Raw genomic sequence first — 288,358 nt, 5'->3', positions numbered from 1 at the left:
TAAGCAAAATGTTGAGTAAGTAGTGCAAGTTTTTGGGTTTGTTGTTTCCCCTGGTCCAGACAACCGAATTTACTGTGAATTGCCCTGTGTATCTGAATCACAGTTTCACTCCAGTGAAAGCTGCTCCTAGCAGAATTCCTGGTTGGTGCAGGTTAGAAATATCACCTGATGTCATTAATCACTAATCATTAACCAGAGAGCTGGCACAGCCTCTATCACTGCTAGGCAGATTTGTAACTCCTCTGCTGAGAGCAGCAGCAAACCAGAACCTCCCAGTCTAAACAGCAGGGATGAAAAACACACCAGCAATACCCTCCACCACAGGGAGGTGTAAGAAAGGTACTGAGAGGCGTCTGTTGATTCCCACTGTTTCTTTTGGCATTTTTTTTATTGTGAGTGCAGTGTCTGAGAGAATGTTTTCCCCCTTCCAAAGCCTGTGATGGGGTATGTCAGTGATTGTGCCCAAATGGAATCAGTGTGCAAGTGCTGCTCTGAGCTGTTGTAACCACATCGTGCTCCCCTAATGTTCTTTCCATCAGCCTGCTCTACTGTGGCTGCCTGGCTTTCAATTGGGATTATTAGTTTTGAAAGCCTTGGAGGTGTTGGGCCTGGCTGGGTTTTAGACAGGAGTAACACAATACCTGCTCTTTCAAGAATCTGCTCTCACTTCTGAAATTGGCAGGTGAAGGTATTTTTAACTGTGGGGGGCACTACAGTCCCCCTGAAAACTGATTTCACTTATTCCCTTCTAACTTTTTAAAACCCACCTCCACATCTTTTCTTTAATTTCCAAAGGTGTTCTCAGATTGACTACTGTTGGCTCTATATTATTACTCCCCTCTCCAAAAGTTTTTATTATTTTCCTCACTGGATCTTTTACCCTGTTTTTCATGTTTCTGTCTTGAGAACCTGGCATTATATTTTCCTTTTACTGTTTATAAATTTATACAATTTTTGCTCTGTTGTATCATGAAGACAGAGCAAATGTGGCATGCTGAAAATAATGTTGGGATTAGGTAATTAGGGATTTTCCAATATTAACTTCTCTGATGGGCTCCAATATAAATGTATGTATTATTTCAAGCATGAATTATTGAACATATCCATACATAGGTCTTGAGAACTGACTCTCTTTACTTTGTGCTGCCACAGTCAGAAATTCCTCCCTGAGCAGCCCACATGACTGCATCATTTTAAATGTTTATTGGTCTTTAGTGTGAGGCCAATGCTGAAACAATGACAAATGTCCTCCAAGCTGTTTGTGCATGCCTGGTGCACACAACAGAGCTGGCACTGCTGCCTTCATTTTTAAAGTGGTCTAGCTCCTGAGCTCCAAATGGATGTTTTTGGTTGGTTCTGGGTGCAAGCTGGAGTAGGATTTGGAGCAAAGGGTTTCCCACAAAGCAATGAACTGAGGAAGGCAGTGTCAGTCAAGGAAGCCCCAGCATCTGGGAAAATACACTCTGGTTAGCTAGTTTTACTTGAAACAAGGAATATGTAGCTTTTGGGATATTTTTCCCTGTGGCAGAAGGTCCAATTGCAATTTTTGTGTTGAGAAAAATTTTCAAATTCAGCACAGAATTAATGAATCATAGAAATATTGCCTGGAAGGGACTTCTGGCCACCATCTACTCCAGCCTCCTGTCCTAAACAGGAGTAAAACCAGCCTTAAACTGAGTCAGTGGTGGCTTTGTCCAAACAAGTCTTGTAAACCTCAGAGGAAAGGGATGTGTGTGAGTAGCCACAAGTGGGGACAGTGGGTATCACCCACAAAATTAAAAAAAAAAAAAAAAAAAAAAAAAAAAAGGGAAAAAAAACCCAAACAAAAAACACCCAACAACTTACAGGACTATCCCAACACTATCAGGAAATCAGCCCTTTGCTGCAACATTGTTCTCTCCACCCCCTTAGCCTCTGGGAAATGCTTTTTCTGCTGGAAACCACAGGTTTTTTCTTCTGGTGTGCCACCATTTTGCTGCCAAGAGAAGAATGCAGCAGCAGCACAAAGTGGTAACTACTGTTTTATTAAAGAGAGGTCTTCATAAATTCCAGCTGCTGGCCATGTGTTCCATCTTTTTATGTCCAAAGTCACACTCATTTTAAGAAATTCTGAGTGCTCATGTGCTCTTGCAAGCCCCAGGCTTTATATCTGCATTGCACATCAACCCCCAATATGTGACTTTAACCCAAAATATCTGCTCAGATCTGTTGAACATGCCCCTTCATAATTGCTCTATCTTCTTTTTCTCTCGAGATGAATCTGACTTCAGAAACTGATCAGGTGATCATTAGACTGTTTCACTCCAGCATCACCCAGCATGGACAATCTGTGCAGATAAAGGGAGGAGCTAGAGATTTCAGCCTGTACTCATAGCAATTTGAAAGGGAAAGGATTTTGCCCTGACATCTGTGGCAGTGCAAGGCTGGAATTCAGAGGGAATGGTGGAGGGAAAGTAGGGCTTTGTTAAGGAAAGCCATCAAGCTTTTCACAGGGCTTTTGGAGTGCAGGTTAAAGCCCAGCAGGCAGGACATTACACCTAATATCTAGCCAGTACTGCTTGTGAAGGCTAACAACTGTTATCCCTCAGGAGTCACATGGGAATTTTTTTTTTCCTGGTTAACTTCAGTGGAATTTGGAAGAGATATTTTGTAAGGGGATTTGATCCATTTATTAGTTTAGCATTTCTAAATCCACCTAAAGTCACAAAATCCCATATTTGGATATTGCATCCCCAATGAGAACAGGGAGAGACCTTTGGAAGTTGTGTTGTTTTGACTTCTGCATTGATATTATGCTGTAGACAACTGTGATATCTTAAAGGCAGCCTGGAGGAAGTGGCAATGAACAGCTCAGGAGCTGGACCAAAGCATCAGTCCCAATCAGAGAAGCTGTTCATTTAATTTCTCCACCCTCTGCTTGAGAATCAGAGCCTATTTCAGCCTTATCCTTACAAGCACTCAATGAAGTCATGTGTGTCAGAGCACATCAAAGGAAGAAGGGAGACACTGAGATAGGGAGTCATCTGCATGGCTGGAGCAAACACAGCCACAAACAACTCCAATGCCAAAATAAACTGCTGCTTTTAGTACCCCAAAGGATATAGAGGGAATATGAGTGTGTATAAGGAAGGGAAAACACACAGTGCAACATTTGTGTAATCCATTAAATTGGTGCCTGCCAGATTTCTAATAGAGTATCAAACAGCCCTTGTGATCAGAACTTCTTTAAACCAGACACTCAGTACTAACAGGGCTTCTGAAAGAAGAAAGATAAAAGTAGATTTCTCCTGGAAGTAGACAAAAAACCCCAAAAACCAGAGGAGGAAAGCTGCATTCATAAAAGACAACCAGAGAGAGAATTTGTTGTTTGTCTCATAAAAATAATTCAAAAGTATGGGCAGCACTCTTCTTGCAAAATACTGGCCTTGAGAAAGGGTTGTTTAGTAAAATGCAGCAAATTTCTTCAAAAAGCTATTTAAAGATCTGTTTCTGTACTACTGATACCTTGTTTATACACCAAAGACCAAGGCATTATGGTTAAATTGACCACTACAAAAGATGCATTGAAATACTTCATACTGCATTATTTTCAACAGGATTTATTTAGGATAAAGTGGAGTGTTGGTTCTTACAAGGAAAATATATTTCAAGAAGAAAAAAGAGGGAGAGACACCCCTCTGATTAATACTAGTAGAACTGAACCTGGGCCAAGGTTCTGTCATTCTGTGATAGTAGCAGGGTTGGAGAGGACTGAAATACAGTATTTTCTGAGGAGGAAAACAAAACATTTGTACAAATATCTGGTTTTAGTTTTCAGCCTTAGAGAGGGGTTTCAAGCCAGGGCACTGCATTTCCATTGCAGCACAACCCTGTTGGCTGCTGGACCCCCAAGGGATAATGACAGTGTTGTAGGACCCAGGATATTTCTCATTTCTTGTGGAAAGGTGTATCCACCAGCCCTTTTCTGACTCCTGGCTGTGATGGGACCAGGTCACAAGCACACAGAGTAGGAGAGCAGCATAAAATCCTCAAGGGAGCGGGTTAGGGCACGTCCCAAGGCTCAGCAGTCCTGCTCAAAGTAGCCCAAAGCTCTCAGCAAGCACAGCTCTTCACACCTCTGGAGTATAAATTAGTGTTTGAAGGAGCAAGATCCCACACACTGACCAGTCTGGTGAGGTCAGCTTTGGATCAGGGACAAAGCCCAGGCATTTAAAGAGCTCCTGCTGCTCCCTCCTGAGTTACTGCTCTGCTCTGGAAAGGGAGGCGCTTCTCTGGCTCCTCAGAGTGGCGAGGTCAGGAGTGCAAGGGAAGAAATAATATCTGAATGCAGTGTAGACTCCTGGCAGAGACCAGAGCTGAAATCATTTCATGCGGATGCACTGCGAGGACTTTGCTCCTTCTCATTTTTTGCCAGAGAGATTTGTAAAATTCCTGGCTATTTGTGTGCCAGCACCATGTGCATCTGTGACAGAAATCACATTTTGTTGTGTCTTTTTTTTATTTACATGGACTTAAAAATGAAACCTTCTTCATTGCTTTTACTAGAACAAAACATTTAAGTTGGTCAGTATTTTTTAAAAAACTGAGACAACTCCATATTTGTTTTCATGTTAAAAAAACCCAACTTGCAGACAGATTTTTTTTTACAAATATATTTTTTCCTTTTCACCAATTATGTGCTATTTCACTAATTAGCTCTTTTTCTTAGGAGAAGTGCAAAGGAAACCTCAGTAACTTCTACACCTTTGCTGACTTTTAAGCATGGTTTTTCTCTGTCCTTGAATTTAACTTATAAGCTGAAGCAAATCTTTTTCTTTAAAAAGAGGAGAGTGTTAGACACTTTCTAAAATTTTAAGTGTCAATTTCCTAGAGAAATCTAGGTCTGAAAAACATGTAACTTAACAAACAAACAAACGAAATAACAAAACTAATTTGGTGGGATTCCCTTTTCAAATATGGCTGGACAACAAAATATTACTGTCCTTCTTGGTTCATAAACCAGATCAGATTTAAGACTTGTTATTTATTTGTTTTTATTTCTCTCAGAGACATGAAAGATTTACACCACTTGTTTTTGAGACTGACATTTCTTTTGTATTAATTTTTCAACCTGGAAGCATTGTAAGCATGAGCACCACTGGCATTTTTTGTCACACTGAGCTCCCTTTGTACATTTGTGCAAACTGGTTTAGCCTTGAGATAGGACATGAGATAGGAGTGCTAATTCCTTCTTTTTTCCTGATGTGCCCTGAAGAAGAGCCTGATCCATGAACAATTCCTTAGGTCTCTAGAAGGGAAATCCCTCTAAAACAGATCATACCAGAAAACACACTTAGAACTGCTGTTAACCCCCAGCAAATTCCCTGAGACTTGGCTGACATCCTCACATTCCAAAAATCTTTAAGAAATTTGTTCTCTCTTCCCCTGCAGAGTAATAACTTGTTTAGGAGACCCCTCATATGAACCAGATTAATAGAAACAATAGACAGATCTTTTTATTTATTGGAAATACCGAAAAACACAGGAAAAGAGGTGCCAGTATAAAAGAGAGTTTAGAAAATATGAAAAAAGAATTGAAAGAAATGTGCATCCTGTTAACCCTTCCTTGTTCTAGAATAAAATTATTTCCCTTTGTAGGAATTCTGCTGAGAAAGAAAAGGTGGATACAGCACAACTGGGCACTGCATAGGGATGTGAAGGCTCAGGACATAGGATTTTTTTAGCTGAGCTTAGCACAGGTAATTTCTAAACAGTGATCAATAAATAATATTAATAAAAACATATCTTGCATGTGTCTGTTGCTACCAAGACAGCTTCAGAAATTTTTGGGTTGTCACAGTGCAACATGTTTGCCTCTTTCAGGTGTGCAGTGAGCATGTTCTGATTAGTAAAGCAAACCCATTGAGCCCATAGATCTTTTTGTAAGAAATGACATCTCTGTACAGGGGTTGTTTTTCATCAAAGCTGCACTTTTGTACTGCCATCCATCATGGTAGAACTGACTTCAGAATTTCAGGAGACTTTGAAGTGAGGGTTCCTATCTTGCCTCAAAATGCAAATCACACTCCAACTAGCGTGACTTGGTTTAAGGTTTGGAGAAGAACAGCTGGACATCCAAAAGATGCAACAAAATGTGGCTTGACAAGAAAGGGGGAACATGTGTAAAAACACACACATGTAATTTATACTGGAAGAGGAAATATTCCTGTAGTGCACATAAGATGTCTGATTGCATATTTCAAACTTACTGCATCATCTTAATTTCCAAGATTGTAGCTTGGAGAAACTAGGAGAGAGATATCATCACCTTTTTTTATTTATTACTGCTTTAATTGGGAATCACTTCTCTGTTCCTTTTTTTAAGTGATTTAGTGCTCAAACAGCAGAGACTAAGAGCAGTCTTGAAGAGAAAAGCACTGACAATCAGTTGTTGTTGGCATCATTCTTCCTGCTGTACAGGAGTTTAACTAATGAATCCAGTTCTGCTGCTCTTGGAATAACAAATTCAACATGAGAAAATTGCTGGGGGAGCTCAGGAGCCAGAGTTACAACGTGCAAGGCAAAAGACTAAGAGGAATCTAAATGAAGATGGTAATCATTAAATGATCCCTTCTTTGAGGGTTTATGTTGGAAAGCCTTAACTGGCTCAGATATTTGAGCCAAGCCCCTTCAGCATAAAACTCTCTGGTGACTGTGAGAAGCTGCTGTTTTACCCTGGAGTCCCTTGAGAGAAGGTAGAATATAAAGAAAAGTAGGGGTTTTTTTCAAATATTCCTGAAGTAAGTTTCATAACAGACCTGAAGAGGTAGCAAAGTTATTGTTCCCCCTTGGCAGATTTGGAACCTGAACCACTGAGCAGTGAGATCATTTCTGTGAGATCAGGCTGCAAGCAACAGCCCTTGCCATCTTACTGGAGCCCCAGCAAACAGCTTCATCCCCACAATTGTTCTTCAAGGCCAGATGATATCATCCCCCTCTTTACAGATGGAGAACTGATGCCCAAAAGACTTAGCAGCTTGCTGGAGATTGTACAAAAGTTCTTTGACAGGTTTGGGAACTGAAACCAGATCTGCCAAGCCTCAGCCTGATACCTTAAACACATGCCCATCCTGGTTCCTGTCCCTTTGTCTCTTACTGGAGCCAATTTAGCCTGATTTGACTTTAAAATGTTGACATTCAGAACACAGTCTGCTCCTTGCAATCATTTTTAAGTGTGGGGCAGTAATGTGGCTGGTTGGACAGCAGCAGCAAGGCTGTGACACTCCAGGGCACAGGTGTGCATGAAGAAACAGAATTTTGGAAGAGCGTGTCCTGCACCATGAGATCCATCAGGTGTATGCTGCATACAGGTCCTCTGATTAGACAGGCCTGATTGCTGCTGGAAAAGTGAAAAGGACATGTGATGTCAAAGAAAATCTCTGTAACACACCTTGTAGATCTCATCCTGCAAGCAAACAAACAAGAAAATCCATCAAACAAACAGAAAGTCACTCAGAAAGGGGTTTTTGGGTTTGGTTTGTATCTATCACAAGGAAACCAACAAGCTGGAGGAAACAATCTCTTTCTCTCCCTCTGTTCTCCCCTCAGGATCTCAAAGGTTTTCTGGGAACTTGCCTTCATAGCCCAACAAATGTAGAAAACCATAAAGATGTCTTAATTGGAAAAATAAATTACTCACAGCCAGTCTGGGCTATCTCAATCCAAACAACAAAGCAGCTCAGTTTATTTAGGGAAGGCAGATTAGTGGAGAAAATAGTTATCAAACCACAGGGTGAGTAACCAGGGACATCCCTGCTCAGAGATTTACTCCCCTGACACAATGGCCTGCACTGTTCTGCTCTTCATGCTCACACCCAGTGAGAGAGGCTGTGCAAAGTGAGGAGAAGGCACTCAGATTCCTCTGCAGTCCTGGTGCCAGCCTAGCCACCCTTTGTGCTTGGCCTGCATTGGCCACTGCAGCACCCAGGCTGCTGAGGGGCTGGGATGCTCTGGGCACACTGCACCTTCTTCCCTGCTCACATTCCTGGTGCTGCAGTGATGGAAAACATCTGCTGAGGCTGCTTCCCCACGACCAGAAAAGACCCACTGAACCATGGCTGAGCTGGATGAATAAACCCTGTTTGTGCAATTGTTTTATAAACTTTCAAAAGCAGAGAAGGGATTTTTTTTTTTTTTTTTTTTTTTTTTTTTGTCGTCTTGCTTAAAAACTGGCAAACCCAAAAGAAAACAAAACAAAAGGAATGAGAAGCGGGTACAAGTGGATGTAATCAGAAATCCCTCCAACTTTTTGATGTGCACCTCCTCATGCTCTCTGAGATCAGTGCATAGCTATCATTCTGGGAAAAAATAAAGAATACAGTCCCTGGGGGGATGATTTTGGAGCTCTCTTTATTCTTTTATGGTTTGACATCTGGAATTTGGTGGTCAGCATTTCTTACCAATAAGTGAAATGCAACTAATTTTATTATATGCTGCAGAATTATCATTCTTATTTACTGAATAGTCTCAGTAAAATACTAGGAGTAACAAAATGAAACCTGGGGAAAATTATGTAATTTAAGTAGAGCCTATATTGCAATCTGTGGTAAATTCACATCAAGCCTTATCTAACTTGCAGATTCACCATGCAAAAATATCCCCAAACTCTACAAAGATGTGCTGTCATTTTACTGCACTTCACAAAATACGTGAGGAAAAGCACAGGGTAAAAATGTGTTTGTGAAACTGCTCCACATAATCCACATGAGCAACTAACACAAGTATCCATAAAAATGAAGGTCAGAAGAGATTTGTTTCCCAGAGTAATTTGTCTGGCATGAACTGACCCAGGACAACAGATGACTATTCAGTGTGCTGCCTCATGTAAAATTCAACAATTTCCCAAAACATAGGAGGAAAAAAAATAAATAAAAACAATATGAGGAAGCAATTGATATTATCATTCCCCCATTGTTCTCTACCCTGCAAACCAAAATAACTCCAAGGACAGTATGAAATCCCCTGATAAAATATCAAGAAGACACAAGCCTCCAAGAAACATTTTGCTACAAAAAGATAAAAACCAGAAAACGTCCAGAGCACCACAAAGTTTATTTTCCCAGAAACGATTCTGGCACTTTGGAGATTGTCTTTGGTGGCAAGCTTCATACACTGGGCTTTTCAAAAACAGTCAGGCTAGAAGGAATTCTACTGAGCCCAGCTGGGTTCTGAACTTACATTGGGGAGGGATTTGCCCACAAATATTTCTTCTTTGCCTGTGCCTTGCCGTCCCTGGGAAGGAAAGAGGAGTGCAGGAGGGAGGTGTGGAGTGAGGCTGGGGCTCAGGCCATGGGGGCACAGGTACCACCACGAGCTGCGAGCTCAGCACAGCCTCTCTAGCACGCTCACAGCTGGCAAAAACAGCATCTGGCTGCAGCACCTCCTTTGGGCCCCAGTTTGCCCCGGGAAAAATGAACTTTTTGGTCTCTAAAGGGAAAGTTAAACAGGTTCCAGGGCAGCTGGGGAGAGCCAAACCTGAGCCTTAAACAGGCACGTGTGATGCCCTGGGTGCACGGATGCGCTGCAGCCAAACCCACAGAGCCTGCATCCTGCCAGGGCAAGCAGGACTCCTGACAAGATTTATCATTTCTCTTGCTATGATCTAGTCCTGCAGGCATTTCATTTTAATACAAAGCAAGCACTTGTGATGATTAAGGGAAACGTGGAGTTGGATGGCTTTGTTGTTCGGTGGCCAGTCATAACACAGAATGTGCTGCTTGCTGCAGAAATTCTGTGTCCCAGCCTATGTGTGGTTACTGTCTGCTCCAGCATCTGGGCTGATGCAGGGAGCTCTGACACAGACCGACAGAGCTGCTCTCTGCCTCCACCAGCTCCCTCCTGGCTGCTGCATGTTTCTCCCACAGGAAGGGTTTATGTGCCTGGAGGAAACACGAGAGTTTATCAGGAAAGTTCCCATGGGACACTCTTGTCTGTTCGGGGCACAAACCCTTCAGATGCTGCAGTGGGATTTCACACTCTGCTCTCTCCATCTGAGCATAAAACCCCTTGCTTCTGCTGTCACTCCCTTAATTCCTGCCCTTTCCAGGCTGGCATCCATACGTGAACAGCTCTGTGCTGTTTGTTTACCCCTCTCCCTACAGCTGCAGGACCTACAGTACAGACATCTGATTTAAATCAGTGTCCAGAAAGGAGGCTGGGAAGCTGGCAGAGCCATGCACACACCAGCGAGCCCCTAGGCAGGGGACAGGCAATGCCAGTGGGTTTCAGCCTGTGCAGCCTGATCAAAACCAGGGGATGTGAGCAGATGCTGCCCTGCACACTGTCCCTGCACACCCTCTGCTCCATGGGCGTGCCCAAACCCACCCAGCATTAATGCTGCCCTGAGCAGGGACATGGCAGGGACTTTGTCAGAGAGCAAGGCACTTGGCAGCCTTGTTTCACAACCCCATAATGGCACAGAAGTGGCTCCTCTGGCTGTTTCCATTCGTGATGCAGCTGGCAAGGAAAGCCCAGCACAGCACTTGAACAGGGAAGGGGATGATGAAAGGAAACATTTCCCCTTAGCAGTGTAATTAATACCTCATTGCATTCAGGGCTATCACTGCCACTAAGATAGATGCAAATAAACAAACAAACTAACACACAAACCAATAAATAAATAAAATAGTTCATATAAGTTCATATAAGTTCATATAAGTAGAGAGAGGAGAAAAAGTAAGATTTGAGAGGTACTTAAAAAGTGACTTTTAACACTTCTGAGACTTCAAGCTGAAAAAACAATGGGAGGGATTCCTACAGCTCACATTTGACAAATGGATTTTTTTTTAAACTGAATTAATGCTCTTCTTTCCTATTCACTGTGTCCACAGCCTCCAGGAAAAATACAAAAAGGACAGAACTCCAAATTCTGCTATGATAACCCCAACATGATTCTTCTGCTTTCCCTTTTATATTTTTTTAAGTGCTTTTTCATTATTATTGTTCTGATCTTCCTGCTCTTGGTTTGGATCCCACTCTGCAGTTCTCCCTCTTATTTCCCTTCCTGGCATTTTCAATGAAAGCACTCTCATTTTTCCTCTGCCACTTTAAAACTGGGAGAGCTGGATTGGGTTAGCCTGAAATGCAGGTGCTCCTGTAAAGACAGAATTAATTCCCCCTAATTAATTATGGTCCTACCTCCTGTTATCATCTCCTAGCAGCTATTCCTGAAAAACTCCTGCAATACCTGGTAGGGGTGCAAGGCAAAAAGACAACTCCCTCCTTGGCTGCTCTGTGGCTGGGTGAAGGTGTTGGGTGCTACCCACGTGTAATAAATGTGAAGTAGTTTGGATAGATCCAATATACACCGTCTGATTTTCCTCTCTGTGGCTGGTGAAGTGATTTAAGCCTCATGTAACACCTTGTTTCATTGAAACAGGAGCTAGCACTTTGAGATGGTGACAGATGATAACCTTTTACTTGTAAATGTACACTTAAAAAAAAACCCCAAACTGTGTGGTTTTATAGCATTTCCCCCATGGGAAGAGTTTTTCTTATTGAAAAAAAAAAAAAAAAAAAAAAAAAAAAAGATATTTGGAAAACGTTAGGTAAGTACTCATTTTTACTTTAGAAATACCTGGCCAGTGCAGGTGTTGATGATGCCCAGGAGTTAAGAAGCACGTGTTAATATCACTGAACTTGCAAGATCCTGCAAGTAGGAGAGGAGCTCAGATTTAGGCATGGCAGCACCAAGGAATCCCCCTTTTTCTTCCTAAGTGTGTCCAAAAAACCCCCAGGGCTTCAGTTCTTCTCTGGCACTGTTAGGGATAGATTTACTCTTTCTTCTCCTTCTTGGAAGCCAAGCTCACACAGACAGGCTGAATAGATTTCCAGGTTCACTAATGACCTCACAGGAATTGAATAATGGAATCATATCTGCCTCTTTACCAAAGAGAGGCAGCCCAAGCTTACACAGATCTAATTATTGTATTTCTCGAAGATAAATTGCAGCCTTGAAGGCGTCTTGCAATCAGTTATCAGGCAGAGCTCCATGGGCACCAACTTTCATTTTTCTCCAGTACAGTGATGTGCTGCCAATATTTAACAAGGGGCTCCCACTAAAATTTCCCTATTAATCTGTTCTATACCCCTGTGTCCCTGAGGCACACATTCTTGCAGGGAAAGAAAATAGTAATGAAGAAAATCTATTCATTTATTTTTACATTGCTGTTTAAACATTTTCTGAGAGTCACAGCCAAGGAGGAAAATAAAACCACTTGGCAAACAAACCTCTATTATATGTACTTTTGCAGGAAATGTTTATACTTCACTTCATTCCTGTTTAAAAAAAAAAAAAAAAAAAGGAAAACAGGAAAAAAAAAGCTGGAGCACGTATAAAGTGGTGTTTGTGATATCAGAGTTGGTAGCAGTGAAGATATGGAGGTACATTCCTGTGAAAAATTGGAGAACTCAGGAGAAGCACCCTTTAAAATAGTTTGAAAAGCAGCAAAACTGTTATTCTCAAGTATGGCAAGAAGAGCAATTGGCTGGAGGGGGAGAGATTCTTCCAGTGATCACCACCTGAGTGCACTGAGCAATTCCATCCATTCCAGTGGAATGGAGGAGCACACAACTGAGAAACAACAAAAGAAACTGGACCAGTCTGTATTTTTAAATGGAAATAATTCTGCACTTGATTTCGTACAGGGGCTGGTCACTAGATAATATAGTTACAAGAGGATGAAAAGAAATAACCTGATTTAACAAGCACCCAAGGGGTGCCACAGCTCCAGCAGTGTTAGAAAACCATCCCAATATTCCTTTCAGTTTGGCTGCAAAACCTTAACAAGGCTCTCAAGGAACACCAGGGATTAGCTCCAATGATGTTCACTTTTCTCCTGTTTTTGAACCAAATCTCACTGTGTTTTCAAACTGGCTAATCTTTTCCTTGTATTTGCCTTAACAAGTGACCAGAGATATGTTTTTATGTTTTAATAGATTGATTCCAAATGTGAAACAATTGCTACTTTATTTTTATTGCTGGTGTAGCTGGTAGAAGTGTTAATGTCCTTACACAGATTATACAGGAAAAAGAAATTTTAATTCTTTTGTAATTAAAAAAAATTTTTTTTCTTACTCTGAAGTGAAAAAATACTTATTTCACTTGAAAGTTCAGAGCTTGCATGAACTTTCTCGTTATTGTTCACGTCTTACTTGACTTTTTCAAAGAACTGATGTGAAAAATATTGGGATGACGTGACTACTCATCCCAATAATGAGCCCAGCTTCCCCACCCCAATAATTAACAAGTAGCCACCCGTTATTAAGCAGACCAACTACTTCTATAAAAGGTCCTGCTGAGTTGTGTCTGTCCTGAAACAGATTTCACTTGAAAATTGAAGTAATGAGGTTCCCCATAAGTGATAAGCAGCCCAATCAAGCCCACTGCTCCGGGTTGATAAATCTGGAGCAGGGTTTAATTGCGAGCAGAGTTTTCCTGACAGAGCCAATAATGGGGCCTTTTCCTCTCGCCTGTTGGCTGCTTGTGGTTCCCATGGTTCCAGTAAATCTCTGTAGACCTGCCTGCAAGGAAAACAGTTTGAAGTTTAGACATCACTTGAAAGGGAGCTTGAGGGAGCTGCAAAAACAATGCCCCGATGATGAAGGCTGTTGAACGCTGGGGGCAGACAGCTGAAAACAAAACACCAGAGCCAGTAATTAGCAAGGCCAGATCACTTCCAATTAGGCATCTCAACACCGATTTTATGTGGTCTCAGAGGGCCATTCCCTCTGAAAGAAGAAGATCACCTCTAAAAATGTGTCCTCCCCCTTACCTATAGGAAAACTTGAGCGAGTGGAAGGATGTAGGAAGAGCAGGCTGTGATGAGGTGGGACCACATGCAGCTTCTGCAGTGGGCAGTGCACCTCTCCTAGTGCTGTGGGAGCGCTCACAAACCCTCTGAACACGTGTTTTGCTCTAAAACCACGCAGATGTGGCCCCTGGGCACGTGTTTAGTGGTGAGCACAGTGCTGGGTTATAGCTTGCACTTGACAGTCTCAGAGGGTTTTTCCAACCTTAACCATTCTGTGATTCTGTGTTCTACTGATCCCATCTGGGGATACTAAGAGCAAGATTTAGTATGTGAGGGAAAAAGTCATGCTGAAACAAATGGGATTAGCCAGTATTTCTTCTTAGCAAAATCAGAACTCTGGCTGAGTTGGCACTTCAGTACGACTGCTCAAACTCAGCAGTGAATTGGCTTTACAATTTTTGGACTGAAGAGACTGGCAACTGAAGCACTTTCTGGATCAGAGAAATGTCAGAACGCTAGAAATCCAACTCAGTCAACCACTCAATGCTGAGGTCTTTGTCTTCTCTGTTCAGTAGGAAATAATGCTGGATGTTGCAGGAATAAAGGTGTCTGACTGAATCTATCACAGCCAAACCATTAAGTTGTCCCATGCTCTTCAAAGGGAAGAAAACTCAAAAAGACAAGTTCTTCTAAAAGAGCTGAGACCTAACAAACCCTTAAAATGCACTTTACCATGAGATACAGCAGAGGTTTTGCTCTTTTCTGTATTTTAACCATGGTTTTAGAGTACCAGAGTCTGGAAAACTAAGCACAATGAAAGCAGTAGAAATACAGCTAAAGATGTCTGAAAACTTTTGTAAGTTTTACTGTGTATTAGGTTGAAGACTTAAGATTAATGTGTACTTCTTACAAAAAAAAGAGCCCAAAACAAACCATGGCACATTCCATCTTAGCAGACAGTGTATTAGACTTTAGCTGATTTATTGTTGTGCTGTGTGGATTTGAGGGAAATCACTGTGCTGTGGCATTTCACAGATTACACAGGGTGCAAAGCCAAAATATTTGTTATGAAAGCAACTTTTTGCTAAATTTGCAAATCTTTATGGGCCCTTTGCTGGCAAGAGGCAAAGTGAGTCCTGCTGGAGACATTCCTGCCATGCACCAGGGGGCTGGGGCACAAAGGTGCACACCCCAAAGGATGAGCTGTGCACCACAGACCTGCAGCACTCACAGCTGACACATTCCAAACTCATCCAGGGAACTTATGTTTCACTGGGTGGGATTCCAGTGAGCTCAAATGAGCCATGAAAAAAAAAAAAAAAAAATAGAGCAAACGTTATGGAAAGGCTTCCAGTTTCACTAGGAATGTAAATTGTTTACATCTTCCCTTTCAGATCTCCTGACTAACCTATTTGTTTAATGACCAAGCCCCAAATTTCAGCCTCTGTTTGTAGTCTCAGAATATTTGAGGCTCTTCCTGAAATTATTAGGACTCTTGTCAGCAATTTGAGTATGGATAACAGTGAGGATGCTGGAAAGAACTTCTTCATGTCATGAGTGTGCTTGCTCTCCACTTTGTGAGTTTTACAAAGCATTTTAGTTTCCACAAGCCATTTCTAGGTTTTTGTTGAATGTGAGAAAAAATTTATTTTGTGTGTCCATTTCAGGCTTTCAAAATGTGCCTCAAGTGCTCACCAAGGTGTGGTATGTGCTTGTGCAGCCTTCCTACCTTTCATTTTCATTTTGGGAGGAATTCAAATTCCTAGACACTTCCTCCCCAAAATATCTTAGAGGTTTTCGTATGGAATAAACATGAGGTATAGAAGACAGAGTTTCTCATTAATTGTTCTTGACAGCTGGCTAAATTTAGGGGAGGCATGTGTTTAATCCATCCACTCAGACACCTTTCACCTCCAATGAGCCAAGCAGAAATTTTTCTAGCAACACAGAACCTTATTAAGATTTCTCCAGACCTTTTGCTGATGACATAATTAAAAAAAAAAATTGGAGTTTACTGAGTGTCCTCTCAGCAGTGGAAAAGTCCTGCTCTCTGTGATTTCTGTGGTGGCTGTGAATCTGCAGGAATATCTTTGTGCTTCCTGAAGACTAAATCTGCCTCTGGTTTCAGGCTCCAGCCTGAAGCTCTGGCTTTTGTGAAGGATGAACGTGTAAAGAAGTGGAACAGAGCATGAACAGCCCTGCTTTTGGAAAGATGTAAAAAAAAGTGGTGTTGGGCATGTGAAGAGAACATCCACAATAAAACTCTCCCAACTTCGTATTCAAATCCTCCCCTATGCATAGCAAGCATTAACCAATCCACCTTGTGTGATGTTTAATATAAAAATTAACTGCAAAAAAGGACCCAAACTCATTGCTGATTTTCATTTTAGATCACAAGCCAGAGCAGGGAGCAGCAGGATCATATTGCAGGACTCCAGAATGACACCTCAGGCTGTGCCTTCCCCAGAAAAAGGGGAAGCTCCCAGCTCCCAGCCAAGCATGATGGCAAAAGGCATAAAAGATAATTTAGCCGTGTTCATTGGTTTCATGTAGTGTTCCAAGCTGTGAAAATCTCATGGCCACTCACTACATCAGAAAGAAATTTATGAAGTCAAATGAATTTCAGCACCCTGTGCCAAGAAATCAAAATATTAAAAAGTCTGCACTAAGGAAATATTTTTTTTTCGTTTTCCCCAAACAAAAGTATTTTTAGCTTAGCTGTAGGTATTGCAAAAATAACTGAAAAGGACATGAAATTAATCTGGTATGTAATTTTGCAATTTCTTCTACTTTGGACTGCACAATTTAAAAAATTCCTCTGTCACTCGCCCTATTACATTTGTGTGATATCAGAGCCACCTTAAATCACATCTAACACCTGAACTCCCCATAAAGTCTAACACTTATATATGTGCAAAGGATTTCCTCATCTTTACTTAATTCTGGCCAGCTAGCCATGTTTTCTTCCAGGATGAAAACATTTAATCTGTCACAGAGTCATCCAGTTGCATTATTAATGCTTTCTTAAATGGCAGTTCTGTCTTTTTCTTGCTGCTTTGCAAACCACAGATATTTGTAATATGTTTCAGAAGCTTTATTTTTCAGTCAGCTTCTGCTACAGTATTTAACTTTGCCATTAACTTTGTGCCATTATCAGCAGTATGTAAAGTCTCACTGCCATCCTGGCATAATAGAGAATAAAGAATGGACAATCTGATTAACCCAGGCTAAATCCAGCTGGCACAAGTGGGCATCAGACTCAGAAGGGAATGTCCCCAGGATGGGATACATCACTTGAGATGGGGGATCTGAGGCTCAGAGGGCAGGGAAAGCTTATCCCAACATTTTCCTGACCCCTGAGCAGATGAAGGAAGACCTTGAGATGTTCACAGCACTGCTTGAGCTCACCTTATAAAGCAAACTCCTCAGGAGCTGAGCCTGGAAATCGACACCCCCTCCACAGGAGCTTTCCCAGAGCACAGAAAAGAGGTAATAAATTAAAGATGCAGCATTGTTTTAAAAGAGACAGGGAGTTTTAGCTGACAAAGCACACAGCATTTTGACCATATGCTTTGCCTACAGTCACTTGGCACGCCACTTGAGTGGGGCAGCACAGCATTTAATTTATTAAAAAAAAAAAAAAAGCAGGGAGAGAGGACCATAACCACAGTTTCTCCGTGCCTGGATGATGGAAATTATTTATATATTCTTTTGTGCAACCTGACATCCTCAGCCTGCAAAGAGAACACTTAACTGACTTGATGTGTTGAAACACTGTAGTGTTAGCAGAGCATTACATAAATATGGAGTAAGCAGCTCTCCTAAACTTCATGTGTCTTGAAAGAGAGTATTAGACTGAGGATTGCCAATTCCCAGCTGAACTGCAAACTATTTCTCACTTCAGCTGATGAAGTTCAGTTCCATTCCTTACTGCTTCAACCAGCAGGGAAGAAATGTAATTTCAGACAATAGGGACAAATTCACAGTTGAGGAAAATAAGTCTGCAGCATCATGGATGCTCTGCTCTGCCTGCCTGAGCATCCACTAGGATTTGAAATCCCAAATACAGTGGAACAAATAAAAAGCCCTTCTTGCTTTCTGCCTTCTGAACTGTGGAAGGTCTGGCTTCCACATGTTCCTGTGTCACAGTCAACTGGGACAAACTGTAGGTTATTTTGTGGGGCTTTTTTGTTTGTTTGCTTGTTTTGGGGTTTTTTTTGTTTGGTTGGTTGGTTTTTTTGTTTTGTTTTTATTTTTTTTCTTTTTGTGGGACAAAAACCACATTCCAGAAAAAGCTATTTGTCAGCCACAAAAAGGTCCAAAAGATGAAAAAAAATCCTCCATGAGGTGCCTCAGAGGTGAGCAAGAACAGCTTTTTTTTATTGTTCTTGGCAAATTGTCTCTTCCAACCAGCTCTGTTTCAAGCCTGAGAGCTGCAGACCTTTCCTGAGCTGTGAGTGTGCTCCCTGCAGCTCTCTGGTCCACAGAACTGAGAGGGAAAGGCTCTGAGCATGTTGGGGGCAGCCCCACAGGGGAACCCCATTCCCACTGTGCAGGTGCAATCCCATTTTTCCCCTGCCCCTCTGCTCATTCCTTTGCTGCTCTCTATCCCTTCTCCACCCCAAGCCCATCTTCATTGCTAAAACCACTTCTCTGATCCTCAGCAAGCTCTCTCATTACCAGATCAATCTTCCTCATCCAAAATAGTTTTCCCAAGCTCATTTTGTGTATACACACAATGCTTGCTGATCTCTGCAAAAAGCTGATTTAAAGAGCACAGAAAAAAAAAAAGCCATTTTTCCATGAGAAAATGTAGTCCATGCTCTAAAACCTAAGAAGTTTCTTGCCTGACCTTAACCAATGCCCCTTCCATCACTCACACAGGTCTAGATTGGTTTAACAATCCCCAGCACTCACCAAGAATTTCTTAGTCAAGAGTATTGGATTTTGCCACAGCTGATCATAAAGGAGGCCTTTGGTGTTTAGTACCACAGCCTTGGGACTTTTCTGGGTCAATTCTGAAGAAATCTATCATCCCATACCTTTTTAGACAGCAATTTTCTCTGCAGGGTTTCTCTGTTTGCACCTCTGGACAATGACTTGTGCCACTGTAACTTATTCAAGCCTTAGAACTCAAATAAAATAAAAATAGAAACATTCCAAGAAAGTAATGCTGTACATGCTGTCTCCTTGTTAGAAAGAAAAAAAAAAAAAAGTATTACAAGTAGTATTAATTCTTCAAATGAGATTTTGGAAGTCTTAAGAGCATATAAGAAGTGGAATGTTCTGAACTGCAAGAATAATTTCAGGTTTATCTCTCCATTCTTTCTAAAGAAAATTAAGTTGCTATTTAATTTGAAAGCCTGGGATGCTGCCAAGCATTGGTGCCCATTCATTTTGCTGAACTTCCTTTTATGCAGTGTATTCTTTCAGTGGTGACTGTGTCAACAGATTTCTGTTGTCCTTATTTTATCCTGCAGAACAGGAAATATTTTTTTTTTCTCTTTTGTATTATATTCTGAAGGTTTCAGCATTGTAAGCACAGCTTCAATATTCAGTGTGCTGAACCAGTGACAAAGGAGACATGTTAACACTTTAAATACTGCAGGTAGGGTACAGGAAGATAAAGGTTCTATCAGAGTTTGCAGAGCCTGGTGGACTAAGAGTAATGACTGCAACTACAAAAGATAAATTGGGTTCTGTCATAAATGGCCTTGAAATCTGGGGCTGTGCACAACTGGTCAGAAGTAATTTCAGGGGCTTGGTGGTTTAAATGCATTAGCAGGATATTCAATGCTGGTTATTTTCTTTATAATATTTACTGTTCAGTACAGCTAATGCAAAACACTGCTAGAGTCACAGTGGGGGGATTTGGCAGCCAGAGGAACTTGGAGAGTCTGGCAATTACAGCTTAGGAATGTGCCATGCACACAAAAAGGAAAAAATGCTGTCCTGTGTACACATGTAGGAGCATGAACCCACCAAGAGTGACTATTCCATCACCCCTGTCTGCTCTGGGTCAGTGTGCTGGTTTTCTAGAGACAGCAGCACTTCCTGGATAAGTTGGGTAGTCTGATAACATTCCCAGCCCATAACCAATACAAAACTGAATCTAGTCCCTAAATTTCCCAGATGAATTTATTTTCCAGCCACCCATCTCTTCCATTCACACAGGCTTCATTTTCCATGCCAGCTGAAGACCTTCCATGTGCAGAATTTGCTTGAGTGTCAGTACAGGTAATATTAGTACTTCTGATATTTAGCATCTTCATAAGTGCATGAAAGAAGGTGGTGAAAAATGAGAAAAAACTCACATATTTTACCTATCATTTGATGGGTGTAAAACCTGAATATCTGTCACAGTTTCTTGAGCTTCTTTCAGGAACAGATACTTCACAAGGCTAATAACAGCATGAATAAAATTCAAAAAGTCATTTTCCCAGCAGGAAGTGGAAGAACACCATCCAGGGAAGATACTGTCTGCTGAATGGTGGCAATGACAGAGATGGTGACAGCCCTGGATATTGGTACCAGCCCAGAAGAGCATGTGGCACTCACAGAGCATTTGAAAGGAAAACAAAAGAGAAATAAATCCAGACAGCAGTGCTGTGCAGACATGGCCATTCAAGGGATTACCTGTTTGTTACTAACTTCACCAGCTCAGTGAAAATCACAGATTGGTTTTGGGAGCAGGCTCTGCTGCTCTGTCCCACATTTCATCACATCAGTGATGAGGATTTGCTCACTGGCAATTCTGTGGTAACACCAAAAAAGACATGAGCAATTCAGGGTGATTAAGGACAGTGGTTTGGTGAGACCTGGAAAGATCTCTGAGCTTTAAACTCTGACCCTTTTTTTATTTAGTATATCTATTCCATCCAGTTGGATGCAAGCACACTTTGGAACTGCACAGCCATCTTTTTGGGAATTTTATATGAAATTCATATGAAAATATGAGAGAAGTGGAGAAGCCAAAAAGAGGAAAAAACACCTAAAAGGCATTTTAAAATTTACCAGCATCACACTTTTAAAAGAAAATATCTGAGTCAATAAAATGCATAGATAACCCATGGAAGGTAGTTTCCCTCTGGAAGGGGACTTCATTGGCAAGATCATCAGTCTGTGAAAATGCACTAAGAAAGAAATTAAGATACAAAATCTCAACTGGATTGTATTAGATGAGAAGATAATTCACCATTTGCCAGCTGGTAGCTGCATGTATGATTTGAAGGTTGGTTCCTATTTGGGAAGTCAGGGCTGCAGAGAATCCAAATATTTATTTAATGCAGAGAACTTCCCTTTACCTGAGCTACAAGACATGAGAGTGCTCAAAGCCAGTGCCCTTCCACAAAAAAAATAAAAGCTCTATGAAGTGACACTGAGAACAGATTCTTTTGGATATCATGTACCATTCATGTTTCCTGAGCTTTACACTTGGAAATGCTCACACACAAAAATCACTCACCCATGAGTGATTGCATGGTCCTGCATGCAGCCCCATTCTGTGTCACTGACAAGGGAAAGAACCTTAACATGTGGAACACTCCATCTAAACAGCCTGAAAATTTCCTTTTCCCTTTCTCATGCACAGCTTTGTCCCCAGTGCATAAGTGCTGATGATTCAGTGGATTCTTCATGGCAACTTTGCCACACTCAGAGCTGTAAGCAGTGGTAAAAAACACAAGATCAATTTTAATTCTTACTGTAAATGCACACTTCACACATTCGTTGATTGAAGGATCATAAAATCTTACAAGGAAAAAAAAAAAACCAAAACCTTGTGTTTTTTACTGTTTTTTTAATTATTATTATTGTGTTCAGAAAGCCATATTTTCAGCTGTATCTTGAATATTTTGGCCAAGTTTTGTGCCCATCAAGTGGAACATATCTTTAACTGCAGGAGGGAAGGTCTGTTGTATAACCAGATAAATAATTTGTGTCTTCTCCTCAGGGAAAAGGATGGATGAGCCTATTCTTGCTGATCATGAAGTAAGCACAACACCCTGATCTGTCTGTGAACAGCTGATTTGGCTGAGAAGGACAGAGGATCAAGTCATGTTTTAGATCACACTCTCAGGCACTTTGAAAAGGTAACAGGAGGGTTTATTCACTCAGAGAAATCTGTGGTTACTCAAGTGACTGAAAGCATTTAAAGGCAGGAATGCCACACAAAAGAGAAACATTAATGAGGCCGATCATAGCACTGCCGATCTATTTTTACAAAGCCCAAACACATTTATACTCGGCTGTCCCTTTGAAGCACTTGAAGGCACCGTTTCTTTCTTCCTTATCAGTGCAATTGATGTCTTCATTCAGCCCCAGCCAGCTGCTGTGCGAATTTTTAATCATTCCATTTCTTTCGGGGAAAGGCTTAGTCTTTTGAACTCTAGGAATAATTATTATTGCAAAGCAGTTTTCCCTTTCCAAAGGGACTTCTCTGGGGTCACCACAGCTTGCAGGCTCTCTGGGCAGGAGAACAATGGGGCTTTGTTGGTGCTGGAGCCCGTCCCTTCCAAGGGGCTGGCGCTCCTTCCCTCTGCGCCTGGTGAAGTGAATTGTGCCAAATCCAAAGGCTGCAAATTAGCACTTCTCTGCTGGCAAGTGCCTGGAAGTTACTGCTGAACCCTGGGGGGCTAAGAACCTTTTCTGTACCTTATGCTCAGGTGTAGCCTTCAGAGTGTAAGGTGGCTCGGGAACCTGAATGACACACTTATGGTTATTTTCTCTCCTCGTTAAACAAAATTTTAAAAAAGAATAGTTTGCAACTTTCAGCTAATCACCAAACAGAATAGATAATATTGCACTCTGTGAGAGAAGAGCAGCTATATTTCTATTTGGGAAAAGGCTCATTTCCAGTGACAGGACCAAGGATTATTGTGGAAAAAAAGGGGAGCACTGCTGCCTGTAGTAATTTGGCCAGTAAATGATCCTTCTGACAATCAGGAATGCAAATGAAATTAGCAAATACAAATAATTCTATAAGCCTGACAATTAGCACAAAAAGTAGATTTTTAACTTTGCATCTTCATTGCAGGTTCAAAAGCTTGGCATGTAATCTTGAGCTATGCAGAATCTCTCTTTGTCCAACCTCTTAAGAAAAATAATAATTAATTAAAACATAGAGTTTACAATACTCTTCTTGACTTGGTAAAGAAGCAAATTTTGTTTTAAAAGTTAGCTGTGCCCTTTGTTGCTGCACATTGGAGACCAAATGCAGATTGGAGCAGCCTTGAGGCTCCCCCCTAATTTCCCCCCTAGCTCTGATGCACAGAATTGCCTCACCCAGTGACTGCAGCAGGGCATTTCAGAGCAGGGCTGACAGGATGTGTGGCATCCTCTGGTCTGCCAATGCCCAGGTCAAAACCTTCTCATGAGGGTCTGTGTGAGGAGTTTCCAGCACCTGCTAAGTCCCAGTCAGCAGCACTGGAAAGGAGCCTTCTGGTTTTCTTGCTGGTAGAGAAGAAAAGAAGACCTTGTGAAACACATAACCCGTGTTTGCATCCCGAGCTGTGTCTGGGGGATGTGAGAAATGCACGTGGCTGCAGGATGGGGGGAAAGGAATGGCTGAGAGGCAGCATCAGAGAGAAAGCTGCAAGGAGCAACCCAAGGTCACAGAAACCACAGGGCTCCTTGTGCTGCACAGCTGCACAGAGAGCACACAAGCAGGCTCCTAAGAGCTAATTAAATTCAGAAGTGCAGCTTGAGGAGCGCAGGCCAGAGGCAGAGACAGTGCTCTCATTCATTAGTGCCCAGCACAACGTGACTTCAGGGCTTCACAGGCCAGGGCTCTGCCATTTCCAGGCACTGAGGTCTCTGCTTTCCCCTTGGTGTGTTTACCTGACAATCACAGCTGGTGAAAGGAAGCCCAGCTAGGTGCCCTAGGGAATATGAGGCTGGATTTTTGGAGTCTCCACTCTTTTCTGCATAAAGGGCAGTCACCATTCTCAGGATTCCTCTTCCATCTTGTAGCACTTTTTGTTGTTGTTGTTTGTTTTTTCTGACCCAGGCTTGTCCTCAATAGCATCTTGGAGAATGTTATAAACCCCCAGTTACACATCTCTCTCCTCTGCTTAGGAATGATAATAACTGCTGTTAAATTTTGCTACCCCGCTGCACACATACCAGCCCTGATGAGCTGCAGACATAAAACTAACTCTCACAGTCCCAGACACACACAAGCAGAAGAGCAAAATGGGGTTTAAAGTGTGCAAGGCTTGCCTCAGACTGTGGGTTTGTGGAAGGTGAAGCCCAGGCAAAGCTGAGCAGCAGGAGATGCTCTGAGGTGCCTCAGCTGTGGGGGCAGAATGGATTCTTGCTTGGGTGCCTGATCAGGGCTTTTGTGGCCAGACTGCTAATTCACTAGATATTCTCAATTAAAGCTACATATAAATTGCCAAAACACAATTTGATTCAGATAAGTATTTTCCAATGTCTGGTTTACCAAGACAAAAGTAAAAAAGTAAAAAAGTAAATCCAGTTCAAAATCTCTTGCAATTTTAAGAGTATTCAAGACCAAAGTTTAAAGTTAGAATTAATATCTTTTTTCAATCTTTTCTGACAAGAATAAAGGGGAAAAAATTAGGCTTCAAGTACCTTGGTCAAGTGGAAGGTGTGCCTGCACATGGCAGGAGAATTGGAAAGAGATGATCTTTATGGTTCCTTCTTAAACCATTCCATGATTCTACGACAAAAATGTCTGGACTATGAGTGAGACCTACTATAAAGAAATATCCACATCTTTTTCCATGTAAAAGCAGCAGCCTATGGAGGAATATGGATTTCTCTGCACACAGGTGGAAAAGATTACATTAAAAATTACAGTTATTTTGAGTCAAACAAGGTGCAGGTTTGAGAGTCACAAACCTAGCATGACAATAGTTTATCTCTTAGGCAAGTCTTTCTGGCTCTCAGCTGGTTTCCAGGTATCTTCACAGTGGGAGGCTGCAATGGGAGCATCCAATTTTTCTTACCCATTCACCAATAACTGATGCTCCAAATAAGCTGTAGGTGCATGGCACAGCATTGTATTTGGTTGGTTTGGGGATGGTTTGGCTTGACTCCTAATGCAGGAGGCACTTGCCTCTCAGCTTGGTCCTCAGTCTCCACCTTTGGAGGAAACAGCTTGTGCAATCCAGATCTTTGAGGTCCTAATTTAAAGTAGGTAGGTGAAAAGTGGAGAGGAAATGCCAAATGTAAATGAAATCCAACACCCCACAAACTATCTAGAGAAGCACTGATGTATATGTGACATGTTCTGAGGAAAAAAATATTAAAGAAGAGCAAAGAGGGTCACCCACTAAGGTTCATTTTTATAACCATTGTATAAGATTTCTGTTTGAGACTGAAAGCACATTAAACAGTCATGGTCTGTCAGTGACCTTATATTTAAGAGCAGAGAGGTAATATGGGATTATTGGTAACACATTATTTTACAGAGCATCAATAACCATGTGTAAGAAATTACCATAGAATTACAATGTTATTACATGGTTATTTGTGGCTTTGCCAAATGCAATGCTACTTGATCATCCTTGGATTAATGGGGTGTTGATCGGGTTTGGCCATTTACCTCCATCCTGGGTCATAAACCTGATGTTAGCTGAACTGAGTTCCCAGTCTAGCAGTCACAGCATTTAACATTTCTTTCCCTCTGCAAAAAAAAAAAAATTTGCTATTGGGAGGTCAAATCACCAGAGACTCTGGTTCTTAAATGCAGAGGCTTTCAAAAAGACTTCATCAAGACCTTTTCAATAAATGCATGCTATTTTATATTCCCCACAGGCTGTTAACAGATTCTCAAAGATTGGAGATGCACATTTTCCCAAACTATTTGGATTTTTCAATCAAGAAAACACTGCTTGCCACCACCTTTCTCTGCATTGTAAATGGCTCACAGACTCAGGGAATAGAATTTGAGAGGTCTGAAACAACCCTGAAGATCACTGAGACAAACTAACCCAGCTAGCAGTGCCAAACCCACCACTAAAGGATGTCCCCAGCATGATGAACACTTCCAGGGATGGCCACTCCACCATTTCTCTGTTCCATTGCCTGACCACTCAAGAATTTTTTCCTGCTATCCAATCTAAACCTCCCCAGCACCACTTGCAGATGTTCCTTCTGGTCCTGTCTCGTTTCCTGGGAGAAGAGACCAAGCCCCTCCCTGCAGGTGGATGCAGAGTGAGAGCATCCCCCAGAGAATTCTCCTCTCCAGGCTCAACAGCCCCAGATCCCTCAGCTGCTCTCCACCAGACTTGTGCTCCAGACCCTCCACTTGCTGCTGGATGCTGTAAGAAACATGTTTAAAAGAAACAGCAAGCTGTGGATGGGAGGTTTTGGCAGAGAGGCTGGCTATAACCTCTGCACTTTAAACACTGACAGCAACAGGTTTTTCCCTCACTGCATTTCTGTTTTCCTGGTGTTTCCTAAGGTTAAGGCACATTGAACCCAGCCCTGACACCAGCTATTTTCTTTTCTTTCTATGCAGAGATCAGCTGCAGAGCCCTTTGCTGACCAGGCTGGAGAGAAGCCTAATAGTACCCTACAACAATCTAGAAACTTCACCACAGTGTGGGCTTTCAGTTCCTTAGGAGTGAGAGTTCCAAGGAAATTTAAATATTTTAGGGTAGAAGCAGAGCTGAAATTCCTTTGTGCTTAGACTGGCTTTGTTGGTATGCCTCACAGCAGCAATAAAAAATAAAACAATCTCTAAAAAATGACTGCAATTCTGAGAGCTTGACCGTGCCTCTCACCTCTTTGAGTAACAAGAGAACAAATCATGGTCACGGTGCCTCATGCTCAGTTTGTAGAGCTGTAAATTGAATATATTGCACAGTCATGGTCATCCACAGCCCTTGTCTGCTGGTCAGCAAGGGTCACCCCATGCCCCGCATGACCCTTCCTACAGTCTGACATGTGAGAAAGTTGTTTTTTCTAAATCAGAGACGTGCTGTGAAAGACTAGGAAGGACTAAGAAGGAACAAGCAGCAAGGGCTCAGCAACACAGGCACATCCTCATGGCTTTATCCCTCTCTGCCCCTGATTCCCCTGAACAAACTCTCTCCTAGGTATCTCAGCCTTCCCCAGATCCCAAATGCAATAACACTGCTTCCTGTCTCCATCAGTGATGGAGGGAATTTGCTAATATCTCAGCTGAAAAGTGCTATTCAGGCTCAGATTATTATATTTGGAGTTGGGGATAATGGGGATATTCAGCTGTATGGGCTGTCTGTAACTCAGCTGCCTTTTTATTATTAGCACAGAGCTCTGAGCTAACTGAACACCTTCCATCAAAGTGACTGTCACTTTTCATATTGATGCAGCTGTAATTCATAATCACATCAATTACATAGATTTCTTTCCCATGAGGGGTAGAGGAGTGCCCACAGCCTGTGTCCCTGCTAGCTGCTGTCTCCTCAGCCAGGAGCTCTGGCAGGACTGGCAGTGCAGGCTCTCATCAGCAGCTTTTAATCAAACCCCCCAGCCCTGCTGGAAGGGGGCTGTCTGTCAGTGCTCCTTGCTCTGCTGCCTAATTCAGGAAACAGCTCTTCTTTGGGAGTGTTAACATTGGCATCCACCACCTCATTCCAGCTTATACTTTAGCAAATAATTTCTCTTTCCTTTCACCAAATTCATCCTCAGTGGAAATTAGAAATATATATTGCCATACTCTTGAAAATTCCTGAATAAATCAAGGGCTGGGTGATTTGAATTTATAACAGTGCTATCCATCAATCCTTGAGCTCCACAACACTTTTATATAAATGCTCTGCCTTTCTTCCATCTGAAAGAAACTTTGGGGATTAAGTACTACTGGGTGTAAAAGCACCTCACCTTTCTCCCCAGAAATATTCACGACATGGCAATCTCACCTACATAAATTTGGCATTCCAAATATTCCAAATGGAATATTTCTACCCATTATTTGCATTGTACAGATTTGGAGACTGTAACACAACAGAACATAGGCAGTTTCCACAGCCTCTCACTTCTCCCAGAATTCCCTGTTTAATGATTTTGGTTTTGAAATTGCAAACCTCAGAATTCTAATGCACTGATTACTGGAGTCACCTGAGTAGAAGGCATGGGGATTTGATTATGGCCTGAGATGATTTAAACCCCAAAGGCAGAAAGTGTTTGATTTTGTATCCCAAATAAAAAAATAAAAAATTAAATTTTAAAAAACAAAGGAATAGTTTTGTTGTAGAATTCTAGCTTGGTAATTAACTGTCAAACACAGGAATTAAAAAAATAAATATGCAAGATAAGAAAAAAAGACTAACAAATCATTTTTTGGGATGACGTTAAATAAAAATTTTTAAAATTTAAGCTGTAAGTTGTTAGAGCTTAACAAAACTCCTTAGAAATAAATGTGTCCATAAACAGCAAAAAACCCTGTTATTGTCCCAGACCTCCTATGAGGGAAGGACCAACTCCATGTGTTCTTTGCCATGGTGAAAACTCTACAATGGCCTCAAAATGGGTCAGCAAACCCTAATTTTTATTCAATGATAGACATGTATTGAGTGCAAAATTCACCAATATTAATGTCAGTAAAACTAGAGCCAGAAATACATGCAGAATAAGGGCTCCAGCCTGGATGAAGTCTGTTGTAGTCTCTGCTTATGTTATTTTCTTTTCTGGGGGAAAATCTTCATCTGGAAAAGGAATTAAAAACTGCATGTCTTGTAATGTAAAAATGGAATAAACATCAGAAGACACGAGGAAATTAAGCAAGAGAAATGCACAGAACACTGAGTACAATTTTTCATGGAATTCCCTGTAACTTCATATAACAATAATCATACTTCATAGTTTTGTACAGTGATAAATAAATATTTTCCCCAGAAAAAGTAAATATTATTATTTCTTGAGCTCTATGCAAAAGAAAGAGGGAAATATCTCAAATGAAAGCCAGACATATTTTATGTTGATTGCAGCAATAAAATCTCAACCTCTGCAACCATCAGAATCAATGTTACTGTAGGGGTCTGACCCAGAATTCACTGGAGTCTAGGGAGAGATTTGTCCTGACTTCAATGGGCTTTGGATTAGGTTCTGCAGGAACAGCCAAACCCTGCAAAAAATTTGTCCTGCCAAGTTCAAAACCAGATCTTTGAACACAAATAAAACTGAACCTCAATATCATCTCTTCTTGCAATAAATTCTTCTGAGTTCATTGGGTAGAAGGAGCTGAGATTTCACAATACCTAAAAGCTCCATTTCCCACATTCCAGCAGAAATAAAGAAACCTGATGGGGCTTTACTGGTTCCATCTTTCCTGCTCTCCAGGGAATACTGGAGACAAGGCTCCTCTCTCCTTGGTGGAACTTGCTCTCTGTTCCCACGTGAAAGAGGGCAGGAACCTCCACCACAATTGCAGTTCTCAGGGTGGGAGAGGGATGAAAAATGCATCCTTCTCTTACTTGGTTTCCTCAGAGATTATGGATAGAAATCCCATGCCCAGATGGAAAGGATGCTTTCTTTCTTTTTTTTTTTTTTTTTTTCCACCCTCTCCACAACTCCTTGGCTCCCATCTCTGACTTGGAACTCAGTTTTATTTATTTGGGGGAAGGTGTAGGCTGGACAGTTGCAGCCCTATTTCATATTTCATTACTTTAATTTCTCTATTTTTTTTCCCTGCTCATCATTTCCCTACTGCATCCCCTCGTCACTGCAAAGCCAATAAATCCCAAGATTAATCCCATGGCTCTGTAGCACATTCAATGTACTTAAGAGTCCTCCAGGAGAGGGCTGGCCAGCCATCACACCTCCCTGACTGTTTCATTCCTGTCTGGCACTTGCAGCTCCAGTTCTGCACTGACACAGCCACGGAGATGGGCTCTGGCAGCTCTTCAAATGCTTAAGTTTTTTATTTAAATTTTATGCCCCTGATTAATAATGTGGGCCAAGAGATTCTGTGGGGATGGCTGGTCTCTCTGTTGCTGCTGGTGCAAGGTTTAGGGTTGGGCTGTAAAAAGAGTGATCTTCAGCTTTTAGTAACTTTTTCATTTGTTGAAGGGTGGTATTTATCATTGCACCAAGTAGCTGTTTCTAAACAGCTCTTCCTGTGGGATTCTGCCACCAGGAATACTTCACATTGATAACACCATGAGAACTCTGACACCGTGATGCACAAACAGCTTTATTTAACAAAGCAGTGACTTCTGCTCCTGCTGCCTGTGTCTCAGTTAAGTCTGAGCATCACCTGTCCCCTTATCACGTATGAAAACCTCTGCAGAGCAGCAAACTGCAAGGGAACCTGCAACAAATCTTTCAGGAGAACCCAATACTGACTTTTCTTCACCTTTGACAATGTTTTGATATTCTCTAAAAATTTAAATATGTGATGAAATTGTGGAAAAGCAACACTTGGTTTCTTCCCCCTCCTCTTCATTAATCACCTGTAACTAAAACTCATAGCTCACATTCATTCAGAATAAATTATTTTGGGGGTAAAAAAATGAAATGTGAACAGGAGAAGATCTAGATAAGGCATACATGTCATTTGGTAACAGAAATATGTAAGCAGTATGACAAGTCAGTTTTTGTGAGAAAACCCACTGTCATGACTGTTATTTTAGTTGACTTCAGAAACATGCATTAAAAAATCTCACACAGGCTCTCTTAAATGTAAGTATCACTGCATAAACCAATATAATACCTGGATTTAGCAGTCATAATCCCCACATTTTTTTTAATATATGCATATAAACACATACACACATAGAGTTTTGCTGGTATAAACCCAGGCCATATTTAAGCTTCCCTTCTGTGTGTCAGGACAGATGGATTTGAGTCACAGCAACACTAAATATGATGTTTCTGTCTGGTAAACATGAACAAATATCTCTGCATGCAACATTCATGAGCAGATTTCAATACCCTCAGCAGAGCAGCTCAACAATTTCAACCAGCTCTGATGTAACACAAATTTAAAATATATGGTCACTTGCTAAAGAGCTACAGAACAGATGACTCTCCCCAGCTAAATATATTCACTGTCAACTTCCTCCAGTTTATTGCCAGCTAGTTTCTCCTATCCATCAAAGAGGTTTTCATTAAAACTGATTAGCTGCTGAAAACAGAGTGAAAGGGGACACCAGTGATTTTTATTCTAAAATTAGCTGCTTCTTTATTTCCACTAATGTGTCTGTGATTTCACTCACAACTCTTTACTTCCATTTCAAAAGCAGAACCCAACCACTATGTATAAGCCAAAAAAGGTGGAAATAGTGGGAGAAGAATTCTGATTATGGGCATAGCTCCTCTCTTTCCCAGTACATCTGCAGTAAATTTCTGTTGCTTCCAAATTGTAATTAAGAACTTTTTCTCCTGAGACCTACACATCTGGATTACTAAGCATTAAAAAGCACTGGAGACTTTTTTTTTTTTTTCCTGGATAACTCTTGCTCAGAAGACACAACCATCAGTTTGAAGGCATTTTTCAGACAGCCCCAGCAGAGCACTGAGGTACCCAGGGCTGCTCCCTGCTAACTCTGCCAGGGTTCACTGCCTGGCAGAGCCCCTTGCTCTTCCCTCATTCACTTGCAGTCTGTTCCTGAAACAGAAACAAGATAGTTCCTACAGGAAAAGCCATTTATTTGGTTAAATTATTGGGTGAGTAAGAGGGAGGGAAGCATTGCACTTTTCAGAAACTCAAGGTTTTTTGTGCAACCAGCCAAAGAGGATCCTGCTGTGCTGCCCTGGCTGCACCAGGCTGGTGTGTCCTGGCTGCAGCTGCTGCTCAGCACTGGCTCTGACACATGGAAGCAGCTCCATGTAGTCATTTGCTCAGAATTAGACAGGGGAAACTCAAAAAGACACAGCAGACAGAGATGATGCCCAAATGTTTGGAGAAAGAGAGCTTCTTATGGGGATTGAACTCCCTGTAACTTGGTTTGCTGTGAAGATTGCTGATTCACTGACTTTTATTATTTTAATATGTCTCTGTAAAACTAACAATTCATTAGGAGCCAAACCCACAGCTGGAATAAATTGTCTGATTTATCAGCCTACCTTCACAACACCCTTTTTGCTCTGGCCTTTAGTGTTAAATCCCCTTCAGCCTCACCAGTAAAAGCCTCTCCCAGGTTTAAGTGCTGGAGGTACAGAGAGGAAAAGCTTTTTCCTGTTGTTGCTGATACTGTCAGAGGCTTAGCGTGGGTTTTTCAGGCTAAAGCTTTAATTGCAGTGTCTAATCTGAGTTGTCTTTAAGTCTTGGATGCTGTTCATTAGACAGATATTTTCTGATTCTTTTTTTCCAAAACTTAAGCATCACAAAAACAAGATTGTGTAAGGCTGGAGCCTCAAAAACCCATTCAAGGCAGCTCAGGGGGACAAGGGTGTTCCTAGAGGGATCTTAAAAACCTGAAAACAGTGTTTCTAGGAGCACTTGGAACTTCTCTCCACAATTGTGACAAACAGGAGGATGTGACTGAAGAAGATGATTGAGAAACAAATGGTTCAGGAAATGAGTTGCTTTTACCCCAAACAGCCTGACCAATTAACAAAGTATAAAATACCTGTTTTCTGTAGGTGCTTTTCCAAGGCAGGAGGGTGCAGCTCCAGCTCAGAGACCCACTGCAACTGCAGGGTGGGAAACCTTCTCTACAGCACATAACCTCTGCAAAACAATCTGGTTAAAACAGTTTTGTCACTATTTCATCCCTTTTTATGCTTCAAATGCTTATAAAAATGGGATTAAAACATGCACATGAAAACATGCTGCCTGACACAAAAGGGGAAAATTGCATTTTTCTCTATTAGGGCATATTCAGAATTTCCTCCATTTATTTAAATCATTATTTACTCAACAAAATGCAATAAAATATCTGTTTATTTTTAATTCTATTTTAAACAACAAGCAAAAAATTAACTCTATAAACTTATTTCTCTATCTGGAATGTGAAAATACATATATTCAAGAATTATTTGGCAGCCTGTCAAATCACTAGCAGAAAATTCCTTATTTTTCTAATTTGCTTCAAAAAACTGGTATCAAGTTCTGGTATCAAGTTCTTTCCACAGTTGCTTTGTGCAGTGGAACACATCACTAATTCCAGATGACTCTCACAGGTATTTAGGATTGAGTGTACCTTTAATCCATGGGTATAAACTGAGGCATTTGACATATCAAATCATCCAACACAAAGGCTTTATTTCTTAACCTTTTTTCCTACATAAAGCCCTTTATGTTTCTTTTTTTGGTGCCCTTTCCCTGACATTTTTCCTCCCACAGTTTCATAGTTTTTGAAGATGGTGTGTCTCTCTGCATCTGAGAGAAAATCACAATTCCTGTGGATTTACTGTGGTATAAATGGTGGGAATATCAGGCTTAGAACATCACCATCTCTTCTCAAGCTGCTGCCCTTCATCCTCCCTAATACTTTGGAAATTACACTCTCTTCTGTGGTTAAGTCTTATCCATGTTCCCATTTGAGGCAGAAACAAACAAAACCCATTTATCTCTGGTGAAGCCTCACAAATTACAGCCTTCCAGCCCAAAATGATAACTTAATCTTCCAGGAAACAGCACAGACAGACAGTGTTTGAGCTTTGGGGGAATAGGAGCTCACTGTGGCATGTGAAGCCAGAGCTTCATCCCTTCACATGTCCTGGACCAAAAGATCCACCAAGGGATGCCAGGACTGAGTAATTTTGCTTCTGGTTTTCACATTGATTGGCACAGAAGGGTCTCAATGCATCTGGCCTCAGATTTTCAGTCTTGGAGACCTCTCTGGCATAAAGGTGGGGTTATTTTCCCACTTGCAGTGCAATCAGGATGCTGGATTACAGCAGAGGTGAAGCAGGTGCTGGTAGCAGCTGGGAGAGGCTGCAGTGGGGATGTGTTTGTCCATGGCTCAGCAGTTCCTGTGCTGTCCCAGCTTTCTGCTCCTGTTCCCCTGGCTGCTTAAACAGAATGCACCCCAGAGCTGAGGGAGGGAAGTTCAGTCAGGCTTCCTGGTGCACAATGGCAGGAAGGCACTGCTATGGTTTCTCTGGGGCCTGCAGGAGCTGATATAATTCTGCCAAAGAAATGCAGCGAGCACGGGGGCAAACCCAGGGACAGTGAGCTCTGTGCTAAAGGACAGGCAATGCACACCAGCAGCTGTGCCATGAAAATGTCTCATCTGCTGGCAGAAAATGCTGATTAATCCTCAGCATCTTCATGCATGAAAGCCATTTACCTTTAGCAAATGACCATTAGTCTTAGGTATTGATGGTTTTTTATTTCCATCATGAGTCATCCTACTGAACGACTCTGCCTGCTTCTGAGAGAGCACACAGCAAGGCTGAGAGAGCTGGGGCTGCTAATCCTGGGAAGAGAAGGCTCCAGGGAAACTTAGAGTCCCTTCTGGTACCTGAAAGGGTGACAGGAGTGTTGGAAATGGACTTTTTACAGAGGCTTGGAGCACCAGGACAACGGGGAATGGCTTTAAACTGGCAGACAGCAGGTTTAGATTGGATATTAGGAAAAACTTCATCACAGTGAGGGTGGTGAGGCACTGGCACAGTTGTCCAGGGAAGATGCCCCATCCCTGGGAATATTCAAGGGCAGGTTGGGTGGGGCTTTGAGCAGCCTGGGATAGTGGAAGGAGTTTGGAACTAAACAATCCCTAATGTCCCTCCCAACCCAAATCATCCCTTGATTCCTGCTGTCTGTTTGAGAGAGCATCACTTCACATGACAAATACAAGTGATTTTGGGGAGGGTCAAAAAACATCACTGAAACACCCAGAACAAGGCAAATTATTCCAAATCCTTTCAAGTCTCAGCCCTCTGCTCTTTCTGACACTGTGACAAATACTATGTGGTCCTGTAATTAAAATTAGTACAGAGACAAAGCAAACAAAGCCTGGAGCAGATTAGAAACATCTAATCACGACAGAAAAATTGCACCACAGAAGTATGCTAAACAAAACACTTCTTATGAATACCTTAAAAAACAATGACAAACGCAAGATTGCAAAGATCAACAATAAAAATCAAACATAAAAAAAAAAAACCCTCAAAACAAATGTCTCCTAAATTAATGGCAATATTTATAGAACAGATCTAAGCACAGACCTAATATTTAGCTTTATTTAAAATTTGGCTCCCAAGAGAATTAAAAAACCAGCTGGTCTTGTTGATCTAACAGCGCCATGCCGTCCCAAGCCGCCGGTGCAAGGACTGTGTGAGGTTCAATGTCAGCAAGCCAGAGACACAGAAAGATCCAGTTTGCTATTTCATTTTATGCTTCAATGTTGTGCTGCAATGAGAGTGGAATTAGATGAAATTCGAGAGCAAATATACAGTTTGAACCCTAATTCATTTAGTCAGTTCAAGAAAAGGGAGAAATAAATATCAGTACAGCAGGCTGAACTGCACAGCTCAGCATCCACAGGGAGCATCAGCTGGCTGGGAAACTTGGTCCTTTGGAGCTCACTTTGGTTTTCAGGAGGGTTCTGCAAAAGTAAATTGAAAGCAACACAGCAATCCTGATTCAGTTCTTCATCAGTCACCTATAGAGATGAAGCAGTTTATTGTTTGATTTTTGACAAAAACTGGGCTGTCTAGGTGTTTGTTTGGGGATTCTGATGGCTAATGTGTGGCAATGGAAATATCACTTGGGATCCTTTCTCTTCTAAATAAACATAATTTCAAAGCATCAACAAAAAACAAAGTCAGGAAGGCATTTTGACCTGCTGCTGCTGGCCAAAATGATGATTATCTCCAGCGTGGCTGTGTGCTCTGTGAAACAGGCTGCTCTGTCACAGCTTCCCACTCCCTTTGCTGCACATTTACTCAGTGCTCCTGAGGAAATAGCTGGGGCTTGCTCAGCAGGAAGAGACCTGTGAGAGCAATCTGGTCTAGCTGTAGATGTCCCTGCTCATTTCAGTGAGGTTGGACTAGATGATCTCCAATGGTTCCTTCCCACCCAGTGAGAACAAATGAGGACAAATGACTTGGGACAGCTTCACAAACCTCCAATACACACTTACATTTCTAAATTCACACACATACATCTATTGATATGATGCTGCTGACAAACTAAACCCCATTTGTTGCTGCCAAACTGATTCCATACAGCATGTACAGAGTTCCACAAAGCACTCACACATCCAGGGCTGGTGGGATGTGTAGAAGGGCAGGAGAGCTCCCCCACCCAGCCCAGCACACACCTGAAAAACACCCAAGGGACTCTTTGATTTGCACATTACCCAGGCAACAAATATTGAATTAGGGTGACAAATGGCATGAGAGGGTCTGAGCTGTCCCCCCTCCTTCTCATGTTAAGGAAAACACAGGAGGGCAGCCTCTGCAACACCCCAAATGCCTCCTGCTTTTCCAGACTGGCCCTTTTCCATCTCATGGGGGAACAAATGTCAGAATAATCCTGGAAATCTCTTAACCATGCTCTAAAATCTGGCTGCACATGGGGGAAGGGACCCCAAATCTGACACATGCATCAGTATGGGTGTTCCCAAATTGACAGAAACCTGGATCAGTGCTACCCCAGCCAGGAGTGCCTGCCCAGGTACGTGCCCCACCCCTTGCTACTGCCTGCCATCAAAATCTATTTAACATGCCCCTTTCCCCCTTTCTATTTATTCATACTGAGAGCCCATAATCTTTTACTAAGAAGAGTTTTTGTAAGGAATAACAGAAAAGTGCTTCCTAAGCCCATTTTATAGGGAAACTTACTTTTTTTGTTTCCAATGGTTGCATATCTTTATCCCCTCTGGAATGATTTCTCAGTGATATATGGTGCAAGATGCTCTTTACCATCAGTTTCTTGGCATACAATTGCACTCAGTTCAGTTCCTGACACATCCGGTTGAACAATAAAGTTTTTTGGGAAAATTTGAGCCCTGACACACAGGAGCTGGACATAAATTTCCATCAGTATTCTTAACAGCATCTTTTGCATTCAGGAGACCATTTAATATCAATAGACTCTATCTTTTTTTTTTTTTTTTAACTCTTCTGCCTTTTCCTTTTTTTGGACCAGGTCAGCGAGAGGAGCAGAAACCATGGAAAATCTCTGGGTTAAGTTCCCTTAATACCCTTGCAAACTAAAAATTTTAATTTTTCTTTTTGTTATCTGAATAGGGAAATGGCCTCTAAAATAGCTTAGAAACCTAGGGCTTAAGCCTTCATTCTTCAGCCTAAAAGTCATGGATTTAGTCCTATTTTAGGAACAGTTGCTGATTCTTATAACCTTGGGAAAGACTTGAAATTTTACTCAGGGTAATTTTTTTAGGTCAGATAATAATTTCAGGGAATCTCAATCTAGAACCTGCCATATTTGCTGCAATATGACAGAGAAATTAATTAGGGTGAGCCCTAATTCAGCCCAAGCACTTGGCCTTACAGCACAGGGCAAGGCTCTGAGCCAGACCCAGCTCCCACCTGCTGTGATGGGAGATGTTCCCACGTGGCATTTTGCCCTTCTCTGGACAGCTGGCACCAAGCCTGCCCCCTGCACACTGAATATTTTTAATATCAAAGGTCTGCTCCTCCTCAGGAGATGTTGAGCCACACAAAATCCCACATTTGCTACACACACTTCTAATGCATCATTTAAAAAGGACAAGCTAGCATGTTACCCATGAGCTGTAATTAAATCAGTAATTCCTTGTGGAGTTCTCATTAACCAGTAACAGTAGGAACAGTTGTAGCCTGAGGTAGTCCTTCCTGCCTGCTCTTTTATTTTGTTTTTCTGCACATCTGCTTCCTATTGTGCCTTTTAGTACTAACACCTTGAGCATGGATGGCTCCCCTAGGCTTTCTGGCTGGCCACCTTGTGATTGTTTTTCTCCTTTAAAAAATAATGGTGAAAAAAAATAAAACATCCCCTGACCTAAATGATTCAGTTCTCCACAGAGCACTACTGTCTTCACTGGATCTCCTTGATGGGTCATATTTACATAGTTAATCCTTAATGATGAGAGTTCAGTGTTTCCTCCTGAGTAATGCTGCACGTCATACGAGAAATACAACCCGAGATTTTTTATTCTTTTTATGTACAAACTATAAATTTTCTTGTCTAAGGTCTTCCTTGTGTGTAAAGGCAGCAATATAAGCTGATTTCCAGAGATCCAGGCTCAATTCTCTGCCCCAACAGAGATTTTACTGGAAGGCTGAATGGCAGAATTTGCCTTTTTCATATGTTTAGGTCTGTATTCCCTGGGAAGGGCTCACCTGAATTTTGGCACTGATGACTCAGCAATGAGAAAATGGAGAATTTGGTACTTCCCAGGACACACAGTGGCCAGAAAGGAGCTGATGAGCAAGGACACGTTTGAGCAGCTTCCTCCAACACTGGACTGGACTGGACTGCAGGGAGGTGTTCAATGTATTAAATCAATTCTATCAGATATTCCCAACCTGTTTGACCATGCACACTCTTCAGCAGTGCATAAGAAGATATTTCTGAATGAAGGTGGGTATGTTTCAAGGCAAAGCCCTCAGCCATTGCCCAGCATGTTGAAGATGATGATGTCCAAGCTTGTCTCAGATGTCCAGATGTTTTTTCCTAATACCAAGAAATTGGCTGCTGGGCTTTTTTCACCTTACTATGGAGCAGTTTTATGTCATAAGACAGGTTTGTACCCAGAAAAGAGGGTAAGACTTAATACAGCCTCAAAGCACACTCACTAGAGAGAGTCAGGAACAGTAGTTGTTACCCTAAGAAGTGTTCACATTTTAACTGAGAATTTAATGGAAAAATGCATTGACCTGGTTTAAGTGCTTCTGCACCCCTGTGCTGGGAAAACAGAAGACAATTTTGTATGTCCTTTCCCTTTTGCAGGCATTTGTGGCTTGCTTGTTAATAAAAAAAATAAATTGTCTCAGGTCACTCTTCACATTTTAAACTTTGGCAGAGTTTGCACTAGAGACAAAGAACTTTCAGAATCTGCATATAGCATTTCATATCAACAACCAAAGCCAAAAATGCTTTGGACTGTTCAGAAACAATTTATATTTTGCAGATATGGTCTTCACACACTTACTACTTAATTGCATTATAAAAGGATCCCTCTTCTGTCAGGGCTGGTTGAAAAGCAGGCAGTACCCAGATGTTCTGCTCTCTGCCAGACTGTGATGCTTTTGTGAGTGAAGCAGAGAAGCACTTCACTTCCAGACAGGCACAAATTGCATCTGTCTTGTCTTTGTTTTTATGAGGTCTGCTATATCAAACAGGATATGTCAGAGGCCCCAATTCAAGTACACAACTCACTTTATGCAAATGTTTATGAGCATGGCTGAGTAGGAATGGCTTTGCCATATTAGGAGCTAGGAAAAGGGAATAGTTAGAAAAGTATATGTCCAAAAAAAATGAAGATTTAGCTACAGATGTCTCAGCAAAACTCTTGAAAGGAAAACAAAAGTCCAGATAGGAGCAACGTTGTTTATCAATAAAGTTCATGAACTCATTTATCCCTTAAAGGGAGGCAAAAAAAAAACAAGGGTCAAAATATACTTATAAGAGGAAGAAAAGGGAAAATCTTTTACTTTAAGCTCACAGTCATCAGGTTATGTGAAGTTTAATAAATTATGCTCGTACAAAAATATTTTTTAATTAAAGGATGGGTTTTTTTCTGACAAAGTATATCCTATAGTAGCTTGTTTCTTTTTCTGTCATAAATTCCTGGTAAATTTAAGCAGGCAAGATCTCATAGACAGTGTGGCTGCCCAACACCAAGGCTTTCCAAGTGATGCCAAACCTGCACAGCTTTCAGGGCTGCATTTTCCCTTTGTTTGCCCTTCCTGCACCACTGTCCTCTTCCATCTCCATGAGGCCAGAGCTTTGTGCATTCCACACCAGCAGTGCTGTGAGGAGCTGGATAAAACCACAGACCCATGAAAACAGCTCTCAGCTGTTTTATAACTTTGTTTTCTTGGTCAAGAAAGAACTTTTTCTTGGCTAAACAGAGAAGGAGGACAGGCTGTAAAACAGAATTCAAAATACACCTCACTTTCTAAAAGAATATCTTCTGCTGGTCCCTCCCTCTGTCAAAGTAACAAACAAAGTGCCAAGATTATGAAACCTCAGTTCAGAACACCTTGAGTCTGGCTGGTTTCCATTTGCAAATCACAATAATGGAAACCTTGCAAAAAGAAAGGGCCAACAAGCTGAAAATTGGAGCTGGAACGTGCCAGGCAGTGAGCTCTGCTCCCAGTGGTTTATCAGCACTAACCCAGTAGTCCTTCCTTTTCTTTCCACCCCATTCCCAGCTGCTTACTGCTTCCTCACATCTGTTTAGATTTGAAAACTAAACCCACCATCATAATAAATGGTCACCCACCATCTCTTCCAGTTTAGCCCTCAACACTTTCTACCTAGCAGGCCATTCCTCAAATTCTCCATACTTTTGCAAGTTCTCCAAAGCTCTTTATCTGACCAACTATTCCAGATTCTTGCAAAATATCTTCTAGGAGATATTTGGCCTCTTAGATGCTGCCAACTCTTGTTTCTCTGAAGCTATTTTATTTAGTTTGATTTCCAGTGCACTTTTTGAAAGCTTTTAGTTACAGAAACTTCAGAGCTTTTCCCATTATGTTTGGTATTCTAGCCCCCAGGCCTGCAAGTAAAACAATACATGAAGACATATTCAGATGTTTCCAGTTTTAAATTCTTGTACAATTTCCTTCTGTTTAGAGCAAAAAATTATTTTACATAGTTTTCTTCATTAATTTCTTGTATCAACAGTCTGGCTACTCTGTTTCCCAGCAGCCCAATTTGCTTTATCACTTAAACTTGGTGAGTTACTCATATAATTCTCTGGGAAATAAAGTAAAAGAAACCTACTCTGTAAATATGGCCCATAATGTGTACCTTGTTCTTCAGGAATCTCACAAACATTAATTATTCTGCATGGACCATACCACACTGGAGAAATAAAAACATTGTTCCAAGATTTTATTCCCAAGGCCTTCTGATTTTTTTTTGGCATCCACAAATCATGTGACAGCTCTGAAGTCCTTCAAAGCCCCTCAAGAAGACATGTCAAAAGAACTGTAAAAAGTGAGGCTTCAGAAAATATCTCAGTTGATGTCTTTTCATTTCACTCCTTATTCTTCAACTGGCCATGACATCCTTAAAGAACAAAAACTGAAGATCAGCCCTTTTTCCTTTCTCAGACTCTTTTCTAAAAGCAGTGTTGTAGTGTAAGCAATTTGGGGATGTTGCACATGCTTTCCTTAAGCTTTCTGCCAGAAAATAAATGCAGGAGTTATAAATAGCACATGTGTATATTGAAAGGAGTTTACCCTATAGGCTTAATGTTATGTGCAATTTGAGTTGTTTTGTGTACAGTAGAAGGCAAGTTCCACACAGAGTGTGGTTGATATTCTCATTCTGATTATGGATGAGGAAACAGCACTAAAGAAATATCCAAAGGGCCCTGGCTGATAGAACATCAGGGAAGAAAGGCTGTGACTCTCAGGTCCCGTTTTCATGGAAGGATGGCAGAGATGAGAAATTCTGCTTTCCTTTTCCCCAGCTGCAGGACCAGGCACTTTAGTTCCACTGGATGTGGATGGAAGCTGCACACTTGCAATGTTCCAGCAGGGATGAGGCAGCAGTGAGTGCTCAGCAGCACACAGGGGTGGCTGCTGAGCTCAGCCCAGCTTTCCCCTCACAGGCACCCCCACAATTTGGCAAGCCCTGCTTCCAGGGGCTAATGAAAGCTCAGCCAGCCAAAAGTGCTTGCACGAGTGTCACGGTCACACTCCTGCCCTCATGCCCCTCCTGTGATCAGCATCAGAGCTGCTCATTAGAGGGGCTTCTCCTAATGCTCCAGGAGCCCAGTTCTGCCAGTCTGGGCAGCAGCTACTTCAGCTGAGTGCTGCAATTAGGGCACAAATGAGGAGGCACCGATTAATTTTCTGAGAAAGCAACATTAGCCAAGCACATCATGGATGCTGAAGGAAAGTGACACCCACTGTTTATGTATTTCTGCCAGGGTATCACTTCACAACTGCCATGGCAGGTCTTGAAAATCAGTCCTTAATTACGTTCCTGATGCTCCAAACAACCTGAGGCAGAGTAAATGTGTTGTACTTCTCTCCAAACATTCTCTGAGAGTATTATTCCAACACCTATCCCAAGAGGACTTTGCAGGGGCCAAGGCACACCAAGAAGGGTCTTGGCTATGCTAGATGTGCACACTGGTAAGAGAAAATGCCTCTGCATCTAGTTTAGTAGCAGAAGAATGGAGGTTCAGTAGTAAGAAAGGTTTCTTGTATCCTCCTGCCTGCCCCAGGTAATTTCACCTAACAGGTGAAATGTGAAATAAATGCCTAAATTATAAAGGGGATTTATTCATTCTTATTTTCAGAGGTATTATGTCTGGCCTTGGGTCCTAGTCACAGATACCATGAATTTCACTTACATTTCTTTGCTAGTGTCTGCCACTGCTGCCTCTGTGCAGAGCTTGTTGGGCAATTTCATTTCAAAACAAGAAAGGTATTTCTGTGAATTACAAAAATCAAACCTTCATCTTTGTGACAGGCTTCTAAAGAGCTGGCACCAAGCTGTGTGAGGAGGCTTGAAAGAAGCTCACTTCTTGCCACTCAAAAATGTGGAAGGGTAGATGGGTCACTGGCTCTCCAGTCCAGTCCACTTCTTACATCAAAGCATTTTGCAAGTAAAAACTGTATTTGATACCAAAATTTAAAAGCTGAAGGCAAATGTGTTTTACTTTAATCAGTGGGAGATCAGGTCCCAGTTACACCCTATTTAGAGGAAACTTGATACACAAGCCAAAAGTGGAAGAAATTCTTATAGATGTGCTAGTATTAAAAAAAAAAAAAAAAAAAGAGAGAGAGAGAAAATATAATGATAAATGTTTATCTAGACAGCTTCAGGAAGGAAAAAAGGACCATCCATCCATCCATCCATCCATCCATCCATCCATCCATCCATCCATCCATCCATCCTTGCCTTTAGAACTGCTAATTATTACACCATTGGAGATGGATAACTCTGACAACTGGATAATGAGGGACAATATAAGGATATGAGCAATGAAAAGACAAAGCAGCTCAAGGTTTTCTATTCCTTGCAGTGAATTTTGTGATTCTGTGGATCTCAGGGGAAAAAAAAGAAGATTTACTGTGATCTTCACCTGAACCCCATACTTTTGAATAGCCAGATTTTTTAAAAGCTTTCCAGTAAATTTCTGATGTCTCAAAATAACCTTGGAATGGGTACTTTATGCACCATGGAATGGGAGAGCAGCTTAAAAATACTTTTTGGTAGAATCTGTGAAGTTACTCTGAAGAGTAGACATCCACAAGGAGTTTGCACAAACTGGCTAAAACAACTGCCAGTAAAACTGAAAGCAAATGAGATCACTCTGCCTTCTGTATATGGCACTTATTTTACAGAACCCTTAATCTGGATGTTCCGTGGAGAGCTCGAAATACATTTTATGGGCTCCTGCTCTCCATCCTTCCCTTGTGAAGTCCTGCTCCACAAAAGCACATGAACAGAGGTCAGAAAGCAGAGCTGACGTGCACAAGCCTGCTTTCCAAGAAGCACTTGGTAATTAGGAGCTCCCTGCACAGACCATTAGAACAACCATGGAGATGGCAAAGGATGGTTGTGGAAAGGCCCAAACCATGTGGATGAGAACCAGGTCAGGATGTAACACATTCCTAGCACTGAAAGCAATGGCTTGTTGGATCTGAAACCTGCAATAAACCCAGCAGACTCCAATCTGGAGCAATACATTTATCTTAAATAAATACCTCGTGTGGGAGGGGGCAGTGCATGTGTTTTGGTTATTTTTCCAAGGCAGCTGTTGTTACACGGAGACTCTGAGTGCCCTGAGAAGTATCCTGGTGCAAAAATATTTTGTAGGTGAAGAGGTCAAAAGTGGGGTGCCCTTTAACAGAGGAAGGCTCAGTTTATCAGGTGACCCTGCCATTTGTCATAGTGACATCCTTGCCCCACTACATCTGTTTTAAACCCTGTATATGACACAGCTACATGCAGATTCTTCCCCCAGTATTTTGTACTGTATGTGCAAGTTAATTAACTTAAAGACAGACTCACAAAGAGGACTCTGCCTCTTTTCTGTTTCATTCTCCAGAATCACTTACATCAAGCACACAACAGGCACTGGCAGTGCTTGTGTATATATCCAGTTGGAACATCATGAAATTAAATAAATTGATTGTTATTTCACAATATTCCTGGATTGCCTGAGGCCATGCATGTTTCTCCTGGTTTGTATTAAAGCATCTGTGTCCACAAGCACAACTGGAACTGAGATTCTCCTTTTGGCTCTTTGTCTCAGGCCTCCAAGACTGAGAAGCATTTTGTTTTCTCCATAAAACATCTCAGATGATCACAGAATCACAGAATGCCCAGGGTTGAAAGAGATATTAAAGATCACCTAGTTCCAGACCCCTGCCATGGGCAGGGACACCTTCTGCTGGACCAGGCTGCTCAGAGCTCCATCCAGTTTGGCCTTAAACACTTCCAGGGATGTGTAATTGTGGATTGAGAATGCCTGCTTACCCCAGGACATTCCAAGACAGGGACTTTGAAAGGAAAATGAGTGCTCCTCTTTCAGCTCTTGGTCATTTTGCTGACTTGCTGAATGTGCTTTTCTTTTTCAAAGCAATTGGACAATAATGATAAGAAATTACCAGATGCCACCGAGTCACGTAAAACCCACTAACCCAAAGAAATATTGGAGGACATTATTTTCATTTCATTTGATTACAGGGTGAACTTCAAAATGTGATCTGCACAGAGAAAAGCCGCCACTACCCAGACGATCATGGAATGTTTGCTTCAGAAATCTGAACCCAGCAGAGATCTCTGAGAGGACATTTTGGCCTTTAAATAAATGCAATCTGAGGATTGATGATAACTAGGCACAGCACTGACATAAGCTGCCAGACACTGCTAGACAATAGGAAAGTAGAGGAAATCATAAGTTGGGTCTTTCTCCTTGGGGGATGCACTTTGTCTGACCTGGAAACCACACACTCAGCCCTGTCCAAAAAGGAAAATATTAGTCACTGGGAGGTGGGCTCTCCAGCCTACCTTGCAGGAGCCTGATGACAGCTTGTCAGGGATGGGTCCTTGTCTAGAGGGACTTGGCTTCAAAACAAAATACAACAGTGGGATCTGGAATTTGAGCTCCCTCATACTTTCTGTCTAAGAGCAGGACCACATACTCAGGCAGGACGCAGAACTGGCATCAGTGGAAGCAACATCCCCACCTTTAACCATCAGTTTGTGACTGTGAATTTGATCATCTTAGTAATCCATATCTCATCACATTCTCATTGAATCTGAGAAATCAGGAAATAATAACTGGCCATGAAATTACTGTGAACTCCTAAGTGCTATGCATTTGTAGTGTCTGCTTTGTCTCCTCCGAGTTTCCTGCTAATGGAGAAGAAAATCCATCAATACATTTGCTGGATTAGTACAGTCCCAAGATTTTTTTTTTTTCACTTTGGTTGTGTTTGAGTAATATGGTTTGGGGCTAATAAAATAGTTATTCTGTGCATTTCTGCTTATCTCTTTATGCTGGGTACACACCACCAGCCTCAAACACTTGCAGTATGACTACTGCAGCTTCATTGTATGAGGGAAGCATCCAGCCTCAAACTATTTTAAAGGGGTTTTTGTTGGTTTTTTCACTACACAGGGCTTCTCTGCTCCTCACCTACATTTTCCAGCTATTCCCTCTGCTCATACACATTCTCATCCCACAGCAGAGTAGTCCCTGCATGGCCAGGGTGCTGGGGTCAGGGGAATGTGCAAGAGGATCCAGTGCACTGCAGTGGCAGCAGTGGAAGCTCCAGCAGGAAGGATCCCTGCCAGGCAGTGCTGTCTCCTGGGACACCCCCTGCTCTGAGTCCCTCACCCAGGACCCAGTGCCAAGGTGCATCCAGAGGCACAGGGTGTTAATGAAGTTAATCTCCAGCCCATGTCTCAGTGCAAGTGGCTCCTCATCCAAAATTCTCTCATGGAGCAGGGTTAACACAACTCCTGAGTCTTGCACACCTTCAAATGGCAACTTGGGTTTCTCCTCTGAGATGCTCATGGATTTCACAGCAGTCTGCAGCCACCACTGCTCCTTTGCTGGAGCTTTCCTGTTTCTCACTGCTGGCTTTCACACTTTCTCCTGTGCTTTGGCCCACGAGCCCTTTTAAAGGGACTGGATAACGTTTCCCTCATGACAAATTGGCAGCCCTGGATCATTATTATTCTTTAGGTTAAACAAACAGTTTGGGTAGGGAACAGGTCTAGGTTAACTGAGGTAACAAGAGGAAGGAACAGAGCTGCTGCTGAGCCCAAACACTTGGTGGGTGGCATTTGCCTGATTCCCTATTGCTGCTCAGAATTGCACGGAATTGGCAACCCAGGGGTTTTGCAACCAGGAGTCAGGACCAAAATTCTGTGCAGTTTTGGCACTCAGGCCACAAGTTAGAGTTTGGGTTGATTTTCTTTTTTATTATTATTATTATTATTTAATGTTTTTTTCCTCCTTAGATAGGAGATCTAGCAATTTAATGTTACTTTTTGTTTTTCTTTCTTAGGCAGATCTCACAAACATTTGGCTTTGCAAGTCAAGGCTTGGCTGGAAACACCCAGTGCAGCAGACCTGTGATGCCACCAAATGTCTCAATCTGCTCTGAAGGGGACCTTCCACTGGCAGCTTGGACAGACCTCCATGGAAAGAGGAGGCATTGCCTTGTTTTCAGGGCTGCTCTGATCCCACCATCTGCTCATTTGGGGGAACCTCACAGGGTTTATCCCAGTTATTGCTTTGCACAGGGACAAGCTAATAGAAGGTACAGCTTTCACATTAAGCAAATCTTGGTGTGTGGTAGAGACCTGCTGCAGTGTCTGGGCCAGAAGGCAGAATTTCACCTTGGTCAGGCTTTTCCAGGAGACAGGTAAGCCCCTGGGTGACTGCAAGGAGGAATGGTTGAATTTCATTTCACACTTTTAAAGTAAACCAACCTAGATCCCCACAGGGTCCCTCAGACTGTGTACTTTTAAACTCCTGGAAAATTTGGGGTGGTAGTTTAATTGACTTGTTACCTTACTCTCCTGGCAGCTCTTTTGGTACCTTTGCTCTCTATAGCATTGCAAAAAGGAAAACAGGAAAGAAAAAGGAAAATAAAAAAAAAGGAAAATAAAAGAAAAATTCAATCCCATAAAGATAACACAATAAAAGTTGCATCAGCAGTTTTCTAAAAGGATTTTGTTGTTATCAAACCTGGCAGACATTAAGCAGACAGTCTCAGAATAGTTGATATGGCAAGGGGGTAAGCATTTAGTCTCCCAGTAGGCCAGCCACCTGTGCAAACAGCCCTTCCAACTTCTATTTCTGCTGCTGGCTCCTGAACAGTCAATTATTTAGGGCTTTCCAGAGATTTCAGTGGTAGAGAAAAAAACTATCCAGGCCTGTGTTTGAAAGGTAGCTTTATCAGCACGGCCCAGGGCTGCAGTCACAGCCTGCCTGTGTTCCCCTGGAGGTGACTGCAGGTTCCAGCCACAGCACTCTCTGTTGCTGAGCTTTTGGGGACCAGTGACAGCACCATTTATCATGTCCCCATGTTCCTGCACAGTGCTCTCCACCTGCATTATCCCTGCACTCACTGCAGGAGAGAAGGATGGGTTCAGTGAGACACAGAGGGTTTCATCCCTCCCCTTCCTCCCAAGAAGAGATACAAATGCCTGAATAACTTCTGGGTGGTTTCAGTAATGACTAAATACCACAGAAAATAAACTACTTGGAAAGACCTCTTCCTGTAGTTGAAGCTTTCCTGAGCCATCCTTCAACAATGCACAGTTAAAGAGTGACAAAAGATGAACAGGTTTATCTCACTCATCTGGATCAGACATTGGTGCACATGATACATATTTTTAGGTAAGGCTAATACTAACAAAAATAATAAGGAAAAAAAACAAACTAAAAGGAGCTATATTTCCTCCCATATTTCCTCCTATTTTGGGGAGAAGTAGAACCACTAACTGCTAAATTATGCACTGGCTAAGCTGGTTGATGATTTCCTAAGTGTCTGTTGTAAGGTTTCTTGTGCACATGCAAAGGAGGATATTTGATTTCAGAAACCTTTGATGATCTACATCATGCCTTGTTCTGCACTCCCATGGGAATTTTGGAAGAAACTGTGCTACTTTTATTTAATGAAATGAACCCTTTTACACAAACATAAAATAATTCATGTGGGAAAACACATTCCTAAAGTGATGTATAAAATGTTTGGCTCTGATCTGCTCATTAACACCCAGGAACGAGGTTTAAGAGTCAGTGCTGACAGCTCAGTTTTCAGTAGTGGTCAGGAGATGAAACATCAAATCATGAAAAACATTTTCCCTGTGTGTTCTTCTCCTTCAAGGATTGTTTACAAGTCATGTATTTGTAATTCTACCTTCACTTTTTTATTTGGTGTCTCTCAGAATGACTGGCTCCAAATTCTTCAAGCTGTTTAAACACTGGTGCCCAGGACCCACCACTGATTGTTTCCTTCCTGTTTTATTTGCCCAGCAAGGTACATGCACAGCCCCTTTATGTCCTACTAAGTTAATATTTTCTTGCCAAGTTTTTGACTCCCATCCCAAAGTTGCCTTAATGAGTATTTTGGAATCAAAATTGATGCCAGTTTTGACCAGCCAGCATCCTATTACCCTTCTACTATATTCCTTAGCAGATTATTCACAGCTCACTTAACAAAACAGATTTTTCATTTTGTCTTTGTGTTAGAATATTCCTTATTTCTTCCTGCTATCCCCAGTAACATTTCTGTCAAATGGGGAACATGTGCCATGTTCTTCTGGCAGTATGGCATTTACAACTTTGGTCTCAACACTTCTTCTGTTCTCACCAGTGAAAGAGATTGCACTGCACTCTGCAAGCAAAGTTTAAACAATAATCAAAGTTTAAACACCTTTTAGCCACCTGAAATTTGCTTGGTTTTTCTCATTGAAGTGTTTTTCCCTTGACACAGTGAATCCCTCCCAGCCTAGGGATGTTTCTGCACCCTGCATGCATTTCCCAGGATCCAGGGGTCCTGCTGGGACCTCACTCCTGGAGATCTTACAGATTCCTCCTGCTCTGTGCTCCTCAAACAGTGCACACAGAAAATGAGTTGTGTGCTGCTTTCCAGGCTGTTCCCTCTCCACAGGGGTCCCAAGAGGTCTGTGCTTCCCACCCTGCTGCTCTTTGGGGCCATCAGTGATGGACACAGCCAGGACTGCAGGCCAGGAGCTGAGACACCACCAGGGACTTAAACCCTGACCTTCTGCTTAAACTCAGCACAGTTGTTTTCAATAAGCAAGGAAAGCATCAGCTGAAATAGCTGTTTTCTCCTAAGAGAGTAAACTGAGATAAAACCTTTCCAGCAAAACTAACCATTATCCACAAAAGTAAAGGGAGGCCAAAGTGCAAAGGCTTTGTTTGCTTCATGTGTCTTTTTTTGTGGGGGGAGTGGTTGGAACACCAGGCAAATGCTAAAATATTCACAAAGCCCAGTGTTAATGGACATTTGGCATCCATCCTGCATCAGCTGGACTTGCAATCACTGAAGAGATTCACATGGGCCAATCTGCCTTGCTTTAACTGGTCAACATCAATCTTAATTCAGGGTGCTGGTTTCTACACAGTGTCACTCATCCCTGAAGTACACAGGGCAAATATGCTAGGAAAAATCACAGTAAGATGAAGATTGGAAATGCTATTTTTAAAAAAAACCACCACAGCAATGAGATTCAGTCTCATTTAGATTCTTCATCTCAGCACTGCTATTGCCCCTCATAAAATGACAGATATTTTAATTGCTTTATTGCTAACATTTCTTTGGTGCTTTGGGTTTGTCTGGTGTGTAAACAAATACTCCCCTATTCACTCCCTGATGTTCTTGTAAGGACCCTTTTATGCATTGATGTAAAATTGACACAGCCTGGCCCATTTTTAAATTGTACAGTGAAAATACCTTGGGTTAATTTCAGAGGCTACCAAATGGAAAGCACATCTTTACAACAGATTTTATCTTATACCTTCTTTTTACCCCCTCTTTAAATTTTATTTTAATTTCTAGGCTTCGTGTCCCTTTATTGATTTTAGAAGACGTGATGTGTCTGCACCTTCCTCGTACTCAAAACTCACCTTCATGAAGATCCAAAATAATGTTTGGCATTGTGCAATTTGTTTTCCTTTCTACCACCCAAACAATCACAAAAAAAAAATTAAAGCTTTGCATCTGTCTTGTCAATGGCAAAACTGTGAAATTCACATCAGTGATTCGTACAGTTTTACAATTACTGGAAAATAAAATGGTCAAAAGCATAGGAAAGAAGGTTCATATGTGGAAGGATTAATTTCTATATGTACCAGAGTGTTTGATTACACAAAATTGCAGGTATGCTGCTCTATAAAATGCTGGCAGATGATACAAGCTTTGTGTTTATTGTAGTAAATGGGACCCTTCATCTCAGGTGTGCAGGACTTCCAGCCCTTTTTCCAAAAAATGGAATGGAGGACCTTAAAAGACCTTTCAGGATATTTGCTCTCAAGCTTTTCATGGCTTATGTGAATGCTGACTGGGAACTGATGCTCCCAATTCAATCAAAAGTTCTCCTCAGAGGACTCCAAGTGCATGTGCAGGAGCCTTCGTGCCTCCAATAATTATACAGAGACCAGGCATTTCAATTAGACTCTGAGAATTAGACTGCATGGAAATCCTTAGCTCCCAGATAAATATCACAAAATAAACAGATTTCTACACCACCCCCCACTCCCCCCTGCCTCAGCTGCAAAATTTTTTAATTCCTCTCCTTCCATTTGTGAGGCAGGACTCACCCTCCCTGCTTTACACACATTCCTCTGCCACTTCCAGAGAAAAAAGACATTAGAAGCACTGTTCTGCCATGAGATCCTGTGAAAGATATTTTAATTGGATTTAATTGTCACAGTGTATTTATTCTCTGTGTCCCCAATCTGAAATGGGGGGTTTAGCCCCTCCCCCAGGTATCTAGAGTTAATAAAACAAGCAATCCTTTTCTGCATCCTTATCTGCCATCTGGGCACTGCTAGGGTCAGTAATTCCCTGTACCAGTGGAAGCACAGATGGATTTGGGGAATTAGGGCTTCACACAGATTGTGATGCAGATTCCCTCAAAATGGGAGCTTTTGTTTCTGAACAAATTAAGTACCTCCTCCCCTGCTTGGTTACAAAGGCTTTTTCCCGATATCCAATCACATATCCCTGTAATCCTTTTGTTATTGCAGCCCCAGTGACCACCTCACAGGGAGAAATTAAAGCAAACCTCTGTCTGGAAATGGGGAGCAGCCCCACCAGCTCACCAGGCTGGCAGCCTTGTGTGCAGTGTCTGACCTGACATACGACTCCCAGCAGGACACAGATACAGCACTTGCACTATTTTTGCCTTTCTCCTGTTATTTCCACGTCATTTGCCTCCTTCCCCAAATCTCTGGAAAGGGCTTGAACCTGGGAAGGGCTTTTGGAGCAAGATAACCACGACAGAAAATGAATCCCTTGCCAACCCTTCTGCTGGCAGCTGTTTGCCATCAGTCCTGCTTGGACACCAAACTGCTTCCAGTCCTCATGTCCCTTTTCCATGGAGCCTCCAGTGAATGTCACTGGGCACGTTGTGTTTCTAAGGAGCTGATTTCAGCCAGTGTGTGATGTTTGCATGGTTTCCAGAAAACACATGGAACAGAAAATTAGCCATATTTTTCCTGATGATTTAGAGCTGCTATTAAATTCTACTTCCATTTCTAATGAATGCTGAAAAAAATCAGCTTTTTTTCCCCTTTTTTAATTGTTATTTATGGCATCCATGGAACAGAAAGTAAGCCCACTAGACCAGAAACAACCTCATAGTCTTCATTCAAGTTAAAAGTTTCATAGCCAAAATGTATTAAAGTCATTAGAAAGCTCAGTAAACTGTTTTTACAGTAAGCTAAAAAAGGTTACAGTCCCCAAAGTTTGCCTTGTTTAAACTACATCCATCACCAGTTTGGAGACAAACATGCATTTAGACACTTTGTCTGGCTGCAGAAGTATTTTCCAGCATCTATTATTTTCTGTCAGCTGACAGCACTGAATCTTCCAAGTATTGAATTTAATGCTGAAAGTAGAAGCACTATTCCTGCTTTCCCTTTGCTGTCCCAGAGCAGCCTCCAGGCTCCAGCCATGCTAATCCTGGGCTGGAATTCCAGTTGGTGTCCTGGGCAGTGCTGGGGCCCAGGGAAGGGAAGGTGGCCACCTCAGATGACTCCCTACACCCTTGCTTTTCTAAATAAATAAAGGCTCTCCTGCCCCAGCTGGTGCCTCCATTGGTATAAAAGTAAATTTAATTTTCACCAGCCCACAATGAGGAAGTGAGCAGAGAGCTCATCTGTGATGTTCTGGATTTGAACTCTGCAGACCTTCAGATCTGGGTGATCATCACTGCAACTGATAAAATTAAAGGCTGAAAATTATTTAACCCTGCTGTTTGATCTATTCCTAGAAACCTTGTTCAGTATTCTGGGAAGCAGGCTTTATTCTCTTTTATATCATGTTTTTCCATTACTTGCTGAGTAAGGAAAGGATTACAGTAATATCAAATTCCTCTCATTCCTTCTATTGCAGAAGGCTGAGAAAGAAAACTCACCATAGGTTTTTAAGAAAAAAATCCTGTAAAGCAGAACACCAAGCTTCAGCCATAGGAGTTGGCTTTTTTTTTTTTTTTTTTTTTTTTTGTTTTGCTGCTATATTTGAAACATTTTTGTATAATTGAAAGCCCTTGATGGAGATTGCAAGGCTGAAATTTGAATTATCCTGATAGTCACCCACTTTAAGAGGTGGGGAAGCAGACCTATACAGGCATTCCCAAAGAGGGATGTTTAAGGTGGTGGTAAACTGGAATTTAAAGGATGGTTCCTCTCTCTACATGTTTGTGAGATAGCTGTAATTCAATCCTGTTCATGTCCTACACAGTTCTTCCAATCTTTACAAAGAGTTTGAACCCAAAAAAGAGGCTAGGGGGTTTTTACTATAAAATAAAACAGGCATTGAACTGTACCTCTGCTCTTCAGCTGCATGGGAGCTGCTGACTGCTGCACCCATGGAAAATGTTTAAAGCCCATTGCATGAACACCTCATGTTTTCCAAAGCAGACATGCAGTACTTGCATTTGCTCTCTAGCAACATGAGTGTTTCAGCACCATCTCTGCTCCAGTGCAGCCCCAGTGCACTGTAAAACCATTCTTAAATGTGGGAGGTGGGCACATGAGCATATTCCCATGGAATCTGTTTCAAACACTGAAATAGGATGCCCTCTACACTTATTGTGTGTTGGGAGTTTTGGTTTTAAGGGATTAGGGTCCAGCAAACATATTAATCAACTCAGCCATTTGATTGGGCTCCTCACATCAAGTGTTATTATCATTCTCTATGAATAATAAGAGAAAATCACTTTGAAACTGAGCAGTGTATCTAATATAGACCTCAGGAAGTGAAGTTTGCTTCCCCAGGATTAACATGCAATGAATTTCCCTTTTCTCTTTGGAAATTCTTTAATTATTTGTCTTTCCACCCCCCTCCCTCCCTATATTAACACTTGGTAACTGGATCTGAAAACTCCTAATATCCCCTCCTTTTTCACAAAGATGTCCATGAAATCACAGGAGTTATTTCTGCCTGCTCAGTGCCCTAAAATGATTTCTGTTTGATTCCTGTGAAGCAATGTTTGATTCCTGCAAGCTTTAGTGTGTAAATATGCACCCTTTCAGCCAGAGCAGAGGGAAAGCAGTGCAAGTAGAAATTATATTTGAGGGTTCTGTGATTTTCTCTACTAGCTAAGGGGCAAAGAGAAACAAGAACTGCAATATTTTTATGCCCATGAATTATTCAAATGCTCCAACATCTTGTTTCAGACCAGGTTCACTACATGCTGATGCAGGCTAATAATAACAATGAACTGGAAAAGGAAGGCTTTTTAATCATATCCCTTGTTTCAGCTTAAAAAACTGCTTGATTTAATATGAAAAACCTTCATAGGCTCATGCTTTCAGGACCAGCACCTAATTTTTTATATACATGGGTATAACTTAACAGATTTTAACCAGGAATTGTAGCATACAAATGCAGAGTCTGTCACAATTCAGTTATCACAATTCAGTTACCTCCTCCATGCCCACAAATGCTCTTTGTCTGTTACAAACACTGAATTTTTGCCATAAGTGTACAGGCAGGATGGTGTTTGGAAGGTGAACTGACCAATTTTCCATTTTTTCCCCCCAGCTGACATGGGTGACATTTCAAGATGACAGAGATGACCCTTTCAGTGAACTGCAGGAAGTTTTTCCAGGTTGGGTTTCGGGTGCTGTGTGAAATGCTGGTCTGGAGCCATTCTCTCCATCTGACAGGGCTCAAGCCCATGCAGAAAGGTCAAGTGACTTGCCCTAAGTGACAGAGTGACTGAGTGGCTGCTGCACCTCTGCTCCCAGCCCTGGACCTCCCGTGCTGCTGAGCCACACCACACAGACTCAGCAGCCTGTGCCTCAAGTCATGTCCTGCTGAAACCCTGGCTGGAGGGGGAAGCCACTGTCCAAAGGTGTAGAAAAGCTGACTTTTGCCCTCACCAGAAGCCTGTAAAGGCCTGTTTTCCCCCTGCTTCCCCCCTGTCCCACCTGGTTCAACAGCCAGCCTCTGCACCAGCCCCTTTCCACAGAGGGCAGACTGCAGAGCACACCTCTGCTGAGGGGCTCATTTCTTCTCACTCATAACCTCCTGACTCGTTTCATAGACTGAGTATCTGGGATGGAGCCCAAAACTTTGTAGCTGGATTCTGTTTTCTGTCCCTCAGGGCAGTTCAGTCCTGCAAGCCTGAGACCCCTCTGTAGTGCTGCCTGCTTGATCCAAGCAAGGACACTGAAATGAAAGAAAAAACCCAGCCTGTCAGACCCAGCTTATGTTCCTGGCAAAATATTGTTGCTTTGTTTTACAAAATGCTCTTAAAAAGAGCTGCACATATAAAATGAAGCAGTCAGCCATCCAGCCCCAGGCTTGAAGTTGTTATTCAGACAGGTTGGCCACGGGGCTGCCATTGACTTTAATGGGAGTTTTGATACAAGATCTATTTGCAGGCATTGGTAATCTGTACATTCACTGCCACTAAAGAAAGTTTTAGAGAAGTAAAATGTCTTGGGGTGGGTTCAAACTAATGGAAAAACTCTGTGATGTCATGACAGCACGGCTCAGATCTTATTTTACCCCTGAGTGTCTGAGTGGATAGGTGATGCCATGATTCCAGACCTCTGGTATGAGGTTTTACATTCTGTCCTATTTCCACATGTCTGAAGAGCCTTGAAGTTTCCCCTGCAGTATATCACAGGTCTTTGTAAATATGAGGATACAAGAGAAAAAAAAAATCCTTCTTCTTTCTGAAGGTAAAATGCTGTACTACTTTTTAAATTAAAGCTTTATTTGAGTGGATTTTAACTATTAATACTGCCACATACAGATAGAAGCTGTTATTTTTCTAACCCCTCTGAATATTTACCTCCACCAGAGGTAATTTTTTTTTATTGGTTTGTGCCATAAATCTCAGTGTCATGGGTCTTTTGTGCATACTAAAAAGTTAAAGAGGTTCACCAGCTCAGCAAAACCACACATAACTGCAAAGCTACAAGAACAGATTGTTTCTGAGATTTTAGGAAAAAAAAATTTAAAACACCAGAATTGTGGTTTGATAGGATAAATCAGCAAGGAAACAACTGCATCAGCAGTGGATATTTATAAGTGATTAGGTGTGCCTGTTAGAATGATCCTTTGGAAGCCAAACATATTGCAGTACATCTCTTTTCCTCTCAAAGGATTTATATCTTCATTTTGGATTTGACACTTTCCTCACTGAGGACAGAGCACCACTCTTCTTCCTAGTGCCCTCATTGCCTCTGAGATACTACAAAAGCAGTAAGTTTTTCTGTCAGTGCTCTTAAAAGAGAGGGGAATCATTGAGTGAATTGAATTTAGAAACCATTTCAAGCAGTCTGTCACCCTCAGATGATTATGAAGAGGTTGCTATACAAGGAAGGCAGGCAGCTATACCATGTCAGTCTAGATTGCATAAGAGACAACAGAGGTAGCTGGAATTTGATAGTGTGTGAAAAAAGAGCTGGTAGATTTATTCAAAGTGCCTACACAAAAGTAGGGAGAATAATTTTAACAGATGGTTCTTCAGGAAGGCTCAGAAAAGAGAAGGTAACAAATACCAGAGTGGGAGATAAGTAGACTAAATGAAAGATAATATGGATTTTGTTGCTTTATAGAAAAAGCAATGACAAAATATTCTGTGTCATGCAGGTGTCAAGTGGGATTAGCTGGGAAGAGTGGAGTTTGTTCTAAACACTTGAGAGAAAATAAAAAAAAAAAAAAAAAACAAACCAAAAATTGTTTATAAGTCTGTGCCTAAACAACTGACTTCTCCAAGATTCTGCTCACTGATAATCTGGACAGGAGACCTGGCCAAGATGCACTGTGCTGAGGCTCCTTTTTGGCCAGCATTCTGCACTTAGCTCCATGGAAACTGTGGAACGGACAGGTAGGAGGAAAAGACCCCAAGTGCACATGCAGATCCCATCCCAGCAGAGATCTGGGATGAGTCCAGGAGCTGCACTTGGACCAGGAGCTGGGAGCAGTGCCAAATCCCCCAGCACTCACCCGCTCCCAGCAGCGCGCAGGAGGGCTGTGAAACCATCAGCGTGCTGCAGCTGGGAAAGGGCAGAGCTCTCTGCTGGGCTGGAGCAGGGAGGGGTTTCCAGCAGAGATAAGGAAGCATTAGTGCCCTGAAAGCCCTTGTCTGGCACAGTGCACTCAGTGTCCTCCTCTGTGGAGAAACAGACCTGTCAGGAAGATGTGGAGCAGGAGCTGCCTGGGGAAAGGAGGCACTGACACAGAAGAAATCAGTGAAAGACAGAGCTGAGTGGTTTAATTTCCCTATATTTTGACACTTGGGGACATAAATGCCAGCTAATTCACATCCACGTGCTCAGAGCTCCCCAGCACAGCCTGCTCTGCCCATCTGGAGGGTGGCAGCACCACCTCCAGTGGCAGCTGCTCTCCCCCCATGCCACAGCTGCTGCAAAGGTGGAGGAGAACTTTAACTTTTCCCCAGGTGGGAGCATGGCTGTTTGTCCAAAATAGCTGTGTTGTTCAGGCCCATATTGCTTGCTCTCCCCATAAATTCAGCTACTTGAGCATGGTTTTGGTTTTAATTTTTTTTCTGGCACATGGCATTTGGTCCCACAACACACCCAGTGGCTCAGGCCAAGAATGACACTTAATTTTCGAGCAGCCTTATTGATGGTATTATAGCTAATATAAATTATACTGAAATATTTAAAATAGCAGCAAGTTCATTTCATTGTCCAAAAATAGTATATGTAGGACTCTGCATTTTCTTTTAGTCATTTTCATTCAACAGATAAACACTTTGCAGGCAATTGTTTCTAATGCAAAGCCAAGGCAGGTATTAGATAGCAGGGGTTATTAAATATTTGAGTTTGGCAATACTGAAACACTGAGAAATGCTATGTTTTCACTCAAAAAAAAAAAAAAAAGGCAAACTAGCCAAAACTACCCCTCTCTAATGAGCCTGACAAGAGGTAGAAACTTTTTAGGAGGAGGCACATCTGGGGCAAGATCACTGGTTTGGGCACCCAGCCCAGACTCACTCGGGGGCCCCCAAATTTGCCCATCTGTGCATGTGCTCTGTGAAGCATTTGCCCTGCACAGCTCAGAAACAACCATCCAAATTCCACTGAAATCCTCAGAACACAGCCCAAAAACAGACTTGAGTGACACAGATCCATGTGCAAACCCTTTGTGGAGGAGTGAACTGGGTCATTTCTCAAGCACTGACACCTGTGTGCACAGCTGATAGATTCTCACACCTGGCAAAACAGATGATTGGATTTGCACCTGGAAAATCCATTTTAGAAAGGATTTTTGCATGTATAAACTGCATGATGTTACAGCCTCTATAGGAGTTTATGCTTGGAAAGGACCATGTGCAAGCCTGGTAATTTGAGGTAAAAGTTGCCTCTCAATGCAGACAACAAAGGAGGAAAAAAGGGGGATAAGAAGCTGAATTCTTATGCTGTGCTCCTCAACTGTTATTAAAAAAAAAAAATCTGGAAACATGTTTTCCCTCCTTAATTCCATCACTACTTGAAAACCACTTAAGGCTTCAGCCTAGCACAGGAATGTATTAACCTCTCTGTCTTTTCCAGGTTTTGCCAAACTTTTTAAAGTCTTTGCACCCTACAGTTTTGTATCTCAGGTTTCTCAGTCTGAGTGGAGCAGACAAAATTACAAGCACTCTGGTCCCTTGCATCCTTCCTCTGACTGAGCAGCCCCAATTCTTCCCCCCAGATCAATGAGCAAAAGTCAGATGGAGCCTGAGGCTGCCTTCCCTGCTGCTGCTGGCAGCAGAGAGCTGTGATGGGATACACAGGCACATCCCCAAAGTGGCTCAGCTGCTGGGATGGAAAATTAATCTCACAAACACCAGTCCCAAAGATTCTGACTTAATAACCATCATCCAAGTGCTGTGCCCATGGGCCATGGGTGAGGAGCCATGGCTGCTCCAAACTTGGGTCAGAGCACACAGAACATCCTCCTCTTGCTTTGGAGCCATTCTTTGCCTCACCTCCACCATAGAATTGATTTTATATTTTCATCTGTCAACAACAGAGTGCAGATAACACTGGATGCCTCCAGGACTTGCACTGAATAACTTTGATCTTGAGAAATAATTGGTGAGTGAGACTGTGCCACACTGGAGAGCCATCCCCATGCAGGAGCTTGCTCAGCAGGCTAGGAAATGCCTGGGTGCAGGCATCAGTTTGGAAATGCCAGTGGAATTTTGCTCCAGCAGGACAAAATAGGACTGACCCGTGAGGTGTGAGAATTGGCAGCCCAGCTGCACGGAAAATGTGGAGCTGGTGGAGGCTGGGGATGAAACACAAGTTCCTGCACTGTGCCAATCAATCATTTAACACCTTTGTCAGTCAGCTTGGGCTGCCCACATAGCTTTGGTGGGACACTCGAGCACAGGGGCTAAATATACATTTACAGGAAAATGTGATGCCACCTTCAGCAGTGTCTCACTGGGCTCTGAATAGGTCCCTCATTTCTCAGCTCTTCCATCCAGCTGCTTCCCAAAATAACTGTGATCATGACAAAGGGAGAGACAGCAGAGAAGCTGGAAGAAATGAAAGAGCACAGAAGAAGAAAAAGGAACATCCTTTGTCATCTGCTGGTTGCAACCAGAGGAAAATGGACAGAGCTGCTTTGCCTGCCTGTGAGCCTCATGCCCAGAATTCTTAGAGGCAGCAAGAGGCACAGTGAAAGACTGCAAGAAAGAGATAGGAAGGAGTTTTATTGCTCTTATTTCACTACATGAAATGATTGTACAGGTCTGTGGTTTGAGGGAAAGCAGGAAAACAAAAGAACCACCATGTCCAGGCCTGACACAAAAGCAAAATATGTATTACTCTGAAAAGTGACTGCAAGCAAGCATTACACTCAAAACTGTTCCTCTCTGCCATTCACTCTTGTGCCAAAACTGCTGATTTCTGGAGCAGCACTTCCTGTCAGTCCTGAGGTGCATCCAGACTTTTCAAAGTAAAGCTGAGTTTATTTTCTCTAGTGAGTACAGCAGACTAAATTAAGTCTCCAGTGGATTTGCAGAAGAATAGCTTACTCAACATCTGTAAGTGGCTTTATTGGTATTCAGAAGAATTAGAATCATCTCCTCTGCTTTTCAGCAAAATCCACAAGGCTATAGGGGAATAAATGTCACACCTCACTCCCCCAAAAGACAGCAGATGATTTTGAACAAAACCCAGGAGCAAATCTGCTGACCAAAACTTCAGTAAAGCTCGGGATGTTTGCCTTTGTGCCTAGATTTGTGTCTGCAAACAGCAGGTACATTCATTGAGGGGCACTCCCCATGCCCTGCCCCATGGGCACTGAGCCTTCCCCACAGGGTCTGCTCCACATCTGCACCGACTCACTGGGGCAGGGAAAATCATCACAGCCCTGCCCAAAGAGCCCACCAAGCTTGCAGCCCCACAGCACTCAGCTCAGAGGGGTTTTATGACTCCACAGTTCCAGAATTTGCTTTCTCTAAAGAGGGGAACATTGGCTTTGCCAATGACACCAGGCTGGGAACATTTTTCTCCCTCCCCTTTTTTACCCTTCCCCCAGCAGCTCACTGGGTTTTGGCATCAGAGAATCAAACTGCATCATCAGCTTATTACACCTGACCCCTTGATTTGTAAAAGTCCACAAACACAAAGGGCTGCTGAGGTTTTCCCAGCTTAGCATCTGTGCCCATCAGCTCCTGTGTTTCTTTGTAATAAAGTTATTAAAACTGTGTGTTTTGCTTCTGTGGATTTATTACTTGGATGCTTTTCAAAGTCTTAATCTTGGGGGGTTTTGAGACCTTAAAATGTTAGAGAGCTTGGGTTAATCTTTTTATATTCTCATCATTTTGATGCACTAAAAACAAAGGATAAATAACTAGAGCTTTGATAACTTAAATACAGGCAAATTCTTCTTTGAAGCCAATTAAACTGAAGAGTTTTGTAAAGAACAGGACGTGAAGTGGAAAAAAACAGTTATCACATATAAAATAATGTAGGATTCCATTCCTTTTACCACAATAATAGCCTTGAAGGGCTTGCTTTCACAAATAATTCAACCCCAGTGGAAGTGATATAAGTCAGCTGAAATCAGAGGAGCAGCCCTGAACTTTGATTCACTGTTCTGTTCAAATAGTTTAAACTTTCAGCAGCGTGTGATTTAATAAAGACAAAATGGAACTGCCTACCCTCGCTGCTACCACGTAATTTAATACACCCTCTTCTCAGCTGCAGATAAACAGAAAGCACCCTGACAGGGCTACATCAGCTCTGGAAATATTCACCAGGGAAGCAGACTGGTGTTGGGAGTCCTTCTGAAGTGCAGTGGTGCTGCTGCTGCCATGAGCTCCTCCTGCCAGCTGCAGGGCCAGGAGGAGCAGTGGGGTCAGCCCTGGGGACTGCCAGGACACAGGGCTGTGTGACAGCCAGCAGTGTGCCACGGGAAGAGACTCTGGCTGAAGTATGCAGAAAAATATGGGAGAATAAACAACACAATACAAGAACTGGAGCAGCTGAGATACTAATATTTAGATATTTCCGAATTATTGATATGCATTTTCCCTCCATGTTTATCCAAAGCTCAGCAGACAGCTAAGGAGCAGATTAACATCTTTATTCCCAGGTTTTACACCCAAGGCTGCCTTACATGGCAATTGGGATGCCTCTGAGTCCTCCTGCTCAGTCAGTCCCGGGCTGGTGCAGAAAAGCCTGGAATAAACACAATTTTTCCTCCCTTCAGTGCTGTATGGTGCTCAGAGGTGCACAGCAGTTATTTCTGTGCCTTTTCCAGCACTGCCATTCCAGAGAGCAGCTGATGCAGGCAAAGGGCTGGTTAGAAGTTTATATTTGATATTCTAGGTATAAAACTGCTTTCTTGCATACCCACTGTTAGAAATCAGAGCTTAGGTGTTAATAATGAAAGAGCCAACACCTCAGGGCAAAGCAGACATTACCAGGAATAAGACATGAACTTTCTAGGAATTTTCAATTTGAAAATGCCAGCAGTAACAGAGGGACTATTAAATACACCACACTTTCTCCCTAGCTGCTGCCTTTGCTCAGAGAAATTCTAGAGGTATTAATTTGGAGAAAGGAAATTTAGCTTTAGGTTTGGAATATTAAATTTGCATGTTAGTTATAAGAATGTACATACACAGGCATTTTGGTCAGCAACTCCAATAATCATGCACTTTATATTGCTTTCAAAAGCATACCTTCCACATCAAAAATATTAAAGGCAAGAAATAAATTATTCTTTTTATTCTGGACTCTGTCAGTGAAACGAATTGATTGGATTTGATGGGCTTATGGCTGGTACAGGAAACATCAGAATCAGCCCTTAACTTATTTTTCAGAATATACCTTTATTGAATAGTTGGCAAAACTACAAATCTATAGTCATTTATTAAACAAGTGTCAGAAATCATATGAGGCAATTCCTAGGAAATGGCACAGGAGAGACGAGAGTTCTTCAAAGGACAACTAAAAATAACCAGTGGGCATTCCCAACTGTGATAATAAAATTGTACAGAAGATTCTTCAAAGAACAGTGTTATTAAAGCTTTCTCCTAAATGACCAGAGGCAAGACCTGGCTATTGAGACTGTAGTTGTTATTGCTGAGATAATTAGCTCCTAGAAAGCTTCTTGGAGTGCATGTAACTTCCTTTCTTCTAAGGAGAAATAACATTATTTCCTCTCAGAAATTAACTTCATTTGCCTTCTTTACATTAGGGCCAAAGTAAATATATAAGAAACCTCAGGGCCAAAAAATATTTTATATTACAAAAGAATACAAAGGCAAAAAAGGACCTCTATACTTCAATGTTTTGGGGTTTTTTTACATCTAAGACTATACAGTTCATCACATTCTCTTCATAGAGGAAGAGGTTCTAGCTAAGCACAGGGGGTAGAAGTTGCAGAACCATATTTTCTTCTATTTCTTCTAGAAGAGAGATTCAAAGACATTCTTCAGCCCTGAAGTTAAAAGAAAACCTCCTTTTCATTAAAGGGCTGAGTCAGTAAGAAAGAAAAGAAGTTCTACAAAGATATTAGGACAGTGCTTGGGATAAAGAAAGTCCTCCTCAGCCTCAATCCCTGTTTTAAGTTCAGTTTATCCCTTTTACCCACTAAATGTGGAAGACATGTAGGGACATATTTGCACACCCACTCAGGCACAATAATTTAGGGAAAAGAGGTATGAAATACTTGCAAGGTGAAATCAGAACAGGAGCTTCAAAAACCAAAGTACATCTGGATTGCAGGGGTTGAAAGGACTGTTAAGCACTCAAGTCTGCTTTTGGAAGGCTGGAATTTCAGGTTTGGCTGCTGGGTCATGGTTTTATCTGGATGCACACATCCTCTCTCTGCATGGAAACGTTACTTCAGCACCTGGGTGTGAAGCTGGCACTCAAGCCTTAAGAGAGACATTCTATTTATTTATTTATTTATTTCTCTGAACAGGATTTGTACAGAGTCCAATTCCCTGACCTTTATGCACCACCAACTTCTACAATGAAAAATCCTTCCATGAATATCTGACTTAATCAGAACTCTAGTATACTTTTAATTCATGGAAGCCTGTTTCTTGTGTCTAAAGTAGCTGGGAGTATGGGATGAGAGTTTCCCTAACTTGAGGTCCAGGTGTGTGCAGAGGGCAGCAAAGAATCTGCAAATGATGGCATCCTCCAGCCTGCCAAGGGAGCCTTGACATGGACACCCATCCCTCCATCCTGTGAGGATGAGGAGTGTGGGGAAGGCACTAGGGCAAGCAGGGCTGCATCCTCTCAGGGTCTGGTGGCCAAGCCTGAAAAGCAGGGACATGAAACAAGGGGTAAAGTGCACGAACAAACCCCTCTGGAGGAACAAAGAAAGCTCTGCCTGGAATCTGGCCCCTGTAAGAAATCTTTAATCCATAATGCTGGCCCCAGCCCTGCTCCAGAGCTGGGTTTATTGACCTCAAATCCTAGGCACATGCCAGAGCGTTTAAGAGAGGCATGTGCTTCATGTCACACTTATCTTTGAGAACAGGAAAAGGAGGACAATTGGTTTTCCTCCATGTTTCAGCTGCAGCCAAAACCTGAAAGGAATAATAGGCTAGCACTCAGCTCTGAGCCTTTAGGCAGTTTTTATGCTAGATAAAATTCAAACCAGAGACTGTCCTACCATAAAAACAAATGCAGAAAGATAAAAACTTTGTAGCAGAAAGTGGAAAATGAGGGTAATGTACTGGATTTTCCTGTAGCTGTTTGAGTACTGGTAGGAAAGTCATGAGCAGAAAGAAATTGAGCTGTGATATTTGGATCTGCATCGACTGCACTGGAAGTTTTGATTTGGGCCCTGAAATTCTGGGTTGTTCATAAAGGATATTTTGAGACTGAGAAAATCTCACAGTGCAAGAATGTGAGATCAGGTCAGGGAGGGAACATTTCCTCACATGGCACAAAAGGTTGAATCTGGAGGCATTAACCAATTCAAACACAGAGCTGCAGTAACATCAAAGCCAAACTCTTCAAAACCCGTTGCCACCCTGAAGCTTTCTGTTCACTACTTTTAATATGAACAAACTGAGCTGAAATCCAGAGCTGCAGCGTTTGGTTTATCAATTTACCCTGCTTTACTCTTCCTCATGTGCCAGGAATCTCAGAGCATCACCAGGAGTTCAGATGTCAGCAGTTGGCAGCCTGTGATTTCTGGCTGCTCAGAGGTCATTTTCCCCTTGGATTCCCCCTGTGAAAGGTTTCAAGCTCACCATTAAGCAATATCACATTTCATGCCTGCCTGCTGCTACTTCAGGTCCAGGAACTGAATTCCTTCTGAGCAGTGGAACAGTAAAAGCCAGAGAGGCTGTTCTCTTTTTCATGTTGGATGTTTCTAGGTACGGCTGCAGTGCCATAAACTGTTTGTACCTGTGATCACATCACACATTGTAAAATAGCCAACACACACTTCTACCCACAAGTGCATCAGAAAAAGGAAAACAAACAAAAGAAAAAAAAATGGAACAACACAGTTAATCTTTTATCAAATTAGGAGAATAATTTAAAAATATTTACTGATTTTCGATTTAATTTTGCCACAATGTTTTGTGATGATTTTATTTTTGCTAGAAAACATAGCTGGATATTCCCAATGAAGTATTTTTCATCCCTGCATTATCACTTCATTACATTTATGTACTTGGAGCTTAGCTTGAATGGGCAGGATTGAAGAGCAGTCATGGTGCTCTCTGCTCCACATTTCAACTTAGCTATAAAGCTGGGACATTCTGCACTTGAAGGGAGTGAATCTGGCTTATGAGAAAAAAGGAAAGTTGGACCAAAAAATTAGTTATTTTGCTGCACACTGAATAATTTGCAAAAGAAGAGCAGTTCATGCCAAGAGAAATCCCTCAGAAAGCTGCAAGGTCTTGCTTGTGCTGCTTTAATATCAACCAATGACAAGGCAAGAACATGCACAAAAATTGTTAAACTATTTTTTACAAAGGAAAAGGAAAATTGTGGTTTTAGCAGAAGATGTACTGCTTTTCCTAAAGTGCTGCTACTGGGAAATCCAGCCTTTTGAGAAGATCCCACTGCATGCCAGTGCCACAAAACCAATATAAAATAAAAATATATACATTACACAGTTTTGTGTGTCTAAATATCAGGAATGACCCTCAGCTCCCAATATAAAGTTCTTTTCACTCTGAAAATGTGTTAACAAGCATGCATTGAGTGCACCAGAGGTCTGTGATGTCACCCAGACAGAAATGTAATGGACACTTTTCATCTGTTCTGGAGACATGTTGTAAAAGAGCAACATTATAATTATGAATTTTTTTTTTTTTTTTTTTCTAAAGGTGGGATAATGCAGTCACTTTCCTGACACTTAACCCACGAGCTCATCATGCAGATGAACTTAATAGCATGATCATCTGAGTTATTGCTGCTGATGAGCATATTCTGCAATCAACAGCCATGAATCAGTTTCATTAACAGTCAGTATACAGTCAGTATACAGTGGGCTTCACCTCCAATAAATCAAGCTGCATGAAAGCATAAACACCAAGGGAATGTTTACAGATGGAAACTGTGACCTAAGGCTTTAAACAGGCTCAGACCACCAGGGTTTTGTCCTCTCAGGGCTCCTGTGCCCCATGCCTGATTGCCTGCATGGCACTTGGGACTCCTCAGTGCAAATCCCAGGAAAATTCCCCCTTGTGCCAGGAATCTTCAGCAAGGATTCAGCGTGGCAAAGGTGTCCTCATGGCAGAGAGTGAAATTCTGGGCTCCAAAGGGCCAAGTGCTGCTCAGTGGGTGCCAGAGAAAAGCACTGTGGATGGTTACACAAACACCCACAATTCATTCCTCAGCTGATGCTTTTATCTAAAAGAACAACAACAAGCAGTGGAGCATTTTTCCTACAGCTACTTGTTGGGCATTAGGGATGAAAGGAGGAGGAAAATTAGGGAAAGGCCTGTAGCAATCAATGACACTGAGCTGCTGCAGTCAGAATGGACATTATTGCAGTGGGGAAAGAGCTTCCATCCAAACTGGTTGGCAATTTAAGGAACACCAAATGCACAAAAGAGCAACAAAATGTGATGATTTGCACTATTATTTGTTCTATCAACTGCCCTGGCAGTTAATAATCACAATCAATCCCCCTGAAGGAGGTGACAAGCTCAGCATATGAGACCACAAGCATTGCATTAATGGGAAGAGAGGGGCAAGGAGAGGTGAGGCAAAGCTGGTGAGTCCATTTACAGCTTTACTTCAAATTTTAAGGAGGTGTATGTTTGCATTTCTCACTGGACAGAGGCTTGTACAGCAAGTTTCAAGACACGCTTCCATCCAGGCAAAAGATAAAATATTGAATAAAATAAAATATAAAATAAAATAAAATAAAATACCACCCAAAATAAAATATATATTTAAAATACTGTAAAAAAGAAAAATAATGGAAATTCCACAAATAACAGGCTGTCAATGAAAGTACTCTATGTTCATTCATTCATTATGTAATGAGTGATTCTATATAATCTTATGTTCTCTCAGTGGGCCCCCTAACATAATCCCTATTACATGGGCTTTCTAATATTAACCTATATTATCATATACTCCAATAATAATGTATGGGCTTTCTAATACTAATAATCACCTATATTATTAATTAATTGTAGAATCATTCCATGATTCTATTACATGTTTTCTCAGCCTGTAAATGCAAAATTTCACATCAAGTGTCTTAGGGTGGAAGCTGATCCAGGCTTGGGGCAGGGGCAGTGGCACCTGCCCATGCACACCTGGGACAAAAAGTGTGCCAAATCACCAGCTAATCTTTTTCCTCCTGGTCCATTTAGAGAAACACAGATAGGTGATTACAGGGCCAGTGAAAGCTGTTTACATGGCTTTGGTTTTTAATGGAAATGCTATATTCTGTCATTTCAACCAAAAAAGCTCAAACATTTACTTCGGAAAGAAATCATAAAGAGGCAGAGCTGCCACTGAAATGCAATGAAGATAAACATTATTTTATGGCAATTAATTGATAAGGCAGGTTAAAAAAAGATTGAAAACAAAATAAATGTTAAAAATAGTCTCGCAAGCCTAAGGTAATTTTTACTTGTTTTTCTGCCATGAATTACCTCTTTATCCTTCACACAGAAAGAAAAAGTGATTTCTTTTTGGTCTCTGGCACAAGACACATGCTATAAACACTACTTTCTTACAGTCTCTTTAGCTCATTAAGGTATCAAAAGTCTCCCTCAGCTTCCTCCTGTGTAGGATGCTGGGCACTGCTGGGCATGGGATGCTTGGCAGAGGCTCCAAGGGCTTTTCTTGCCAAACCTCCAATGCCAAATCTGCCTTTGAAGTCTGTGCCTGCTTGCCCAGGGACCACTCTGTCCCGTGGTAATCCCATTCCCAACCAAAAAGCTGAGCCATGAAAAGGTTCCTTGACCCATCTCATTCTTGGAGGCAGAGATTGTGCAGCCATGTGTCAAGGAAAAATAGTCCCCAGCAAGTCCTGGATTCATCTGATACCTGTGCTGGGGCACGGATGGGTTGCTGCTCCTCCTGTTTTCCTGTGGAAAACAGCTCTAAATCAGCTGCTGACAGGAATTCCTCTGTTCCCTCTGACCTGAGAGAGGAGCCAGGTTCACAGCTACACCCTAGAAAAACCCAGCAAGGCTTTCATCCCAGGGAGGCACCTTCCTGCAGCCACGACAGAGCACTGAAATGATGGTCTTGGAATCAGCCTCAGTGGACAAGCATGGATTACAGCTTGGAATTTTTTTTTAATATTAAAAAAAAAAAAAATCTTTTCATTAGGCTGTTAAGAACTAAGTTTCAAATATTCCTGGCCAAGAAGTGAGTAGTGGTGCTGCATGCTTTGCCAAAATCTGGGGGAGAGCAGCTGGTCTCTGCAGGTACATCCAGGAAGGAAAGGGTTTTGGAAAGGTCTGTGCTTGAGACCCTTTGGTGATCCATACCAGGAACTAAAACACCATAATGCTGCCTGAACAAAACTCACATGCCAGCTCATTTCAAGGAAATTCATGTCAGGTGTGTTCTGATTCAGCCACTAAGAATGGTTGCTCTGTTGGTTTGTGCTGGAGATCTGGGCCACTGCTCATGTCAGATCCAAGGAATTGCAGTCTGGGAAGAGTGGGCTGCACTTATCCAAGGAAAAAGAGAGAAATGTGCTGTCCTGTGGGACCACCTGAAAGCCCTTAAATAGCATAATTGGGCTTTACTAAAAACTGTTAAACTGAATTTATGAACTGATTATTCCTTCTCTATTCTGGTTTGCCTCCCGCAGAAATTTTACCTGTTCTCCTCTAATGATCTCTACTTATTTCTTCTTTTGATCCCCTTTCAGTTAATTATAAAGCCATTTCATATCTCTCTCTCTTTTTTTTTTTTTTTTTTTTAACACTTTAGGTTCCATTCTTTCTACAGCACACAAGCCTGGTTTGATGAATACGAATATCCATTTATTTTTATGCTTCTGGATAATCTCATGTTGAAGCTTACTGAAGATCCATCCTGCTGCTGTGCAAGATTATTGCACTTATATTTATGATTTTTACTTTCACAATATTTGAAGGCTCTAGCAAAAAATCACATTTGTAACAAATAGGAGTCATTCAGAATTACTGAACAATGGAAGGTAAAGACTCCACTCTTTTAAATTGGGAGATTTCCCTTGAATACACAAAAGGTTTTGTGCCTTGCACAAAGTTTGCCATGATTTTTTTCCCCAGGTGAGTATGGACCCTTTGGGTATTTGCTTTTTGAATATTCTCTGCATCTGAGGCCTCTAAAGAATTTCTTTTTCAAAGACTAAAACCCAAGGCTCCTGCTGATCACTGTGTTTCAGAACAGAGCAAGCATTAGCAAACTTCTCTATAAAGTTTTATGTCAGTGAAACCTGAAGAAATTGATTTAAATCATATTCATAGGAAAGACGTATTGCAAATGGAATTTCACCAAATTAAAGACCAAACATTAATAAAAGTCACATGGAACTACAGGAATTGAGAACTTTTTGCTCTCCCATTCTTAGATGGGATAGTAGGAAAATAATAATAGAAAAATAAAAGTTCAAATAAGAAGGCCAAATGTTTTGTTTGCTCCCAAATTAGTGAATAGATTGATACACAAATTTGTATTAAATAATGAATATATATATACATATCTATATATAGTGTCCTCAAAAGCTATGGGAAGCTGTACTATAATAATTATGCTTCTCATGTAGCAGTTAACCTTTTTCTGTTTCACAGACAGTTAAACATGCAGTTCCTCCTCAGTCATCACATTAACATGACTGCTCCTCCAGAGCTTTTTCTCTGGCTCCATACACTTCATGCTCTAGATACTGCAGCTCCCAGTACTTGCAAATGATTTACACAGATTACACAATGCTTCATTTATGTATAAAAATTATACAAATGCACTGGAGTATGAATTGGCAAAACAGAGGCAGCTTTATGCAGCACATTTTCCAGTTTCCATGGTGTTTTCCTTATTCTGTCAAGTTAATTCATGTACTGTGAGGCACTTGACTTTAAAACAGACCCTGATTGTTGGTTCAAGAGCATTATAATGAATGTTATTTGCTCCCCTTCATTATTATGCATTTATAAATGCCAATAGTTATATTCCACCAAAGGAAAAGAGTTTCCTACCATAGGAGTTCTTCCCCTCAAATCTGTGTGTTTTCCTTCATGAGGACAAACCTCATAAAACTTAACCATAAGATGGCACCAAGACATACCATGGGATTTCTTACACTGATCCTGATGCTACTGCTGATGCACATTTTTGTTTTCCAGTCATTTCTTTTTTACCAATCCTTCCCTACTCTCCCACTTCACCTCCTACCAGACTGGGTTTTATATTGCTGCCAGATGGTATTTCAGCTTAAATCACTGAACTAGCCAAAGATTTGACCATCCAGGTCATGCTGAAAAGCACTGGAGGCTGTGGTTTGCTGGGATAAATAATCACTGAGAGCTGCATCCCAGTATGCAAAGCAACAACCAGCAAAGGTCTTGGCAGTTGCCAGCCCTGAAAAGAAAAAAAAAACAAGACTGGAAGCATATCCAAACTATTGTTAACAGAATCTGAATATTTTCCAGCTTTTCCTGATTATTATAAAACTGAATATTTCTCTGTGTGAATATTATAGAACTGACACATCCCTGGGTATTTCTGTCCCCCCTTTCTCCTCTGGTACAGCCAGGAGTGGCAGGATGCTCCACACCCTGAGCAGCATCAGGACCAGAATATTCCTCTTTCTCAAAAGTTTGGCTTTTCCTGGCTGCTGAAGGCCAGTGCAGCTCAGGGCTGGTGGTTTTGCCCCAGTTTTTGTTAGCTGGCCTCTCCACTGGTCATTAATCCTTAATTATGTTCAGTGGTTCCACCTGTGAAAAGCACCCTGGGTACATTTTAAAGCATTATAAGAGTATTTTGATGAAAATATTAGCAATGACCTTTTTTTTTTTTTTTTCCTCCCTCTCTAATGGGTGCTGTATGCTATTTGCACTTTTAGAGCAAAGGCTATTTCAACTTTTTTCCATTATATAATTCTCCCCCCCACCCCACCAATGGTTTATAACTGTGCAATAAAAACTCACTCAGTTTGAATCTTGGCAAACAAGGTTTTAAGTTGGAAAAAACGTCCCTACAGCCAAGTTGGAATTTAAAGAGTGTAAAATATGAAGGGGACTGAATTTTCTTAAATACATTTTTGTGCTTGCACAAATGAAAAGCAGATTAATTTTTTTTATATTTATTGAACTTTGATTGCCGTACACAAAGTAAGTTCACTGTTGAGGGTGTTTTTCTTGGTCCAAAAATACAGGCATGTTAGGTACATTATTTTTTGTCAGACTATGAAAAGGAGAAAAGTGGTACCTAGGAAAGAAAAATAATCATATGAATAATTAACTTAAGCTTGAAATAAAGCTCATAATATGAGGTTTTCCCAAGGTTGTGTACTTAAGTAATGAGGCAAAGCATTCATTTAAATGAAATGCAAACTATGTACCAGTCTCAAAAACTCTGGGGCCCATTTTAAAGCACCATGGATGGTGTATCATATTTTTAACTGATTTTTATTCATCACCAGGATGACTTCAAGGAATCTACTGGAAGAAAATGCTCTGATGCATCTCTTGGTTGGATTAGAAAGACTTTAGAGATTGGTGGCACAGACTGAAAACATCCAACAGCTCTGCATGAGTGCAACAGAATAGCCAGAACAGCACTGTAACTACAAGGGAACCTGGAATGCTACATGCTGTTCACAAAACCTTATTTTGCTGTGACTAAAAAAAACCCTTATTGATGCCATGAAAGGCAGATTAGTTATTTTCAGTTATTTTATCCTTTTATCTCAGTGAGGGGAGGTGCTGTTACCAGAAAAGCATCTCAAAGTGCCCAGAACTTTGTCATCCATCTGTGTGAAACAGGTGAGTGATGTTTTCAAAGCCAGGTAGATAAAAAACATCTCAGTTTGAAAACGCATGGAAAGTGTCTCATTTGATTCCTTACAGTGTTCTACGGACTTTTCTTGTTTAAGGGAGCTATGAGCTCTGGAATAATACCTGAAAAGATTTTAGCTGCAATCATTGCAAAATCTACCAGACCAGGGGCTTAATTAGAGATGAAAAAATTATAAAGCATTTAGCTTTATTAATAAGCTTCTTATTCTTATATGAAAGTAAAAGTGCCTGAGAAGGCAGATGAGGCGAAACAGAAAATGCAGTTTGATAATGTATTTAATCCCCAAAATAATGCCCATGTAGAATTGAAAACTAGTGCTTAATGTTTAGAATAGAGGTCCAAGAGTCACATTTTGCTGCTAATGTTTCCACACAGTTGTTCTCTGGCTTTGGCAAGTCATTTACTTAGTTTCACCTGATTTCTAGCATTACATCAATGTAAGATGTGCAATATATCTAAGTTATGCAGCATATTTTATACACTTTATAATAATAGAATAAATATACACACAATGCAGATGTTGTAAAGAACTCTGAAGACCTTCAGTGGAGGTGCATAAGTGACATATTTAACAACCACAATTTCAATAGCTCATCATGCATTTTGTGCCATGGATAACAGAGATTTAAAGGAGTACAGTAACATTTCTCAAGTGCTGTAATCTCATATAGAGGTCTCATAGGTTTGGTGTAGTGTTGCACCAAGAATAAGCTGGTGGAATATAGTCTGCACTCTCTTCAGAGATTAGTATTCATGAGAAACTAAGAAATGTATTCCATTCTGTGCTGTTTCCCACAACAGCCTGACACAAAATATATTAGGAGAACTTTGGCAAGCGTCTAATATAATAAAATATTCAGTTTACAAAGCAGAAAGTGTACCCCATAAATCTACTATAATAGGCACTTGTGGCAAAAAATACATTTCTGAACACATAGAAAACACAGATTACAGCATGATCATGATGTAATTGGTTGAGAGCCACCAGGGCTGTTTTCTGCTGCAAGCCATTTCAAAGCTTTTGGACTATTTTGAGTGCAGGGCAGAATGAAGTGAGAGGAAGCCTCGGCAGATTTGGCTTTGCTGGAAGTCACATGAGCAGATGAAATGAGATCAACTTGTAAAGTGGAGGCAAGCTGTGGCTGGAAAGATTTCCTCATGGCTGCTGTGTTGCTAGGCTCAGAGGAGGGCTGAAGCCATGTGGGGCATTAGTGGGCAGTCAGTGAGCACATCATCCCCATTTCCCACCGTGCTGCACTCTCACATCCAGTCAATGAGGGGACCTGGGGCTGCTCCACTCACCAGCACAGCCAAGGCAGCCCTGAAATGTCCAAAACACAGCGAGTCCTGCACACCTGGCTGTTTCTGTGAGCAAACAAGGGGTTTTTTTTTTTCCAGGAAGAAGTATTAGAAACCACTCACAAATGTGCTGCATCGATCCAAGCCGTTCCTAATCATTTGACTTTGGGTTTTGGGCACACAGTTTCCATTTGCACTCACACACAGGCAGACAGATCCTCCCTGTCTCCCTCCCTCTCTCATGCTTCCCTATAAAAGCAGTTGCTATTTCCTGACTGGCCTCCTTCCAAATTTGTGAACTAATTTAATTTGGCACCTTTTAATTCCTTCCACTATGCCCACCACAAAACTTGCCTGGGAAAAAAAAATAAAAAAATAAAAAATTAGTGAGAAAAAACCTCCTGAGATCACAGAAATGAAGTGGACAGAGATGAACTGACTGACCAGGGAGCCAAGTGTGTCAATGCTGGTGTATGAAACATATGGGACTGCCAAAACTGTGCATCCTCTGTGCCATGTGCTTCTGTGGGGCCAAAGGTGTGAGCCTGGCATGATAAACTCTGCAGGTTTCCCAGTCTGAGCAGCCCAGTGTGGCACATTTCTCTCCTACTACCAAGAAAAAATAACTCAGCTTCCAGCTCTTGGCTGTATAAAATACAAAATATAAAATATAAAATTAGGTCAGCCCAACTGCATCCTCTCCACTAGTGAAGGACCAGGACCCCTCATGCAGCAGATGTACAGTTTATTGGCACATCCACGGGTCTTTTATTCACCTCCAGGGCTGCTGATGCCAGCTCCTCCCCTGGGCAGCTTGTCCCAATGCTTGGCAATCCTTCCAGTGAAGAGATCTTCCCTAATATCCAATCTCAGCCTTCCTGGTGCAGTTTGAGGCTGTTTCCTCCTGTCCTGTCACTTGTTACTGGAAGGACAAGACTGACCCTCCCCTCTCAGAGAAGTCTGGGACCCAACTGAGTGGAATGGATTTGGTTTCCCAGAGCTCCTACAGCTCTGCCCTGGGTCTTCTGCACAGTTAATGGCTTTGGGGTCAGGAGTGGAGTTACTTAGCATGCCACATGACAAACTGGGGATTTGCAGCTGAGGTGGCAAAAAAAAAAACTGATCCACCCATGAAATTATCCATGAGCCCCCACCAGGATGAGGCCAGGAAGGTGTGATGGCTGTGGAGGGGCAACAAGAGCCCTGATGTCCTGCAAGGAGATTATCTGGTATAAACACTCACTTGAGATTCCTCTCTGCATGCCATCACTGCTGCTCCTGTCAGCAGCACCCCTGAACCACTGCAGTGATGTTACACAGGACTTGCACATTTTCACAGCTCTGAAATCCCCCTCTCACACAAGGACAACTCCCAAAGGATTTAAGATTGCTGTCACAGTAAACCAGTAAGAAACCCAAACAAAACTCCCCAGATTGTCACTGCCTTTTAACCAGAATTTCCCACTGGTTACCTATCAGCATTGGGGATGGAAAAACATAGAAGTTTTTTTTCTTTTTCTTCCCTGTATGGTCCCACTTGGCCTGCTGAGCATACAGCCATCCCACCTCCCATCTGCATCAGCCCAATGGAACAGTTTATCCTTCCTAAAATGAGGTTCTCTTTCTGTTTCTGTGAATTATTTTTATGAATTCAGACTGACAGGGTGGACAGGCAAAATGTCCCAAAACAGACAATGCAGCCTTTCTGAGAACACATTTTCCTGCTCAGAATATTGAAAGAGTTGGTGACAGTGGGAGCATAGGAAAATTTTTTTCCACTCACTCAGGAGAAAAAGAATGCAGCCTTCAGTCAAAAAAAACCAGAACTGACACCACTATAACCAAAAGCAAAAGCTTTGCTAATTGTTGACTATATTTTTTTTCAAAATCTTGATTAAGCTTGGATCATCATCCATTGAATCCCAAACCTGTGAAAGTTATCTAAGAAGGGAATTTCATACCCACTTGCAGGAAAACAAAAACAAGTGGAAATCTCTGGACTGAGATTGTCTTTAGGGAAGTCATCTGAAGCTTACAGAATTTTCTAATTTGCTTTCACCTGGAATGCCTATCTGAAAAACAGAGAAATAGAAGCTCAGTAGAATCTCTAAATAATGTGTTGGTTAGAGAAACTTTTTGGATAACTTTGCTAATTAACCTCACTAACACTTTTGTCAGAAGAGTTCTCTCTTTCTTACCCACACTGACCTCCCTCTGCTTTAGCAATGCATGATTCTTAAACTTGGAAAAGAAACCCCAATTCTAAAGTTTCTCTTCAATAAAGCAAAACCCATCTGTCTTAGGCATCTTTTCCAGTCACCAGCTCACAGTTGTCTGAGTCCACTGCAACCAGCTCCTTCCATTATCCCACTGGTCCTAGTTTAAATGTCATCATTAGGAAAACTTTGATTTTTATCCTTAGAAAGCAAATTTCAGAAACAAAATCATTACAAAAAAATATACTGTTAAAGTAATATGTTAGTTCAAATTATATCTTGTTCAACAGAGGCACCTTCTGATATTTTTTTTAAAGGTTATTAATAATTATAACTGAATGCTCATCTGTACATAAATACACAAACCAGACAACCTTCTCCTTTTCCTTGTCTCCAAAGGAAAGCTTCTATACACAGTATCTGCATATTGCTATATGACTAACAAACCCTTTCTGCCAATGTTCACATGCAAATAAATTTAAACTAGATTTCACACATGTATGTCTCTCTTTGACATGAAAACTGAAATTTATTCCCCTCCACTTCATGTTGAAACAGGCCCTTTTTTTTTTATTGTGTCTAGAAACAATTCTGCTTGAAACACTCAAAGCAAAAGGCTGTTTTCAATAGATTGACAGAAGCTTTGGGGGAATTCTCTGCCTTTACTGAAGCCTGGTAGGGATAGCAAAAAAATTAGGAGCAGCTGCAAAAACTCCCAGTGCAAAAAGAGGCAATACATCCTAAAATATGAAGTCAAATACCCCCTCAGCTTCTGGAAGCTGGGAAGAGGCAGCAATTTAGCCACTCCTCCTCCAGACCAGCTCTGAGAAAGGTGTGAGAGCATCACAGTCACACAAACCCAAGGGAGATGGGAGACAGGAGGTTATAAAAGGGAAGCACCATCATTTTCTCTCTAGTCTGAGTACAGTCTCAAGGTGTTTGGTTACAGCAAAAAAACCTGCCAAATCATCAGAGGGAACAGACTATGATGAGAGCCATAAATCTATTTAGATTAACTGAAATTTTCACCATTTGGCTTCAAGTAGAAGAGCTAAATATTTTTTCTTGCAACTAATCTGTTTTGACTCTATGAAAAACATTTTCATTGCAATGAAGTTATTAAAGTCTTAGCACTTACTGTTTTGTAGTTAATACAGGAACTTTTTTCTCCCTGTCTGCTAGTTTCTCTGCAATAAATTTCTTTGCACAGGTCGGCTCTTCACTCTACTTCTCTTATTACTTCATTTAAGAGAATGATTTATTTTAAACCCCAAACCAAACACAGGATTGAAGAGTAGAGGTTAAGAAATGAAATAAAAAGAAAACAGACCTTCACCTTTCATTACGCTTGTCTTAAGTATCCGCTTTATTAAACTTACCCAGTGTTTAAGTCTGGTTTATTAAAATCCATCAATGTTTAGCTTATGCTATTTTTGAAGAATTCTACACTGCCTAGTGTTTAATAGGCTGTCCAAAACCAAATTTTTGATGCTGTTGTCTGAAAAGCAAACAAATTTAGAATGCTCCAAGGCATCCATTTGCATAATGCAGTTAGCAGTTACAAAAGCCTGACCAATATGATATCAAGTTAATTTTATAAACCAAAATCTGAAGTGTGTTTATTACATCTTGTAGGGCTGCTCATTAAGGATATGATCTGGTTCCCTATTGGAAATCTCAGTGCAGATTGACACATCAGTTAACCAGGCTCTTTACCAATGTGAAAATCTCTTTACACTCTCAAGAACATGCAAAGAATCACCCGTCAGTAGGAACCTGATTTTCTGTTCCACCCCTAAAATCTCAGTTGATGCATCAAGAATCACTTAAAATCAGCTGCACTTTCCTATCTATAATACATTAAAAATACAATTATATATATTGCACTTGGTGTAATCAGTAGGAGCTCTGTTGAGGATTTAGGTGAGAGGATGGTGAATTTAGAAGCAGGATTCAGTTGTAGATATTGCATTTTAAATGTTACCTCTGAGCCATTGCTCCCACCATGACCACAGGGAATTCTGTCAAAATACGGGATGAGATTTTGGTTACCAAGTGCTGTTAGCTCTGAAGAAGTGTAATTGTGTCATCTGCACTGCATCATCATTTTTAGAAACAGGGAATTTGGTATGAATCATGTGCCTCTCTTTTCTGGTATTGTTTCTCCCTATTTCTTTGTACGACACAGTTTGGAAAGCCGCAGCAAGACACATCTTCATCCAGCCAGGAAAGCCCCATTTTCTCCAGTCCTTTTGAAATGAGCAGGCTGCCCAAACCAGGATGGGAGCAGCTCTGTAAGACAGAAGCAGTGTCAGTCACAGCTGAGAATCCAGACAGCTCCTCCTGCCTTGGACACAAGTCCTCTTGGCCACAGCAGAGGGCCACCAAGCCCAGGGTGTCACCAAGGACAGCATTCCCTGCAGGGAATCAAGCACAGCTCACTGAAAGGCCAGTTTCCCCTACCCTGTAAAAATATATCTGCAAAAGCAAACAAAAAGCCCCAAACTTTGCTCCGTGTCAGAATGAAAATGGACATTTTTAAATTCCCAGTAGATAAGGCTGTGTTTGGGCAAACCCAAACTGCTGGACCTCACAAGTTGCCACACAGCAGAGCTGTTGTTGCCCTTTAGTCAGCTCTAATTATGAGCTAATTGAATGAGTTTTTGCCTCAGACATTTCTGTGAACTGCAGAACTCAGAACTACAGTCACAGCCAAACATCTTCATTTACAAAGCTGCCCCTGCCTCTGAACTCAGACATATTGCACACCCCTTTGGAATGCCCTGGGAAGCAGGTAAATAACTCAAAATTTGTGGCTCTCCAGCTTCTCCCAAATGTAATGTCTAGCACCTTATAGAAATAACAGTGAAGGGAAATAAATGAGAGAGAGAAGACATAAAAGCAAAGCTCTAGGAAGCTCCCATGTAAGGTCACCAGAAGAGTTGAGGGGGTTGTTTTCCTTCTCCCTAACAGAGGAGCCGAAATTTAATTTCTCTTCTCAGTTTCTACTTTTCTCTGCTCTTTCCCTCTCAATCTCCATCCTCCTCCTTTCTTCTCCTCCAGTCTGAAATTCCATTCCCAGCCATATGTTTCTCATTGTGATCCACCTTCCATTTTTGGTCATAGAGCAGAATGTGGTTTGAAGATCCAAGAAAGTCAGAGCGTGTTGACACAAGGACGTTGGATTCTAGGTTTTGTCAACACTGAGCTGAAGAGCTTTGGGCCTTGAATCAATTTTAGCCTCCTTGACCAAGGAAACCCTGCAGAGAGTTAGACAAAGATCAACGAGAACAGATTTCCAAGTGAACAGAGCCATATAAGTATATCTTGCATTACAGGGGAGTGGTTTTTATTTTCCTTATGATCTGCCCCTGCTCCAATATTAAATTCAAACACTACTCCATTTTGCTTGGCATGCAGCTCTTTGCAATGAGACCCTAAAGTTTTCTTGTAGGTGAAATACAGAAATGAGAGCCCAAAGACAAACTTGAATTTCAAACATCAGACGGGTTTCTTCTAGAAATGGAGATAAATAAAAAACCCAAAACTACTCCAAGGTCTCACTGTGATCTATTCCAAAAGCAAGTGATGGAGAGTCCCACTCTTTTCCCAGATGACCTGGGGGATTTCCTGCTACATTACTGTGCTCCCAGACGTCTGGGCATGTGAGCCAGGTCCACCAGCTAAAAGGCCATCCCCGACCCTGGGCTCCAACCAAAAACATGTGGATAAGGCTGGGTAATGGGAGAGAGTGTAAGGAAGGAGAATTAAACTGATGTTGACATTATTTGAAATGTGCTTTAATTCATGCTCTGCCAGATAGCCGAAGATTAATCTCAAACTGTTTATTTGAATGTATCGTATTTCTGACTTGCAGCTAGCTATCAGCTGGTGTAATATAAGCTTGAATTTTGGCACCAATGAGTCGTCATTGTGTTTACATTTTCACTCACACTTTCTTTGGTTTTATCATAAGCAATTTCATGATTTAATGGTACTTACTTTCCTGAACAAGAACTGGGGTAGTTAATTTTTGGTGATGGGACAGAGATTTTTTTAAAACTACCTATTTTCCTTGTGTAGTTGCTTGGAACAACAAGGTCTTGAAAGGTCCCTTAGTTACACAGTCATTTCTGAGGGAAAATGAAAATGAAACAGAGGATAATCTTTTTTTAAATTCTGGATCAAGGATCAGGCTGATTCAAATAAATCAGAAAAGTTTTAGTCATTTTTTTAGCTGACCCTCCAAACTCCACATTGGAAACATCACAATTTCATGGAGCTCAAACAGAACTATATTATAATCCAGAAATAATCAGGAAAATACTGTCAATATAAAATCATAGCAACTAGGAAAAACAACTAGGTACTTGCTGAACAGAGTTACTCTAGCACAACTTAGTCTGGCTTAATTTATTTGATCCAAATATTTCTAACCACTTAAAAATGTTGTTTCTTTAAATCAATGTGAGCTTGGACATGCAGACACTTGCAGACCCTGATGGCCATGGGCAGGAAAGGCTGAGTGGATGTGCAGGCAAGAGCTGCATTCCCATTTTCCCTAGGACAGGACTGGGCTCTTGCTCCGTCCTGCCAAAGGACGAGCCCAGCCCGTGCTGACTTTGCAGCTGGTGCTCTGGTTTGAGGATCTGTGGCAGGTTTCCAGGATGACAGAGTGGGGTGCTCAGATGGCTCCAGAGAGCGGCAGTGACACGTCTGAGAGGAATTTTTATAAAGCACATGGATCTAAAGCTCAGGGATTCATGTTTTACACCAGCAGCAGTCAGAAGAGGCAGCCTTTACAACTGAGTCATGCCAAAGAGTCCCAAGCCATGCTCCAAGGATTACAGCTTGCAAAACACTGCAAGACCTCACAAGTGTGGAGACATACAAGCAGGAGGCAAAACACATCATGACTTCTAGCCAGATTTCTTGGCTTGAGAAAATTTCCAGTGAGAGAAAGTTCCTCTGATTCTGGAGCACGCTAGAGAAATTCAAACAGGAGACATACATCTTGAAGATGCACAAAATCTTGAAAGCAAAGACAAGATTTTTGTACCTCTATCTGCAGATTTTGTCCTCTTGGGACAGAATTTGCATATAGCCTCTCTGGGAGAAGTGAATTCTGGAGGGGTAGCAAAAAGAGAGAATGAGAAATTATAAAGAAGGCAATAAAAAGAAAAGAATAGGAGACGACTCTGAGACCTCACACAGCCTCTGCTAAACAATGGGGAGAAAATCTTCCAGGAATTCTGTAAGACCTGAGAAGAAATAGAGGGACTGCTGGAACAAATGGCTGCTGGCTGCAGTTCCACTGAATGACCTTGACTGTGCACATTGGAGCTAGTTGTTACATCAGGCACTGAAATAGAGAACAGACCATAAAAAACTCTGAACATTTCCTCCCATAAGATTCCTTTGTTATGGGGCTCTTTTGTAGCATTTAGTAATAATTTCCTCTCTGACAAATGTTCTTGTGCAAATTATAATGCCATTATGTTCTGATGCTAGCTTTTCCCTCGTTTCTGAGTTAATTCATCTTTATGGAAGTTCTTCAGCTGCCAGCCAGTACTGGAAAGTTATTAATTCCAAGTGACTTTAATAATGCATGGGAGCTGAGGAGAAGCTTAGCAAACCCCCAAAATATTTCTGTACCAACTTTTAACTGAATATTATGTTTGCCCTCTAATTTCTCTTGCTTTGCTGGAAAACCTTCACCTGGACCTGTGCCATGGTTCATGGTTTTCCCAGCTCTGACAAGGTGGGCTGCCAGTAGGAAGCACAGGAAAGATGGGGAGCAAACCATCTCTCTGTTCCCCATTTACCTGGTAGGTATCACAGAGTTTCTGTAAAACCTCTCCTCTGTTCCTCTCTGCACAAAATGTGAATTTTGTTACACACAGAGCAGAGCCAGGCAAGTCAGACAGAGCAAGTGAGAAGCAGAGCTGCTCAGACTATTCCTTCCTGTGTGGCTGGCCACAGCCACAAGGTGTTTCAGACAGCATGGACTCATAGCTCAATGCCTTAATTAATCCTCTTCTGATAGTCCACATTTTCTTCCTCTTATACTCAGGTATGTCCAGAAGCCCTAAAATAACCCAAGCTGCACTTTAGTGGTGCCAAAGCCTTCATAAATTATAATTCTCTCTGCTTCACTAGCAAATAACTTGTGCTCAGTCTGATTAAAAAACTTGGCAAAAGATGTAAAATGACTGATGCACCAGAAAGACTGACCTTGGGAATTCATCTAATGCTCACACAAGCAGGTGGTAAAAGATGTTTATAAAGAAATTTGTAGGAAGGAGGTAACACATTTTTGCTTTAGTGACATTCAGTACCTGGCAGCCACTCAGCTGACCAAGAAGAAAGATACTCTCTTCTTCTGAACAACCTCAGAGGAACCCCACAAGTGGGAGCTTACTCATCCTAAAGAATTTTTTTTCTTGGGAAGGGAATATTTCTCCCTTTTGTAAGTTTCCAAAAGGATTCTTCTGACTGGCTGTGAAAATCAGCATGATCTCTCTTTTCCTCTGTTTAGCTTTGTTCAAGTTTAACACAAACAGCTTAAATTCTGTGTGGTTACTGGAACAAAATATACTGCCAAGGCCTGAAACTATTAAATCTTTTCTTTTATCTGTTCCTCATGGATATCACATGCCCAGACAAATTAGATTGTTCATAACAATATGAGCTTAATAATATTTTTCCCCATTAGAAGGGAAATCCTTGTGATAACATATGCAGAGATGAACCTCTCCACAGTGGTTTTATAGTATTTTTTCTCAATGGGGATAATGAAACAGACTCATAAAGCTGAATACTTTCAGTGCTGCAAGGCATAGGCATTTGCAGTGATGCTGTGTTTAGAAGCTTGCTCACAATCTTCACATCATAAAATGATGTATCTTCTTTTCCAGAAGCTAATTACACCATGGGACAGTTTTGATGAATTTCAGGTAAAAATACAGTGCCTAAATGAGCAGTTTTGATCAGGAGACCAGGAAGGGAGAGGCGGGGGGGAGCTGAAATGAGAACACTTGAAATAAAATAGATGCAAGCCACTGAAAAACTTTATGAGAAGTTCATATGGAATACCAAAAGCTCAAAGTTTGCCTCTCAGCTGAATTATGGTTCAGCCTGACTGACTAAAGACACATTCTGCTTACAATTGCTCCTTGACTGCTTTTTGTGAATGATCTTGAAAACCTAAAGGAAAAATCATTGCCTTTAACATTTTCTCTATTAAAGAAGCCATTATTCAGATTATTTTTAATACCCATCACTCCAGCCAACTGACTTGTTTTTGCTGTTATTTGTGCAGGCATGAAAGCCATCACAGCCTCACAAAAAGCTGCAGCCCTTGCTCATCAGCCACACCACAGCTGAGTGACAGCCTGACACGCTGATCTCTTCTTTCCTCACTCCAAACTGTGATAAGGAAGGACCATCTTGCTGTCCCTGCTGTTTCTCCTTTTGTGCCAGCAAAAGAAGCCTGCCATCCAACCTGCTCTCTGCTGGCAATCCAGGGCTGGGCAGACACCTTCCTAGCAGGAGATTTGCCATTTTTAGCCATGAATAGCCAAGGTGTGAATCTGAGTGCCCTGAACCCACAGCCAAACAGAAACTCTGTGTATGGAATTTTCTGTGTTACACAGGGAATCCAGGCAAACCTCAAATGTCTGTGCAAACCTTGTGTCACCCAAGGTTTGTCTGTCACAGCAGTGCCAGCTCTTGTGCCTGGGTTCCTCTGAAGTTTAGCAAACCACTGAAGTGCCAGAAAATCCTTCCAGCCATCTCTCCATGAGGTTAGGGAAAAAAAAATAAATTGGGGTTTGGCCACCCAGAGCAGGGAGCAAATCTGCTGATGAAGAAGAGACTAAACTACCTCCTCCTATCCCAAATCACACCAACATCTGGAGCCCTGCCACTGACCCCTGTGCTAAACAGGACATATTTTGAAAACCTGAGCTCTGCCTTTCAGTGGGGAAGTTGCTGACTTGGATCATTTTAGGCTGAGCTTTAGGGTATCTGCAGCAGAGAGAATATCTGCTTCCCTTGTTTAATTTTGCAGCATTTGGGATTTTTGTATTAAAGCTTTAACTTTATAGAGCTTAACATCTATCATTTGATATTTATAAGGTGTTTCATTAACATTTCTTAAAGACCACCTACATTGGCTTGCATAAATTAGTATGAAATTCATTAACCTTTCCTAAAATGGTGAAAAAAATCAAAGAGTTAAATTGCATGAAATTGCATTTAAGTTACTACCTATCCACAGAATTACACTTCCCTAAAGAAAAGTGTGTTTACTAGAGAAAAATCTAATTCCTTTTGAGAAAAACTAGTGGGAACAACTGAAGAGATTGATGCAAATATTTTAATAGCAGCAGTATTGTTGCATCTCTACCAGTCTAAAGGCATAGGAATCACTAGTAAGAAGAGGAGGTGATCCATCACCAGAGGCAGGACAGTGAACTCCAGGTGTCACTCAACCTGATTTGTTCTCCTGGAATTTATTTATGACTGCTGCCCTCAAAAGCACACTGAAGTGCTGGCCAAAGTGACTTAAATTTAAATTTGGATTAACCCTGACTGAAGTTTATCCTGAAGAGGATGAATCTGTGTTTATATCCAAGGCTCGAGTAAACTGTTTTCTCTCTCATCCTATTACTGAGCCATGAAAAAAAAAAAAATTAAAAAAATAAAAAGTTTACTCCTCTACTAAGGAAGGAAAAAGATTTGCAATGATTTACAATCAGACAGTCCTGTTAACTTGTAGTGAAATGTAGGTGCTTACTACTGACATAAAATTTAAAACCTGAAAGTGAGATAAAAAACCCTGTGGGCATACCCAACAGCTCAAGCAGTTTGTACATTAAATCAAGACTGCATGCTACAAAACAGTGCCCAAAAAAAAGTTTTCCAGTCAGTTTGACATCCCTAAACCTGAACACTTACAGTATCAAATCAGATGTGTGTAAAAATAAAAACCCCAATTTTCAGTCAGTCATATATCTAAAATAATTTGTTAATTTCACTGTCTCTACATATATATACAGACTCAAAACCCTGCCCCATTTAACAAAATTATACAGGCACAAAGTCACTAATACTTCTATATTCCTGCCTTTAATTCTGGCAAAGGTGACAAAAGAAACAAAGGAAGATAAAAGAGTATTCTCCTTTCCAAGAGCCAAATGAAAGAAATGCCTCTGAATGCCAGGATTAATTTAACCCTAATTGTTTGAAATGCTCTTCCCAAGATCACGTTGTCCCCAAAGAAACAAATGGAATTGGGATGCTGCCCTGAACCACATTGTTTTCCAGCTCACAAAACCAGAAGTTATTGAAGGCAATTGAATGTGTAACTGGTCACCAGGAAGACAATGGAAACCTAAAACCAGGCTAGGAATGGGGAATCCAGCTGGGGAATTCACCAACCACCCATTCCCATGCAAGAAGGGAGGCTTCAGAAAGGTTTCTGCTAAAATAGAGGCTAGATTTGGCCTCAGGGCAAAGAATTCTCTTAGAAACACATTCCTACATTTCTTGTTGAATCTGTGAAGAGTGTGTTGAACAAGAGAAGTGTCCAGGAATTTGCCACACCTCTAGGAATAGCAGGTGCTAACAGGTATTGAGATCAAGGTATCCTTTCAGGCTACACCTTGAGTGCTGAGAAATGGTAGAATATTAAGTTTTAAAATTTTTTTATAGTTTTGCTTTTGTTTGGGGTTTTTTTCAAGCTGAAGAGAGAGAATAAAAAAAAAAATTGTGAGAGAGTGTACATAGGAGTGTATCACAAGATACTTTGTTCTTTTCTGTCCCTTGTCTTAACAAGTTCAAGTCAATCCCCAATTTTCTTGTTTTATAATAGCCTCCTATATCAGGGGAGGGAAAACAACAGAGGATAACAAAAAACATCTCATTTTTGTATACACAGGTGGGTTTATGTTTCAGCTGTAATATACATTTATGTAGTTTCTGTGGAGCAACATCTTAACAGAACTTTTCTAAGTCTTTTCTGTCAAATAGCTACAGCTGTAGCAACTTTAGGCTTTATTGTTCATGACTATGCAAAATAGGACTGATCATCCCATTAATCTTCCTTTCTAAACTTCTGAGTTACAAAAGAATTGGTTTAACTCTGTGTACCTTCCTCTTTCCTACTGAATGTGTTGTAAAATGCTTAAAAATGAATTACTGTGTAAATTCTTAAGCTGAAGTTTTTATGTAAATAGTCCACACACAATTTATAGCATTCTTGTTTGTGTAACATTCTAGCTCATTGGCATTTGTCCTATGAATATACTGTTTTGGAAATTAGGCACTGGGGTTATAAAACATTGTTTTCCCAATACACCATTTTAAGAAAAAAGAAACAATAAAAATCAGCCTTGAAAGACTTGTCTGGTAAAATATTTTACATTGAAAGATCAGGGTGAATATGAACTTTCATGAGGTAAGGAAAGAGTAGCTCATTATTAGAGTAATGACCTCTGCAATTGTTCACATGCTTTGGGACAGGAGTGGATATCACTTATAACCCAGAGACCTTGGAAGTGCTGACCAGCTCACACTGACAGCAAGAATAGCCATGGCCTGAATAAACAGATTCCAGGGCACAAAAAATGGGTGGTATTGAAGGAACCATCCTCAGGGTGCTCTCTGTGAAAAGCAGAAAGCTTCTTCATTCATATAATGACAATTTTTTTTTTTTTTTTGTTTAATCCCTCAGTCATTCTGTCTTTGTATTCCCTCAAGTGAATCCCAGGCCCCAGAAAGATGAAAAGTGCCAGCAGACAGCCACACCTTCCCTCAGGAGGAGAAGGTTGAAAGGGAAAGAAAGGAGAAGCCCCTGTACTAACTCAAACCTGGACAAAAAATGATAAACATGAAATGATTCCAAATGCACAGAATAACAGGGACTCATTTTTGTTCTGTAAGGATGAGATTTGGCCACAGACTCCAACTGGACTGACCAAGAGGTAGTGTTTTATCTTCCCAGTATATTAAAAACACATGTATCTGACTTAAAAGCACACAGATCAACTCCAAAAAAACAAGCTAAACAATGGATGAAAAAGAAGTTAATGAGGGAGAACAGTAAAATAAAGGCTAAACTAAACTTTACAGGAATTATAAAGGTCATTGCTATATGAAAATAATTTGTCAGTTTCAAAGTCATATCAATCTCACAATTATTAATACAAAGTTCAAGAGTATCAATGACGTGGTATCTATAATTTCCATTTGTTGGTCATTTAAAATCTTGCATTTGACTTCTGCTTTAAGTGCTCAGTATGTTCTTGATTCTGCAACAACAGCAGCAGAATAAACAGAGAGACTTTCTCCCCCTTTGCTGGTTCCCTCCCATCTCTGCACTGCCCTGGGGATGGAAGATGTCAGTTTGGATAAGGTGTCTTCCCCCAGAGGATACAAATTCCATCCCAGCACTGGAGAGCCCTATAAAGCAAGCAGCCCTTGGAGCATGTCCTGCTGCAGATGTCACCATGCAGTGCCATGAAACTGAACTCAGGCAGGCTCAGTGTGCCCCGAGTCAGGAACCCTCTGGCTCCAGGGACACTGGGCAGGGCTGGGAGCAGCATCCAGCCAGGAGTGCAGCAGACATCCAGCCAGCATTACAAAACCATCCAGGCTGCCTTCCACCACCTTCCCCCTCCAAATCCAATGTCTGAGCTTCCCAAACACTGGCCCTGCATTTTCCACGTCCCACACTGTGGGCTCTTCACACAAGTGCTCACCTGAAGCTCCTGGCACAGCTGCCAACAGGATGTTTTGAGAGTGAAAGAGAATTCCATGGCCATGTAATGAGGGAATTCCTACAGACAGGCAGAGTGTGCTTTAGATCATTGCCCCAGAACAGCAATTTGTGTTTCCTCCCAGGTTTAATGCTACAGTGCAGAAAGAAAACCTTGATCACACCAACAGACTGCATGCAAACAAATAAGACTTGGAAATCAAGTAGACTCTTCTGAGCAGAATAACAGCCTGCTTCTGATCCCAACAGTGAGGGAAAAATATTTCCTCTTGTGCCCTAAAACAGAATTTCCTTGGGATTAGGTCTGCAGTTTAGTAAGAACCTTCAGTTTTAATCCCAGCCCAGCCTAGCCTGCTGCATCATTTGCATTCAAAATGCTCTTAAACATTTTCTCAAACTTCTCCAGTTTCTACTGATCAATGATTTATTGCATCACTACTGGCTGGGATTTCACATCCCTCTGATATTTTGAGTGGTGAAATATTAACCCTGCCTTCTGAGCAAACCAGAGCCATCAAAGTGTCCCCAGTACTGAATTACTCTGGGAAGCCAATTTAGAGTATCACCACCAGACCCCCTTTGCAGTCTACCATATCCATAAATTCTCATTCCTCCCTGGATCTCCTGGATTTTCTCCCATACTGTGACCATCACCTCCCACCACCTCCAGTGTGTCCTTGTGCCTGTGGACTGGAGCAACTGGAAAGAAATCATCTCATGCTTTGAGATAATCCTCACCTTGAGCTAAGCCTGACCTGCTGCAGCCTTTCTAACATCTGCCTTCACTTTCCTGGGCAATGCACATCCTTCAGCTCATGATCTTTGTAAATATCAAGAAACACAGGATGGTCTGGGTTGGAAGGGACCTTAAAGAACATCTCATTCCATCCCCCTGCCATGGGCAGGATCACCTTCCACCAGACCAGGCTGCTCCCAGCCCCATCCAGCCTGGCTTGGACACTTCCAGGGCCATTGGAGCAGCCACAGCTCCTCTGGGCATGCTTTCAAATGAGAATTTTGAAGGATGGCTTTAAAAACCTTTCCAGTTTAGAAGCCTGGGGATGAGGCACAGGAGGAAGGCAGGCAGACAGCAGCATGCCAGGCACAGCACAGCTTTCTGCTCCCCTGCTCTGGCAGCAGGCATGTTACAGACAGCTGCTCAAAGGCTCCTGCCTGAAAACACAGCCACAAACTGGGATTGTCTCTCTTTCAAAGTCCTTACTGAGCCCAGACTTCATGGCCTTATGCTCTTGGTGAGTTTTCTGATGATGTGATGGGGCAATGTGGTGCCTCCTCTGTTCAGCTCTCAGAGCTTAACGTCTGAATAAGCAAATTGAAGAAGTCTTCATTCTTCCCAGACATCAGACAAAATGATATCACCTCCAGCCCATGTATAAACAGATTTCTTAAGTATTTTCAGAAATTAATCAGCATCAGTAAACACTTTATTTCCTTCCTCCAGGAAAGCCCTCTATCTCAGACTATGCTGTTTGCAATAGGAAAGGCAGCCAGACATTTTCTTGAGTTCAGTTTTTGCACTGTTTTGTCTGCCCAAAGGGTGGTTTGCTCTCTCCCAGCTCTGGCAGCCACCACAGCCCTCAGCAGCACAGACACAGTCAGAGCTCCTGCTGCAGCATCACTGCTCCTCCAAGGTGAGGGCTTGGGGCAAGTGTCTGATGTGCTGCAAACTCCTGCCCCATCCCAGTGCCCATCAGCACCTCTGCTGGAATCCACACAGACACACCAGACCTGGCAGCTAAGAGTTTTTAAAAACAAGCTTGGCTTCAGTCAGGCACCATCAAACACTACATTTATGCTCCCCTTCAAATATCCCCTTCGTCCAAGTTACAGAGGTAAAAATCCTTTTATTTTAACCTGTTATTGGAAAAAAGAAAAAAAAAAAAAAAAGAAAAAAAAAAAAAAAAAAAAAAAAAAAGGGAGTGGGTTTAAATTCGATATTAAGGAGAAATTGTTCATTGTGAGGTGCTGGAGCAGTTTTTCCAGAGAAGCTGGGGATGCCCCATCCCTGGAAGTGTTCAATGCCAAGGTTGGACAGGGCTTGGGCATCACTTGGGCATATCTCAGCAGGACTCAGCACCCTTCATTCATTAAGGTGCAAAGCTGTTTCCATCCTGTTACAATTCCTGGCTTTGGGCTGGCTCCTACAGGGGTGAAGAAAGCCAATTTTTTAATTTAGAGAAAAAGGCAGCTGTGCCCACTTTCCCTTTCCTCAATTAACTGAGGAGCTCCCATCCAGCTTATGAAACACCCAGACAAATGGACCCTTCTCCTTTCCTGATGCTGGGAAAGGCCTTTTTGGAAACAGCCAGCACTTCAAGTCTGGTTCCTCACAGTCAGCAGCAATGGTACAAGTGGTGACAAACAGGCAGGAGTCAGCTGAACATGTACATCACCAGGCATCTCCATTCATGCATCCCAATGTTCTTCCCACAGCCCCAAAACTCAGCAGCAGAAGCTCCTCTGACAGCAGTGCTTTCACACTGAGCCACTGGGAGCCAGAACAGAACAAGGCCCTTCCACTGTACATGAAATTAATTATCCACCAGAGGATGGAGTGCAGGTGTCATGCCTGGAGGGTGGATCCAGGCAATTCAATCCCTTCATCCAGTGATTATTTTTATTTTTACTTTTGTAGTATTCAGAATTCATAGGGAGAACTATGCTGAAACAGAAGTTCCTGACTGGACATAGGAGAAAAATCAGTGTGTATTCCTATGACTGGAGTGACTGGTCATGCTTGTGAGCATCATTTGAGTATATTGGGAATTTAAGCCTGGAGTCTTTGCTAAATACAAACCAATGCAACTTCCAGTCTCTGAAAATCAACTGAAATTTTGAAAACTCTACTCAAGGTGGGTTAAAAACCCAGTGATTTTTTTTTTCTTTTTTTAATAAAAGAAGTGTTTGCTTTTACAGAGCTGGGCTCTTGGCAATGGTATTTCTCTGCAGGTTTGGCATGTGTTTGGTCTGAAGTAATTTGGGGCATCATGCAGCTCACAGCTGAGTCCCTGCCATTGTTTGCACCTTTGCTGTGCTGTACAGGTGCTCCAGGGCAAATGGAGAAGGAATTCATGGAAATCAGTATTGCCTTGAGGGGCCTGCCCAGGCTGTGGCACTTGTTCCTAATATAAACCCCACTGCCTTTGGAATTGCAGGGAATGGGACCAAACTCTGGGAACTTTGGCTGGAGCTGATTCCTCATGAAGGTTCCTTCCCCTCTTGTCCAAATCAGGAGAGTGGGAGAAACATCTGAAATATAATCATAGAAATTTCCATACTGATTCAGAGTAGGGATCCACTTTATCCCTTCTCTCAGAGGAGAGATCTCAAAAGGAGAATGAGAGTGGGAAAAAGGTCCCCATGGGAAGCACTGTGAATCAGGATATATCAGTGGGGGTTTGTCTCACAAAGCCTGAAGATCTCTTTATCTCTTCATTCCCACAGTACTGTTTAATCCTGCACATTACAGAAGGGAATTTAAATAGATTTCTCAGTTCCTGTTAGATCCTTTGTATCTGGTAGTGACATTCACACATTTCTTACAACCTGCCAATGCACATAACTGTGTGTTTGTGTGTGCATATTTTCTAAGTTTTTAAAGTGCTGTCATTGTGTTCTGTAGGTTCTGTTAAACAAGCCAAGAGAAACAGAAATAGCAGCAACCAGCTATTTAAGGACAGAATAGGAAAAAAAAAAAAAAAAAGCATCAATATATAAACTTGGAAAACAAGGGGAAAGGATTTATAGTTTTGTGCTGCCATTTACAGAGCCATAGACCTTGGAGAGAATATAAATATTAATAAATATTAAATATTAATATTATTCTTTCAGCAGTAAAGTCTCTCTGCCTTTACCATTCCTCAGGTGACTGATCAGCCATCCCTTCTCCCTGCACTGTTTTAAAACTTGGGCACAGTGGACACAGCCAGAGCTACAGAAAACTACCTGCATTTACTTTTCACCTCTCAGATTCTGAATTTAGGTGGGAATAGGAATTTAGGTGGGCTCTTTCTCAATACCCCCAAGGAGCACAACACCCAGGTCTCTGTTTATGAGCAGATATCCTGGCTGGAGAGAATTCCTGCCTGCTATTCCTGAGCAGTGGCTGAAGCCTGGCACCTCAGCATATTACCAATTAAAAAGGATTTCAAGGGCTACTTTCTCTAAGGCTTTTGGGGGATTGTTACTGAGAAATCCTTTGCCAGGTTAAATATTTGTGTTTGGCTTTGTGAGGCCAGAGACCCAGTTTGCTAATGTTTTATACTGATCCAGCTCCCATAACCAAACAGAGATTAGATTGGGACACTCTCACAGAAATATCACAAAAATTTTCTGGTGTTCTGTTTTCTCCTGGTATCTTTGAGGATCACTATTCCCATACAAAGGAAAGCTACCAAAAAAAAAAGAAAAAACCCAAACCACTTGAATTTGCTGTGCTTGAATAATTCCTATAGAATGAGCATCCATCAGAGAGCTCTGATGGGACTGGCAGCAGTCACTGCTCTCCACCCACTGGGAAGTGAATGCCAGATGAAAACTTCTCTTTATCCAAAACTCAGATGTTCAGTTAAATCATTACACATGTACTTTATATTACCTATTACACACAACACAAAATATTCGCCTGATTTTAATTAGACCTATGTTATTTGGCCATCAGGGGGAAGCCAGAATGAGATCAGAGGACAAAAAAAGAACAGGTAGCATTTAAGCAGCATCAGAGTGTGGCTGTGCTGTGGCTGAAGTGTCTGTCACAGAGGCAGTGTCAAAGTTCACCCTGAATATCTTCCAGCAATTTTTACATTAAATTTACTTGCTGTAAAGAAGCAACAATTTATTTAAAAAACCCAAAAAAACAAAAAACAAAACAAAACAAAACAAAATAACCAAAAAAAAACAAAAACAAAAACAAAACCAAAAACAAAACAAAATTAAAAAACCCCAAACTACCAAACTGCTTTTAAAATGGAGCTGGACATGCTCAAGAAAGACATATTGATAACCCAACATTATGACAGCCCATCCCACAGTTTGAGGAGGTCCCATAGCCTGGTTTTGCCAAAATCAATGGGCTTGCTAAAGTCACAGCAGCAAAAAGTTTGCCACATACTTTTTCTGATTGCCAGCTGCTCAAACCACGCAGCAGCAATTTCATTTCTGGAATCAGACACTGATTATTTTTGTGTTGTGAATTAGTTATCTATCCAGTATCTTCCATGAGGGAAGCACCTTTCTTTTTGTTTGTTCTTTCCCAGTGCCTTGTCTTCCAAATCAGCAGGACACAGCCAGGATGAATTTACTTAACAATAATTAATTTTCAGTGGGATCCCAGCCCATTCTGAAGCTGACAAGCACAGAGACTTTCATCCAACGATTGTGCCAAATTTATCTCATCCAACAATTGCAAAATTCTGATTTTCAATTACCAGAAAAATATGTTCCCAGATCTTTCATTGCACTTCAGTGATTCCTCCTAGACTGGATGTAGAATGTGCTTTCCTTCTCTCCTAATGGTTACAGCCACTGTTCTTCTGTTTAGAAGTGGTGACCTGCAATTGAGTGCCAAACAATACAGGGTTATTTTTTTAGGCTGGAGATTCACAGATATCTGTGTTACATTGATGTGTAGGAAGCCTTGATGGAAGATGGGCTGGCTGGGAAGGAGGTGCATGGGCATGAGGAGCACTTGGGCTGTTGACAGCTTTTGTCCCTTCTCTCCTTTCTCACTCTTTTTCCACTTGCTTCAGAGCTCCTTCTGCAGAAGATCAAAGCACCAGCAGCTGAACTGATGCTAATTTAGGAAAAAACCAAACAAAACTGAAAGCTTTACTTTGTTTGTTCGTTTCTTCCCCTCAGAAGAGTGCCCAGCTGAAAATGCACTGTACACTCTTAGCAGAAATTCCATCTGCCTCCCTGGCAATCCCACTTAGACACTTGTGAGATGGCACCAAGCACCTCAGCACAATATCCTGGCAGCCCAAAGCAGGGGCTTTGCACAGGGTTAAAGCAGCCTCAGAGCCACAAGGGGCTGGTGTCCAGCCCCACCTGCAGCCCTCCATCCCCAGAGCCCCTCTGCCAGGAGCAGCCACACCAAACCTGGATCCCTGCTCTTGCTTTCCTTCATTCCCTCTCAGGCAGGAATCTCTGAATTCCCCTCCAGGGCACAACACCTGGCTCTGCATCCACATCTATTCCAGTGATTTGTCAAAGGTTTAGGGTTTACTTTTGTTTGTAGGAATGGGTAAATGCTGGAAACTTGGGAAATTCTTTCCAGTCTTATCTGAAACATCATAAACTTCCTTAAAAGGTAAGTTTGGGACTACTCTTTCATGATGGATTCCTGGGACTTTGAAGATCTTATTCTGCTTGGAAAGGTCCAACAGCTTCAGGCCTTACTGAAACACAGCTTTTCTCACTGTATTTTCAAGTATTTCCAATAAGTTCAAGTAACTTCCTGTCATGCCAGAGCCTTAAATCACTGCAAATGGTCAAGAAGCAAACCCAAGCTTGTTCAGAGTGCATATACATACAGGAAAATGTGCTGTTATTTGGTTTTATAACATGTCTGCCTATTTAGCAAAAGCAGATTCTCAAAATAAAATAATATTTTTTTAATATATTCTGGTTTTAAAACATTTATCACTTCTTATTTCCTTCAAATTAATCACTTTCTTCTGATGACATTGGGAACAAACTGAATTAGCAAAACAGCACAAATTTTACCTGTAGCATAACTAAAGGTTTTTGAATTACATTTATAGCTCCACTACTGTAACTCTATTTTTATTTCACTCCTAGTTTTTAAATCAGATTCTGCTCCTGGTTATCTCTGAGCATGTCTGAGAGAGCACAGCCTGAGACAGAACTCAGAGGGACAGATTTAAACCCAGCAAAGCCCACACTGAGGAAATTTGGCTGCCAGCTGAGAGATTTTGGAGCTGCCTGGCTTGTGTGACACACTGATTCCATCAGATTTCAGTTCTTTTGCCTCCTCAGATTCTGCTGATTTTCTCTCTGATTAAAATGCAATCAGTGTAACTGAGGTATCAGAAAAAACAAGGGAAAAAAAAAAAAAAAAAAAAAAAAGCACTGTATTTTCCAGGCTGTTTTCACAGGATGTCACACAACTGTACACACACAAAGAAAGGTTCCAATACATCTTGTATCTGCTCTGAGCTCAGTTATCTGAGCATCCATCAGAAATAACTCCCATTAAGCCAATGGAGTCCTGCTAATTTAAAACTAATGAGAAAGGAGACTCAGCTGAGCTCTCCCTCTGCCTTGTTTTCTGCCTTCTGTTGGGACATACTTTTCCTTATGAGGCCACAAGCCCGAGCTGGATTGCATGCCCAGCAGTGCTGGGTTCTGTCTCTGTCACTGAGTGACACAGCACTGGGTGCTGGCAGCCAGGGACACCTGGGCATGGGTGTCCTCACCCAGGGACACCTGGGCATGGGTGTCCTCACCCAGGGACACCTGAGCATGGATATCCTCACCCAGGGACACCTGGGCATGGATGTCCTCACCCAGGGACACCTGGGCATGGATATCCTCACCCAGGGGACACCTGGGCATGGATGTCCTCACCCAGGGACACCTGGGCATGGATGTCCTCACCCAGGGACACCTGGGCATGGATATCCTCAGCCAGGGACACCTGGGCATGGAAATCCTCACCCAGGGACACCTGGGCATGGAAATCCTCACCCAGGGACACCTGGGCATGGATATCCTCACCCAGGGACACCTGGGCATGGATGTCCTCACCCAGGGACACCTGGGCATGGATGTCATCACCCAGGGACACCTGGGTGTGGATATTCTGACCCAGGGGACACCTGGGCATGGATGTCCTCACCCAGGGACACCTGGGCATGGATATTCTGACCCAGGGGACACCTGGGCATGGGTGTCCTCAGCCAGGAAGCATCCAGAAACTGATACCACCTCACCCCATCCAGAGAACTCAGCCCAAGAAGAAAACCTGCACACCCATGTTCCAGACCACTGAGGTCTGGGGAGGGAGTAGATTGCTCCCTGCACTCAGTGCCAATATCAGTGTGTCCCTCTGAAAAGGATTTTTTTCACTTCTCTTTGCATTTCAAGACTATAGAAAGGCAAGGCACTTTGGGATGGTTTTAGCTTGATTGGCTCCCTCCCTCCTGAAAAATGCAGCCAAGTGTTCTGTGGCCCAACATGATGCCAACAGGTACAACATGGGTTAAAAATAAAAAAAAAAAAAAAGAAAAGGACATAGGAGAGGAGAAAGTCACAAAAAACCAAAGGAAAATGGGAAAGAAAAGGGACCATCTGAACAAACTCACTGCAGTTTGCTGTTCCTCGAGAGACAAAACAGCTTCAGCAAATGCTCTTTTGGATGGTTCAGTGCTGTTTTTCTCACCAGCATTTTGTGGAATGGCTCTAGCAGAGTTTTACTGGTCAGACTGTCAATATATACAATGCTAATGCAATAATAAACACCCAGAGTCATGACTCCAGAGCCAGGCTGTTGATAGAGGAAAGCTTTGGAAACACAATGGTTTACTGAGGGTAGTCCCCCTTCCCTCCCAATCCCAGCAAGCTTATTTATTTTTTCAGGGTCTTCTTATCATGGAATATTAAAAACAACCCTTCCCCTCCAAATAAAAGAACCACCCAGCAACACAAAGAGGAGTGTTCTTGTAAAGACAATGTGCAGATAGCAAGAATAATATTGCTATTTATTTCTGCTTTAAGGTCGAGTGTTTGCTCCCACTTAATCCATAATAAGTCTGTCTTTATTTCAATGAACTCATCCACCATATAAATGCCAGCAGACTCTTCCAAAAGTATTTATGGAAATAAGCCACTTTGACAATGCTCTGCTACACTTCCTGTTATTATGAAAGCAAACTAAAGTAATTAGGTCTTGATAACTCTGGAATCACTGGATGCTGAGTTAGGTTTTTTGATTTTATAGGAAAAAGTTTATCCAGGAGCAATGAGTAAGACATGGAAGGGCCCTGCTTTATGCACCACCCTTGGAAGTGCTCAAGGCCACGTTCTCTGAAGTTTTTCCTAGATTTACAGCTTCTGGCTGTAATTGATCATCCATATATAGAGCACATAAAGTGCTAAAAGAAGTGTGGCATTAATACAGGGGAAAAGTCATCCCAGGCCAGGAAAGACTGAACAACAAAATGTAAATCAGTTACCCCAGTTCTATGCAAACTGTGGAACTAAGAAAAAGTCCTAAATGCTACCCAAGTATCACTGCTGATATCCATGATTTGAAGGATAATTCTTTAATTTGATGAGAAACCAGAAGGTTATTCCCAAAAGGGGCCCATACCCTGAGCTCTTCTAGACTAAACTTGCTCTGGCAAAGGCTGCTGCCTCCTCCTGAAGCATTGCTAAGATGAGACTCAAGTGGGGAAGCTTTGGTAGTTTTTAAGTGTCAGGAACCAGTGATTCCCTTTGCTCTGGGAATGGAGTTTTCATCAAGAATGTATCACTTTTTAAGTAGGGAGAGGAGAGGAGGAGAGGAAAAACCACAGCTGGTGTCCTCAGAGAAAAAAAACAGAGTGGCAAGTCTGCAGTGGGGAGCTCCTTAAAAGGGTCTTTCATGTGGTTCTGCATCAGCCAAACTCATTTACTGAGCTATTTCAGCATTTTTGGTTAGTGGGTGACCAGGTCATTATGGTGTAAAACACAGCTTTATGTATATGTTTCTCTTTGTTCTTTATTCTTGACCCCAAATCCCCACAGGCTCTGGGGACAGCTAATTTAGATATATTGATGAAGGTTGGTGCAGTATTTTCTGCAGAAGTTGAAGAGGGGAAAGTTTCAATGCCATAAGCTGCATCCTACTGCTTAACCCAATATCACTGCTTGTGTGCTTCCACTTCAGCCTATGAACTTCTCTTACCCCAGGGAGGATGTCTCAGCACCTATGAACACTGTCATGGGAATGCATCTCTGTTTTCTGTGCCCAGGAGCCTGGCTTTGTGATGGGGGTGCCCACTGCAAAGACCCCCAGCCACTGCAGCACACCCCAGAGAGGCAGACCTTGGTAGCTGGTTAGTGGAACAATCAGAATTTCCATTAAGGGAAAAGGCATCTGGATTAAAAAAACCAAAATCCAAGTTCTCCTCTGCCTGTTCTGCACGTGCATGTTGCCTGCATGCACACAAACCTGGAGCACAGCATTTGGCTGAGCTCTTTTCATTGCAGCTGCTTATGCAGGAATAGCAGCAAATGAAAAGCAGCACTCAGAGACACCCATTAGCCTGCTCTGCAAGGCTGAGAGCCCCAGAGAGACATTTGCTAAGCCTGCTGTGTCTTTCAGCACAGGCCTGGGGGAAACATTAAAACCAGGATCAGCATCTGCCATAAACACATTCTCCTTAAAGCATCCCAGGCAAGCAGTGTGTTTGCTGTCACTGCCAGTGCTGGAAGTCCTTCCACAGACATTGTTTTTGGGACAGCAGACAGCTCCTAACTCCAGGAACATCATGTGGTACTTGCACTGGATGAGATCCCATGCCCATCAGGTAGTTTCAGTGCCTGACCATGCAGCAGCCTCACCTTGGCTTCATTTCTCTCCTTGTTCTGCTCTGGTTCCCAGCACCCTGCTGTGCTGTGGCTGAAGCCAGGTCTGACTCTCTCCTGGGAAGCCAGCTGGGAATGGGGCTGCAGTCCTGTAAATCAGCTCCAAGTGGGCTGCAAACACAAAAGTCCTGCATGGGCTTCAAAGCCTCACATGGACTCAGGCTGTCAGGGATAACCTAAAACACCTGACTGCCCCTTGGAAGTTAAAAGTTTTAAACATTTGGGCTTGGAAAAGACCAGATTTTGTAAGAGTGACAGAACATCCTCAAAACATAGCATGGCCTTACCAGATTCTCAGCAGCAGATCTCACAACTTGGCTTGTGCTTATTGTGTTATTATTCCCTTTACTGTGACTCCTGTTAATTGTATGACTATTACCTCTGCTGTTATTCCCTTTAATTCTGTGGTGAGCAGAGGGTTTGGAGTGCTGTGTGACATGGCCAGCTGAAGAGCTGCAAGGTGATCCCTGAGCCCCAGGAGCACCCAGCCACACTCTGAAGGGCCATTTCCTCCCTGCAAACGCCAGAAATCAGGAATAAAGAGGAAGGAATTTGTCCTACCACAGCTGCTCCCAGGGCAGCAATCCTCAGTGATGTATGGAGTGGAAAATATGTCAGAGCAGTTCAGCAGGAATGAAAAGAAAAAAAAATCGTGATGAAGAGAAGGGCGGCTGAGTGACAAAGGAGTCATGAAACAAACATCCAACCACAAATAATTTGTTGGTTTTATTTGTTCACATTACCCTGCTGACATGGCATGTTTTCCCCTGCTGACTGTGCTCACTGTATCAGCACTGAGGCAAATCTGGATGATGCTTGCTCCAGAACAAAAATGATCCTCATCCACAGGTAACTCCTCATGTGTCCCTCTCGCCTGTGTGAGATCAGCAGGAAAAGGCATCCCAGGATGAAGCAAAGAAGATGAAGCAGAAGAGATCTGTGTGGTGGTTGACTATTTCAGCAGCAAATTTAGATTAAAGGAAAGCAAAAGGAAAGGCTCAGGCTGGGAGCTGCACCCTGGTGCCTTCTCAAAGGCTGACAAGGATTTCTAGTCTCCATGTGGGATTTGTCAGGATGGAAGGTCATCTGCAAGTCACTGTGACCCTCCCAATCACTTCTTAGTGCTCAATAAGGAGAGGAAAGAGCCCACTAGAACCAAGAGAAAGTAAAGCAGGGCAGTTAAGACCATAAAGGGCCACTTAGAAGGAACCTTAAAAGTTTAGTTCCACAGAACACTTAAGAGTTTAGGAAAATGCAAAGGAGCCCTTGAAAACATTAGGTTGCCTGCTGCTTTTTGTTTAGGAATCTCCATCCAGCCGTCACAGGAAAGATACACAGGCTCTTGGACATTTCCCTAACAGTTTTCATTTTAGGTAATGTAAATAACATTTTTTACATTAACATCTTATTTATGTAGGATCTTCTGTCTCAGCAGATGTCCTACAGCTGTAGGTGTGTAAAACACAAAGCAGGGCTGGGGGAGGTTTAATCTCTTCCTTGTACTCAGACAGCTGAGGAGGCAATCCAGTGGTGCCAGGGAAGTGTTATCAGCTGGTATCACACAGGCTGGATATCAGGCCACAGCTGACCCACACAGAGTTTGTCCCATCCCTTGATGTCCCACATATTATATTTTTTTAGTCAAAGATGTAGAAGTGTAATTATTTTTAGAGAAGTGATTTCTATTTTTAGGTAGAGGAGGCAGAATGGGATCACAGAATCACAGCAGAATTTGGGCTGGAAGGGACCCTAAGCCCATCTCATTCCAACGCCTGCCATGGGCAGGGACACCTTCCCCTATCCCAGTCTGCCCAGAGCCCCGTCCAGCCTGGTCTGGAACACTTCCAGGGATGGGCATCCATCTGCTCTGGGCACCCTGTGCCAGGGCCTCCCCACCCTCACAGGGGAGGATCTTTTCTACTAATGCACATTTCCCTTACTGCAGCTACTCACAGATGTCTGTGGACCTGTGCTGCTGTTCTTCACTAACCCCAGGGAACCAGCTCTTCAGCTGCTATAAACCAGCCAAGTGCCCCTGTTTTCTGCAAAAAGAGGCCAGTTTTGCACCAGGACTAAAAACCCTTCAGAGCAAAAACACCGTGAGGTAGTTAGACCCAGGAATCTGCACTGTTTAATCCTATTAAAACCATTTATCAAAGGCAGATTTTGGCTTCACAACCTGTTGCTTGTTGCTCAGGAAGCCCACAGTTCTGCCCATTGCCTTTGTTTTGCAGGCACTATAAAGTCTGCAGATCTGTTTTCCACAAATGAATGTCTCCTGCCAAAGGGCAGGGAAGTGCTGATCAGACAAATTGGAAAAGGTTCTCTCAGTTGTCATACAACAGCTTTTCTCTTGTCACTGACATTTTCCAGACAAACTCTCAGTGCTCTACAAGATTCATTTATAAGTGTAAAAAAAAAAACAAACCAACCAAACCAACATTTCAAAAGCAGCTACAGAGAAACCCTATTAAAAATCCAGGACATGGTGTACTGCACGAGCAGAACAGTTAGATATGTACATGCCTGGCTATTTCATGGATGGAAAAAGAAAAATTGACCCAATTACAGACCTGTCATACTCCACTTCTCTCTTCAGGGTATTGAATGTCACTTAAACCAAAGCAAACAGCCAAGCTCATTTCCCGTGACAAACATCCAGGGACATCTTAAAGTCAAAACAGAAGCAACCAAAATGAGAAGGCAGAGGAAACTTTGACAAAGCTTCAGAACCTCGTCAGATGCAATTATTCAGTGAGTGCACTCAAATCAATGAAAAAGAAGAGCATTGGAAAGTTCAGGGGGATGCAATTTGCAGCACCAGCTTCATAAAAAGCTGCCCTCAGTTTTAATGCTGAGGACAGGTGAATAAAACCAACACTGAGAAAACCAAATGGGGTACAGAACAACAAACAGCAACAGAATTTCTGGTAACAGCAGGAAAAGGGTCAAAGTGAACAGAATTTAACATAATATCCCTCATAATAAAATCCCACCTCATTGTAATTAAAATCTTCAGTCAAAAGTCAGTTCTGAATTGAATTAGCAACAATATTTCTTATCTCTTTCACACAACTCGAGCTGCAAACTGCTTTGGGGAAAGAAATGGATCAAATCCCTAGATATAACAGGATTAGAAAAGCTCCAAGTGACACCCATACTTAGTGCATGATTTGCCCCAGCTGGAACAGAATTTCCTAATCAAACTAAGGCTCCAAGTTCCAAGCTTCACTGGCACTTACCAGGAATGACCTCCCTCAGGAGCAGTAGAGAGCAATTGTCATCCTCAGGGACCTATTTGTTCCATCAGGATCTCTTTTCTACTTGGTGTGCCTTGAGTGATTGGATGGTGCTGTAAATCCAGCCAGGGCACTGGAGACTCTGTGGGTAATTTTAATAGAAGTGTGTTTGACATGGATAAAATAATCTGGTTATTTGGATTTTCTGTGGCATTTCTGGGAAGCCAGCGTTTAATGCAATTCCACAAAACAATTGTTGAAATGTTGGGGTGCTCCAGTAGCTTAGATACACTGATTTTTGGCTTTCAAAGGGCTTTCAAAGGATTGCATTCTGACATGCTGTTACCTTTGAGTGCTTTCAGCCTTGATTAAAGCTGAAAAAAGCCCACTTAGCTCCCAGTCCATGTTGCCTATGTATATACTTTAATTCAAAACCAGAGCAGGAGTCAGATGGAAGCACACAGGGGTGATGTTGTGGATGTCCCAACCCTGGAAACCAGGTTGGATGGAGCCAGGAGCAACCTGGTCTGCTGGAAAGTGTCCCTGCCCATGGCAGGGGTCTGGGACTGGGTGATTTTTAAGGCCCCACCTAAACTAAAGCTTTTGCCTGTCCTTTTTTCTGGTGACAGTAAACGGGCTCAGACTGAAATAGCAATCAATTTCCCCTCACAAAAGCGTTCTGTCCCTTGTAAAAGAGCGTTTAGGCAGAAATTCACAGGCAGTCAGGAATGTTGTCCTGGCAATACCCAAAGCCAGGGCTGCCTTGGGACACCAGCGTGGTGCAAGCATCCCGGGGCTGAGGGTGGGTTTTCTTTATCAGAACCCACTGCTCCTTCTCAAAATAGCAGCTGCCTCTGGCAGGAGCTCAGGGTAACATGTCATGCTGATTACAGCCCCTCCTGCAAAGCAGGGAGGTGCCACCATCACAGCAAAGGCATTCCCTGCCACATATCTCTACAGAGCCCAGCCTGCTCTGATGATTGTGATAAATTATACAGGTTTTAAAAAAAATAATAATTTTCCTTTTTAATATGCTCAACATCAGTTGTTTTAGGAGAGACAAACCATTCCAGCTCTGACTTAGCTTTCTATGAAGTGCAAGGAATTCTTGTAAAACGATGCTGTCACTTAGTTTTTCTTTGCCAAGGTTTAACAAATTGTTTTAATAAAAACTTGCAGTATTGAACGAGAGTTGTATTTTAAAGGAAATTACAACGCTTATTTGTAAGGATTCTAGATTATTGCACCAAAATGTGCTTTTTGAATGATTCATCAATATCCATTTCTCATCCCCTATGTTCTTCTACATTAATGTTTGTTTTCTATATTAATGTTTATTTCTTATTCCCTAATTTGCTGTTCTAGCTAATTGCACAAGATATGCAAGGAGAAACACTAATTACTAAATCAGACTCTGACTTTTAAAAGGCTCAGGGGAAATAAACCAACAAATGGGAAGACAGGGACTTGTCTATTTTCCCTGCTCCTTGTCTGAGGGGCTGCACAGAGAGTCACAGGGATTGGAGGGAACACACAAAATCACACAGAACAGCAGCTCAGGATTTTATCACTGGGGGGAGGCAGGATGCTGATCTGTTTTCCAAACCTGGAGCCCTGACAGGGAATTTGCAGTGTATTAATTGCCACGTGGAATGGATGTCCATGGGTGTGTGTCACAGAATCATTTAACTTTAAAAGACTTCCAAGGTCATCAGTCCAACCATTAACCCAGCACTGCCAAGCCCACCACTAAACCATCCCCCCAAGTGACACATCCTTTTTTGGAACGTTTCCAGGGATGATGATTCCACCACTTCCCTCGAAAGCCTGTTCCAATGTCTGCTCCACTCTGTTCTCCTGAATGATGACACAACATGTGAGTTATCTGAGATACCACACGTCATCCCTGGGGCTCACTCTAGAAAGACTGAAATGTTTTTAACCCCTTTGCTGTTGAGTTATCCCAAATAATTTTCTGAGTCTTCTTCCCCACCAGTAAATGACAACTTAGAAGAATAAATATTGGTCATCCAAGTAGGAAATTTTTTTTTTTTTGGCACATGCTCATAAATGAAATACATGTGGCCCTAAAATTGAAGAGCGAGTCTCTTGAGGATTTACTTTGTGAAGCCCAGAGATAAAGATGCTTTTAAACTCCAAGTGCAACTTAGAAAGATTCTCTTCACTGCTGATCATCTCAGTACAGGATGATGAAACATGAAAGCCACTGGAAAAAGGCTGTAAAAATTGCTAAAGATCCAACCATATTTTATTGCTGGAAAAAGCTCTTGTAAGATGGCTGAATAGAAGGTGAGGTTCATGTAGAACTCAGGAAAGGCCAGTTGAGAGCAAATATCTAAAGTTTAAAAAAAGACAGGTTGTGGTGTTAAACCCAACCTAAACACAAGCTGCCAGTCATCCTCATTAAGTGCTCTTCATAGAAAATCAAACTGAGCACACTGGGATGGACAAAGCACTAATTTCATAGAGCAGAGGAAAGGATGGTGGAATTAATAATAGGTGGTTACAGAAAAGGATAAAATGGTCAACAGTAAAATGCTAGGAGGATAAAGCAGAGAGATCAACATTTTCACTTTCTTTTCTCAGTCCTACTTCATAAAATAGCAACTTTTTCTCTTAATCATCTTTTTCTCCTAATTGTCCTTCCCAATTTCAAAGTATCCATAATTACAAAGTCTCTTGTAGAATTCAGTTAATAAAATACCATTTACACATCCTAGCTCTGAAGAATAATACTTATATCACTTGAATTTTGTGCTACAATAAAAACACAGAGTGCTCTCAAAGAGCTTCCACCACATCTACTTTACCTTATGAACACTGGCAGCTCGAGTCCTTTGGCCAGCTCCATCTCCTTTTGAAGACATCAGTGAGATCCCCCTTCCAGCCCCAAGCCCTCTCATTCCCTGACTGCAGTAATGTGGCTCCAGCTGGATTTTGCACTGCTAACTGATACTCCCTTGCACAGGTTGTGGTCTGCAGCACAGACTCACAGTCTGATCCTTGGTGGGGGATGTTTTCACCAAAATGTGGGACTTTGTTACTTTTCTATGTAACTCATTTTACTATTAATTTCCTGGTTTTAGAGTTACAAAAGTGTGATGAAAAAATACTGAGAAGTCTTGAATCAGATAAATGTAGATTTCACCTCTTTTATTCATTAATTCATCTACCACAAATCACAATATTCTTGTATTTTCCTTTTCATATTTCCATTCTCTAAACAAGAGCCTGCCAAGTAAATCTGCCATTTTCATCTAATTAGTAAGCTCATCAGCCATCTCCACCTGAGCTGGCAAAGACCGTTCAGCACTCCACCAGCACAAAGACAGGTCAGAGACAAATTGCTGACGTGAGATGTGTTTGGAGGCTCCTGTGCACCGCAGCGAGCGGCGCAGACTGTTTTTCTTTCCACATATTTATGACTTATAATACATCCCAGATCTTGAAACAGGACTGTGTAACCGTGATGATGAACCAGGGGAATTATGCAGCTCACTCCCTCACAATTGGTAACTTCAGATGATTGCTCTGCATGATTCACTTGGAACCCTTTGCTGATCCTCATCATGAAGGAATTATAAGAAAAGGGCAGGAATGGATCGTATGTTTAAGTGTCAAAAACATCTCCACGCCTTTCAGAAACAGGGAAACAGGGAAACCAGTAAAATATACATTTGTCTACCATAAAGTGTCAAAATTTAGAGGAACCCACTACCACTTGATAAATTGTAAACTGTGCTAAAATTATGGCATGTATTTTGTGTGAGCCCACACTGCATATTATTCCCCATGAGCAAAACTTTTTGATAATTTCAGAATGCTTAACTGGCATAACACAGCCCTCAATATGTTTGGTGTTATATTTAAAAGCTTTCATTTGTTCAAGTTTTCATGTGTTATTAAAATCACTGCTTGGATGTGGTACAGTTTGTATTAAAGGATAATATTCAAACTAAACATACAGCTTTTTAACAGATGTTTAATTACAGCATCTCCTCAAACTCTGAAATCACTTGTGGAACTCGTGTTATTTCAGATGAAACTACTTACATACCAATATGGGCTACTTTGGCCCATTATCTTTTCACTTTGTGGGGCATCATGAAGTTGGGAGCACTTTTAGCCAAAAAGAGGTGGTTCCTAATTGCCAGTTTTGAGACAGAATAAACTCTGAATCAAACAAGAACACACAACACCCACCCCTCCCTTTGAATTGTCATCCTTTTTCTAAGTTCTTTACACTTACCACTAATTCCAAGTGTAACCTCAGAACTCACCTCTTGCCTGCAGCCTTTAACTTTTTCACTCTCTGCACTCTCCAAAAACTTGTCCAAGTCTGATTTATCCCTTTGTAAGCGTAAAAGAATGCAGTTATTTATTGTTCAACTGCTGCTTTATGACAGAAAACTCTTGTTCTCACACTCCTCACTGCCTGTGTACTGGAAAGCTCCAGCTTGAAGCAGAGGTGGAAATCATGGTTAACAAATGCAAAACCAGTCGCTGCAAATAAACCCCTATGAACTAAAATACAGCTTTAAAAGTTTTATTAGAAATATGAAAGTAGATTTCCTGCTTTTTGACATTATCTTAGGCTCAACAGCCTCATGATACTCTTCTCCATCTTCCTGAGACACATACTTGCTTCTTAAAGCCTATTTTCTGACTAAAAGGTTTATATAGCTTAAAAACCTTATAACTTAAACCCCAAAAGTGAAGATCAAGGAATGGAAATTAGAGAGAAAAGACAAAAGGTTTCCAATAACACATACTAAAGATTTTAAATAAATATTTTAATTCTATTATTGGCATTTACAGGTAGAAAGCATACAGTATGTTACAATTTTATCAAAATGTGAAAAATATGGATGTTACATAAGTAACAAATGTAAAAAAAGTATTTTTCTTACCTTCCCTGAAAGTAAGAAAACTATTCAGCATAGGAAAATATTGATATAAAAACACAGCTTAGGTAAAAAAAAAAAAATAAAAAGAAGTTTTTACACAGTACAATAGGTTCATCAGATCTGCATGAAGATGTAAGGACTTTGTGAGATTCTATTTCACCTACAACCTTAGGGAATTGGGGGCTACATTAATGAATCTACAAGTAGTTTTCCCTCATATCCGCTCCAAAATGCTAGAGTGCAGTAATTTTCTATACAATAAATAATTCTTCAAAGTTTCCATCGTAGAAAATCATAGAATGCAGAAAATGCCACTCCACGGTCACAGAGGCTAGGCAGTGCTTTAATAATAATTATGATAATACTTATTATAGTGCTTTATAATGTCGAAGCACTTCAGACCAGTTAACTGATTAGCCCTCACAGCACCCCTGTGGGGAAGGGAACCAAGTGTTTTTCCTACCTTTCCATGGTACAGATGGGAAAATGGAATCAGAGGACAAGCACAGGCTGCAGCAGCAGCAGCAAAGCCAAGCTGAGAGGCCAAGGGAATGGACAGGTTTGTCCCTCGTTGCTGTGAGCCAGGGGGCTGGGCTGGGCTGACAAATTGTCATCAGGAACCACTGAGGGGGGGCAGGAAGGGACCAGGATTAAGTAAGCATCCCCAAAAACATTTCCTAGAGATTCAGAAGCTCTCACACAACTTTGTCAAAAAAACAAAAGAAAACAAAACAAAAACAAAAAAAAACCCAAAAAAACAAAAACAAACAAAAAAAAATTAACCAAACAAACAAAACAAAACAAACCCAAAACAAAAACAAAAACAAAGATGAAGAAACCTGAAATGAACAAATAAACAAACTGAAAAAGAAAAGAAACTCCTAAAGTGCTGACTGGCTTGAGCTGCTTCTAGCACCTCTTGTATGGAATAAGACTTACAGCAAGCACTGTTGCCAGCAATTATTCAAGCTGATTTCATCCATAAAGTCACATGTGAGCAACTGCAGGATATGGTAAGTACATTTTCTGAGACACCTCACTACTGGAATTCCTTCATTCACCATCTTACTTCCATGCACTTCTTCAGGAAAATGGAATCTCAGTACTCTTGCATCGTAAAACATGTTAGTAGCTGGAGACAATATGCACATCCTTCACAACTGAAACAAAAAATTAGTTCATTTTCAGAACAAAGCATTATTAATTTAAGAACCACGAACCAAACAATGGCAAATAGGAAAACCCTTTCCAAAGGCTGCATGCCGAATATCTGGTTTGCAAATACAATGCATGCAGGAGAAATAAATTCATCCAAGCATAATTAAATTAAAAACGTCTTAAGTCTCTTTCAGCAGCATAATGGTTATTATTTTTAAAGTCTCCTCCAACCAGACTGGCCTGGGGATCAGACGCTGACCTTGGCTTTTGTACAACCATACAATGGTTTGAGCAGTCCCTGTGGCAACACCAGGAGACAAAGCCTATACATACTGTTCTGCCTCGCCCTCCTTGGAAACAGGCTTTGCTGTACCACCTTTGCTGTCCTCACTCGCTGCTGCTGCTGCTGCCGTTTTCTCAGGAAGCGACGCCAAATCCTTGAAAACGTCCACGTAGTGGCCGAAGCCCGGGCCCCAGTTGAGGAGGCTGTCCCAGTTGAAGGCGGCGGGCGGCTGGCCCAGCCTGGCGGGCAGGGCGCCCTCGGCCTGCGGCCCCGCGGGCCCGCCCTCGCCGCGCCGGCCCGGGTGGCGCCGCGCCTTCAGCCTGCCGCCGTAGTTGTCCTCGTCGTCCGCGTCCGACTCGTTCACCTGCGACAGCTTGGGCACCCGGGAGGTGTAGGCGGCCGGCTTGTCGCGGTCGTACTCCATCTCGGAGCAGGTGAAGGACTCGTGCGAGTCGCTGTCGGAGGAGGACTCGGGCGCGGGGATGCCGTCGGCCGGGTTCCTGGTGCGCGACAGGGGCCGCCTGCAGTCCTCCTCCGACGAGGAGCGCCCGTGGTCCGCGCTGCAGATGCTGGGGTTCCTGGGCCGCGGCGTGTTCAGCCTCTCCACCTCTTCGATGGACAGCCCCACCGGGGGGGCCGTCTCCAGCGGGATCTGCCCGATGGGCTGCTTCAGGCGGCTGCCCGGCCGGGAGCCGTGGCCCGCCATGGTCTGCGGGCTCTTGCTCCTCCTGCCCAGCCGCGTGGCGTAGTTGAAGATGGCGGGCTGGCACACGTCGCCGTGCATCTCCAGCGGGCTGCCCTCCCGGATGGCCAGGTGCAGCTCCCGGGCCGGGCTGTGCCTGTAGAACGTCGAGGACTTGGAGAAGGGCGCGGGGCTGTGCCGGGACAGCGGGTTGGGCGTGGGGCAGGCCGAGTGGCTCAGGGAGGCTGTCCTCAGGCCCTGCCCGTAGGCGGGCTGGTAGGTCAGGCTGCTGGCCCCCAGCGGCATGGGGGACTGCCGGGCGAAGCCCAGCGGGCTGTGCCTCTGGATGGAGAACTTGGGAGCGTGGCTGCGGAACTGCTTGTAGTGCTGGATGATGTCGGCGTCGGAGGGCGCGATGCTGCTGGCGTTGTCGATGTCGTAGTGCTCGATCTCGGGCTCGGGCGAGGCCAGCGGGGCGCTGGGGATGGTCTCCGCGTTGTGCGGGATGTCCGTCTCGTCGTAGATCAGGTAAGGGTTTTCCCTCTCGATGATGTCGGGTTTCGGGTTCCCTTCGGGCTGCTTCCTCACCGTCATGTCGTCACCGTAGGGCGGGATGTTGTCGGGGTCATCGAACGCCACGTTCTCGCTGCCTTTTTTCTTCTTCTGCTTGGTTTTCTTCTCCTCCTTGGGCGCCTTGGCCTTCCTGGCGCGGCACTGGTTGCAGAGGATGAGGCCGAGCACCAGCAGCGCCAGCGCGGTGGCGCAGCCGCCCACGATGGCGGGCACGGCCCAGAGCGGCAGCGCCGGGCGGGCGGGCGGCGGCAGCGGCAGGCACACGTGGCCGTCCCCGCCCGCCGCGCAGCGGTGCCCGGGGCCGCAGAGCACGCCCAGGCAGGCCGCGTTGGTCTCGCAGGTGCGGCCGGCGAAGGGCTCGGGGCAGCTGCAGGTGAAGGCGGCCCGCGGGCCCGGCTCGCAGCTGCCGCCGTTGAGGCAGGGCGCGGAGGCGCAGGCCCCCGGCGGCACGCACTGGTAGGCGAACCAGCGGTTCACGCACAGCAGCTCGCCCCGGCACGGGCTGCTGGCGCACACGTCGGGGCCGCGGCAGCCCGTCCGCACCGAGCCGTCCGTGCGCCGCAGCGCGCCCAGGCTGTGCCTGCCCGAGAACGGAAGGCTCTCCCCGCCGTACTTGAGGTAGGAGATGCACCCGTTGAAGCCTGAGAAAGGGGGGGAAAAAGGGAAAAAAAGGTTGAGTATGCACCGTCAACAGTGCAGCCCACTGTTCACCAAACAAGAATTCACATGGTTACCATAGGGAATATTCTATTCTATTCTATTCTATTCTATTCTATTCTATTCTATTCTATTCTATTCTATTCTATTCTATTCTATTCTATTCTATTCTATTCTATTCTATTCCATTCCATTCATCTATTCTAATAGGACTTAATGTCTTTAAATTGAATTTGAATAAATATGCCCTCTAATGACTTCATTCAATATGCTGAAATGCATTTGTCTCCTGGTTTTCCCGTATTTCTAAAACTTCTTATCATTTCCCACGGAGAATCCTGTGACAGCTGGCTTGGCTAGCACCAAACATTATTTGAGTTGCCTGCTGTGCTTCAGCTGTCTCCTGTCCCCTAAATTCATGGCAAGGCTTTTGTATCTCTGAATCCTGACTGGCCTTTTCCCAAACTTCTCATTCCTTGGTTGCAGTGCTACCCTAAACCAAGTTTTAGTGCTGTGAGAGCCCAGGGAGATGGAATTATCCCCAGGCTCTGTGCAGTGTTGAGTGAGGTCACAGGAAAATCCAGTCTTTTGCCAGCCTAATAATCTTTGTTTTTCCCCAACTAAATCTTTTCTGGAAGGGTTTTGAGGTAGTGCAACCTTACGGTGATCTCTGCTCGGAGCTGTGGCAAAATGGTACACAGAGATGGATACCAGTCTGTCATGAAACAGCAAATACACCTGAGTTGTATGAGATCTTATTAAGGGTTTATAACCCTGAGGCTTGAAGATTTAGGTTCAGTTGGGAGCCCAAGCAAAAGTGACAATCACCTTGCTGCATGTGTGGTGGTTCCTTGTAGTACTGATGTGATGTGATAAACAGCAATTTGTCACATCTACCTGGATCTGGAAATTTTATTGGACACAGCACCTTCACAGCCCTGTCACCTCTTGTGTTGTCTGCCTTTAACAGCACTGCAGATATTTTTGACTCTGAGTTCATGCAGAGTTTTATACCAGCGCCTTGTAAATACTTAGTATGTCATACCCAGTGTAATCCAATATTAAAATGAAATAAAATCATATGAATAAGGGATTTTGGACTGTGTGTGCTTAACAGAAGCCAGACATTCCTAATTTGTCTGCCACTGCACTGGGCAGTGGTAAGAGGTTAGTGTCCTCAATTTTCCTTGATCCAGCTTTCCTACAAGCCTCTGCTTTTTCCATGCACATGCTGCTCATAAAACATACATGTAAAAAGGACAAAGGTCAGCACAGCATCCACACGATTTTGTACCACATTTCATACATATTCACAATACACAAGTGTAAAGTGTGAATTTGCTCCACTCAAAAATACTTTATCTGGTCACAGTTCATGAAGCCAGGAAGATTTTTCAATATAGAAATACATGAAAAACACATCTGTATTGTCTGGAGTATCTCGTGTTTTGCAGCTAAAAATCACTTCCATCTTTACCTAGCACTTGGGAAATGGTATCAAAAATGTGTTATCTACTTCTTTTGCCAGGGTTTGAGACAGTTGCTTTAACTCTTAAGGGAGACTGATTTGCTCCTTAACAGCTAGACATCAGTCAGAGGGTGGTTCCTTATTGTCCTTGCTCAGAAATAAATCCTATTCTTCATTTGACAGCAGGATAAAGCAGGAGTACCTTGGAGCTGCAGAAACCACTTCAATCATATTAATAACCAGGTAAATCCTGCAGTACTTACCAAATCCCTACAAATTTTTTGTTAAGCATTTTTGCCCATATGAAAGATTTGCCTTCATTTTCCAGATTATGACTCAGGTCAAGAATACACCCTTTCTTCTCCATTGGGATAACAAAAACATAGCAATTGATGTACAGACAAGCAACTTCTCTGTCTCAAAAAAGCCCTGCAGATGGAGTGCCTGCTTTTGGAAACAAGAAGCTTGCACTGTGTATAAAGGAGCAAAGTCTGTAATCCTTACTCATTCAGTTTGCATTTTTTTCTGGTGAAGGATGGATGTACACTAATTACAGATAAAGGCTTACAGTACTTGGGGAAAAAAAAAGGAAAAATACCTGCAACTGTGCTCTTGGAAGGCTGGCTGGATGGAATTCCTCCCAGAGAAATGGTGAGGACGTTCAGCCCCCCGAAGTCCTGTGTGGCATGGAGAATGTCCCGGCTGTGAGCCCCGTCCAGTGACAGGACGGTGGCAGAGCCGTTCTTCTCCAGGAGGACCGAGTGCCACTGGCCATCTGCAGCATACACCTCAGGGATGTTCCTTTCCACCTTCCCAGCAACTCCAGCATCAGATATGTAGTGCACCTTCCCGCCTTTAATCTGGTCAGGAGAACACATGGATGTCATTTTAAAATGGTGTCACGCAACTCTATGCACACCAGTGTGATGCCTGCTCAGTACAGCTACAGCTTTGGTGTAATAGAAAGCTGGGGTGGGTATTTTTTCCCCCAAATAACTGCTTTGCACTAAAAAGGCATTAATTATTTAGTATGAAAAATTTGGCCAGAACTAAATACATCACACTGTAGAAACCTCAGCAGAAAATTTGCATCTTAGAGCTGCCACCCATTCAATCCCTAGCTAATCCTACTGAGGAGCCAGCTATAGGTCATGCACATGACAACACATTTTAACCAGAGAAAGAATAATTATTCCTCCTTCTTCAAGGCAAGTGTGAAAAATGCTTTGCAGAGTGAACAGATGTTGTCCTTGCCCAAGAAAATTGCAGTTTTTATTACGACACAGTAGGAATGTGCAAGGCATGGCAGGGCTTGAGCAGGAGCCCCATTTCATATCTGCTTTTTCTGCTAATTGGTATTTTGCAGAAAACTTTTGCTGTATTTCAGAAAACCTTCTTAAGGGTTGCAAAGTGCATGATTTTGTGAGAATTTTCAAATAGTACTTTCTTGAACAAACTGCTTTAAAACTTGTGAACAGCTAGGAAAAAAAAAGGAAGAATATTTTGGCTTTTTCTCTTAAGAATGATGCCCCAAAATTCTACTGAATCATGAGATGTGGGTTTTCAAACTTCTTATTATGATCCCAAAATGAGATCAGTGCAAATTTTGCACTTAAGATGTAGGAGCTTAAAAAGAACCCCCAACATCCAATCCTGCCAGTTTCTCAAATGTTGCATAAATTTGGGTATGTTGGCTGACCTCCTAAGGGTGTACAGAACTGTGTGAACTATGCAGGATGGCTCTGAAACTTGCTGCAAGTCTCCCTGGGTGCTCTGCATGTTTGGTCCCACATATTAAATGGAAAAACTGCTCTCCATCCTGCCTTCCCCTCTGTGGCTCAGTCAGCCCAAGATCTGTACCCTGAGCGTGCAGGACGTGCACAGGCAGAGTCCAGGAAAGGTCACAGCCCCAGGTTTGCTGAAAGCCCTCAAAGCCTTGCATCCTTTGTTCCAGGAAAAATAAGGTTCACCTGGGAAGAACTGTGAGGTGACACACCGGCTACAAGAATGCTGCTCTCGTTTCCAGAACTGTTAAATGTCCTGGATTTGCTTCTCCAGTGATGCAAGCTGAGGACTCTGCTCAGACACTCCAGCTTTAATAAGGCTGTAAGACCATGCTCATGCCTTGGCAGCTGCCTGAATGAATGCATCTAGCACGTATTCCATTTGGATGGAGGTTAAGATGTGCATCCACTTCATGTATGAAGGTATTCATTTAGACTATTTGAAAATGTATTGTTTGACAAAGCTCGCCTCAGAGACAGCATGCTTTTGTTACTGATAAAACACAAGTGGCATGTGTCTAAACTAGGAAAATCCCACAGTTACAAATGCAGCCCACAGACTATTAAAACATATTAAACACCATTTCCCACAATCACTTATAAAAAGGTTGACTGAACTGAATACGTGCATATGTTTATGTCTGTAGCCTGTAATTGGTTTGTTGTGTCTTATTCTGTCTTTTATGCCCCATAAAAATACTTCCTTTTATTTTACACTTTATGTAAACAGAAAGGAATACATCATGCCAGACAATACTCTTCAAGCTTAAGGGAAGACTGAGCACAGAAGCAAAAATTTTAATTTCACCTTAGAAAAGACCTGTAGAATTATTTACCTGTCAGCAACTGATATTTTCCATAGTAATTAATTATTCTTTTCTTTAACCCTAATCTTTAAAATTGCATGTGACTAATGCTAACAAACTCAGAAATAATATACTAGGGGCATTTGGAAAAGAAAATTTCCAGAGACAAGACTGGTCCATGACTGCTTCAACCAGAAGAAGATATGGAATGTTCTTCTTGGTGCCTTGAAGCAGAACATGTTTCTAAATTTGAAACAAAGGCTGAAGTTGACAGTATTGAGTAACAGGAATTTCTGGGTTTTATTTAAATGGCTGAGCAACTGACAAGTAAAATACAATGAAAAGAATGAACCACTAAAGCAAACATATTCCTAACTACAGGGCTGATTCAACTTCATTAATATTCCAAGTCTCATTTGCTGATCAAATTGGGTTTTATTTGTCTTAAAACTAGCCATTGAACAGGATGTCATTTAAAAGGGTTATGTTCTGATTAATTCCTACAATTTGATACATGCACAGAACCATGGAATGGTTTGTGTTGGAAGTGACCTTAAAGATCATCCAGTTCCAATTCTTCTGCCATGGGCAGGGACACCTTTCTCTAGTCCAGGTTGCTCAGAGACCCATCCAGCCTGGCATTGAACACTTCCAGGGATGGGGTGTCCACAGCTTCTCTTGGCAATCTGTGCCAGTGCCAACCACCCCTCACACAGGAGTATGTTAGTTAATGCAGGTAAAATGTAATGCACATCCTATACCCGTACAATTCAGAGATCCCAGAGCTCCACTTATTTATTTATTTTTATGCTAATTTAATCTGACTGCAGATGAGATTTCTAGATAAAGCAGGACAGGCAATTTCACCTTTAACGTGCTGTATTTATCCCATTCCTTCTAACTGAATTACTTGCAATGTGCATTTGTAGGAAAATAAGCTGTGACAAAGAACTCTAGGAATAAGAAATCCCCCCATCCTCTTTGTTGTAGTGGATTTTGGAGGAAGCATTTTCCATCTGAATTTGACAACTATTTAATGTAATCTGCAAAATTTTATATTTTTCCTGGATTAAGGATCCCTTTATATCATAAGGCCTCCTCTTGGGTCCTTTGGAGGGAGCTGGCATCCATCATTTAGTGAATCAACTGCTCACAATCTCAGTGGGTCTGATTTATTACCACTTCTCTAGTTTTACCCCAATCTCAGCCACACCAAAACCAATTAGCTGCAAGAGGAAAAATGTGAAGGCATGGAAGCAGCCACAGGACTCACAGCTTTTCCCTAGCATGGTTTAATAAAAACACATGGCATGTTTTCTCTGAATGCCAATACTTTGGATAACAGGCATATTAAAAGACCCAAAAATCAAGTTATAAAATTGTCCGTTTTGAAGACTGACAAGAACTGTAAAGACAGGTCCCTAAAGCCCAACTTCTGCACCAGGAGTGGATGGAGATGACGTGGAGACCTTTGCTGGGTTGGCTTCATTGGCATCTCAGGCCACCACTGAGGGGAATACTTATGGAGATACCTACTCTGGGAATGAGGAGCAGTGCAGAGGGCATATTGCACTAGCTGCAGTTAAATTACTAGAGTTTTTCTAACTAGCATCACCTGGGAACTGCTTGGCAGTACCAGCATGGCTGTCCTTCCTCAAACCTCTACATCTGGTCCTAGGCAAACCTCTGCTCTCTGCCCTTGCACAGCTGGGGCTGGGACTTGACACCCTCTGCTTGCTTGTATATCTTCACCAATATTAACAAAAACGAGGGTTTGCATAAACACAGCACCAGTGCTTTTAGCCAGGGAAGGCAAGTATTTTTTTTTTTTTTTTCAATAATGCTTTGAGAGCTCACCTAGCAAATTCTACCGGGGGGAGAAAAAGGTTTTTTCTCCAGAAGTCAAAATCATGAGATTTTATCTGCTAATACGAGCAAGGCAAAAACTTCCTATGAAATGATGTGGTAAAAGCATATGCCAGGGAAGTAGTGCAGACTTGCTTCTTAAATGCAGCTGGTGTGTCAGGAAAGCTTTGTAACTCTGACCAGGCAGGTGGAGGATATCCATGGGGCTGAAAAGCTTAGAAAGTGTGAATTTCTGTATGAATATCTCTAAGTCAGGAAGAAAAAACTGGAAAGCCTTGCAGCAGTCAGGGAAACTTGGAGCTTACACCAACCCAATAAAGGGGCTTGCCAACATCACTGCTGTACTCATTTAGAGTTATGAGTAAATGGACTGAGTCATCGCCAGGAACCAAACCATCGCTTTCTCTTGAGAAAGGTAACTTCTGCAGCAATAAGCTCTTTGAGGAAAGAAAAAACAACCAAAAACCCCAAAACAGTGTGGCATTTGAAGCATTAATTCAGCTATGTATGCCAAAAGAATTTGATACTGACATTGGTCTGTGAGTAACCTCATTCGAGTTATCCCTTACTTCCTAGTTTGATAAGCTTGAGCCATGTTGGTAGGAATTAATGAAAACTTTTTGGCAATCGCTTGCTAGCTTAAGGAGGGTCTGGGTTCAAGGCTCAAAAAATCAGAAGATAAAAGGCCAATAACAAAATGATTTGTTCTGTAAAGTGTAATGATGATAATAACCATGGCAATGAGCACCATTCTCGTCGCCTTAAAGCAGTCACTATTTGGAGTCTAGACAAAACTGATTAGATATAAAACCATCAAGATCTTCTGATACCTTGGCAAATAGGAAGGGAATTGTTGAGAAGATGAATGACACTGGAGCAGTGCCTAGTCTCAGTTAAAGACCTAATATCTTACGAAGGAAACAGAAAGAGTAATGGAAAAAAGCGATTTTGATCGCTGCACACAGGCAGTCCCATCAAACCCAAGCTGCATTAGCACCCTACCTGCAGGGTGGTGAAGTTGCTGCTTTCCTGCACGTGCAGCAGGACGCCGTTCTCGCTCCTGGTCATGAACTTCACCTCCAGGCGCTCGGTGCCCGCGCCCCGCGCCCCGAGCCGCAGCAGGTGGTCCCGCTTCTTGTTGGGGCTCACGTGGTAGTCCAGCCTGCCCTTGCCTTCCAGCGACAAGGCCGTGTCAGCAGTGACATCTGGGACAAGGACAGGGATAGCACTCAGCTCCTTACGGCCCCAGCATCATCGGCCTCATCGTGACCGCCTTCCCTCGCAGCAGGGACGGAGTTCAGAGCAGGTCAGGGGGGCAGAGGGACTGAATGGCAAAGCAGCCCCTCTATTCTTTGGCTTCCACCAGAATGTGTGCCTGAGAGTGGGAGTGTGCGAGTAATTTACTGCTGCTATCAGTCAATAGTAAATTAAAACTCGCCAGGGAACAAGTGAGGGAGGAGGGAAAAAAATTTGGCTCTCAGAACTGTAATTCCTTCCCAGGGATGTTACTGTTTCCATTACTGCAAGCAGGGTTTCATGATATATTGAACTCTAAGCTCTTCAGGGCAGAGATAATGACTTTCTATTTGTTATGGCATTAAAAAAAAAGTGAATAAAAAAGGCAGAGCATTGACTACCAAATGCTGTTAAAATTATGGCTAAATTCTTTTGTAAACCGGCGCAATAAAAGCATATAAATCAGCTAAACAATAATGGGACATGTAAAAAAACAAAGCCCAGTCATTAGACTACAACTACACAGAAATAAATCACTTTGCTCTCCTGGACAATCCCATATTGATTTACAGGGCTACTCCTATGAGAGTTAATCACCCCCGAGCGTAAATGCCTTGTTTTCATTTACATTTACAATATTTTCTTGCATATAATCCACAGTCAATTTGATGAAAAGGCTTTAGTTTGGAAAAAGCTGTAAGCACATGAACTCAATGTTTACATGAAGGGGTTTTCACTTACCCTCTTACCTCCCCCATAGCAGACAAATCCCTCCTATGGGATACCGTTATTTTAGTTACGGATTATATGTTATTGGGAAGCTGGACATTAAATGAGTGCAAGTTACCTGAAATGTGATATACAGATCAGAAAACACTATGTATTCAAGTTGTTGCCATTTTTAGCTCTTGAAAGGACAACAGTCCATTGTGGACTTTTAAACACTTAAGAGGCAACACGTTGCTTGTTTTCATTATTTTGTAAAATTCATTATCCCGTGGCCCAGAAAAGAAACACTTTAACAGCCTTTGGTTGAGCCCCCGTTAGGTGTATGTTAAAGAGAGTGAAAGCTCCTCCTCACATTTTTCACAGTGCTTTCCCGTCAGTCCATCCTTGCAGATACACTGCTGCCATGACCACTGATCGACACAAGTGCCACCATGCTGGCAGGGGCTGGTCGTGCAAGCACCTTCCAGTCTGGGACACCTGAAAGAAATCAGAAAGATAGATGCTGAAAAAAGTGCACACAAAGAAGCGGAGCAAATATGCTGGGAAGTGTCCTCTGTTTAAATGGTACTCCCTTTCTTGCCCTCAGAGATGCAAAAATGGCTCTCCTCCCCATCCCTGGAAGTGTCCCAGGCCAGGCTGGATGGGGCTCTGAGAAACCTGGTCTAGTAGAAGGTGTCCCTGCTCATGGCAGGGGGGTTGGAACTGGATGATCTTTAAGGTCCCTTCCAACCCAAACTGTTCTGCAATTCTAAGCATCTCTGCAGGCAGCTCAAGTTTCTAAGCAGATCCCAATTTTCTGCATCAATTTATAGCAGTCTCACAAAAGAGGAAGGAATTCAGAGACAGCCTAACTCCTACTATCTGTTATGCAAGAGAGAAGAAACCTTTTTAGGCATTTTTTATGCTGCAGACTGCCAGAGCCTTTGTATTACAATGACCAGCACAAACATGGGGGTTTAGAGAGGAAGTGTGAACAAGGAAATCTGGATGGAAGACTGACATTATTGCTGCAACTGTGACTTCAAATACTGACATGGAAAAAACAATAGAATTGGATAGTTCATCATTTCTGAACGACCACTCAGAGGATATGAGGGAAATTCAGTGATACTTGAGAGGCAAAGTGAGAGAACAGACGTGCCGGATTAAGAGGAAATAAAAGGGAGTAGAGGGTTAGCAAACAGTATGAGTACAGTCAAAACCTGGTGGAATTTATAAAGAAACAAGAACAGGGGCTACTCAATTTCAGCTTGCAAAGCAACTTGAATAATCACTGACAATAGAAATGTAATGATGCTGCTTTGTTTTTTTAAGACTCTCTAAGTTTTAGTGAACATTTAATCTAAACTCACTTTCTTCCTACATTTTTCACATTTTACTGTAGGTTCTACAGTTGTTTTTTTCTAACATGAAATATCTCTTGGTGTCTGAATGGAATAGCATTCATGACAGGTTCCTTTTATTGCAAACGGGGTCCCTTTATCCCACATATAGCAGACGTACTGATCTAAGATTCCTTGGGCTGCCAAGGCCTGGCTGGGCTCCAGGGGACGTCCATTGACTGCAAACTCCATGATGCAGCCCACAAAATCATGGCTTTCCACCTGTCCTCTCCTCTGAAGGATGGGCTCTATGGACCTGATGCCACCAACAGTAACTCGATTTGGTTGTACATCCAGAGTCCTGCAAAAGAGAAAAAATAACTAATCAGTACCAGACATCAGGATAGTGATGACAGCACAGGAACTGCAACCATCAGCTACAGCCTGCAGCTAAAATTCCTCTTCCCAAATTGGTATTTTACATTTAGAAGGGGAGACAGAAAGATCAATAGCACTTGAACTAACAGTTATAGTGGGCATCACTCTAAATTCACACTCAATTTGCATGTCAGAATTTCTATTCACTTGACTAAGCAGTGTTCTTGAGATCACAACAAATAAGGACTATAATTGAGATTATAGTAGATGACACTTAAATAGCAGGAAGATGGACCCATTGTTTTGCAAAGATGTAACACCTCTGCTGGCAGGGAAACCCTGCAGCAAACATGACTGCGATTATGGTAAGAAATTATCCAAAGTGATTTCGATTAAAGTTACTGTTACCTCCAAAGATACAACCCAAAGGCTACTGAGTTAGTTACAGTAAACACCAGAAATAACGTTTGCTTTCTTTACTGGACACTGTTTATGAACTCGAAACTGTAACAGACAACACCTGAAAACAATGTCAAAGTCATTACTCTTAATATATTTTTAAGACTGCAGTAATCAGATGATTTTATTTTTTACGTCTTTATGAGCAATGAGAGGTGATGGTTAAATAAATACATTAGGCAATAGATCTTATCCTCATTTGCACCACAGTGCAGACACTCATGGCCATGCATTTCCTGACTCCACCAGACCCTGGGGTGTAGAGAACTGGAGATTTCTGAGCAAACTCCTTGTTATGATCCAGTTCCATGCAGAAACTCCAACTTTCTGGCTTTACAGGGAGATTTCTTCTTACCTTTACTTTTAATTTTACTCCAAAGAAGAAAAACCAAACCCCACCCAAGCCCCAAACTAACCCCACAAAATGAAGAAGTATTTACCAGTCAGTCGAAACAGCAACGTTGCTAACAGTGCAGTAGCCTGGCTCCTGGTCCTCAGAGCAGGAATCCACTGTCAGGGATGCTGCCTGCAAAAGGCACACCCACAAATATGCTGAATATTACAAGGTTTAGTCTCCAGCTACATGAACTACTTATGCTTAAGTGTATTCTATCAAGGACTTGGCTAGAAAGGAGCACTTGTGTATCAGGATGTCACTCGGGATTGGATACAAACAGAGAGGGAGCTAATAGTCTGCTTCACACAGAGAAGCAGTTAAACACCAATTTTTCACATTTGGGCAGGGTTTCTCTCTACTTGTTTGCTTTACTCCTTGAAACTAAAGTTATTTTGGCTCATACCATATCCTACTATTGATATGGTTCAGATAATTTGAGCAAAAAGCCTCTGATCACAAAGGGCGTTCCTTCAGGGGCTTTAGCATGACATTAAACATACTGAACTTGATAAAAAGCATGTTACAAAAGCTGGGAGTACAAACATTGAGATTAAAATAAAAAAAAAAATTAAAAATTGTGACCCTGGGAGTAGAAACACTGAGCTTACTAGTTAAAAATAATAACCAGCTACTCAATAAAACTCAAAAAGTAACCAAATGGACATTGACTAAGAGGTCATGAGGGATCTGGACACCTAGAGTGGGACTGAGCTGATGTTTAGAGAAATACCAGGCATTAGCAGTACTTACAGCAGTCTTACTATTATTATTATTATTATTATTATTAGTAGTAGTAGTAGTAGTAGTAGTAGTATTAGTATTAGTATTAGTATTATTATTACTGTTTTTATCCCCAAGCCATCAAGTCCCAGACAATGAGGTTGCCTCAGCCTGGTCTCATAGAAGGGCACCAGATGGTCTTTAAGGTTCTTTCCAACCCAAACTATTCTGTGATTCTGAGACTACCCATCCAATTTATTGACACTAATGCTACTCATGGCACTTCTGTTTGCAATCTATAAAAGTCTAACCAAAGCTGTCACTAAAATCATGAAATAACTCCTGCTGATTTAAAAAGGAGTTTTTATTTTATTCCTTATTTAGCAAAGAATTGTCCCCACAGTGATTTATTAATAACAGATGCGCTGAAAAAAAAGAAACCCCAACCAACCCTGAAGGTTAGTTATTCCTTAAAACAAATTTTCAGAAAAATAAACATAATCTCCACATTGTACATCTCCTCATGTTTCAGCTAGATGTGTGGTACAGTTTTACAGCAAATTTAAATCAAACGCCACCTTTAAAAATGCCTGGGTTTATATTTTGATTTAGCCTGCTCTATGGGAGCTGAGCAAGCAGCACTGGCTATCAGTACATCATTACTCTGCAGAGGTTTTTTCTACTGCCTGCAAATAAGTTTGGTAACAACAGCCTGTTGAAATCCCCACAGATTGTCCATGCTAGCTGCAAACACGCTGCAAGCTGACACACGGTATTGACCAAATAAATTCAGAGCTCTTAGCCCTAAATCATGCCCTACAGTACGATTAAATTGTTCAATCTGCTATTTTTAATGGAAGCTTATCTTGAATTTCTTTCCATACAAATGAGCAGAGTGCTTCTCCCAAGAAATGTCAGTCTGCAGTTCCAAAGCAGATTATAGCCCTGTGTAAATGAAACAATTCAGAGAAAGAATAATAAGCTGGCTGCTCTGTATGCCACCACATGCATACATATTTTCCTTCAGAACATCAACAACAAAAACTGAAATGAGTTTTTTGTTCTTAGCTCAATCAGCATAATCTCCCTAACTTACATCGCTATGTGCTCTGCAAGCCAAGCTCCAACCCCAGCTGAAGGGCTGGATATTTGAGAATATATTTTACTTGGACCAGAGTTCATACAATTTATTTTCTAATGTTAGTCAAATGTTCCTGCTTGTTACTTAAGCATTACTCTACAGTTACCTTGCCACATTATGAGCCTTTCTATCCTGTCACTTTGCAATAGCTCAGGACTGACAACTTAATGATTTTACCAGTTTCCGATAAAATCCCGCTGTGCTGTAGGAAATGACAGATTTGGAATCCTGAAGGGGGCCTATTTTTTACAGTTTTGGACACCTGGGAGACATTTTTTCTCTAGCAGAAATATCCAAGACAAAGGCGATTCTCTTCACATACTGTTTGTAAACAGCTGACATTACTGAATAGGTTTAAACATTAAAAACAAATAAACAAACAAACAAATCACACAAAGGTATAGGTAGTTTTAAAGCTTGCTCTTAGCCTGAAGCATTCATAGCTGAAATTTCTATAAATAGCTCTTTTTATGTTCTCTCTTCTTCTATAGTCCTCTGGCACTCTGACAAGTAAAACATTTTCTTTCTGTTTTTTTTTCTTCAACGTACTTCATTTATTTGTTGCAACTTTTACTCTGTGCCCCTACACTTAGCGATTTACATCTTATTTATAGAAGTAACATTCTTCTCTAGTTACTGAAATGGGAACCTGGTGCATGTCAAGATTAAAGTGCATCTTTGGGCTTTACCATTAGGAAGCTGTGATGTAAATTATTAAATTTGCAAGATGCAAATTGATATCTGATATCAAAGCACGTTAAACCAAAGTCATTGCTCACAACATCACAATTATCCTTCATGTTATTTGGCTATATAAGTCCTAAAAATACACACAAATTGGATTTGCAAATCCAGCTGAAGACTGGATTTCACAGAACCATAGAATCCTTAATGTTGGAGAAGATCTGCAGGAGTCCTACCACTGAGCCAGCACTGTCAAGGCCACTGCCAAACCATGTCCCCAGGTGCTACATCTACACATCTTTTTAATGCCTCCAGGGATGGTGACCCAATCACTCCCTGGGCAGCCTGTTCCAGGCACTGACAACCCTTTTGGGGAAGAACTCTTTGCTAATATTCAATCTGAACCTCCCCTGCTGCAATTTGAGGCCATTTCCTCTTGTCCTGTTGCTTGTACCTTGGGAGAAGAGACCAACACCCAGAATAAATGGAGATATCAGGTCTTGCACTATGAACTGAAATGGAGTTTCAGGCTCAAGACACGCAGGGACTAGAGGGGAGGCACACTGGGTAGCAGAGTTTATTGCTTTTATTCCCTTCATCACTTCTAGCTTGAAATACACAAAACAAAATGGGGAAGCCCACCATATATTATTATTCTCTGACTTTACTTCCAAACATGGGAAGAACATGGAATTCCACGTATGCTGGCCATCTCTGCCTGAGAAGGGAACTGTTGGGTAATAGTTCCTGATTATGGATGGCAAATAGATTTGGTTTCATTTCTAACTCAAACACTGTGGAGTCAAAAACCTTGGCTTGGATTCCAAGAGCATTTGGTTTATGTTCTGCTTTGGAAATATTATTAAAAAATGAGAGAAGAGGAATAGAAAACGTTTATTGGAGAAAAAAATGAAGGCAGGAGAGGGGTCAGAGTGCCAGGCATATGGCAATCAGTTGTCCCAGTTTTTGGCAGAGTTCCTCACATCAGATGCATTCTGGGGGACAAAGCAGTAACTTCCCTCCTTCCCCTCAAAAATTCTCTTGATGTAGCAGCTTTTAACTCTTTACATGCATGCTACAGAGGAAAACCAGGCTCCTAGTCCAATGAGATTGGTGAAATCTCTGGATTAGCTCAAGGAGGTCATGGTTTGTCCACTTCTATTTTCCAAACGTTGAGAAAAATTATTATGAGGCTTTTTGCAATTACTGTGGTTAATTAGCATTCCCTGATAATCATCCCTGTAATCTACACCAGCTAATTAGCCCCGTGCGTAGTCATCTATGTCATTAATTATTCCTGGCTCTCATTTTTCTCACTGAGAGTATGGGGGCACTTTGCACATGTTTTTTTCATTACACTTTATCATCATCATACTGAACAAACCACCACGGGGCTTTGAGTCAGCTGGAATAAGGGAGAAACGAAGGAGGTTTTTCCCAAAGTTGGAGTTTCTGCTAGCAAATGAAATGTCACTCATTTCACCTTCTCTGAGCTCGCCTGGAAGCCAAAGAGATTCGGCTGAGCTTGCCTTAAAATCCTCGTTTTTGCACTTCTTACCATTCCAGCGCGGCGGGCGATGACGGTGTGGAACTGCCCATCAGACACCTTCTTGGCTGTGGTGAGCTTGTAGGTGCCACTGCCCAGGTTGTAGGAGAACCTCAGCCTGCCCTCCACGATTTCCAGGGCCAGGAATTCCGCCCGCTCCCCGGTCTGGTTGTCGTAGTTGTACAGCAGCAGGGCGTGGCTCTTTATGGTGGCAAACTTGATGTAGATGTAATTGTTGTTGGGATCCATGCTGGGGAACTCCATGTAGGACAGCTCTTCAAACCCATAACTGTTGAGCTCGCAGTGATTCCCAAAAACACCTGAAAAATGAGGAGCCAAGTCTGGAATTGGGGAGTTTTTCCTCACTGTGCATTCTCCCGGGAGCAAAGTAGGGATGTGCTCCTGACAAGGCTGTGGAGCCCCTAATGCACAATTAAAATCACACAGCCAGGTGCATTGTGTTTAAACTCAAAAATCGAGTTACAAAGGACTGATGCATCTATTGAAAAGCATTTTGAGCTCTGTGGCTTCTTTGGAAAACACCAAACCAAGCCAGTTTGACAGCTCTATCAAGACATGTTTGTTAGTTATCATCAGGCATCTATTATCCAGCTATGGAAATAAATGTGCAAGTTGAGTTTATTTTTCACTCTGTGGCTGTTATCTGAACTGTTTCTCACTGGGTGGTTCATTTTTTATACTTATGAAATAAGCATATATGTGATTAAAATATTATGTCTTCTCAAGTTTTTGCTGATATTAATATTTTGGTGCATTCTACATACTTCTTTTCAGACCTCTGTCACATCATTTCCCTTGATTTTTCTTTTACTGGAGCAACAATGGGGGAAAAAACCCTGATTTAATTTATGAATATTAGTTACATTTGCAATGGGAAATTCATATACCCTGAGGAAATGTACCATAAAAGAAATAAAAGAGAATAGAGAAATTATCCCACATGTCAATAGAAAAACTTATTCAACATTAGTTACAAATGCATATTGAGAACCATACTTTTGTGAGAGGGTTTTCAGCAACCTTAAAACACTGTAGATGATTTCTGTACATTTCTGTTTTTTTTATTAATCTCTTACATTTAATTTCATACTTTTCCATATGAACAATGGCAATTCTGGATTAATCTGCATTCAAAATCAAACTCGCTGCAATTGTGTCATGATGCCTTAAAATATCCATGTTGTTCTATGTTTTTATTGGATTCGTTCCACAAACCAAATCTGGGATAATTAAATTCTAAAAATTATGAAACTATTTTGGCACTACTACATGCTTCTCTGATGTAAAACACTGATGTTATTTACAGTGGTCTTACTCTTCAGCTCCATTAGAAGTGCCTGTTATTCATCAGGAGAGCTTTGTTATCATCATACCTCCTCCTTCAGACTGAACTTTGGATATTCTTGGTAGTGAAGGTACTTTAGCCCTGATCCAGCTGTGGTTAAGTTTCTTCTTTAGGAAGTCAGTGGTCTTGATTTAAGTATTTCAAGCATCCATTCCTACTTTTGGACAGTTATCTGTATCTATCTATCTAATCAGAAATATTCTTTCTAATTTTTAGGCACTGAGTTGTTTGGCTTGGTCTTTTGTGTGACAGAGAAAGGACCTGCTACTAGGAATGACAAATATGCATTTGTAATGACCACATCACTTTTTAATTTTCTTTTAAAGAAAAATAAGTTAATTGAACCTCTAAATACATGCAGCTTTTTTGGACCTTGAATAATTTTCAAACCAGAAATCATTTATGCTGGTAAAGATACATATAAATAGGAATAGAGAAAGGGGAGATGGAGAGCAGAGGAGGAGAAGGGTACTCACCAAAGGGACAGTGGCAGAAATACCCCTCCAGCCCACTCTGGCAGGACCCACCATTGAAACAGGGGTTGCACTCACAGTAGTTGACAGTGGAGTCACATGTTTTCCCTGTGATGAGGGAACAAAAGCAATTTCCAGGTCAGACTATTCAGGGAAACAGGAAAGTCAGGCTGGTGGTATAGTCAATGAAGTTGAGAACCAATGCTGAAACGTGGCCAGGAGACAGGGTGCAGGAACCAGCTCTGGGATGGAGAGATGCTGCTCCCAGCCCTGTCAGAGGCATAATCTGTGGCCCAGAGAAAGTATCTTCACTTTTCAAGTGTCTCATTGTGATTATAGGCACTGGTGGACTGTAGTTTCAATTGCATTGAATTTTATTATTTATTTTATTAACTGGTGTCTATAAAAGACAGATCATGCAATTAAAGACAATGCTGAAGTAAAGAACTGTAAAAATGCATCTTTTTTCCTCCCTGCTGAGTGCAATATACTCATGAGTGCAAAGGAGATACAGACAGCCCTTGCTGGACCCTGCACAAGCAGGTCATGCTGAACAGAGGCTGCTATTGTACATTATATGATTTTCTGTATTTTTCCCCATCAATTACAACCTCCTTCCTGACTTGGAGAGACCACAGTCCTCTGGAGCTAAAACAAGCTACCCTGGATACAGTCCTTTCCTAAGCAGACATTGTACATGTGGTAAATATTATTCCCCAGAGAACAAACTGAAATCACATAATTCATTTCAGCAAGGAAGGGAACCAAGAGAAAAAGTGAAGATTTTAGCAGACACCAAATACGGACACGCATATTCTTTGTACGAAACTAAAATTTTCTTTGTATGAAAACATTAATTCAAAAATATTGGACTTAATTGCTAAGGTTTTTCATTGCTTGGTTTTGATGAGTTTAGCAGCACTTCCACTACATGCCACTCCTGGAACCTGTCTTCCTGTAGCCAGCAGTGCCAGCCTTCACTGCCTGTGCTCAACAAAAACTTCAAAGTATTGATATGCTTGTCCTCCCTGTTTCACTGCAAAAATTCACCAAAACAGCCATGGTCTCCCAGACTTCTCCTGAACTCCATCTCAGCCAGGCTACATGCACAAAGCAAGGGCTAAGATTGTCTTAATGCTTCTTTTTGCACTTATAATTAATTATTTTATTTCTTACACCATATGCATACGTTTAAGTTAAAAGCACAACATGAGCTTGCACAGAGGGTGTCCATTCTTGTGTGTCACACAGCTCTTGTAATTTTACATCTCCCATGACAGGAATGCACAATAGGCAGTCCTTAGAGGCTGCTGGTGCTGCAAACTGTAGAAAACCAGGACTATGCTTTATGAACCCTGCTGCCTTTTCCAGAGTTTTACAACTTGAGTTACCAAATGAAGAAAACCTCTTGTTTTCTTCCCCCTCTTCTACTTTCCTGTTTAACCTAGAGTCTGCAAGCAGCTCTTCCATGTGAGCAGCAGCCCTCCATGTGTGACTGCAAGCAGGATGGAAATGGAGCGCTGGAGGATTCCTGCGGTTAATACGTCACTTGTAGATGCACCATAAATCCAGGAAACTTTTCCAGTGTCTGAATCTAATTATGCTTTGGGGGTATTTATTTATGTTTTATTCTCTAATGGGCATGACTGAAGGATGAGCTAACTTTTTATGTGAGATTTTGCTGTTTTCTTTGTTTTCAATTTATGGCCCGTAGCAGAGATCTTTGACTTATGGAGGGGAGCACATTGCAAGAGTGAGACAGACATGCTTAAAATAGCTCAGTGATGTTGCTTAGTTTTCACAAAAATCAAGTGCAGCTAAAAAGGCTTACTCAGATTTTTGCAGTTCAGTCTTACTAAATACTCTTTTTCTCAGCTAGCATTAAAGCTGGCCCATTTGCTGAGTCAGCAAGAGAATATGGGTATTTATTTCAGCTGCACTTACTTTAACCAATGAATAACGGCATCTTCTTTATGCTTAACTATTGTTTGAAGAGCTCTTGAAACCAACTAAAGTGTAGGAATCATTATGGAATCATAGAATGATTTGGGTTGGAAAGGGCCTTAAAAACCATCTTGTTCCAACCCCCTACCATGGGCAGGGACATCTTCCACAAGACCAAGTTGCTCAAAATCCCATCCAAATTGGCCTAGATGAAAATTGAAGCTAGCTGAGTTTACAGTCAGCTGAAATTCTGAAACATGCAAAGTATTCATTTCTGCATCAGAAAGATCTTTTTCTGAAGACCATGAAAATTAGGAGAATGCTGGATAATTGGTAACAGACAGCATGCAACATTTATCATTCATCACCTCCAGCTGATGCTATCACAGGCAGGGGCTTATGCAAAAATCTAAGTTCCTCAGACTTTTTTTTTTTTTAATTGAAAAATATAACAGGAACAGATACCAGCTGAATGCTCTTGAGTCAAGATTTCAGCTGATTTGAGAGTTTTAGTTTTTGTGGTTCTCTGTGTCCATCTTTTAAAGTGGTTGTTCGCATATTCTAATCTTGCATTTGAAACAACTTCACAAACCTACATTCCTTCATCTTAATGAATCCTGGAAAACAGGAAATGAAGGGTTCAAAGGAAGGGCAGACAACTACTGTAAATCACCAAGCATATTCCCTCCAGAAAGTGATTATTTTAAAAACAAAACCTGTTCATCATTAAGAGATATAATTATAACAGATTGTTCAAACCCTAATGATGTTGCTCTGAGGTAATCCGTCTTTATAATCCTATCCAGTGAAAAGAATGACATTACCTTTTGCAGTATGATGAAGTGAAATGCAGCTGACAAAACACAGTAAATCAAGGAAAAATAAGACTCTCAGTTTTCAGGTACACCATTATAAAAAGTCTACAGCTCATGTACTCTAATTTACAGTGAACAGAGAGTCTGTCCCAGAAAATACTAATTTCTACTTGCATGCACTACCATGTAAATGTTATCTTTTTTACCAAGCATGCAAATTCAATTATGAGACTGCATTTTCATTCCAACAGAAGCAGGAAAGCTATGTATATGGGGAACTGAATTAGAAATCCACTATTTTGGATGCCACTTTTTTGTTGTTATTGAGGCACTCAAGGCTTATATTCGTGAACAAACAGGTTTTTTTGCATCCACTGTGGCTATCTTTAATCACATGTGAATGCAAATTAAGAGCCCAAGCAGCTGTGTTCTCTTTCTGTTGGCAGTATTATAATGACATAATAGCCTCTATGTCAAGCATTCTCAAACAATCAGTACACTGACATTTGTTTGCAGAACTCATTGAATATTTAATTTGCAGAATTTCAAATATGCTTTTGCAGACATAAAATGTCTAAATATACTGTGTGTTAATTGTGATCTTATCTAATAAGCTCTGTTGATATTAAACTCCAAAGATATTTGGTCTTTTAATTACACTGGTGCCATTTGTTTTCTGTCTTGATCAATTAAGCTCAGGACACTTTAATAACTCTTGATTCTGCAATGGCCAACTGATTAAACAACATCTGACTCCCAAACAGAAATGTCTGCCTCAGTGGCAGTCTATTTTAAGGTTATTTGTGTTGACAAGGAGTTTAAGAAAGCTCCTATCAGATGCCACATTTAATTCATGGCATGAAAGAAATCCAACACTTCAAACTCTAAGAGTCTCTCATCACATTCTCTTGGTAAAAATACTCATCTTTTTTTTCAACTTATCACATGCAGTGCTTGGTTTTCAGCTGACATAAGGGCTGAGCATTAAGGCACGAGCTTTAATAGCAGAAGAAATCAGCTGGATGCTTCATAACTGTTTCAAATTACAGTCTAGAGTCTAAACTGTTACAGTCTAAACTGTAGTTTGCTGCTAGAGTTAATGAAGTGTTTTGCTTCACTGCAACAGCAAACTCACACCTATATACTCTCTGGTGCTAATGACCTCAAGAGTTACAGGGTATAGGTGCTCTAGAATTATTTTGCCATGATGCTCCTGGCAAAATAATTTGATGTGCTAACACAACATGAAATAAAATCCTGGATTGGTAACTTAATTAGAACTGCTTGTCAATTAAGAATAAATTGCTGCTGGCCTGGGGCTCAGGAGCGTATTTGTGAGGTGCACGCAGAAGATCTCATCAACATCCTTGATATTTCACTGAATATGTATCCACTGCTGCAGCTGTGATTTAAATTATGTAGCTAAACCTTTACTTTGAAATTAATTAACTTTCTCCTCCATTCTCTCCTGCACAGATCTGCTTTAATTAAAAAACTCAAAGGAACAATGGATCCCCTGATCCCTCTGTGCGTTACAGGTAAGTTGTGGTAGAGGCGGTGGTAGCAAGTCCCACACCAGAATGGACACAGCTGTGCTGAGCTGGGGCTTCAGCAATACAGAAATACTTCTTAGAAAAGGCACTGAAAGCCTCACCTAATCTCCTTTGGTTAGTTTTTGTTTTTTCTGATTTCTATAAAAAGTGGTTATAAGCACTGGTTAAAATTGTTCAGACCTTCCTTAAATACAAAGACCAGCCTGCTTTTCTAGGGTTACAATGCTGCTGTGTTTGAATGTGTAATAAATATCAGACAAAAAGCACTCAGAAGGGGTAGGAATGTGCAGACATTTCTGCCCTTAATGAAAAAAATAAGTGACAAAGGGACAAAATACAGAACAGAGAGGTTGACCATTTTGCCTTAATTCTGGTTTTTCCCATATCCTTCATCTGTTTTCTGTCCTGCAAGTAATTTGGGGCAGAGGCTGATTTTCTTGCTTGGCACACTTCTAGCAGACTTGAAATGCTCCCGCAATATGCGTAACAATAACATGTACAGAAAAATCATACTTGAGCATTGGAAATGGTTTCCACACATTTAAAAAATTTAAACAGCTCTTGCAAAAATCCTTCTGTTCTAATGCAAATCAGGTAAGTGAGATTTGCCTTGGGTGAGAGGTAAAATAAAATAATATTGTGGGCACCTGGTCTTCTGAGCTTTCACACTGTTAATACCTCCTTTTGCATGACCTCTTTTGTCGTTATACGTGGAGAGTGGCGTATAGTAACGACAAACGGCTTCTTAAGCAAGAGAAGCGAAAGAAGCATTTTACTGAAAAACTGAACCATATTTATAGAGTGGTTTGCAAACCTCAAACAGGACAGTAGTTCACTGGACAACAGGAGAAAACATCTCCTGTCACATACATCACAAAACTGTCCCTCAGTCAAGACCAGGTGCTAATCTCTGTTTATTAATTCCTTTCTGTTTACAAGAAAGCTGTCACCCTGGGAAAGGCTCAGGCCAGAGCTGAGAAACTGTCTCAGCCTGGGAAAAACCTCCCAGCCTGAGAAAAAGAACTCAGAAGCTGAGAAAAGGCCTGGCTAAAATCTGCCTAGGCCTTCAGCAGTGTCCACACTCTTCATCTACTGGGGAAGCTCGTGCTCAGACAATTTTGGGCTAAGCAGGCACATCTCCACACTCTGGCCATGTTTCCTGGACCGTAAGGTAGAGAGAGCAGAGACGTACCTGTGTAGCCGGTTTTACAGACGCAGTTGAAGCTGCCCGGGAAGTTCTGGCAGGCAGCTCCGTTCTTGCAGGGGTTGGACAGGCACTCATTGATGTCCCTCTCGCAGGCCATGCCGGTGAAGCCCTCGGGGCAGCTGCAGGAGAAGCCCCCCAGCAGGTTGTGGCAGGTGCCGTGGTTGTGGCAGGGCGCCGGCAGGCACTCGTCGATGTCGCTCTCGCACAGGCCGCCCTCGTAGCCCGGCAGGCAGCGGCACACGAAGGGCCGCAGCGGCTCGTTGGCCACCGCGATGACGGGCACGCTCTCGTGCGTCCGCAGCGCCGGGCCCACCGCCAGCCTCCTCAGGCAGCTGGCCCCGTTCTGGCACGGGCTCTGCAGGCACCAGTCGTGGTCCACGGCCTCCACGCGCACCCCGCTCTGGCGGAACAGCACGTCCCTGATGCTCTCGAAGAAGGTGGCCACGCCGCTGGGGCTCACGTACTGGCCGTTGGCGCGCTTGATGGCCGCCAGCAGGAAGGTGTGGTTGCCGTCCTGGTGCAGCCCGTAGAGCCGCACGGCCGTGCCCAGCCCCGTCAGCTGGGAGCTGGCCACGCGCAGGAAGGGCAGGTAGTGGTTGCCGAGGAAGTCCCGCACGCCGCGGGCGCTCAGGCGCAGCAGCACGCTGCTGTCGATGGTGGCGTTGCTGAAGCCCGCGAAGAAGACGCGGACGCTGCTGGTGACGGCGCCGTGCAGCCCGTCGCTGCTGAGCACCGCCAGGTCGAAGGTGCCGTCCGTGGACCTCGCCTGCGAGTGCAGCTCGCAGGTGCCCGCGGGAATGCTGAACAGGCTGGTCACTCCCGAGGTGAGGGAGCACTGGAAGCTGTCCAGCACGTCCGGATCCTGAGGCTTTACGTTGCCCAAAATTCCACCTGGGAAGAGGTTGCCGTAATAGTGAACAAAGATTTCCACTGTTCTGGGCTGAGACGGGTTGTCGTTTTGGTCTATGACCTTGATCTGCACAGTTCCTGTGGAAGACATCTGAGGGACGCCAGAGTCCCTCGTAATCACTGAGAGGTAGAAATCGCTGATTTGCTCCCTGTCGATCTCCCTGGTCGTCGTCAGGACTCCAGCGGTGCTGAGGCTGAAGTAGCTGGTGGCAGGGCCAGTGCTGAGCAAGTAATATGTGAACGGCCCTTGGTTGGGAGGGAGATCGGGATCCGCCGACTGAAGGGTCATCACCAGAGTTCCTGCGCGGCTGTTCTCCAGGACCTCTCCCTGCCTGGTGGACAAGGTAGGGCCGTTGTCGTTGATGTCCTCCAAGGTCACCAGCAGAGAGGCACTTCCTGTGGCCGAGGGCGTTCCCGAATCGATGGCCAGCACAGACAGGTTGTAGACGGGCAGCGTTTCTCGGTCCAGCTCTGCCGTGACCGTCACCTGCCCCGTCTGTGGGTTGATGGAAAAGGCGCTGTTCTCGTTGCCAGACCCGATGAAATAGGAAAACCTGCTCCAGCTGGGGACAGAATCTGAATCAAAGGCACTGACAAACGTGACGTGGGTGCCTGGCGGAACACCCTCGCTGATCCGTATATTGTAGGTTCCCAAGGTAAAAACAGGAGGATCGTTGGCATCCAGGATTGTGATATTAACAGTTACTTCGTCTATGTCTGCACCACGAATGCTCCCCAGATTTTTTGCAAGGACTTTCAAAGAGATTCGTTCTTCTTTTTCTCTGTCAAGAGGGCCTGAAACGTAGATCTGGCCACTTTTCTCATCTACCTGGAAGCCCTTCTTTCTGCTGTTGCCAAAGATGAGGTAGTGGACTTCTCCATCAATTCCCATGTCACGATCACTTGCAAAAACTTCACCTACGACAGTACCTTTGGAGGCTGCCTCTGAAACCTCAAAATAATAAAGCTTGGACACAAAACGGGGCACATATTCATTTGTGCCTTGTAAGTGGATGTTGACAGTAGCAAAGCTGCACCTCTCTTCATCTGGAACATTAAAAGCCTTCACTGTTAAATGGTAACTCTGCTTTGTTTCATAATCTAAAAATCCCTGGGTGGTGATGATTCCTGTGTTAGGGTCAATGACAAAGAGGTCGCTGTCTGAGGACTGGATGGCATATGCAATCACAGCGTTAGACCCAGAGTCAGCATCAGTGGCATTTAAACAAATAACAGTTGTCCCACTGGGTGCATTTTCTAACACGGTGGGAAAGTACTCCTCAGGGCTGAATGCTGGGGAGTTATCATTGACATCAATGACATTAACAGTGACACTGCAGTAGCCTGTTCGGGACACCCATCCTCCATCCGTGGCAGTAACAACCAGCTCGTGCTTTTGCTGTAACTCAAAATCTAGTGGTTTGGCCAGTGTCAGTGTACCAGTGGTTGTATTAATAGCAAAGATTCCAGCTTCATTTCCGGAGGAAATGTTGTATCTGATCAAGCCGTTCATAGCAGCATCTCTGTCTCGTGCTGAAACCGTCCTGACCACTGTTCCAACAGAGTGGCTCTCTGGGATAGTAACACTCATGCGGCTCTGGGAAAACTCTGGTGTATGGTAATTTTCTTCTGTCACTACTATTTCAACAGCTACCTCAGATGAGAGTGGGGGATTACCCTTGTCCTTGGCTTTCACTTTAAACAGGAAGTTTTTGTTCAAATCAGCCATTAGTGAAGATGACACTGAAATCCAGCCTGTACTCCTGTCCAGCCTGAATTTATTAGTTTTGCTCTCATCAGAGATGAAGTACTCCACTTCAGAATTCAAGCCAAAGTCCTTGTCATCCACTGCAGTAACTTTAATTAGATTTGTGCCAACCCTGACGTTCTTAGTAACAGGAGTGAAATACTTAGGAGCGAGGAAGAGCGGTGCGTTGTCGTTGCTGTCTACAATGTTTATGGTGACGGTGGTCTCGCTCACTAACGGGGGACTGCCCCGGTCGGATGATGTCACGATGAAGCTGTGCCTGTTGATGTTGACGTTGCTGGAACCGCTGGAGTTTTGGTACCTCAAGTACTGCTTGTTGAAAATCTCTCCCGTGGTCGCGTTAATGCGGAAGAACTCGGACTGGGATTTTATGAAGTAGAAGACTTGACCGTTGAACCCTTCATCTGGATCGGTGGCTGAAACCTGGGTGACCTTTAGCCCAATCCCAGGAAGCTCGGGACACTCCAGGTAATAGGATGGTTTTGTAAATCGTGGGGCATTGTCATTGACGTCTGTGACAAATATGGTGACGTCTGTGCTCACGGTCCAGCCCGAGTCATGCGCAGAGACCCGGATCCTGTAGCGGTCGGTGTCCTCCCTGTTCAGGGGTCTGCTGATGGTGATGTCCCCGGTGCTGGGGTTTATGGCAAACGGGAGACTCGTATCCCTTATGGAGTACCTGCTGACCGCGTTCACCCCAATGTCCTCATCTGATGTGGTGACTCGCGTTACTGTAAAACCCAGAGGTGCATTTTCAGGCACAGAAGCACTGAATATCTGTGAAAACCTCGGAGCGTTGTCATTTTCATCTAAGATATTAATGATAACTTTGACAGTTGTGCTCTGGAGCGGAGTGCCTTTGTCCGAAGCTTTGATGGTTAGTGTGTACTGAGACAGCTTCTCCCTGTCCAAGGGCCGGACACTTCTGATCTCACCAGTGGCTCGATTGATACTGAAACTGTTTTCAGTATTGCCCTCAATTATTTCATAATGTAGCTGTCCATTTAGACCACTGTCTCTGTCGACAGCAGCCACTGTCAGTATTTTCCGTGGGGACAGGTTTTCTGCTATTTCTGCAATGAAGGGATCTTGCTCAAACTCTGGCACATTATCATTGACATCAAGCACTGACACTTCCAATTTCTTGTATGAGGAGAAGGGGGGGAAGCCTGTGTCTCTGGCCTCAACCCACACCACGTATTTTTGTACGGCTTCAAAATCCAAAGCCCGCCCTACAGAAAGCTGTCCTGTCACCTGGTCCACCAGGAAGGTGCTGCCCAGGTTACCGCTGGCGATGTAATAGGACAAGGAGCCTCCTCTGGCTGAAGATCCAGAGACGGTGGTGACAAGTGTCCCGACTGCTTGGTTTTCAGGGAATGTGAAGATCTCCTGCTCCGCCTGAACACGAGGAAATTCGGCTTTGTCCACAAACCTCACAGTGACAGTGGTAGAGTCCGTCTTGGGGTACCGGCCGCCGTCCCTCACGTGAACAGAAATGGTGACTTCGGACTCTCCCACCAGTGGTTTTGCAGCCAGGATTGCCCCCCTTGCTGGATCAATGTGGAATTTCTCAGAGTTCTTCCCCACGAGGGAATAATGGAGCTCGGCGTTGGAGCCGGCATCTGCGTCGGTGACGGTGACAGCAAACACGAACGAGCCTGAAATGGAGAACAAAGCTCGGTCAGTCCTTCCATGGATGCACTGACTGAGAAACATGCCAGCCTTTCACTCGGGAAGCACATGCTCTTCCTCACACTGCCCTGAACATCAACTGCTTTTTTCACAAAAAAGTGAGTTCAGCAAGAGGCAGGTGAGTCTGTGAGTCCACAAGACACGCACGCAGCCAAAAAATGCTGAGTTGAAAAACAGGACACTGCATTCAGAGAGATGGACATACAGATCTCAGTTACTGGGAACCAGACCTGCAGCCTTTTGGAGGTCTGTCATCATGCTTCTAGAACATTCATACAATAAAAACTATAAAATCAGTAAGATTGAATGCTATTTTGATTTTTAAAATTACCCTTAGTTTATTTCTCCACAAACAAACACCTCCCTGAAATTCAAAGTCTATTAAGGTTACAGAAGAGAACAGGCAGTGTCCATGGACATTTACCCTACACCACTGTCCTGTGCAATCCCTCCTCTTCTTATTCCCCAGGTGCTGCTCCTTTCTCCCCACTAGCCCCTTACTTCTGATTTTCTAAGAGTAGTTCCAAGGACAGTAACTAAGAGGACTGCATTTTTAAAAGCACACTGGTAAAACAGAAATGCAAAACTACTGCACACTAGGACAATAACATGATTATACTCAGTCTTTTCAGGTCTTTTGAATTTATGCTTCACAATAAGCTTGGCTGTATGGGCACCACTTGCATTATCCTCTTTTTTTGCCCACCTGCAAGGAGAACCCAGGGTGTTCTTCCTCTCCACACTTTACAGATCTAATGCATGGCATGTCCTTCAAATTTGACACTGTCCAACTGATTTGCACAACACTGTTGATGTTTTACTGTTACTAAAATTTAGACAATACCCACTTTTGTATAAAAATCATGCTGTTCTCAGCCTCTTAAGGGAAAATCATTTACAGGCAGGAATGACTTTGACAGCATGCCTTAAAACTGTACTTCATGTCACTATTTGTCATGTGCAGTGATTTGTACTCCAGGGGCAGGAGTATTTAGACAAGAACAGTATTCAAACCCCTATGAGAAATGAAACAGGAAGAAATGAAGATTTTTGTGCTTCAGTCATTGAAAGATAATATTAATATTATTACTAGCTCCCCTTTTTGAACTCAGTTAAAAAATACAAAAAACCCCAAAGTTGTAAATAAGAGAAGTGAATACATCCCTAGGTTTTTGCTAAGTTAAAAACAGAGTCAACATACCTTAGGTTCCTAGTTATAAGAGATTTCACACAAAAAGCACCCAAAAAGATATTGCCAGAAAACATCAGGTCAATCTACGTGTACTCCTTGAGAAAAGAATTTAAAGAAACACCCCAAAAACAACCAGACAAAGGCACTAGTCAGATTACATGAAGTTTCACCAATGTAATAATAAAACAATTTCATAATGTTGTTGTGGAAATGGAGAAGAATTGCAAACAAATTCATTCTTCCATAAAAAGGAGAAGCATTTGCAATTGTTTAAGAGACAAAGTCCAAAACATGGAAACAAGATTTTTTTTCTGTTAAAAGAAAATTTGTTTTTTAAACCATTTGTCATGGAATCCTCTCTGTAGGCATCACATATCCATGTATGTGAAAACATGGAACATGAACTGAACCAAAAATTAACTCCTATGTTGTGGGTGAAGTAATTTTAATTTGGGTGTGGGCTCCACAAAATGAAGATTGCTGCTTCATCACTTGGCTCAAGGAAAGGCAACATAATTAACATCTGACATAGGCACGGCATTATTGGAAGAGGTTATCGAAATCCTCTTTAGGAATTGCTCAGAGGAGACTTTCAGAAATAAAAGCAAGCCATTGTCTTCCTAACCCTGGCAAAATAGTAACTTTTTTTGAGTGGGTGATCATTTACAGTACATTATGTAACTACAGGAACATAATTGAATTTGGAAGGGAGGAACACAATAGAAAAAACCTGCTGAATTGTGCATGGCAAATTAAGGTTTGTTACTCCTCATTCCATGCAGCACAAAGATAATACCAGGAAACCAGCTGCAGAGGAACATCTCAGAAACGTTTCTGGTGGCACAGCTTTGCATGTCATTGAGATGAAAATGATTCATTGAGCCTAGAGAAGCTCTGAATGCCCATCCCTGGAAGAGCTCAAGGCCAGGTTGAGATGGGACTTTGAACAATGTGATTTAGGGGAAGATGTCCCTGCCCATAGGAGGTGGGCTGCTGCTAGATGACCTTTAAGGTCCCTTCCAACCCAAAGCATTCCATGGCTCTCCGTTCATGGAAGATCTTCCACCAGCCAGCGGGTTACCTGCCGCGGCGGGCGACGGGACGTGGGTGACGTAGGGGTGGTGCTGGAATTTGGGCGGGTTGTCGTTGACGTCGGCCACGGCCACGAGCACGCTGGTGGAGCTGGAGAGGGCCCTGGGGGAGCCCCCGTCGCTGGCCACCACCACCAGGGTGTAGTTCTGCCTGGCCTCGCGGTCCAGCAGCGCGCTGGTGATGATCTGCCCCGTGGAAGGGTTGATGGTGAACTGCGAATTGCCGCCCATCAGCCTGTAGCTGCTCCGGGAGGAAAACCAAGGGAGAAGAATCAGACCAGTATCACAAAAGGCAGGTAATAACCACTGTCTGTACTCTTCAGACCACCATCGTGCTGATGGGTATCAATGCACTCAGATTTTCCTCTGACTCTCCACCTGCCAAGGCCTGTCATAAATGACATTTCTGGGCATTTCCAAGCATAGCTGTTTAACACAGATTTCTAATACGTGAGCTGACTGAGCCTTTGGATATTTGAAGATACCACTGGACATGCTCTCAAAACTGCATGCTGGAGGCATCCTCTAGTGCTGATTTCCCTGGGCTAATGTATTAACTGTTACTCCAAAAGGCTGATGTACCTCTTCACTGAACCTGCAGAATGTAATTAGAAAAAGTACTGTTTTTTGAAATAAAACTATGACAGTTTTGCAAAATAAAATGAACATTTAATATCCATATTGTTTTCTTATACTAAGTTTTGCTATTCAAGATTTCAATGTTAATTTAGAGTAACTCATAGCAAATTAGTAACCACAGAGCTCTGTTAACAGAGGCTAATTGGGACCAGAGTTTGACCCTCGGTGGGTGCATGTGTGTGTGCACACATCCCTGTGTGATCTGATACGAACTGACTGTGTGCTCACTGCAGGCACGTCGTAGGGGCTACCTCTGCTTCCTACCACATGAGTTTGTCCCTACTCTTGGAATGCTTATCCAGCCTGTGTTCATACAGAATGAATCTCAAAGATGTATTTTTAAAGGTACTTGGTTAATATTACCCTTTTAAAATAATTCAGATAATGTATTTTTGAGAAAACGATGGAAACAAAAACTGCCTCAAATGAACAGTTCTCACATTCAAAATCGTAACCCATCACAGCTGTGCTTGGCATTGCTCCTCTGCTAGAGCAGAGCAGCAGCTTTTCTGAGGTATCATTCTATGAAGGATAAAGTGGCTTTAATGAAAGAGACTAGTACTCCTATCTTCACCTCTCTAAGACCAGAACAGGTTCTGACAGCAGTAATAACACAGCCCAGAAGCTGCACTGGGAGGGTTGAGCGCCAGCCTGTGTAATAAGCTGTGGCAACTTCTCCTGCTCAGTCATTAATCTCTACACAATGCCACGAGCACACTTTAATTGCTTAATTATGATATAATGTGATGGCCATATGCAATTATTCTCCAGCCATTGCAATGTGCACCTAGAATAGAAATAATGTGCACAAAGCCTAAAGCACCACTTAAATCTCCCTAAACAGCAGCACCAGGCACATTTCATCTGTGATTTGCAGTGATTTAACCCTGAGTGGGATATTGCAGACACTGAAACTTTCTCTTCTGTGTTTCCACATATATGTAGTGGCTCAAATGTTAGCGCTGGAAAGATACCATGATTTTTTTTTTTAAAGAAAATAATAAAGACATATTACATTTGTCATTAGATATTCTGAGTTATATCTGCATGTAAACCAACTGGACAATGTACAAATGTCTCAACATAGCTGCAAAAAATCCAAACTCAATCCAAAGAAAACTAAACAAAAATAAAACCAAAAATCCCTTGAAACTCTAATGGTGGCAAGTGGTGTAAAAGGAATTTGATCCAAACACTTAAAATTTGGCCTTTTGACTCTTATTTCTGCTGTCTTTAACAGGACTGCTCAAGTGTGCATTGCCATTTACAACCCTCCTTTAATGACTTCACAGGTTATCACCAGAAACAAGAGAACAAGAGTTGGCACGTATGGACAGGTGACAGTTTTGCAGAAGATTAAACACTTCTTTTGAAATACAGCACATTTTTTGACTTCATGTGAAAATGTTAGCCAAGGATTTTAAATATCCCTTTTGGAAACCAAAGGTTTAATTTTGAACAGACTCTACCAAGACTGAAAAGGAGGTTCTGAGTGCTCAGCACCTCTGACAAGATGACTGTACATGTTCTGGTCCTTCTGGCTTTCACCAGTTTTGTAATACCAGTCATATTTTAAAATCTACTTTAAATGCTGAATCTGGTTGAGTTATGTCCAAGAAAAACAAAGTCTGCTCCTGAACCTAAAGAGTGTAAAACAAAACCTGAAAACAATGTTTTAATAGCTACTTATGAAGGGGAAAAATATTCTTTATCAGCTAATTCTATGATGAGGTACTGAGTGAATGACAAAGACTAATGGCAGAGATACTAAAGCAATTTAACCACACTAAAGAAATCCAAGAGCACTCTGATAATTTTTGATTATTGGACACAATCATTAAAGTCATTCATACTTTGCATGGAATTCTTTTTTTATAAAGGAGCTTGCCAGAAATAGTTTCTTAGACTATGAGTGAACAGAATTAAAAGCATCACTGTTTCACAATTTAATAAATGGTAATTTTGGATGATTTTCAAATATCTAAAGATGTCTAAACATCAAGCTTCTATTTTTGGCTAGTAGCTAGTTGGAAAGAAAATATTTCAGTATTTTATAGACATTGCTTTGCCATAGTATATTTCTGTTTTATTTTACTTCATTTAAAAAAAAAAAAAAGTGACACAGTGGAATTCTTATGCTCTCTGAAGAAGGAACTGAGTTGAACTAACAAAGGTAAATAAGGAAGCTACTTTTATATCCTGCTTTGTGAGTTTGGAAACAGAGATGTTTGCAGCCACAATAGTTAGATGTGGTACAATCACAAATTTGGTTTGCATTCCATTCACAATGTATCTCTCCTCAGTGGATAACCTTCAGTTTGTCTCTGCCACTCAACATCATCTTGTCTGTGGAACTAGGAATGGCCAGTGTTCAGCCCAGTGCCCAGTTAAGTTCCATCAACTGAGCCCTACAAACCCTTTGGCATGTAGTGCAAAAATGCCAAATTCCAACTTTTTACTGGTTTTCTGAATGACATAATGCTTTACCTTAGGTCATTTTCATGCTAAACTGAAGACATTAATTGACCACAGCTTTGCTTAAGGAGCACATTTGCTTTCAGTGAAAATTGCTCACTACATGAAAAGGTGTGAATGAATGCAGCAGCAAGGCAGGTAGTAGGTGCAGGTGCAAATTAAGTTGGTTTGTTTTTTCAAAAAATAAAGTAACTCCACAACTCTGTTTGTCCTCAATATAACTCTAAAAGCCTATAAGCAACAAAAAGACAGATTTGCCCAAGTAATTTAGTTACACACATAAAGCTGTTCTATTTTGTCTCACAGCTTTAAGGCACACTGGTGATAGACACTGGGGAAAGGGAAATCTTCAGGCAAGATGTGAGGCAGCATTACATGGAGCAACAGTAATCGACCTACCTAATAACAGCATTTGTGGAAGCATCAGCATCCGAGGAGTTCACGAGCAAAATATCCGTCCCCGTGGGAGCATCCTCCGGAACAGTGGCCAAATACATGTCAAAGGCAAACGTGGGGACGTTGTCATTGACATCATCCACTGTGACAGCGATGGTTCCAGTGCCAGTGAGGGCAGGAGATCCTGAGGGAAAGGGGGATACAAAGTGCTAGAGGTTACAAACACCAGCATGATGATGGGAAGTCTGCCAGCCCCGATTTAGAGCCCAGCGCTTGAGCGTGTCACAGCTCGCAGAGCAGGAAAGCCAGCTCAACACAGAGGACAGGGTCGGGTTTGCTTCAAAGTCATCCTGACATAAAGTACAAGTTGTGAAAGACAAAAAAAAAAAAAATTATTACTTTTCTTGCTCCATCTAATTCCAGAAATATTTTGTAATACAAGCTCAGTGGAAAAAGATGGTCTTGGAACATCTCAGAAAGCCTTCCTGTAACAATTAGGCCCAATTTGAAGATGTGGTTGACTTTCCTATCCCTCTGCAAGAAGACCTTCAAAGGTGGCATGCTGACAGACGTGAAGACTCCAGCCCTCAATTTATCCATCCGCAGAACAAATAGAGTGGAAACAGTGGCAAAACCCAGCTTTCCATGCGGCTTTTCCACTGCTGGTCACACCCCTGACCTGGGGAGACCTTCTGGGAGCGGGTGAGGAGGTTGCAATGAGTCTCCAGCCCTGTCCAGACTCACTCTCTCTGCAGAAGCAATCATCTATAGCAGCAAATAAAGCTCGCTCCAATGGGATACTGGCTGATGGGAAATCAGACTGAACTTACTTAACCCAGGGCTTTCATCCTCCTTGTTATTCTAAACTTAACTCTGGTGAGCAGCAACAAGCATGAAATAGCATCTTTATTCATGTGAAATCTCTCAGTATTTGTCCTCTTAAGCTTTTCCTTTGTCAAATCCAAAAAAAGACAATGAAGACTTTTACAAGTTCATGTTAGTTTTGTCAGTCCATTCATAACACTTCTTTCCAAGCCAAGAATCAGCAAGACATCTTCTGCTAACCAAATTCTTCCCCTGGTAAAAAAGGGATCATTCCTTTCTTTGAATACATAGGAAGGAGAAGGAAAAAAGTGATAGCAGAGCATAAAGCACTTAAGTTATGGCCCCTTTTACTCAAAAGACAGATGCTGACCATGCCTGTTTCACCCAAGATTGCATTGCTTTCCCCTTCCATCTCAGACACAACAATTCAGCACTTGCTGGACTGGAAAAAAAGTGAGGATAATGAAATGCTTTGGGCCAGAGACTGGTGGAGTCCTTGCATATTGCAGGGAGCTGTCACTTGATGGAACGCAGGCTGCCCCGTGTGACTGCCCCAGCCCTTCCAGCCCTGCAGATGATTGGGTCACTGCTATCATCCAAGGTCACTGCTGGAGCCTCAGGGCTGGGGAGGAGGCAGGCTCTGCCCTAGGGTCTCATCTGCTCCCGGCAAAGGGCTCCAAACACAAAGCTCTCACATAGAAGGAGAAATAACAACTCATCTCCCTGCATGTTAACCCTGGAAGGCTGAGGAAGCAAGGTGGGGAGAAGCTGGGAGCAGCCTCAGCACGGGAAGGGGGATTTTTCACCACAAGATGCTTTGCAGTAACGTGGTTTAATGCCCAAACGGGCTGAATGACAGAGCCTCCCATTGAGAGGTGTTATAAATCTCACAAGGCTGCGTTTGGAGGCTGCTGATCAGAGGGGAAGGATCACAACGCCGAGCAAAGAACGTGCAAGCCAAGGATATAGGTTTCACATCACACAATAGAGGCCTTTCTCTGCTCCAGGCTGAGGTAATTCACCCTGCCAATTAATACGCTTTCAGCCAGGAAGGTTACATTAAGGCAATAAGTCTGACTCATTTTTTAGCCTTTTTTTTTTTTCCAACTCACGATTTTGTCATTTAGCCAACCACATATAGATAGAAAAGCCTGCAGAAGTGTTCCTGATTGCTGAAATATTGCCTGTGAAGTGTTTATTATTACTGCATTAAAGGAGAGAGAGTCCTCAGCGGCGTTTGCTGCGTGTGTCATCAAGCTCTGGCCTTCCAAGCGCATTTTATTGACATTCATCTCGCAGCTAATGAAATGAAAGGTTGAAAGTTGTAAAGTTTCGCAGCTGATTAAACAATTTATATATAATTCAGAAATTAATCTCGGGTAAGTCACATTCAAAGAGCATCAGTAATGCAATTCAGCCTGGAAAAGAAAGCTAGCTCACAGCTAAAACCTGAAACTCACTGTTCCAAATGTATTTGCCATGACAAAGCCAAGGCCAGAAAATTCACACTGTGGGTTTAGTCACAGAAATGAACAGAGGTGGCAATGCCTTTAGATCATTTGCCTCGTGGCCCAGTCCCTTATTCTCCAATCCCCCTTCCTCCCTGGAAGTGCCTGTGAGGCACCATGCAGTGCGGTATGGGCTCATTTGTGTCAGCCCCAGGGAAGGGGCTGTGCCAGCCAAGGCTGAGCACCACAGCAACAAAATTAGCTGGGGTAATGTAAGTAACCCAGACCTCATCAGCGTTAGCTTGTGGCTGCAGAGTGCTCACAGACACATCCCAGAAGTCCCATATTAATTCAGCTGTTTGTAACATCCCAAGTCACTGCTCCTCGGTTCTAAACCCCAAACCTTTCTCATCTTACTTGGATGGAAAAACTCACATATTTACATTGGTTTCCTGTCTGTGTACTCATCCAGATATGGTTTTTTTTTTCCTCCAAGCAAAATATCACGTCCACAAATTCACTCCTTTATTCTATTACACAGAAAGACAAAGTTGCAATTTCACAGAGTCCTCAATGCTTTTACTCGGTTGAAATTAAATGACTAGCTCACATTTCTGCAGTTACTGAGAAATATAAGAAGAGGAAATTACAAATGAAGTAATTTCATATGGAAAAGAAATAGCTCGGGGCCAAATTCTACCGTCCTCAGTGAACTTCCAGTGAAAGCTGTGCTTGCATAAGGACCACAGGATTTGGCCCTTGGTAATAAGCAGGTTTCATAAAATGTACATGTCATATTTGTGGTGAGAGAAGTAGTTTCCACGGTCAGGCTGAGTTCCCAGATTTCTTAGTTTTGCTTCAATAGCAAATCTTCCCCAAGTCAGTTAATTCTTATTATGGTAGAGCATCACCCCAATTCCATTCAAACTGCTCTTAATATTTTGCATAAATAAGTGCAGTAAATTTAGTGTAAGTTTGCATATTAGCCAAACACACAAGATGACCCCAAACCATTCTTAATAAACCAGACATGTTACAACCTATCTAAAATTGCTGTACATAGCCACACAAGCCTCTGAGTACTTTTAAAAACAGCCCTGAGGGCTAAAGCCACAAAGAAATATACACTTTTCCCTTAGTGAAATTGCATTAAAAATTTCTATGATTTTTCATGATAGCCTGAACTATTTTTCAGCAGAAGCAGCACGTATTTCTTTGTCAGACACTCCTCATTTAGAGCATTTCTCTGGTGTTACACAACTAGTAGAGTTTTTTTTTTTTTCCCAAATCCCAAAATACTATGTCTCACAGTCTTAGAATATCCATGTTGGAAAAAAAAGTTTTCTAGAAAGATGGAGGAGTGAAGGAACAAAATGATGAAAGAACATATGTGAACTAAATAGGAGAATTGGCTGTTCCTATTCAGTGAGTATCAAATCTTTAAAATTTATAAGATAGTGCCATTCATATATTATTGTCATTATAACTGTGAATTTCCCATCTCTGTGTGCTGAGGTCTGTTTCTATGAAGTGCACAGTTTATTTTCTAGGTGGCAGCTGTACATATACACTAAGCAGACAGTCCCACAAACGTCCACACACGTCATTGTTGAAATAGAGATTAACCTGGGATAGTGTCAAAATAGTAACGCTCAGTTCAGGGGGAAAATTGCTTCCCACGGATGTTCTTCCAAAAGTCTCAGCTTTTTTTGCTTACATCTGCAAGTAAACATGTGTCTGGGGATGAAGAGAAGGAGCAGACCTTGGGAGCCTGCTCCTTGCAGGCTGAGTTACTGGGGGAGGTTATGAGAGGCCACTTGGGTTGCTCCCCTCTCTGCATGGGACACTGGTGTCTCATGTCCCAGCAAGATGGGACTGGTGAAGAACTACAAGCAGGTTTTCTGCTCCATTCACCCATGCTTGCTTGAGGCTGACCACCACAAAAAATATGATCGTATTTGCAATTTTTTTACCTTAAAAGTTGCAACAAGTGCTTTCAATTTTTCACTTCCCTGCCCAGGAGAGGTGGGATGAAAACCATTGGCTCTGTGCAGTAATTCAAGTAGAAAACAGGAAAAGAAATGCAGGAAGGTGATGGTGACGAGAAATACAATTTAACCTGACAATCTTTTATTTTCAAATGCTGGATAACCAGCAAACAGAGGTTAATACACCTTCCTGGATGAACTCATCATAAGCCACACATTGCTCTGATGCTTCAAAGACACAAAGTCACCCAACAAGGGATGCACCTAAAGACTGCTTTCACTTTTGCCTTGGTCTATCCACACAATTCTGGAAGAAGGGAGCACCATGTCCCTTTCTGGGGAATGAGGAAGGTGAACTGTTTGGGCTCCCTGGAATCCCCCAACACGTGGCAGTGTCTGCTCTGGTACATGTTCAGCTCTCCTCACCACATCTGGGTGACTGGGGAATGATCACAGCACTCAGTGCATTGGAGCAGCAAGAAAAAGCCATGAAAGGAAACTTGCAAAGCCATTTAGGTTCTTCAAGAAAGCTCAGGAAAAGATGATGCTATTGGAAATTATCTCGGCTGTGTGGTGCTGTTTGGCTCACAGCAAAAATTAGAAATAGGAGAATGTGTCCAGCACACCATCCACATATTGTTTGAAGCCTTAATGGTTTCTAGGTCCTGTCTGCACCATGCTTAGCACAGCAGATAGTAAAACCATCATTCCTTTCAGAAACCAGGAACTCAGAAGTTTTTGCCAGCATTAAAATATCACAATCACGTGCTAGAAAACAAACAATAAACTTAAGTAAAAACCCACAGATGCATTTCACTAAAATGAAAAAAAAAAGAAGAATTCAAATTAAATAAAATTAATCTAAATAAATGACTAATCAAGACTCATCCTGCAGGCAGTTCACCATGTTTTGTGCTAAATTAAACACATCATTATCCTGAAAATTGGAAAGCGATTTAACAGAAATGGAATTTTTGCCTCAGTGAAACGTGTTGCTTTGCAACAAAGCGGATTTCACTTCTCCAGTCAAACACTCAGTGAATGAGTCCCAGGACTAGGAGTTGTTTGTGTTATCACACAGAATTAACTTTTTCACTCAAGTAAACAAGGTCTTTCTCACAATAAAGTGCCCAATCTTCCTAAATGCATTTAAATGCAGACGGAGTGTGCTGAGCCTCACTCAACTGGCGAGTTTAAAATAAACACAGAGCTAGATTAAGTGAAAATGCAACTCGCCTGCATTACACTTTGCATTTCTAGAGCACACAAAGCTTGATTTGGAACATGGATGACTTTAACTAATTTTCCAAGAACACAGAAGAAAGTGTGTCTGTGAAATGAGAAAACGTAGTCCTTTTCACAAGACTGCACCACAAGTATTTGTCCTGGCTGGATATGTTGACTGTGCTTTGTTTTCTTCTTACTCAATTTTTCACCACAGGCTGTCATGCTAAGCCTTAAAAAAACTGGTGAACCCAGATTATTTTGAGACAAAAGCTGAAAGAAGTGGCTAATAAAAGATATTAAAAGGTTAGAAGCAATCTGTACTCTCCATCGGTTCAGTGGGTGGCTGAAAGAGACCCTGCAGGAATCTCAGATTTTCGAAATTTCTGAGTGTGTCAAATTTGAGTTTATGTCACAGTTAGGTATGAATTAGTAGTTGATCCCAAAGCTGATTTAGCAGAACTTGAACTTCAAAAACCAAGGGAATGGATTGATAATTGGGACAATTATAATTTGCAAAGATTATCTATCAAGAAAAAAAAAAAAACAGGGACTTTCTGTACTACATCAGGTACCAGAAAAGTCAATATTATCCCCATCTAGCAGCCTAAATAATCTGTGAGCAAATAGAACTAAATTCAAAAACATAAAAAGTGAGAACAAAATTAATCACTAGACCAGAGCTTGACTTTATTCAAGCAACATGTCCAGCCACACTTAGGCTGGTGCATGTGCACGAACACAGATACTCACACCTGTTTGCAAAAGAGAACTTTGTCCCAAAACAGTGATGCACAATGGGATCTCTCATCTGGTTTTAACCACACGGGTTTTAAATTTGCATACCAAAATTCCTGACTGACTGCATCCTATGAATTCATTAATGAATTCATAATTCATTAAATTTGGAGCTTCAGGACAGGGGGACCATCACATTATAACAGATTTCATATACTGTTGAAAGAACAGGACTTGCAGGCACACAGAGAGGAAATTTTAAGGCCTCTGGTGTATATACACATTTCCCTATTCCTCTTCTCTTCCTCTGATCAGGAGCAGCTTCCTGCAGCTGTTAACACAGAGAGGTAAAAAAAAAAAAGCTGGAGCACTGTTACAGACCTGCAGGAACACAGACACAGACTGAGAACAAAACACATGCTTTAAAGAAAAAGTATAATATATATTTAGCACAGCTTCAAGATGTTCAACAATCTCACACATACATACTGCAGGTTTCTTAGCCAGAAATGCATTTACTTCCAGAGTAAGAAATTGCCTTCTACCAAATGTTTCAGAACAAGAACAATTAGGGAAAATGCTGAATGTTCATAAAAATCGTGGCATATGACAGGTTGTAAGGGTGCAAGGAAGAAATTGTTCCCTGTGAGGGTCCTGGCACAGGGTGTCCAGGGAAGCTGTGGCTGCCCCATCCCTGGAAGTGTCCCAGGCCAGTTTGGATGAGGCTTGGTCTAATGGAAGGTGGCCCTGGCTGTGGCAGCAGGTTGGAATCAGATGAGATTCAGGGTCCCTTCCATCCCAAACCATTTTATGCTCTCCCAGTGCCTGCAAAAAGCAAGTGGTGCTGGAAGAGTGGGAATGGCCATGTGCCCCACCCAAGGCCTCTGGTGACAGAAGTGAGATTGGAAGAAAGTGGAACTGCAGCTCAGAAGAAAGGCAGAGCCATTAAAAATGGCTTTTTTCTTAAAACCACCAAATGACTCCTCCCTGTTATAAGTTATTGCTGTAAACAGAAAAAACAGAGAAGCTGGCTCCTGCAGGGACTGCTGACTAAGGCAATTTTTGACAGCTTGTGATTCCTGAATATCCCACAGTGAAATTCCTGTAATGCAGGATTTTGAATTACACTTTAAAAACACCCTGTATGAATAGAAAAGATTAAGCAGCAGGCTAAGTGTTCAGGCCATATGTGCATGTTTAGTTGTTTTATCCTTGCAATTAAGGCTTCCTAAAATTGTAGCTTTGTATTTGAAGATTGAGCTAGCAGACTTACAATTTATAAGGTGTAATATTTAATTTTAAAAATGGTTTAAGATCACCTGGGCTGGAAAAATCTTAGTATTTCTCACAGGTTGATAAACTGCTCAACAACTACCCTAAGTATTCTTCTGCAAAACAGATTACATTCAGAGATATCATTAGCAGATATGAAATAGAATTTCACAGGTAAGTGATGTAACCAGAAGAACAATTTAAAATTAAGTTTCTTGTAGAAGTTCCAAACTAATCAGAGCAAGATGGATGAATGAAGAGGTAAGAAAGGAAGTATAATGGCTTGAAAACTAAAAAACAGATAATTTCTTCTAACTTGAAAATTTTTAAATATTAAACATTATATTCTATCTTGTTTTCCAGTTTAAATAAATGAACCTGAATATTTTTTCTTTTAAGAGATATACCTGGGTTTTTACCCCAAAACTAGTTTGAAAATGAAGTGCTATGCATTATTTTAATCTGAGTGAAAACCTTTCATTGTTTTCACAGATATTTCAGCCTGAGCTGGCCAGCCTGAGCCCTTTGCCAACCTGAATATGAGTTTCCCTTGCACCCCACCCCAGAGGAATTTATATGCTTGGATTTACCCCAGAGACTCTTGTTGGACTATATAGAAACTACTGACCTAATAATGAAGTTTTAAGTCCAAAAAGAGGACTAAATGCCTCAAATGGAATTCAAGGGCTGTACTGTGCATCTCTGAGGGGATGGGCTGTAGCCCTCCTCTCCTTTGGGGAGGAAACATGTCACATCCTATAGACACTGACATGCTCTCTTCCTTGCCAATAACTCCTCAGGGGATACTGGACTGACTGCCACAAACATAACTTTAGGAGCTTTTGTCTTCTAGAGAAAAATGTCAAAGTGCTAACAGTTTCTAGGCTCTGTGATAGGGCAAGCTACCTTGCTATTAGATTCCCACAACAAAATGCCACTCTCAATTCTATTGTCTCCTGATTTTAGATGATGGTAAGACAACATGAATACTATGAACTCACTGATGAGTGTCACCATCTCAGTTCTCCCAAGGTGCCATTTAGAAACAAATTAAAAAATCATGTGGAACTACTGCATCAATAGTTTCAGTACCAGTATTAAAAGAGCAAAAATAATAAAGCCAGTGAAATAGAAAACCACTAAAACTAGACTAGAGAAGGCAGCATTGACACAAGGAAGAGCTTCCTTGAATTTTCCATGAATACAAGGAAATAAAAGGAGCTGGGTCAGAGCCCAATATTCATTTTGAAACAGCTGTGCCATAAAACAAGAGCACAGAAGAGAGCAATCCTTCTGTCAACTGCTAAGCACCAAGGTGAGCAGACATCAGCTTCATTTAGCTCAGCAAAGCCTTAGCAATCAGTGGATTTAGACATTGCACAGAAAACCTGGCAAACAGGACATCTCTGGCTGAAACAAGTGAGTTGCTTGTTCATTTTGACAGCACCAAAATTTAAAAATAGCTAAATTTTTTCTAAAAATAATATTGGTTCTTTCCAGGCAACATCTTTTCACACTGCAGACTCTGTGTTAGGTAGAAATACAGTGTCTGCTAAGGAAACAGGATGAGTACAGATGTCTTTAAGCCTAGCCACTTAAATCTCACACAATGTTGAGTCTTAAAACTTTCTCAACATTCCTAGAAAATACAGCTGTCCTTTTGTTGGGAAATATCTTGAAATGTCTTAGAAAAACAACACAACTGCACTGTCACCTTTCATTTGATTTTTGGATTAAAGAAGAGAATTCCTGAGAAGGATATAACCTCTCTGCTTGGTTGCCCTCCTACATTCTTGAAGGAAAGAATGCACAAGTTAGGGACCAACATTTTCTAAAGAAAAAACATATGGTTGTTTTCCATCCAGGCCAGGGATGTATACAAAGAACAGCTAACTAAATATATAATAACCAGTTCACTGATTCATTTCTTTCAGGACTATTTATCTAAATCTGTAAATAGATTATTTAAGAAAATAAAAAGCCCCCCAAAATACAGGAACACAGCTTCTAATTAGAAACATCACAATTTGATTTTGGTTTTTGTGGCAGTGTGCCATTCTGACCAACCCAATCACGAGATGGTGGCTGCAGTTTATTTAAACAGTAGTCCTGGGCAGTGAGCAGGTTTCCAGATGTGCTACTCCACATCCCTGCAATCAATAAATAAAAGGAGGAGGACTGTTGGAATGCTAACATTTGTCCAGAAAATTGCTCAAAGAGTTAAAGACATGGATGATAAAAGCAGCTGCCCCAGTTCTTGTCATGCTGCCAGAGTTGAATGTTTACCTAGTGCCGCATCCCCACCAGATGGGGTGAAAAAAAAATGTAGAAAGTCTCTTTTCCCAACCATTTTGCCATGAAGAAAGGTACAGCAAAGCAGAACAGATTTATGTGGTAGAAGCAGACCCGTGAAGACACATTCAAATAGTTGTGTGTAGGTTTCTTGGCGTTTATGTTAGCAGACATTCTGGGGCAGCATCTGCAATCTAAACACTATCCTGTTATTCCACAGTCCATCACTTTGCCTGGCGCTCTATTTATAATTCATGCACTCTGCTCTTACAGCCTGTGCTGCAAGAGGGTCTCTACATTGGGATGGCTGAGCTTTGGGGCTGAGTTCTGTTTCATTTCTCGACCAGAGCCACAGGTGTACAGCTCTGGAAGATGCTGAGCGCTCCCAGTGATGGATGCTTTGCCTGTCCCCATAAATCCCCCCGCCCAGAGTGGCAGCCTAGGATCCAAGAGCCAGGCACAGCGAGAGCAGGGTGCAAGTGCAGAGGTGAGGCAAGAGTGATGATAAGCCAAGGCAGGAAGCAAAACCCCTGGTGCAGCTGCCTTGTGGAAACTGGGCAGGAGGCAGGCTGCACGGACACAAATCACCGAGCCGAGCCAGGAGCCGTTCCGCCCGCGTCTCCCTGCTCGGGAAGGCTCTCCACCGACCCGCCATCCACCCGGAGGACGGGAGGAGGATTAGCAGCCAAGGCCAAGGAATAGCTGGGCCAGAGCCAGGACAGTGCATAGATCATGACTGCCTTCTCCTGAGGGGAGCTCTTGCTTGGGAAAGCATTTCTTCAACAACCGCCCGGATTTCCACTGCTGGCGCACGTGGTCCCAGCAGCAGTCCCCCACCTGACCTGTCCCCAGTGCTTGGGAGCAGCTCAGCTCTTCAGCACTCCCAAGTCCTCTCACGTGCCCAGGACTGAGATCTGGGCTCTGGCAGAGCATGCTTGTGTGCAGTAGAAGAGTGAAGATCCCTGAGGGCACAGGCATTGCATCCTATGCAGCCCTGCTGGCTCTGCACTTTACCACATCCTAATCCCTCCCTTGGTGTTACACTCAGCCTACCTGCTGCCAAAACATGCTGTAAATCTAGGAAGGTGCATTGGATGGACACCTCGAGATTAAAATAATGAAAAATTACAAGTCATCCTTCTTCCAGCAACTTCCCTTACACAGGCTAAGGTAACACAGCAGGAATCCACAGTCACAACTTGATGAAGTGAAAATAAACATAAGAAAAGCAAGAAATCCTTGATTATGGATAAGGAGACCAGGAAGACAGCCAAAAATAAGTTGGGAATCCATTAGTTCTTATGTCTAAGGGTGCTTCTAAGTATGTATTGTGTCTGCTTCCTGGAAAGAACAGGAAGAGTTGGCATAGACTTCTATAGGAGCAGGATATCATCTCTGAATGTTTTAAACCATTCAGTGCAGCCTATAAAAATTGAGATGCAGACCCTAAGAAAAATGGGAAGAGGGCTGGACAGACAGAATTTTGCTTTTGATGGACTTTTCCAGAGTTACGTGCATCTGGATGTGTACCATGATTTTTATCTGCAAAAAAAACCCCAAACCTTAAATCAGATGCACCATATATGGCACGACTGTTCTTTGGGATGCTAAAGACTACTCGAAAGACTGTTCATTACAGCTAATAAAAGCCATCCTCAAAGTGCAAAGGATAATACCTTTTCCTTATTTTCAAATATAATGTGGATGTGGACAATTTCAGACTAGTCTGCTTTTTTCAACACTTGATCAGGCACAGCTTCCCTACTTGTTTTGCATGTGTATTTCTGGATGAATGGTCTGCATGCAACACCCTTCTTACTTAGAATTATCAAACAAACACAAACTAAAAGACTCAAAAAAGTGGTTATGTTAGGCAAAGAGCTGGACATGCCTGTGAGAGTTTCTTTTATAAACATTTAGCAGCTGCTCAAGAGCATAAATACTCCAAATGCTTTTATTATCCATTTCAAGATTGTGTTATTCCCATTTTTTTTTTCTGGTATGGCTGGAAATACATCATTTAATGAAGCAAGCACTGACTAGCAGTGTGGTACGCCTGGATATCAACCATGCCTATGGTTCCCATCCCACTTGCATGACATCAAGTTAAGTTTTGCCATGGACTTCTACTGAAGACTTCTACTTTCATGTGATGTTTTAGATAAACCATGACTAGCATAGTTTTCAATGTACTGTTTGCTGCTATGAATTTAGAACAAGTCTTCAGTGCAACCAGAAGATGACAGCTAATGTTATTCACCAGCCTGGTTGAAAATTATCCCCAATCACACCAGCTGTGGATTAGTCAGGTTGTAAACTGGAGCACAGTAGAGCAGTTACATTTAGCCTAAAGTTACTACTGAACAGCTGCTTCTGAACACACTTGCTAGGACATTTTGACACTGGCAGGAGGGCATGGGAACTTGTGAGTTAGCTTTACAAGAACACAGCAAATTTAAAAAGGGAGTTTCAAACAGTGTTTAATCAGTGTGATACCTACATGTTTAAACACAGGAACTCATAAAACATGCTGCTGTTCTTGTCAGCCACTTATGGCAAAGGTCCCATGCACACTTCATGTATTAATGTCTCCCTGGATTACCTGAAACTCAGAGATCTCCCAACACAAGTAAATATTTTCATTTGGGACTGCTAGATTTAACTGTTGGTTGAACCTCCTGGATTTTGTGGGGTTTTTAGGAGCCAGAGTCCAGGTAAAGCCTGTGCTCTGGTCAAACTCTTGTCTTACACACGGTGCTAGGTGTGGGGTACAGCTGAGTTCTGCTCCCCTCCCTCTTCCAAGAAGGGCAATAATCGCTGGCTACATCACACAGCTTTTATCAGTTCAGTCTTCAGGTATTTTGCTCTGTACAGCCCCCACTGACTTCTGCCAGCTTGGACTGAGAGACCAGAGAGACATCAAGACAAATCCAGCCTTGGCTTCTGAAGAAACATAAAACCATTCAAGCCCAAGCGAGTCCAGGTCACAAGTGAGCAGTTTGAGGCTACAGAGTAACAGAAAGCCAGCGTAAAAACCATAAAGCACACACTTATCTCTAGCCAAAGTACAAGACAAATGATACCTCAAGCCTTAAAATTGTGTTTTCCAGCTTCAGCTGTGCTCAGACTGTGGAATACCTGAGCACTGCTGCAATAGGAAAATGTAAGCCATAGCTGTTGTCACTGGCACAAGATGCTGCACACAGCATGGCAGAAAACAAAACTGTATTCACTTGTCAACAAGTCGGCTTTGGTTCTATTTTTACTGCTAGAAAGCAGGAACAAGTTCTGCAGTAAATTAAATCCATCAAACCATGGGAGACCAGAGATCAGTCCAAAGTATGATGCAGGATGTCTTTGTTAATAATACTCACACCAAAATCTGAAACCAAAATTTTGGGCTTGGGCACCTCAAGTGAAAGTGCAATTAATCTTCATAACAAGACTTCACGTCCTGTTTTAAATGAAAGAACTTGGAAAACATTTGGTATTGTGGAGCGAACACATGACTGGATGCTGAGCAAAGCAGAATATTAAAATATTGTAATGCAAAATTTTATTTATTTTCAGGGCTAAGATTTCAGTAAGATTAACTGGGTAATCCCTAGCTGGCCACTGATGCAACCTCTGCACATTTGTGCTGCCAACATTATACAGGGTTTTATTGCCATTTAACTTGGTTTTTTGTAGTCATGCATGAAGTTCGCATGATTAGGTAGGACCACTTGTTACTGAAGGGCAAAAATCCACCTCCCTAAATCTGTAATGAGTACTACCAACAGCAGACAACTGGAAATAGGAGTAAAATCTTGATTACCAGAAACCACATTCCCTTTGACATCAGGTAAGCCCAGCTCCAGAGATCTCCATTCAACATGACTACCCAATCTCCATCCACTAAAGTTTCAGACCACCAGGAGAACATGTATTTTCTGCCCAGAACGTGATGTTTCCCACAGGCCCTGAGCAGGAGAGATGCTCTGGCTGCCTCACCTGCATCAGCAGCTGTGACCAGCAGCAGGTACTGCTCCTTGGCCTCCCGGTCCAGGCTCCGCACCAGGCGCAGCTCCCCGCTGTCCGACAGGGTGAAGGCTCCCTCCTCGTTGCCAGCCACCAGCACGTAGGTCAGCCTGCTGTTCAGCCCTTGGTCATCGTCCCTTGCTACAACCTGCACCAGCAATGCAAGCAGAACAGCTGCCAAACACTGTACATTGTACTGGCATAGAGGAAGAATGCTCAATGCAAATGCCACAAGTATAAGTTAGATGTAATTGAAAAAAAAAAAAAATGACCTGCTACAGACTAAGCTCTGTATGAGAGCAAGCACTGCACATCCTGCTGTTGGAATCCATGTAGTTCTCTCAGTATTTGGCACGCAGCCTCACATCATGAGGCAGCAACCAGATTGAGATTTGTTGCATGGAAGTTGAGATTGAGATGAGAGGATAGAGCAGACTCTTAAAGTCCCAGTAGAGGTGTGAAGATAGGCAGGGAAGACACAAACAGAACTCCAAAGCCTAATATTAACTTTTGGTTAAAAAATAACCCACCCATACAAACAAAAAGGAAAACAAGCCAACAAAGACTGCAAATTCAACTAAAGCCAAGAGGCAACTTTTCACTGTTTTGCCTCTTTAATTTTGGAGTGAGGACGCTGTGCATTAATACCATAGGCATGCTACCAGCTGTGAGAAGATATTTACTGCAGAATGTACCCACCTGAAGGATAACTTCTGGGAGTGTCTCCAGATTCTCAGGGACGTTCACAGAGTAGGGGGAAAGCTCAAAGGTGGGGACGAAGTCGTTGACGTCCCTCAGCACGATGCTGACGGTGGTGGTGTCGGTCCTGGGGCTGCTCCCGCGGTCGGATGACTGCACGGTCAGTGTGTAGGAGGGCTGCTTCTCCCTGTCCAAAGGCTTGGCCACAGTTATCACCCCGGTCACAGAATCGATCCGAAACTGGCTGCCGGCATCCCCGCCCACGATGGCGTAGCGCACCTGCCCGTTGCTCCCTTCGTCTCCATCGGTGGCCAACACCTGCACCAAGTCCGTCCCCGTCAAGGTGTCTTCCGCCATCTCCACTTTGTACAGCTTCTGGGCGAAGAGCGGGTTGTTGTCGTTAACGTCCAGCACCACGACCAGCACGTCCGTGGAGGAAGACAGGGGCGGCTGGCCCTTGTCTGTGGCCACCACGGTGAGGGTGTAGTTGGCCACGGCCTCCCTGTCGAGCTGCCCGGTGAGGCGGAGCTGGCCGTCGACGGTGCCGATGCTGAAGGCGCCGGGCGGGCGCAGCAGGCCGTACTCGATGTAGCTGTTGGGCCCGCTGTCGGCGTCGGCGGCCTGCGCGCGGAACACCACCGTGCCCGCGGCCGTGCTCTCGGGCACGTAGGTCAGCCGCGGCGACGTGAAGCGGGGCGGGCTGTCGTTGACGTCCAGCAGGATGATGGAGACCTGCGCCGTGCTGGTGAACCTGGCGGCGGGCGGGGCGGCCATGTCGTGGGCCTGCACCACCAGGCTGTAGAAGGACTGGCTCTCGCGGTCCAGCGGCTGCCGGGTGCTCAGCACGCCGCGGCTGTCGATGGAGAACTGCCCCGCGCCGTCCCCCGACGCGATGCTGAAGGACAGCTGCGAGTTGGGGCCTGTGGGGACGGGGAGACAGGTACATAGCGTGACTGCATCCCACTGACACAGCTATCAACACTTCCCGCCATGTCCCCACAGGAAATTTCCTTCATTTTCAGTGTTCTTTCATTTGTTTTCTTTCATTTGAGTGTTCAGCCTCCTCACCACCATTTTTGAATCCATCTGCCAATTTTAGCCAAGTTTCACAGTGCAGCAGAAGCCTTTGAAACTATTATTTTCTGACAAGATAATACTCATGAAAGAGAGGGAGGGCATTAATTCCCACAGAGTGAACAACTGGCAGGGTTCATCTCTGCATTTCATTCAGCACGAGCTGCACGGTGGCACCATAAGTAATTTCCCCCCATCTACAAGGGTTAGGGATAAAGGGTTTGAAGGGTTTTCCTTCAAAAACCAAGACTCAGTAGTTCTGCTGCTCATTGAACATCTGGTTTCCTCCCTTCTTCCCAGTTCAACTAAGCAACGTTATTATTAATGTAATTATTTCACGAATTTTTCCACTCAATTAGAAAAAGCCACAAGCAGAAACTCCCAAGCCTAGCTGGAGCACGCCAAGAGTGAATACTGGGGAAAGGTATGCCTCCCATATATGGCATGGTATTCCAAAATATCAGATGAACAGCCCTCACTCATCTCATGATCAAAACACAACTAGCAATTATGGTCAGGGGAGAGATTTATCATTCCAGTAAGGGAAATGCACCCTGAACCTGAGCAGGGCTGTGAAATATCCTCAAATATTCCTGGTAGGAAACAGTGACTGTTCCTGCTTCGATTCCACAGTCACTCTAAACAATTAATTACTGGGAACATCCAAATATGAAAAAAGTTTTCTCTCCTCCATCTATCTTACACCTATTTTAATTTTGTGCATTCAAGACTTTAGGATTAGTAGATTAACCAGCCATTAGCTACTAATTTACCCCTCAAACTAGCTTGTTCATGCAACGAAAGCTGCCCACTTCACTGATTGCTTTCATTTTGCCATTTTTACTCAGAAGCTCTTTTCTCTCTGAGTGAATTGCTTTGATAATAAAATTAGTCCTGCATTAGATTTATTAATCTCCGCTGTTTATTATGCTCAGATTTGAGAAATCTAGTCTTACGTGTCTTTCCCCCAGTGGCTACTGTAATTGGCATCTTTCTCTTTCTCTTTTTCCGCCTGTAGGAGTTAAATTATAAAATGAATAGAACCAAACATGAAAGACAAAAATATTTGAATGCAATTAAAGAAATTAATACATTTGTCTGCCAGATCTTAGTGTTTCTCCATTACTTTGATCAAGTGAAGGATGGTGAAAGTTTAATGCTTCTCTGCTTTTAGTTCAGTTGTATTTTCAAATGACTAATTATATGGATGAAAATAAAGTAAAGTACTTTCTGGCAATTCAAGATTTTTGGAGATGGGTATGATTTGGGTCCTGCAAAAGAAAATTACTTTGAAAAATACTCTATTTCCTCCCTTCCCCCCCTCCCTCATGTTTTCTATGATGTTTATTCCTAAGAATAAATCAGTTTGTTACTCCTTATCTCACCTCCATGTCTTTCATTCTTTGTCCTGCATTCTCATAAGTTTCAACACTGCTAATGCTTATACAAATTAAACTATGAAATAGAAGAGTTGCCTAAATATCAGTGGAGCCAGGAAGGGCACTTAATTAACTATTCTCTTTTTTAAACACAGCATGCCAAGCTGGCATTGTGCACCTCATCCATACTCCCCTTCCAAGGTCTGCAGTTGGGCTTTTCTTGGGGAGAATGTAAGACATCCTCTTTGCTGAACCTTAAGTTTATTTAATCTGAGGGTTTCATCTGATAAAACACTGAAAGGACAGACATGGAGTCACCAATTTCATGATAACACTTTTCTAAAGGGTTTTGTTTCCATTTTTATTTATTTACTAATAAAACTAAAAAACCAACCAAGAAAACTACTTCCCCTTTGGCACTCCATAAGTTCCTGTAGAGTTTAGCTGGGAAATTGCACCAGCTTTGCCTGGAGGAATACCTAACCAAAATTTTAATAAACTGACAAATATGCATGTGCTTTCTTCTGAGATTTTTCCTGTTAATTCTTTGTTGAAAAAATAAAATCTGAATTTCAAAATGAATGTGTTTAAGGTAACTGAGCTCTTTAGTATATATTATTATATTACTTTATTATTAAATATCCAAGAGCTGTAGCTGATATTTGCTATGGACCTGTATATGGAACAGTCCAAGCTGAGATAAACAGCTGCTGTTTCCCAAGGGGTGTGCTGAACAAGAAAATGAAAATTGGAGCAGTTTCACTATCACCATGTCTCTGTTTTTTATCAGTGTTTATCCTAAAACAACAGCCATACCTCATTATAGAACAATGTCTTTCCAAAGCTCTTTCAAACTATAGGATCATGTAACATAAATAATCAACAAAATTATATTTGTATTGAGTGCATTATCTGTGAGCACAGGGAGAAGAGTATAATACTAGCACTAGCTATTTCTGTGCTCTAGATAAATATAAGACAACACAAGATAACAAGTTTGGGCTTGAAACAGAAACAGCAATAGATTTGCTTAAGTTACAGTCCTATGGGAGAACTCAACCTGGCATGCTCTTGGAATGATATTTCTGCCCTATTAATTTTAAATCCAGCCTGCTAGAAAAGCAAGTGTGCCAGAAAATATAAAAGGCAAGATATCTGACTTCTCATTGTGCTGCTCCTCAAATACTCATTTGCCTCCTTGATAACTGAGCATGTGATGAATGTGAATTGATATGTCAGTGCTATGATATAGTTCCCATCCACTGTGCACAGATGGAAATTAATGTATGAGGTGCAAGAGGAAAAGGAAAACAGACTCATAATGGCAAAGTGAACTTAACTTCCAAAAGGATTTGAAACCAAGTGCTGTAGTCCTGACAGGAAAATAAGAAATAGAAGAGGAGATAGACACAAACCCATTTATCTACAAGTCTGGAGGAACAATCCCTTCCCTGGGTATGCATGATACAAGCACAAGCTCCTCTTCCAACTTACGTTCAGTTTACAAAAAATAAAATCCTTAACAAGCATGGTGAAAGAGAGATTCACACAAGAACAGCCAGTATCACAAAGTTATGACTTCTGATTTGTTGGCCTATCTTATGGAATCTCTTCTCCTTTCCTCAGTTTGATCTCAAAGCCAGTTACGCACTTTTAACCATGGAAAGTTCCATCCATCAGCACAAAATTTATCTCCCCACAAAAATGTTGGAGTCCAACAACTCAGCAATCCCTGAAGAAAAACTGCTTTACTGAGCAATCTTGATAGGTTCAGCCAATTTAGGTGCACAAAGAGGGATTCCTCAAAGCATGCGGGTGCTTTGTCCTGGAAGCACATTTCAGAGTGAGACACTTCCACAGACTCTGAATGAGCCCCTGTCAAGTTGAGAGGACACAAGGATGCTCAACGTGTCACAAAAATAACCTTCACCTGTAAAGTCACTGGGAGTGTTATGAAGAGTTTTGCACTATGTCACACTGGGTAGAGTCTGTGGACACTTCAGAAAATGCACTACACGATGGAATGTTGTTTATGTATTTCATGATCATATTCTATAATCATTCTTGCTTGGGCACCAACCGTATGGCAAAATGGTTAAGCAAGCTATAAAAATTGTACCTTTTACACTCAACACATTAACACCCTCTAGATACCATAAACCATCCCAATATTAAAGCTCATTTCAACGGGGAATTTTCCTAAGATCTCTTTCAATATGTTTTTTAACCTCCACTGTCAACACCTCGTCGATGCCTACTGCCTTCATGATAGACTTAAAATTTATAGTAGATTTAATTCGACTGATAGCACCGCAACCCTCCTTAGAATTTGTAATAAACTTTCAGAAAAATAACTTGGTAATTTAAATTTAAGCATATGAGAGCAGCAACTTATGGCTATCCCCAGTTTTCCTGTTTTTCCTTGTGGAAGGTGGCCAAGGCCAAGCCCGGCTGGGGACGGCAGCGGGCGAGGGCTCACCGCGGTCGGCGTCGGTGACGCTGAGGTTGAGCACGGCGGATCCCGGCGGCAGGTTCTCCAGCAGGGACGCGCTGTAGGCGGCCGCGCCGAACACGGGCGGGTTGTCGTTGACGTCCAGGATGTTGAAGTACACCCTGCTGGCCGCGGCCTGGCCGCCGCCGTCCTGGGCGCCCACCGTCAGGATGTAGTACTGCTGAGCCTCGTAGTCCAGCGCCCGCGTCAGGTTGAAGACGCCGGTGACGGGGTTCAGGAAGAAGGTGCCCTCCTCGTCGTCCTCGCTGATGGTGTAGGTGATCTCCCCGTTGGCGCCCGAGTCGTCGTCGGTGGCGAGGATGGCTGCCACCAGGGAACCTGCGGGGCACAGCAGCACCTTTACCTTTATGCAGGTTACATACCTCCTGCCAGCTGTCGTCCTCCTCTGACCCAAAGCGCCCTCCCTTTGCTGCAGACTGCGGGAGTCTTTGTGGTGGGATAGACTGTCGCCAGGGACTGAACTCAAGCGCTCTGTATATGCTAAAAGTTACAGTTGCAGTTCATGGTAACGAGTGAAAGAACATAAAGTCTTACTGAGTGTTGCTAGCTGCAGCACAGAGTGAGACCAGGAGCGAGAGGGGGTTGAGAAGGAGTAATGGGATAAAAGGGAGAGAGGAAGAGAAGTAAGAAGAGGAAGAAGAGGGAGAAGAGAGAGCAAAGGCAGGAGGGAGAGTAAAGAAAAAGAGTAAGGAAAAGAGGAAGAGAGAAGAAGGCAATTTCCCATTTACAATACAAAAAAAATCTTCTTCCATAATGAATATTCTAATTTCTACTAACCAATGTAATACAATATACAGATTCTATAGCATTTACTGCTCTTTGGACCTTTGGGCTTGTTCTCTAGCAGAGGGCATCGTTCTATCAAGAAAGGATTACCTTCAGCGGGCCATCCTATTGTTTCATAGTTATTCAGTAACTAAGGCTTTCCTGTTACATCTTTCCCAACAGCAGACAATCACAAGTTCTGGAACCTTCTAGATATTTCTTTCCAAGTGCAGAAACCAAATTGTGAGTACAAACCGCATATCCCAGCTCTGCTTTTTGAAACAGTGCCTTTGCAGGGTAACTGTGGTTAGAAAACTAGAAACCTTATAGGGGTCTGCTCTCTGCTGCTTTCTGAAATTCAATGCCCTGTGAATCTGTGCCAGTGTTTTCATTTCTGCACAGCCGCCCTCGCATGACTGACCTATCTGACTGGAGTTTGGAAACCAAGTGTCACTTTTTAGTATTTCGAACACTAATTATAATTAAGATCAGCTCATTTCCAAGAAAATAAATCATTAAGTTTCCTTCTCCTGGAACCAGATGAACTCCATGCAGCACAGCTAACTACTTTCAAGCCTTGTGATAATGAAAACTGCTTATATCATCAGAACAAAGAAGGGTGCTGTAACCCCCTTTAATCCAGCTGGATATGCTGGTATCCTTCACACCCATTTGATTAGCTCAAGCTTTAACATTTCTTCAATTGCAAGGGGAATGGGGATTATTGTCTAGGATAGAAAGTGGAATCTTGAAGGGGAAACCTCATGGTCCTTCCCCTCTGCCAGCTAATCCCAGGTTGCTGGAGAGCAGAGCAGAAGATGCAGTACTTTAATACAAAATCAGCCTCTTTTTTCCTTCAGCATCCATCATTGCTGAGCTGGGTATAAAGCACTAATGTACACCCTATAAACAAATAACAAGAGAAGTCTCTTTTTAATGTGGAGGGAATTAGGCTTGCCTTTTCCAGTGTTATTCCTGCTGAAACAGACTGAGACTCAAGGCTCTGAGAGAAAGAGCATGGCTGGGGACCAGCAACCAAAGCACTCTGTGCTATACAGACATCTCAATTACTTCCAGATCAGATTCCTGTGGCACATCTGATCGCACTGCAATCCTTTAAAGAAAAACACCACCAAATTTTGGGACAGGGCCTGTGGGGCAGAGTGCAAAAGTTGGAGGCTAACCTTAGTTCTCCCAAACTGAGGCTCCCATGCTTATGAAAACCCTAATAAAGGCCTGAAAGCTATCACCGCCTCATTTGCATCTCCTTGGTTTATCCATCTCTTAGAATAAGCTTCTAAGATGCTACTGGCAGATCCTGCTTTTGTACTAGCAACCTGTACAAAACCTTGGGAGTAATACTCCTTTCTCACCAGGAGACATGTTGATCTAAACACGTTTTAGTTTACAGCCCCTCTTTTAAGCATCAGAACACTCTTGCACACGAAACCAGCAAAACGAAGAACACAACCACCTGGGAGGCGGGCGGTTGGATTTCCACATCTGGTTTACCTGGAGTGGCATCCTCTGGGATGTCGAAGGAGTAGACAGGCTTGGAGAAGCGGGGGATGTGGTCGTTGACGTCGCTGACGGTGATGTTGATGCGCATGTCCGAGGACTGCAGGCCGTCGTCGGCGCGCACCAGCAGCGAGTACTCGGAGCGGCGCTCGCGGTCCAGGCGCCGCGTGGCTATCAGCTCCCCCGACTCGGGGTCCACGTGGAAGCTGTCATCTGCCCCGCTGATAATGGTGTAAGTCACCAGGGCATTGGCTCCCTAGGGGGAAACAGGGGTGCTGCTTGCCAGGGAAACCTCATCACAGCTTGCAGCAAGACGAGGATCCTTCCAGATTATTTTTCAGAACGGTTTCCTTTAATCAACAGCTTTCCTGCCCAGTCCCTGCTTCAGTCCCACACATATGCACACAGCTTTTATTTATAAGATGTGAATTGACAAGATTACCCAGATACTTGTGCTCTACTCTTCATAAAAGGATTTCATCCAATCAATACAAAAAACTCCGTTACCTCTTTTAGTTTCAAACAAGCATCCCCGAGCAGTGACACATCTTAATAAGGATCAAAGTTTATTCCTGTTTTATCTTTGAAGGTTAAATTAAATCCCTGCCAGTGGGATCAGCTCTGCCTTTCTTGCTCTCTGGAGATGGGCAGGGGGGACCTGGGGCAGCCATGTGGCAGCACTTCCAGCCACAGCTCATGGTCAGGAGAAACTCATGGAGGCTGTGCTTGCAGCAGCCCCTCAAAGGTCAGTTTCTGCATGGAAATATATTTACCCATGTAAATAAAAAACCCCAAAGTGACAAATCACACATCATTAAAATCACAGTTCTGATCTCTTGGGTTGTGCTGCAAGTCAAAAGCACTTGCTTTTGGGTCAAAAAAATACATTTATTCTTGGAGGGGGAAAAGAAAAGAAGCATTCATGTCAACTTTGAGCATTTTAGTTGAAGGCAAAATTAAGGAAAATGTTATGTAGAATCATGTCATGTACCTCTTTTTCCAAGACAGGCTTAAGGATACTGAAGGTTTGCTAGCCTCTAACATCAGATACAGTACCTAAACCCTGTGTACTGATGGTGCCTAGATTTGACAGCTGAAACCTGCTGCAGACATGCCAGTGGCACTTCTGCAATGAACAGCAGATCAAAGAGATCTGGCAGAAAGAAATTCTATGGCTTTTTCAAATATTCCTGCCTAAAAAAGCAAATTAATAAACACCTGCTTGTATTTGTGAGAGGGCAGACAAGCATTAGTTACGTGACCTTACCAGAGTGCATCGTGCCAAACTTTCTCTCTGGGTGTTGTTTCAAAGAGTTAGACTGAGCTAACTGATAAAGGGAAATTTAGAAAGCAAACAGGCTCCTGCAGGTGCCCAGCCCTGCAGAACTGTGTGCAGTGCTTCATCTGTGTGCTCAGGTGTGCCTGGGGAATGTCACACGCTTTCCTCCAATTGTGTGGCTTGGCCATCACACCTCTGGAGAATTTTCAGAGCTGACCACATTCTCCACCCCGTGTTTGACCAGCCAGAGTCCTGCTAACAGAGAGCAGCTAAAACCACAGCCACATTTGATATTGGTTTATACCTTGCCCTCAGCTCCAAAAAGCAGGTGGGAATAAAAAGGTATCTCAACCCAAAACTGCACATCACTAGGAAAACCTGGGCTGTTTGTAAAGAGTTTGAGTTATAAATGTTCTGGTAGGGAAATTGAAATAATTCCTTTTGATAAAATCATTGACTGATTTCTCTCCAAGGTAACAAATCACTTCCCACTGGATGGAGTGCTTCAGAATGGGCAATAGATTAAGTGCAGTTCAGGAATGGCTAAAAAGAGGCTGGAGCATAAGATATTGCCATAATCTTAGATATATTTGCCATACCCCACCACAGAGTGGTAGTTCAGTATTTACTGCTTCCTAAAAGAAAGACAAGCAGCTAGAACTTTTTTGCTACAGCAGTGCACCTTTCCAAAATCCTGTGTTTTGTCTGTGTATCAGGCTACTAGTGGAAAATAAAGGGAAACCAAAATATTTACAATCACATTTGCTCCATTCCCGGGGGTGTTCCCATGGTTCCCTCTGTAGTAGCAAGATTAAGTACACCAATTAACAATCACAGGAAGACTAACCAAGCTAACACAAAGAAGGCCAGGAATAAAATTCTCTTGAGGAGGTTGAATTGCCCTATCATTTGAAAGCAAGAAGTGCTTGTTGTTGTCAAGTGTAGCTATGTTTTAATGGCAACACAAACTTTTCATGTGATTACACTGACTTTTCAGTCATTTTCCTTGTGGAAAGAAACAGTTCAGCAAACAAAAATAACATGATTAACATTTTTATAACTTAAGTTTCTAAAATGAATGCATCAATAACATTGGAGTTTCTTCATAGCACCTTAGCTGCAGCATTCTCATAGTAATGAATTTAAGAGTGCAAAATTATTTTGCAAACAGATTCATGTACAGAGCACACATTTTATCATTATTTCTTTTCTCCTCTTTTTGGTAAAATAAAACCTTCTTTTGGAAGGGGTAATATTGATCTTTGTTAAGTCTAGTCAAAGGGAAAGCAGGCATTATCAGAATTTTTCTTGTTCTCCAAGGCTTGTCTCAGATTAATTTTATTGCACACATTGGGCTCAACTACAACACCTTGGTTTCAAAGTTTAGACCTCCACAAGACTGGAGAGAACTTTGTGAATGACTGCCCTGATTCCTAAGGCCAAGCTCACACAAATGGATGAAGAAAACAGGTAAAAACATGTCCAGAATGGCACTTTTAGTACCAACATTCAAAAGTGAAATCATGCTCCTACCTCATCAGCATCCATGGCTGTCAGCTGCAGTATTTTAGATCCATCCCCTATGTTCTCCTCCACAGTCAGGTCAAGCATGTCCGTGGGGAATACTGGTGGGTTGTCATTGATATCCTGAAGTGTTATTTCTACCTGTAAAAAGCAGGAATAGGAAAAAAAATTGAGTGAATATTGGACACTGATTGGACCTGAATGTTACTAATAACCTAATTCTGAAAGAAATCAGGTAAATTGCTCTTAATCACATGAATTAGCACATTCCCAAATCACACCAACAATAGGAAAAGCCCATCCGGATATTAAAATTCCACGTTGTTATAAAATACTCCTAGGAAAGCCTCTAACACAAATAAAGTTAATTTGACTTGTTGATAGCAACTGATTTTAAATGGTCCTAGTCTAGTTTATATTGGAAAAGATCCACTGATAGACTGTCATTGTAATCCTCAAAGTCAGCCCCTGGAGAGGAACTGCCAAGTGCTGGGGCAGGAGATCGTTCAACCATTAAATGCTGCCTGACATAAAGATGAGGTGGTGTAAAATTCTCTCTGAAATGTTTATATATTGGCAACTCTCCGTTCTGAGAGGGGAAAAAACAGCCTTGCACTTAATATATTTTATAACAAATAATCTGCTTTTCTCTCTCTCTCAAAACTCCCCTCTGATTGCAAACATAAACGTTACTTTAGGAGCACCCACTAGCATCTACTCGCCTTGCCTACCCAAAACTCAGCAAATGTTTTTTCACGTGCCACATTTGAATGCCTTTCCAAGTAAGAATGATAGTTCCTGAAAGGTTGTTTTGTGATCTTTGTCCCTAGTTTTTCACAAGCAAGACTGCTGCCCTGCTGATTCTAATTCAAAAAGATGCAGAGCTACGTTTTCTCTTGTTGCTGGGTCTGGAATGTAATATTCCAAAATAGAAAAAGAAGACACAGCTGTTTTATATTTATCATGGAAAAAAAAGTATGGTTTTGGACCCAAAATATTAAACAGTCACCAAGATCCACTAAGGAGAAAATGAGTAGCTGCAAGAACCACAGAGCAGAGAAAGGTAAAGGGCAAAGGTATGGATGACTTCAAGAAGGTACCTGGATTGTCAGACAAAATGTTATTTATGCTACTGTATCTGCTATGCCCTTATCCACAAGGATTCTCCATGCACTCACTTGAAAATACATAGATATAATCAACACAAACATTTCTGGTGATCCAAAATCTGTGATTTCTACTGTTTCTAGTCTCCTGTCATGAGATTTTCTTCTCTGTTCTGTTTTCATAGGGGCCACCAATTGCCAAGCTGCTCTCACTTGATCACCAGGATGATCCCAGACACAGAGGAAATATTATATTAGTATTAATGTAATATAAATATCATAGCTATATGTGCTGGAAGTGGAGACAACACAGGGGTCTTTTACAGAAGGCCATTATTTATTTATTTATCCCCTGTTTAATCCCTTTGGCCATTCAAAAATGGTACACAAACCAGTTCACAGCCTGAGACAGATCAACCCAGAAGGTTTTATCATTAAATTCATATCCCTGAGCAGAGCATCACGAGCAGTGACTGACAACCACCTCACCTGACACAAACTTTAGAGAAGAAGCCAGCCTGGGCTGGTTTTCAAGGAGACTGGGTGACAATTAATCACAGAAAGGGGAGGGACGTGGTGGAAATGACAGATGAGGGATGCTGCCAGGCCTCCTTGCCCATGAACTGGCACACAGCACACTCTTCCTGATTTCCTCCCCAAAGTGCAGCATTTCCCCAGACAGGGTTGCAAGGAAAAGCAGCTGCACAGCTCTGCAGCTCATTTATTCCTACCACACATGTCATTCACAGCTAATGTTTCAGCTGCAGGTGACATTTCACCACCAGAACCCATTTTCATTATGAGAGATTGCCCTTTGTGCAAATCACATGAAAAATATGTGACAACTTCTGGGGGGTTTGGGAGAGGAGCTGTGCATTGCCTACAGCTTGAATAATGTAAAATAGTGAGGATCCAAGAATACACATGGCTAAGGATTGGGGGACAAATAAGTCATTTATAAAGCCAAATTCAGGAGAAGTATAAAAAAGAAGAATAAAAAAGGTGATTTTATTCTGAAAAATCAGTTCACAAGTAAACAAAGAAACTGTATTTTATACCAAAGACATGCTTTAAATGGTGGAAAAATAAGAAATTCTCAAATAAGGATGAGAATTTTTTAGAAAAGAACACAATATTTTTAAAGACCATTTAGACCATGATTCATTACTTATCCACAGGGCTTAGATAATGTGTATTGCTTCATAATTCACCATTGGCTAAGTCTGATTAGCATCTGTGTCTAAAACTATCTCTTTACTTCTGCTAGAATTTATTACTTCAGCTAGCAAACAGAACTGCAGACCTAGGGACTGAGATCCTTGGATGCACTCAATTTGCAGAAATTTCACTGAAGTAATCAAAGAATCACAGAATGGTGTGGGCTGGAAGGGACCTAAAAGATGATGCAGTTCCACCTTGCCAGGGACAGGGATGCCACTCACTAGATCAGGTTGCTCAGGACCCATCCAGCCTGGTCTAAGACATCTCTGAGATACATTTGAGAAAAAACATCACATTTTTAAATCAATGATCTAAACTAAACCTTTTCCCAACCAAGTGCTTCTATCTTTCTAATCCCACTTCACTCTGACATTAAGAAATCAACGTGTGTCACTTTAGGAAATACATGGTTTGAATATTATCATATGCTGCCAATTAAAAATTAAGTGTAATTCTGGCCTGGATTTAAAGACAAGACAAGGTGGTCATGGTGGTGTCACCAGCTGTTTGCACCACAGCAGTCACACCCAAAAGGGTCTTGAAACCTCAAATATGGATAGAAAACAAGGGAGCTGAAGGATTTATCCAAACCTTGGAAGCAAGGACCCATCACATGCCAGTGCCTGCAGAACTGCAGAAGCAACATGCTCAGGCTACTTGGAAAGTGGTAATTGCCACCCCCTTCTCCAAATCTATCCAAAATGAGGAATATTCTCTCCCCTGACCTCAAACTCGTCATTCAGTGCAAGTCTAGGATGCAAAGGCAGATACAAACCAGCCACCTCACAGCACTCAAGGTACTGTAAAATGCAACAAAAATTTCTGCAACTTTCCATCTGAAAAATCCTCAATTCCTATTTGTGTCAACAGCAACTTTAATGCAGGACCCAAAAGTTCTCACTGCCACTTAGAGGACTCAAATATAATGAAACACAGAAACAGCAGAGATAGTTAAGTGTCTTTGCACCTTTTTTATTCCCTAGCTCGCCTCTCCTCTGGTCCAGGCACTGATGGGGGCTTTGCCCCTCTGAACAGCCTTGAATTTCTGCAGAAGCCATGAGAACACAAATAGTTACAGCCTCTCCTAAATCTGTTAAGACTGTGATGGAAAACTGATTAATAGATTCATAATATTGTCTTGCTTTTGTTGTTCAAGGGAAAATGAAAAAAAACAGAAAGCTTTGGTCAATTCACATGCATGTAAATCTCCACAAAATCACTTTACTTCTGTACAAATTCTAGTACAGTGCTTTTCCTTCACACATTTAATACATGGAGAAAAAAAGACTGAAAATCAAAGCTTTCCCTCAGAGCTTATTCTTCAGACAAATACACATTGTTTATTTACTAGCCCTTGTAAAATAAACACAGTAACTTTACATATCAATTTCTATGCAAACCATCTTTGGGTGGGTTTTTTTTTAATTAGTTTTGTTTGTGTGCTTGTTTTATGTTTTACTCAAGCTAAGATGCAAAACCAGAGGCATACAACCAACCACAGAGATCAGCAATATAGAAAGCCAAACAATACCACAAATTTCCCTGTGCATGAATCAAATTTCTCCTTCACAGGCTTAATGACATTTTCACAATAATGCCCTGCCCCTGCCACAGTTACAGATGGCCAGCCCATCCTCATCTGTGGCAATCTGATTGCTGAAGCCTCTTGGCACAGACATTTTCAAAACAGAGGAAGTATTAATTGCCTTGATCTTGTTAGGATTCTTATTTGCTGCTCAAATTAGCCTCTTGTGGTTTATTTTTTTTCTCCCTAAACAAATTCAGAACAGACTGAGGCAGGGCAGCACTCACCTCAAACAGTGAGTTTACAATTTACTCAGAATGTAGATGTTAGAAGAATAGTTATTTCTCCATTCAGATAAACCTCAGCTGTTAACAGACATAGGAATCATATCAAGACCTCAAGTTTAAAAGCACGTAGATCTATTAAAGCACCTAGGACTAAACTGAATTGCTTAAGCTTATTCAAAATAATTTGATGAATTAATAAACAGCTGCTAAAAGATGAAGTTTTGCCTCTTAGAGCAAAAACACCAATTCCACTTCAAAAAGCACTAGTACCCCAGGTAACTATTACTGAACAGGCTAGACAAGTTCCACAATCAACATAAAAAGCTTTAAAATCAGAGTTTTATTCTGGAAAAAGAAATTATTTTAGTGACTGGTTTTATGAGCTACACAGGTATGTAAAATAAAACATCGCCCTGCAAGGCAATGTGCCAACTTCTAACCAATCCTAACACCTTCCATGAACCAATGGGCTCACTTGGCCAGACCCCATCCCTCTGTTTTACTGCAGCCATTAACATTCAGTTTTCTTGTACTCCAGAGTCAGGAGGGTTTACAGACAGAACAGCTCTCTGAAGTTCTTCCCCCCTCAAAGGACAGTGAGAGGAGGAAAGATGACACAGGAAACATGAATGAGCTCACGTGGCAGCAGCAGGCTTCCCTGGGAGCCCCAGCAGAGTGATTCCTGCTTGGAGCCAGGCTTTCCATGGCACATCAGAGATGCAGAATAGAACAGGGTCTGAGAAGGGAGCAACTCCCGATGCTCACGGCTCCATCCCCCTTCAAACGCTACAACTATTTGATCAAAGATCAAACAGGGTGCAGAGGCAAAGCTTTTCTTCCACTTATTTGGTGGTGAGTCATTCCTCTTCCCATTCACTGCCTCTCTCAGCAGATACCATCTAACAATCCATGAGCAGCATCGCCACAGATCACCCTGAAGACTTTTTTTTGTGCCTAAGTCGTTAGATGATGCTCCATCTTAAAACAAAGTTTCATTAGATGATCCTTCATCTTAACACAAAATTAAGGAGTTTTTTCTTCTTTGCTGGAGACCACAGCAGCACATTATCAATTTGAACTGAATAAAAGTGAAAGGATTTTTTTTTACTTCCTCCCTAAGTAAATATCCAAAATAATATCATTCATGATGATAAAAGGAAAGAACACAACTATTAATTCACTCCATCCATTGACTGAAGAACCTGGCCAACACTAGTCATTTTTTTCTTGCCTTCATCACTTCAGCCTTCTACCTCATCCAGCAAATAATCATTCCCTAATCCTGGAAAACACACATGCAGGCCTGAGCTCCATTTTTTAATTGATGTGAGTAATCAGATTGGCCACTCACAGCAATGAGGTTGTGGTTACACTCAGTGCTTGAGGACCAGTGTATTGGTGCTCCTCCAAACTGGAGAGGCAAGAGAGTGGGGAGATAAGGGATCAGAGTATAATGCATTTCTAGAAATACATTTCAGAAAAAGAAGAAGAAAAATCATCTTTAAAAGAAATAACATTTTACATACATACAATATATACATATATACACACACACACATATATATATAAACCCCATAGCTCCTCTTGAACCAGTTTCCCACCTTGCTCTAAATCACTTGGAAACAGTAAGTTTGAGGGTAAAAAAATAAACACTTATGCTTTGAAATTACTTGAATACTCAATAACAGCAGAGCTCAGGAAGGTGAAAAACCCGAACTACTGATCATGCACTTTTACAATTTTCACAACAAGATGGAAAGCCCATTTATAAAGAAAATATCTTGGGACAAGGCAATAGCTGAGGCTGAATGAGGCATCTGAATATCCCATTTTCCAGGAGGCAAACAATCCCAGTGCACGCTAGCACAATAAAAATCACATTAGTCTATTGTGCTGCAGGCCAGCAAACCTGTTAAATAGAAATGTAATGTTGTTAAGAATCCCACTGTTAACAGGGGGAAGATTGCAGCTGGGGAGAAATGTGGGAGAAAAGTGTTTAAAAGGCACTGTTTGGGGAAAAAAATTTAAAAGCTAGGTTTACAAGACTTAATTCTGATGTCTGAGGTCAAGCTTAATGAAAGAGAGGATGTGAAAGCTGTCCTGGGCCCCACCACTGCCTACTCCAGTTGTCCTAAAGCAAATCAAACATCAACCCTGTACAAGACAACAGTAATTCAGAATAGGGATTATAGAAATTTTTCCGTTTACCTCCCAGAATCAGGAATAGCTACCGATTACCAGCTTTGAAACTGTTAGGAAACTGTGAGTGTACTCTAGAATATGTTTTGCTTTGTCCATTAAGCAAACATGCATGGATCCTTATAAATGTTATTATGATTAATCTGTAGTGCTGGAATTTCCCAGGTAATTCTAATCTGTGGGCTCCAACTCCAGTGTTTTATCACTGCAGAACCTCCCTGGAGTTAATAGCCTATCATGTAAAGTTTAGTAGGATGATTTGATGTTTTTCAACCAAGACCCTTTAACAAAGCCTTGCTATAAAATGCTGGGAGATCAAAGTGATCAAAGCCACTGTGATTTAATTGGCATTATCAGAAAAATCCTGGACTCATAGAATAATCTGGGTTAGAAAGGACCCTTGAAGACCATCTAGTCCAGGCTGTCTGCCATGAGCAGGGACATTTTCACCCAGACCAGGCTGCTCAGAGCCCCATACAGCCTGGCACTTCACCACCCTCATCGTGGCAAACTTCTTCCTCATACCTACTCTAAATCAGGTGTAAATCTGCTCTCACCACCACTTAAAATTAAAATTCAGAAAGAAGCTACTTCCTTCTGTTGTGTCTAAGAAACCTGGATCCCAGTGCTGTAAAGAAAAGGTGCCATAATTGTTCTACTTTCTCTCCCTTTTTTTTTTCCCCAATCTGTTAAGGTGACCACTGGGAGTTGCACTGCCTGGAGTCTTGATTAAATGTTTCACTGCATCCAGAACACTTCATCATGCAGCATAGCCAAAATCTATTATGGCTTGCAAGTGACTCATGCTTCAGCTATGAGAAAACCATAATAAAGAGCATTTTACATGAAAATGCCCAAAAGGTTGGTAATTTAATCTTGATTCTAAGTAGTATGCAAGGTCTCTGCATCCAGCCTGTGCAGACAATAAGGCATTGTCTGGAAATGCATTACCTACTGTGGTTACATCTGACTTCTTTTGCCAAAGTCCAGATGAAAGACACTGAAAAGAAACAACCGTGTCCCAGCAAAAGGCCACCAGCCAGGACAGGACACTGACATTTCCAAGCCAGAAGATTAAAAAAAATAAGTTTTCCTAAAGGTAAAGTAAGCAATGCTAAAATTCTCATTCTTTCTGAAATCAGTATTTTAAGGTAATTTAAGCACTACATCATTTTCTGCTCCCTCAAAAGAGACACGGTCTCACATGCAGCAGAGGAAATTAAAACTGGATTAGGGAAAGCACCACTCAAACCTTGGCTAATTTCACTAAGTAACAGCATGCTGACTTTAAAACACAAAACATCAAAACATACAGAATCATAAACATGGAAACCCAGTATGACTCAACTTCACAGCAAATGAGATAAACATCAAATTGGTAGAAGGGATAAAACTGATAAGAAATGCCACAAGCAGTTATTTTTCCCCTTCCTTCACCACCAGAACCAAAATGAAATACAGGTTATTTGGTCAGTACTGGTTAATGGGTAACAGGGATAGCTCAGTCAATATTCACACAGTTTTAAAACCAGATTGACTTTAGAAATGAGTTACTCTGAGCTCCATTTCAGCAGGACTAATTAGCACACCAGGACCTCTCCCAGGTCTGCTCAGAAGCTGCAATGCAGTGGCACCTAGGCAGAGCTGGGCTGGCACTAAGGACCATGGAAAACTTCTCCACCCACCCATCCTTTCCCTGGATGCTGGATGTGCACACACATGGCATTTCCCCATTAAAAGGGGTGGCTTTCTCATGAAGACATTACTTCTGCACCTAGTACTACCTCTGGTTACAAACCCTATTCCAAATACCTGCCAAACCAACACAAACACTTGGCAAACACTTGCTAGTGAGGTGGGTTTTTTTTTTCCTTTTTGGATTTTTTTTTTTTCTTAAAGCAGTATACATTTGGGAACCGTTTGGTTTATAACTTTGCATTTAATTAAATGAGGTCTACTGCCATGTAATAAGAAATGGATTGAATCGGTAAGAACATTTCAGCCTGTGCCAGAAAAAAAAAAAATAAAAAAAAAGAAAAAAACAAGGATAAAGTCAGAAAATTCAAGCATTAGAAGTTCAAGAATGGGAATGTCACACCTCTAAATTAAATAAATCACCTAATTAAAAGTACAGGTGTGACATTTAAGACACATGCAGTCATCAGGACAATGCGATAAATCCATCCCATCACTGAAGGCTGCCCAAACAGAAAAAGTAAAGCCCTTTACTCAGAGCCATGGCAGAAAAGCACTGCTACAGACACTAAAAAAAGCACAGATTTTCTTTTCTGTGGGTGCAAGGGATTTAAAGATACAGGACTGAATGGTGGCTGATGTTCTGGAGTTTTGAGGGTTTCATATGTGGCACCTTTCTGAGAACAATCTAAATAGATTTTAGCCAATAAAACACACAAGGCCAACGTGTTACTTTCTAGTTTCATGTTTAGAAGTACCAAGGCCATTTTATAGAAATGCCTAAAGGTTTTTTTCCCCCCACAGCATCAACAGGCTGCTAGCAGGGAACTGTCAGTGCTAGAAATTCCAAATATTTCTGCATCCTCCTACAAATTTCAGGGAAATGCCTTCCTCACCATACTCCTCTTCTGCAGACTGCAGGCTTGTGCAGCAGCTGCACATCTGGTGCCAGGGAGGGCCCCTTGAGGCCAGAAAGGCTTTTTTCTGTGGCCACAGATGGACCTTTCATGTGGCTGCCCTCAGCAGGGCCAGCTGACAGCCCAGGCTGTGGTGGCAGGGTCAAGAACTTCAGCTCACTGGGCACACCAGCCCTGCTTTATTCTGCTGTCCCCCCAGAGATCAGAATTCTAGTTCAGGCAGCTGCATCTTTATCCAGTTATCTTTTTGGTCCATCATAGCTTTAGCACAATTATTAAGAAAGTCCTACATGATAACAGCAGGCTGATGCACTAAGTACTAGACCCACTCCTATACCTGGACACACAATGAAGTCCTACATGCCTCCAAAATTTAGTTTTTCTGTCCAACTAGATACAACATGTCCACATTATCTCTTCTTGAAAGAATTGCTGTTTCTGGTGATGAGGTTTTGCAATAAAGCCTTTCTTGAAGCTGAATAAAAACCTCTGTATTAGTCCTTTACCAAACCATGAAGATTCAAATTTGCATACGACTACAAACTTTCATCTCCAAAAATATCCTAAATAGCTGGATAACACATTTCTTTTGGCCCAGGAAACTTTTTTATAGAATTCTTCATGCCAGCCAACAGAATTACCTTTTGAATTTTCTTTTTCAGCTGTTGGACTTTGGATTTGACACAGCGAATTTAGAAAATCAAGCATTAAAGACTAATTAAAAGGTCTTTAAAAAGAGCTTCACCTTTTGAAACATACCATTTCACCATATCTGTAAATGCACACATGACCTTGTGCACTGAAGAAAAATCAAGTAAAAACCCCCAGACTTTCACAGAAATAGCTGGAACAGTGTGCTTATGTGAGATTCTTACAGTCATCTTCCTTAATAAAGAATATGGAGTGTTTTATTCGAGCATAAATTCAGAGATTTGACTTTTATTGGTTCCTAAATATCCACTCCATCTTCCCTAGATGCAGAACCTACATCCAACTATGAAGTTAAGCTCTCTGGCTGCTACAATCAATAATGAGAACTTTTAATAGCCCAGATCCTGACATTTTCCTATATTGCACCTCTCTCCCCCAGCACTGGGACTGTGCACCACAGCCAGTCTCTCACTGACTTGGCTTTACTGTGGATGGTCCTAAGCAAGCCCTGATCACTGGGTCAGAAATATCACCAGCAACAAACCAAAGCCTCCCTCCAACCAAGTGAAAACTTGAGTTCTGATCATCTTAGTAAACCTTTGAAGGGGAAAAATAAAGAAGAAAGAAATACACTGGCACTTCTGCATATCTTAATTTGAGTGTGGCAGGAAGCAGATATGCCACAAGAGAGTGGCTCCCATGGTATTTCAAGCACAGGAGAAACCAAAAAGCCTTTTCATGCTCGGGTCCCTGTCTGGTGTCCCGACTGAAGTGACTCAGCTTTTCCTTCTACCATAGCACTTGGGTTTCTCAGTTATTATCCTGATCCTGCCAGATCTTTGATCCTTTGGAAGTTCACCACCACTGGTCATTACTACAAGTCTCTGGATCTTTAAAATGTATGGGAGAAATTTTAGAAGAGCCAGTTCCCTTCTGAGGAACACAGAAAAAAAAAAACCCAAACCAAACCAAATCACAATAAATGTTCAAGTGTAACCATGAAAGATTCAGAAATTCTTCACAGAGTTCAAGAACCCCTAAATACACAACCAAAATATATAATTCTGTCTTTTGAAGACTGAACCTAAGCTCAATTTCTTTGTGTTTTCTCCTTGTTTTGCTTCCTTTGATTTGTGTCTTCAACAGGGTGTCTATGATGTGGCATGGGAATTTATTTTTTTAAAGTACATTTTTTCTAAAGATCTTGTAGGTTGCAACAGTCTCAGTTTTTCTGGTTTTAACTGAATTAAGGAGTGCTGTGTACTGAATGTACAAACTGGCCCACTATCCATGTGGAACAGATTAGAGGATGATCATTCATTGTATGCTCACAATTGAAGCATTTCAATAGTTTTATAGACAACTGAAAAAAAAAAAGCATTTTGAGGACAAAATGTGAATGGCTTACAGTTAAATGTATTATATTAAAGAGAAGGGAAACAGAAACAGAGCAGGCAAAATTTAACACAAAAAACCAAAGAGAGTCGCACATGAACTCTTAATAAGAAAATTACAGCAACAAACCTGGGCATCGTGGAGAGGTCTGAAAAACAATGAGGGGTTTTGTTTCCTGGTTTTTGGTACCATTCACACTCCCCCCCCACCCCTAAGTTTCCTACATCTCAGCCTGGTTTGATCCTTCCATAAGGTGTGACACACACTTATTTTATTTTCCTAAGCATAACACAGAAGAATGCCAGAGCAAAACTTTTCTGTAAAATAAATGTTTTCTAGGTACAAGAGTAATAAATCTGAAAGCTCTCTGAGAAAGCCATCAAGCAGTTGAAAGAAAGAAAATAAGGCAGGCAAAGACTTCTGAATAATTAAAAAAATGGCAACAACTCAAAAGCCTCCGGTAGCTCATGGCATTAATGGTGACAACAACATAATTACCAACATAATTTCATAATGAACAGCTGGTGATAGGGCAACAGGGACAGCATTATGCCCCAAAGACATCATGGTGTGTTTACAGGGATTTGATTCTCTTACAGTAATGGCATAGCAAGTAGAGATACTGATGTTCTGTTTAAAAATGTTCTACAGCTGAAAACACCCAGACCTATCTAGAAACACATTGCTTGAAATATCAGCATTTGTGAGAAATTAATAATGGCAATTCCTGCATTTATCAACAGCTGCCTTCTACAAACTTCCAGCAGACTTTCTCCAACGAGACTAAAGGCATCTTTGTAGTAATAAAATATTATGGTACCTGTCTTCCAAAGGGGAAGAATAAGGGGCAGAGGTGCAAGGTGATATGATTGGTACAGTGCAGTCCACAGCAGATCTGGCTGCCAGCCTAAGCCCTCACCACCCCTTGCTTCAGTCAGGATGTGACATTATCCAAAGGCTGTGTGCTCACTAAGAACAAAGGGAGGAATGGAACCCCTTGCAAGAAATCTCAGCCCCCAAAAAGCACGTGTAAACTGAAGTCACTCTGGTCTTTTCTAAACTACAGAACAGAAAAGCAGAAGCTGTTATTTACCTTTCCTTTATGGTGTATGAACCACTGACACACTCCCTGCTGTGTGCCATTTGCTGACATCTCACATCTTGCCTCAAAAGAAGATATTGCCCAAAATTATGAACTGCTGCTGTATCTAGCACAACTTCTGATGACTATTAATTGTGCATTTTTCCAAACTTATTTCTTACATAGGCATCACCAAACAACACCCAGCAGCTTTCTTACTTTTTGGCTTACATCTGTGACTCCAGTAAGTCACAGATGCTCTCCAACCAGGCCATGGCAATGCTCTCACATGAGTTATGCAAAATGCTGTACTTGTATTTGCAACATGCTTCAGGGAGAAAGTCACAGGTTACCAGCAGAGGAATCCAGGTTAAAATAACAACAGCAAAAAGAAATGAAGGGGGAATATTTGTAACAATGCTAGCTGATGGCTGGATTCACAGTTTGTTTTCAGTTACCCCAAAACAAATCCCAGAGAGACTCTAGCAAGTTTAATGCATTTCTTTGCACAGCATGGATTGAGGTACTTGGCAAACACTGCTGAGTGAATTAAAATGAGCCTACAATACAAGAAAGTTAGAAGGGTTAATTGAAACCTCTTTGTGTAGCAATGCAAACCCCTCAAATCTGTCAAAATTAATGAGAAAAGCCAGAAGAAACACTATGGTTCTGTCTAGACTGCCAGAACCTACAGTCTGCCTTGTATTAATAAATGATATAGAAAAGAAACTCTGCTGTGAGGGTGGGGAGGCCCTGGCACACGTTCCCCAGTGAAGCTGTGGATGCCCCATCCTTGGAAGTGTCCAAGGACAGGTTGGACGGAGCCTGGGACAACCTGATCTAGTGGAAGGTGTCCTGTCCATGATCTTTATGGTCCCTTCCAACCCAAACCATTCTGGGACTCAGTTTATATCCAGCTCTGTCATCCTGGTGTGCAGGGCAGCAAAAGCACAGGGAATCTTTTATTTCTCTGGGCTTGGTGTCAGTGTTGTGCTTGGATGGCAGAGCACTCCAAATGGCCTCGTTGTGATGATGTCTGAGCTGCAGAGCCTCCTCTGCTCCCCAAATCCATCCTGCCCACAAAGCCCTCCCTGCACACTGGTCTGACCCACAGCTGCAGGGACCCAGCCTCAAAAACCCCCTTTGATGTCCCCCACAATCTGCCAACTTCAGACAGCAATACAATCGAGGCTTTTGATATAATTACACCCCATGGTGGCTCTACAGCTTCTCCCATCTTAGCCCTGGGAGAAAAACAAGCAAAACCAAAACCAAAAAATCTTACAAAGAAAAAGACTCCCAACATGACTTTGTTAGCCAGACCAACAGCACAGCTTGGAGGGGCAAAGCCAAGCACAGGGACCCTGAATGAGCCAGACTGACCCCAAATGCTCTGGCATTCCTTCAGTGTTTTGGGGTGCCCAGGTCTCCTGGATATTCCCATACCCAGAGCACATGAGTTCCTATTGGCACCTCTGGTAAATCCCCATCTGCTGCCTCAATCCATTTCTTATTTTTCAGGCTGATGAAAGTGTGCCTAATAACCAGCAGAAATGCAAAAAGGACACCCAAAACAACTTTTTACTGACCTAAAGTAGTTTGACGCTTATGAAGACATCCTTTTTTTATGTTTTATGTTAGACAAAAGTCTGTTCCTACATTTCTAGCAGCCTCTGGTACAACACCACAGATGTCAGAACAGCATTAAAAAGCAGCTCACAAAGTACACTATCACTGCTTTCTTTGCACAGAAGGTCATTAAAAATATGCAAGTAGCTTCAAAATCATATTTATTCACTGTGTTTCAGCATGTACATGATGAACACTAAACTTTCAGTTCTTGGGCTTAGTATATGTTGGTTTTTTTTATTAACTTTGTCCTTTGCAGGTTTAGAAAGTGTGCTGCAAACCATGATCACCAGTATTTGTGGCTCTTTAATTTAATATACAGCTACAACATTATAAATATGTTGCTGAATTAATAAAATCACCACAAAACAACAAAGAACATAAAATTCTGCTCTAATTTTTATACTACACAGTCATTGACCTTGCCAGTATTTTCTAATCAAGCTTCCTGTACCACACTTATACCATTGCAGCTCATCAAATTCTCTAATTTATGTACAAGGACAGCTCAGCTCCTCTGGTTTTTGGGAACATTCATGTGTGCATCTTATTAAGACTAACTCAATTAACACCACTTATTTGATAATCAGTTTGACAAATAATAGCATCAGACTACCCAGAAACACAGCAGCACTTTAATTTCTTTTTTTTTTTTTTATTCTAAACTTGAGCTTATTTCCTGGTATTGAAATCATAATTAACTTACATAAAAAATCCTGCTGCTGTAAATCCCACTGACTCCAGTAACCCTGCCAGAAAAGTGGTCCATTATGTGAGTCATCTGCTACAAAACAGAAAACAGCAACCATGCAACAGAATAACGCCAGCTGAAAAGATGGATGTCCCTCTGAGTTGTGTAACTCTGCACAATGGCTATGATACCATCTTGTTTCTCCCAAATGTGGCTGAGGAAAGGTGACTAACCATCTCAATTGACGTGTTTTTCTTCCTGTGGGCCCAAAAAGCAGCTTATTTGTACAGCTCAGGCACCACAGCAAGGAAAGTTGTGTGTCTCATTTGGCTCAGGGCCAGGCATGCTTGCTGAGTGCCAAATGCTCCAGTAACCTAGATAACTTACACAGAGCTGACACACAGAAAAACATCAGGTTATTACTGCATTTGCTACCAGATACAGCCTTAAATGTCATTGTATACAGGGCTGTGCTTTACAGTGAGCCATCCTCAGCAGGCTTGTGGAAAATACACTTGGCACTTACAGAGTACAGCTTGAAAGAGGGAGGAAGAAATAAAAGAGGCAAGTTTAAAAACAAGAATTAATGAGTACATCTGTAATTCTGTAATTATGGCATCTGCTCTTAAGCCTTTGCATCTGCTTGTGTACAGCTGCTCAGTGCTGTCAACAATAACCTCAGACCCATGGCCAGATATCATCTCACAACTTCAGGCCAAGCAAAAAAAAAAAAAAAAACCAAACCAAAAAACAAAACATTAAATTCACATAGTGGATATGAACACACTGATGTGACTAAGCTAATGATCCACTGCACAAAAGCTCAGTTTTAAAAGTGTGTGTGTGTAGGGTTTTATGTTTTCAAATAAAAAAGGCTTGTGTGAAACTGAAGAGCTGCCTTCCAGGAATGAGCAAAAGGAATAATCTCCATGGGAGAGGCCTCATCATAAGAATTCATTGTCTAGCAATTGTGTCTTACAAACAAGGACTTTAATAAAAATGTTCTGTTAAATGTATTTTAGTAAAAATCTCCTCAAAATAAAATGGTCAGGACAAGCAAAGCACCATGACCTAAAGCAAAGAGAGCTGTCAGCTTCAACTCTCCCAGATATTTTAGGAAGAAGGTTTCTGAAGGTGTCACACTAATACTTAATTCAGAGGAAGCCTTGACCAGTTCCCAGGGGATAGCAGTAGGAGGGATGAAGTAATTTCAGTGGGAACTCAAAATGGAACATACCTCAAAGCTACTGAATACCCTCAAAGCCTACAGAAAGTCTCAGGAAGATGATTTCAAATACCAGGTTAAAAAATTTCAATATTTAATAGAGACCACCTCTTTATTTTCTGCAGCTAGCACTGTGCAGAGCTGCACCCTCTGGGAATGGCTGCTCCCTCTCCCAAGTGTCCACTGAGGTTATTCCAGGCCTGGCAAACAAGGTTTTCATCTCAGTTTCAGTCTCAGATCTGCCAAATACATGAGAATGAAGTGGAAGAGGCCCAAATATTTTCCTAGATGTGCAATTTGGTCTGTGTGTGGTTTTCTGTCCTACTGAAGCAGCAGTGACACAAGTTTGGGGGGAACTTCCATGTGCTAATATGTGCCAACAAGACCACTTGTGGGGTCTCCTCCATTGTTTGTAGCTGCACAGTTATAAATGGGCTGGGTTACCATGATTATGGGTGTAATAACTAAAAGTATCAATTCAATAGGATGGATTTATGAAGAGCCTAAGATTACTTTCCTTGGCAGAGTAGTCACCTCCTGTGAATATCTGGATTCATCTGGGCTGCTGTGGGATTTGAAAGGTGTGACACTTCCTTAGGGAAAGGAGAACAGGTCACCTGAGTCATCATCCATAGTTCATCCCCTCCTGCACTAGTTACTGGGGCAGTGGTGGTGCTACAAAAGGGACAGTTTTCCAAAATTCTGTATATTTCCTTTCCTTAACCTTCTACTTTGATTCCCCTGCCATTGATATCTGTCCCTCTCTGTATGTATGTAATCAGGCAAACTAGGAAAGTGCCTGTCTTCTGAGCACCAAAAAATTAACTAACTCCTCCAGGCTTTTCTCACTGGCCTCATTCTCTACCTGCACTCTTCTCACAGCTTTTATTGCCTCAGTATCCTTGCTGAGCAGGCAGGCAGCACTGTGGGTGAGGTGCAGCCAGCATATTCTGATGTTTTACAAGCAGCCTTCCCAGGCAAGCTCCTGACAGGGGAGATGTGAGCTGTTTAATGCATCCCTTCTGGAGGGCAGCTCTGTCCCAGCATGTTTTCCTCAAGAACAGGAGAGGGAGGTAAGGAGGAAGGATTACCTGCTCATTCCAAAACCATCAGGAAAAGGCTTTGTGCACGCTTTTTTTCTCCTGGAGGAGCACAAAAGGAGAGAGATACCACCTAGACAGCCAAGAGAAGTGCTCACAGGAGAAAACCAGGAGATAAAACCCAGCCAACTGTGTAAAGCAGACCTAATTTCCTGCAGCAAGGGAGCAGCAAACACTGGCCACAGGGGAAGAGCCACAGATGTCACATCTCTGTGAGAGGGGCTCTTCCCATCTGAGCACAGGGATGTGCCCCAGATGCAGGATGGGCACATGCCATGGCATGGACAGGAGTGCCACACTTACGGCTTGGGAAAAAAGCCTTCTGCTCTGCTCTTCTCACAGGCACACCTCTGCTACAGCCCCTGGATCAAATCCCAGTGCAGGAATCCAGGAACTGTGTGGAGCCAAGGGAAAACACTCAGAAAAGAGGAGCAATGATGACTACAGTCACTGAACATGACCCAAAACTGATATTGAGAGATGAGAGTCAGTCTCGAAAATGAAGGTGGGGGGAGATGATATCATAATAGCCTTAAAGCACAAAAAGGAAGGTAATAAACTGTCTAAAAACCAAAGGACTTACACAGTAAGTAATAAAACCATCTTAGGTTAGCACCTAGGAGGAAATGCTGCTGTGCTGGGAGGGAGCAGAGTCCAGGAAGAAGCAGGAGAAGTCACTGCCAGGAACACTGAAGGCACATGAGGTCCTGACTGTGTGGGTTCCTCCCAGCCTTCTCTCTGTCCACACCACACCAGTTCAGGAGGCAGTTCAGGTGAACAGTGACTGCCAGAGGTTGGTAAGCCTGGCAGAGCTCAGTGAGAAAGCAGGATAACCCAAGGGAAGCTTGAGACTGCAGCTCAGCACCATCCATGACGTGCAGGACACCTCCCTGCAACCCCTCTTACAGGATCCCAGAGCAAGCCTCTTTCCAGGGATAGGAGAGTGTCAGCACCACCTTGAGCACTATCACCAATAGAAGCAGCCCTTCATACAGAAACCATCTGCATTTGATTTGCTCTTCCTGCTGCTCTGCACATCACCACCACAATTACAAACAGAAGTATTTGGCTCCCTGCCTTGCCCTTTTATTGCTTTACTGTGCTTCACTGCCAATCCTTATGGCAACAGAACTTGCAAAGTCATGGACTCTTATAAAAATCTTATAATACTAAAGCCCTGTACAGAGAGATTTCTCCTGCTCTTGGACACCACAGAGTTTCCAGGTATTGTTTTTGCTCTCATCTCATTTTATATTTAATATAATAGCCAGAAATATGAGTCAACAATAGTAAGTTGAAGATTTTTCTTTTTTGGTTTTTTTTTCCAACCTTAGGTATTTCCTTTCTGCTTTGCTCAGTGCACTCTGCTCTGATTTTATTTGTACTGCAAACTCCTTGGGGCAGAGGCAGTCTGTACAGTACATTCTAAATCTGAGTTTACAGAAGGTAGAATATTGAATTGTGATCCCTGCTAGCAAATACTGAACATTTCCTCATCATTTACCTAAGTGTTGTCCAGTAGGCTGAGCCCACTGGAATAAAATGTGTTCCTACAACCAGTCTGAAAATAAGATCACTGTATTTATCAAGATGCAACAGAGTTTGCATTAGTTCCTGTTCCTGCAATCCTTCTTTAAATCAAAGGAACCACACAGAACAAGCAAGATAGGAAATATATGGATTCAGCTTCTTCCTGTCAGGCCAACATGCCAATTATTACACTTGGTGTGGAATCTGAAAGTTAAAAGGGGCTCCACCAGGTGTGTGCATTAGCAACACAGCAAAAGTTTGAACTTGTGTAAAAATTAAACAATCTGTTGTTCCACAAGGTGGAAATAATCAGGGCAGCTCCACAAACTAACTGGCCACAGGTTTACAGTGGCTGAGCACACAGGGATCAAGGGGGTCTGTGCAGCACTGGGGGCTTATGATGATGGGATCCTGGGAGGAGGAAGGAGATCTATTCATTTTCAGTGACCTTTGCATGAGATCACAAGTTTGGAGTGTTCCTCACAGCTTTAGACATGTGCCAGGAACTCACCTGCTCAGATTACTTAGTGCAAGGGGACGGGAATAACAATAACAACAACAACAACAACAACAACAAAAGTTCAATAGATTATAAGCACATTCAGAATGGGGGGATAGACTAGGTCAAAAGAAAAGAGCAATACAAATTGAAAAATTCTCCTTAACTTTACCCAGTGCTGCAAAATGAAAAAGGCTGCCTCATGCTGCATTCAAATTCTGTGCCATGCAACGTTTACTTCCCAAAAACTGTATCTTAGTTGTTGAAAATAATAAAAAAGGGCAAATCTCAAATAGGCAGAACAGTTTGGAGGGCACTCATGCAGATTTTTCACTGTGAAAAACAATGAGATTCAGATGGGACCCCACCAAATAGGAATGCTGTTCCTGGGAAAGGAAAATCACATTTCCAGTATGCTGGCCCAGAGGCAGGGTCCAAAAGCAGTGCTTCTCACCAGCACCCAGCACTGCCTTGTTTTAGCCCAGCCAGCCAACCTTCTTTCCTGCAAGACTGCTTTTTGCAGCTCAGAGAAGCAGTCATGCCATCACCTGAAGGCTTTGGGGAGGAAAGCAGGGTAGGTAAATGCTGCCACCTACACATGGCCAGCTGAAGGTGGCTGTGCCAGCTTGGAATGGGAAATGCTCTGCTGCCACAGGGCTTAACTAGGCTCTGGGTCCAGCTCAAAGCAGAAGTACAGGCAGGAGGCACATCCTGGACAGCTTAAGGCCCATAAGAAAAACTAGATATTATCTAAATCTGTGAGCAAGAGGCACACAGAAGGTTTGGGTGTGTGGCTGCTGTGTCAGAGGCTCAGCACTGAATTATCGCTTTCTTCTCCTGACCCACAGGCACAGATTACACTCTGCAATATCTCAGCTGTCAATTAGACGTTTATGTGACACTCACAATACATTTTAAAATAACATTTCATACAGCAGCTGTGTTTACAGAAGGAAATATTTTTATAGGGCTCTTAATAACAAATGTCTCCCCTTTCTGCAAGGCTGTCCTTCATTCTAATTGCCCCTTTCACTCTCTTGATGAAATCTGTCTCTGGTAGACATATTATCATCTGTAAAGTTCAGAGAACATTAATCATCTTTTTTGGCATGCCACCTGTAAAGGACATTAGGATTTCAAGCTTCAGTTACATCATGTGACAAAACATTCACAAAAACACAAATCATTACCTAAGACCTAAGTTATTAACCCTATTTGGGTGACAGAGCACATGATGGAAGATAGCTTCTTCAACTTCTAATCAAAGAAACACATCAAAATGCAATATAGAATTAATAGATTAGAATAGATTCTTAGATTTTAAAAATAACCTGGTATTAATAATAGTAATATCTCAGGTTTGGTTGGGCTTTTTCCTTTGTGGAGCTTAAATCTCCTTGCTTTCTTTCCCTAACATATGTATACATACCTGAAGGTATGTGGTTTAAAAGCAATATTGACACTATGACCTACACACTGGTCTAATATTCTTAGACCAAAAAGTCAGCAAAAGATGAAAGCTCTCCCACCTCAGACTTCACACTACCTAAATAAAACCCATGGCTCACTCATTCTTTACTTAATGCCAGCAGCTTCTGAATGTGCATTATTTATTTATTTAACCCCACTTTGACTTTTTTGGGTGATGTATCCTCCTCCCTAGTGTTACACTGGTACATGAATATTTTAACAGCCCTTGGTGTCTTTTACACTGAAGAAGATACTCTGAGAAAGGCAGCCAGCTAACCAGCTTCTGCCCAGGTTTTTGAAATGATGAATTTCTGCTGTGCTTCCCACAATGCTGTAAAAGTCAACCTCTCTTACCCATGAACAGATGCAGCAGCTGAAGAACCCTAAACTCAAATCAAAAGAAATATTTTTGCAAAGCTTTCATTATTAACAGAAATTACAGAAAAAAAAAAAAAATTAAAAAAAAAAAAACAGAAATGAAACCAGGGGTGGGAAAAACACTGCCCTTCCTGAGACTGTGAAACACATCCTCTTGGCTGAAAAAGGGATGCACATCAAGGGAGCAGCAGTGGGTAAGGAATGAACCTGAAACCTGAGCTCAGTATTGTTTTTGGCAGCCCTTGTTCTTGCCAGAGCAATGCAATGCCCTGGGCTGCATGTGCTTTAACAGACCACCAGAATATCCCAGGTAAGTATTTGCTAGACAAGCACAAGTGGTTGGAAGCAAGCCATTCCTTCTTTTTCAATCTACTGGAAAAGAGGGGGGAAAACATCTTGCCTTTATTTGTTTTAAACTTACCTAGAGAGTTTATAGGACTCACAGTTATTAATAGGGAGAAAGGTAACCCACTACAAAAAAAACCCCTGCAATTGACAGCAATTCATTTGTAAACACCTTGATTGATTTTCCAGCCTAGAACACATTTGTTCCTATTTTAGGGCACTGCAGCTTGAATTGCCATTTATTAATTGTGCTATACCACAGCTTGGCCTAAAATTTGAGTATGTCTGAGTTATTCAACCCTGCTAGGATTAGCAGTCCTCAAAGCAGTGCCAAGGCCTTCTGTCCTGCATTACAAACACAAAAGAAGTAAGACTGGAAAAATCTGGAAATCAGCTAGTTGGTCCATCCCCATGCCCAAAGAGAGGATCAACTGTACCTGTGGTATCCCAGACAGGCACTTCTGTAAGCACTCTGAGAAATATATCTGCTAAGAACTGTTTTACAAACTCCCTGGACATGTCTTTACAAAGCATCAGTAGCTTTGCCATTAAAAAGTTGTCCAACTGACTAAGCAATCCCTCCCTTGATGCTCCAAGCCCAAAATAACATTTATTTTGCTGTCCAATAAAGGGATGGAGATGCAGAAGCCATTCTTTCATTGCTTTTACTGCTATGCAGAAGCATGAGAATGCTCATACTTAGACCAAAGGTTCACCTGCTCAGGTCTTCACTAGAGCAGTAAGAAGAGCCCAACTTCAATTCCACACAGCTATCATCTTGTGAAATAATTTATGAAAAGCATGCCTAGAAAAAAATTAAGTAAAATATATTATATTGCTGGGGTTTGGGTTTATTTGGATATGGCAATGCTGGGTTAATGGTTGGACTCTGTGATCATGGAGGTCTCTCTCAACCAAAATGATTTTGTGATTCTGTAATTCTGAGTGAAAAGGCAAGTGTAAAACCATGGAAATACAAAAAAGCACTGGGAGAAGCATGAGAATCAATCCCCACACACTTGCCAGCTCCCAGCCCTTTTCAGCTCAAGCATTTCTTGAGCAGGATGTGGTTTCTATACATTGTCCAATGTTCCCTTGAACCCATCCTGACTTCCAGCACACACAATGCTTTTTGGCAGGGAGCTCAGCTGTGCAGCTCCATCAGTTGTGCACAGAACCACCTCCTTCCTGCTCTCCTGGGGACTTCTAGCTTCTTGTATCACCTTTTTTTCCTTTAAAATGACATGGTATGTGCTGTTTCAAGTACTGCTCTGATAGATCAAGCAGTCCTACCTTCATCTTGATTTCCCTCCAGACCCAGGAAAACAATTCTGGAAACAGGATCAATGCCTCAGCAGAATTTACTAACCCAACACTGGATTAGGGTAAAGTAAACTCTCCCTGGATCTAAGGAAATGAACAAATGGATCTGCCAGGTGTACAACTGCTCAGCACCAGGAGGGACACTGCCAAACACTGGCCATGGCAGAAATGAGAAGAAATCAGAAGTGACAAACCCAATTGTCACTGCCTCCTTATTTACAGAGGGGTCTTTCAACTGCAAAAACATCTGTGTGAATCCAGTCCCAAAGTTCATTTTTTTTAACATCTGCACAGGTGGGTATGCTCATGTAACACTTTTGGTGCTAACACTACCTCAAAAAATACCCTAAGTCACAAATTGCAGTGGTTTTCTGTTGCAAATGTCTGTTTTTCTCTCCCCACACAGGATATTGGTAAGACAGAAGCACATATGAAGAGAACTACCTTCACAGCTCACTCACACAAAAAAGCCACAGATTAATCTCCAGCTTCTATATGAAACAAACAGGAAAGGTTAGAAGCAAAATCAGCCAGGGCTGGAAGTTTTTAGATGATGCTAGAATTTTGCTCTTTGGGTGCTACTTCTCTCACTTCTGAGCTCTCCTGCTGGTGAAACAAGATCAGCTTTCCAATAAAAAACAGCTGGCTAAAGCTAAACCAAGTCATGACAAATCATACTCATACAGCCAACATCATTATAAAGGAGAAAAATAAAACCTACCTCTCCAACATCAGCATCTGGAGGTTTTCCTTAAAACTACTGTGCTTGAGAGTATTATGGGTAAAGCCCCAACACTGGATAAAGTCACCTTCCTACCAATGGCTGGCAACAGCAAAGGCCATGGTGATGCCAATTTGTGGCTTCTGATCTTTGGTTTCTTGCATCTGGTAAGTGAGAGAGCCATGTAAAAACACAGACCATAGCAGGTCACCATGCCTTGTAGCAGATATTCAATGCCAGAGGTCTTGCACTAGACAGCCAGTGTTTTTATAAATAGATTCTCCACACAAATGAGTCTGCAGCTAGATCTCACCTTGTTCTAACCTATTATGGGACTGCCCATAAGGAAAACAACTGATATGAATAAAACCAGGCAAGGTTTTCCTGCTTGTGCTGGAGATAAATAGCCTTTAGGGAAGACTAGATATCCCAGGGACACATTTTAATATGCAGAGCAGCCCTGTAGCCTGTGAAAGCCAGGGACAGGCTGGACATCACAGTGGTTTTCAGCCTGATGCTATTGACTGACTAGTCCCCTCCTCATGGCCATGGGAGATGGGCTCCTGGGCAGCAGCAGAAAACCCTAGATAAACTGGGGAAGAGCAGCTTACATGCTCACAGCCCACTTGATCCTTGTGGAGATTCACAAGAGAGCTATGAATGAGATGTTACAGGGAAGCTTCCCCAAAACCCAAAAATCAGTACTTAGGAGAATAAACAACTACTTCCAGGAGATACTTAAAAGCAGCTAACAAGGAAATGACACATTAAAAATCTATGGAGCTGGTAATTAATTTCACAGGTAATGAATACTTTGAAGGCCACCATCTGTGCACCCAACTTTGAGCACTGTGCAGCTGTGTGTTGGACAAGTGTTCTGGAAAACAATGCCCCTGCTCAGATAACCTGTGTCTGTCTGCAGCACGACCTCAGAAACAAAGGAGGCTGCTGAATAAAACAGCAAGGTGCAAAAGGTGAATTTTATTTTATCTGCACAAAGACAATTCTCTTCTCTGAGACCAGAAATGGCTCCTGCCCCCAGTGCTGCCAGGGCTTTTGGAAGTTATCACTCTGGGTCTCCAGCCATCAGTCTGTGCACGTTTCAGTAACCTTTACTTCTGCTGAATAATTCAACAAAGCAAAGATTTGCTATTGGCAATTTCTAATCTAAAGGAAAAAACTAAAGCTTGCTTTTGGTTTATTAAAGCTCCCAGAGGGGAAAAAAAAAACAATATATCTCTCCTCTTTGACCTTATTTGGGACTTTGCTTTGGGAACTGGCAGGATGAAATGCAGTGCTGTCCAAAGTTTTGATAATGGGGAAAACAACTGACAAAATTGCACGCCTAAGGGTTAAGCCAACAGTGACAAATAAGAGTTGGTGACATTGCTGATGACAATCCTCTCTGAAATTCCTGGCAGGATGGCAAGGACTGCAAGGACAAAGGGAGCCCACACTGCCCAGGTTTGAAAGGACACAATGGACTTCAAGGAAAAGATATTTAATTTTTGTGCATGACTGTAAGCTCAATGAAAATGGAGCTGTGGTTTAAATCCTGCCTGGGGGCCAGGCCAGGCTTCAGTGTGCTGAAAGAACCTGACCAGCTCATGGCTCTGATCTCACCCAGCCAAGACAACTCAGCCAGTTGTTTGCCATCATTGTTTTCCTCCTCAATACCTAAAGTCATTAATCTGCTGCTTCAGGTCTGTCAGGAGAACACCACGAGGCAGGATGGCACCACAGCCCTCCAAAACCACACAGCATCAATCTTCCCCTGGCTGCAGCCTGGCACAAAACTGCACTGACATCATGCAACCTGGAGCTTCACAGGGAGCATAAAATCTAAAACAGAAGCTGTAACAGGATACATTTCCATTTGCTATCCCTCTGCATTTAATATAGGGGATATTATCCTCCTATCCTACGGCAAACTCGCTAGGCTGGGGCTTTTTTTTATTCTTGATCTTCATCCATCGAGCAAAATGCCATCAGTGATGACAGCACAGGAATGATGTGTTAGCTTGTGCTCCCTCTGCTGCTCCTGCTGCAGCACAGCAAAGCACAGCTGGATCCTACCTACACATCCCTGGGGCTTCTGCCCCTTGCCTCTGTCCAGTTCACTGCTTTGTCTGCACTTTTTGTAAAGGGGGAGATCTTAAAGCAGAGTACTGAGGCAGCAAAGGCGTAGGGTTTTAAACCAAGTGCTCTCTGAGAGGACAGATCCAGGTGGACTCCAAGCCCCTTGGGATCCCAAAGTCCTCGTGGTACCTCCTCTCAGGGGGATGCAGAGCCAGCTGCAGGAAGGACCAGCACCCACAAACAAACCCTTCATCCTGCCCAGGCTGCTGCCCTGCCAGGGTGGCACATTGCTAACCTGGAGTGTCAGTCACAGGCAGCCCTTGCCAAGGACATCATCCCTGCAGGGCCACTGCATCTTAGGGACAGCAGGGAGGGAAGAGTATGAAACTTCAGACAAAGGTAACCATAAAATTAACTATGGCTGCCCATTAAAATATAAAGATTAGTAACAGAGGAAGAGAAACATTTCTCCAAAATTACAGCTCGCTCTACCCAGGTACAAACAAAGCCTTGGAGGAGAGGGTTTGGCCATTGATGGTTAAGCATGTCCTTGGCTTGTACAGCTTCAACACCACCAATTAAAACAAGTGGTACCAAATCACCACCAGCATCACTCAGAATCACAGGAAGACTAAGATCAGTAACATTTTTTTCCCCTTGACTCATAGTATTTTATCTAGAAGCACCCAATTGTGTCAGCTGTCATAAAGAAACTAATTTTAGGAGAAACACTGAGAAAGAAACAGGAAGCATGTCCCCAATGCAGAAAGGCTGTGCAAGCCTACATACACACATTCATTTGCTTGAAAACTTACATCCTGACTGTCCTGGCAAGTTCAACAATATAAATACCATAATTCTAGTATTTCTATACATATATTTTTGCTTGGTGTGGGGAAAATATTTCCTTCAGTATTTGTTTTAGGATTTCAGGTTGGATAGAATGCATTTTTTCCATATTTGCTTGTATTTTTTTAAGAAATAACTCACAATTCTGGCTAATAACTCATAAACCACAAGGTGCTGTGATGATGGAGTAGGCAGAAGACTTGTTCATGCTGCAAGGGGCAGAGAATGACAATCAATCCTACTGCCACTGTCACCATGAGCCTTATTCAATAGAAGCAGCCAAAAACCCATAACAATGGTCAAAGCTACAGAGCTAAGCCAGCCAACAGCAAGGAGCATCCACTGCAATCAATGCAAGCCAAAATAAGGAGGAAGAAACTGATATGCAAACTGCTCACAATAAAATGTGAAGTTCACTTTATCCATCTTCCCTTCCTGGAGAGAAACTGTGCTGACAGGAAAGGCTGGAGGTTGTGCCTGAAGTTTCCTGATCTCCCACTTTGAACTGGATGCTGAGCCCTTGCACTGACCTGGTGATGCTTCGTATTTTTTTCAAATGGAAGTGCATATAAATAATTCCGTTAGAAATCTATTTAGCAGACCAAAACAAGGGAAGGAAGCCTATCATTTACTGACCAGAACTTTAAAAAAGAGAGGGTGTGTGAATGCATGCTCCTTTGATAAATCTTCCTCCCAAGTATACACCCATATCAGCATTTCCTCCTCCTGCCGATTTCAGAACAAAAATGTGCAGTCTAAGAGAACTTCTATTTTATGCCACAAAAAACCTATCATTCAGTGGTTAACAAAGACCACTTGGAATTTGTTTTTCTAAAAGACAGCTAACCAATCCCTGTAATTCAAAAAGACTTTTTCTCATCAAAGCACCACAGGAACACCGAGGAAACATTTCAGAGCTCAGCATCCAAGATGTGGGCATTATGTGCGACACAAAAGTGTTCTGGAAGACTCAAGGCTCTGGAATGACACTCTATGATTCAACTTCTTGGCACACTCCCCTTCCACCATCATCTGAAAACCATCTGAGATAACCTCTAAAGAAGATCTGGGCAACGCTCTCCCCTTCCCTTCCTTTCTCCCAACAGAGAACTGTAATCTGCTCTTTGATTTCTTTTATAAAACAGGACTACAAAGGAACAGCAAGGGGAAAAAAGCCTGTTTGAAAACAAGGCAGCCAGGCATGCAGCTAGAGCTCCCCATCCAAGCTGGAGGAATCCCACAGCTGGCTGCTGCCACGTCTCCCTGCGGATGGATGGCCACTGCTTCCATCTGCTTTTGCCATCACCTCCATCCTCTGGCTCAGACAATAGCAACAGGTGCAGCAACAGCACACAGGGGCAGGACAGCCCTGGAATGTGCATGTTTTCTGCTGCAAGGGTTTAAGTGCTATCACAGAACTAAGGGCTTGATGGCTATCACAGCCCAGAGCCTCCCCACACAACAGCCCACACAGCTTTCTGACCAGGACAGCACAGCAAAAACAGCTGGGGTGCAGGACCAGGCTGCTCCAGGGTTCCAAACACTAACACAGTCTTCACCTCTTCTTCTGTTTTTCCACTTCAGGGTAACCACCCACCTCTGAGCAAAATGTCACCTGCTGTCCCCACAGAAGCATCTCTGACTGAAAGAGCAGACAGAACAACAGCTGGGGAGGAGCCCACAGCCTTTCACCTTTAGGTTACCACCTGGAGACACCAAACAGGTATCAGATCACTGGAAACCACCCCCTCTGACACGTGGAGACAGGGGCCAGCCACAGCACACCAGCCCTTACACTCTGGGAGGCATTACAGCTCTCAAGGAACTCTTTTGTACTTGGGAGAGCAGCAGAAGACAATGTGTGCTTGCATATTTTCCATAATTCAATTGGCTAGTTTCTGTAGGTCGTTTGCTGCCTCTTTCCATCATCCCTGATGTGGCCACAGCAGGAACATCTGCAATGCAGGCGGTGAGGGCTGAGACTCGAGAGAAGGGCTGGAAACACAAATATGAACTCATGCTCTGCAATTAAAAAGATAGATGACACCAGCTTCACTCCTATATGAAAAAGACTGGTTATTACTTAAACCTTTTTCCTGTCAATCTGAATTTATTACTTAATATTTACTTTTGAACTATCGTATTTCTAAAGGCTATCTCGCAAAAAAACCTTGCCAAATATTTTCTGTCTTGAATTCTTGGGAGAACACACTTCTATGCTTTCCAAGCTACGGTCCCTCCTTAAAAAAAAGTGTCCCAGGCAGAAGGAGCAGAAGTGCCAAAAGCACACAGTGACACAAAGAGAGGAAAGGTGGTATTGTCCTTACAAATGAAAGCAGGTGACCCAAGGCTCTGAAATCTGAGGGGGAGAGGACTGCCACAACCACAAAGAGGACAGTAATTTATCATATTTTTGATAACAGAGCATCAGATGGAATAAGGATGCAGGGCCCTGACCTCTCATTCCAAGCATACATCTGAACTTGGCAGGAGGAGTTTGTGTCTGGCTGTACTGTCCTGCTGATGGAGCTCAGCCTTACAGGAGCTCCCTGCACTTTTGGCAGCTGCTAGCAAGCCATCCTGAGTTTTCATTTCCATGAGTGTGCTGTCAGGAAACAAAAACAAGCCCAAAGCCCAAGGGTCAGGCTCTGTGGAGCAGTGCTGGGTGGCTGCCTGTGGTCAGGACACCACACCTCACTCCAGCTTCCAGGACTCACAGGCACTTGCAAGGACACTGGGACAGACTTTGGCAGGGCCATTGGGACAGGACAAGGGCAATGGGTTTAAACTACAGGAGGTAGATGTAGACAAGGCTTAAGGAAGAGGATTCTCATGATGCCTCACTGGCACAGGGTGCCCAGAGAGGTGGAAATTCCCTGCCTGGGAATATTCAAGGCCAGGTTGCCTGGGGCTCTGAGCAGCCTGGTGTACTGAAGGTGTCCCTGCTCATTGCAGGGCTGGCAGGAAGACCTTCAAAGAGCCTTTCAAACTCACACCATTCTGTGATTTTCTATGAGCTCATTTTGTGGGAATGGCTGAACTCCACTTTAACCCCATCAGGCTTACTTTACTTCAGAGTATCTACAACTCTCCCAGGAACCCATTTATACTTGTTACTGACTTTATAACCCAAGCTTTGTTGTTTTTTGGGTTTTTTTTTTTCTTTTTGAAGAAGTAGCCGTTCTGGCATGCCTTTAGTTGCTTTTCACTGTAGTTCTTTTCAATTATCTATTTCCAGTAAAACCACATTTCTGGCTGGGCAGAGCTCACCCAGGCACCCAGCTGTCAGCAGGGCCCAGCTAACCAGGAGGCTCCTCAGTGATGCCAGGGTGACAGGGGTTAACTCCTGAGCTGGGACCTCTTTTTGAGAACAATCTATCACAAGACTGCCTCTTCCCCACTGAGCTGCTTAAAATAACTTTTCTCAATTTATATTGGGGGGGGAGCAAAGATTAAATGACTTCAAAAGAAACTAATACTGGCAGATGAAAGGGAATAATCTTATGGATATGTGAAGGAACTAGCTGTTTCTTTGATTACTGCAGGGAAGGAGGTCCCTAGCTCCATCACTTCACTAACATCTGAGATTTTACAGTATCTCCAAAGCCTATTCACACCCATCCCACAGCAAACTCCGTGGTAAATGACAACTCCCCCTAGGAAGGTACATGCCTTTCAAAACCCAGGATGCAAACAATGCCCACAGGATACAAACCCTCCATCTTCTACCATTTATATTTCATTTATCATGTTCCCAAATCCCAGCTGCAAAGCAGAAGAGAGAGAGAGAGAGAGAGAGATGTGGTTTCTCATTAGCAAAAGCAGTAAAACCTGCAAGAAGTAGCTGTAAAATAATGTCCTACATACCTGTGTGGAAAACCCCTGGGATACCACATAAACTAGGATTGGCTGGTATTTTTCATTTAGCTAAATATGAATGTGATTTTTCCTGATCCATCTCAGTTGTACCCTTTTGTTTTACCATCCCAAATTCATTCCTGCCTCCAAATTCTTTCCCCCTGGGGAAAGGTTATAAACTTAATCCTGGAGTTTGCTTCACACATCATTTGCAGCTTGTCAATGGGCTTTTGAATTCTGCTGCGTGCAGAATAACATTAGCTGGGGAAAGGGTCTAGAGAGTTTATTTTGTTAATGGAAAGAAGAATGATAGGACTAAAACAAAGTTTTGCATTTTGTGTTGCTTTTTTTTTTTTAAATCAAGTTCATAAACTTCTTGATTTTTTTTTCCCTGCAATATAAGTGAGTATAAAAGTTTTTTTTGGTCACTCTTAGTCAATTTTTCTATTACTACTTTCTACCTGTGGGACAGAATGAAAAGCCATTTGTTAAATTCTAGCTTTTTCTCCACTTCTGACTCAGTTACACGGTAGGTTTTTCTTCAGAACAAATTACCTCATGGCCAGTTCAAAACTGAAACATTAGGAATTCGGTCTGCAGACACAATCTGCCATTGTAGGAAAAAAAAAAACCTTCCTCAGAGCTTTAGCTCTCAGGATGTTGCCACTGGTAGCAGTTGCCTGATACCCCTGACTACAGGCAAATTACTAGCTGGAAGTACTGAGGCTTAAGAAACAAATTCTTGCCTAAATTGTTCTCCTACTTAAGTGATTTGGGGTTTTTATGTTTTTAATTTGTCATTACTGAGAGCATTTGTGTGCCTTAACAATTTGTACTGTTAAGAAACCTCTTCAAGAGCAAACTGCTCTCCACAAACACTGAATGCTTAAAGCTCTTAACATCACACACACTTCCTATCAAACAAATGGGAATTTTTCTGGCACTCTCTCAGGAAACACCTTCCTTTAGGGGGAGTTAAAAAAAAAATACAAGTTCTCTTAATGCCCTTGGTGGATGTAATTTAAGGACAAGCCCATCACATCACACAGACCAAAAGCAGAGCCAGTGGCACTGGATAAAGCTGGAGGGGCTGCATTGCAGTGATTGTTAAACATCAGGCTTGCCTGAGCCTTCAGGCTGACTCCTGCTCTGGGACCACAAGGAGCTGCTCAGCTTACGGGAATTCCTCACTGGGACTTGCCAGTCGCCTGTGGTCACTGCTCCTCTCTGCTCCCAGCCTGGGTACCAGCCTGAGGGATGCAGGGACACCACCGGTGGCCTCCCCCAAGGCTGATGGGCAGGGGGAACAGGGCACCCTCACCCTGAGCAGGGAAGGAGCTGTAAGCCATGCAAAGAATGCCAGCGTGATCTGAAATCCCATTAAAACAGATCCTCTAGCCATCATCCTTCCCTCCCCCAAAGCTGGGAATTGCTAAAGATTGCACATACAACTTCTTGTCTCTTACTCCCTCAAGCAAGGCCAAATTACCCAGTAATTGGTATTTTCAGCTCATGGATAGAACAGACAGGGAATATCCAAGTTATGGAGAGGAGAGGGTACGGAAGCAGTGCTGCTGTGCACGTTTCCACCTCACCTCCCAAATAACTCCAAGCCACATTTATCCATTATTTTATCCATTTGGGGAGCACAGCAGCCAGCAAGGAGAGTGGGACACAGCCCAGCCCAGCTCACTGCACATGCCAGCAGCCGGGCTGCTCCTCTCCGGATGCGACCGCGGCAATGGCAGGAAGCAGCTGTGACACAGGAGCCCTTGGACAAAGCAGCACGACTCCTGGCCAGTTTCAGACTGGTTCACCTTCACAGGAATAATGAGGGATCAGAGCTGTGCTGGGCAAGAGCTAGAAGCTGCTGTGATTTGTAAGGAAAGCCGCAGTGGGCTCACAAAGCACAGCCACTGGCGCTGCCACGGCCAGAGCTGCAGCACCACCCACAGCACACACACCTCAGAGTGCTCTGCACTGCTGTGTGCCTCCCCAAAGGCAATTTACACAGCTGAGCCCTCTGAGAAGGAAACTGGAGCAAGACACGGTTTGTCAGCTCTCCCTTGTCCATTCCTGAGAAAACACATTTCCCATGGAACAAGAGCGTGTGCGGTTGAAGACAAGCCCTGCAACCACAGCATCAGGACCAAACATGGAATTATGCACAAGCCTGACAGTGACTCATTTCAGTCCTGCAAATGAACAGTGTGCAATTGGAGCAACACTGTAGAACTATGAGGTGGCTTTTGCAGCTAGGACAGGAACTCCCCTGTCCATACTGGACCACACTCCACTGGTCTGCAAGCGCTGTCAGTAAGAGTCAGCAGGAATTTAAATCGATACAAACCTAGGGGACAGCACTGGAGTGAGACCCAGAAAACTCACTTTGCTGTGCCTGTGCCTTCCTGTGCTGCTGCTCATCTTGCCTGGTGAATGGTGAGGATTTCTGGATCATAACCTGCACTCTTTGTCCCAGGTGGAAAGCCAGCTCTGCCAGCTTGCTTCCCAAAGATTCCAACAAAGCACAAACAGGCTGTCCCATGCTGACTAACACTGCCAGGGAGAGTTTGTCTCTTCTCCTTCAAGAGATAACACTAACAACTTAATCCAATTAACATAGCACATAGCAAGAGTGTAATTCCAGTGGATGTGCTCTAATGCCTCCTATGGCTTTAGCAAAAGGAAAGTTTGCACTAGATTAAAGAAAATACTCAACACACATTTTTGCTTATCGCAGAGCAAAGCAGCATACAGGAATGCATGAGCCAGCAGAGGCCAAGAGCAGGGATGATGTCTATCCCTTGTGCATAACATCCCTGCCTGCTCTGGAAGAATGTAATGTTTCTCAGTGATATCACTAAATTACTGGCTTGTTTTCCATTTGAAAGATACTGCAGAGCTGTGGTCCTTAAGCAATCACTCTGACCAGCTGCCAAGCCACTTAATCACTTACATGCATTCGAAATAAAAGCTGTCTAACTTACAAGAACTGCATCAGCTCAGTTGCCTACCCCAAAGTGCAAGGACCAATGTGTGCCTTTATTCTAATAATTCACAGAGGAAAAAGGTTGAGAAACTACACAGAGAGAATCAGCTTGTTCATCACGATCGTGAAATCCTAATTGCAACCAGCAGCAATGGGATTTTTACTGACTTCAGAAAAATTACAGTTCTGCAATATCCAGCCACATAACCACTAAAAACAAAGTGCCAAGAAACTTGGGAAAACTATTAGTAATAAAAGCTGAAGATAAAGAATAGATCTACTCAAGGCCTAGCATAACACAAACAATGGGAGTGATAAATCAGGGATTCCACCAGTGTGCAAGAGGTTAGAAAAGGGCACAAGTACAAAACACCCAGGATTTCCAAAAAGTCAGAAAGCATGGGGTGGAGAAAGGCCAGCAGTGAGGTCTGGAGCCTGGGGGCTGGCAGTGAAAATGCTCTCACTTTTTGTAGTGGGACAGAAATGAAGGTGTGACAAATGACTGGAAGTCATGCTAGCTAGGAACGTCTAGGAATGATTTTCCACCCTAACTGTCCTCTTGGAATAATTTCACTGAATATACACAGTGGGTTGGATCAGAAACCTTTCATTCCTCTTCAGACAAAAGGGCTACAAGTTAAGAAATAAACTGGGTAACAGCCACAAAGTTATGAAACAGCTTGTTATGAAAATGGCAGTTGCCTGCAGAAATACAAAATCTTCAAGAATTAATTTTTCACTTTCTGTGCCTTCAGTTCTTTTCAGCTATTACTGTATTTTATGCAGCATCACTGCATCACAATTGTCTATCTACAGCACGGAGCACCACAATTTGTCATCTTAATACATTAGCTCTGGATTCAACGAAAGCAGATTTTCTCTCTCTTTCTTGCTTGAATGAGTAGCAATAATACACAGCTGTCTCTGAACACTCCAACATCATCTTCTCCTGACCTGACGTTCCTTTTTCAGTCAATTCTTCTCGTGAGTTTGGAGAGGCTGAACTGCCAGAAAGGAAGGAGGCAGCTGTAGGAATGCTGCAGGCAGAGGGGCTGACCTGAGAGCAAGGGTTTGCCAGGACATGCAGGCTGCTGGCCCACAAATCAGCTGCAAATGGATTATCTGTGGGACGAGGTGATAAAGATTACAGATCACACCAATTACAGCTGCAAGCTGCTTCCCAGGACTAACTGATTAAGGCACCTTAGGGCTAAGCTGAGGACAGCACTTGATCTGGTACCAGAGCCCATGGGATTCAGAGCTTTCCTCATGGGATCCAGGTTTGCTCCTGGATCTCCCAGCTGGAAGATACCCAGTAAGGGGTACTCCATCAGGCAGAAAGCACTTGCTGCCAGAGTCCTGCTCCACTTGAGTCCACACCACTTGAGCTTCCAGTGCACCAGGGCCTCTGATACCTGATCCTTCTCCTTCCTTTGCATCCTTCCACCCCCACCACATCCCAAGCACCGAGAGACCCCCACTCCCACCCGGACTGAGGGGCTCCCAAGGCACAACACTCACAGCTGCCACTCTGTGGAACACAGCACATTCACTAAAGCTCAGGAGCCCACATTTCTGTTTGACTCTAATGATGCCATTTATGCCTATTAAATTATCCATAACGTGCTTTAATTTAGCCAAACCAACTCCCTACCCTCTGCTGCTTTGCTGCTTGCCTTTTTTTTTTTTTCCCCCATTTGGGTTTTTTCTTTTACCCATCATTAAAACAAAGACAATCTGAAATAACTGTTTTTCCACAGCACCATCCTCAAAGCAATTATTCTGCTGCAGAGATGCAGTCAGGAAGAATAACCTCCCCGTGGTCTCTTTGGGAAGGCAGGAACTGAGCGAAGTCCTCAAAGCCAATCTTTCAGCTCCCATTCTTCCCACACACATCTCAAATCATCTACTGCATTTCTTCTGCTCATTTGACTTCTAAAGCTCAAGCAAAGCGGGGATTCAGATAAAAGACAGCGCTGGAAAAGAAAAAAGGAACAACTCAGCTACTTCCTATAGTGATCTTTGTGCAGCACTAACCCCAGGGTTTTTTGGATGCTGGGCAGTGTGGGTCGGTTTGCTTTCAGCCAGCATCAAAAACCAGGGACTTTGCCTTGGATTGCTGCTCTGTGCCTTTGCAGAGAACAGCTCCAATTCAGAGCAACTCTGTAAATTAAGGGCTGCATGTGTGAAAAGAGCCCCAGCTCTCTAAAAAGGGAAATTCAGCTGATGGACTTCACAAGCGTTTAAAAGAATAAACAAAATTAAAGACTGCTTTCACAAGACCAGCTGAGTAATTAATGACAAAACAAATTAAAGAAAAAAAAAAAAAAAGCCAAAAATGAACAGTGAGAAGTGTTGCTTATTAAAGAAGGTAGCACTTTTTACAGGAACATTGCATACACATCTAAATAAAATAAATAAAGCTTTCATATGTTTACATAACTTGATACATATTCACAAGCCCACTACAGGAATTCAAAAGAATTAATAAAAATTTGGCTCTAAGATCAGGCTACGAAGATGTACTTAACTGTATTGTCACCTATGAAGCCATACTCAGTGAAAAAGTGCTAAATTGTTTGAAAAATACAGAGAAATAAAAAAAAAAAAAAAACAGTTATTTGTTTGTGAGTCAGGAAAAAGTTACTAGCAGACAGCTCCTACCTCCTTGCCTTGCCTTTGGCCTCAGAGCCTGGAAGGAAAAACTCAGCCATCACCTCTTGTCACCCTGCTCTCTAGGAGCACACAACAAGCAGATCTCATTTCCTCACAGTTTCTTCATTATTTTTGAGTGAGGAAATTATTATTTCTCAGTTCTTTCCAGCTTCCAATCAGTTTCTCAGCTCTAAATGACCTGAATTAACTGAATGAAGAAACTTCTGACCCAGCCGACAAGGCTTTTGCTGCCAAAACTTGGTTAAGTGGTGAAAACCAAAAAAAAAAAATAAAAAAGAAAGAAAAAAAAAAGAAATTATTCTGAGATTTTAGGTGGTGGATTTTCTGTATGCAGTGGTGAAACCTTCATGACTGGGTCACATAACCAGGTGTGGGACCCTGAGCAAGGAGAGGGGTTTGCTCAGCTGCTCCAAAGGGTATCAACATTTTGGAGCCCAAAATAAAGCCTGGGCACCAAGGTGAAAGAGAGAGTCCTGTCTTAGGAAACATTTGAGAGCCAAACTTGTTTGTTTTGGCTCTTTCCATGCTTCCTTTACCTGCAAAATCACACACAAATTTAATTTGCCTTGCAGTTATTTTAATAGATTATGAGATTAGGCTCTAATGAATTGCAACTTCACTTGAAGTGTGAACTTTTTAAAGGTAAAAAAAAAATTACTTTGAATAACAGTCTTGTATCCCACATATGATGCTCAAAAGGGACCAAAACCTCCCTGAGGAAAAAGTTGGAAAAGCCACTGCAAGACGGAAACTTGGCTGGGGATAGAGCTGCTGGCACCCAGCAAGGGTGGGAAATAATGGCAGAGGTAGAGGGAGGGACGAGAAGGACACAGGATTAATGGGATAAAAGGAGACAAATGACAACTCAAGGTCTTGTGGGCTGTGACCATTTTGGGAATGAGAGAAGGGAGGAGGAGGGAAAAGTCTGGGACGTGCTGGCAGAGGCAGGAGGGTCACAATGAGCATTGTTCCCTCTGAGGAGAGGAGGTGGCAAGACTGGATGAATATCCATCCAAGTGTCCACATCCAGGATCTGGGAAGGGGGAAATAGATGGACTGGTGTACTCACCTGAGCACACCTCAGATTATTTTGAATCACAGAGTACAAGCAAAGAAATATTGACAATAATTATTTAAAAAAACACCTTTAGTTATTGTTCTTCACCTGTAGAACTTACTAGGAAGTCTTGGTGACACACACCTGGATTCCCAGATTTCTTTGGCAAGAGTCTGACAGGGCTGGCTGGGCCCCTCTATTAGGCATGGAGGGACATGGCACAGCTTCTCCAGCCTCTTTCACAGCAGCCTGGTCCTCACTGCAGGGCAGCCCCTTCCATTATCCTGCTATTCCTGCAGCACAGCTCAGTGAGCCCAAGCACAACACACCCACTACCAAGGAGCCCAGGACACTGCAGCCTCTGTTCCTCCCCCTCTCTGGCTTTGTTTTCCACCTCCCCTTGTTTTTCCCCAACAAGGCATAGAGCAATCCCTGCTCCCCCTCCCCAGACCCAGCTGTCAAAGCCCCTCACTCCGCTCCTGGATCTGCGAGCGCTCCAGAGTCAATCTTCCCATGAAAATCAAGTCAATGACCTGCCCTTCCCTGCTCCTTAAAAACCAAAAAAGAAAAAAAAAAGAAAGAAAAAGCCATAATTTTTCTTCCCCTCAGTTCTCACGTGTTGTTAATGTTCCCCTCGAGTTGTTAGGCAATACAAAATGCATTAATTCCTCTAAAGTGAGTTCCCCATGAAAGATTTAATTGTTACTGATTAGGCATAGTATTCTCCTTCGCCACCCCCCCCTCCTTTTTTGGGGCTGGTGAAAAAAGAAGAGCAGAATGCAAAGATATTTTTCACTCAAAGACCACGTTAGCCTTATTATCTAATCAAGTGGAAAGGCCTTCGTCTGTCCTGGCCCTGCCAAAAAAACAAGTGAGGCAATAAAAACCTTTAAGATTTTTCTCTATCCTTTGTTATCCCAAAAGACCCAAGTTTAGTCAATTGCTGTCACATCACTAGAAAGAAAGAGAGGAGGAAAACAGAAAAGAAAGAGAAAAGACACTGCTGTAGCTGTTTTAAAAATAGGGAGGTTTTCTGTAACCCGTGAAGAAACCTGGTGCACAAAATTGCACAGTAACTTTGGAAAGATTTGCATTTAAAAGATTGAATACAGGTCGCTTCCCTGTGACCATAGAAACATTAGAAAAGGTGGAAAATTCAGTCTACTGAACTTCAAATGACTTTATTAAAGTGTCACTAATCAGAACCCAAGGACACAGGGTTTTAGTGTTTGGGCTAACAACGTGAATAACCCTCAAAAGTCAAACGACCTTCTAAGAGCATTACACTTAAAACAGCCACTTGTCAACAGCAAGTTAAGTGAGAAAAACTTGACTGCCTCTAAGAAATGAGTAATCCCTTGCAGCTCACAAGAACACAATTGAACTATGTCTCCAAAAGCAGGATAATATAAGATAAAGCTCCAAAGCTTTTAAAAAGTGTACTGTGTGGACAACCGAGTATTTGTTTTCATTTGGGACAGTTTAAGACAAATTTTGAATGAATTTTATAAAATATTAATTTGAAGTTAATATCCATAGGAGATGGAGTTTATCCATATCAGCAGTGCCAAGGTACAGGTACACACTTAAAAAACACTGAAAATAAGTTACATCCACATGACATTTGTCATTAACCAGAAGGCTACCTGAATCACAGCTCAGTTAACTTATTTACTCATCTGAGGCACCATCACTTCTATCTGACAGGCATCAGGTCCAATTTGGTTCTGTCTCCAGAGTCACACCAGGTGTTTTAAAACTTCTTGTTCCTCCCAGTACACAACCCCCTGCAGCTCTGGGCAGCTCTCCTCGTTCATGCAGCAAGGATTCCTCTCATAGGCATCATCCTTTCAAATCTTAGCTCCTGCATCTTCATTCCTTTTTGCTTTTTCAAGTATTTGCTGTGTCTTTTATACCAGTTTGAAAATCCTTTGGGCGTAGGAATCACCCGCTAGAAACAATCACCAGTAATAGGAAAGTATCCTGTTATATGGCTTGAACAGCTTTAGAAGTTAACATTATACTTCAGAGCCAAGCAGGTAGCTTTCAGAACTGAGTAAGATCATCTGGAAGGCAGTAAAAATTTAGTTTGCTTATTCTAGTGTCTTCATTATGCTTCAAAACAGTGCAGTACAAACACTACCCACACAGAGGGCTCTTTTTCAGTAGCAAGGTTATATTCTTATTAGGTGGCTTTTTAACTACACCAAGCAGCAAATCAGCACAATATTTAACTGACAGAGTCCCAACCTTTAGTAATCCTTTAGTTAAAGGTTGTATTTCCAAGTCAAATGGATAGAAAACTTCTTTCAGACGTGACAGCAAGCAGTGGGGCTCTCTGATCCTCAGTGCCATGTCCAGCAAACAGGGCAGAACCAGGGGTTATGCTGCTATGGAAAACTTCCCCACAGGCTGTGCTTCTAGCTGACTTACCTCCCAAAAACTACAGGGGAAAAGCTGGCAGCACCTACTCCAAACCTGCCAGACACAAACGTGCAAAGCTGATTAATGGGAGCTAACAGGTGACAAATATTTCCGACACGTTTTGGGTGAGCTGTCACGGCACAGACCGAGTAATCCCCTTAGCGTGACAGAGCCCGGGCTGGGACTCCTGCCCAGCCCTGCAGACCTGCCCCACAGCTTTAGCCTTCCTGCACGGGCCTTTCTTGCGTCCTTGCTAATTCTCCTGGGCTAGGACACAAGGCTGTGAGGAACACGCCATAAGGAACATTCATACGTTATCCTTAGGAAGATACACCATCTTTTTCAGGGGCACAGCAGCAACACAAACTCCAGTGACAGCCATAAAAGTATTAAAAGGTGATGAAATAATGATGATACCCACTCCTACCCATGGCTACGATTAATACTTAACACATTAATCCTAATGCAGACAATTCCATGCACTCTGTCTTGCATTGCATTTGAGTGGCTGGATTCAGTGTCTGCCCAGGTCTCACAGAACTCCCTTGCCCTGCAGGCAAAACTTGGTAGGTTCACAAACTTTTAGTAAGACATTATGCCATATTAATAAAGGGAATTGATGTGGTTTTATTATTACTAAGAATTGGCATAGCAATACTTTTAAAGTTTCATTGTCAGTAATCCTTTACCCTAGCAATTAAGAAAGTATCAAATACCAAATTAGCTATCATACATAACTTCTCTGGAATTAACCCTCTGTATTACAGACAAAACAACTGGTAGTTAAACAAGTGTTAAATAACTGCAACATAACCAGTACCTCCAAGCTACTCCTTTCTTAAATGTCAGTGAACAAAGGTGAATGTCTTTCAACTGACTCATGCAAGTAATCTCACTGGAGATGAAAGCTCTTTTAACATCATCTTTTTATTAGATCACTTCTGTCATGGGTTTACTTGATGAACATCCTTAATTTTGAAGTATTTGGTAATTAGCCTGGTTAATGATAGTGCTGCAGTCATGAGTACCCCTTACTCAACAAGAGCTATTTTTAGTACAAAAAACATAGATTAAAACCAATCAATCAATATTTGCTCTGAAAGGGTAGTGTTTATCCCATAAAGTCTCAAAGTAGAATAAATAGATATTACTATAGTGTAATGCTACAAGTGCTAATCTAAATTCAGATCAAAGCAGGGTGTCAGTTATGTGATTACATTACAGGAACAAAACAATAAAAATACAGCATTATCACAGGAAAAACAGTGTAGTTGTTACTGCAGCTCCAATGTGCCTTTGATTAATGTAGAGAATCTCCACAGCTCCAAACCCTTGATTTTGTAAGATTTACAGTGTAGGAACAAACCCTTATTTGTGCCACTGAAAGACCAGGCAGAAGTTCCAGGAGCACAACTTGTTTCCCTGCTCACAGCAGAGGCCAGGTGTGACACCAAAGGTGGGAAATGCCTGCCTGACACCAGCAAAGGCACAAGAAAAAATAAATGCTGAACTGATTTGGATTTGGCCAGGCTGAATGGGGCACCCTGGTCTAGTGGAAGGTGTCCTTGTGGGAGTTGGAAACAGAGGGTCCCTTGTGACCCATCCTATGGCTCGAGCCCATACAAACCTTTGGTCGATTCCTCCCCTTTGCAGCAGCCAAACACTGGCTCTGTTTTTCACTCTGCCCGTGCCCCAGGACAGTGCCACAGGGTCCCCTGAGCAGCACAGCTGTGAGTGCAGCACACAAAGGGCCAGCAGCCCTGCAGCAATCCCAGGGTGCAGGGACAGCCCAGCCAAGGAACCTTTCTGCTCTGCTGTAAGGAACCGCAGGGATGCCCTGCGCCGCCCGCCTACCAAACACATGCCAGGCAAGTCTGTCCAAGAAAAGAACCCTGCTTCTCAAAAAAATTGCACTGCTTCAGCAGGAAACTCACAATGGAAAGAGAATTCTCATTTGCATCAGCTTTAAACATCCGTGTTCTGGCGCTACAAAGCCTATGGCTGATAAAGTACTCTTTCTCCTCAGCAATAATTGTGGTGAAAATGCAAAGATCTGGCAAGGTATTTGCTTCTGAAATACTTCTCTATTACCATGGAGAATTTGGAATATCCACCACTGCACTGGAACAAAGTAAAGATAAAGGAGTTTGAATGCTACTATTATTGTTAGGATTTCTTTCTTCTGTTTTTAAAGGCTCTGTGGATTTCAAAGGGGCAAGAATTAATCACAGAAATAAATCAAATACTGCTGCCAGTAACAGGCAGGAAGAACTGTTAAACAAAACCAATAAATACTCACTCAAACACACACTCACATCGATAATTACCATTTGTTAATTAACAGTGGAGTGTAAGTCCCATGGGTGCCACTAATGACAGAGAGAACTAGAATACAATTTCAAGAAAAAAAGAATAGTAACTGTCTTCGACAGTAAAGGTATTTAAATGGATCAGAGGCTGCACCTCTTTCCCTGGGGAAGATGACACATGCCATTTTCCTGCCCTGACCTCGTCTCCCCAGCTTCTCTACACTCTGCAAGAGGATGTGGATGTTTCTCTGCTCTGCTGCCAGAGCTCTCAACCAGGAGCCCTCCCTGCCTGGGGAAAACCCCTTTGCAATCAGCCAAGTGCTCATCCTCAATGACCACTGTGGCTGTGTGACTTGTCCTGGAGCCCTGGGATGCTACATTCCTTCATTCCGCTCATTCCTGGAATCCATTATCCACCAGGCAGGTCTGTAATGAGGGAGCTGTTGCACCACTAACTAAATCTTCAGGTAACTTTTTTTGTTTTTTAGCAGGTTTGTTGCAAGGCACAGGTAAAACCCAACCACTGCAACACTTCAGGCTTCAAAAGAACAGCTACTGAATAGAGAAGTCATGTTGTTAAAATTAAAAGTACGAGATTCTGATTAAAGAAAAATGATAAGTTTAACCAGGAAAAAAGATAAAAGGGCAGATAACATAATTTTATAGACAAAACAAGAATAGATGAAGGCTCAGTATAGAGAAAATTCTAAAGAAAATGGGTTATTCTGTGGCTCCACAGTATGGTGGCCCTTCCCACACACAGAAAGGTCCAGCCTTACAGAGGCATCCCTTCCCAGCCCCAAACAGCCACAAGAAAGGAACCATCAGGAGACTGTCCAGATGTTTCAAACCTGTTGAATGCTTTCATACCAATGTCCAGTGCAGGCCATTTTCAGAAAATAGAGCCACTGTCATCATAAAAATTAATGCAAACCAGCCTGGAGTAGAATTTACATTCCTCAAGAGACAGTAAATCCTCAAGAGGAGGGACCACCAGACCATCCCATCAATGTTTTCAAAATCCAGGGTAGCCAGACAAAACCTATCAGCCTGTAACACAAACAATCCCTCTGAAGTGTATGTTAGGCTCAGACTTGAAGCCATAAATCTTTCTGATGAGATACTCACACACTGTAAGAGACCCAATTCCATCCTCTGTCGTGATAAAACTGAATTTCAAATGCTTAGCGTGCACAGGCTGGCAACTGGGAAACTATCACTGGTTGAGCTCAATATCTGAGAGGGAAAATGACTTTTAGGGGACTCATTAGATGAGAACATTGAGCTGGAAGCTACTGACAGGCATTGACTGTGTAAACCTACAATGGCATATTTATAAAGCAGCTCAACATAGGATATATCTTTCAAAACATACAAATTAAAGTCATCCCACTGAAGGTAGCCTGGTGTAACTTTCACCTTAAATCTATACACAACATCTGTTAAATGGATTCAAGACTGCCACTACATTACATAAACTCTTGTACTTGTAAAGCTGTGGTGAATCACACAGCTGTATCCTACTATTCTCCTTCACATCACTGGGGGGAAAGAAAAAAAAAAAAAAATCACAGCAATTCACAAAATGCTGTCAGCTAACATAAGGACAACTCTTCCCCAAAGGAGCAAAGATTCCCAAAAATAACTTATCTTGAGACCTCTGGTTTAAGAGCAGAGAATTGCAACTGATGTTATTGAACAAGAGCAAAAACTGTGGTGTCCACACATCTCAGCATCGCCAAAACCCTGGGTGTTGTGTAGGATTCATTCAGGAGGTACATAATTACACTTTTCAGCAAGATGCAACCATTGCTGGTGGTAGCCAACAACATGGAATTACAAGTGGAATATGATAACCATTGTCAACTGCTTTGGACAAGGTTACAATTCCCTTACTTACAGGACAAAGTTCTCATCTTCCACATGACAAAAAAATCTCACACTGGAAAAAGCACATCTTGAGCCTTTTCACCAAGCACTTAGAAATGTCAAGCCAGAGCAATGGCAAGTGGCTTAGAACTGGGAAAAACTTATCAAATCCCTGGTTTGCAATTCCAGCAGAGCAAAACACAAAAAGAAGTGTTGGTAAATCATTCAAAGTAGGTGTTACTTAACCTAAAACCCACAGATTGTGACAGCTTTTCTCTCCCAAAACCATCAAATGACCTGGAGCACACATGACTATATTAAGATCTTGATAGCTATCACATGTAAATTAATGTTTCTGGCTACATTTCGTATATTGTGAAATATTTGCCTGTGTTTTTATTGTGCACAACAACAACAACTCCAACTGTGCCTCCTCTACATTCTTTTATAACCGTTTTATATGCTCAGTGGGGGAACAGAAAAAGAATTTAGTTAATCATTAAGCTTTTTCTTTCTAAAAGCAAGCCATGCTGACTGTCCCAATTAATCAATGTCTCTGGAAGTTGCAGAGGAAATTTAATGCACTGTTTCTGTTTCAGAATCCTTTATTCCAAGCACCAGCCTTCTGGTTTTCAAATGAAGAAATACACATACAGCCAGATATTTGCTATAATCAAAATAAAATTGATTTTGGGGTGGTGGTGAAAGTTATATTTCAGCCTACTAAAAGCAATTCCTTAATTCCAATACAACTTTTTGAAATGAAAACTAAAAAAACTATGAGTAAACTGAATTTCTTATCGGGAGACTGTCACCTAAATATAATTAAATATTTATGAGCCTCTGAATTTCACACAGTTTATTTCATACCATTCCCTCTGCAGGTGAAGCTGGAGCCTCAGAAAGGTGGACCTGTCACCACCAACCTGCTCTCAAGCATTCCAGAAGGATTTGCTGGTTGCTATTCCCAGTATAAACAGAAACCTGCATCTGCTATGGGATCTGCTACTGAAAACTGGCCAAATCCCAAATACAGGGGCATGCAGATCCCAATGTGGACTTCAACTGCCTATCCCAACTTAAGTCAGACAAAACAGCCACTTTTTGTCTTTATAAAACTATGCCACAACAGAAAGCCTCTAAATGAAAACTCAATTACTTTTAACTATATGAGCAGGGAAAAGTGTTTTTGCTTACAAATTATATTCTAGACTTTGACTTCTCCACCCAGGCTCCCACCAAACTGCTCCCCATTAAGCTTCCCTGCAGCCCAGTCACTTCACAGCAAAACTTATCCCTAGTTCTCTTCCTTGGAGTACTGTGCTGACACCATTGTCTCCTATTCCTTTTCACAGAGCTCCAGCCATGTAAAGTGCCTAATTATAGACTCCAGAACGTCTTGATTTCCTTATTTCCTTGGCAAGGGCCAAGCTTTCTGTTAGATGTTTAGTGTTTACCCCGAGTCACTTTCAATATAGATTTTAATTTACACAAGTAGAAGGTCCTTCTCATGTACTCAGGCCCTTATTTTCTGCTTGGTTATACCAATGTAAATTAAGAGCAATTTAACTAAACAGAGTTGTACTGAAGGAAAATTAGCATAACTCAAAGGAAAGCCAGTCCACTGTTTAGTAATAATTTCTTCCATATACTCTAGATTCTCATGCTTTAGAGAGCCAAAGCTGTAATAACAATCTTATATTTTCACAGGAAAAAAAGGAGCGTTTTCTTACTCACACAAAAGGGCTTTTTTTCTTGTTCTAAGAAAAGGGAATATAGCTGGGCTGCATTTATTTTTCTATTTGTATAGTGGTAGCCACAATTAATAATCATAATATTATGGTGTATTTTTAGAAGAGACTGTTTTGTACGTGTGAGACCTCATGGCATCAGAAAAGCACATTAAATTTTATGGCACTAAACTTCAGAATGAAAAACTATCTCCCTCCATCAGTTTTGGGCAGCTTTACTGTTGTGAATTGTATTTCCATGGGTGTTGTAAAAACAGATACATGTGGGATGATCAAGAAAGGACAAAGAGTATCTAGATGACAACAGCCCAAAACAGCCCTGATTTGGATGAAGGTCAGTTACACCATTAGGAGTATGACTTTGCCATCAGATTTTTAATATCTTAATTTCTATGAAAAACAACTGTGATATTTCAACTTAATGACTGCAAATTGAAAAAATACCTTCAAAATGAAATGTATTTGCCCTAGTGTGAAGTCTCATGTGCCATTTTTTCTCCCATGCTCACCAGGGAGAACATCTTGCAGATTTCCAGCTACACTACTACCATCATTTACAAGACAAGAATCTCAGGGCCCTCGAAAGAAATTGCCTCTAAGATCTTGCTTTAGATAGATGGAGGGAAGAAAAGGTCTTGCTTCTCCTCAGCCTTGCCCTGATGGATGGTGCTGCTCATGGGGGGAACAGCTCTGACAGACTTGGAACAGCCACCACGTCTGGTGGCAGTGATTTATTTCTGCAAGCAGCTTTAAAGTTCAGGCATGACATCTCCAGATAGCAGTGACCAGTTCATTTCTAGAACAATAAATAACAAATGCTAAGGACTGGGCTGGGCTTTGCCCAGATTAAGAGTGTGTGGGACTTGCTCTTCCTTAACACATTCCTGTCCTGCAGTGGCCTGGATTCCTCCTGGGCATCACCTGGGAGGACAGGGCATTATTTGTGCATGAGTGTCCACATGTTTGCACCTGATGTATAAGACAGACATGAGAGAAGGCAATAAATAAATGACTGTGGTGATAAATCACCTGGAGACAGGCAGGGGCCGTGTGAGAGCAGAGGCAGCCACGTGCTTCCAAGGCTTCCCAGCCCAGTTTTTAGGAGCTACTTCCAGCAGGGGATGGGGATTTTTCTATTAGCAGATAAGAACTGAAGGTTGGACAGCATGACATAAATCCCTGAAGATCCATTATTGTTCATTTGTTAGACCTAAAAGGAGGGCTTAGCTCCAGCCCTGGCGCCCTACCGAGGAGTATTGAATTTACAAACTCCTTCCCTACGCTGTAAAACCTATCAAAATAAACATATTGCACAATGCAGTCGTCTTCCTCCCCTCTCAGCCGTCCCTCACACACAAACTCAAAACAGCACTGAGGAGAAAGAAAGAAAAAAAACACCACAAACCCAACACAATAAGAGACACCTTTATCAGCCTCAGCCATCTGTGTTCCTCCAGCCTGATCCAAGCATTTTGGCAGGCATGTGTGCAGCCTGCTCCTACCCCATATCATCCTGCCCTGCTAGAAGAAGTCCCCTCCCTCTTCCTCCCCTCTCTGCTGGCAGTGTTCTGAGTCTGTTAATTCCAGGACTGAAATAACAAGGTATTGGTGTGCATATGTTGAATTAATCACCATCTCAACATAATCACTTAACCCCATTCTGAGGAACTGCAACCCCACTTGGTAGCTTAGCCCAAAAAACAAACAGATGTCAAAAAAACCCCACAACTTTCATTGCTGACCAAAGGACTTATCTGGAGTTTAGAAATGTATAGGTAAAAAAAAAAAAAAAACCAGGCTAATTCCTCAAAAGTTTGAAGCACATAAGTTAATGGCACTGCTAAAGAATGAAAACAGTGGTAAGAAAATCACCACCACCATAAATTACTTCCCAGACAATCTGACATGACCCTACCGGGGTTAAAACTCTGGATTTTCATTAATTTGTTCACTGAAATCATAAAGGTTCAAATTCTTTCCTCAAAGCAAGAAGACACAAAAACTTTATAAGGCAACTTTCAAATCATGCTCAAGAAAAAAAGTCTTTTAAATACATTCAGAAATGCAGGTCTCAAAAGAATAAGAGTACAATAAACTACTGGGTTCACCTTCTGTTTCTAAACAGCCTTGTAACAGCAACATATTTTCAATATTTCAGGAAGCATGACATTTTGATAGATTAAAAAGAAATGTTGTATTGAAAAGAATAAAGAATGAAAATGGGGAAAACACCAGGAACCCTGAATTGTAATAATATGGAAGAAAACCCCTATGGAAAAGTCAGGCTTTAAACACATATATTACAGATGTGCAGCTCTGGCATCTTATTTATTCCTCTGAACTATTTCAGGAGAATTCTCCTAATTTATCAAAAATGATCCAGAAAGGAGCTGACATGAAAAGCACTCAGCTCAGCTCTCTCTCCAGCTCTCCAAGGAACAATTTATCTCCTAGTACACTGTGAGGGAAACAGAATCACCAATTTCCCCATCCACAGTGCCCATGGCAAACACCCCTCCAGCTTAAAGCAGAGTTTTTTCTGTCTTAATATACATACATGCCCTGTGAGGTGAATTTGGTTTTTTTTCCTGTCCCCAGATGCTCCAAGATGCTGTACATCAAATTCTTATTTTGGAAGCCAATTAGCATGGCTCTGTGTAATTCAGCACTATCTAGTGTTGGATGCTGCTTAAATTAATCTGGTACAAGTAGGGTAGAAATTCTGTTCATAGCTCAGAAAGATGACTACACATCTGGGCAGGTGAAACATCATATACATGTTCTTTGAACTAACAGACTTCTCGTGGATTATATCGCAGCTACCAAAAATGAAATGTTTGCCTTAAAACCCAAAGAGGACTAGGTATGAAGCACTTGTTTAAAACCTTAATGTTGATCTCATTTATATTTTAAACAAGCATTAAAATTCAAACAATTTCCAAAGAAATCCTGGAGGAAAAAACTTTAAATGATTTTATAACCAAAACTAACACTCATTAGCATAACTCACTGGGTTGAAAGTTGTCTTCTGTTACTTTTTGCTTCAATAGTAGATGATAAACTTGCATCAGCAGCAGTATCAGAGCAGAGTTGTGACCCAGCCCAGAGCAGCTCCACAAGCAGAAAGCCCCAGGCAGGATGCAGACCCTGCTCCCAAAGGCAGGACATGCACATGGGTGATGCTGGCCCAGCTCTGCTCTCCAGGAGAGCACAGCAATGAGACATGATGCTCCATCTGGGGATGGAGACCTCCAAAAGCAGCTGCTGTCCTAGCCCAGCTCATAAATCCCCTCTTCATTCCCGTCAGAGACAGTCAAGCTCCATACTCTTAAGATGCCCCATAAAAGAGAGATCCAGCTAACAGCCTGGAAAGGAGTCAAAAGTAACTTGTAAAACACAAAGTCTCCAGCTCATCAGTTTTATCAGTGCCACTCATACAGAATTTAATAAGGAGTAGATGAGATGAGGGCTGGAGCACCTCTTCTGTCAAGACAGGCTGACAGAGCTGGGGTTGCTCAGCCTGGAGAAGAGTCCAGGGAGATTCTAGAGCACCTTCCAATGTCTGAAGGGGCTATGGGAGAGCTGGAGAGGAACTGTTCACAAGGGTCAATATATGGCACTGCACAAACCTATTCCCATTCGCTTCACCTAAAGATCTGTGAGAAAAACCCTGTCTTCGTGTTCCAGCTCTATCAGAGAATCCCAATCAGCTTCACAGGGCTCTTAGCAGCCATATTCCCTCACATGGCCACTGCCCAAACTTGGGAGCCCAGCCTTGGCCATGGGAGGACAGAGTGTAGCGGGTGAGAACGTGATGAAGCACAAGAAGATGGTCTCCTCCAAAAGGAGCCCCCAAAAGTTCTTTCCACCTGTCTGAGCCTCAGAGCTGCTGAATGCCCTCCTGTCTGCAGGTCTGGACGGCTGCATTAATTGCAGCAGAGCCCTTACACACTTATTTAAGATCAAGGTCCCTTATTAAGGCTGTGCCAACACAAGCCACAGCCTACCTACCATCAGCATGCATGTGTGATGGCTGCAGGACACGAAATGCTCAGGGAAACTCTTGTTTTCTTTACTTTTTGCATAGCTGTTGGCACATAAATTACCACTTCATAGCAGGCCCCCTGAAATTCTTCTGCATTAACTAACACAGCTCGATGTATTTTTACAGCATGATCATGGCTATCAGTTTCCATCTGTTCTACTGTCCTTTTGGAATGTTTTCGCTGTGAGGAAGTAAACAAAAATAGATCACTGTAAAAACAAACCTGCCTGACAGTCTAGACTGAGGGTCTAATTAAAAATAAGATTTATTAGAATAGAGAGAAACGCTGCAGCGAAACAAAGACACAGTTTCTCTAACATATCTGGTATTATTCTTGGCAAAGCAGAGTCAGGCTATAAATTCACTGAAACAAATCAGTGTGGCACCGATGCACCATTCTGATCTAGCATCACTTTTCCAAACTGGGAATGTGTGAGGATAACTCTTTGTTTCACTTCAATCTCAGTCACCATAAATTCCTTTTTTCATTGGAGCTCGAGTGTGCTAGGGCTTGTCTACACACAAGGTCTTGCACAGAGTAAGAAACCAAACTGAGTTAGCAGTAATGCTAGTCTAGACACAGTTAAAACAAACTGTGCCAGCAGAGCTATGTCATGCCAAGGACTTGCTTTGATATAAATTAGATGGACACCTTGCTCCTGGAGGGGGGGAAGTGGCAATTCAAACTTGGAAAGACTCAGAACATGGAAACTTCTGCCGGTCGAAAGGGAATGAGCATCCTTTGGGGTGCAGCCTCAGAGAAACTGCACAAGACAGCAGCACAGATCTCAGACAGCACCCCCAACACACCAGTAAAGATACAGGTGAGGGCAAGGAGGCTTTGGTGACCAACTTCTGAGCAAATGAGCAGCCACTGGCTGCTTCCCCTAACACATGGAAAGAACCCTGCGCTCCCCCAGCCCTGGGGGTATCACTTTACACAGAATAAGGACCCACTCACTAACATCAACAGGGCCCAAGAACCATTTGGAGATTTGTATGAAGAATTTAACACTTTGCAAAAATAAGCACATGAAAATTTTGCCCTGTTTTTTTGGCTATTATTTCTGGTGTTTGCACTAGAGACGCATGAAAAATAATATTTTCCATAATAAAGAATGTTGTTTTTAGAAGTCTAGTGATTTTTAACATAAAAATTACTAAGTGACCTCACATGCAAAAATGCCCAAAGGCTGCTCAAATAGCAAAGAAATGAGAAATTCTAGATATTAAGAACACGTAGCAAGGCGGAATCATTAAAGAAATTAGAGAGGATGAAAAAAGGGCCAACTTTGAACCAAAACACACAAATTGGTTTTGAATAGTTTTCCACATAAGGAACATTCATCTCCCACTCCAGTTCAAGGACAGCTTAGAGATCCTTTCTCAGATTGTGCAAATGACAGCAGTAACTTGAATAATTACACGTTTCTCAGAATCAGCAATATCAGCTTTAGGAAGAAAAAAAAACGTGTGTTTGGAGCTGGGACAAGGCAGCAGATTTGCATTGTTTACTCCAGCGTTTCATAAGCAGTTTCCTTTGTCAGGCAACAATTGATGTGCCATGTATCATTAAAGAATGAATTGATCTATAAATAGCATGAATACAAGGAGAACCCCATTGTTCTTATTTTTGCTGGTAAATACCAGACGTGCCAAGATAAGGCTTCTCTGAACTGAGTTTCAAATTCCCTTACTAAATGCAAAGCCTTCCATCAGCCAGCTTGGCTGGACAAGTGTCACCTTCAGTGTCTGGCCCCACCAGGCCACCCCTTTTCCTCTGTGCATGGCTGATGAGTGACAGCACATCCCTGAAGCAGTGCCCAGCCCAAGGGATGCAGGAGTGACACAGGACACAGCCTGGGCTGGCACAAAAAGCTCCTCATCACCTATTTACCATGCAATCCTGGGTTTATGGCCATGGCTGCACTTCCTACTGAGTCAAGGCAAAATGATTGTCTTTCCAGGAGGCCATTCATTCTGCCTTTCCTCATTAACCTCCAGATCTTTACTAAGCATTGTCTGAAATCCCCACATCTTGCCTGAACAAACCCTTCCCCAGCTGGAAAGTCCAAGATTCCCAACAGTGTCAATCATGAAGTACTCACAGGATGAAGCTACAAATGCACAAGTGCAGAAGAAAATCCAGTGTCATTTCTCCCTGTCTCCCTCTTTTGAGAGGATATTACAATTCCCAGGTAAAAAGCACTAACAGGACCACTGATCTGCCTCTCCAAGTATTTCCATTTTTAAATCAATAAACCTCTCACTGGAAGTTCATACACTTTGTTCATTTACACCCTTCCCCTCCCTTCCTTGGGAGCTACGAACCTATTTAAAGCATTTGAAAGATGCTGAACTGAAAGAGGAATTCACTTCCCAAGGTGTTACCCTCTCTCAGTTGGCACAGATGATACATACACCACTATATATGATATATATATAGGGACTACTGGTTCCCAGCAAGCCCACAGCTCCCTCTAAGGAAGCCACCCACTGAAGGGTTAAACATGCAAACTGGAGATCCTGTCTAATTCCTCTTAATCCCTGGTAACACAGCACAGAAGAGGAGGTATTGTCCCTGGGTTCCTATTATTGCTGCCAGACACAAACCAGGGTACAACACACAAATACATCCACCTAAAATATCCTGCAGCATGGTCCTTGCTTGGGGAGCCAAGACTGAGGGGAGCCATGGGGTGTGCAAGTGATGCCAGGAGAAATCAGTCATTCTATATTAAATACAAAATCATAAATATAAATATAAAATAAATATTTAAACCCTCAGCCCTGCCCAAAAGGTTGAAAGAGAATTTATCCTGGAAAGCCAAGAGAAAAGAGTTAAGCAATTGCTAAGGGGTTTTTCCTAGCAGAAACATTAAAAATGTATAGAATGGCAAACTGAAGAGACCCCTTTAGGATAGCTACATTATTCTTTTTTACATGAGATCAACAGTGAAGATTGTCCTAACCTAATGATTAATACAACAGGGGAAAAGCTAAGACTCATCACAAAACACATTCAGACAATGTCAAATTATCTGGTTTGTCACTGTAGATTACAAATGGGATAAAGATCCCAAATAAAATTAAAAAACAGCCTTTCAGATCCAACAACTACCATCCAAAATTACACCATCTAGCTGTAAAACACACTGGAAAAAGCACTTGCATCTTCTCTACAAATCTCAAATATTTGGTATTTGAAGAAAGCTTTTCCTCACCACTTGCACTTTCCTGATACACACCCCACCACCACTTTCCTCTCCTATAGTAACAACAAACACAGAAACATACACAAGGTAACAGCAAGTGCTAAAAAAAGCCACAATTTGTAAACAGACCTGGCTGTTTCCTAAACTTTGGCTGTTACTTTACTGAAAGTAACAGAAACCTTCAGTTTCAAGGCACGTCAGTCGCTTTGGGTTCAGCACAAAGGATTCCCCCAGTCCTGCCCTTGCACACTGTTCACAAAGCACCTACACACAGCCCTGGGAGCTGCGCAGTCAGTGGCTCTTTAGTCTGATCCCACAGGGAGAAACCCAGGCATGGATGAGAAATATTGAAAAGATACTTTTTTTCTTCAGCTAGGACACTAAGTGGATCTTTTCCATAGAGTTGATATTGTTTTAAAAGATAAATAAAATAAATTAGTGACAGAATTTATGGGGAAAAAAGAACAAAAAAACACACCACTTCCCAAGGACAAGGATTAATTCGAGTGGTTTCACGCAAGCCTGCTCTTCTTTTATACTGCCTGCTGGCCAGACAAAGCCGGGTCTCTGTTTGGAAGCTGTAAATGTCTCTATTTCACACCAGGTATCTGTCACCCCAGCCCATTGCTGGAGCCTGTGTCACACAAAAGAGCTATTAACTCCTTTACCCTCCCGGCTCTGCTGGCCAATCTCAGACAGCACTTTTAGCACTGGGCAGTTCCCCATGCTCAGAGGTTCCCCCACATGCAAATTAAGGTAATTTCTGCCATCAGGGCAGAGAGTGCAGCAGACAATGAAGAATAATCATGTAGACATTGTTAAAAATATCCTATTACCATTCTTCCCTTTTTCTTTAACCATACCGAGACAAAACCCAACACACTCTTCATAAAACAATAAAATACACAATATTAATGTTTCCTCCCAACCAAAAAAAAAAAAAAAAAAATCCAAACCAAAACCAACAAGCAAAATCAAATAGAAAAAAATATGTATAAATATGTTGAAAAAAAAAGCTGCATTGCTTATTCAGCACCCAGTCAGCTTGCACACAGAATGTCACTGAAGCAGTTCTTGTGTTGGACAGCACAAGCTTTCCAGACAAATCCCATCAGTTAAGAGGAAGACTGCATATGGTTATGTTTTTGCAAGTAGAAAGCTGATTATAATTTATAATACATTTATAAAGAAGCACAGTAAGCTAATTACATTTGGGAGAAGACACATTTTAGAGACTATAAAGATACAACCAGTAATAGGAAAGTCTAACTCCCAATTATGCCTCTCAAAGTTCTTTACAGAATAAAACATTTGCTTGTGATTTCAGAAGTGGTTTGCATTCAATGGTGAAAAAGTTGTTCAAGGTTTCAATGGTTGCTCTATTCCCTGCTCAGCAAACACTCATGTTAAATGCTTTTACACCATGTAAGAATATTGCAGCCATAGGGTTGGGTCTCCTGTGAGTCCTTCCCCAATCAAGAAACTCTTTGCTCAAACTCAGAGCTGAAGGGTCATGATCCAAATGCCCAGTGACCAAGGGCTGACCCTCAAAACAACTGTCCATCAAGACAAAATGTGGCATAACAGTAAGGAAAAAATTATAAAGGTGTAGCTTTTATAAATTGCTTCACAACATGGATATTCTCATAAAAGTAGCATGCATTATTTAAACCGGCAGCACTACTAAAACAGGTCACTTTCCAACATGCTGCTGTTGGACAAATCATGACCATCAGAAGCACACTGCATGCACACCAGGATGGGATCACATCCAAGATGGAACAGTGCTGAAATTCCCTGACAATCACTTCTGAGAGGATTTGTCACTGCCACTACAGGAGAGCAAGGTTACACACATACACAGATCAAAGCAAACTTAACCTGCTGAAGCAACAACAAAAGCAGCTATGAAGAGAAAAAAAATCCACAGCTGCCAAATAAGGATTGGAAATACCATTTTTGCTAAAATCAAGCAAAAAAACCCCAAACCTGCAAACCACCACAGTGTCAAAAGTAAGACTGAAATCCCAGGAGGAAGTATGGCTGGGGGATCTGTAGGGCTGTGCAGGACTGAGGGAGTATGTTCAGCCAGAGAGGGAAATGGTTGGACCACCACACTCTACCAGCATCCTCTGCTGGCTGACTCCCTCAGCAGTGCCAGCCCCAAATTCCCGGGAATGGCAAGTCAGAGGCTCCTGCTGAAGTGCAGAAGGCAGCTCCAGGAGATGCTGCAGCTTAAAGCCAACACAAGACTCCTTTTCACACCTGGCTTCTCAGTATTACTGCAGAAGACAGGAGGAACGGTGCGAATGATCAGCTCTGTGACTGCAGACAGAGCAAATAAAACACCTGGACTTCACAGGTGACTTTCCAAACCTGGTTTCCACCCTTTGCTTTTCAAGCTAGTCAGGCAGAAAACCCTTAAAGACCCTTCAGTCAAGGCAAATGGCTTTGTGCTAAGGGAAGTTTCCAACTAAAATGTTACCACCAAGAAGAGAAACACAACCATTTTCATACTCATCAGCGAGCTAGCTGAGAGAGGTAACCTAAACTGGAGGTGTGTGGGGAAGGACTTAGGCAGGGATGGCAAGAACTTCCATGACTGTTCAGAGCCAACCCCCAGCCCAAGAGAACAGCCAGCCCCAGCCCTGGAGCGCCAGCGGAGCGAGAAGACAAACAAAGAGGGAACACCGCCGTACCTCTGCTCGCTGGGTGCGGGGCAGAAGGGCCGACTTCTCGATGGCGTAGACATCCACCAGGTAGAGGCGGGCGCCCCGCTCCCTGTCCAGCACGGCGGCGGTCTGCAGCAGGCCCGAGCGGCGCCCGATGGTGAAGAGGCGGCCCAGGCCGCGCCGCTCGCCGCGCACCGCCACGATGTAATACTCCACCTGCGCCGCCGGGCCCCGCGGGCTCGCCGCCGCCAGGGAGATCACCTCGGTGCCGACGGGCTCGCCCTCCTTCAGCACGGTGACGTACTTGGGCTGGCTGAACACCGGCCCGTCCGCCCCCTGCAGAATTATGGTCAGCTCGGTGGTGGATCTCCTCCTCTCGGCGCCCAGGTCGGTGGCGGAAACGATGAGGTTGTAGATGAGCTGGGAAGGCACCAAGGCGGAGGCCACCCTCAGGTCGCCGCTGTAGCGATCCACGATGAAGGTTTCGGTGTCTCCGTTGACGATCTCGTACTCCACCTCCCCGTTGGCACCCTCGTCGGGATCGGCGGCCACGATGGTGGTCAGGACGGAGCCGATCAGCACCGAGGGGTCGGCCGCCAGCGCGTTCTGCGACACGAACACGGGCACGTTGTCGTTCTGATCCGTCACCAGCACGGTCACGTTCTTGAGGGCGAAGCGCCGGGACTCCACGGGGACGGCCTGGTCCGTGGCCTTGACCGTCAGCTCGAAGAGGTTGGCGAACTCCCGATCGATCTCGGCGTTGGTAAATATGGTGCCCCCGGCCTCGTCGATGCGGAAGTGGTTCCCCCTCGGTGTCTGCTGGATGATGGCGTACGCCAGCTGCCCGTTAATGTCCGCGTCCGGATCGTGAGCCGTCACGGAAAGCACCGAGGTGCCCACGGGAACGTTCTCAACGATGGACTTAAAGATGTCTCCCGGAGGAAAGTGAGGGGGGTTGTCATTGAAATCCCTCACGTGTATGACCACCGACATGGTGGAGGAGCGCGGGGGCCTGCCTTGGTCCTTCGCCGTTATGTTGAGCTTGTACAGGGACTGCGTCTCAAAGTCCAGTTTCTTGGCGAGAAAAATACTCCCGGTGTTGGGACTGATGCTGAAGGTCCCGTGATTGTTTGTCCCCGTAATGCTGTAGTGGAGGTCAGCGTTGTCACCCGAATCAGAATCGGTGGCAGTGACAGAGGACACAAGCTCGCCGACCCGCATATTTTCCAAGACATCCACTAACAAGGTTGATTTAGGGAAGGAAGGGCTGTTGTCATTTTCGTCCAAGACATCAATGCTCAACATGCAGGTCGAGCTCAGGGACACGGCTCCAGAGTCCACTGCTTGGATGACAAGGGAGTACGAGGCAGTAGCCTCATGATCCAGTCTGCCCACCAAGGTCACTTGGCCTGTGCTGCTGTCTATTGCAAACTGATTCTCCTCATTTCCCTTGATTACAGAGTAGTGAATCAACCCATTAACCCCTTCATCAACATCTGAGGCAGAAACCCTCAGCACCTGTGTCAGATTTGCTGCCAATTCTGATATAGTAGCTTGGTAAAGATCTTTCAAAAATTTTGGCGCGTTATCATTGATGTCCTTCATGTAGATCTGTACGGTTGCCTGATCCTTCAGAGGCTTTGGCAGCCCCTGATCTGTTGCTATTACCGTAAGACTAAATACTGCAGCTCCCCTCTGTCTCATGAGAGCTTCTCTGTCAAACTGGTGAGTGCTTCTGATTTCCCCAGTTACTGTGTTCAGCTCGAAATCAGGCTGCATATGCTCAAATGAATACCTGACCTCACCATTCGGCCCAAAGTCTTTATCTACAGCATTTATTTTACCCACGTAGGACCCGCCCCTCTGTTCCTCTTCAAAATAAAACACATAGTTGGTACTGTTGAACAGGGGCCTGTTATCATTTACATCCTCCAGAATCACAGTAACGTTCACAGTAGCATTGAGTGGTTCTACTGCTCTGTCAGAGGCAACAACCAGTAAAACATATCTTTCCTGAAGTTCACGGTCCAGTTCACTTTTTATATACAGCTGACCATCTGGGAATATGCCAAAGGCATCCCCAGCATTTCCTTCAATTATACTGTAAGCTATTTCGCCGTTCACTCCCGAGTCTTTGTCAGAAGCCTGTACCTTAAAGAACCTGGAATTCACGGGCTCTGACTCCAAAATAGTCACTTCATAGGAAAGCTGGTCAAACACAGGAGGGTTATCGTTCACATCATGGACAGAGACAGTCAGGATAAAGTTGGAGGACAACTGAGGCACCCCCATATCCGAGGCCAGGATTTCAACCTGGTAAGACCCAGCATTTATGTCAAGTGGCCCCGTTAGGCTTATAGCACCAGTTTGTTCATTGATTGAGAACAAGCCCTTTGGGTTTTGCTTAAGGCTGTAAAGGACCATGCCATTAACACCTTCATCAGGATCAAGAGCTTTGGCCTGGAATATGGTATGCCCAGCTTTCCAGTTCTCAACAACATTTACACTTTCCACTACATGAACGAAGTGTGGGGAGTTGTCATTTAAATCTTTGACAGTTATATTGACCACAGCATCGCCAGTTATCGCCCCACCCCTAGCAACCACCTTCAGCTGGTAAAATGCTTGCTCCTCCCTGTCAATAATGCTGGCTGTGGTGATCTGCCCTGTCACCCTGTTGATGGCAAACACGCCCCTCTGGTCACCTGTGGTGATGAGGTAACTGATGTTGGTGTTGAGGTCCATGGTGGAAGCAAAAACTGTACCCACGTGGTAACCCAGGGCAACGTTTTCAAAGACAACAAAACTGTACATGCCCTGGCTGAAAACAGGGGGGTTGTCCTGTGTGTCCAGGACAGTGATGGTGACAATGGCTTGGTTCTGCGACTGAAGATGGCCACCGTCAGTGGCCACGACCTGCAACTGGTAGGCAGTTTTCTCCTCCCTGTCAAGGGCTATTTTTGTAGTGATGACCCCTGTCTGCCCATGGACCTGAAACCTGGAGGTATCTCCAGCTGAGATGCTGTACTTGACCGTGCCATTGGGTCCCAGATCGGGGTCCGTGGCAGACACGGTGGTCACATAGGTCCCGGCTGGCTCATTCTCTTGGATATGGGCAAAATACTGGACGGGGTAAAACACAGGGCTATTGTCATTCACATCCAGGATGGTCACGTTAACTCGGGCCATCGAGGAGAGGGGAGGAGAGCCCAAATCAGTGGCCAGGACCTGCAAGGAGAAGTGAGACTGCTCCTCCCGGTCCAGCTGCGAGACGGTGCTGAGCCTGCCCGAGACCGGGTCCAAGCGAAACACGAGGCGAGGGGCGACAGAGGAGGGGCCAGCTGCTGCCAGCGCCGGCTCGGCCTCCTGCAGGGAGAAGCGGACAGTGCCGTTGTCCCCCAGGTCCCCATCAGTGGCGCTCAGAACAAGCAGCTCGGTCCCTGATGGCGAGTTTTCCGCCAGGGACACGCGGTAGCCCTCGGGCTGACCGAAGCGAGGCTTGTTGTCATTGACATCCAGGACGGTCACCACCAGCTGCGCGTAGGAGACCTTGGGCTGCACGCCCTGGTCGCGGGCGCTGATGTTGAGCACCACCTGAGAAGCAGTCTCCCGGTCCAGCCCGCTGGAGCTGGGGGAGCCTGCGGCATGGCCAGCCTCGGGGACAGCCGTGGTGACCAGCCCGCTGTGCTCGCTGATGCGGAACCAGCCCAGCTCGTTGCCCGAGACGATGCTGTACTTGAGGTTGGCGTTGAGCCCCGAGTCCCGGTCCGTGGCGCTCAGGCCCCGCACGTAGCTGCCCAGGGGCACGTCCTCGCTGATGTTCACCCCGTACACCGCCTGCCCGAACACGGGCGGGTGGTCGTTGATGTCGTTCACGAAGATCACCAGGCTGGCCACCGAGGAGCGGCTGACGGGAGCCGCCACCGCCCCGTCGGGGGAGAAGACGGAAGGCGGAGAGCCTGGGGGCGGCGGCGGGGCCCCGTAGTTATCCGCCACCGCCACGGTAAGGTTGTAAGCCGGGATGCGCTCCCGGTCCAGCGCGGCCGCCACCTTGATGAGGCTGAGGTTGGGCACCTTGCTGCTGTGCACCTCGAAGTGCCGCTGCTCGTTCCCCGCCAGGATGGACACGGAGATGTTCCCGTTGGCCGCGGGAGAGTCGGCATCGCTCACCGTCAGCAGGGCCACCACCGTGCCGGGGGCCGCGTTCTCGTCCACGGAGGCGAAGCGGGAGGTGGCGGGGAAGTAGCGGAACTTGACGCGGGGCTCGTTGTCGTTGACGTCGAGCAGGCGGATGAGAGCCTCGGCGCGGCCGCTCAGCGCCGGCACGCCGCGGTCCGTGGCCTGCACCGTCAGCGAGTACTGCTGCCGCGCCTCGTAGTCCAGGCGCTCCCGGATGCGGATCACCCCGCTCTCGGGGTCCACCTCGAAGGGCAGGCTGCCAGCCCCGTCCCCAGCGCCGCTGCCGTCGCCTCCCTCCAGGCGGTAGCGGATGTCGGCGTTGGTGCCCTCGTCGGCATCGGCGGCGGCCACCTGCAGAACGCTGGCCCCGACGGGCGCGTCCTCGGGCACCCGAGCCTGGTACAGCGCCCGGCTGAAGACGGGCGGGTTGTCATTGATGTCCTGCACGGTGACGTTCACCTGGAGGTAACCTCGCCGGCGGGGCTCGCCCTTGTCCTCCACCTGCACCAGCAGCTGGTAGGTGGGGGTGGCCTCCCGGTCCAGCCCTCCGCGGGAAACCAGGTGCAGGAACGCTCCCTCCCCGCTGGGGTTGAGGGTGATGTTGAGGCGGAACCGGCCCTCCTCGTTGCCGGCCACGATCCGGTAGGAGCCGTGGTCCACGCCGTTGGTGCCGCTGTCGGCGTCCGTGGCGGTGTCCAGGATGAGCTGGCGCCCGCTGCCCGTGTCCTCCTTGAAAGTCACCACGATGGAGGGGTCGGGGAAGACGGGCGCGTTGTCGTTGAGGTCGAGCACCAGGACGCGCACCTCGCTGGGGTAGGTGGGCTGGCTGGACAGCACCACCAGGTCCACCACGTCGCTGGCCAGGCTCTCGCGGTCGATGGTGGCGCGGGTGTGCAGCGCGCCCGAGGTGGCGTTGATGGCGAACAGCTCGTGGTGCTCGCTCAGGCGGTAGGTGAAGCCGGGCCGGGTGGCGATGGTGCCCACCCAGGTGCCGGCCGGCTGCTCCTCCAGCACCCGGAACACCTGGCGCGGCTCGGCGGCGGCGCTCCCCAGCGGCGGCAGCAGCGGCAGCAGCAGCGACAGCAGCAGCGGCGGCCCGCGGCCCGCGGCGACCCGCGGCCGGCCCATGGCGACCAGAGGGAGCAGCGCCCCGAGGGGGCGGCCCGGCAGCGCCGCTCGCCCCGCTCCCGCTCCTCCGCCGGCGCGGCGGACGCTGCTGTGCTGCGGACGCGGACGGCCGCGCACCCGGCACCCGCTCACGGGACGCTCCGGCTCTGCCTCAGCCGCTCCTCCCGCCGCCGCTCCGGGGCTGGGGGGCGGCCGGGGGCGCCGCGCCGCATCGCCGCTCAGCAGCCGCCGCTGCCGCCGCCGCCCGCCGCCCCGCCGGCATGGCCGAGCCGCTCCGCGATCCGCGCCCGCCCGGACCCAACTTTGCCCGGCGCTCATGGGTCCCGGCCCTCTTGACGCCCCGGCCGGCTCCCCCCACGGCCGCCCATTGGCCGCCGCTGCCGCCGCCCCGCCCCGGGCCCGCCCCGCACCGAGGGGCCGCCCCGGCGGCGGCGGGACGGGCGGGCGGCGCGGCGGGCAGGGGCGAGCCGGGAGCGGGGACTGTCCCGCCCGGAGCGGGGAGCGAGGCGAAACCGGGCGGGGCGGAGCGGGTCCGGCTGCCCCGAGCACCGGGGGATGGACGCCGCGGAGTTTGGAGGCAGTTCCGGAGGGGTCGGCGGGACCCGTTATCCCGGGAAGATGCGGCGCTGGTCCCGCGGGCGGCAGCGCCCTCTGCCGCCGCCCGGCGCGGCCCCGGCACCGCGAGCATCCCCGGGAGCCGCCGGTCCGGCGAGCCCGACCCGAACCCCTCCGTCCTCCATCCCCGACAGCCTGTGAAAAACCGAAAAAGCTCCTTTTCCCAGCGCTGGCAGTTTTAATTGTGCACGGGTTCATCTTTAAGTACAAGTAGGGGTCGTGAACACTAATCTGTACACAGCAATTAAAGTGACGAGGTAAATCTAGCAACTAAAGCGGCCAGGTAAATCCGCAGAGTTTATTTATCCCTGTGAGGGAGTTGGCGGACCTGGTAGTATGTTTTCCTGCATGGAAAAGTCGGGAAAGCGAGAAAAGAAGTGGAAAATAAAGTAGGAAAGTACAGAAGGATGAGGTTTCAAAGGCGGTTTGTTCCCCGCTAGTACCCTGGATATGATTAAAGAAAGGGAGATCAAATGAACATTAGCGGCAATCCTGACTGGAATCAGTAAGGAAGAAGAGGTGGTTCTGTTCCGAACTGTCACCTAACAGAGGGATGCCTCAGGCCAGTAATTCCTGCAGATCCCTGTTTCCATCCCTCTAGGGATGCATCCCCACACCCGCGGCCGCAGCAGGCTGGAAGCGCCTCTCCCTGCACGGCACACCGCTGCCCTCAGCCTGTTCAGTTTTTCATTTCTCAGCGCCTGCTACCGACCTGGAGAAGGGCTTTTGTGCCTCCAGGCGCTCTGCTTTTCCTAGAAAAGTTTTGCAGTAGGAGATAAGTCATCCACAAGCTATTCTTGGTGTAAACACCTCCTCCTCCTCCTCCTCTCCTGCGAGGAGGTGAATCAGTGGGACAGCCGAGAGCGGATCATCATTGCTGTCCTCTCTGGATCCGCAGCCCCGTACCAGTTCTTTGATATTTAACTCCACCTACAGGCGAGCATCGAGCCCTGCCTGCAGCCAGCAATCCGCTGGGTGCTCTCGAAAAGAGCTTGCTTTACTTCTAAAATATTAACAATTTCTTTTTTTTTTTTTAAATAAAAAGTGTATTTTTAAAGTACACTGTTCACCAAGAAATAAGATTATATAGGCTGGAGGGGAAGGATTACCGACAGAGGTTGACATCAGCCTTCACTAGAGCAGGGCTTTGAGCATTCACCACATCTTAATCACTGGAGTTCTTTCCTCACTACATGGGATTTGTCACCATCAAAATTTGATTTCCCAGTCCAAAACACAACACAGAGAAACATTCTGACCCTGAAGGGACTTTGCTTCTTTCCCTAATTAATAGAATGAATCACTAACCAACTATTTTTCGTGTGAGACAGGCACGATCTTGTTCTGACATTGTTCAAGCTCTTCTGTGCCCATAGTTTGTGCTTCCCTCTGGGTTCTTCTCTCAAATGTCAAAATAAGAAATGCTGCTGCAAAAGTATGGAAATTCAAATACACAAAAGCAACACATCAGCCTTTTAAACACTGTACATCATAGGTAAGCAAAATGGCTAAAATTCTGGGCAAGAAAGACAATCCCAAAAACAGGGGAATATCTAGTCAATAGGTTTAAAGCACCATTTTTATTGCTACTTTAGAAACTCAAAAATAATGTCTGTCAATATTAGATCCCAGAATTATCATATCTTCCCCTTGCATTATATTAAATGAAAGAGATACGTTGCAAAGTTTTGCTCCTCATGAGAGTGAATCAAACAAAATCTATTTGCCAGTTCACAGGCCATGTAATTTAATATTTGCAATTGTATCAATGATCTGATGTGGTAAATGTAAATATCTCAGAAATTCTTAAAAAACGTAATTTGCTTAAGCCTTTTGTACCTGTGGATGTAAAAATGTTGTTCTAGATGAGTAATTCACAAAAGAAAAAAGAACATCCTTTAAATACTTGAAGTGTTTCAATGTATCGAAATTCCATTTCGTAGGATTCAGGAAGATGCTTTTTAAAATTCAAATGTTTATAAAAAGCCTTACAAAACTTTACAGAAAATAATTACAAGCAATTAAAAAAATTCTCATTACAACTGTATTTTTAAATTTTTTTTACTGTGAGCTGTTTCAAATGTAGCCAAACTTAGAAGATGTTTTAAAACCAACTGTGTTTTTCAGAAGTTATTTTAATGGCTAATAAAAAGCCTATTGGAAATGAAGCAGCTCTGGATTAAGCAATACCTTTATTATAAAGTCTGTGCATGTCAGTGGAATTACTCTGGTGGTTCATCAGCATAAGTGTGAGTTGAGTTTTGACCCCTTTCAGATTAACACAAACACATTTAGGCAGAGTTAAGACTGTGCTAAGAAGCACTGCACTAGGAATGGAAATGAAGAATAGGTCATTTTTTGCACGTTTTGTCTTGCCTCCAGCTCTGTTGATAACACCTCCCAACACTTCATCAGGCTTTCACCTCCAGATATGGAAGCAGCAATCTAATCCCAGCACTGTCCAGCTCACACTCCACTGCACAGTCTTACTAAGGACCTCAGTGTCCATTGTCAACAGATCAACACATCTGGCTGTCACGTTTAATGTGCTTCCAACGCTGCTTTTGCCTGAAGTGGGCCATGATGCTGCTGAAATGTTGTGCTGGAAGGCACAGACAGTACAGAAGCAGAGGGCTGATGGATGAAGTGGAAAGCTTTGTAGGGAAGAAAAAAATGTCTAAGCAATTTTTTTTTCCTTGGGTAAGTCTAATGAAAATTGAATGCATACCTATTATCTCACACAGCCCTCGGAGGTCTCAGGGTTGCAATCGGATATCACAACAGGGAGGGAATTTCATTCTGCAGCCAGAACAGGAACTGGTTATGAATTCAGCAGATCTGGCAGGTAGGTTTCTGTGTTTTATATTTGATGAGCTGGAGGTAAGAGCACAAGAGCTCTGTCTGATGCACCGTTCTCCTGAGTGATGCAAGACTTGGCACTGGGCATTATTATTCCTTGAAGGCAGCTGGAATCCTGCCCACACTTGCATCATTACAGTTTACTCGATGATCTTAAAGGTCTTTTCCAACCTAAATGGTTCTCTGATCATCTACAGACCCCAACTTCATTGAAGTCTTCATTGATGTGAGGCATTTCTTTCTTAAGAGAGTGCAGCATGTGTTTGATGAATGAGCAAAGCTATTTTTCTTTGGTTCTCCTACTGAACTTTTTCTCTGTTGGTTCCTTTTACTGACTGCATTTGAATTTTTAACACCACTTTATATCTCAGTTAGGGACAGATAGAGTGAAAAACACCTTTGCTCCACCACTCTCTCCTTTGATGCTGCAGGAATAAAATATTACTGTAGCATTTTTCTCAGGATGCAGTTTAGCAGCCATTGAGGCAGAATGGTGCTGATTTAAATCAATAGGTTTGAACCCTACCTTTTCATTATTAGATAGATAATACACCATGAGTCCTGCTGTTATTATGAGAACTGTGATATCATTCAAGTTCCACTTGCTCTGACACTAAACAATTCAGATGGGGGTAGTCCTAATGTGCCACTGAGAATCAATCCTCCCAGACAGGGACAGCAGCATCTCACTTTTAGAGCCTGATTCAATTTTCAGTTCCCATCCCAGTCACACTAATGAAAGCTGCATTGGCCTTTTGATATTTATTACTTAATAGACTCGTCTGCTTGGAAAAAGTATATTAAAGTGTTTTTTCAGCCATGTTTTATAGCCTAGAAATACACTGGTCTGAACTCAGTAGTTTAATTTTTCAACACCTGCTCTGCAACACCATGTTTTATTTTTTCATTTAAGAGCTAGAGCACCCCACAGTGTTCTTAACTGTATATTGTGGCTGTGACTTTTTTTCTTTTTTTTTTTTAATTAAGATTTGGGATTTTTTTTTTTTTTAAATAGCTCATGCCCTGGCTGCTGGCAAAACCCTGCTGAAGTCAGCAGCTGCCACATTTTTAAAGGTTTTGAAAAATCCCCTCTACAATTCAAGTGTTAAATTCAGCATTATTCCACTCAAAGTCAGATTCCCATCAAATGAACAGATGAATCCCATCTCTCCTGAAAAAAAAAAAAGTAAAAAGTTCCAGTAAAAAAATCTCTACCACAAAAAAAGTGGAAATCCTGCTGTTCAAATCCAAAAAATGTACTGATCTCTGTTACTTAGGGATAACTTAAATGACCAGGAAAAAGAAAGAGAGTCTCAAAGCTAGTGGTTATTTTTGTTTCACTTTTTTTTAAGTCCTCTGATTTCTTTGCCACAAGATGCAAAAGCCTAAATTGCAACAAAGGTCTTGTATAATTCTCTTTTCTATTGTCACAGTAAAACTTCCACGGATCAAATAGGGAGTTTGTAAAGTAACTGGGAAATACTGAAGTATGTGGAATGCATACTTATTGTTATGGTTTGGAAAACCACAAACTGAAAGATTAAATTTGAAAAAAAAAATTTTAAAAAGCAAACTTTAATAGCATTTTGTCCATAATACGCTACTTAGTCATAAAAAAAATAAAAACTAAAAGTAGTGCTGTCACCTATTTTAGGTGGACAAACTTATTCAGATGGTTTTAAGGCTGAAACTGTAATTTCCTGGGAACCCACAAGATGGTAGAGTTCAGCTGAGGAGAGAAACTAGGCTGAATCTTTTGCCTGGACCATGAGCACATAGTTATTAACTAGTTAAAAGTGCTAATTTTGCTGTGTTCCAGAAACTCAAACAATTTCGACCTTTTTTATTCCATAATCTGTTTAAACATTTGGAGAGCTTTTCTTTTCTGGCTTAGTCTTTGTTTTCTATTTGAAGGAATGCACCCATTACTCCTTCAAGCATCTGTATTCCATACTCTTGATGGAGTTTAGTGATGGGATGCAATTATTGACAGTGAGACACTGGGAAAATAAACTATTTGTCTGGAATCCAGAAAATCTGAAACACATCATCGTGCAACTGTGAGGCTTCTGGGCACTTACTCAGCCTTCATTAAACAAAGCAACCTAAAATCTCTAAAACCTAAATCTCCTAAAGTCTCTAAATCAGAAATACCTCCTGTTATCCAGTAGAACAGCAAATCTACATATCTGGAAGTTAAATTTGTTCTTTGGAGCCCAGCAGCTTTACTGGCAGTCACCATGATGCTAAGTGGGGCTTTACTGACTCTCTTGTTGTGGTGCCAGTTGCTCAAGGAAGGGAAATAAAGCACCTATAACATCTCAAGTGCACTTTTTGAAGAAGTAAGGCCATGAATGTCCAAATCACTTGGCACTCAGAAGCATAAAATTTTGGTATGACCTTGGTTACAATGGCAGCTTATTTCAGCGTGGATAGATTAGAGGATAAAGCAAGAAAAGCTAGGGAAAAGTGTATTCAGAAAGGATTTCAGTAAGAGGCAGCATCTGTATAATATTCAGAAATGTGTACTCTCTACAGGGGAAAAAAAGCCCAACAAGCTCCCTCATGTTTTTTTAGAAATAATAAGAAAAATTAAGAAGCATTCAAGGGCAAACAGCACACAGGCTCTGCACTGAGTAGTGTGAGATGTAAGTAGGCCTTATACTACATAACCCTAAAATAAATTGTTATATTTCATGCTTGATAAAAAAATTAAAATCTTATATTTAAATCAGTCTCAGAATAACACAGAACAAGTTTATTATGTCTTTACTTTTAGTACCATATGGTGATTTTATTAGGAAGACTTTTTGCTATGCCAAGGAAAACCTTGGAGCCTTTAGGCTGTGCAGAAGGTGAAATACATCATGTTTGATGTTAATTAAACTTTTAGTCTTTCACTGATTAAGGAACTAAGGTAGAACTTTATTTTACAAAAATTACCAGTAATGTTAAAATTCCAACACATTGTCAAGGGACCCTAAGGATAAGTTATAGTCACTTTATCTCACTACTTAATATCATCCTGAAAAGTACTTTCATTACTCTAAGGTGAAATACAGCACAGTAAGTGCTGAATGGGAATTGTCAATGAAAGCTGGGACTCACATCAGGTGACAACAAATGAGGAATGATTAATTGTGGCTGGAGAAGCAGCTGTGATGCTCCATGCAGGGGAGGCTAAGTCCTGAGAAAAGGAATTTGAAAATACCAAAGTGACAGGTTAACCCAGAGATGGGCCAAATAAGAACTTTCTTTTGAAATTTATTCAAAATTCTCATCATGGTTAGAGGGTCAAATACAGCAAGAGTGAAACCCTCCCCTGAACAGAGAGCAAAGTCTCTCCCAAGCTCTTTGATGTCCCAGGTTTCAGGTTGTTAGAAAATCTAATAAAAAACCTCTTTGTTATGCATAATTTCACAGAGATGTTTATGTGTGTGTGTCTGTCTGGGAATGAAATAACAACAGGAACAGAGAAAGAAAAGGGAGAATGAGCCCAGGAGGTGTTTCTTTTACACCTCTTTAATATTTGAAATGGTCTTCGACTGGGAATCACTGAAATTTCTGTCATAATTTTCCTTAGGGAATGCCTCATCTGCAAACTGCAGTGTATGTTCTGCATTATTTCAGAATAGAATATAGAATAGAATAGAATAGAATAGAATAGAATAGAATAGAATAGAATAGAATAGAATAGAATAGAATAGAATAGAATAGAATAGAATAGAATAGAATAGAATAGAATAGAATAGAATAGAATAGAATAGAATAGAATAGAATAGAATGCTGAGCTGGAAGGGTCTATCAGGATCATTGGGGCCAAAATACTCTGTCTGGAAGTTTTTGCTGTAGTACACAATCACTTATATTAGCAAGGGGTAGGGGGATATTTATTTATTTTTATGTAAGCTTCATTTGAGGCTAAGCTGCTTCACTTTCTTGAGAAGTCATCTCCACATGGAGAAGACACTGTCCATCCCATTTGACCCACTCCAGGGCATGGCAGGAAAGAAGCACAGCAGGTTTCAGCCCCTTGATGGAAATAACCATCACCAATATAACAAGCAAACCAACATGACTAATTCCTTCACACATAATGCACTGAAGGCAGAGGGTCCCAGAGCAGGGAGAGCCCCTGCTTGGCCGTGGGGAGGCACTGCAGGTTTCTAAAACTGACTATTTCTGCCTTGGCAGGAGTGTTCTTTCACCTTGAGTGCATTTGTTCAATGAACTCTCACAATTACCTGTTCTATAAATCCTGTTATGAAGTTAATCCACTGTGCAGCTTTAACTAAACCATTATTAGCTCCTAAAATGCTTGTCTTTATAATCCAAGCCACATTTTGAAACAAATATTTAAAGGCACACTAAATATTAGGAAGCCTCGTATTTTCACACTGAAATAAACATTTCCATCACTCCAGTTTTGGTGCCTCTTGAAACCATCACGTTTATATCACAGTGTTATTGTGATATAAATGGTTTGAAGGTATATGTTTAAATAAGAAGCATAATCATGCTTTCAGAAAGGCACAGGGTTATCTGTGTGTTTATAACCAAACCTTCCTCCCTGCCTGGACTTCTGTTCTGCTGAGGGTGCCCCTGCCAGCCTGGAAACCTGAAAGTGTTGGTGGGCATTTTCCAGGGAAAAAAATAAACAAAAAAGTGATTTAATAAATGTAAGGACTTCTGTTTCTGTGGAATGATGTGTGCACTAAGAGGCATGAACAGCAATTAGCACTAAGAGCTGTTAATACACAGCCCTGGGTCAGAATAATTTCAACAGAAAGATTTATTTTTTTTTTTTTTAAGCAGAAAGTTCTTGTAAAAAGGTGTCTGCAATTGAATCTTTTTAATTATTCTTCCTTTTCCTGTCCTCTCTCACACTGAGATTTCAAACCACAAAGAGCAGGGACTGAACTCACTCCACATTTGATCCACCCATAGCACAGTGGCATCCCTCCTTTTTGGAAGTCCTTTTCTTAAGTACAATCCCTTAATCCAATCCAATTCTTCAGTACAATCAGGTTTAAAAAAACTCAAACTTTATTTAGTGAAAATACAAACTGTAATTAGTGCAAAATTATTCTGCCCCGTTTGCCCAACTCTAGCTAAACTACAGAAAAAAAAGAAGAAACCAGAATGCTGTGTAATGAGCTCTTGGGGTCATATCATTGTGAATCAAGTTTTATAAATCATTTCCTGTGAAATCTGAAGAATAAAACCCAAGGACTTATTCAACTTCTGATTCTGTTGTCTTAGATCTGGCTTCCTACCAAAAGAGGTTTACAACAAAGATGTTAGTGCTGTATTTCAGACCCAAGTGCCAATATCAGTATTTTTCAGAAAATAAAACTTCATTGTTAACCAAATTTATTTAAAAACAAATCAGCGGGGCCTCTTTGTAATTATGTATGTGCCTAGCTATTTGCAAAATCTTTTCTTTATCTGTAATCCTTCAGAGGATGTAGTAGAAAAGGGCCAGTTCCTCTGAGTTTCCCCCCTGCTCAGAGTCTAAAAGGGTTGAATTGTCTGCACAGATGTTGGTCTCAGCAGGGTACAGTAGCTCTCTGTTATTTTTTAAAAGGGGGAAGAAAAAAAGTTAAAGATTTCGCGAAAACTAATACTCTAAGTATTTTCTTGGAGCATCTATGCATATCCCCTTCTGGCTGTCTCTGGGCATATGAAAAGATGGGCTATATTTCCAAGCAGCTCTGGACACAAAGCCAGCTTTCAGTGCCCAGCCAGCCCCCGTGGTGCCCTGACCCCCAGCCAGCGTGCCCAGTCTGCCCTGGGCATGCTGCACACCTGGGGTGCCTTCCCTTCGTGCAGGTGCAGCTCCCTTCTCTAACAGGGGCTGATGGGCGTGATGCTTGCATGTCTGTCCCAGAGAAGTGTGGCTGCCCCATCCCTGGCAGTGCTCAAGGACAGGCTGGATGGGGCTCTGGGCAGCCTGGGATAGTGGAAGGTGATCATCCCCAAGGCTTCTGGAGCTAGGTGGTCTTTTAGGTCCCTTCCAAACCAAACTGCTCTATGACTCTGATAATTTTAGAGAGTGCAAATTGTGCTTTTAAGTATCTCAACCTGGAACAAAGTGAGAATGACCACCTCTCAAATGAGCACAAATGAAAACTGCTAATGAAATGATTCTCCAAATTTGTCCTACCTAACATATTTTTAATTCAATTTTCAACATTTTATAAACATAGTTTTGCTTTCATGCTTTCCCTCTAATTTAATAGACAAGAAGTCATCTACTATCATGTTTTGATAACACTCTTGTTAGTTCTACCACAGTTATCTGAACCTCATTTACCACAATCTCCTTGTTTTTCAAAATAATTGCATCCCCAGAAAGCTATTAATTGCATTTAAAAGCACTACCATTAGCCAAGGCCTTAATTATGCAAACATATTCAGTGTCCCCATGATGCCTGGATAACCAAGGTGGCACTGTCTAAACAGCAGCCCTCTGCTTAGGTCTTTCTGCCCTTGGCTGAATAATCTTCCCTGCACCTGTTGTGCACCACAAAAATAATGGGATGTCTTATGAAATAATAAAAAACCTCTGAATGATGACTCTGACTCCAGCTCACTCCCTGAAATAATATTCAGTTTTTTCCATCAGCGAAGGACATGATCCAAGGTATCGATCGATTATTAGCAGGCTTTTTAACAGCAGAATTCTGAAAGATGAAAGCCCTCCTTACCTAGTCTGTTTTCTTTCAAATGCCTGTTTATAGATCAATTATTTAAAAAAAAAGAAGAAAAAGAAAAAGGTTCTCCGGGTATATGGATCAATATCCAACAAATCATTGACAGAAGGGAATCCCCACAAGGCACAATTAAATTCTGCAGCAGGCAAATTCCATGCACACCGGCTTTCTGACCACTGTCTAATTAGGATATTCTGGAGGATATGCTGACTAAATGTACAAAAACAATAATTCATACCTGATTGCTAGAACAATAGCTACAACCCTGCATTAGGATTGTCCCATTGTCTTTGGATTACAGCAGGTTGCTGTAGAGCAAACTGAACTCCTTTTCCACGAGGAATTGTTGCCTTATTCCGCACGCGCTGCTTCGTCCCCAAATAAACTGGTGGCACAAACATGAAATGCTGCCAGTGGAGCTGGCATTTTGCTCTGGGGTGGTGGCTGCAGGTGGATTCCTGTGCATGAGGTGGACAAGGCACCCTGCCCTGATCAGGTGCCCATATTTTTGGGAATGCTGCTGGCGCTTACCCTGCCCTGCTCTCACGGGACCCCACGCTGCCTGGCTGCTCCTGCATCCCTTTGTTCCTGAACAAAGGAGCCTCAAGGTAAAACCAGCACCGATCCTTGCCCTGTTATCAGCATTGATTGCCAAATCAGTTCGTGCTGCTGAGCAAATGCTCTGTAAATTGCTTTCTCTGGGGTGCCTCTGTTTATCGTCCCCCTGCCATTCCCTCATTTCCTGGGGCGTTTGTAAAGGCTGTGCTCAGTACCCTCAATACATCTTGATTCCTTTCCGCTTCCCAGGCTGCTGCATTTCCTTGCTGATGCCACCCGATAAGCCTGCTCTTTTTAAGAGCCAGACATCAGTGATCACTGCACGCTCTGGACTGCGTGTTGGATCTGTGGAGCAGCACCCCGCTCATGTGCCCCGTCCTTCCTGGCTTCCCTGCAGTGCAGCCACTCTTTCATTCTCCTACAGAGCTCTCCTCTCTCTGTTTCTGCTAAGGACATCAGTGCAGTGCTTTCCCACTCAAGGTTAACCCCACTGAGCCAAATTTAATCCTGGATTCTGTTACCCTTTGGAATTCTGCACACAGAAATGAAACACCCTGTTACACTCACTGCTAGCTCAGTGTTGCCCAGCATTTCAGAGCAGAGCTTTGTCATCCTTTCTCCTGGAGCCTAAAATGATGTCTGAAAGCTTGGTGCATGTCCAGACAACACTTTGCTCATCACAGCCTGAAGAGCATCTCTCTATCCTTGTTCAGTGTGTACCTGGCAAAACTGAATTTCTTTCTATCCTCTAAAGAACATCATTTACCTTCCTATTACCAAATGTGAGAATCAGATGATGAGACAAAGGTCTCACTATTGTTTATACTGCCAGTGTTTTCTCCCTCCTTGGGCAAACCTGATTTTCCTAATTAACAAGATGTCATCAGTTCTGCATGGAAACATGGGAACCTGTGAAACATTTTATAGAATTGGCTGTTACACACTTAAGAATACCAAGTGCTTTTCAAGATAATAGTGTCTGCTACCAGAACCTGGAACACAAATTATACTTGGTAATAGATGAGGTAAGGATAAAATAAAATCAATGTCTGTACTGTGAACAAAGAGGACTCAGAGTGTTCCATTTTTAAAATTTAGTAGAATACCAGAGATTATTTGAGCATGAATTTCACTGGCATATTTACAATCACTTTTAAGGTGGAGGAAATCTGATCTTATGCAAATTCATTTGTTTCCAAGCATTTCCATGCATTCAGTTATTGTAAATTACTGAAAAAAAAAAAATAGATAAGCTTAATCCAGCCAGGAGCTTATCATAAAATGCTGTATATATTAATATGTGAAATATACATGCAAGAGTTTCAAAATATTAAAACATGCCTATGGAGATAAAATATTCATCTCACTTCTACTGGATCAAAGTCAACTTGGCTTGATTTGAATTATTGGAAAAATTCCCAGGATTTCACCTTGCAAGTGTGTCCACTAGGTTCTTGTAATGGCCAAAATATATTTGTAAGCCAATAAATCAGCTAGTATTAAATTTCCATGCTAATTAATCAGCAAGAAGGATGCTTTACCCTATTTCATGCAAACACTGGGCAAAATTCGCAGTTTTTTAGTTGATATGCCATAGGTAGAAATGAGATGTAGCCTGGAGTGTGTCTTGCTCCACCTCCTCAGCAGGGGCACTGAAGGACAGAACTATCTCTGGATAGGATCAAGCACTTGCAATCAGAGTTGCCCTGATCCTTTGAGCTGTCCATATCATCTGAAACCTTCAGTGATGTTTATTCTGTGATGATTTTCACACTGTCCATGATGAGTTAGTGAGAGATAATGATAAAATTAAGCCAGTTTTATCAGTCTTGCAGAGACTGATGCATTACATTTATTTATGGCCAGTGAAGAGAGGCAAAAGCCTGTCATTAAAGAGCACAGAATCATGGAACCATTAAAATTGGGAGAGACCCCTGCTATCTTTGAGTTCAGCCATTAGCCCAGCACCACTGAATCATGTCCCCAAGTGCCACAGCCACACTCCTTCTGAGCAATTCCAGGGATGGTGATTTCACCTCCTCCCTGGGCAGCCTGTTCCAATGCCTGACCACCCTTTCAGGGAGGAAATTGCTCCTATTATCTAATCTAAACCTCTCCTGTCACAACTGGAGGCCATTTGGGGAACCCTGAGCCTGGCAAAAGCCTCTTGTCAGTCTTCAGGGTGCATTCTGTGTGTCCACAGCAGCCATGGTGAAGGCACATTCTGGAGCTGGAAGAGGAAATGAAAGGGTTTGGCTGCTGCCAGAGCCATTTCAGCTGGGTGATGTCTCTCCTACAGCCAGAGACTGAGCAGCATGTGTTTACCCAGAGAGCTCTTCAATAATGTATGGCTGAGGAGCACATCACCCTTCTGTCAGCATGGCAGAGCAGCAGAGAGGGGCTGCTTTAACATCCAAATTGGCTCAGGAACCTCTGCTGCAAGGGCTTCCCAGTGTGGCATTGCTGTCACAGCAATCCTTCCATTTTCTACCCATTAACACTCCCCAAGAAGGAATAAAAGATGATAAAAGCTGAATTTTCAGAAAGAAAGGAGCACAATTTGTCTGCAGCAGTCCATAAAACTCCATAATAATAGAATGAAGCTGCAAGAATGGAAAAACAGATGTGTTTATTCCAGCCAAGCTGTAGCTGTCCCTGGCAAGGCAGGGACACAGTGTGTGCTCTGTCACTGCAGAGGAAACTGTCCACCCTGGTCAGCACAGGCAGTGCCTCTCACCAAGCAGGAACTGAAAAGCTCCACCTCAGTACAAACTTCTCTAAATAATGTATTCTGTGTCCCAGGGATCGGATCAAAAGTAAAGGATGCGATTGAAGGGTTTCCTCTCTCTTTTTGCTGTTTCTCAATGCAGAAACTGCCATTGAAAAAATCCCTCAGGGACAGAGAGGAAAGAAATGTCTAAATGTTATAATACCTGTTCTCCTTGACTTGTTTTTTTGGTCATAAAACCATAGCAGCATATAACTCACTTCTATCTCTCTGTTTGTCAAGTGTCAAGCATACTGGAGCTAAGGTGCAACTGGTGGCTAGAAAGGATTTTATTTTTTTTTCCCCAGCTAGATATTCATTAATTTATTCATTTATGACAAGGAAACATATGCATGCCTGCAAATTTTATAATTTTAAAACTGAAAATGCTGTTGGCTCCACAGAGGCAATGAACTGTGGATTCATTCTGCAATTTGAAGCTTGAAGAAGCCTCCCATGACTTCTTTCACTTCTGCCTTCTCATTTCTGGTCATAATGTGTGCCCATGTGTGCATGTTACAGAGTGAGGGATTCAGGGAGAGAGCATTTTCTTGATTGCAGGGCAGAGAAAGAAGGGGGAAAAGGAGTTAGAACAAATATGGACATAACACTGGATATTAGGCAAGTGCAGGATATGGCCCAAAGAATTTGGGTGTGGTCTCCCCTCTAGCACTTAATAATTATTGATAAAACTGAAGGATGTGAGATGTTTTGGCTTGGTTTATAAGTCTTTCAGACTCTGCTTTTAAGATTCAAAATAAAGAGCTCTGAGGTAGAGACTGACTATCTGTGTGTCTGTATATTGGAGGCACTTGTCTGTGCAACACTTTTTTTTAACTCAGTTGTAGGTTGATTTTTTTTTAATGGCTTTATTTTGTGCTTGTAAATTTTAAACAACTTGAGAGGTATAAGGGGATTAGGAGATTTCAAAGGAACATTTGCATTTAAACCTAAATCTAAACATTTCAAAGTGGAAGTGCACCACAGCATTCTGCACTACAGTCCTTGCTGAAAAATATTCCTACAGCTCTGCTCCCATGAGTGCTGATATTTGCCAAGATAGCCTGATCACACATCTACCAGAGGAGAGGAGAGACCTCAAAGGCAATCTCTGGCACTCCTATTAACACCTTCAGAAGCATAACCCTGTTCTACCTGAATCTCTCAACTCCTTTTGGAGCAGATGGATAACAGATTCCTGATTTGTTGATTGCCTTTTTTCCCTTGGACTGTAACAGTGAATTAAATAGATTTTTGTTTGCAGATGCCAATGACTCCTAAACAATGCCAGCATTGTGGAGGGCTGCCCTCCACACTGCAGTGGCTTTCCTTTGGAGGAAATTGAGGAAATGTCCATCCCCTAACGAGCACTCCTGGTTTCCCAGGAGCTGTAACCCGCAGGCTGAGGTTGGATTGTTATGACAGCACTGCTGTGTATTGATGTCAAGCTTGTAGGTCCCTTATCAGCTGTCTGCCCCAGTGCATGCAGCCCAGGACAAACATTGCTGGGGCAGCTCCATTTACAAGCAATCCCCACAGTGCTCAGAAATCCCAGATGCTGTAGGGGAGTATCCATGGACAGGGCTACAGTGTGGCCAAGTGAAACCCCAGCGCCCCTGTGGCTCCTCTTGCTGCAAGCCTTGTGCTAAAACCTGTGCTGAAACCTTCCATAAAACCTCCCCAGCTAAATCAACCCTCCTCTAGAAAGGTGAGTTTCCAGCTCTGAACTGCTGTTGGCAAAGGTGGTTCTTTGGGGTCTTTAAGGCTCCTGCCAACCCCAGAGCATCCTGTGATGCTGTGGCCAAGCCCCTCCACCAAGCCTTGCTGGGTGCCATCCTGTATCCAGCACACAGATACAGCTCTACAAATATGACTCTGTTGAATACCATGCTGAAAGTATATTTTTTTGCATTTCCCCAGAATGTTTTCTCATCAGTGAGAAAAACAGGTTAAAGCTCCCGGGCATTTTGTGAAATAATGTTGCAAAATTCTATTTGTTCGGTCCCCTTTTTTAAAAAAAATTACTTAAAGGGATTTAGAGTATAAATCCCTTTAAATATAACATAAAAGTACATTTCAAAATGAAAGTGACTTTGAAAGAGAATTTCAGAATCATCTGGAGCCATCTGAAGAAAAAAAAAGACTTGTAACATCTTGAAAAGAAGATATTTCTGTTTTCATTCTAAATATAGGACTGTTGTAGGTAATAGTTTCAAGTAGGAAAAAACCTTGACTCTGAATGACATCAAGGTATCCTCTGTTCCTGACAGAGGACTAAAATATTTATTCCTCACTGCCTTTAGGTGCATGAATTTACATACATCATATGCTGTACTAGGCTGGGTTTATAAGGCTGATAAAAATGATGCATGAGGGTCACATTACATTTTGAAAAGGCTGCTTGTGGAAAAAAAAAACAACCAAGCACACAGAAGGAGAAGGAGACAAAAAGGAAGTCATTATCTGTGAATACAGGCCCAGATTTGGCAAACATGTACTGCTGCCTATACAGAACATGTGGCTTAATGGGGCTCATGTGGGCACTAGGCTGGCTTGGCAAGGAGCACTGCCAGAAGAGTGAAACTGGAGCAAAACAGGAGGCAGATATAAATCAACTTCAAAAGTGGAGTTGAAAGAAATACTGAAGAAAGAAGTGTTTGTTGTATGCAGAATTAAAGCCCAGCACTGGGGAAGTGGTGGCCTTTTATCGCTGGTACATGTCACTCTACACTCACGAGTGCTTCAGGGGGCTCCAAAAACCCCAAAATCGCAGGGAAAACTCAAACATTCCATCCCAAGCGAGGAACAAAAACGTGATGAATTAACTGAGTGTGCTACCAGTTATTCATCCACTTATTACACAGGTTTTCCTGATGATAGCTGTTGGGCTGGGATGTGCCAGCAGTACCTGAACATCCAGAGGGGATGGGAGTCCATTCCCACCCTCTGAGTGGCCTCAATGGGGACCATGAGGGAGCCCTGCAGTCAGTCAGTGGCTCTTTGGGAGCCCTGCAGCCAGTCAGTGGTTCTTTGGGAGCCCTGCAGCCAGTCAGTGGTTTTTGGGAGCCCTGCAGCCAGTCAGTGGTTTTTGGGAGCCCTGCAGTCAGTCAGTGGCTCTTTGGGAGCCCTGCAGCCAGTCAGTGGTTCTTTGGGAGCCCTGCAGTCAGTCAGTGGTTCTTTGGGAGCCCTGCAGTCAGTCAGTGGTTTTTGGGAGCCCTGCAGTCAGTCAGTGGTTTTTGGGAGCCCTGCAGTCAGTCAGTGGGTTTTGGGAGCCCTGCAGTCAGTCAGTGGCTCTTTGGGAGCCCTGCAGTCAGTCAGTGGGTTTTGGGAGCCCTGCAGTCAGTCAGTGGTTCTTTGGGAGCCCTGCAGTCAGTCAGTGGCTCTTTGGGAGCCCTGCAGCCAGTCAGTGGGTTTTGGGAGCCCTGCAGTCAGTCAGTGGTTTTTGGGAGCCCTGCAGTCAGTCAGTGGGTTTTGGGAGCCCTGCAGTCAGTCAGTGGCTCTTTGGGAGCCCTGCAGTCAGTCAGTGGTTTTTGGGAGCCCTGCAGTCAGTCAGTGGGTTTTGGGAGCCCTGCAGTCAGTCAGTGGCTCTTTGGGAGCCCTGCAGTCAGTCAGTGGTTTTTGGGAGCCCTGCAGTCAGTCAGTGGCTCTTTGGGAGCCCTGCAGCCAGTCAGTGGCTCTTTGGGAGCCCTGCAGTCAGTCAGTGGGTTTTGGGAGCCCTGCAGTCAGTCAGTGGCTCTTTGGGAGCCCTGCAGTCAGTCAGTGGCTCTTTGGGAGCCCTGCAGTCAGTCAGTGGCTCTTTGGGAGCCCTGCAGTCAGTCAGTGGGTTTTGGGAGCCCTGCAGTCAGTCAGTGGCTCTTTGGGAGCCCTGCAGTCAGTCAGTGGGTTTTGGGAGCTCTCTCAGCAGGACCCTGTGTTGAGTGCTTGCATCTGCTGCTGCGTGGGTGTGATCCGGCACACGCGGCGTTCCCGATGCCGCGGGCTGGGATGCTGTGCAGCCCTCCCTGACAACTCCTGGGCTGGGAACAATGGTGCTTGGGGTGTGCAGGGGCTGGCACGGGCATGGGGAGAGGCAGCCAGGAGGAGAGCAGCTGCAGCTCCTGCTGTCCAGCCCAATTCCAGCCTCTCTGCTCTGCTGGGTGGGCTCTGCTTGTGCTTCTCACCAAAATCATGTGAAGGACAGGCTGCTGTGCTCCATGTGCTGGCATTCCCTGCATCCCATGTTCTCCTGTTGGGGTGGCAGCAGAGGAGGTGATTTGTGAGCACAGGAGACTCCTGCAATGTTTTAGCACGGTGCCCTACTGCCTCTGCTTTGCTGGCTTTAACTGCATTTAAATGTAAATCAATCAGGCGTTTCTTTAAGATAGTCACAGCTGGCAGCTTTTTCTCTCTAGGCTTTTTCTGGCATTGAAAAGAAAGTGTCACTACCTGAGAACTAATAAGTGCCTGCAGTTCCCTCTTTCCAGGAGGAAGAGGACATGCTAAAGGGACACATCCCAGCAAAACCCTCTTGAAGGTCTCGTTCTCCTTCCAGACACACGACTCCAGTGGAAACTCCTGCCAAACATGAAGATTCAACTTCTCTTGTTCTTTCACATGATTTGTGTGTTTTGGCTGCTGTGAAAACCTTGGGAGCTGCAATCAAAGGTGTTGCACAATCTGTCTGTGCCTCCCTGCCTGCATGGAAGGGTGCAGGAAGGAACATGACCACCTGCCCCGTGGCTGCCTGGCAGGTGCAGACTTGTGGCATCACCTCCATCTCTCTTCTGTGGCTCAGGCTCCAGACTGAGGGCTCCTCCTCCTCCTCTGAGAGGTGTAACAGCTACCACAGGAGCTGGGGAAAGCAGCCTGTGTGGAAAGATGCTGATGACTCGTTTTTTGGGAGTGTTACCCAGCTAGCCTGCCTTTCACTGCCCTGAGCATCTCTGGAATTGGCTCCTCTGGCCATGCTTCCTTCCCAAAGGTCCCTCTGAGGCTGCTCTGGATGGACTCTGAGCTGGGGCATGGCTGAACCTGTACAAGGTACAGGAAACACAGCAAGCTCAGGCATAGATGGCAGAGAATAAATAAACAGGGAGGTGTGAAATCTGTCTCAGCCTGGAAAAAATCCCGAAGAGCAGACCTCATAAACGTGGTGGCAAACCCTCATTTACTCAGGTGTCACTTAACTGCCACCGTTTCACTCCTTCTTACACAAAATCCTTCTTCTTTCTTTCTCTCTCCTAGGCCCATGCAGCATATCAGCAGCTCTCAGCTGCAATTCCCTGGAGTTGGTGTGGGCTGGGGGGGCAGGTCTGGGGATGGAGGGAATTGAGCACCACTGATTCAATTAGCCTCCTGTGACTCATGGCTCACAGAAGTGCCAGCAATTGATGGGCTTGGGAAAGTACTTGCCTTTTTTATAATCAGGAAGGAGCAAATCCCAGGAAGTCCAGCAGAGCATATGAACATCAAAGAATCCAAGAGAGCCAGGCCAGCCAAATCCCAGTGCTGTGGAGGAGAGCCCAAGCTGCCTAGCAGGACACAGTGGAACCAGGAAAACCTCATGTTATTTTCAACATCTGCCTAATCCAGTCAGACAATAAATTATTTGTCACCTAGTTGCAGAGACATGATTTGAAGGTTGAGGTCTGTGAAGTTGCTGGCAGGCTTACAGCTTTCCAATTTGTGTTTATTTTTAAGGATGTGGCTTCTAACATTGAAGGAACATGTGAAAAACAAAAGCATCTGAATAAATACAGCTCTTATTTTTCTTATTTTAATACAACTGTTCTATTTTAGACAAAGCATCAATTATTTGTCTGTTGTCAGTGTAATGTTTATTTGAATTGCAGTAGATTTTATTATTTCCAGGCTAAGGATATTCTTTTCTTTGCCTATCAACAAACACCTCTCTAATTGGAACAAAAGCTAAGGGTCTTGTATTCATGCTGCAGCAGACAAGATAATGAAGAACTCATTATCAGAAATTATCATTTCTGTAGCTACAGCTATTCTCTCATAATTAGGTTCACCACTTTCTGCAGTTCCCTCAGAGAAGCAAAATCAACTCTTGTAAGCCTGAGAAAGAAGGAAGGGAAAAAAGTCACAGTAAGACTGATTTATAAAGATGAGTAGCATAGAAAAATAAATATTGCCATTGTATATTACATAGCCAGAAGTTTTGATGTGGTGGTGATGATGAATTTCTTTCTTCCTAAGTGTTTTAGCTGAGGTCAAAGGTAGGACAGAAGATATTAAGCAAACACAAAAAAAGTGAGCTCCCAAGCAGTTTGCCCCACTCTTTGGCTTCAGTGTGTACATCAGTAGGTTTAGAAGGTGACAGATGGAGAGAAGTCAAAATCTATGACTATAGTAATAGTCAAAGTAGTAAAGACTCCACCAGCAACAATTTCCCCAGCAGCACTGTCATTTCAGAGTGTTCATTTTCCCCAGGTACTCTGACAACTTGTTTTGAGATCATTAAGAGGTAAAGCTGAGGTTATCTGTGCTAATGAATGAATCTGAGAAAAAAGTAAATACAATAAACCCAACAGACTGGAACAGCAGAGCTGTCTCACTGAGAAAGAGGGCAGCAGCTGTGAAGGTAAAAAGTGTTCATTTCTTCTTGGTTTAAATTGATTTTTTTTCCTGTTAAGAAGTAGAATACAATCCTGTTTTTCTGTTTCCTCATAAAGATCCCAGAATAATTCTCCTGTGAAAAGGAGACCTGACAATCTGAGATAATTTCTGTTTCAAATAACTACAGTATGAAATAGATGAGCATAAAAAACAATGACAGTCACCCAGAATGGAGGTGAGAGCAATTCAGCTTAGTACTCTTCAATAGCACTGGTGTAAAAATGACACCCAGGGTGAGCCATGCAGATGCTTCCTCCTCATCTTCCCCTTCCATCAGATCCAGAAACATCCACCTGCATTCCTGCTTTTACAACTCCCCAATAGACACACTCTTGTTCCTGTTGCTGACAGACCCCACTTGTGGGTATTTTCATTTACATCAAGGCAAACACAGGTCAAATATCTGTCAAATATTAGCTTTAAATTTGATTTTTGCTGAGGCATTTGCATGTACTCAATTATTCTTGTGCACTTCCCAAAGATTAGCAGTACATCTTAGTGTCTGCATTTCTAGCTGTTGTGAGGACCAGGGTGTTTATGAATGGAAAGCATTAACAAAACAGGTTGGGCTGACCTCATGCAGAAGCCAGAATGGGCCCTTGCTGTCTCTGCTGCTTGATTTGTTGCACACCCAGTCACGAGCTGGACTCTGAGTCCTTGGATGACTCCAAACATTGGACAAACGTGGATAAATCAAATGTGACACGGGTGAACGAGACAGTGAGACAGCTAAGCTGCATGGAGGGAGGGAGGGAGGGATGGAAAGCTGTGGTGGGGATCACACTGAAGGGCACAGCAGGGATCAGCACACAGTGGGTTTTGCACCACGCGCTCTTCAGCCATACCACAGAGGGGACTCACAGCTTTGATGGGCTGCCAGCAGCTGAGTGGAACATTCCCTGCCCTGCAGACATGAGAGCTGGCACCCACATTGGTGCCATAGCAGGTCCTGGCTATAGCCTGCTGCTGCTCAACCCTACTGTTTGTTATGGGGGACAAACAGAAGCCAGCAGTGTAAATCGAGAGAGTGACGTAAGGACGAGGCGTGAGTGGGAGCAAATATTCTTCAAAAGGCTTTTAGACATTGCTAAATTTATTAACTCACTCCTTAAGTTTTCCTGCCAGAATAATATTTGGCTAAAAAGGATTGTCCTTTAAGTTACTGAATGAATGCAGCATGGCAATGTCAGTTGAAAAGGCTTTTGAAGAGCAGCCCACTACTTTTTTACTTTTTCAGCTGCCATGGGTTTCTTGTTTATTTTCTACTGCCAGGCTGCACTTGATCTGTTTGGTTTGGGCCATTCCACTTTTTGCCATAATAATTAGTATTGCTTGCTAACAAAACACATTATTAGGAGGAAATGGGATCCAAAGGATGATATGGAATTAGCAGCCTGGGGAAGAGCATCGTCTTCCTTGCAGAGACGATGGCAGAGCCTGATCACATCCCCTCTGTTGACCACTGTGCCCACATCTGATTTTTCTGCTTAACTTTCACAGAAGACACCTCAGAGAAAATGAGCAATGCCTGAAATGGGCTCCAGCTGGAGTTTTCTGAGTGTCTCTACTCTTAATGCAACCCTGAGAACATCCTTGTCCCAATTTTAGAGATGGACAGCAGAATCACGGCTCAGAAGTCACACAAAGACAGGACTAAAAGTCCTGAAGTACAAAGAATAGTAAATTAAATTACATGACTGCTTGGCCCAGAAGCTGTTAATTAAGACAAGGCTATGCAGGCTGTTTAGCAAATTTAGGTATGTGGGAAATAAATCAAATGGAACAAGATGATTAAGGCTGAAGGAGCTCAGCAATCCAGAAGAGTAGAGGAAATAATCAGTCCTGTACTGAAGCTATGTGCTCTTGAAGGGAAAAGGAAATAGCAAAAAGGCTCTTCTGGTGATCCTTAAAGAATGTTTTTAAGATTTCAATTAAATAAGCTAAAAAAGGAAACAAACAAAAAAAAAGCTACAAACAACAGAAAAAGCCATTGTAGCCTTAAAAAAATGAGGAAAGCCCATAGAATTGCTGGAATTCGAGTTAAAGTGCAGTGACAGAAGCCTTATATTCTCTAGAAACCACTAAAATTCTTTCAGTATGATCTAGGAAGGAGAAAATTTCCTTTTCAAGTGGAACAAAGATTCATTTCCTGAAGGAAGGAGACCTTATAACACGCAAGGAGAATTAGAGAGGCTTCAAGGAAGGGAAATCATGCATTTCTGCTTGTGATAACAAAGTTGAGCAGAATACTGAGTAGCAGCCAAAGCTTCTCATGAGGTTAAAACATTTTTGCAATGTCATTCTGTCTCAGAAGTAATTTGGAAGCAACACATTATTTGTACTGTTGTTCAATTTTTCAAAGTATTATTAAAATTGTGGAAAAAAAATGTCATGTGGTAGATATATATATATGAACAAAAGAATGAGATGGAAAGAAAGGCAAAATTTTAACTTGTGCCAAGTACTGCCAGCAAAAATAGAGGATCCTTGAGACTCTAATTATCCTTGTTCTTCTAAATTCTAAATCGTTTTGATACAGATGCAGAATGGTGAATGACTTGTGAAGCTACATTTAAAAAGAAAGTCAAACAAAATTAAACCAGCAGAGCCAGACAAACCTCAAGTCACCTGAAGGAGTGGTGGGGTTGCAAAAGTGAACCTGCCCAGGCTGGTGGCTGTAGGTCTCCTCCCTCCAGGCTGCTCCTCCAGCCCCTGTGTGGGCTGTAGTCAGTGGGAGCCTCACACCTGGCAGTGCACCATGGACTTCTGTGATTTCTTGATGGGAATTTATGATTGAAAACATGGATTTTTCAGCCTTTGCTCAGATGCCATCATCTCATTTTGGCTTCATGGAGAGCACTTGATAGCACAAATGTAATGCCTCAATTTGTTTCTTTTTTTATTTTTGTTCTTAAAAATAATACATAATTAGGTGGTGTCCCCACATTTTCCTCCCAATATCCTTTTGGACACATTTAACCCCTATTTTTCCATCCACTGACCAGTTCAATAGGAGTTCAATATAATAGGAGTTGGCAGATTTCTGACTGACATTTTCCAACTGCATTCAGTCTTCCACAGCAGGAGGAGTGTTGGCACTTTTGGAACAGGCAAAGGACAGCAGGTAAGGTGCAGGGACTGCCAGCAGAAGGGTTTCCTGCCAGACAGAGCAGACAACAGGAGGGAAATGGAGAGAATCATGCTTGCTAGCAATGATCCTTCTGTCTCCAACAGTGGATAAACTGGGCCAGTGTCTTCAGACCTTTACAGGGTCAGTGCCAGGGGTCAGCAGGGTGGCCAAGAGGTTGATCTCCTTCACCCTCACCCCACCCAGCACTGTGTTCCTCAGCATCTGCAACCAGTGAACAATTCAGGTCTGAAAAGCCTCTAACACCATCCAGCCCAGATGTTGTTTGCAGAGCCCAGGCAGAGAATCCAAGAGCCTGGAGCTCTCCCTATTTGCTACAGTGAGTATCCATGGATGGCATGGATTAGTTTTTATGCTCCTTGGGTATAATGCAGTGAGAGATTATTCACTTTGTAGATATCCTCTGGGGCTACAGGAAAATCTGTCACTTGTTCTAGGTTCACATGCTTGCAAGGTGACTGGCTTGCTTCCCTCCTGGAGATGCTGCTTCATCCAAGGTCACTGCAGCTCCCTCTGCCTACTTAACTATACCATTTTCACCCTCTTTTCAGAAAGGAGATGCTTCATTGTGGCTCTTTGGCTTCACAGGGAAATGACACTCCAATAATGGATGAGTCCCAAGATAAAAAGCATGGAGAGGTTTTATTTCTGACCATAAATTCAGGCAGATAGGCGAATCTCAACTCAGAAGAACATTTAGTATTTTTTCCATGGTTCTGGTAGAAGAATTCCTAGATGCAAAAAACCTACCTAGTAGCAATAGCTTTCTCTGTTATGACTTTCCTTAATGGAAAGCTGCAGCTTTTCTATTCTGTAAGGACCATTCTAACCTCTGCATATCTCTGTCTATTTATTTAGAGCTTAACTCTAAACAGAAGAGGAGCTGCAAATCAGGAACAAAACTCATATGATACTAACCCACACATACACAACTCAACTGAATGAAGGCAAATATTTAATTTGAAAAGATGCATTGGTGGATAGAAATTCCAACATGCTGCCTTTGCTGTCCAGAATTCAGGTTGGGTAGTGAGCACCAAAGTGTCTTCACTGACAGCCTTCCTGAAAAGTTTTGCGCTGTTAGAATGCTGTGATACTTTTTCCAGGTTTCTCCAGAGACCTAATGGCATATAAAGAACAAAGCCAGCAGGTAGCTGAAGTTTGTGTGGTGTTTTCTTCAGAAAGTATCTCTGCAAACAAAGGGAGTAAAATAAACAGGCAACTTCCAGGCAGTTGAGATTGCTTTGTGGAGCCTAAAAAAAGCTTGCTTGAGGGAAGCACCTTCTGCTGCAGACAAAAGAGTTAATTCATCAAAGCTATGGGAAGAACTCTCTGTCCCCCAAGGAAAAGATCTAATGACCCCTATAAAGAGAGCCATATTGTGATGCTGTAACCTGATTAGAGGGAAAGAGGGTCTTTGTGTCTTTCAGCCTCACAGGAAAACAAGGTGTTCTGCAATAAATAGGAAACCTTTTTTCTAAAGCTTTATGGTCTTCTGTGCTATGTCACAAAGTACCCCATATAGTGCTCACCTCAAAAATCCACAATTAAAGTGAAGTGATTCTGCTCTTTTCAGAAGTCAGGCTGGCTGGGAGAGCAGGGCTAGGAAGGAGAAAGCCAAGAGGCAAATGTGATACTTTCATTTCAGAATAATTGCTGTATGTTTGGGGCACAAGGAGATGGGAACAGAGCTTGCAGCAGGATGAGTGCCTTCAGGCCAGCCACAAAAAACCCTTTTGTGAGCACACAGGGGAGGGATGGCTGCTCTGAGTGACTGACATGGGTCCCTTTATGGAGGAGATGACTGAAAGTAAACACCCAACCAAGCAGAATAAGGGAGGAAATAAAGGAGGTGAGCTAGGCTTGCCATTCTTACAAACACAAAAATAGTCATAGAATGGTTTGGGTTGGAAAGAACCTTGAAGATCATTTACTTCCAACCCCTCTGCCCTGGGCAGGGACACCTTCACCAGACCAAGTTGCTCAGAACTCCATCCAAGCTGGCCTTGAACACTTCCAGGGACAGGGCAACCAAAATTTCTCTGTGCCAGGGCCTCACCACCCACCCAGTAAAGATTTTTCCCCTAATCTAATCTAAACCTACTCACTTTCAGAAGAGGCAAGGGCCATTCAGTGGACAGGGGGTTCTGTTTGCCACGTGTTAAGGAAAACACATGTTCACTTAGTGAATGGTGGAACTTACCCTGAGACACTTTGAGAAGTTTAGCATGATAAAAAACAGGGTTTTTTTAATCAAAAGAAAAATCAAAAAAGGAAAAAAAACCATCCCCTACCTATGAAAACAGGTACAGAAGGAAGCTGTTCATTTCAGAATGCATACCTAGGGAAAATACTGTCCTTTGGGAGAGCAGCTCAAGCAAGCAGCCTCTGTAATGCACAATTCTTAACTTCCTCCTCTAATGCAGTTCCTACCAGCCACTTCTAAAGAAAATTAGAGCTGATGGACTATTATGTTTAGCCTGTATGACTCCTGGGAGCCAATCTGTGTTATACTATCCGAGCTGCTTCACAATTACAGACAGCAGCAATGCTGTGCCTGGTCTTTAAATGGAGGAGGGTGAGATCTGTGAGAGACCTGGTCTGATTTCAGAAAGAGGTGGTATATTTGCCTGAAAAAACAGAACTCCCCATGTTCCCCCTTTTTCAATTGCTTTAAGGTTGTAAGGGAAGTTAAGAGGCTGTAAGGAAAGAGTTGTAAATCAAGGACATGGTTTGCAGGGACTTAGCAGCAGATCTGAGTTTCCCTGTGGATGCTTTCCTATGGGAGCATCTGAACACCAGTGCTGGGCTGAGCAGGTGGTTTGGGAGGTGGGGACACAAAGAGCAGGTGTTGGAGGGACCTCGATGGTCCTTGGAGGACACCTGGAGCTTGTGGGTGGAGTACTCAAAAAAACAACTTATCCCTGTGTTTTTCCTCCAAGCACTGCCCAAGGGTGGCACATGAAGCAGGATAAGCAGGGGAAGGTTCATGAGCACTGTGAGTCCCTGCTCCCTGCTGCCAGAACCCAGCTCTGTGCACAGAGGCAGGTCAGGGATGAGAAAGGCACAATTCCTCATGGAGGTTTCCATTTGGAAACTCACTCTGGGTCTGGCAGGAGAAGAATGTCCTTTAGGCCACTTAGGCTTTCCCCTAGAGATGAACAAAGCAGAAGTGCATTTCTGGCAGTAAAGTCGTTCAGAGGTTTGTCTGGTGGTGTGACAGGAGGACTCTGCCTGCATGTGCAGAGATGGATATTTTTCTACCTAGGTACCTGAGCTTGCAATCCACCTGTTTCCAGCTGGTGAGAGGGAAGTGGGAAGGATAAGGTTTGGGAGACAGGTAGGTTTGCTGGTTTTTGAGTTCTTGCAATGGTGTAATAGCTATGTGATTAAAGGGTTTGGCTGGAAGGAGGTGCCTGCCATGAATATTTGTCTCTGATAATCCTTTCCAACAGCCCCCACCAAGCCTCTGGATATGGCTACAAACACAAACACTAAAGTTATGCATTATCTGCTTACACTGCATGAGATTTCTCAAATCTTCCAGTGTGTTCATGCCCCTGTTATAAATAAATAACATTATTATTATTATATTATCCCTCCAAAGCATGCTGAGGGGAAGAAGATAGCAAGCAGTAAGGGAATTTGGGGTAATATCAGAAGGGAATAGCTTGAAGAAAATGAGGTCACTGAACAGTACCTAGTAAAATGGATGTTGATTGTTTTGTGAGTGTTCTCTGCAGATAATGAACAAAGAAATTTTAACACAAAGTTAATTACAGAAACCAGGACTGCACTCTAATGGCTAATTGCTGCCCGTGTAGGCTGACAAATGGCAAAGCCTCCCAGTTTCACTATTAATAAGCAGCATCCAAGATGCTGAACTATGATAGCAGCTCGAGAGTGGAGCACATGCAAGTACCTTATGACTTTGAGAAAGCCTCTCTGCACCCAGATTTAGCTGGGTAATTCTGCCCTTGTGCCTAGTCTACCCACTCACCCCCACGTCAACAGGCAGCTCATTAATCACATCTCCTGCTTTGTTTTCCTCTCATTTGATATCACAGCAGGGCATTTTTCTCAGCAAAATAATCTGAGTAAACAAGAATATTTCCTGGGCTGGAAAGCTCTGCCCTTGGAAGGAGCTTCTGTCAGGTGGAAAGGAAGCCCAAAAAAGGGGGGTGGGAATGCATGAGAATGGAACCTGCTGCTCCTGTGGCAGTGCCCTTGCCTGGGAGTGCAAAATGCTCACCATAAATACCCATAAATATTTATTCCAGATCTAAGGTAAGGATCATCTTGCTGAAATACATTGCTGGGCATGTGAATGTAAAACCAATAAAGCACTTACTCTCAAGGAAAGATAATGTTTGCCCTTCCAGGCTCTGCATCTCTTCTCAGCAGTCAGAGGGGCAGGAAGATCAGCTGCCCTTGCTGTTGTGCTGCCTTAAGAAATCCTTGATGATAGTACACATGTGTGAACCACAGCAAACAGCACAAATTGCTGCCAGTAGAAATCCCCCCAGCTGGTCCCCTGAAGGTCACTCCACATCCTTCAGGGCTGAGGCTGGAGTGTCAGCTGCTGGACACCTCTGGACACTGTCAGCAGGCAGAAAGGGCAGCTCCTATCAGCAGCAGCAATCCTAATCTCACAGCTGCATGTTGGATTAAATCATGAGAAAGGTTTCTCCCCCTGCTCAGGCAATGCAGGCATTGTATGTGGCCTTTAAAGCCAAGGGAGAATTTTTTTTAATTTTTTTTTTTCCTTCTGAGCAGCATTAGCTGCTTTAAATCTCATCTTCACTCTGGCTTGCAAAAACTTGATTTTGTTAAATAAGAGGGAAATGCTGGGCAATGAAAGGAGGAGAAAGAGAAAGACTGCACTAATAATTTCTGGGTAATTAAACTGGCATGGTGGAGAGCTGAAGCACAGGGCAGGTGAGGGATAATTCTAACTCTGAAGCATTACCAAAACCTATTTTCCACAGCAGCAGGAAGTCAATGATGTAAGTGGAATTTCCTACAGCCTAAGAAACAGGATAATGTAGGTTGGCATGTGAATATCTGGAATTGCCTCAACAGCAAACAAGGTCTTCTTAGGTTTAGCCATGGATTTATAAGTAGGATTCTCATCCTTGTTTTTAAATGTTTTTCCTGTTATAAGTAGAGCTATTATGTTATCTTGGAAGCAATAAAGATTTTATATCACATTTTGGTTTACAATAACCAGTAATGTTGCTATTTGATCTGGTTGGAATTCAGCATGTTGATTTTGTAAAGCTTTGTGTGAACTAAAAGACTGAAGCAGCAAGGCAAAAAGAAGCCACAGAATTTATAGTCATTAAGTGCAACACATTCTATGTCTCTCTTAGCATCTAAAAGTGGCCTGTCCAGCTTCCATCAGAGTAGTCTGACAGCCTGAATTTTTTACCCAGTATTTCCATCTTGCACTGTACACAGACATCTGAAAATATCAGAGTTTTGTATGGTGACTGAGGGCATTAAGCCCTGTGATATTCAGAATGGGTATCACAGCCCAAGTGTTTTATTCACAGGCTTTAGTACTATCAGGCATCTCTCCTTGGGAATGGCTATGACATATGGAGGCAAATTCATTTTGGAAGAAGCATTAAAACATTCAGAAAGGATGTTAAAAGCAGAAGGAGGGTGGGCTTTTTTAAAACACCACAATTTAAAACCTCTTCTCCAGCCACATTTAAAAAAAACAAACAAAAAAAAAGAAGTCACAAGCTTAATTGCCATGGCTCCATTTTGCACAGACTGCATTTATATATAACTGTTGTGATTGCTGCCTGGTGATGAATTAGGCTTTGCTAAAGCTCTGCTTCTTTCTCTTTTCTCATTTTTTTAAGCCTTGCAGCTGCCTCTGCAAGTTCTCCTCGTGCTGACCTGCCTTGCTCTGTGCCTGTGGCCCATCAGCCACAGAAACCCTGATGCTGGGTGAAGTCTCTGCAAAATGAAGCAAACAAATCCCCTGCTCCACAGTGGTTTTGTACCTTAAGGTTTTCATCACTAGAGCATTCTGGATTGCACCCCAGAGGAAGCTGTGACTTCCAAGGGCTGGAACTGAAATGGTCATTTGTGTTTAGAGAGAGAGAAACTCCCTCCAACTCCAAAACCATCCCCTGAGCCTCCAGTGCCAAGAAGAAAATGAGTTTTGTGAGATCTCTGCAGCACCTGGGAGGGGTGCAGCTGATTCCATCACAGAGAGGAGCTGCTGGAGGGCAGGGAGTGCACGGGACAGTGTGAGTCCAGCAGGAGACACTCCATCCAACTCAGCTCCAGGGAGCCCTGCAAACATCACCCAGTTTGGGCTTCATGCATCAGCAGGAAATAAGTGTGAAATCAGTGTTTACCTGGCTTGGACATTTCATGCCTTTTCAGTACTACAGCTGTTCTTTCAAATGGGGGGAAAAAAAAAATTGGCCTGTAAATGTCTCTGTTTCTCTTGCTGCCAATTTCCCTCTACCACAGCCAACAGGGATACCTGGCTGTTCCCCACATTTATATCTTAGAGATACCACCAACACAAGTTTTTAGACTCCTTATGCCAGTGACTTTTCCTCACCTATGTTTTTTTACCTGCATACACACAGTGGATTAGGATGCATTCCCAGAAAGAGCCATCAGATGCATCTTGCAAGACCATTGAGTGCATCAAGAACTTGCACAAAGCACCACTTATCTGAGCTCAGGAGCATGGTTTGAATATGCATACAAAAATAGCTTGAAAAAATGGTACAAGGACTAGGGTTTGAAGTTTCAGCTTGCTGTATAAAGGGTTAGCAAGAACACTTGGTTATATACCAAGTTGCATTTTGCAAATTATCCTTCTGGATGCTGTTCCCTGTTTCATTAAGGATCACTAGGGAGCACTGGCCACAGCCCACATTTACCATGCCTGACCTATCATAAGAATACAGTGCTGAGCATTTCAAAGACCTTACAGCTTCTAAGACTAATTATTGCAGAAATTTAACTCTCCCCAGTATAATTGTTCTCTCCTTTTAAGGAAGAAAACTTCCCTTTAGGATATCCTAGAATGACAGGAAATAAAGACAGGAGCCAACAGATCACCATTTTTCCTCTCCTCAGAAACACAGCACCTATACAGCATAATTCTCTTTAGCACCATGCTGGGGCATTGGAGTCCAGAAACAGAAGTTCCACCTCTTAAATCACCAAAGTCCCTCATTTTAGCACCTACTTAACTGTTCTTTGGAAGTTTCCCAAAGGCAGGCCAGCCCTGGAAGGCTCATTCCTACAAGATGTGGCAAGATGTCAGCCTGAGACAGGAGAGCTGTGACCCTGCCCGGGTGACACACACACTGCACCAAGGAGAGCAGGGGCCATTCTCTGAATGCCTTTCCTCTTGGTTCAGCCAGCTTTGAAACAAAAGCTGCGTTTTGACTGCAGATTCCTTCTCCACTCTGAATGCCACCTGAACTCCCAGGTTGTTCCCTGTGATGCTTTTTCACATAGGAAACACTGCACCAACTGATCTTAAAGTAAGGGAAGCCTTTAGGGGGCTTTTAAATCAAAGTGAGCAAAGAAACCAAAGTTCCAAGTGCAAGACAGGAAACCAGAAAGGGCAGTGTAAATGGAGAAGTTTGTGCTCAGAGCAGAGCAGCCTAGGAGGATTTTTTTTTTCCTGTGGGATAAAGTGCAGACGTGCCAGCAATGTCATCATAATGCAAAACAAAGCCCTGGGAGTTTATTGCACTGAAAACAAACAAACCAGCAAACACAATGTGCTTCATTTCACAATCTCTGGTATCCTCCCCCTCCAGGGATCAAATCCACATCTGGTGTAAGGCATAATTTGATTATCACAACTGAGCTCCACTAATTTATTGAAATTTTGCATCTGTCCTTTTATGCTCAGGAATGTTTTCAGGGTACATGCTACCCAGGATCTGGTGCACTCCTCACTGGCACCCAACAGGCTGTATCAGTTCAGAATAATGCAGAAATCAACAAAACCATTCTCTCTATCTTCCAGTGCTTGGCCTTTTTAAGAGACTTTCATAGCACAGCTCCTCTATTTGGGGTCTGGCAGGAAAACAGCTCTGGGCAGGTGTAAAGGAAGCTTGGACTGGGTCAGGAGAAGTATGGCCAAGAAAGGAAATGAGTTCAGTCTGGAAAAGAAATTAGGACAAGGACATAGGGATCAGTAGGCCCAGAAGTGGGGCTGAAGCTGAAAACAAATGGAAGGGGAAACCCAGAAAGGATGCAGCAGAGATGATGGGGGGGTGAAGAGGAAACACACATGTACAGGGAGTAATTAGGTGGCCCTGGTAATGAAAAGGAAACAAAAGGAATCCAAAACAACATGAGAAAGATGTAAAACTTTTTTTCTTCTTTTTTTTTTTTTTTTCTTTTTTTTTTTTTTTTTTTTTTCCTCTCAGGCATAAGCTGGAAGCTCTTTTTCCAAAGAAAAAGAATAAATTGCATCTGAGCCAGACTATGTGAATCTTCCTGTGCACATGAAATTTTTATAAAATTGTCCTCATTTGCTGCCTCTGGTCTGAGGCAGTTCATCTTTAGTGGCACAAATGTGAGAACCATTTAAATCACAGATCACTTAAATCACAGACTATTATGGGCTGGAAGGGACCCACCAGGATCATCCCTTAAGGGAATGGCCCATAGGGGACCAAACCCAAACCCCATGCCCCACCCAGCTGAGCTGAGCTCATCACACAGGATTTAAACTAATTTATTGTTAATAAGTACCTCTAAAACACCAGTGAGATGCTGCTCTCCTGAGTGAAGAACTGAAACACTGCTCCCCAAGCACCTAGGGAAAGGCTTGTTTTTAATTTGAAAACAAGCTTCTTCACTGGAGTATTCTTCATGCTGCAGAGTGGTGCATTAGACAGTGAAATACCTCCCTGCTAGAACCATTAGAATGTACTAAATGTGATCACCTCACAAGCTTTTGTTCATAAAAATGAGGAGGCACTGGGGGGAAAAAAAATGACAATTCAAGAAAGAAAAGATTAGAATTTAAATTCAATTCACAGTTTTACAAAGTGACTCTTATTTTCTCCAGAGCAAAGATTGTCTTGAGTTTCCAATTTCAGCTCAAAATGAGCTTCAAAATGAAGTTAAAAGTCATCCTCCTGCTTCTGATCAATTGCACCCTGGCTCTGATGGGAGACAGAGGTGTAGGAAAATCTAAAACTGGCAATTGCAAAATGCCCTCAAGGCAGGATCTGCTTTAGAGGCAGTTCCTGAAGCAAAATGCTCATTGCATTGAAACTTTGCTTTTATATATTTTATTTTTTTAATCCTTGTTATTGTTGCATTGTTAACAATCTGCATAGGGAAAAAGGGGGCTGAAAACCTAATCTGAGGTTGAAATGGAGAAAGTCATGTTTGAAGCTGTGCCTTACAGCAAGAAGTCATTTCAAATTCATGATTCTTACATGCCACCTTGTCCAGAAGGGGATGAAACAGGAAATGAGAATCTGAATGGAAATGAAGTAACACCATTTTTTGTGTCACAACCCAAGACAAAGGTTTATATTTTACTGAGATAATTCCCTTCCCCAATATCATTGTTCAGCCTCAAAATGAGAGCAGTTAGGGAAAAAAAAACCAACAAACAAACAAACAAACAAACTTCATCAACATAATACTACTGAGAGGATTGCCAGAATTATTTAATAAGGAAAAATATTCTATTTTCTCCTGTTCAGAATTAATAAACTCTTTCTGGGACAAGCAGTAAATAAACCCACCACAAAGCTGACTTCCAGCAAGGAAAATTTCAGCTTGTCATTTGTGTTTGGTATTTGTAGAAGAAATGAAAACCCCAAGCACAGAGGCACTTGGCAAGTGTGAGAAGAGCTGGTGCAGCCACCAGCCATCACTTTGTGCCCTGCCTGGAGCTGCCTCCCAGGACACAGTTTCTAATTACACCAGTGCACAGCCTCACTGGTTTAGAGGACACCAGGAGCTACTCCCATCTTTACACCTAGCAGATGGATGTTCATTTAATTTTAGTGATACTTGGATGCAGCTATTTCTTTGGGAGGAGTTCTGCAGCAATGGCTCCAGCTGGTTTCTGATGCAGGTTGTTTTATCCAAATATCTTCCTGATGATTACCTGCCTCAAAAGGTGCTGCTTTATCCAGGTATTTTCCCTGAACAAGGCTGCCATTATTCCCAGAGAGCACTCATAGGAAGTCTGCAGATGATTATCTTGTACACAGAAGTTTTTTTGACGTTTTATCAGATTAACTGGATATGTCTGCTTGAGGTTTGTTGTATTTTTTTTTCAAACAAGGGCTGTGAGACATAACCATAAACAGGGTAACCTGAGTACTGTGTGTCATATTCCACATTGAAACAACCTCCCTCAGCTCAGTCCAGTGACAAACTCTGATAAATAAACCCACCACACAGAGGTGTAAATAATAATTTTGTAGGTATCCAGCACCATCCTCCCTGAAGTAAGAGCAGTACCAGCAGCAAAGTCCCTGAGCAAGGGCTATGCTCAACCTCCTTTGTGCCAGTGAGCTGGCTGACCTGAGCACTGCACAGCACCTTTAGGAACAGCAGAAATACATAGCTAGGCATCCCATTTTTGCATTTTTGATGAGAGTAGAGGGTGCCCAGGGATCTCCTGCAAAGCTGATGAAGGCAGCAAGCTGGGAAGGGAGGCACAAGCAGAGAGCATCACCTGGAGAGAGCACCTGGGTAACCTGGCAGCACCAAGGTCTGAGCTGGCAGTGGCAGCAGCACTGACCCCAGCACAAGCCAGGCTTCTCCTGGGGATAACTGCAAGTTTCAAGAGAAAACTGCAGTCTCTTAAAAAGAGCTTGATGCCAACTATCTCAGAAATCAGAGCAGATTAAATCCTAGATGTGCTTAAGAAAGGAATTGCATCTTCTTCCTACATAAACATACAAAAGGCATAAATAGAAGGCTTGGATAGTGATGGTGCTTAGGCAGAAATGGAAAACAGTCTTTGGAAAAACCAGCCTTTTGGATGGAACCATATCCACAGATATTTCTGAGCCCAGGGACTGAGAAGCTGCCACAGCAGAGCTGACTGCAGGGGCTCACCCAGAGGTGGGCAGATGCTTTGGGGGAGGGATGTCAGACCAAAACCTGCATGCTAGCTGTCACACACAGCCCTAGCCAAGGGCAAGCCACCTTGCTGAAGCTGGCAGAGCCTCACACACACACAGGGGAGCACACCAGAGAGATGTCAGGGCTGAGCAAACCCCACACAGGGAGCCCACCAGGGTGGTGGGGCTGCAAGTGCAGCAGAGCAGAAAAGGTCCCACAGCAAGGCAGGCACCTGGCAGGGTTTGGAGGCTGCCTTTGGGGGCAAAGCCCTTTGTGTCAGTGCAGAGCAGCCAGCTGGGAAGGCTGGCTGGGCCAGGAGGTGACAGCTGTGGCAGCCAGGGCTGAAGGCACAAAGTGGCCTCAGGGCTGCCAAGGAGGGCTTTGTCTCTCTGCCTGGACACAGCACTGACATCAAGCCAATTATCAGAGGGGCTCTTTTGTCAGCTTTCCTGTGTGCTCTCAGGGCAAGAAGGGCGAGGAGAAAGGATCCAATTATTAAAACTGTGCCATTTTTCTGCAGCTTTACTCAGCACAGACCAAACGGGTTTGTGCTCGCTTCCCTTGTGTGGCTTCCCTTGCTGGAGAAAGCAATTGGAAATCATTAGTGGGAATATTAGCAGGAAAAGCTAATGGGTTTAGTCATTCATATGCATCAGTCACTGGCTATTTCACAAACTGCTACCTGGAGCAGTTCTTTATTTGATGCTGTCAGCCCCCTGGATTTGCACAAGATGGGGAGCAGCAGCTCCAAGAGCACCAGAGACTGCAGCTCTGCCCTCCTCCTGTCCCACTAAGCTCTGCCAGGGAGAGGACAGGGATAATCACATCCAGGGGGAGTGAGAGGCTCACTCTGGCCACACTGATGTCTTTCCCAAAGACACTTTGTCATTTCCAGAGCAATTCACCCATCAGGACAGAGCAGAGCAGCGAGCTCAAAGCCGGAGGAGTCTCCAGCAGCACTTGGACACCACTGGAGCAGCATCCTCCCTCCAAGGTTTGGGCACGTTGTCACAATTTGCTCTGCCAGCTCAGGTCATACAAGCATCCCTGGGCAGGAGAGCAAAGCCTGTGCTGGAGTCAATGCCAGGGATGCAATCCCAGAGTGGTTCCCTCCCCTTTCCTCACAGAGGGTTCTGAGAAGCAGCACCCTTGCTGGGCATGCAGATGCTCAGAGAAAGCCTGGGACAGCCCCAGAGTGCTGCAGCCTTTCCTAACATGCTTCCTGAAGGCCAGGATTAATCTAATCAGATGGGATAAAAGCCAGAAGGACTTCAAATGGTCCCTCTGTCACTGTTCAGCAGGGCTGGGGATGAGCATCTGTGGAGGCAGTTTGCTTGCTGTTGGTTTCACTTCAATCCTCTGGGAATTGCACCTGGATCTTACCTTCAGTGACACGTTCACATGAGAAGAAACAGCTTTGCCAGGAATAAAAAAAGACCAACATTTTTCCTGGATATATTTTTCAGGGAATTTAAAAGTTAATCCCAAGCAATTAACTCCTGAGAATTTAAATTCCCTTCTCTGACACACCATCCTATAAAGTGCCTGGTTCCTCCTGAAACCACAAATGGGTAATTTCTCCACAATGATAGTGACTGGTCTGCTTTCATGCATATTATTTAATCCATTGCTTTAAATCATGAGATTTAAAGTGCAATTTTTTTGCCATGAAATACAAAATCTATGATGCAGATGTAATTTTCTTTCTTTGTGTGATGCTTTAAAATGCCACTTGCATGTAAAGAAAATGTAATGTATTTTTCTCTACCTCACTAGAGACTTCCACTCCACCATGAATTGACTGCACAATTAAAATTAATTTAGAAGAGCCAAAAATTTTTTTTCAGCAAAACAAATGTATATGAGGCATGCTTTTCAAAGAGCACTTTTCCTGTTTCATCCTGTGTACTCTGAGCATAATCTGTATTCAAGATGTAGGATATTTTTCTGTGCCTCGGGATGCATTTGAAGTATTTTTAAAGTAATTATGCATTATTATGGGATAGGAAATGGCAGTTTCCTCTCTCAGAGCTGTCTGGAATTCAGGATTGAAACATTACAGTATCTTTAAGTCACTGCTAGCCTGATCTGAGAGATCATCCGTTTCCCCTCAGTAGTACAGGCTCAAACACTATCCCAACAATGTGCTTTTTATTTTCCAAACTCATCACCACCAGCACTTTTTCCTCCAAGTGATCTCCATTGATTTAGGAGGGCAGGTCAGTGCCTGCAGCAGCATCACTGCTGTGCTAAAGGCAAAATTCACCCAGTGATGCTCGAGCCACTGGAGGATGTGGCTGCTGCCTGCTGGGATTTTGGGGAGGGAGCAGCCAGCCCTTCTCACACTCTCTGTGTGTCCTAAGCTGGGCACAACTGCAGGTGTTACAGTCCCTGACAGGGGAGAGCATCCTTTTGGGACTGGGATCTGCATGGTCCCTGTGTGGCAGGGCAGACAGGAAGGCTCTCTGCTGCCTCAGCGTTTGAAATCCAGACTGTTATCCCAATTACATGCATTTTTAAAAGTCCATAGGCTTCTCACAGGCAATTTCATGGAGAGGGGAAATAAAAGGGGGAAAAAGCAGGCTAATAAAATACATTAATTGTGACTCTTTTACCAAGCATCACTAATTAATCCACTCAACAGCCCCATGGGACAGATCACTGTAACATCCCATGGGCAATTTGTCAGTGCATCTCTGCTTTTCTCCAGTTGTCTGCCCAATCCACAGAAACAATTGGACTTGAGATTGGACATCCTGCCTCTCCAAAGTGATTATTGATAATTCACCCACACCCACAGAATGATAATGACACAAGGGACTAAAGAGCTCCACTTCAGTAGCATCTCTATTCCTTCAAGTTCACAGCCCTAAAACACTCCCCTCATTACACTGAGGAGAGAAATGGCCTTGGAATTCTGTATTTGGAAGATATTTTCAGTTAAAAGCACTGGAAGGCAGAGGCCTTGTGGCATAAGAAATACAAGAACAAAATCAGACCTTAAAAATATCTTGTTCCATTAAGACAACCCTGACTTCACCAATATTTCTCTCATGATTAGGAGCTTGCAGGAGTGAGGTCAAAGTAAGCCTGAGCTGCAATTCAAACCCTGTGCTCACCAGGGTTCCTGCATCAAGCCCTCCCTGTGGATTCCAAGCCATGCAGGGCAGCAAAGAGAAGATTTGCAGCTCATTTAAACAGTTGCACCAAGCTTGGTAAGGCAGCCAGTGCTATTTTGACATGGATCAGCAAAGTGGGATTTTACCCAGTTCCTTCCATGCTGACTTTTCCTGGATTAAACTCCACATTATTTGGCAGACACTGATAACAGTGCCCAGCTAATTAACTCAAGCAAATGAGCTGCAGTTATCTTGATCCAGTATGATTAAAACAGCAGATATTTTAATGCAAGGTTCTGAAGACTAAGCAAGTTTTTAATTTACCATGTATTGATCCAAAACCAGTGTGCTCCCTCTGATCTGGGTGAGATGGAGGCCAGAGTGACACAGCATTGGGCTGCCTGTCAGACTGAGAGGAACCCAGTTTGCCTCTCCCAGGTTCAGGGCACCTGTCTCCAGCAGGAACTTGGTCTTGCAAAAACCATCACCTTATTGTGGTGCCTCTAGCTCAGCTCCCAGGAGATTTCAGCATTGAAATATCCTTATAATTCACATTTGGAGAGTTAGCTGGAAGCCCTGAGGATGCCAAAAGAGAGGCTGGGCTATTCATCAGCATCTCTGGCTACTGCTGTCTCCAGCAGATGCACAAGGAATGAATGAGCAGGAGACTGAGAGGGGAAGCCAGTGCACCTCAGCCTGGCTCTGGAGGAGGATCAGTGCTGGAGCTGAAAGCAGTTTGCATCCAAGTCTGACCTCCCAGCCTTTTGCTGCGCTGGCTACATCAAAGAAAGATGCCATATCTATGATGATTTACACAAATAATCAAATCCCTAAATTTACTGGGGGGTTTTTCTCCCTTTCATGTGCTGCCTTTGATGTTGCAGCCTCCCTGTGCAGGTGCAGTAACAGCCTTGGTCCAAGGACGGGTGTGAGTGTCCCAGCTCTGATCTGCCTTGCAGGGAGGCATGGCAGGAGGAATCATGGAAAATACTTTTGGACCTGCCCAAGAGGCCAGGTATTTACAGCTGTCTGCTCCCTGCTGCTCTTTGCAGCTCCATGGGGCACTTGAACAGCACAAGCTCCTGGCTGCAGTACAGCTCACAAGAATCTCCCTGGCCAGGTCTCTTCCCCTGACATCCACTTTTACTTTTCCCAATAATTTCCATTCCACCATTTGGCACTGTTGAATATATTACACATAAAACCAGTTTCTATATTTAAAAATATCACAACCAAGGAAAGCTTCTTTAGCTCAGAGAGCTATTGCCAGGCAAGTGCTGAACAATAGGAAGCAGCACAGCAGGCAGGGCCCTGGTTCAGACACCCCATTAAAGCACTAAGAGCTAAGTTATTAAGACATTTATATATATTTTATGTTAAATTTCTATCTGCCAGAAGTCCCCTGGGAGTTTGTCTTTGTTCTGGGGGTTTCAGGGACTAGCTGGATTATGTATTATTTATTAGGCATGCAAATCATGCATGATAATCTCAATGAGCTAAGCATAATTGTTCCAGACAAACAATACATTTGTTTAAAAACTGGTCTAATATAGCCATATTTCACCCTGAAGAAAGACATTAGGTTTTCTTATTCTTTATGTACAGTGGAAAGAAGGGTTCAGAACAGTCAGTTCAATGGTTTGGTGGGGGGCTTTTTAAATCATCTTAAGAATGAGATGTGACCTATGTTTAAGAATTGATAAAAGTGCAAATGTAGGTTTCTTGCAGCAAAAGAAACATCAATGGGCATTACTCATACTCCTAGTCCTAGGAGATGTTATTTATTCAATCAAATTAGGATCATTAAGGTGTAAGGAAATCATCACTTAGAAATATTTCTAAATGCATAAGCAACACCACATACAATTTATAAAAATAACCTACCAGGAGCTCACCCCCTGATGCCAGCACACTACTCTACAGGATGTAGGAAGCAATCAATAACTTTTACATTCCTTTTAACCATTTAGATTTGTCTACATATTTTGATTATTTTAAAAAAAGATGTTTACCTAGAATTTTCAGCACAACTGCATTTTTTACTTTTTCTGTACTCCAAAATTTGCTGGAAGTTGGCTAATGTTTCATTAAGTTCAATTCAAAACCTGTGCAAAAATAAAGCCTGCAAAAGATGCAGTCTCTGTAGCTTGGAGACTCAGTCACCTCAGACTGCTTTGGGGTTCCATTTCTGGATTTATCCATACTCCCCTGTGACATTAATAAATAATATATAGGGATACCTGATGCAGCATCAATTCTGCACCAGCTCCCAATGCTGGTTGGTTGTTTTCCCTTTCCTTTAAATTAATCCCCTTTGTTTATCATTTTACATAACACTCATGTAAAATATACTGTCTGAAGCCCTCTTCATTCTTGCTTTTCTTTTTCCTCAAAAAAGCTTTTATCTTTCTCAAAACTATTGAAACCAATTTAAAAAACAAACAAACAAACAAACCAAATATTGAAAACCAGCTGTCCTTGCCCTTTCCTTCCTGCTTTTAATTCTTCCCCTTGTTTAAGTGTGCAAGAGCATGAGGTGGCAAATCCAGTCCTAGATGTACTGAGATTTTCAGGAATTAGAGCTAAAGCAGACAGGTAGCTCATGCACAGTCCAGGAAAACACAAACTCACCACAATACACAAAAAGTTTTGCTCCCTATACCTCAGTCAGCAAAGCAGCAAAATTTTCCAATGGTTGTTGTTAAACAGAAAAAGCATGGGAGGGAAATTGCATGGAGCCATGCTGCAAAGCACCAGTTCAGCTTGCACCCCTGGTTCTACAGGATTCCCAGCTGCACAGCCCAGCCCTTAGAATCCAGGACAAAAACCCACCAGCAATACCAGAGATAACCCCATGCCTCCTCCAGAGCTCTAAATCAAGTCAGGCTGTCCCCTTCCTTCCCTGCATTTGCTGCCAGCACTGGCACAGCCCAGAACCTCCCCTGCAAGTTCATCCCCATTCCCTTTGCTCTGGCTGTGAGCTTGGAGAGAGCACACACGAGATAAAGCACATTGGGCTCAGCTTCTGCAAAGTCCTGGAAGCAATTCTGGAGGCATGGAAGTGTAACACTAGTGAGTTAGACAAGGCCAAGGGGAATGCTCTACTAATAACAAACATTGAGGGGACTGGAAAATAGGCAGAGCTTCAGTAGATTTTATTTGACTACACAATACAGAACTCATCATCAATATTCCCTGTGTAGCACTAGGAGTCACACTGCAGTGCAGATGGTTCACATATTTTAAATTGTAATTTAATTACACTTTTCATGATCATACTGTATTTGAACTCAGCAGAATTACTATCATGTTTCTGCAAATGTTTTATTGCAGAAATATGGCTTTAATGGCCAAATCCCTTCTCATAATTATCTTTTCTTTTTATACATCTTTTGCATCATTAGTAAAAGACAAATTAAGTACAGAATGCAGGCCTTGGAGATTTATATTTTCAACAAGGCTCTGTTGTACTTTTTTAATTCTCTTGGCTGGTTTACTAAGACTGTTTCATCATTAAATCAAGAGATCAGTAATCAGCAGCAAGACAACAAAGCAGCAGCACACCTTTCCTTGGTCAGTGAAATCCTGGATTTAATCTTTTCACATTTTAACTGCAACCTTAAAAAGCTATTACCCATTCTGAGAACAATTATGGTGGGTTGAGAGACACTGAAGGGGTCTGCACCTCCCTCACCTCTTCCCACACCTCTGAATGAAACCTTGGGGAGTTACATAAATTATCTCTCACCCTTCTTCTACCATCACTGTGCCTTTTATCTTCTTTCTGTTCCCTCACATGCAGCCACAGGAGGCATTTCTCAAGGACATAAACCAGCCTTCAGCCTGACTAAACACTCATTGCTATATCACATCAAGAAATATAAAATCCCTCTTCTTCCAGGACTACAACTCACTCCTACAGGAAAAAGTAGCTTACAAGAAGTAACTTCACATATTCCCTATTTCTACTTGCTTTCTAACTAAAGCAAAATAAAAATAAAAATAGGCTCACCTTCTCCCTTCCAACCAGTCCAACAAGCATCACCTGATAAAAAGCTCAAATATAAAATCTGCCTTTTAACTCTTTGTCCAAGGTTTATAATAAAATAAATTTATCCATCACAGCTCCCATGCTTTGCCTGCAGAACCCATGTCCTTCACCTGGGATGGTGGGTGGAGCCCAGGGGAGTTAAAACCCTTAAAAGGAGCATTCAGGGCAGAATAGGCTTTTGGCTTGGGTTTTCTGGTTGGTTTTCTGGGATTTTGGGAGGTGTGGTGTGGGTGGGTTTGTCTGGGGTGTTGGTGTTCAGTTTTTTTTCTTGTTAGTGGCTATGGAGGAACCTTTCACATAATGGGGCTGTACTAATTCTTAGCATTTGATAGTCTTTTTTCTGAGAAAATTAATCTCCTTTAGTTGCTTACACTTAATAATTTTCTGGGTGCTGAAAACAAGAACAACAAACAACAGCAGACAAAAACCAAAGCAGGGCTGCTGTAGAGGGCTCTACCTGGGCTTTGTGGCTGCAGGTCATGTCCCTGCAGAAAGGGCAGTGGGGACCTGGAGCATCCCTGGTACCTGCAGGCAGCTGGATCTGTGATTGGAGCATCCTTCACCTGAAATATGGGTTCCACTCCCTCCCTAAATTTTCTCTAGACTTCCAGGCTGAGGTAAAGAAGTAAGACACTGGGAGAAAGCTTGAAAACCTTCAGGAGAGTGCTCTCATCAAGAGAACACCCTAACAGCAACAGCAACCCCTTCATTTGCTCTATTCTCAGGACATCTGGAAAGGAAGCAAACAGGAAAATGATTTTGTGTGTTAGTATCTAGGTCCCAGCCCTCAGAGGGGATAATCTGCTCTTCCTAGGATTTTTCACTCACATTGGAAGAAATCATAACTAAATAAAACATCTGAAAGCCTTTGGAAGATGGTTTGGGAGCCTCATTTTCAGACTGATAAAGGAATATCCTGTCATAAGCTGTGGCTGTGCTTCTTCTGTTGCAACAGATATCTGAAAGCAGCACTTATTGTCTAGGTGCCAGTAAGCTCATTGACCTAACCTAAAACCTCTCCAGGATTTTAACTCAGGCCTCTGCTATTTACCCCTAAACCCTTGGTTCAGGTTTACTTTAAGAGAATATTTCTTATCAGAGGACATCAGGTTTTAAAGTTTTCCTGCATAAAACAGTCTTTTAAAAACAATTTTGCCCATAATTGTTATGTTGCTGGCTTAAAGGGAGGTGAAAACATAAAACACTGTGTCTAATTGGTTTGTTTTGGTTTGCCTTTCCTGTGCCCTCATTAATGCTGTTGGTTTAACACCACCTTCAGACAGGGGAGTCTCTCCTTTGCAGTATTGACTCCTCTGTCTCCACAGACTTGTTTTGTTCATTTCTGCTTTTCTGACTGTGCTTCCCACTGTTTACACTTTTGAAGCAGCTGATGACTCAGGTCTCAAGGAGTTAAAGCCCTGTTTCCTTTTTCCTGTAGCAGGGCACCCCAAAGGATTCCAGGACTACTGCATACGAGTGGCCATGGAGCTGGTATTTATTTGTGGCAGTCACACAGGAAATAGGAAACTGGAGGTTAAAAGTTAATTTGGGAGCCATGAAGGAGTTGGTTATACTTCTGGCTGTTCTGGTGTAGGAGACATACACTGAAACTCTGAACAGAATTACAGATCACCACAGAGAAAAATAAATACACCAGCAGAGCAACTGTGTTTGCCATTGAGGGGAAAACAATGGAACATTTATTGCACAAAAGGGCTGTGTGCATTGGAGATGTGTAAATACTTCTGCCATAATACTCTGCTCTTAATAGAATATAATATGCCATTATGCAGGTGGAACAATGGACATGTCCTGAAGATAAATGTGCTTGTCTTGGATGCTGAGTCACTTGGACTTCATTTCTGTGCCCACAGCACCCCTGAGGCGTGCCGTGCCTCCCTCCACACACACACTCTGGTTTGTCTGCCCCCATTTCTCCTGCTTGCCCATTGCTGAATGTTTCTGACTACACAATACTGTTTTCTGCTGCAAATTTCCATCCTCCCTGCTTGGAAGTCATGGAGAACTCTGCTGCCATCAAAGATTCTGTTGATTTAAATAATTCAGGAGTGTGAGTTTCTGGGGAGCTCTGGGACATGCTGGTTATGAATGGCATTGACTAAGACTATCTGAAATGACTTATTTTTAGAAACAATTCATGGAAAACCAGTATGCTAGAAAGCCATTCTTTATTTCCATCAGAAGATGGAAGCCCCCTTGCTGAAATAGCAGAGTTGTATCCAAAGGGCAGGGGGTGACCCTGTGCCCACTGATTCCAGCAGGACAGGGGATATATCCCAATTATTGGGGCTCATTGATGTGACTGCTTTCCCTCCCTGTTTGTTTTTTTTTCTATCAAAATGCCCACCTCACTGTCCTCCTGAGGCTAAGCCAAAAAACCCATCCAGTCTGGCATTCCTGAAACTTTTTGTTGTGGATTAAGATTTCTCCCAAGGAGCTGATCCTGTTTATCCCAACTGTTGGGCCATCTTAAGGTTGAAACACCGGGCAACAAAGCTGGTGAAGGGTCTGAAGCAGACACAGAACAGGCTGCCCAGTGAAGGGGTTCAGTCACCACCCCTGCAGACATTTAAAAGACACATAGGTGTGGCATTTAGGGACATGGTTTAGGGGTGGCCTTGGCAGTGGTGGGCTCAATGGTCTTTGAGGACCTTTCCAACTAAACGATTCTGTGATTTTATCTATAAGAATACTGGGAGTTTTGAGGGTGGGAGGATAGTAATCCACATGGGGAACCTTCACTGGCACAGTACAAATCCCTCCAGAAGGATTTCTCAGGCTGCTCCTGAAGCTTCCTCTCAGTTTCCAGAGTCCAGCACACAGCCCTGGCACTACACACACCATCAATTCCTGCACACCTCCCGTTTGGTTTGCACTTCTGCCTCACATCTTCATCTCATTTGAGACAAACTCTTCCACTTTCTCATGCAGCTGGCTTTTGCATTGCATGATTACTCAGTAGGAGTAAGGAGGGCAGAGGTAACCACCAGGCAAGCAGAGCTCTTGCTGAGCTGAAACTGAGCTCATGATCCCTTTTTTATTCTTTGTCATATCACATACATCTGTGGCCTCTCCCATTTTTATTTTTTCCTCTCCTGTTACATATTTATTTTGCTGCACTATCTGTCCTTTGGGGATAGCAGCTCAGAGATTTCTGTGGGTGGCACAGGAGCAAACCAGAGGAAGTAAACAAAACACAATCCAAATAAACAGCTCAAACACACACAGCACCAAGGGCTGCCTACAGACAGACAGCTGATGGCAGGCAGGCATTTCTGAGGGTTTTCAAACACTCAGAACCTATGAACTGTCTCTCCTGAGCAAACCCACTCAGCAAAGCCACTCAGAGCACCACGACTGGCTCTGTTAACCCCTTGTGTCCCTGTTCTGGCAGAGGGTGGATCTGATTCCAGCCTGCACACGTGTGTGTCTGGTTTACCAAGGCAGAAACAGTAAAGCCACCTGCTCTGTGCTCCTTGGGTGTTTCCTCTCTTGGCTGCCACCCACTGCATCCCTCATCCACCTGCTGCCTTTGATCTGTGCATCTGATGGTGGCTGGCAAAGCCAGCAGTGGATACAGAATAAAGCACATCCACAGGGAGGAAGAGGCACCACTTGAAGTGCAATGATTCTTTGCACTGCAGCACTGATGCTCTTTGTATGTTTTCTTTCCTTATCTGGTAAATATGCTGGGACACATTCCCCACCCCTTTCCCAATTTCCTGCTATCTTCCTGTGTTTCCCAAAGATGCAATGTCTTTTTTGCAAGGAGCTAGGGAGTGCTAATTGCTCTTCTCCACTGCTTGGGCTAATTAACTTTTGCTTAGTGTTTCACTGCTATGAAATGAAATTTCAAACGAAATTAAAAATAAAAACACAGATTGTGCAATAATAATTGTGCATAATCGTGGCCACAGTTTGACAGAGGAGTGCAATCACGAGTTGTGATATTCAGACATTTGCTTTGTAACAGAATATGGCTGCTCTAGATTTTATTTGGGGTTTTTGCAGCTGGGAGAAGGAAAGAATGCCACTTTCTCAGTCTAGGATTCTTTCTGGGCAGTGGATTATATATTCCACAACCCCAGTAAAGATCATCCAAGCCAAGACTAAAGAGCCCCAGTTGAGTTTTAAGGAGTTTCTGTGTATATAACATGCTTGGGTACCAATTTAACAGCACTTTCTTCCTTTCAGGCCTTTCTGAATTACTGTTTAGGGAACAAAAAAGTTAATAAATGAGAAATAAAACATAGGAAAAAATTGAAATTATCATACAGTCTTCTTAATTGAATTTCAAATGAATTATTTTCCCAGCTTGTATTCTAATACACAGTTCTGGTTTCTTGTTACTCATGAACCCTATTCAGGTATTCTAATATAATCTCTAATTTTTTTTCCATTTAAAAAAGTCTTCTGGAAACAAAAGAGCCATCACTTGGCACTCAATCATGTAACCAACAAAGAAAATTTCTTTGACAAGTAACATCTTATAAATTAAAATTTGTGACAGTAGATTTTTTGAATCAGTTACTCATTGGTGGAGCCACATTTTAATTAAGGAGAAATGATCAAAAAACGTGCTAGTGCACAAGCCAAGCCAATCTTCATCAAACACACAGGCTGTGTCCAATTCCTCTGGGATGTAACAGGTGTTTTAAATTCCCAGAGCAAGCATAACAGTGAGGTTGCCTTTACTGATTGCACATTTGTGTACAGCAGCACAGAGGTGTCTGAAAATCGCTCATCTCTCCCCAGAGGGCACTCCAAAATGTCATTTGCTACCCTCAGCTCATCAGTATTTCATTCCTGTTATCCCTGCAGCTCCAGCCAGGGCTCAGAGTGGCTGCAGCAGATCACTGAGCACTTTTTGGGTGTTATTTCATCCAAGGGTTACCCCAGAGCACTTCTCTTCCTGCCCCAGACATCAAGCTGTTCCCTCTTTACCCAGTGTGTGCTGGATTTCAGCCTCATTGTACTCTTGGTACTCTATTTCTAATGCACACTCTGCTGTGTGCATTACAGAATTCTCTTAATTTCATGCATGGATGGCTGTAGAAAGAAGAGATAAAGTTTCAAGTCTCTTTGTTTAACCCACACGAAATAATTAAAACACATTTTTCATCTTAGCACTCCCCTTAGGGCTTAACATATTGTGAGAAACACATCCTGATGTGGAATGAGCTTCAAGACAAATGGTCCTGGCTTTAGTGTGAAAGTCACCTCTGGAAAGAATGCATTTGTTTCCTTATTCATGCCACTCATTTCTTTTTGAATTCTGACACGTTAAGATAAAATTGTCACAAGAAAAGCACTGCTCTATAAATACAAAGCTGTACACTTTCATGCAGGTATAAAACCCCTTCAGGGCTGGTTTGCTTTAGGCTTTGGCAGCTGTTGAAGGCTCCCTTCATCCAGCTTGCTGGCAGAGCTGCAGCCCTCCAGGGCAAGGACAAATTCTCCTCCCCAGCTCATGCCCCTCTCCTGGCACACACCTGATGGTGAGCACAGAGCTCTGAGGGTCTCACCCAGCCCTCCCAGGAGTCACAGCCAGGCTGGGCTTGCCTGAGCTTGCCCAGGGAGCCACTTGAACGATTTGTCATTTCCCTGCTGCCTGGCATCCCTGCATTCCCCCACTGCTTATAAAGAAAGAGGCTATGGGGAAATAAAGCACAACTGGTAATCAGAAATCTCTTTAAAAAATGGGTAAAGGACACAGGCTGACTTTCTAGCACATAGCTGTACTATATCATCTATATCTATATCATCTATATCTATCTATATCTATATCTATCTATATCTATATCTATCTATATCTATATCTATATCTATATCTATATCTATATCTATATCTATATCTATCTATATCATCTATATCTATATCTATATCTATATCTATATCTATATCTATATCTATATCTATCTGTATCTATACATTTTCCATGGCTTATGATTTATTTTGTTAAGCATTATTTAGTGCAAGCCAAAGCATTGGCCCTGAGCCACTGAGAAACAAATACATGCTCCCCCAAGTTGGGAAAATCAAGGTATTTCCACCCAAAGTGCTACAGCTAGGACCACAAAGACCCACAGAAGAGAGGTTTTATTTGGGTTATGCTCTCACATCTCCAAGGAATATGGGCTCACAACAAGGTATTACTTGCTCCTACAGCATTGAAAGGGGCTGCCCTTCTCCAGCTCCCACAAAGCCTTCCAAGGCTCCTGTGCACTTATGAGCACAGAAAATCACCCTAATGAGAAAACTACTTAAACTTAATTGTCTCATTTAATAGGACTGTTTAAATTGCTAATCATTTTGTAAGTATTGCTTTCTGGGTTGTTTTTAGCGGGTAGTTTGCCCTTTTTGCTGTTGCTGGAGGAATTCAGTAATAATTAACTGGCCTAGTGTGTAATTATACCACTGAAAATAAGCTATGAGACATTTAATAAAAAGGGACTATTAACAGGATTGGGATTTATGACCTTCAAAATATGAAGCAAACACTTTATCCATGAGGTCACACAAGCTTTCACTGCTGTCTGAGAATTTATGGCCAGTAGATTAGCCACAGAAAGACTTTGCTCACTCTTTGGATCTACTGAGAACGCACTGAGAAAGTGATTAAAATAATATTAGAAGAAATAGAGTAGTGGAAAAATGCTTGAGAAATTCTCCTCCTCTTAAACATCTATAGCATGGCCTGTGGAGAGGAGACTTGATGTGGTAAGGCAGCAAATGTGATGGTAAGCACAAATTTTTGGGGTGTGAGGATTTCCCTGGAGCCCCAGCCCATGATGCCTTTTACTCAGCTAAAATAAATGGTGCTGGGATTTTAATCTGCAAACTCTGCTGATCTCTAAGTCCTCTCTGTACCAAATTTACAGTTTGAGATAAGAAAATTATCCAACAGCTTGGCTCTCAGACAGGCTGGTAATTTGTGCCATGTTTTTCTTTAGCTTTTAGGACATGATGTATTTTACTGAGTCTCTCACATAGAGCTGCAGCAGCTTTGCTGTATTTCCTGTGAGATCTCTGGCTGTGTGAAACACTGCACCACAGACAGAAGCATGACATTTTTAGAAGTTGCTGCTCCAGCAGCATCAGAGTAAGGAAAACGAGGCTGCTGTGGTTTCTGGTTCCCGGGAATTTGTGCAGTTTCCTCAGGAGTTATCAGCTGTGCTGGGCTTTGGAGAGTGGAGCAGAGACATCCTGTGCAAACCTCGCAGGGTCTGAGAGCAAGTGCCACACTTGCCTGTGAAATCACATACATCTCCCCCAAACTCACACTGACAGCTTCTGTCTCTTCAGGACTCTGAATATTTTGATATCTCATGCATTTGAAAAGAGACCATGTACTTACAGGCATGCAAGAAAAGAATCTTGCAGCAGATACCAAGGAGCTGATAGCCAAGCACTGGTTGAAAAAAAACATCCCAGCTCTTTCTGCTGGCCAGAGAGGTTGTGCAGCCCCAGGCTGGGGTCTGATACTTAGGTAGAAAATTCAGAAAGCAGAGGTGAAGTGGAATAAAGCAAAGGTGAAGTGGAACACACTGCAATTGGTCATAACCAATTTCTCAGGTTTGCTCCTGTCCTTCATCCCCTGTACCTAAGCACGTTAAAACTGAGAGTATTGAAATAAAAGAAAACTAATTTGGACCAGAGGAATGCTTGAATTATTTCTTCCCTATAAACCAAGCAGGGTCATTGAGACAAATAAAGTGGAGAGCCATGTCCCCTGATCTCTTTTGCACCATCAGAATGGGATGGTGTGGCTGGGAACTGCTGCAGTTTGGGCTGTCTGTACCTCACAGGCACATGGCTCTGGGGGCTGGGAGCATCATGACTTTTCAGGAAAAAATTTGGTTTGTGGGCTGGGATAGAGAATAAATATTCACTAGCTTTGATTAACAAGAACAGAGACCATGTAATCAGATATTTACAGTATACCTGAGTACTAACAGCTCTTAGTTGTTTGTACAGGAGAGAAAACAGATTTTGGGTGCAAACAGATTTGCAAGCTCTGATTTCTAAAACAAGCAAACCCACTTTTGAGCTGTAAGAGGGAGGAATGGACTGCGTTATCAAATACAGGTCCAGTTCAGGCAAGGTTGGTGACCTCAGTCAAATATTTATTAAAGGGGAAAGAAGTATTTGTAGTGACTTGTTTATTCTAGCTCTTGCTCACACTGATAGGATTTCCTCCTCAGCGTTATTGTGCCAAAACCTTCCCTGTGGCTAACTCTGTCTTTGGGAAATGTTTCCCTTCCAAATCTGACTTTTCCTGCTTTCTTTCACTAGGAAAACAAGCAGGCCATTTCAGCAGTGGGTTTTTGGCTTTCCCAAATCCCAGAGTGGGACAGATGGTGATGATGGTGATGATGGTGGTGATGGTGTTGATGGTGATGATGGTAGGACAGCCCAGAGCACAGGAATGACTTCTCCAGGCAAGGTGCAGCTCACCAGCCAGCCTGCAATCCCAGAGGATGGCTGGAAATTCAGTGTGGTAATGTTTGAACCATCATGCATGCTACAGATGCAACAGCTAAATACTTTTATCGGTCTCGTTTGTCTCCTGAGCTGTACTCTGGAACTAATTGCAAAATTACATCTAATTAAAAAAAAAGGCATATGTTAAAGCTTTATGACAGATATATTATTGCCTGTGTAATACAAAAAGGATGCAATAAAAATTGCTTTCAGGTCTGGCAACATTTTCTCCATGCAAGATTTGAAGTAATTTTTAATATACTTGTCACCAGTAAGATAACACTTAATGCTTTTGTAGTATATTCCCCCTGGATCTGGAAGTATTGTGCAAATGAGGGTATGTGCAATTATTTCTGCAATTATAAGGAGAGATTAAGAAGCAGACAACCTGCAAAACATGCCCAGTGTGATGATAGAATTTAGTGACAAGCTTGGTAGAGATAGTCACCTTTTCTGGCTTTTAAAAACTAAAAATGATCAGAGATTTGTGACAATTATGATAAAAAATGGAATCAAAAGTGTTTTTAAATGATTCTATCTACATAAATTAAGCATCATTTTCATTAAAAGAAATGGCCTTTGGAGAACAGAATTTCTCACACACCAGTGAATCCTGAGGAGAATTGCTCCTTTTTAAAAATTATTTTAAAATAACTTTTAAAGTTTTCCATGATTATTGTGTTTTCCTCATGTACTGTAATGCCATCATGGATCTCATCAGCCTCCTGTTCTTCCAAGTGCAGCACTCTCAGCACTGTCCTGGTGTGAGCTTTCTGTTTCCCCCGGCCAGTGTTCATCACAGAGCAAGGACAGGAAAAGTTCCCTGTTCAAGGAGGAGAATAATCCTGTTGGACTCTACAAAAACAGTTTATGTGCATCATGTTTTCACCATATTTCATATTGCAATTGTAATTTCTAGTTTAATAATTGAAAGGTTATAAGTTAATACAGGCTATCTTGTCTTTACTGGTTCCAAAAGTATTAAAATACATTTATAGCTAATCTTCATTTAAAATAAAGTTAGCATTTTCTTCTTCATGGGTTTCTTCATCCTAAGCAGAATTCAGAGGATAATTCATCAAAATTTTGTTTTTAAATACTGTTTTACTCTCTGCATATCACTAGCAATCCAATTTGTTTATTATTTATTTACTTTAATGGCATAAAAGCAGTTTGGTGAAAGGATGCCATGCATGACCTGTGTTCTATCAAGGGATTATTTAAACTAGATTACTGGTGGGCTGGAACACTGTAGGCTGCAGGAGCTACAAGATGGAGAGTTGAGGCTGTTAAATTTCCAGGACCCTCTTTCTGAGCTGAAGAACACTCTGAACAGGCCATCCCTTGTGATGAAAACTGAGCTTTTCACACACCACACTGTTTTTAAAACCCATATCAAAAACTATTTAATAACCCCAGCAGATATCATGCTCTGACATCAATTTCCCCACACTCCTTCATTCTGGCTTTCACACAAACCCCTGTGAAATCACCTGATGCATCAGAGGCAAGGTTTCTGCATGCCAGAGCATCCCAAATTATCCTCAAAGCAGAAATGCATGCCAGGTGTCCCTGAGGCTGCAGTCCCTCCCTGTGCTGCCCTGGGGTCCCCACCAGGCATCAGCACTCATCACTCCTGGGCTGGATTCATTTCTCCCACCCAGCTTCACCATCAACAGCTTTCAGAGAAAAAAAAAAAAAGTGAGAATTTGATAAAATTTAGGCTTGATGCTGGAATTTATTTTCATGATCTGTGAAGGATGCAAACCCTTTACAAGCAAGAACATAGTGGACAAAAGCATTTTAAATTTTGTAGCTTGGAGGTGCAGCTCTCAGTTTTAAGACAAAAAGAAGAGGAAATGAAGGTGGCCATTGAGTGCATGACACAGAGTGACCAACACTCAGGTGTGTCCAGTGCTGTGTTTGGAGCTGGGGTGCTGCTCTCAGCTGCTCCCCAGGGCTGAGCCCAGGCCAGGGCTGCTCCAGCCTCTTGGCAACATTTTCCACTTAATCCCACTGGCTTCAGCTGCAATCCTGAGGTATCATTCCCACTTCAGCATTGTTTACAGCTGAGAGGGACAGGAGGATTCTGGAGCTGATTTAATCTAAACACAGAGAGCTCAAGGCTGTCCAGACCTATAAAGGAAATAAATAAACTCCTTTGAAGATGGGAATTGTAACAAGAACGGTTTTGTTTGGTCTTTATTTAGCTTCAAGGAAATTAAATTCCTGTTGTAGGAGCTAGTTGTGCTGTGTTTGTTCTTAATTAACTAGACAAACTTTGCATGTGCAGTGCTAAAAAGAAAACCTTGGCACTACTCAGGCTGTGTTCCTTATGTAATTTGTTTTGATTTATTTCTCAGTAGCATTTGTAACAAAGAGCCAGAACAACTTTTCTAAAAAATTAATGAAAACAAAAAATGTCTGAAAATATAAATTATCATATGGTTATGTAAATATCCATGCAGCTATATAAAGGATATGAGAAGTGTGAAGTACAAGTATGTGAAAATCTGGTGTAAGACAGGGAGCAAGCTTAAGGATAGGCCTTTGAATTGAAGATGATGTATCCACGAGAATGGAAATACAGTTTTTTGTTTTCAGTGTTTAAAGGAAAAAAAGATAAAAGCCACCTTTCCCACGGTCAGCTAAACTAGTGCAGGGAATCACCAGCAACGTGGGATGATCGTTTTTCTGACCACTCCTCTAAAGCAATCCTGTCAGCTGAGCATCTTCCTCACTGGGCAGACATAAATAGCCAAAATAATGTCTGATCCTTTTGCATTTTAATTTTGGTTTTGCAGCCGCAGCGGTGGAGCGGCGCCGGTGATTTTCCCCTGCAAGGCAGGTGATCAAAGCAGCTGGGAATGGGAATTCCTGTGGCAGCCAAGGAATGGCCGTGCTGGAGACAGGAGGAATGCCAGAGTCACAGGTCAGGCTCCAACGGCTCCAGCAGCCCAGGGTGAGATTCCTGCGATTCCTCCTGGGATGGCTTTGCCTGATAAGAGGAGACGGAGTGGGCATGGCCAGGGACGTGCTAGGCAACCTTCTTAATCTTAAACCTTAAATAGAGGAGGCAGGGCCAGAAATCAATGGGGGCTAACCAGGGAAGGCAAGATATGGTCAAATCAGAGCATCAGAAACGCCACGCAGAGGGTCTGTGAAAAGCCTTGCTTTAGGTATAGGTAACAATAACAAAAATAAATAAATAAACAGCCCCAAACTGTGTTTTGTCTTGCAATCTTTAGTAATTGCATTACCAGCACAATAATTTCATTATGTAAACCCCATTGGTGCTAAAATATACATTATGTTGCAGCCTCTCTTGAATAATAATAACTGGCTGATCATTATTTATTTAAATCCTCTTTCCAGGCCATTTTCTTTTGAAGTAGCAAGCCTGAATTTCAAAACAGAGCATTAAACATTAAATTAGAGTCAGGTGGTCAGATCAAAATACAATACTGGGAACAGGTGCATCTCAAAATCCTAGTCCAAGGTGTTTTACACAAAATGTTGTTACAAATTAAGAAGGTAACAATCTACTTATGTAGGGCCGAGAAGAGCTTGTTAGCCTGGTTAATGTTTTACAAAACTAACCAATTTCTCACATGTCTAGTCAAAATGCTAGGCCAGTACAAAACATGTGGCCAGGGAGTAACACTGGCAAAACTTTGTGTTTTGGACTCCAAATGCCAAGAGATGTCCCTGGGAGATACGATTTACAGCTTTCAGTCTTTTAAAATATATATATATGTATATTTTACTTTCAGGAAATCTTATTTCATTTTTTATTAAAAAAAAAAAAAAAAAAAAAAGAAAAAAAAAAAAGATAATTCTTTGGGGATTTAATTTATAAATTATGGCTAAGAAAATATTCTGAAAACTTTGGAGTAACTGTATCCCCAGATCCCTGCACCAGGACAGATAAAGGAGTAAGTAAAATGAAAGGTGACATTGGATCTCGAGTTCCCAGTTTATCAGATAGCTGGATAGAGACAGATCTTATCAAAGCATTAGTCTCCAAAGAAAATAACTCTTCTTTCTAGTGTGGAACAGGCAGAGAGACTGAATTAAAAAGGACCTTCTCCATTTCACCACTTAAAATGATACCATAATTTGCAGTGGGTTTGAAGGTTAAAACAAAACAAAACAAAAAATTCCATTTAATATCTTATCACAAGAATGCCAATCCCCATGAGAATGCATTCTGACATTACCTTGGGAAAAATGGTCTGAGGCACACAGTGGTGCTTGGGATGGTTATTTTATAATAGGTGTTCTTCAGTAAATGATAAACATGTTTCTGATAGTAAAACTTATGTTTTGCTGAGAGATCTAGTATTCTCTTCTATGAAAAACCTGGTCTAGGGGAAGGTGTCCCTGCCCAAAAAAGGAGGGTCAGAACTATATGTTCTTTAAGGTCTCACCCATCCCAAACCATTTTGATACCTTGGAAAAAGTCTTCAGTACAACACTAAATAAAATCCTGAGTAATATTTTGGAATCTGAAGGAATCTCTGAGTGACATGTTGTACCTCCTGATGTGTGAAACCTGGGATGGTCCATGATGGGCAGCAGTCACTGTGCGTGGTCCTCCAGTATTGATGGAAACATGCTGGGAAACGGTGAGAGCATCCCTTACAAACCTGGAAGACAAGAAGGCTGTGAAGCTTTCATAAAACTGTGAAACTGAAGAACATTTATTCCTCTTGCCTATTTATGTATGTAGAACCACCCTTGAGTGGGAAATTGTGCTTCAGTACCAAACTTGTGCTGGCACAGACGAGCTGAGTATGGCACAGCGACTACTTTTATTGAGCCACTGGAATGTCCGTACTTCCCAGAAATGAAATTTCTAATGACAAGATGCAGCCACTTTGCCTTGTTTCTCCCTGTTGCCTTTGGGAAGAACAGTGCTCCCTGGCAGATGGCAATCCTTCAATAAACTTCAATAAAGCTGTTTAGAATTCGCGGCGAGTCGCACGTCGAGGTAGGTACTGTCAGCAGCTCAGAAGTGACAAACTTCACGCATGACTCCAACCCATTTGACAGCATTCAGTGGCACCAAAAGCAGCTGGGGGGGGAGAGAAAAGTGGACTTTGTTGTTCTTTATTTAAATACCTTCTTGGTAAAGTCTTGCTCATTAGAAATTGTTGGTTTTTCAGTGATTTGCAAGTTGACGCTTCAGTGGCGGCCAAAAAACCCGTAGACAAATCCAGTCAAGCAGCAGCAGAATTGCACTTTGAAGACCATTTTCTAACAGATTCTCTTGGGTTATGAACACTGCCAATGCCAGTGGAAACAAAGGCAGAGGGAAAAAACATGATTCAGAGCCCAGTGGTTACATGTCTCCCTGCTTATGTGGCCCTTGGATGTCCCTTTTATCTTTTACCAATGGGAGCATTGAGATGCAAAGTACGAGAAAAGAACAGGAAAAAAAAATGAATAAAAAAATCTGAAAAAAAAAAAAAAAAAAACAACCCTGTACAGCAAATAAATGGATCTAGTGGTAATTTTTACAGTGCTCTGAAAGGTTTTAGGAATGCAGGATTAATTTTATGATCAGTTGTGTGGAAAACTGATGGAACAGAAACAGAGCAGCTTCCCAAAACCAACAGGATTGTGGAAACACCCCCACCCCGAACACACCAAAAACTAAGGACAGCAACAAACAGAAGGAAATTAGGATTCAGTCCCAGAATGAAAACATCTAAATCTGAGAAGGGGAAAAGAAAATAATTGTTCAGAAGGTTTTGACACAGCCAGCTTGGGATGTAAATTTGGCAGCGAGTGTGTGGAGAATGACATGTGGAGAATGGGAATGACTCAGATGAAATCAAGCTAACTGCAGGGACAGCAAAAAGGAGACTAAGAGTCTGGCCACGTGCAGCCTTCAGGAAGGGAATACCTTTTGATAGCACAACCTTGCAGATATCAAAGGCAGGTTTTAATCTTTCAGTCCATGACTTGGTACAATTACAGAGTCATAGAATGACAGAATGGGTCGGGTTGGAAGGTGACCAACCCCAGGCAGGGACACCTTCTGCTAGGCCAGGTTGCTCAAAGCCCCATCCAAGCCAGCCTGGAATGTTTCTGGGAATGCAGCATCCCCTGCCTCTCTCAGGGCAACCTATGTCAGTGTCTCACCACCCTCATCCCAAAAATATTCTTCCTTTCTGCCTAAACCTGCCCTATTATTCCCTGTGCTGCCTTGAGTCCCCACGCAGTGTGCCTTGTCACTGTTATTTGTAAAGCTGAAGCAGAAAGTTCTCCATCCTTCCAGCCTTGCACACAGGGCTGGCTCAGCAGCTGCTCAGGCTGGGAAAGGGTGGGAAAACGTGACCCCTGAAGTGGCAGGTGAAATGATAACCCCAAATGCTAACACCCTGCTGCCAGCTCCTCTGCTGCTGCAATCACAGCCACCACCAGCCTGCTCAGCAAACCAAACCCCTGGCAGGGCAGCCTAAAGCCCCTGGGAGCCCTCTGGGAGCTCAGGGACTTGTGGCAGGAGATACAGGAGCAAAGCCAGGGATTTAAGTGGCATGGAGCAATGGAACATGGAAAACAAACAACAAAGAAAAGCCTTTGCAGCTCCTATCAGCAGCTTTCATCTTCTGCAACTGTTTGAGGAAATAGCTGGCTTCAAAACAAATTAGTAGGGGTTTAGATGGCTGCATTTCAATTAATGTCAGAGGAAATGGGAGGATGGGAGGAGTGGTCCCTTTCACTAGAATTTAAACAAAAAAAAAGAAAAAATTAAAATAAACTGGGAATTTGGTCTATTTTGAGGTTAACAAAGATGCAAATGAAATGTAAAGGTGGAGCCCATGAAGATTTGAAATGCTATCTACTGTGAAGTGGGCTTTACCTAGGGTTTTGTGCCAAGACACTGCTGGCAGATGAGGAAAAAAATTGGTCCCTGCCACAAAAATCTATGGTGGAAGGAGGGATGGGAGTGTTTGTGATACTCAGTTAAAAATAAAGATAACACAAATAAATAAACTGAAGCCAACGTACAGAAAGATATGAAAGTGAGCTGCTAGAGGAAAAAAGAAGATAATTAAATCACAGACATGGTGTTCATTTGTGCAGAGCAAAGGCCACATACCTCAAAAATGCAAATGATATTGCTTTAATTAGACAACTGAAATTAGGCACTGGAGGGGGAGCAGAGCTGCTTCTTGCAGATAAGTTTTGGATCAATTGATCAAGTGATGGAAGCATCGTGCTTTCATTTGCAGAGGGGATTGGGCATCAGACTGCAAACAAATGAAAGACAAATTCTCCTACAACTCATTTCCCTTGCTGGAGAATTCACAGCCAATGTGGCAGTGTTTTAGACTGCTGCCTCTTCAAACACCCCAGTTTTAACAACCACTGGGTATGTAATACTCAATACTCAAGTAATACTCACATGGTAACACTTTCATGCTTTTAGGAAGATTTTTTTCTTCTTTTGTCTTTTAACGTTTGTTGCTTTAAAACTTTTAGTGTAAATCTATTCAAATCTGAGAGGCAGGAGTGATAATAACTGGGTTCCACAGCAGAAGAAATGACATTGCTAAGAGACATGCCTCACAGAAAGAAACTTTTGGAGCCTGTGAGCACCAGCTGCCTCTTCACAGCTCTGCACAGAGTCACTGAATGGTTTGTATTGAAAGGAACCTTAAGGATCATCTAAGAGGCACTGGGTTGTTTGATTTCCCTTTAATTCCAAATCAAGAAAAAATGAAAGAAAAACTAAAAATCAACTTGCAGGCATTATTTGAAGCCTCATCACCCTTTTGCTTCTAGTTGTACTGTCAAGGGTAGCTGTAAAAGTAGCTGTTCCTGTTATATCTCAGCCATCAGACAGGAAACCTGAGAGGATGCTGTGTAGGACAAGGAGAGAGGATGGAAAGGATAAGACTAATGAACCAACTAAGGGGGGAAAAAAGCAGAGTAAAGCCAAACCAAGAAGGAAAAAAAAATGATGTGCAATAAACTGACTGTCCTGAAAATCACGTGCAATGAATTTTTTGTCAGTGTGCACTTGTCAGAGCAGTGGATGTAAGTGAATCTGCTGCAAGCTTTCACACAAGTGGAGCACACAAAGTGCAGCTTTCTCACATATAAATCTGTGTCCAATCACACAATTGCAATGCACTAGAAACACCATCTAATCACCTACACTAAATATTATATAAAGAGAATATTCCCTGAACTTTTGAAGCTGGAAAATAGTTGAGGAAAGGAGAGTTAGACTGGGAATAAAGTGTTTTCATTTTCACCTTGTATCTCTGGGCCTTTAAGAACAGCTCTTTGAACCATGTGGTTCTGCATAGCCTTTCTGGTCCTTGGATTTCACAGACTTACAGAATGGTTTGAGTTGAAGGGGCCTTAAAGATCATTTATTTCCAAGCCCCTGCCATGCACAGGGACACCCTCCACTAAACCAGGTTGGTCCCATTTCCCTGAGGGAGACTTTCTCCTGTTTTATTTTCTTCTCTTTTTCTCCCCAGCAACAAAGGCCTGGAGCCCTCAAAGGGACTTGAAGTGTGCCCTGTGTGATGAGACACCCCCCAAAATGGCTCAGCTCACTTCTTTCTAGGAGAATAATATCCCTGTGGATAAAGACACATGAGCTAAAAGGGTGAAATTCCACTGGGGTGGAAATTGACTGTAAGAGAGAAGCAGTGCCAGGAGATGCAAGCATGTTGTGTTTGCAGCCTAATTATGGTGCATTTCAAAGGACAATAAACACGTGGAGGTTCCCAGAGTCCTTGTGAACTTTGCACAGGCAGTGGGCTGAGCTGAACGTGTGTAAACACCTCCAAGCTGTGGAGAAGCTGCACATCCTGGTTTTTCTCTAGGAAACAAAACCCACAAAGGTTCCCAGGCAGCTCTGAATGCCCCCAGCAATCTCTGGTGACAGACCTGGCAATACCTTTGGGAAGGTAAGCACTGTTCCTGTTTACATGGAGAAATCAGGGCACACAGGGACACAAAGACTCCCTCTGTCTGGCAGAAATGTTGCCAGAAATGGGAATGTAAGGCAGTTCTGCCCATTCCAGAGCTCTGCCTTCCGATTCTGGTCTCTCTGTGTTAAGATCTGAGGTCAGGCATAACTTTATTGTGCCAACTTTTTTTTCCCTTCTTGGAGGAAGCTCAGATTATGGATTGGGGTCAGGAGCTTTAGTGCAGGTCTGATTTCTACCTGTGTGTGAAAGGCACTGCTGTGAAGCACTTCACAGTCCATGTACATGTTCTGTCCCTGGTATCAGTGCCCTCAGTGAGGGCTGAATGATCCAGCAGCACCTTGGCATCATTCCATGGCCACACAGCACAGCCACCTTCCTTCTGTCCCTACAGGCTGTGCCTGGAATGGGAATAAATCACCACAGAAGCACAGGTTGGTTTGAAAGAATGTTTAATATCATCCAGTTCTCATCCCTGGCCATGGGCAGGATCACCTTCCCCTATCCCAGGTTGCCCAGATCCCCATCCAGCCTGCCCTTGGACATTTCCATGGATGGGACACCCACATCTCTGGGAAACCCATTCCAGTGTGCCTCACCACCCCTACAGGAGAGAATTTCCTCCTGACATCTAATCCAAATCTATCATCCTTCAGCTTAAATGATTTGATGTGGGTTTCAAGCAGGATTTCCAAGGCAGAAGGAAAAAGCAGTGCCTTCAGAGAGACCTGCTGATGGAGGCTTTCAAACTCCAAATCTTGCCTTCCCCAAAGGAAGTGCTGCATGGGGCTCGATGATTTTGGCTTGCTCTGCTTTGGCTTGTAGGAGTCCCTGAAACAACATCATAGTTTTTTGTGGGAAAAGTGAAATTATTCAAAATAAAGAAGTAATTTTATGACATTTCTGAACCTTGCTCCAAGCCCTACTTACCAGCTGCCCACTTCAAACAGCACCTTGGCAGAATTAGGTCTTCCAGGAGTATCCCAGCCTTAATTTTCCCCCAGATTTCCTTTTTTGACACAGATTTTCCTTGCCCTGGCTGTCTGTAACTTGGACAGCAGTTTGTACCCATCCACCACCTTACAGTTCAGCTTTTACTGCTGATGTCTGCAAATTTCTGCCATTTCCTTGGAAAATCTTTGCTGTTCCACTTTCCAACCTCCTCCATCTCCAAGTAATAGTTGACAGCAAATGAAAGCAAATGGACTAATTTATCACAACCTGCAGAATTCTGTTGCTTGTTCACCAAGTATGGACAGTTTGCATGGGACAAATTCCAGATTGAATGTCTCAAGGAGTGAAGTGGGTGAGCTGAGAACACCTGGAATGTAAAACATACCATATTCCTGTAGGTGTAGGATAGAAGCTTCAGTAGCTCTAGGGAAAAAAAGTGCTTTGTTCTTTTCAGGGTAATGTGTGATTCTGGCTGGCATTTTCCTCCAGGTTTTTTACTAAGATCAGTGTTTGCAGTTCCATTTATGTGATATTTTCCAGGCCACTTTTTTATTCTGCCTCTCTGCACCAATTTTTTTCACCTGTTTACTTGAGCTTAGAAAAAACAAAAAAACCCCCTCAGCTCATACAGAATTCTGAAAAAGTCACCCAGGCCAAAGTGCTACTAAAAGCACCTGTGCTTTGTGGCTGTCTTGCTTAAGGTTATGCAGTTTCAGTCCTTAAATGCAGTGAGACAAGTGGAAAACAGCTTTTTTTCAGTGTGTGAGGTGCTCTTATCAAAGGCAGGGTTTGCCTGTCAGGTGCTTGGCACTTCTCAGCATTGGAGCTCTGCAGATATGGGCTCTGATTAAAAACTTCCTCTTGTTCTGATGCACTACCACTTATTAGCTAATATCACTGAGAAATATGGTATTTTCTTCTTCTTATAACCTTCTGACTCAAAGAAGAGAAGAGAAGAATCGATTTGCAGTCTCTCTCTGTCCCAGGGTAGCTGATGAGAAGAGGAAGGATCCAGCAGGAGGGGCACAGCAATGCCTTTGAGAGCTCAGGAGTACAAAACCAATGAAGTGTGCTGATGAGGGCTATCCAGAAAGTCAATCTCTCCCAGATCAATACCAAATCCAAGCAGGGATCACCACAGCACAGCAGAGAAAGCACCACAGGTGCTGCTTGAAAATTACCAGGGTTGTTGTTTCCTAGGAAATCTCCATTCCATTAAAATCAATTTACAGCCTGGTTTATCTGCTGGATGTGTGCACACTTCCCTTCCCTGCCAATACAATCAGTATCTCCTGGGATGTTGTTTCCTCAGCTGTAAAACCAAGGCTGCTCCAAACAGGGGAGTCAGGGTGGCAATCACACAGCACTGGAGGATAATCAGCAAGCAGGCTTTCTTCTGTGGGGCATGTAGTTACTGTTTGCTAGAAATCCTCTCCAGCATTCCACAGTATTTATTCAGACCTGGCTTCCTTTCCTCTCATCAATGATGTTTAAAGCAGAGCTTTAACCAGAAGCTTGAGCTTTATCTTGAACTGGAAAGATTTTATTTGGTTATAACTCAAGTCTCCTCATGAAACACAGACCAGTTGGGCTGGTTTTTGTTGGTTTTTAGATTTGTTTGGGTTTTTTTTGTTTTGTTTGTGTTTTTGCTTTCACATCAGGAGCAAAAGAGGCTTTGGAAAGGAGCAGAAACTGCTGTCAGTTTTCTCCTGTGGCAGCTCCTCAGTGGCCCAGCAATCCTGTATTTGCTTTAGTGTGGAGTCATTAGTGGGCTGTAAATCTCACTGATGAGCCAGCAGCCTTTCTGTGGGCAACTCACTTACCTTCAGAGTCCCATAAATTCCCAAAAATTAAGGCAGTCTCAAGGATGGTTGGGAAAATACCATTCACAACTGAGACTCCCAGCTGTAGGGATCTGCATGTACAAATTGAGAATTGGCTTATTAGATTTGCATCCTGCAATGAGCCAGGAAGGGCTGAAGGTGTTTTAAGAGATGGGAGCCAAGGGGGAATGTGGAGGGAGATGGGAGCCAGGAGATACCCTGAAATGAGCATGAGAGAAGGGGTGATGCAAGATAAAGGGACAGGAAACTGAGGGTGGGATAAGAAAGTTCTTAATACACAGAGGGCAAGGAGAAATGGGTTTATTGTGGATGAACAAATTAATGTACCCAGCAATGCTACTGCAAGGAAGGTTTCTTTTAGCCACTTGCAAAGCACCTAAGAATAGAAGATAATTATTATCTAAACCAAATATTTTGGGAGAGGATTCCAAGCCTTTATGAAGAAGCCAGGATGTCACCTGCCATGGCTGATTTCTGCCCTTTGGGTCACCTTGCACCCCTGTGAGCCCTTGCTCTGCTCCAGGGCACACCTCCAATTAGCCTGCCCTTCCCAGGCTCCATCACAATGGACTGCAGCTCTGCTTCCTCCCCTTTTCAAACACTTTTCCTCTGTCAAAAACATGGTCAGCATTCTGCTATATCAAGAGCACTGTGATGGAATAAAGAACAATTTTATTCCCAAGACACTCAAGCTGTTCACGTCTCATAACTGTAATTGCAGAAAAGTAGAAAAGAATGTTGATATCACTGCTTGTTTTATTTTTGTTGCTGCTGCTGTTGGGATTTTTTAAAATTAAGTTGGAGCATTTCTCCCTTACAAATACCTTGCACAGATTGTTTTCAGTATGTTTCTGACATGGTTGGTACAATTTGGGCTTGTTTTCTTACCACAGTCATATATTAAAGTCTAAACC

At 42.8% G+C, this 288,358-nt stretch overlaps 1 protein-coding gene and 1 long non-coding RNA gene across 3 annotated transcripts; one reads left to right on the top strand and one right to left on the bottom strand.

Annotated features, from left to right (window-relative positions):
• Positions 1 to 105,437: 105,437 nt before the first annotated feature.
• On the bottom strand, positions 105,438 to 225,678 carry FAT4 (FAT atypical cadherin 4). The gene is made up of 17 exons (XM_056490015.1): positions 220,347 to 225,678; positions 165,548 to 165,679; positions 162,730 to 162,991; positions 160,420 to 160,770; positions 155,488 to 156,407; positions 154,762 to 154,936; positions 140,985 to 141,165; positions 137,462 to 137,712; positions 130,805 to 135,154; positions 125,304 to 125,408; positions 123,474 to 123,781; positions 119,414 to 119,499; positions 118,318 to 118,497; positions 117,167 to 117,291; positions 115,852 to 116,054; positions 110,992 to 111,253; positions 105,438 to 108,909 (listed from the first exon to the last, which is right to left on the bottom strand). Exons 1-17 carry the CDS (start codon positions 225,624 to 225,626, stop codon positions 107,054 to 107,056), a joined length of 15,027 nt encoding a protein of 5,008 aa, XP_056345990.1. The 5' UTR covers positions 225,627 to 225,678; the 3' UTR covers positions 105,438 to 107,053.
• LOC130252461 (uncharacterized) lies at positions 161,389 to 167,567 on the top strand. 2 transcript variants are annotated; one of them, XR_008840363.1, is made up of 3 exons: positions 161,389 to 161,460; positions 163,325 to 163,480; positions 166,830 to 167,567. It is a non-coding gene; the product is annotated as an uncharacterized LOC130252461 (long non-coding RNA). The 2 variants fall into 2 exon arrangements; XR_008840362.1 differs by lacking the exon at positions 161,389 to 161,460 and adding an exon at positions 162,890 to 162,967.
• Positions 225,679 to 288,358: the final 62,680 nt, after the last annotated feature.

The sequence above is a fragment of the Oenanthe melanoleuca genome, chromosome 4 (assembly GCF_029582105.1).
Source record: "Oenanthe melanoleuca isolate GR-GAL-2019-014 chromosome 4, OMel1.0, whole genome shotgun sequence".
NCBI lineage: Eukaryota > Metazoa > Chordata > Aves > Passeriformes > Muscicapidae > Oenanthe > Oenanthe melanoleuca.
Note: the sequence above shows the minus strand (reverse complement) of the source record. Positions and strands in the feature narration are given on the sequence as shown.

Excerpts from the sequence above, each read along its gene's own strand:
- FAT4 (XM_056490015.1), bottom strand. The coding sequence starts at position 225,626 with ATGGGCCGGCCGCGGGTCGCCGCGGGCCGCGGGCCGCCGCTGCTGCTG. Across the intron at positions 125,409-130,804 it reads CTGTAAAACCGGCTACACAG|GGAAAACATGTGACTCCACT; the intron begins GTACGTCTCTGC and ends CCCTCATCACAG. Across the intron at positions 123,782-125,303 it reads TTTCTGCCACTGTCCCTTTG|GTGTTTTTGGGAATCACTGC; the intron begins GTGAGTACCCTT and ends CTCATTTTTCAG.